This window comes from Conger conger, chromosome 3 (assembly GCF_963514075.1).
Source record: "Conger conger chromosome 3, fConCon1.1, whole genome shotgun sequence".
NCBI lineage: Eukaryota > Metazoa > Chordata > Actinopteri > Anguilliformes > Congridae > Conger > Conger conger.
In genome coordinates this window covers 51,976,449-52,240,913 of record NC_083762.1, presented here as the reverse complement: position 1 = coordinate 52,240,913, position 264,465 = coordinate 51,976,449, and the positions used below count along the sequence as shown (strand labels likewise).

At 41.5% G+C, this 264,465-nt stretch overlaps 4 protein-coding genes across 8 annotated transcripts in view; 1 reads left to right on the top strand and 3 right to left on the bottom strand.

Annotated features, from left to right (window-relative positions):
• scml2 (Scm polycomb group protein like 2) overlaps positions 1-6,340 on the top strand; it is a 66,735-nt gene extending 60,395 nt beyond the window's left edge. For 3 of the 5 annotated variants that reach the window (XM_061235043.1, XM_061235039.1, XM_061235040.1), the window contains 2 exons: positions 200-363; positions 3,126-6,340. In XM_061235043.1, coding sequence (XP_061091027.1) covers positions 200-363; positions 3,126-3,251 — 290 coding nt within the window. In that variant the 3' untranslated portion in view covers positions 3,252-6,340. The remainder of the gene's footprint in view (positions 1-199; positions 364-3,125) is intronic. The other 2 variants (XM_061235044.1, XM_061235042.1) reach the window with 1 other exon arrangement.
• A 4,354-nt stretch (positions 6,341-10,694) lies between these two features.
• On the bottom strand, positions 10,695-32,496 carry si:ch211-161f7.2 (retinoic acid-induced protein 2). Its single transcript, XM_061236065.1, has 2 exons — positions 32,379-32,496; positions 10,695-15,488 (listed from the first exon to the last, which is right to left on the bottom strand). The coding sequence occupies exon 2, from the start codon at positions 15,355-15,357 to the stop codon at positions 13,630-13,632; it is 1,728 nt and encodes a 575-aa protein (XP_061092049.1). The 5' UTR covers positions 15,358-15,488; positions 32,379-32,496; the 3' UTR covers positions 10,695-13,629.
• A 23,078-nt stretch (positions 32,497-55,574) lies between these two features.
• Positions 55,575-181,295, bottom strand: LOC133123480 (actin remodeling regulator NHS-like). Its single transcript, XM_061233948.1, has 11 exons — positions 181,016-181,295; positions 76,487-76,639; positions 72,447-72,583; positions 70,807-70,851; positions 69,550-69,612; positions 66,601-66,796; positions 65,638-65,685; positions 64,108-64,239; positions 58,186-61,242; positions 57,552-57,675; positions 55,575-56,190 (listed from the first exon to the last, which is right to left on the bottom strand). Exons 1-11 carry the CDS (start codon positions 181,293-181,295, stop codon positions 55,575-55,577), a joined length of 4,851 nt encoding a protein of 1,616 aa, XP_061089932.1.
• Positions 181,296-237,572: 56,277 nt separating this feature from the next.
• il1fma (interleukin-1 family member A) lies at positions 237,573-251,545 on the bottom strand. The gene is made up of 7 exons (XM_061236108.1): positions 251,508-251,545; positions 251,186-251,301; positions 250,711-250,807; positions 242,954-243,338; positions 241,542-241,676; positions 241,101-241,237; positions 237,573-238,695 (listed from the first exon to the last, which is right to left on the bottom strand). The coding sequence occupies exons 1-7, from the start codon at positions 251,517-251,519 to the stop codon at positions 238,474-238,476; spliced, it is 1,104 nt and encodes a 367-aa protein (XP_061092092.1). The 5' UTR covers positions 251,520-251,545; the 3' UTR covers positions 237,573-238,473.
• Between the last annotated feature and the right edge of the window lie 12,920 nt (positions 251,546-264,465).

Below are 264,465 nucleotides of genomic sequence, written 5' to 3'. Positions count from 1 at the left end.
TTTATGGGGAGGCTGCACAGTGCTCAGTGGTTTAAAGGGAGGCTGCACAGTGCTCAGTGGTTTAAAGGGAGGCTGCACAGTGCTCAGTGGTTTAAAGGGAGGCTGCAGGGTACTCAGTGCTTTAAAGGGAGGCTGCAGGTACTCAGTGCTTTAAAGGGAGGCTGCAGGGTACTCAGTGGCTGTTTTTGGTTCCTTGCAGCAGCCAGCTCCACTACGGGCCCTGACCTGCAGGCTGCAGACAGAGAGGCCCCCAGGGGCCCCAGTAAGAGCCCTTCCACCTGGTCCATCGAGGAGGTGATGCAGTTCGTCCGGGAGGCTGACCCCCTGGCTCTGGGACCCCACGCTGAACTTTTCCGAAAACACGTGAGTCTGCCCAGCCCTTGCATGTCTCACATTGACTCTGTCCCGCCATGAAGAGCCAGTCTGTTAAAGTGGCCACCTTAAAGGCCACACGTATATTTGTAGTGTTTCTGAGCTTTTCATATCGCCATGGAGCTTTTTTTCGTCTAACACAATTGCAATTTTGGTTGAAGTATGCATATTTTGTAAAATGATTTCTGTCATTGCATGGCGTAAGTGTTTGCATAATTATCGGATGACATGCTAAATATTAACACAGAGAGCTGACCGGTGGAGGGGGGAGGGGACTTTTCAAAAAACCTCTGTCACTGCTCTTTGCAAATGTGGGCATTTTAGATACAAAAACCAGGAAGAGAACTCTGACGCGTTTAACACAGGGCTGAAAACAGTGCTCCCGGGAGGTTACATTTTCAACTAGGTTGCTTTGCTGGCCACACATCAGTGATGTCAAAGCAGGTATTTTTCCATTGACCGCTTGAGGTAAAATACCTGTAATGACATTGCTGATTGCATATGGCCTGTAGTGCAACAACACTGCTTTACCCATAGAGAGTGCTGCAGAATGCTAAAGGCCATATTACACTTATGCGTATTTGTGTAGTTTGCGTGTTGCAGTGCTCATGAACAAGCAGAGCATTTATACTTGTGCAGCTTGCACTGGCTGTATAAATCCGAAGTATAAAGTTTTTTTCATATTTATTCATTGATAGGGTATGTGGCTATTGCCAAACCTCCTTGGCTTGCCTCTTGCTTTTCGCTCTGGATAAGAGCACCTGCTAAATGCCACGTAATGTAATGTAATGTAATCAACTCGCTCCATATCTTCTGATTAAAATTCACAACAAGTGAACTAACTTTATACGAATGACTGTTATACCCTGTTGCATTGCTGGTCAACCAGTCATCTTTGTGGCATTGGTCGCTAACTACACCCTTTTAAATTGCTGAGGAGCTATGCGACATCTTCGCAGAATGTGGTCTGCAACCTTTGCGCATGCCAGCACATTCCACACAACCCCTCCATAGACCCACTTTTATGTGTATTCCGCAGAAGTATAAAATAGCCCTTACTCTTTAAAATCTCTTCTGTATGCCCACAACCCTATACAGTCTGTCCAATTAACGCATTACTATAAACCTACTTCCCTGGACTTCTCCTTAAACTCAAATGCGTAATTGTTTTGGACTCAAATATTTTTCTATGCTTTTTTTTTGGGCTTGTCTGGTGTATTGAAACCTATGAAATACTCTATGAAGTGCAATCCCCACCTTCTGCTCCTCTAGGTTGGCTCAGTTGCACCAGGCAAGGTCACAGAAATGTATTTTTTATCCAAAACAATTATGTATTTGTCCCAACTTTTACTCACCTGCTCCCTCTCTCTTTCACCCAAAAATGTGCCTCCCTCTCTGCTACAGGGTGAACCTCACCTCTCTTCCTCTCAGTCTCCGAGTCTCTCTCCCAGTTCATCCCCATAATCTGTTTTGACAGATGAATTCCTTTGGCTGACAGTCCTTCGTATCTGAACAGACTCCGTCAGGCCTGTGTCGACAGTCTTATGTAGTGCCGTGCAAAAAAACCCTCCTATTTCTAAAATATTTTCCCATTTACCATATGGGCTATAGGCACTCTGTGCTCTGTCAGTGTCTTTGAGCTGGGAAAACTATATTGTCACTGCAGACAATGAAGGCATTGTTGTTTGGTCACGTGGAATGTTGAACCAAGTTGTTATAGTCTTTGAACATTTACAGTGCACTGAGCTGCATGGCAAAATTTAATGTGCCATTCACCCTTTGGAATGTTTTTCTCCAAATTCGAAGTCCGTGCTCAAGAAGTCTTGCTTTCACTTACCTGCAGTGATCATTATATTGTCATTAGAATGTTCAGTTGTACTTCACATTGCCACAGTAGCCTTATGCAAAGTGCAACAGTAACAAAGGCTCAGTATCATAGAGTTCAGTGGGCTAAAGCAAAGCTGTTGCCCAGGTTACCAAGACACCAGTGCACATGCATACGAGTACCATGATCCACCGAGTTATCAACCATCCAAGTAATTTTCGTCAAAAAGCAACGGAAAGTTTCGTGGAAATTACTGAGTTGGGGTTTAAGAAAAAAAAAAGATATATATTTAAGACAATTTTTCTTGACATGAGTGCACAGGTAGCTGGTTTGTGTACATCCCGCTGCAGGCTGCCCGGGTCCTCTGTATTTAGATTTCAGCTGACAGGCTGCCTTCTGTCTTCCTGAGACAGGCCTGCTGTTTCTGGGGAGCATCACGGCTCGTGCCACGAATAAAAACAGCCGTCTGATCTGCATCAGGCTGCCTCCAGCCTGTCTCCCCCACACCTCCCCCTTTCAGAATCAACCCAGCCTCAAAGCAAAGCAATGTTCTTTCTTTGGGGGACATTTTATTTGGGGATTCATTTTCTTACAGTTTCTACAGTTTTCCCAAGATATTACAACTAAATTTCAAGCAAAAGTAGTCGATTACAAGGGGATAATGCTGAGAATTACACTGTTTATTCCAGATATGCAAAAGTATCTGCCTGCAGTGATAATTGCTTACTGCCAGTTTTTTTGAAGAGGGTGATATGGCCTGAGTACCTGAAATCCCTGAAATTGTTCCCTTTGTTATTTTAGATTTCTGCCTATTTTGTCAGATTTAAACTGCATGCTTTACCAATAATAGCCTTCCATGTTTTAACAGTTTATAGTCTATGTATTAATGATTGGGGCTTTGAGTGACAGGCTGTCGTTGTGTGTGCAGGAGATTGACGGGAAGGCCCTGATGCTGCTTCGCAGTGACATGATCATGAAATACATGGGTCTGAAGCTGGGCCCCGCCCTCAAGCTCTGCTACCACATCGAGAGGCTCAAACAGGGCAAACACTAGCAAACTGACCCCCCTGCCAACGCTGCCCTGCCCTGCCTACAGCACATGCCCACCCCGGGCCACGAAACAGGGCGCGGAGACCAGGACTACGGCGACCTCCGGAGCCCCTCAGAGAAACCCCTCTCTGTCTTCAGAACTCCACACGGACGAGAGCTCACCGGGCGGTGGTGGGATGGAAGGCGAATGTGCTCTCCGCTCCCTTTGCAAATAACGTTCACAGAGACTCTTATTTATATAGTGCAGAGACCACAGTACCTCATCTTTCATCAGCGAGCAAAAGGAAGAGAATCCAGAGTAACATAGTCAACTCAGCTGAATCCCAAAGGAGAATCTGTCTACTGTTTACACTGCATATCCGTGCTGTGCGTGCACATGGACATCTGTGATTTTTTTTTTCATACAAAAAAAATAAAAATAAAACAATGTTTGCTTCATGTGCAGATTGAAGCCCCAAAGATGAAGATTGTTTTGTCCTCTTAGAGTATTATTCCAGCAAACCCCAGGGGCTAAATTTTAATCAACATTTCTGTTTTTATTGTCCTTGTTTTTTCCTTTATTTTTTAACAATTGAAATAATGCTTATTTACAGCAGAATAAGATTTTAATATAAAGGCTACAAACAAGAGAGTCCATAGTTCAATTTCAATTGTTTTTTCCAGACTACTGGATAGTCTTCAACTACAAATCAGCGTGTGAGACCTTATTTACACTGCAGGTTTAAACTCTGTGAACAGCGAAAGCTGTTGAACTTGGGATGTTTGGTCAACCACACCACCACACATTGGGAGAGAATGATTTTCCAACCCATCTTACAGCCTCCTTGTTTTACGAATGGGATGCCTTACCCAGAGTAATGATTGTGGTACATTTCTACAGTAATGAACTTTTTAGGATAACAGACTTTTTTTTGTTCTGTTTAATGTGTTTTGGACTATGACTGGAACAACCTGCTTTTGTCAAAAAAGTGACAGGTCACATATTGTAGAATGATACATACTTTATAGACATGTACAAAAACATAGAAAATGTTTTTTTAACCAGAGTTTTGTATGTAGCCTGTAAAAATGGGAGAACAATAACTTTTTGCATTCACATATGGTCTGTGGTAAGCTATTTGTGGTACAGGGCTTCATGATTAAATTACATATTTGTCAGAAGTGTGTTTTCACCACATTCTTTATTATTTAAAAATAGGCCTACTGATGGTCGAACCCCAAACGATAGACCATCAGAGCGTTGCCTCGTGAAACGCACCTCACCTCGATACGTTTTCTAAATGCCACCAATACTTTTCATTTGAATGTTGGGATTGTGGTTAGTCAACCCCTGACAGTTTTGAACGTTATCTCCGTTTTTTTGGGTTTTTTTGTTAGCGTGTCTGTCATTGGCGGTTTGTGGCCTTTATGAAGCAGGACTGTGTGACGCGAGCGTGTCTTGGTCTTTTCTGAGACGACGAGAGAAGGAATGCTTTATTTCCATTTGTCGTTTCTCTGTGTAGTCGCATGGAAATTCCGCAAAGGTCGTTCACTGAACGCAGTGAGACCTGTCCTTATTTATTACCATTGTTTTAAATTACATGTGTTTTAGAAGAAAGCTCAGGTTGTTAAATCTAATTTCGCCGTTTGCATGCATTTAAGCTTTTTGTCAGTCAACCATACCTTTCACAGTGTTTGTGGTTTAGTTCTATAGTTTTACATTTTTTGTAAGCTTTAAGACGGCCAATGTCTGCTGCTTTTAAGCAGGTGGTGCCTCCCACCTAACCTGTATAGATATGATACATTTACATCGATTTTGAGTTAACAGATTTTTTCTGAAACTCGCTGCTGATTAGAACCATAGGGAGCACAAGTGTCACTACCCCTCAGGCTGCGCGCCATCCTTTCGATCAAGAGTTGGGGGGAAGCTCATGCTACCCGTACACATTGTGTCGGAAATGTGTGGGGACCTGCGTGCCCCTACTGACTCAAGATAACGTGCAGGCCTTGCCGACGATGGTTTCCTGTACAATTTAGAACTATTTGGAGTAATTCGAAATATATATATATTTTTTTTTCTGCTTTACAATCATCCTCCTTTTTTGGCAAACCGCAAAAATTACATTAAAAAAACAAGACAGAGAAAACGGAGGTATGGGAAATTCAAGGAATTTTAAGGTTGACATGTTGGATTAAAAAAAGCTTGTAAAATAGTTATGTCAGTGTATTGTGTCTGCTGAGGAATGGAAGACCAGTTTTCCCCAGGATATAATATTAAAAGTATTGAGCACAACTATCACCCCTTTCCCTTTCGCACATCTCTACATGTTTGACCTGTTTGATGTGAGGTTACCATTTCTTAGCACAATGGGGCCAGATATTACCCCATACCTCCAGATCCTGTCATGGTATAGTGTCCATTATTATACTAATTGTTTTATTATTATTATTATTATTATTATTATTATGTTTTCTGATTGTTGTGATTTGGTATTTTATTTTAATCATACATATCAGGGACAGGGGTGTACATCTTTGTTGGAAAATGTGTAAAACCAATCATATATGAAAAAAATAGATAATTGGGTAATTTCATGTGGGGGGTTGGGGGTTTGGGGCTGTAAATTGTTTTTCTTACTGGCTTTTGATATTTCAGTGCTTTTAGTTTGAAACAAAATATTCCTCAAAAGTACTTGATGGAAATTGCTATGCGTTAACTGATATTCCTCAGGTTTACCTAGACTTTGTTTTTGTTTTGTAGGACAGACGTTTTTGTAAAGTAGCATTTTTTGTTTAATGTGATGACACCTAAGTTTGACTGTACTCTATTGTGAGGATGTTACCTTTTATTTTCACTCTCTCTATCTCTCTCTCTCTCTCTCTCTCTCTCTCTCTCTCTCTCTCTCTCTCTCTCTCTCTCGTGCCATACGTTAGACAAACACAATGTATACACAGTGCTTTTAAACGATTTCTCGATTATCTCCCAAGAACTTGAAGAAACACTTGTATAATAGGTATATGCATACATACACCTCTGAAATGTTTGTCAAAGCAATGGAACTATTTTACCTCCATTTACATCCTGTATTTCTATAAAAACAAAGCAAAAATAGACATTGTCTGTTCTTTTTTTGTATTTATAAAGGCAGCAATAATGAGAATGCAATGATTTTTTTTTCTATTTATAATTCATGCATTGTGCATACTTCCATACTCTGCACCACCATATTTGTCATGTATTGGTAATCTGTTTTGCTACATGTTGTAAATTCCAAATATTAGGATGACTTACTATTGTCAGCAAATAGGCATCAGTTGCGCTCAAAATTACACCTGCACACTATTGCTATGCATTCAAACTCTTGTTATGCCTTGCATACTATATTATACCATGTAATGTATTGCCTTTTGTCAAAAAAATACTTTAATGCAAAAATGCACGAAATGCTAACATTTACCAGCCCAGGGCAGTAAACCCATGAATCGTGCAGGTTGGCCACAAGGTGCCGCTATGCACGCCAGTTCCAAACATGCAGGGCCTTTGTGCTTCTTTTTTTTTTTTGTTGCATTGTATAAGGTATAGTGACTAGATTTATTACCTATATTTCTCAAGGTCTGAGTTCGAACATTGTATATTTTCTGATAGATTAAAATAAATATAAGTAATATCCAACAACTCACTGTAATGGAACTGTCCAATTCCGTTTCATATGAAAATATCTTTTACACTGAGTTTTCGATAAATTTGCAAAAGATTTGGCTAGATTCAGCCAGACTGTGTACAGATTATGGCTGTTGGAAGCCATTTTATGCATGGCCCCAGTTTTTACTATTTGCAGCAATCGATTTTTGTATTATTATTAGGGGGGCAAACACTAAAAGTAATTATTGGCATAACAGTATTTCAATCTAGGTTGCTGTGCTACAAGTTTCACTTACCATTGCACACATGTCTCATTCATATGAACATAATGACGATAACCATCGATTCAGCCCAACGATCCTCCCCATTTTTAGAAATGATGCGTTCTGGGTTGGGTAGAATAGTCCATCTCTTCGGCATAAGATATTCTCTAACCAATCATGTGCTCGCTGTATTCTGTTTTGTATTGATCCATAACAGCCGGTTTGTCTGCTTAAATTAAACGGACAAGTTTGTTTAACATTAATATATAACATCATGCTGTCGGTTCGGGGCAGGGCCCGATTTAACAGTAAATGCAGCAGGACACACTTTTCAACCAATTTAAGCCAAAATGATATTTCATAAATGATAATGCATGGATTAAAATTTTTCACTTTTTAAAGAATACGTACAAACACGTTTACCGCAGCAGCAACAACAACAACAACAACAAAAGTTTGATCTGGAGTGTAATTACCCTATAACGCCAGGAGAACGCCTTCTCAGACGTCATAGGAGGAAACCCTACTAGGTCAGTCAGTCCACTCATTTTGCAACCGGAAGTTCAATGTGCCACCATTTATGTTTAAATAAACGTTTTTCTAAGTGGCCCAGGTATCTTAAGTGGGACATGTGCAGTGATTATGAAATGTAGAACATTCGGGAAATTTGTCCGATAAAGCTAAAATGTCTATCAGCTCGCACTGTCCATATGTCTATGTCTATCTTAATTAGATGATTAATTAGCTCTAGCTTTATATGTTAGCTAGGACATATACAGCTGATAAAACTTGGGCTGTAGCTAAAATTACTAATAACATCTGACTTCACTACTGAGAAGTATAAAAGTGGACAAATTACGTTTTCTGTGAGAAATGTATTGGCGGACTCACGTGCACACACAGCAGTCTACATTCTAAAGCTCTACTTTGCCCTCCCTACTACTAGCTATCCAAATTAGGCGTGCAAACGGAAATAATATCTGGTTAACTAGCTAGCCATCTAATGCAGCCAAGCATATTAGATCAGAAGACAGTTAAGGTAAGCTAACAATACAGTTTATTCAGGTCATACCTGCAGTGCAGTCTGTAAATATTTGGACAAGGGTTCAGTATTTTTGTCTCTGTAGTCAAGCGCATTGGATTTGAAATTAAACCATGAATGAGGTTTAAGTACAGACTGTCACCTGTAATCTGAGGGTATTTACAGCCATATTTCCTGAGGAATTGCATCCATTTTTATTCATAGTCCCTCCATTTTAGGGGACTAAACGTGATTAGAACGTTGGGTTCTCACTTCTCAGCTGTTTCAGATGAGTTAGGTGTATTCAGCCACTTCCAGAGTGTAGGTATGAGAAAGCCTATCTAGTCTTGATTCTACGCTGTTGATTGCTTTTGTTTTGTGTTATTGGCATTTGTCAACATGAGGACCAATTTTTGTGCTAATAAGTAAGCCATTATGAGGATGAGAAATAAGAAAAAGAGTCAAGACATACGCCAAACAATATGCTTACCAAAGTAAGTGTTGATCTACATGGTAGGCTAAGGAACACCTCTACAATTGACAATGAATCTCACCATAATGAAGCCAAACCCCCAAACTCCTCCTGATAGGAGTCATTTGTTGATGGGTCACTGATTATTGTCCGCAAAAGACTTCACAAATAGAACTACAGAGGCTGCACTGGAAGATAGAAAAATAGTTAGCCACAGTAACAAGATGGCCCAGGGTACAGCTTGCTAAGAAGTACCTAAAAGAGCCTGCAGAGATCTGGAAAAAGGTATTGTGGACAGAGACCAAGATTGCCTTCATTGACAAGTGTACAGAAGCATCTTATCAGCTCAAGTCAAAGCAAATGCCATTGGATGATGCTTCATCACACAGCAAGGCATTGATCCCAAACATACACCTGTGCCATCTTTTGTTAAGCCTATTGTTTGGCCTATGTCTCTGACTGTTTTTTTTTTCTTCTTACTGCTCTGCCTCATAATGGCCTCCTTGACTTTCATTAGTACAATCCTGGCTCTCATATTGGCAAACGGCAGAAACAAACTCCAAAGGCAACCAAAAGCATAGAATCAAGACTAGATACTGAAATGTGTCTTATACCTTTACTAAGGACGCAATTGAATACACTTGAATAATCAGAAACAGCTGACAATGTCAGTACTTTTGGTCCCCTAAACTGTGGGGACTATATATAAAAAGGGATGGAATTTGTACGCAGTTCTCCCAATATGGATGTACCCTCAAATTAAATTAAATGCGACAGTCTACACTTTAATTCATATTATATTTGACTCCATTCAGTGTAATCTCTTAAAACCAGTTGACCTTTTTTCATATTGATACTGTATGATCTTTCTCATTTTCTAATTTGGTGGGATTAAATGGTAAACATGAAATAAACATAGTGTTATGTTTTCAAATGTCCTGTCTTCGGATACAAAGGTGTTGTGTGGGGTTAGCTTCACCCTCTGTAGCTGTATAAAATGTACAACCATTTTTATTTTTTATCTCGGATTTCGTTGTGGATGACTCTGGTGGGACTTTCCCATTCTGGTGTCAAACATTCACCTCAGGCTGTAAAATGAGAGGTTTCTCACAGATGTTTCATATTGATGGATAAATGGCTAGTTTGGGAGACAATAAGAAGGAGACATGGAAAGTGTCAAAATATTTCTATTCCAATAATTTTGTGTCAATTTTGGGGTCAATTTGATCGCAAACATAAAAGCATTGTGGCTATATAGGCTAAAACATAATATGAACAGCCTATATGAATATACAGTATAACGTAATATTCATTGTTTATTAAAAAAAAAAAAAGTTTGGAACATCTTTAGGAAAGAGAGAATTAGTGTATGTTCGGGATCATTGCCTTGCTTTTGGCTAAGAAGAGCCAATCACAGATGTGGATTATTTTGATTATTCTTTTAAATGACAGATCATTGCAGATAAGGTTTTGGCCATTACTGTTCCAATTACCAGAAAAGTGACAGTAATATTGAAGGCTTGGTTCAGTACCCGCGTAGATCTTTCACATCACCAGTTCAATACTATCTACTTTGTGCCTGTTGTGGCCCCTGTTCCATCACTGCTCGCAGCTGCGTAAGGTATTTATTTACTTGTCTGCTGGCAGACTTGTTTATTTTGTGCAATATAAATTGCTTACATTTTACACATTTGTCATCTGTGCAGACAAATATGTCCTGAAGGAATTCAGCTTATGTGCCTGGCTCAAGAGTGCAACCTTCCGGTTAAGAACACCTTGTATACATAATATGAATCACTCTGCTCTTTCATATAAATTTCCAAATCTACTTTATTCTGCAGTACATCACTAGATCAAAACCTGAATTAATTAATAACATGAATTTATAATGTTAAAATACTTTGTGACTGACAGTTGCCTTCATATGACTAAGTTTCTTTTGAAATGAACAGCTTATAATTATTCCCAGTTTGGTTGGTCTTGTAATAAATTGTGACACACAGCCTTCATCACCATGCACTGCTTATGTACTTTGAGTTGGTAGAGTAAATAATCAGGCTTAAGCAAAATTGCAGAACCTTTTTTATTTTCACTCATGTAATCCACCCAGCTGCATTGCTTAAAAAAATGTGGACCATTATATGGCTCACAGTATAAAATCTTCATCCAGGAATTTAAATACCAATGTATACAAAATATTTTTTCACATGACAATAAGTAGCAATGATGATTCTAGCTTGATCTTTAATGGTTTAAACATAAATTGCTCTCCATTGAAAATTGCAACTATGACTATGACTGTAATCATTGCAGTCTTTAACAGTCTGGCATGTACTTACACAAATGTGCAGTCAAAACAAAAATGAGAAAGAACTGTCAATGTATTAAATACTTTCAAGATATTCCACTAATGTTAACCTTTTTAGATAATTCACTTTTAGAAGACATCTAAGACAGTATTGTATTGCAAGATAAGGATTTTATAGGATAGTTATTGAAATATCACAAACACATAAATACATTGATAGCAGGATCCTCTTCAAGGCCAATTTCAATCCAAAACTAGGTCTAGTACCAGGTAAATGCAATAGTATGGGGCCTTCTTTTTCATTTTATCATGCTGAAAACATACTACCACTTATAAAAATATATCAATATGATTGTCCATAGGGGCGAGGGTATACTGCTTTTTCTTTTCTATAAGCTAATAGCCTGTACTTGTGAACTCTGCTGCTTTGTTTTGTTACTGCAACCTAGTTGTGAACTAATGAAATGGCCCCTGAGGCCCTGCACTGTTTTTCTACCTAAACAAATGATATATTTTCAAATTTGGTCATACTTTCCAACATATTTCACTGGTCAGATTGGATCAGTGTCATGTGACACTTAAATACTCTTTGTTTTCAAAGAAAGCCAGCAGTTTTAATAGCAATCGCAACTGACAGTGCAGAGGAAAATGTGTCCCCACCAAGATCCCTCCACCCAGCCTCTCAACCCCCCACCCCCACACACACTTTACAAGCCTACATGGCTTAAAGCCAACACACTACTTTTATCTAACACAACAGCATTGAGGGAAAAGTTCACACATACAAGGGAAGGGATCCTTCATTCTGAAGGGTGTGTGTGTGTATGTATGCATGCATATTCATGTCTGCACGTGTGTTCATGTTACGTCTGCACACACTTCTGTTTCTGTGTGCCTGTGTGAACTTCTTTTTTTTCAACAGCTGGTCAACATTTCCATATCTAATCTACAATCTGGATGTTCCTTGTCATCTGTCTGACCAATGTCATTACATTATAAAAATATTTGGAGAAGTAGCAGCTGGTATTGCACTCAACAGTAAATTGATTTTATTTTCATTCCAAAAAACTTGTGCAACTGCACTGTACAATAAAATAAATTACAACAATAAAAAGTGACCAATCGTTTTGTGAAATTAAATTACTATTCTAAAGTAGAACACATCTGAAATCATACTCTTCTCATCAATCCCAACACTAGTTTCATAGAGTTCACATTTTGCCCCTGCTACTTGCAAAACTCCTACCAAAAGTATTTATATATATGCAGAAGCATGTCTTCACATCTTTACAGAGCAATATGATTTCACCATTAAAAAAACTCGTAAAAGATCACCTCAAAAGGTGCAGAAAAAAAATCAATTAAGATATCAGACTAAAATGCTAAGAATAAGCACTTACATGTACATTACAGTTCTGACCACAAACATGAACAGATAAAAATACTTAAAACAATAACACAGAAGTTAACAAAACTTGCCATTTTGAAGAGCTCACATACACACAAACAGAAGTTACAGAGATAACATAGGGCTCCCGATGAAAATACCGTGCTGCAGACTGAGGCTGAACTCATGGTTCGATTCAGTTCTGTAATCACACATATCAACATTTCCATTCACTTTCTCCAAACATTTTGGATCATTTCTGGGCTTTGTGATAGACAACATGCAGCGTCAAAGCTGGACACTGAAAGCTTCTTTTGTTCAAATAAAAGATGGCTGAGGAGCACTTCTCCAAAGTTGAAATGATTTAAATTCAAAATGTCCATTTAAAATGCTGACTTATGTATATGTGTGAGCATCTTGTATATGTTCGGAGTTTAATGAAAGGAAGTTCTTAAGCTTTACATTTACTGTGAATAATGCAAAAGAGGTTGACTCAAACTGCTCACTGGGCTATTTTCCTTAAGATAGCCCTTGGGCATCATTTCATTGCAAATTTTAGGAGGGAGAGAGGTGGGGTGTTCATCTGTTTTCTCCCTTTATGAGCTAATTAGTATTATTCTTTGATGACATCATGAATGGTGTGCTTGGCATTCATTATAAGTAAAGAGAACAGGGCTTTGTCTTTGCCAAGATTTCATCAATCTGACATCAATCTGCATCATGAAATATCCTCTGGTTCAGTACATTTCTGAGATGTGGCTTCTCAGTGAACTGATAGCAGATTTAGGAAGTCAAATTCAAGACCTAATTGTGATTATCTACCCCCAAAGCCATCAATATATAGTTATATGGTGCTTAATGAAGCTGGAATGAAGTTGGCAAGTTAAATATATAAGATTATTTTCATTTTAAGGTTAGAAATATATACCATCAAGGGTCACTTGAGCAACTGGGTAAATTTACACAATATTATGCTCATGATGGTAAATGAGGGAATATGCTATGAGGACATATTTACTGTCAAAACAAATACGTATTCATGATGTGGCTAAAGAAGCATTCCAATACTTCTAAGTAGATCACCCCACAGGCATTTTGGCTATGGAACTATATATGTACTTTTCTGCTAGTAAGTTGTTGTTACTCTGTGAAACAAAGCTGCTTTCTGAGGACTTGACTGATGAAGTTTGAAGTGTTTGCAAAGGCAACCAAGGCTATATTGCTTGCCCTTAACTGTGGAGAAAACAGCATAATGCGGTCTTGTGTTGTACGTTTTCACAGGAGACCACGGTTTAGACAAGCCCAACTTTTACTTTCTGGGGAAAAACGCAGCCAGTCGTTGTTTCTTGATGGGGAGGATGTGTATCTCCTGGGAGTTTACCTTTTTTAACTTTATGGCTCTGTTTTTGGGTGTCTTTTTGAGGGGGTCGATGGGGTCCCGGGGATCGGCCTGGGCCTTCCGTTCAAAGCACTGCTGCAACACAGCCTGCTGATTGGCATCTTGTTTGATGGAGAAGTTTTTGGTGGAGACCCCGGAAAGCCCCTTGATCTTTCCACAGAAGATGGCTGGGACGGCATCCTTCACCGACACGATGACCTTGGCTGTCTGGGAAGTGCTGACGATCTCAAAGTTGCTGCCCCCGCCACACTTTGGCTCACAGCCAGGCCTTCCTCCTCCACCCCCTCCTCCACCCCCATCCATCACCCACTTGTGCTGCCGGCTGAACTCCAGGGATGCCAGGCCATTCAGGATTTTGGAGTCCAGCTTCTGGGCATGCTCGATGGGACGTAGGACCTCCAGAGACAAGGCCGCATGTGTCGTCTCTTCACCCGAGCGGCAGGCATGGTCCAGCTCAACTCCTACATCCTTGCTAATGTATGACTGGATGCATGGTTTCCTCACGCTGGCCACTGATAGATCAAGGACACTATCTTGCTGAACCAGGACTTCCTGCTTGGTCTGAAATGGTGGAGACTTCATAGAAAGGTCTAGAACTTCACCGCTGGTGATGGGAACACAGGATGGGGAGTCCAACTGTGGGACCAGCTGAGCCATTTCCCTGCCGTAAATCTGCGAGAGACTCGGGATATCCTTGCCATTAGTCTGGGTGCTTTTGCTCAAAGTGCAAACCACCCTAGGAGGGTCAGCAAAACCCTTGGACTCTGCATTGGGTGGGATGGGGATGGGGACTGGGATGGGGATGGGTAGAGGAACTGGCAGGGGTACAATGACGGGGTATGGGACCAGCAGGGTGGCGGGAGGAACCAGGGGAGACAGCAGGGAGCCATATGGATGGGGGAGGGGGGGCTGTGGGAAGAACGTGGAGGAAGAGAAGGGGTCAACCGGGGGAGGGGCAGCGGGGTGACAAGGCGAGGAGCCCAAATTGTTCTGGGATGGGAACATGTCCTGCAAAATGGCAGCCAGTCCCGGGTTTTGGAAGAGGGGCAGGACGCCGGGTTCCTGCACCTGCCCCATGGGCTTTTGGTCCAAGGGGGAGGGCTGGCTGAAAGAGAGAGAGGAGTTGTGGCACAGGACATTGTTCTGGAGGGATATAGTGGGACACGGGGCACCAGGCGGGAGAACGGGAGAATTCAGGTGCTGGAACACCTGCTGCTCCAAGACCAAGGGCAGGGAGACGGGACCCTGGCTGGTCATGAGGTAGGGAGAACTGGCCGTCTGGTTGACCTGGGGGGCGGTGCTCCCGGCCATTTGGAGGTGGATGGGGAGCACCACCGGGCTGTCCCCGAGACAGATGGGCTGCAGGACGGTGGCAGCCACCTTCAAGGCTACCCCTCCGGAAGAATCGGCACTGGGACTGACCACAGAGGGGGCTGAGACGGCCACCATGGGGGAGAGGGCCTTCTTCATCAATCCGCTGGGGTTGATGTTCCAGGCCTCGGCCGTGATCAGCTGGGTCATGCTGTTCTCCAGCTTGCCGTTCCCGCCGTTGCCCTCCCCACCACCGCTGCCCGTGCTTTGGCCGCCCGCCATGTCCAATGGCATGCTGGACTGGCTGTCCTTCTGCAGGCTGTCCATGGTGATTTCTTTTCCCTTTTTTAAAAGAAAATCCTTTCTCAAAAGAAATCTGCTTCAGCTGCTTCCCAAGGCTGAAGATCTCATGACTCCCAGCTCTTGGCTCTCTTGAGTAATGGCTGCAGCTACAGGTCCTATGAAATTGAAGAAAAAAAGAAATGGGGCAATAATTAGGAAGCAAATTATGCTCAAATTATTATCAGCAGTAAATAGTAAGTAAAGAATGCAGTGGTGTAGTAAGGACAGCAGTATACTATAATGGTTAGGGTTCCATAGGGATCATACGTTGTAGCTTCCAGTCCCATATGGAAAACTGCTGTTGTACAATCGAGCAAGGCGCAAAGTGATCTGAATACTTTCTGAAGCCACTGTACATAAATCAGATAATCTGATAATTGGAGAAAAATAATAAAAACAGAAAAAGAGATTACATAAAAGCTATTATTCAAGTGAGTTGTCAGCTAACTCTGGAGCCATCACTCCTGAGACTCTTAACCAAGCAAAGATTATTGTAATTATATAAAATTATATAAAATCGTATCTTGTGATCATTTCAGTGAAGATACAAAGTTGCATTTTTATTGTATGATCACTCCCACTATGGTTAAATGAAAGACACTTCATCAAGGACAAATTCACAGGCCTGGACTATGCTCATTTATGAAGCTCAATAAATCTTCCTGCAGATCCCCCATGGGGCCCATGAAATATTCACTCACATCTCTTTTATAGCACAGTAATGCATCGTGATTGTGCTTGTAAGCATGATCACAGAAACAAACACAGTGCATTGCATGACTGTACCTGCGCCTGAACTGAAAGTTGTGTTTAAAATAGCTATTGAGCTTGCAGGCTTTATCCCATTATGTTTCTGGCAGCAAATAAACAAATTCTTTCTTTGGCAGGGACTGACTAATGATACTCTCAAATGAAAACAGTGGAAGACCAAACACACTGACGCCACACTAAACATAATAGCCTCCATTTTATTCTGAAGGTCAGAAAACAAGGCTGAAAGATTTGAACCAAGAAATATTTTTCCTCCTCCAAATGAAATGTTTTGACCAAAACAAAAAAATTTCTGCAGAGTTTTCCTATTCAAAACGAGGCTTTCAATGCAAAACTAGGCTCTTTTCAACAGAAATGGATAAGTTAAAGTTCCAGTAGTTCCAGCACAAGCAATAGTAATATGACTTCCACCCAAGCCTCTCATCCTTGCTAACTGTACTAATCCTTACAAACTGTTTCCTGATTATGTCATTAGACATGTGTTACCTAATTGGCTGCTGCCTATTGGTGGTTATGATGTTTACCTCTTCAACTTAGAAATGAAAACCTCTAAAGCGCAAATCAATTATTATTATTAGTGTTATTATCATTATGAAAACTGTAATAATATTAGTCATTGTTATTATTATTATTATTATTTTATTATTATAATGTGTAGATCTTTGGAAAACATAAATAAAGCAATAGGCTTTAAGAAAATGCACTTGTTTTTTATTGAAAAAGATGGTACTTCAAACTGGAGCACTGTCAGGCAAGTAAACAAATTATAGTGGAGCCATACATCAAGCTATTAGCCATATGCAACTCCAGAGGCTAATCATATTCACTCATCTAAACCCAGGCTAGGCATTTTCAACCATTTCTATCCAGGTGGGATTCCAATTTTCCTTTAGAAGAATAGAAATCTCTGACCTCACGTGTGACAGCTGCTTAGAGTGCCTGCATTATCTGTAAGCGCATATTTCACCTTGACACAGAAACACAAGGAGAGGAACACTGATAAGGGTCCTATGAAGTCTACCACTGCCCACTCCACCGAGACCTTGAACTGTGTGCCAGTCCCCATGGCAACACTTCCCATTTGTGCGCCTTGCTTACGCGGGATAATGAGAAAATTATAAAAGTGGGATCATTGGACCAGATTGCAGCGATTACTGCCAATGAGATTTGTGAGGGCTGTATGTTTTCAGTTAGCAATTTATATGGAGGCCCCCCGACTCTTCTGCATTAATGTCTGAGACAGAGAGGTGATGTGAGGGTAATGTGACACGTGACTGCTCAGAGAAGGCCTTTTCTAGTCAGCATCTCCAAGGAGATTGAGGGTGAGTCACGCTTTCTGTTCGATTGGCTTGCTGCGAAAGATCCATTCTTTCAGGCTTTCATAAAAAGGAATGCATCTTCCAACCGTGGCCCCAGCCATGGGGTTTTGAAAAAGAATAGTCAAACTATAAATGACCTGTCCTATTCAAGATGTACTATAATTATTATTTGGTTATCTATCTCATATGAACTGAAATTTCCTCCACAATCTGACAGACATGGTTTGGAGGCTGAAACGGACAGATTTCAGATATGTGCATTTTAAACTGAGAGACCCATTTCAAGAAAGAATTGTTTTACAAACATGCACTTAATTTATCATTATCATCTCACTCGTGTTTTGTGTTTTCTTGCCAAGAGCTGCAAATGATGTCATCAATAATGAAGCATAAATTCAAGTATCAGTTTAAAAACCAAGCACATGCTTGTAATGTTGCTAGTACCCACATGTCTAACTTTTATTAGTCCAAGATCTATGAAATGGCCTGCCAAGAACCCATCAAAGAAGCCTAAATTCTAAGCCTGAAATTGGAAAGCAGTTCAGCACAAAAATATTCTAACAGGAACAAACTATACTCCAGTAGAAACTTGACAGTCAGAAAAAATCAATCCCTCAAAATCCATCACAACAACAAAATACAACCACAGTGCATCTGATAATTATTACTTACTATACAGCAACTGATGTTGCCAACAAGCCTAAAGCCTTAATGCTACTGTGTCTAAATATTAACTGCTGTTATCAACAGTTCAATGGTGGAACCCACAAAAAGCAAGTACAATGATAATGGGCAATTCCACAGCAACTGACATTACAACTGCTGCTTATTTTGGCGGTAAAGCCCAATACAGCTACATAATAGAGACTGATAATACTTATTTCCTCCTGAGGATTATAAAAGCATATGTCAGTCTCTTATATAGCTGTATTGGGCTTCATATAGATATAGTAACTTATATCAAATGGCCACTCACTCTGATCAGCCCTAGTCTGAAATGGGTGAGGGTGCAGAATATATGGGTGGTTTCATGACTGGGATATAAATGCCTTTAAACCCACCATCCTGTCTCAGAATAATGGTGAGTACAGACTGATGAACAGATAATATGAGGACTACAGACGGTGGTTCTAATCCCGGTGTAGCCACAATAAGATCTGCACAGCTGTCGGGCCCTTGAGCAAGGCCCTTAACCCTGTATTGCTCCAGGGGAGGATTGTCTCCTGCTTAGTCTAATCAACTGTATGTCGCTCTGGATAAGAGCGTCTGCCAAATGCCAAAAATGTAAAAAATGTAATGTACAGACAGCTGCAAATCATTGCGCTCTCAGGATCACAAGAACTGTTGGCCAAAGCTGATCAACTTCATATGAGCTCAAGCTAAATTTTGAAACAGTTGGTAGCTGGTTGACCAGTTCAGACTTGACCTGGTTTGAACAGCTCAAGCTATGTTTTGAAACAGCTGGGAGCTGGGCCATCTTATGGTGTGTCTGCAGTGGAAAGTGAGGGTGCTGGAGAACAGAAGACTGCTTCATCAACACTCATCCCACTGCTTTTGAAGTATCTTTTTACTTGCCATAACAATTATTAATGAAAGCCTACACTTAGCATTCAAAGACAAAGTCCAGGTTCACCTGAACGTAAACAGTAGGTTATTAAGTTACCGGACCATGAACTATTGCTACTGAAGTAGAAGACAAAATACAGGGCCCTCTTTTCTTTTTCTTTTTTTATACAGTCTGGCTACTGTTGTCATGACAACACAGGACTAATATAACTCCATGGTATCCACTACTGATGGCGGCAGCCATTTTATATCTGGGAGGAGCCTCCCTCATTTAGGAGTAGCTGTGCGGTTGTATGGCCTCTTCCCCATCAGCTGCTCTTTCTCTCTTTCTCTCTCTCACTCTCTGATACCATATCCTGCAACAGCAGCTGCCCTCTCCTCTGCTGCTAAAGTGTATTGATGTGAGCTGCAAAGCTTAAGTCTCACACATTAGGCGTGAGAGTCACCTGTTGTGGACGAGTCTCACACTCACACATCACAGGTCCAGCAGCCACACACATTTCAACCACTAAACAGTTATCAAACAGAAATTAATCCCCCTACCCCCTGAACAATTAATCTTAAGTCCTACTCCCCATTCAACAATTTGTCACATTTCGATTTTGGAAACTTGACACCAATAGTGTGGGTGACAGGTAACGGAATCATTTGTGAACGGGCTGCAGTGCATGATGGGCAATATGTCAGGAACTAATGTGTGCATTAATTTATACCTTGCTAAAAAAACAGCACAAGCTAAGTTTGAAACAGCTGGTAGCTAGTTGACCAGTTCAGATCAGCTCCCACCTTGACATGGTTTAGCTAATTGACCAGCTTGACAAGCTACCAGCACTTGCCAGCTAGACCAGCTTATGACCAGTTTGGCCATGATCGCTGACCAGCACATACCCAGCTAGCTAGATTTTTCAGCAGGGTACACACATAAAAAATTGCGAGGAGGAGCCGCCTGCATAATCAGAGGCCTCGGGAGTCATGTATGGCATTTCAACAACCGAATGGAATGCCTCCTGCCCAAACCTTTGAGGACTTTATTACACCGTTTCTTTTTTTGAACATAATGGCATCCATGTGGCAAAGCTGTTGCACAAATAAGCAGGCACACTGCCTGCTCGTACTGTGCCCGTCTAGTCCTGCAGAGCTACACTGCTCTGCAGCATGACCGAGCCCACGCAACAAGCCTGTGAACAATTACATGTCCATTTTTTTCGGGAGGAAAGAACTCATGGCTGATCTTCTCCGCTGGACCTGAGCTGCAGGGCTATGGGAGGGCCAGATTACCCATGTCGTATGAGAATCCAATAAAAGTATGTGTATTTATAGAGTGCAGTCTTTGTACTTTTCCCTGGCTTCCTACCAGCAGTCAATCCAGCGGTCTGTATTTATAGCAGTCTGTGAGTGGAAGGTGCCTGCTCCCCAGGAATAAATGTGCGATGAGGTCATGATTGTAGACACACGTGTGCAGGCACAGTCCCACATGCACATGCACGCACACACACACACACACACACACACATACGCATATGCACTTAAAGACAAAAACACATGCAGATACAAAGGTGCACACAGACACACAGCCATAAAAACACTGATTCATGCACACACACATTACAGATTCACACATACACATAGGTACACACATACAAACCAGATATAGCACAGGCACTGCGTTTAGTGTGCTTTGAGAATGACACAAGAAACAAAACCTCCCCTTGTGTGGTGACAATGAGACTACAGACTCTGTATCAGAGTCTACACTCTGACAATGACACTGCAGACTAAGTACTCTATCAGACCAGCATATGTATTTGCTATAAAAGACTGTCACACCAGAGCAACAAATTCAGCTGAATCCCGATTCTTTATTTTTTGGATTTGTCCCTCCCACTATTCTCTTCAAACTAGAATGTCCAATCACACCCTCTTCCATCACCCCAACTTCCATCAATAAGGGTGAAAAATAGGAACCTAAATACACGATGCCAACAACAGGCCAGTCAGGCAACCTGGGCATGATATTCACCAATAGCTTGGAGTATGGTATGGCATCAAGCCTAGATTTGTTCTCTGCCTCTATGGCAAGTTTATTTTTGAATAGGCAACTCCTTGTAAAACAAAAAGATGCCCTGATATTCAAACACTCGCCTCTGGAACATACTTTGCATCAAGGAACAATGTTGTAGCTGGAGCAAGAAGAACCCAGGAGTCCGATCGGCTGGAGCAGAGATGAGGCAGGGGGTTGCCATGCCAACGGAAACCCTCTCTCTCTGGGTGATTGTAGGCCATTTTACACGACGTCACCCTGTGGGATTCCTGACTACAGCTGTTGCTGGCATGCCCTGATCGAGAGCAGACTAAGGTCAATTCATTTGTGAAACTCACTATGTACAAATAAAAGCCAATATGACACTAGCCCTGCAAATCCTACCTCCAACCCCTGAAACATATCTTCTCAAAGCACCAGGGTGAGGTCAGTGGGAGGTGAAATTTTGTTCCCTGCTGTAAAATCCTGCTATACCAGCTTGAAAATTGAGCCTGTCAAGTTGGTCATAATACTGGTCTAGCTGGGTAGGAGCTGGTCAACCAACTTGTGCTGGTAGATTGTCTGAGCTGGTAGCTGGTCAACTTCTGAACTGCTCATTTGGTTGACTGCTGGGTGAAAAGATGCTCTGGCTGGCAGCACAGGCAAGCATTAGTCTGCCCTCTGCCAAAATTATGGGAGGGCACACCAACACAACTGCCTGCAAAAAAGGGGCGTTTGCAGACAGGGAGGAAAAAAAGCTTTTAAAAAAAGGGATTCAAAACATAAAACACTGAAAACTGAGGCCTGAACTCTGCCCCCTTAGCTGGGCTTCACCTTTGTGAGTCTACGGTTGTCCTCTCTGGTTCAGTGATTTCTGCTTCATGTTATTTTATTTTTTGGAGGGGGTGGATCACATGTCTCTTGAAGCAGGGCAAAGGTGTTAAAAAGTTCCCAGCCCAAGCACAGTCACGCTTCACCTCCCTGGTCTCTGCTCAGACACTCCGAGACTGCTGCTCTCTCTCTGGATCTTGCCAGTATACAAAAGGTTTGTAAGAATTATATATGTTGATTATAAATTAAACATATAGAAAACATGCATTTTTACATGATTATGGCCCCTTTTATACAGTATATAGTGACATATTAGAAAGGAATGGGAATGTCATTATATCTGTCAGACATATACACTCAGTGAGCACTTTATTAGGTATTTATTAGACATATTCTTTGGACTTATTAAGTCTTCTGCTGCTGCAGCCTATCCACTTAGAGGTTTGATGCATTGTATGTTCAGAGATGCTCTTCTGCATACGACTGTTTTAATGCGTGGTTATTTGCTTTATTGTCACCTTCCTGTCAGCTTTGACCAGTCTGGCCCTTCTCCTCTCACATTTCTACCCCATTCTGACATCTGATCTGAAAAACAGCTGAATCTCTTGACCACCTCTGCATGCTTTTATGCATTTAGTTACTGCCACATGATATTTGTAATTGTATTAACAAGCTGGTGTACAGGTCTACCTAATAAAGTGGTCACTGAGTGTACAATTCTTATGATCGCAATATAAAATTCAGTTGTAAAGTGCCTTATGTGTAAAAGAATAGTGAATTCACATAATAATTATATATACCAGTTCTATAACATATACTATACATAATATTTACTCCAACATATTAAATTTTAAATGAAACAATATGAGGTAAAAATGTAGACTGTCACCTTTAATTTGAGGGTATATATATATATATATATATATATATATATATATATATATATATATACTATATCAATATTGGGTGATCTGTGTAGGAATTACATCCCATTTTTTACATAGTCTTCCAGTCTTAGGCAACCAAAAGTAATTGGACAGTTGGCCTGTTTCTGATTAGTCAAGTGTATTAATTCTAGGCTTTGATGGCCTTTGGACTCTGTTATTGGTGTTTGTCAACATGAGGACCAGAGTTATGCCAGTGACAGTCAAGGAAGCTATTATGAGCCTGAGAAATAAGGAAACATTAGTCAGAGACATAGGCCAAACAATAGGCTTCCTGAAACAAACAGTTTAAGAAGAAAGAGAGCACTGGTGTATGTTTGGGATCACTGCCTTACTGTGGGATGAAGCACCGTCCAATGAGTTTTAGGCATTTGATTTTACTTCAAAATTCATTCTGTTGCTGTTATCAGCAGTTACATTATCAATGAAGAAGTGAGCAAGCACCTGTGGCCACCATAAATGCCAAACCTATAACACCCTCCAACCCCATGTTTCACAGATGAAGGGGGGTGCTTTGGTTCTTCGGTAATTCCTTTTAGTCTCCATAGTTTGGTCTTGCCATCACTCTAATACAAGTCAATCTTGTTTTTTTCCCAGAACTCTCCAAGGCTCTTTTAGGTACTTCTTAGCAAGCTGTAACCTGGTTTACCGGTCCTTCCATCTGGTCTTGAGCCAGGCCTCCTTGGGAACATCTATTGGTACCATGCGTAGCTGATGGGCTTGCAGAGCAAATGGGCACCAGGAATTGAGGTGTGTGCATTGTGGGGTCCTTGTGACAACCTTGTGGAGGAGGTTGTCTTCACTCAACTGTGCCTTTTGGGAGAGGGCCAACGTGGCAGTTTTTTGTGCCTGCTACACGATGCACCAGTGTGACACAGGCAGTTGGCTTTTGCAACTAAATAGTGGTTTGTGTCTTGCAGTGTAGCCTCTGTAGTTCTGTTTGTGAAGTCTTCTGCAGACAGTAGTCCCTGACACATCTACACCTGCCCCCTGAAGAGTGTTTATGATCAGTTGGAGAGGTGTTTGGGGTTTGTGCTTCATTGTGGTGAGAATTCTTTGTTCATCAACTGTATTGGTCTTCTTTGGCCGACCATGTCCTTTGCGATTATTGAGATCACCATTGCTCTTTTCCTGCTTAATGATGTTCCCACAATATTTTGGTAAACATATTGTCTCTTAAAATAATGTCCTCTCTTTTGAGGCTTTCAGCAAATGCAAACACTTCACAAACAAGAACGGAAATTGTACCATTGTCGAAATACCAAATACAGACTGCACTGTTTATAATTTTTACAAATCTTTTGCATATGGGTGACCCTGCCAGCTGCATCTGTGAGAACACCTCAAGACTGGTTAGCCACCCAAACACCTCCCTACCAACAACCAATGATTTCCTTCAGGTTTCCTGCTTGTGTCTTTGCCCCTCCATACCATGATCCTCTATTCAGACCATTTCTTGCATGACCACTACCACTACCTTACCCCCGGATCAACCAATTAGATCTTCCCCCTGCCTGAGCCCTGCCCCACCTGCTTGTGTCTAAGCCCTTTCAGAAGCAGGCTTCTCTTATCAGAAAGATATGTTTGTTTGCAGAGAGCTGGCAAACCCCGGTTCTCAGTGCGAATTTGGAACCCCACATCCATCCAGGATATTCGATGTGAGCAGGTTGGGTGTTATTTTTCTCACTACTCTTGGTCCAGAATGTTTGGGTGGCTCTCTCTACTCCTTATACCCAGTAAACTACAATCTACAGCCAAAGCAAGCAACAGAAGGGTGGGTTTGGGAATGGGTGGGGGGGTGGGGGGGGGGGGGCAGAATTGTGTAATCCAAAGCCTTAACACTCTAAATAACAATGTCAAAAAAAGACATCTGTTTTAATTGTGCCACAATTTATGAAATGACCCTGACCCCATTAACTTTTTGCGGATTCTGTCTGATCCCCTGTCGCCCCCCTCCCCTTGCCCCATGGCCTTCAGCACACCAAGCCTGCCCCCCCACCGTGTGGAGCACGAGGGAGGAGGCTACAGATATAAATAACTGCCAGATCAACAGCGCTTTAATTAAATATGAGGTAATATGAGCCCACATGCAGCAGAAACCCGAGAAGGCTCTATCAGGCAGCCTGCTTGTATCCGTTATCATTACAACCTGGTTCATTGCCGTTCTGCAGGATTATTTACTGGCACCTTTATAGCAGGAGAAACATGGCTGTTAACAAAAAAACCAACATTTTAAGTGAAATATTTGCATTTGCCAAAAGCCTCAAAAGACAGGCAATTAAATTGATTAGCCTTAAGTATTGCCCCTTTTCTTGACACAAACTTGAAAATGAGAAAATAAAACTAGTACTATTCTTGAACCGTTTGGAGAACAGGCATAATCTTGGTCTCTTGTGAAAGGTAACCCTTTGAGGTTTGTTTTCCAATAGTTGGAATTACTCCAAATATTATTACAACAATGTTATAGAAACTCAAACACTGCTTTACACAGTTACACAGCTTTTTTCTCACTGAAAAGATTTTGTTTTTGACTGGAGACAGATTATTGTGGCTGTGGCTGGTGCACTTTGAACCACAGACAACTCTGGACAAATCTCCTTTAAAATTTTATGAAAATAGCAGCAAACATTTGCAATCTGCATTGGTTTTTCTAAGCTATGTCTAGGTAGTTAAAAAAATAAAAAAATAAATTTGGAGACTGCAAAAGGACACAGGTAAACAAAATAGTTGTCAGTTCTTTGCTGAGCAATAATTATTTGATCCCTTGCTGATGTTGTAGGTTGTCCCACTTACAAAGAATGGAACTGTGTAGAATTTTAATCATAGGTACATTTTAACATTGAGAGACAGAATATCACAAAATAATCCACAATAACAACATCATGTACATTTTATAAATTTAATATCATATTTTCACATGAAATAAGTAATTGATCCATAGAACAATAGGACTTAATACTTGGTGGAGAAACCTTTGTTGGCAAACACAGAGGTCAGACGTTTGTTGTAGTTTTTCACCAGGTTTGCACAGATCTTGGGAGGGATTTTGGTCCACTCCTCTTTGCAGATCCTCTCCAAATCCTTAAGGTTCCGAGGCTGTCGCTTGGCAACTCGAAGCTTCAGCTCCCTCCACAGATTTTCGAAGGGATTTAGGTCTGGAGACTGGCTAGGCCACTCCCGGACCTTAATATGCTTCTTTTTGAGCCACTCCTTTGTTGCCTTGGCCGTATGTTTTGGGTCATTGTCATGTTGGAAGACCCATCCACGACCCATTTGCAGTGCTCTCACTGAGGGAAGGAGGTTGTCGCCCAAAATTTCCTGGTACATAGCCCCATTCATCCTCCCCTCGATACGGTGAAGTCGTCCTGTCCCCTTAGTTGAGAAACACCCCCAAAGCATAAGGTTTCCACCTCCATGCTTCACAGTGGGGATGGTGTTCTTGTGGTTGTACCTAGCATTTCTCTTCCTCCAAACATGGTGAGTCGAGTTGATGCCAAATAGCTCTATTTTGGTCTCATCTGACCACATCACCTTCTCCCAAGCCTCCTCTGGATCATCCAGATGTTCTTCGGCAAACTTCAGACGGGCCTATACATGTGCCTTCTTCAGCAGAGGAACCTTGCGCGCACAGCAGGATTTTAATCCTTCACGGTGTAGTGTGTTACTGATGGTTCTCTTCGTGACTGTGGTCCCAACTGCCTTCAGGTCATTAACAAGCTCCTCCTGTGTAGTACTGGGCTGATCCCTGACCTTTCTCATGATCATTGATATCCCACGAGGCGAGATCTTGCGTGGAGCCCCAGACCGAGGGAGATTGGCGGTGAATTTGTGTTTCTTCCATTTTCTAATAATTGCTCCAAGAGTTGTTAACTTCACACCAAGCTGCTTGCTTATTTTCTTGTAGCACATCCCAGCCTTGTGCAGGTCTACAATTTTGTCCCTGATGTCCTTAGACAGCTCTTTTTCTTGCCCATGGTGGAAACGTTGGAATCTGATGGATTGAGTGAACAGGTGTCTTTTATACAGCTACATAACGATGTAACAAGTTGACACAGGTGTTTTGGGTAATGAGTTGAGATTAGGAGTGCTTCTTAATGGAAAACTAACTGGTCTGTGGGAGCCAGAATTATTGCTGATTGGTAGGGGATCAAATACTTATTTCATGCAAAAATATGATGAAATTTATAAACTTTATATGATGTTGTTATTCTGGATTATTTTGTGATATTCTGTCTCTCAATGTTAAAATGTACCTATGATTACAATTCTACACAGTTCTATTCTTTGTAAGTGGGCAAACCTACAAAATCAGCAAGGGATCAATTCATTATTGCTCCCACTATATATAAAATGTAGATTATAGCCCTGGGCCACCAACAATCATTCCATGGTCAAAGTCCCTTCGTCAAATTTCTTCCTCACTCCGATGTTTGGTCTGAACAAAAATGGAATCTCTTGACCATGTCTGCATGCTTTTGTGCATTGAGGTACTGCCACATGATTGGCTGATTAGATATTTGCATTAACAAGCTGGTGTACAGGTCTACCCAATAAAGTGGTCAGTAAGTCTACAGTATATACACATGCACATAATGATGTCTATTCCTATACATCTTACATCATGCATTAACTATATTATCTAGAATTATGAACTGGTAATTAGATTACTGTAATATCCTTAAGAGATGATAGCAATATACTGTATACACTGTAATATAATAGCAAAGCTAAATAGGGGCAATGTAGGAGGTAGTCATGACGTAGTCGTGATGAGGCCGTTCGTTTATTACTCAAGATGTAGTGGTTACGACGCTTACCATGGAATCAGATTGATGTCAAATTATCAAAGAAACCATCATACTTTTGACACAGATTGGTGTCAAAATTATCAAGTAAACATTTTCAGATTGAAAGCAAAGAAATAAATATTACAAAGAAAAATATTGATTTCAGTTTGGAACAAAACGGTAAAATATTTTTTTCTATGCCTGTGAATCTGATTTGTTTGATACTTGACACAATGTTCTGTTTGATCATTTTGACACAAATCTGATTCTATAGCAGAGCAGCAGGTAAGCGATGTAATCTTCACATTTTAGTAATGGGCGAACTACCTCAGTGATACATCGCGACTACCTCCCACAGATGGAAAGCGATGCAGCTCCTACTGCTATGTCACTGTTCTCAGTGTGCAGTCTGGGACAGACAGTGGCATGCAGGCTCCCCTGGGCCAGTTGGCAACCTGACTAAAACCAATGCATGAATGGAGAGACGTATGTGCATATAAATAGCTGGGTATGATATGGTAGATGTGGTTGACTATAATAATATATGAAATGCAAGAGATATTGCATGTTATACATAAACATACTGGGCAGTTATGAGATGGTATAAGGGGCGTTATGATGGAAGGGAATGCAATGTATATTTAAACATACAGTTGTATGCAAAAATGTAGGTCAAAAAGCCTTTTACAATCAATTTATTAAGTGTCTGAAGTATGCAAAAGAAAACATTGAGAAGCCTGAAGCCTTTTGGAACAATGTGCTTTGGACTGACAAAACCAAACATTTTTGGACTCCGCCAAAGTAGGTATGTTTGGAGAAAAAAGGGTGAAGCCTTTGTAGAGAAGAACACCTTGCAAACTGTGAAGCAAGAAGGTGGATCCATTATGCTTTTGGGTTGTGTGGCAGCTGGGAACAAGTGGAAGGAAGAATGGATTCCACCAAATTTCAAGAGATTTTAGAGGCTAATATTCAAAGGTCAGTGCAGACATTGAAGTTGAAGAGAGGTTGGGTATTCCAGCAAGACAATGATCCAAAGCATACCTTGAAATCATCTATGAAGTACCAGATGAAGGTTTTTGAATAGCCACCACAGTCCCCAGACTTTAATATTATTGAGATCTCAAACATGCCATACATGCAAGAAGGCCGAAGAATATTAATCAAGCAATAGAAGTGTTCTGCCAGGAAGAATGGGTAAAAATTCCAAAACCTTGAATTGAAAGACTTTTTGCTGTTTACAAGCTGTTATAGTTGCCCAAAGGAGGAGTTACAAAGTATGAACTGACAGGGTTCCCAAAGTTTTGCACATGGCTTTTTTTCCTTTTTTTATTATTTTGAAACTGTAAGAAATTAAAATAAAAAGTAATCTTCCTTTAAAATTTTAAGAAATGTGTCATGTTTAACTTTGTACCATTTAGAGGTCAGGTTCGCTTCTGTTCACCAAGATATTAATTGTAAAAGGCTTTTTGACATGGGTGCGCAGATTTTGAGAATAAGATACTCTTCTATGGGAGTCCAAGGTGGTGGCTCTGTATTCCGGACACTTATGTTAGCAAAATTTGCGCACCCATTGTCAGACAGATCAGACACTGTCATAGAAAGCACATTATTACTAACATTACATTTTGAGGGGTTAACTTGCAGTTTCTCTCTTCCTGGACATGTAGCGGGGCAGGTGTTACATGCCTATTCTGTTACATGACTATTCCCGTTCAGACCTTATTTGGGCAGACAAAGGGAATTGTGGGGTGTGGAAAGCTTGCTAAGGATTGTATTTAAGGGAAGTCCAAAGCGACATCTTACAGTATCTTTAAAATTGAGTCAGATCAACATGTTTTTCCTTCAATAAAATTCCTTCCTCATAGTTTGACGTGATGGTGACCCCGATGTGATAAGTTGTCCCCTGGGGGGTGGCCTGTAGCGTAGTGGTTAAGGTACATGACTGGGACACGCAAGGTCGGTTGTTTGAATCCCAGTGTAGCCCCAATAAGACCTGCACAGCCGTTGGGCCCTTGAGCAAGGCCCTTAATCCTGCATTGCTCCAGGGGAGGATTGTCTCCTGCTTAGTCTAATCAACTGTGTGTCGCTCTGGATAAGAGCGTCTGCCAAATGCCAATAATGTAATGTAATGTGTCTGAGGCGATCCTTACAGTCTGGCAACCCTGACATGACAATACTCCTTACACTACTATGAACAATTCAATTTGCTTGATCCATGCCATTACAAAACATGCATGTCCCAAAACAACCATAAGGAAGTCCTCAGTTGTATGCTAATTTTGAGGGGGTGTCCACAACATAACAATGGGGTAGTGTAGCTATACCAAAATATTTGGTGACCTTCATAGCATAGAATCTGGGAGGTGTTCACCTGAAGAGCACCAAAAATACTTCTAAATATTTTTTTCATTCAAATATAGAATTATTTTCTGCTGGCAAAAGCTTAATTGAAGACACTATAACTGTGACTGACATATAGTACACAAACAAACTCCCATAGTTCCTGTGAATACACTGCACCGCAATGGCTTCAGCAGTTTGTCACTTTGATGATGGCAAAAGCACTTGTGTTAAAAGCTAATGCGTGCGATAACCTTGTGAGATTGGGATTTGATAGTCAAAGCAATGCTTGACTTACTTTAACTCGCTTAGAGAAGCCACTTAAAAAGCTTTTACTGTTAACAAAACCACCAAAGCCAATGAAACCATCTCAAATCAATATGTGTGTGCATGTGTGTGTTTGAGAGAGAAAAAGAAAGAGTAAGAGGGAGGGAGAGTGATTGAGAGGGGAGCGAGAAGGAGGGTGAGAGAAAGAGAGAATGAGAATAATTACACTATATGTGTGTCTGTGGGTGTATCATAGTTATATTGTTGGTTGATGTGTGACACGTCATGTCAACGAAATTCCCATTATTGACCTGCTTGGGCTTTTTAAGCCATTCCGTGCACTCAACAGAGCCAAAATCATATGCAGCAATGAGCTTTAATACACACATACACACTTGACATGCTTCTGACAAATACATGAATACAATATCAAGAACATAAATCAAGAATACCATTATATTGCATGAACAGCATTGTGCATCAACTGTAATGTTGATTATCATTTATTGATATGGTGAGCTTCTTCCTTGGTGTAAATGTTACATATTTGCCTAAGGGGTTAGGCCAAACACAGATAATGCTCTCTTATATCTGTTCAAACAGGGAGAGAATACCATGTGATTTGCTTTTATGGCATGACTGCAGCCTCTGAAGGACTTGTGATGATTTGCTATGATAAACCAGTTTGTTTACTGCTTATTCTGCCCCATGTAGAGGGAAGGCCCTGATGACTTCTGCATGGCGAAGAGAACGTCCCCCCCCCCCCCCGTCCCCCCCCCCCCCCCCCCGTCCCCCCGTCCCCCCCTTCAGGTTCGCTAGTTAGCAAGCTCACTGCTGTAAACCAAAAGAGAGAGAGAGAGAGAGAGAGAGAGAGAGAGAGAGAGAGAGAGAGAGAGAGAGAGAGAGAGAGAGAGAGAGAGAGGCAATGGAAACAATACAAAGATACCCTGAGGTAACGAACATGTGGTCAGCGGCCAAATAGCTGTAAATAGAGTACAGGGCTAAGGATGTATTATATTGAATTTCCAAGACAGGCAAAAAAAGAAGGTTCATTTAATTAAAACTGCATAGAGCAACCAATGGGGTCCTCATACCCCTGTATCTCTTTTCGAGTGATTATGAACCGTCAAATAACTGCTTAATTAAATACATTTTCAATTGTCTGGGAAGCAGACTGCCTCTTGTAAACACGTAGAACGACAGACCACGACTGCGTAGACAATACATTATAAACACAAATACCCAATATTAGGTTTCCCTTCTTGATATTGCAAGAACGATTACATGTAGCCTACTGTATATTCCAGTTTTATTTCAGTTGTACCATCGTCTAACCCGGCAGTTAGGTGCGCCAGTAGTAATAGCATTATTAACGTAGTACGCCACCGGAGACAGAAACACCGTGTAGCCTATCCTTTTACATGGCACATCCATCTGATTGTATCCCAAACCAGCTCGAGGGACCTCTTCTATTACCTCACAATAATGCAGCTGTTTGGCAACACTGATGACCCAGAATATAACAGAAACGGCATGGAAGTTCACCGCCCCCTTACGCAGACGGTGAAAATGTACAAAAGCAATTCTGCGTCTGTTTCCATCCCTGCGATAACTATGACATTTTAACATAAATAAATGAAATATAAAATTTAAATGAACATGGCATTGTTCATTGTATTTGAACAAATCTGTATTTAGGCTACGCATCCACACATACCGTGTTCACACCCGCGGAAAGCATATCTTTACATCAACCGTGAGTCGGCTACAATGCACAGTACAGTAATATTGATGTGGAAATTGACCCCCTGTCTCTTTAAGGGCGCTTTCCTTTAATGCACACGAGGCTTGTCAACGCACCTGTATCACCACCTTACCATTTAAAATGCGTTATTTCAGCAAATGCATCGTTACTTTATTTATTTTTTAAGTATTAAATTGCTACAATGACAATACATATAAATGGTTCTGCACAAGGCGTTGGCATTTGGTCCCCATCGGATAAATACAATATTTAGAATTCTGCTTCCTTTTGAAAGAGTCAAGAGCTATCTACTGCACAACCAAATTGCATTGCCAATGCTAATATCTTATATCAATAATATCAACATTTTGCGTGTGTGTTAGCTACCCAATATGTTCGGAGGAAAACATCTCTTACCGTAATATTATACTCCGGATCCAGAACAATACAATATCACGCAAGACAGGGTGCCTTTAATACGCATCATTTGTGTCTTTTCCTGCGCTAGCGATCCTCCCAGCACCATAATTCTCTTTTTTCAGTCGAGTCGTACTCCTGCAGTATTTGCAGCTCCGATATTCACCCGTAACGTAGACTTTTCTCAAGAAGACTAGTCCCCGTGAAAGGTAAAACAACGGACAGCCGACTGCCATAAAACAACAGCCGTGGTTTATATTCGCTACTGTTAAATCACCATCGTCCGGATGATGAAAGCTTGAAACTCGGCTATCGCCACAGAAGGAGGCTGGAGTCCTGTGACAGCAGGCTGCGCGCGCAGCGTCCCAGCCCGAGCCTGTGGTCACCCACCCGCCCCCCCGCCGGACCATGGTGCGTGCGTGCGTGCGTGCGTGCGTGCGCGCCACAGAGGTAAACCGCTGGTCAAAGCTGCCTGTCACACATCCTAGACCAAGATCTATATATAGTGTCTTTCTCATTTTAAAACTGTAAAAATAAGTTGGGTATTTAACAAATCTACGTATTTGTATATTCGATCATCATATAAACATCATTCACTTAGTATCTCCAGCGTAATAATGTGCGTTGTTCATAAAATATATAAATGTGCATTGATGCCATAGCGTGCCATGCAATTGCACGCTAACAGCATTGGACCCCTCGGGTCAGACACTGTTTCGCTTTTTACCGTAAGTACCCTATTCCTATGAAAGAAAAAGTAACACAAGAACAAAATCAGTAAAACCCGTCTGTATGAGCGGGCAGAATAATATAACATTGAAATTGCCCCATACGAAACCTGTAATGCTACTACTACTACTATTACTACTACTACTATTACTACTACTACTACTACTACTACTACTACTACTAATACTACTACTACTACTACTACTACTACTAATAATAATAATAATAATAATAATAATAATAATAATAATAATAATAATACATTATTGATAATAATGGCAAATAATAATACCTATTCGAATACTACTACTAGTAATAATTATAACTAATTATAACATAACTATAATGATTATTATTGTTGTTGTTGTCGTTGTTACTGCATAGTAGATGCCCGGCAGTTTATTAAGTAAACAACAATTTGTATTACTGCTTAATATGATTGTAAAAAAAACCCATTAACATATTCATATTAGATTGTATTCATATTAATATCATATTTGAAAACAACACACATACCATTGACAATATCCATATAATTAAATGTAAAGTGCTTTTCACAATTCTTTTTTTCTTCTTTTTTTTACAGAAACACACAAATGTAATTCGCATTCTTCTGGGGAATAGCCTATTCGCTGCTGAGCAGAAGGGCTGGCTTTTTGGCAAGAGAAATGAATAGCTACATAAATGCCACAGCAAAGTGTGATGCTTCTGGGACCAAATATGCATCTGGTACATGAGGCTAGATTATTAATACAGAAAAAATCAACTCTATTTAACAGATTTCGCTCATTATATGCTCCATTAAAATACGAGTGACAAGGGTTGGTCTTTGTCTAACAACAAAACGTAGGCTGATGCAGCCTTGTTGGCCACCTTGTTCTTAGTGGTAAGAACAAAGATATCACTAGAATGAAATCCACTCATAGAAAATTACATGTTTATTTGTAATTGTTTTAACATGCTGGCGTACAAAGCAATGTGTATCATGCTTATTCTGTATTAGCCTAATCACTGGAATCAAGTCGGCCAGTCGAATCATTTGTCTGCACTAAGATCGATACTTGTTCAACACGGAAACATACAAATAAAATGTAAAAATAGAAAAGCCTAGACCTTAACATAATTTTTACAAACCTGATAGGATATGCGAGACGATATTCCCCTATCCTAAAATGCTTTACAAAAAATATATTGCTTTCATATAATATTATGATTTAAAAAATATATCATATGTGATATTGTGATATTTCCAGCGACCACCCGAATCCATCATGCTGTGAAACAAAAAAAAATATTTTTTTGTCTTTGTTGCCTTCTTATTTTAAGGACAAAAGCAAACTGCTGTTATAGGCACTTAGTAGACAGTTTTTACATTATCACATTTTCTATGTATTCTTTATCTCAATTAGATTTTTTCAATGCATTTTCAATGCATGTTTCTGACATAAACATTTGATAAAAATCAGAAACGGGGTGGATATTTTTTTCGCGAAAAAAAAAGCTTTAAAAACTGGCCAAGCGAATAATATTTTTTAATTATTTGATGAAAACGACCATGAGTGAGGTCCAATTGATGGCATCAGTCAAGGGCTTCTTTTCCGGCTCACGAATAAAGGCACTTTCATGGGTGGCAGTGCTGCCATGGTGATGGCTGTGATGATTTGGGAGTGTCAGGACAGACGACGAGGCCGCGGCTGCGGCATTTCGCATTGTGTGCAGCCGAGTGCCGAGAGCCGGTGCCTGGCGGTGACATGCCTGGATGAGGAGGGGCCCAGAGGGAGTCCCTATCACTGCCAGGCAGCCCCAGGCCCAGCCCCAGGCCCCGCTCCCCCCATTGTTCTGCTGAGACGACACTTAATAAACTTTAATGAGCCTTGCACCCCTCGTGGCACCGCCACTACTCCGTTCGCCTCCGCTTTTTTTTTGTATCTCTTCTCGGCAGTCAGCCCCTCTGTAATTGTTTTTTATATGATGGGATGGAAAGATTGATATCTAAAAACATGGCTGGTTTCATCGTTAATGAGGACGGAAATGCGATGGGTGTGTTTTTGCCTTGAGTTTAAAGAGAAGTGGATTTAAGAAATGAAATGCCTACTGCATTGAGAGAAAAAAACAAAGCACACCCGTTTAGCTGATAAAGATCTTCCCGTGGGGTCATTTATTGATTTTATGTTCACTTTCGGTTACATAACTGCCGAAGGAGAGCCGGAATTGCTTTATTACCGCTGAACTCTGCTGTTATTGTATTCGGGGTGAAATCACACGACATTTACAGCAATGAAGCCAAAATCACTGTTTGTTGCATCAGAACAACCCCTCCCTTTAACGTCTTTTATTTCACTTTTAAACCGTGACCTTCGCCGTCAATTCACGGTTTCACTAGCAGAATCAGATTTACTGTCGCAATGAAAAACGATGTCTTTACCCGTATACACAGCTTTAAATGCTGGCACAACAACCATGCGTCTCATCCATCCTCCCCCCTGTTTCCCCGTTCAGCTACTGATGAGTTTGATCATTACCGTCTGACAGCCTGTAAATAACCTTGCATGCGCTCACCATAGAAACCGTGATGCAGAGGGCAAGGTGACCTGAGCGATCTCGGACTAAATTCCTGGTGACTCGGATGACCCATTTTATGAAATTATCCCTGCCCTGTTTGCTTAAATGGAAACTAATACGCGTTGGTAATTGAGGCATCATAAGCTATTCCTTAGCGAGAAGAAACAGAGGAACATAACCCAACCTCCAATTTCTTTCAGCTAAAACGAAGGGGGGTTAATTTTTTTTTTACAGTAAGATAATTATTCTTAATCCCTGGCAGTGAAGCTTTGTGAAGACAAATTCATGCTTTCCAATCAGATACAAAGAGGAAGCAATCAAAAGAGATAGCATGTTTGTGAGGAGAGAGAACATGTGTGTTTGTGTGTCACACTGCCACAGTTTGAAGGGGTGTCACTGGATAAGGTGCTTTGTGTAGGGGTCATATCCAGTCAGAGCAAGAGTCCGGACTTGAGGTCAGGTGAAGAAGTGCTTTATTTGCAATGCTTTGGAAAAACATATCCACAAATCGGGTATGTGCCACATTTCCCAACATAATATTACAAAAAGTCAAATAATAACATAATGATAAATACAAATAAAAAATGAAACTTTAAACTAAAGGAAAAAAAAAGGTTAAGCATATGGAATGGTTGCATGTCAGGAAGAGGACAAAAGTGCACATTGTCAATTGCAGAGACTGGCTGCATCTTGGGATCACCAAGTGTCAAAAAGATCCATAAAATGGCACCTCCATACCAACAAATTCTTAATAAGGGTGCTGAGCACAATAGACAGAACCAAGCATCTGGAGTTTGCCAAACATCATTGGAATTCTGACTGGAAGATAATGCTATTTTGAGATGAGACCAAACTGTAACGTTTTGGCCATACACACCATTGACATGTTTGGTGGCGAAAGAGGAATGCATATAAGCAGAAGCACCTCATACCTACTCTCAAATATGGCGGTGGTGCAGTGGTGCAGGGGCACTATTTAAGATCAATGGCACAATTCTGCAACGTGCCTGAAAATCTTGGCAGACAATCTGAGATTTGGTCCAAACATGCATCAAAGTCCACGCAGAAATAGTTCAGAGAAAATAACAGCCGTGTTCTGCAATGGCCATCCAGACTTATATTCCATCAAAATCTGTGATCTGAACTGCAATCTGCTATCTGATCTTTGCCAGGGGTGTTTGCACAAATTATTAATTAATGGCAAAAAACTATGATTTAAGTTAAATGCATTTGCTAAAAACATCAAAAGACTAAGAGATTAAACTGACCAGCCTTAACACAAACAACAGCTTGCTCTCCATCAAGGTATCAGCACAACATGCTACAGCTATGTACAATGTCTACTGGGTGCCCAACAACATGTGCTCACCACTAGGCAGATTGTTAAAGATTCAAACCTCTCAAAGAATTAATAATCTTAGAGTAGTGCACTGTAAAGTGTATTGGCAAAATTTCATATTAAAGTCAAAGGCAATCTACTTATTTTTTACTTTTCTAAAGCATGCTTTTTTCCAATATGCCCATGTTGTTTGCGTTTCTGTGTTTTTGTTACCTCTGAGCACACTTTGTTTCACCTGTTTCACTTCCTGATTGTTTCCCCACCTGATTCCCATTCCCTCTCGTTATTTAAACCCCTTTGTTTGTTCAGTTCCCTGCCAGATTGTTATGTGTTTATACCATTCTTTCCAGTGTTTTCTGACTGATACCTGTTACGACCTGTTTCGTCCCCGACCTCCGAGTTTAGCTTATTCCGTCTATCTGATTTTGACCCATAGTTTCTCAACCCATTTCTGTTTTTCAACATTTGTTTCTGGACTGTGTTTTTGTCTGATTAGCCCGTTTGTTTTCGACCCCTCGCCTGTGACTGCTACTACTCTTTGGATTACCATTAATATATCTGTTTGCTGGACTATTGCCTGGACTATCTATTACAAACTGCCTTATCCCTGCTGCATCTGTTTGCTGGCTATTGAACCTCGCCTGTCTGACCTGCAACTTTATAATAAAGCCTTTTATTATAAATACTACGGCTTGGTCTCACATCTGGGTCACCCGTTCTCAGTGCCTTGTACATGTGTCCTGTTTGGGATCGCATATCTTGTATCACTCTTTCAACATAGCTTGTCCACAAAGTGTGTCGGTACATAGCATACAGTTTTTAAAATAGTGTGATTAATTGATAGATCCTGCATTAAAGTGTAGTAGATTGTAGAATGTATATTATGAGCTTATTCATACAGGCCGACAGTATGCCATTCTGGATAAAAGTGTAGAAGCAGATATACGGTATAGGCTACATTATATGCACGTATATGTGTCTATACATAATTATTTTTCCAAAAGTAATTGACCAATTAAAGTCATGGCAAACTACTGTGCATTCACAGTCACTCAATGGTAGTGTCACCCAGAAATTCTCACTGTGGGAATAAATGTTGCGGCCTACATAGTATTTACAATTTATTTTTTATCAGTTGAATTGATCATAATAATAATAATATGCTGTCATGTAAATGCCATGCAAATTATAAAATGTCTTGTTCTGCACTAACTAAATATAAACTACAGGGCTGTAGCATGTCAAAGATCTGTGCCGATACCTTGCTGGAGAGCAGGCTGACATTAGTGTTAGGGCTGATCAGTTTAATTTCCTGTCGAGTTTTTTGTGATAAATATCCTTCTTTTTTACACCATGAGGTTCAATTAATACTTGATAGGTCAGTATAAATATGCATTAAATATGAAACCCTTGGATGGGAACTTGGGCTTAAAGAATCTGTTCAGCCCACTAGCTAACTGTTTCACTGTAGCTATCCTCATTTCTTATATGCGAATGCCATCTACTGGCAAAAAGGTTTTGTTTTTATAGCTAACGAGCATGCATAATGATGCATGATTTAAAAGTATAGTTAGCGTCATTCTTTTCCATTTCAACGATAATTCTGCTGTCTGAAAGGCATTTCTTCAGTCAAATCTTAAGGGGTCGCCAACTACCTGCCATCAACACGATATTTGCATATTACGTTTCCTAGTGAGATTGTATGTTCTCTCATGTATAGTGAGAAATATCCCGTATCAGCGAGGTTTGCAAGGTATAACTAATTTGTCATTTACTAAAAGCCCAACTATAGGCTAGATAGCTAACTACCTGGCATTAACACTGTCACTGCTATTTTATTGTGTAGCTAGAGTTAGCTGGCTAGCCTAGTTACCTCAGTGTGTTGGTGTTTATGACTAGCCTAATAAAGTAACTTAGCTGGCGATTTAGCTGTAAGTTTTCTGCTTATGTACGCCGACCTAGCTGGTCTATTTTTGGCTGCCCCTTGCTTTACTGTATCCAACACCTTTTCACAAATTGAGTGCTTGCCACTTTGGACAGTGTGTGAGACTGGGCTGCTGCTACTGTCATTGTGGTATGGAATGTGATCTGGCTGCAAACGTTACCTGCATGCGATAACATTGCTGAACATAATGGTCTATGGAGAACTTCAGATTAATTCATGAGCATTCATATTACCATTGTGTCTAGCCATGTTATGTCTTTTTGAGATCAAATTGAATAAAATGTGCAGTCATGAATATAATCAATGGTCTAGTATCAGGATCTGTTGGATTTAAATAGTTATTTTTTTTCTTTAAGGGTAACCATAATACAGAAATGTAGTAGACCTGTGAAATGGCATTGAGATTGGTTTTGAAACGGGTGAAATATTCAGGTTCAAAATGAGCAAAAGCAACCAAAGCAAACATATAGTGAGCACTATTATCCAGGGGTTCCAATACTTTTGAAACCTGTTTTTTGGGGAAATACATTTTTTATGTCTTTTCCATTCATTAATAGAGCACACTGCACAAGCTTATGTCAATAACAGAATTTTTCAGTGCATATTTATCAAGGGTGCCAATAATCCTGGAGCCCACTGTTGGCTATATAGCACCAGCCCCAAAAGAGCTTATCCAATCATGGCAGGATACTTAACAATAAACCAGTTCTCAGATATGTGATATGCCTTTGTCTCTGAAAAAAATGTTTATGGCAAATGTTTTATAAATAATAACCCAGACAATCAGGATACACAAAGCACACAAGGCACCAAATGGATCTAGATCACACCTAGACAATTGAGACAGATTGCTGTCTGTGTGTGTGAGAGAGAAAGTGAATGAGTGAGAGAGAGAGAGAGCATCTGTTTTGCTCCTATGGTCTGTGGTTTGTGTAACCAGAGGATGTCCTTTTTGAAATTGAATTTAGGTCAGCTTCCTCTCATCAAAAATGAATTCAGACATCAGGGCTGTCTCTACTAGCAGTCCGCCGCCTCGACAAATGTTGCTGCCCTCCAGCTTTTGCTCGCAGACAGGCAGCCTGGTGATGTGTTGCACAAAGGGAGTAGCATGGCCTTGTTTAGACGCGCACGCTCAGTCAGGCCGGGTGTGCTGTGCCATTGGCATTGCGCTGTTGGTCCAGTTTTTAAGGCTTACCTCGTCCACTCTCAGCCAGGGGGATGTTGTCTATAGAATGGGTGTCCAAAACCATAGAACCATAGTCACTCATGCCGCTGCTGCGTCAACTGCCCGTGATTAGATAAAGAGGATCTGGGAAGATAATCTGATCCAGCAACCCCCCCATACAGCCTGCCCATTCTAAGCAACCATTAATGGACCAGCTTCTTATGGAGACATAAATGAAATGTTTCCTTTGTTTAACTTATTTACTTGAATGCTCATAGTCGCAGTCACACTCAGTAGATCCCATTATTATCCCAATTAAAGTATTAGTGATAATTTTTTTGTTCATTTATTTGCACAAAAAAGATTGAAAAAGGCAAAAAGAAGACAGAACAATTGTATGTGTACTTGTGTAGGGTGGGGGGAAGAAACCAGAAATGAACTGATTTTCTCGGCCCCACCCTTCAAAATACAACTTCACAAATAAATACAAGAAAGTTTAACAAGGTTCAGTACATAACTGTAACTATTTAATGCAATTTGCACACAACCATAAAACAAAGCTTCTGGTAAGTTTCATTCAAGATCATCCTTTCATTCTGATGTTAAAGGCAGTTCACCCAAAAATTTAATTATGTTTCAACTTACCCAGGGTAATATCTATCCATCCAGATACTTTTGCTGTTTGCTGTGCTAGCTTGCATATCGAAACACCAAAGTGTTCGTGTTAGCCAGCTGTGAACTTTAGTTAGCAAAATTGTGCAAAAGGCAATATAAGAACTCCTTAACTCATGAAGAAGATATGTTGAAGAAGACATGGCCGCTTTGCCCCAGAATCCTGGCTTAGAGAGTTAGAGAGTTCCAGCAGTAGAAGAAATAGTTCTTGATCAAATTGTGCATACTCGATTAAAGTGCTGCATTATGATTATGATTATGCATGCAGTTTCTTTTTTTAATCACGTAACAATACACATAACCTCTCACAATTTCAACAAAATATTTCAGCATGAAACATGCCATTACTCACATACACAAAACATTCACACTATGTACATCTTGTGAATAAACAAGCCATATCCTGAAACAGGCGTTAACTTCAGATTGTGGTTCTCCATCTGGGGCAGCATGTACAGGTAACCTAGTGGCTATGGTGCATACCTTAGGACCAGGAAAGTTGGTGGTTCAAGCACCGGTGGAGCCACAATAAGCCCCACATTGCTCCAGGGAAGATTGCCAAATAACAAAAGTTCAGGTCTCACTTTGGGTGAACAAATGTGATAATATAGCTGTTCTGCCAGAAAAAGTATTCCTTCAAATGAATGTTTGTCAGGTTTGATGAGAAGCTGGTTGTGATTAGGAATGTATTGAGCCATTTGGTAGCCCACAGTCTCTGCACCAGCTTGTGGCCTTTGAAAGCTACATTGTTCTGGGGCACAGCTGGGCTGACCCCCCGGACCTGGCCTCTAACCCTCAGAGCAAGAGGAGGACAGGCCACTGCCCAAATCTCAGCCACCCTTTTCCAAATCCCAGTCAGAGTGAATCAATTATCAATGCCTTCTTTTTAATCCCCCACTGAGCCATCAAACACCCCCATTCTTTCAATACGTCCCATTCACCAAGACGAAGACCCCCCCCACTACTCACCATCACTAATGTCTTACTTTTACGAAACTTGGAAGAGGAATGTTTTATTATTGTCTACATTAAAGATTGGCAGAATAAGTAATAATAATACATTTTATTTATCGAGAGCTTTTCAAGGTACCCAAAGACACTTAAGGCACTCAAAGACGCTTAATATCTAAGCAAGACCTGTAAAAAAAGTCTATTGTGTCTCTCTTCTAAGTTTTCTGAAAGCAGTTCATATGGAAAGTGTATAAAACAAAACAAGAACCAAGAGGAATAAAACATTAGCTTGTTTCCTTATTGAGACCACACCACTTCCACTCTTGGTGATGTGATTTCCGTCAGGTAAGGAGTCTTCACAGCAAGAAAACAGAACTATCTTTGTTCTCTTAATCAGGCTAAAGCCACATCTTACAATATTATATCCTTCTTGATTATTTGTCTTTCTTCTACCCGCTCTTGATTTCTCCAATAAGATGGATTCTAAGGGAAATTTATTACATTTACATTTGAGTCATTCTGCAGAAAAATAAACAATATTGGCAATATTCAGCTCCAATCCGTCAATGAAGCTTCTGTTGATTCATTAAATTACTTCACCTTTCCAAATCAAAATCAAATACAAAATATTTTTTGTATTGTTTCACCCTGGGCTTCCTGTGTTTAAAATTTTTTTACGATGCCAGTAGCCCCCATAGAGTTCTCCTGAAAACAGGACGGAAGACAGAATCAATGTCCCTACATCTGGCACCCAGCATTGATTCTGCTTTCTATTTGCATTTAGCATCTTATGACATACACATGTCAATGGCACATATCACTATTGTCACACAAGTAATTTGGAGAGGTGCATGCAATGACGTATGCACAAACTGAAATACACAATATATGATTTTTAGAATTAACTCTCCGCTGAAGTTTGGTATTTGGCAGGAGAGGTGTTGCACTGAGATCATGTCTGTGCACAACATATTTCACATACAGTATGCTTTCACACAGATTCAGTAATCGGAGAGACACTCTCTCTCTCTCTCTCTCTCTCTCTCTCTCTCTCTCTCTCTCTCTGTGAAACCCACACAGACACACACACCTATTCGTGCTGTAACATATTCACCTTGTTAATCATTGATCACTGAGTTTACTAATATGCTATACATGATTGGTGCCTCGTTTTATAGTACTAATTCCCAGGTTACCTCTGTGTCCTATCTTGAACTCCTCCAGGCCTTGAACAGGACGGAGTGGGAAGTACAATTTTCAATTTTATTTTAAATACAAAAATGCAAACAAAGGACTAGGCATATCTGCCTAGCAACCTGGCATGTATCCAATTGTTGCAATATTGCCCGATGCCATCCTGACCAAACCAAAAATGGAATTCAAATATTGTCAGTTACAGCCACAGACTGTGAGAATTCCCTTTAAGTTGTCACTTTGATAAGATTGCAGTACTGGCCCTGGAATTCAAATGATGGATCTTCACAAAGCTAATCTAAACAAATCTTTGGTGGCTTGTGAGGAGACATAGTACAAATATATTTTGTACTGTTGATAAAAAAAACTGAACAGTAGTGGAAACCCAAAGGTTTCTACTTAAATGGCATAGCTTGTTAGTGAGAGCTGTTAATGATGAACTAGTTCAATGCATGCTACAATCTCTCTCACACCTCTGTTCAAATGGAAAAATCTAAAAACATTGCACAATTTGTGCAAACATTCAGTGATAGGGTAGTCCGCAATACTACTGAGTAATGTGAATTACTTGACGGAGAGCAAATCTGTGTACTAAAGCATTCAACTACCATTTTAAGGTCAACCGAGCATTTTAAATTTGTGTGTCACATGCACATCCAGATTAGCATTCATGTGGCAAATAAATCAAGCATTAGGATAACAAAAGTACCTATTATCTTGTGACCAAAGGGGTTGGACCTGAACATACGTACATCTGACAGGTACTGATGTCTCTTGACTAATCTGATTTTGAGGTACACAGAAAAAGGAAAGAACTTCCTTCCCAGAAAGTTAGCACCTATCAATCTGCCATTGACGGCAGTTGTCAGTCTATCGTACCGCATGTATTGGCATAACAGTGGCAGGACCGTCCGCCAACTCCTTTGCACGTAACAGCTGATCCTCATGCTGACTGCTCCACAGTGACTAGCGGACCGTTCTGATGTGCTGGCGGGCACAACGGTCTAATTGGTCCTTACTTTCAATTGGCTGCTTGCTTGGTACTTCCATTCAAAACAGCCAATTTTGAATGTCAATATCTCAATGCCATTTCACACGTCTGCTACAATTGCAACGTGCTCGGCAACTCCCGATTTTGGTATTGATACGTTGCACCATTTCTGTGTTATGGGTAGGCCTACCCTTAAAAAAATAGCATACAACATGAATACTTTTGTTGCACAAAAATAACTAAATTGAAATCCAATGGATATCGACAAACCTTTCATTACATTTGAATTAGACCTTTAAGTTCTAAATTTCGACCCATAGATTTAACATGGAGAAGCATATTGCTAACTTGACTGTGGCTAATTGAATGTTCTCAATGAAAAGATGTGATCTCCTGAGATATTCACGTACAGCCGTCTCTAGAGTTTGCAGAGAATGGTGTGATGTTGGTGGTGTTGGTAATGAGAGAGGTCAGAGGAGAAGGGCCACACTGGTCGAAGTTGACAGGAAGGTGACAGTAATGCAAATAACCATGCATTACAGCAGTGGTATGCAGAAGAGCATCTCTGAACACACAACGCATCAAACCTCTAAGTGGATAGGCTACAGCAGCAGAAGACTTAATACATCTAAAAGATAGATCTAATAAATACATAATAATGTCCTCACTGAGTGTATATATTTGTTTTTTAAAATAAATGTCTTATTTAGCTGATACTTTTATCCAAAGGAACTTACAGTTCAATAGACTAATCAGGGACAATCCCCCCATGCAGGTTTGCTCAAGGGCCCGACAGCTATGTAGATTTAATCGTGGTGACAATGGGGCTTAAATTACCAACCTTCTGAGTCCCAGTCATGTACCTTAGCCACTAGGCTACAGGCTGTATATACCACAATACAGCCATCCATCCCTGCTGTGTCAATCATCGATCTCTGCCTGTGTCCTTGCAGAATGCCTGAGTGAAGGAGGTTGAAGGAGAGCAGGAATAGAGGGATGGGGGAGGGGAAGTATCTAATCCAGCTGAGGCCACACTCCACTCCAAACCCTAGAAGTGAGATCATGGGATATGTGACCATGTGTTCCTGCACAGACTGTCACTTAAATGTAACCTTTATTTATTTAATAAGACAGCCCAATTGAGATATGGAATCTCTTTCATATATACACTCAGTGAACGCTTTATTAGGTATTTATTAGACTTATTTTTTAGCTTTCTACTGCTGTAGCCACTTAAGAGTTATGATGTGTTGTGTGTTGTTTTTTCCCAATTCTGATGGTTGATGTGAACATTAACTGAAGCTCCTGACCCGTATCTGCATGATTGTATGCATTTCTGCACTGCTACCACACACTTGGCTGATTAGATAATTGCATGCAAAAGTAGGTATAATAAAGTAAAAATGTTCTTAATAAAGTGCTCGGTGAGTGTATATGATACCTGGAATGGAAGACAGCTCCACACATACACAAAAGCAATTAGACAGATAGACAGAGCAGAGCAGATAGACAAGCATGACCATCATTTGTCACTGCTATTCCCTCTGTTGTCTCCCCACAGCTGCTCTACCTGTTAATGATCATTGTAAGGACTCATTCATAATCGTATTCATACATTTTTCTGCTGTCCCCAAATATGGTGATTTTAGTGTACACCTTGCATGTGTCATTTTGAGTCAGCCAGGAAATAGAGTTGGGCAGATCGTCTGCTTTTTCCCTGCCTGTGGCAGTGGGTATTCCTGGCTAGGAATGTTATAGTATCGACTATATCTGCTCACTGGAAACACTGGAGTGCCAATGCTGTTGTTCATGTTCCAAATTGCATATTGATCAGACGTATGCTTCCTGAGAATAATCATTTTTAGAATACATTTTCCAACTGGAACAATGGCACACAAATACTATTTTATATGGGCGACAGACCAAGAAATAGAGCTGTTACTTAGTATTAAATATGATTGCCTATCGTTTAGGCATCTTTCAACATAGACATTGGCTAAATGTCCAATCATTTTATAGCAGCCATGTTTTTCAACATGCTTTGACCCCTTATAATAATAATAATAATAATATAATCATCACCATCGCCATCGTCATCGTCATCATCATCATCATCATCATCATCATCATCGTCATCGTCATCATCATCATCATAATAATAACAATAATAATAAAATATATAGTTTAGACCTTTTGTTTTAAATGGTCTAAAACCAGATTGGTAACTTTCTCAAGTGCAGCTACAGCTACACTGCCGGAGGAGGGCTGTCAGCCCGTCTCTGGGATGAGCCCCAATGGATGAGCCCCAATGGATGAGCCAGACACAGATTGACCATAATCTGATCTGTCTCAGCCAACATCCTTCCCTTTAGGAGGCTGGAGATTCCTCTGGCCTGCCTGTATCAGATACACAGCGGAGACGACAGATGGAGCAATAGACACTAATCTGTGTGTCAGGAGCCAGCCAATTACTGAGACACAGAGAAACAGCAGCCAGACCAGTAGGGAATACTGAATGCATTTGCAATAGATATTATACTAACTGCGCATCGAAAAGTTTTTGTGTAGCTATATAATGAAACATGTAAATATGAAACTGATTAAGGTATAAATAATTTCATTCACATTTCATGCTCGCATATTTTAGCAATACCAATTCAATGTGTGTTCTGAAATTTCTCCTCTATATGCTATTTTCCAGTGGTGCTATTTTCCATCATCACATTTTCAAATCTACAAGTATTCAAATCTGATGATGCACACTCCGGAACTTGCACGCTAAAAGTCAGAGCAAGCGCCTAAAAACAAACACTGGATGTGTTCTAGTTGGCCTTTGTTTCAAATGGAACTCTGGTATTTGGAATATGAAAACAAACTTTTGTGACCACCAGTTAACACAGCCATGACATGATTGTACTGCATATTTGGCCTGGAATCTAAGACTAAAGACATTTTAATATTGCAGGAGAAAGTATATTGTAATTTGATCATTATTATATATATATATTTCTTTAAATTGGTACAAAAAAGCTTGGTTGGCACGGGAGTTTCTCTCTACTACAGGGATGCAATGGCTCTCTGGCTCCATCTATTGGTGGATAAGGACCAGTGTTCTATGTTTGCACCTGGGGTTCTGACACCAGCCAATCATGGTTGAGATTGCTCAAATAATTTTTCTGCTTTTTCTTTCTTCAGAGCAAAGCTACCTCTGACTGTATGCTTATTGATAACAATTTAGGTTGTTAATTTAGGTAGGGGGCGACATGGCTCAGGCAGTAAGAGCAGTTGTCTGGCAGTCGGAGCGTTGCCGGTTCGATCCCCTGCCCAGGCTGTGTCGAAGTGTCCCTGAGCAAGACACCTAACCCCCAAATACTCCTGATGAGCTGGTCACCGCCTTGCATGGCAGCCAATTGCCGTTGGTGTGTGAGTGTGTGCATGAATGGGTGAATGAGAAGCATCAATTGTACAGCGCTTTGGATAAAGGCGCTATATAAATGCCAACCATTTATCTCTTTACTAATTCCCTCTCAAAGGTGTGAATCTTTGCTTGGCTGACATCATTATTATAGCCCTGGTCCATATTACAGAAACATTGTATCTTAAGTCCAAAGTTAAGACAAGTGTAAGATAGGATTTTTCCCAAATTCATATTACAGAAGCAAAACTAACTGATCTTACCCCATCCTATCTTATCTCAGATTAGGAAATCTTAACAAAAAATCTGAAATCGATTATCAACTTTCATGTCTGTTTTCAACCTTTCGATTATCAACTTTTCAACTGACGCATAAATATGTAGCTGACAAATCTGCAGCAACTGCATGATGCTATCATGTGAACATCTCTAAGCAGTTTCCAACAACTTGTCAAATCCATGTCACAAAGAATTTTGGCTGTCCTATGAGCAAAGTACTAGAGACTGGAAAGGTGCACATAATAAAGTGGTCATTGATGGTATATTCTATGTTTCTGAATTTCAATTCAATTCAAAACAGTGATAAAAGTCTGTAAACCTTCTTGAAAGGTATTAACAGAACTACATTTGTTTAGGGCTGGTGTGGATTTTTTTTGCATTCATTTCTTTTTTGATTTTCAATCACTATGGTAACCTATCTATCTGTAACCCAATCTGTTTAACCTATTTTACGATGCCATTGCTTTAGCAACAACAGTACCTTATTTTTTTACAGCTGTCAAAACAAGCATGGGGCGACCTTACCTTCTCTTGGAAATCCGCAAACTACAAGAAATATGGTAATGTCCTTTTCAAACAAGGGCCCTGTGAACCAAATGCAACAGTTTAGAATTCTAAAAACATGCTAACTCAGAGAAATGTCGGTAGAATGTCCATTGTTTACTTAGAAGTTCTCTGGAGAAATTCTCATTGTCTGTTTCACTGTTGCATACTTGTTGCATACAAAAGTGCTAGAACATAAGTTTTGTATAGGCATTCTGGAAAACCGTGAGCTCACGTACAATCTTCTCTCACCAGTAATTGTAATGCTGTAATGCAGTTGCTAAGTATAGGCATTCTCCCCATCCATGCACAACCAACTACGGTATAACTTCTGTCCAGCAAAGAACCGACTATGTGCATGTTATCGAAGTGACGACTGAAAAACATTTTAGCTAACGACATTACGTGTCCATTTGTGAATAGCTTGTTAGGCTTGCATGAAACCATAGCATTTTTAAAGATATATTTTTTTAGGCCTTTTTCAGCTTTATTGGATAGTACATAGTATAGAGAGACAGGAAGAATGGGAGCGAGAGAGAGGGGAAGACATGCGACAAATGTCGGACAGTCGGATTCAAACCACTGACGTCGCAGCTCGCAATGAGCATGCGGTCAGTGCTCTACAGGCTGCGCCACCGAGACACCCGAAACCATAGCATTTTTAATACGGATGCAGTTCCTGTTGCGTTTGGGCAAAAATTGTTCTTGAGATTTTATGGCAAAAAAGTTTGATGTTCTATAACAAAAAAATATTCTGCGATGACCACGTCTAAATAGACGACTTCCTTCGGAGTACTTCCAAGGAATCTCTTGAGTGAATATTTTTGAGGTAAGACAGGAAAACATTTGAAACTCCACAAAAGAGGACATTTGCAGTGACATGACCCCATTTTATAGAGGATACATTATCTAAATACATTATCTAATTCTTTTATTATTATTCAGTAAACTTATAAATAGGGAGCCAGCCTGCTTTTGAATATTAAATAGTGTGAAATTGTGGAATGAATTTGAATTAATGGATGGGTATTTGTATTTGAAAAAAACTTCAATCAATTAATATATTAGTATACAAGATGTTATTAGTGTTATTTTTATACTTAGTTATTATGATCTTCTCAACCTGTTGCTGTCTGAGGAGAGCGAGGTTTAGACAGAGAGGTTGCGGGAGGGTGACATGTGGGGGGATAAAAACTATTGTATAGTTCAGTAGGCAAAATGCACCTCATAAGATCATAAAAGACCATAAAATCATTTATTTTCCATGTATCTTTTTGGAAAACTGCCTAGACATAGCTTAGGAAAAACAATGCGGCATTAGCCACAATAATCTCTACCTATTAAAAAACTGAAAATCTTTTCAGTGAGAATAAAATTAAAAAAATACTCACTGAGAATAAAAAAAAATTCCTCTTTCACTATGTATGGGCTTGTGTAACATTGCGTTAATAAAATGTAGAGTAATTCTGACTCTTGGAAAATAAACACCAAAGGGTCATCTTTCAGAAGAGACCAGGATTACGCCTGTACTCAAAAGGATGAAAGAATAGTAACCATTTTTGAAGTCATTTTCAAGCTTGTGTCAAGAAAAGAGGCGATACTTAAGGGGTTAAGAGACCCAACACTTAATCATTAATATTTTTCAATGCAGTCACATTTATTGGCTGTTTCTATGCACAATTACTAAGCAGCCAGATGTACTGGCAGATGGTTCAGAGATTTACAATGGAATTTTCACAATGTTTACTAAAAAATAAATACAAGACTTAAAGTGTTGCACAGCTCAAAAATATACAAAGGCTTGGAATTAATGTAAACTTTGAAAACATCATTTTACAAAAGGAACAATTCTTTGCAACAATTTAAAAAGATCATATTTACAAATTTGTACAAAAATACAAAACCGATGCAAATCCATGTATTGTGTTCATCCATTGTAGCTTTCAGCCTGAATGAAATGCATCTAGTATCGAAAACAGTTACACTGTAACCTTCTTTTTTGTCTTTATGTTATAGTTTTACTTTATTCATTAACCCAAAACCTTTTGATGTGTGCACCTGTACATGTCAGAAACCCTTTGGCAAAAAGTATGAACTGTCCTGCCCACCCCCAGTCTGTTTTACTCATGTACGTATGTGGAATCAGAAAAATGGAAACAGAAAAAGTCATGAAAGAAAACCTCCATACATAACTGCAGGTACAGCAAGATATAAGAGAGAACTTCGCAAACTCCACTTCATCATTGCAAAGGTATAACTTGCTATAATTGCTGGAATGATAGTTCGCAGAATCTTTGTGTACCCTGTTAAAAGATGGCAGTTAACAACAGTCCTTAAAATTGAGATATTTATTTCTCAGTGCTAACTCAAGTTTTATTTAATAAAATATTACTTTGCTTTGCTGTCTTTGTGGCAAAGACATCTGACTTAAATATATTGTGAAGGGAAGCATCCACTTGTATTTTCCCTATTTCCAAATGTTTGTTTGCAAGGCCTGAATAAAGTTAACAGATTAAGAGTTACAAATGGACGTAGCTACGGCAGCGGCTTATTAAATAACATTAGATAACAACAGATATGGCTACATAGATACTGTAATTTCATAATGTTTGCGAGCAGATGAGTTTAAATGTGCACCTCTTAAATGTGGTATTTTTTTTAGAATTCCAAAGAACTCTGCTGTGCTCTGAAAAGACCCATGAACATGTGCGAGCAGCCATTACTGAACCTCAATGGCAACAGGATGAAATGCGACTGTGCTGAAATTCAGAGCACCTCTAGGGTTAATAAAGTTCAGTTTTGCACACTGTAGCTTATATGTCAAAGACAGTAGGTTCAAATCTTTCCCATCAGTGCTTCCAATCTGTCCATTCCTTTCACTTATTCCACTGGTATGCTCTGATATGAAATCTGTCAAACCAGTGTTAGTGTAAATAAAGCTTTATTATCTTTCTTTCTAGATCATCTTCATAAACAAAATAAGTCTCTGGATAAAATATCTTGTCATTAAAAATATCTTCAATTTCTTTTTCTTCATCTCATATAAAGAATTTCTATATTTAGTCGACCTATAGGTACAGTGAGGTGCAAAGATTTGGGCACCCCTGGTTTAAATGTCTGTTACAATGAATCTTTATCACGTTTGCTTTGTATCTAAAGCAAACTTGAACTCTAAATGTGATTTAAACATGAGACCTTTCTGCAAATTTTAAATCAAGATTGCTTTTTATTTTCATTTTTTTACATTTATAAGGAAAATGGCCCTGAGCAAAAGTTTGGATTATTGGATTATTCTTTGTTACTTTTAAAAATATATATTACTAAGGACCAGACCCAGGCTTCTTTGAATCCGGTGAGTATAATTCCAGGGCTGAAATATTTATTCTGATGTAACTTCATGCCTGAACCATTGGTTCCTCTAAACAGTTGTCCAAGGATATCTGAATAAAGATGGTTCATTTCCATCAAGAAGGAGAAGGCTGCAAGAACTGTTTCAAATTTCTACTGTCAGAAACATGATTAGAAAATGGAAGATAAATGGAACAGTTGAAGCCAAGACAAGATCTGGAAGACCAAGAAAAATTCGAGATGGCCCGAGACCTGGTGATAAATGCTCAGAAGAACCCACACACCACTGCAAAAGATCTGCAAAAAAGGTAGAAAGCACAAGTCCAGCTGTTCACAGGACAACAGCACAACATGCTTTAAACAAAAAAGACCTACATGGCAGAGCTGCCAGAAAGAACAACCTCAACAAAATGAAGCGTCTGAAGTATGCAAAAGAAAACATTGAGAAGACTGAAGCCTTTTGGAACAATATGCTTTGGACTGACAAAACCAAAATGGAAGAAGGTATGTTTTGAGAAAAAAGGATGAAGCCATTGAAGAACACCTTGCCAACTGTGAAGCATGGAGGTGGATCCATTGTGCTTTGGGGTTGTGTGGCAGCTGGGGGCACAGGAAATATTGTGCGAGTGGAAGTAAGAATATCAAGAAATTCAACAGGGTAATATTTGAAGGTCAGTCCAGACATTGAAGTTTAAGAGAAGTTGGGTATTCCAGCAAGACAATGATCCAAAGCATACTTCGGCATCAACCATGAAGTACCTCCAGGAAAGACGGATAAAGGTTTGGGAATGGCCATCACAGTACTTGAATTTTATTGAAAATTTGTGGAGAGATCTCAAACTTGCCATACATGCAAGGACACCAAAGAATATTTCTGAGCTAGAGGTGTTCTGCCTGGAAGAATGGGGAAAAAGGAGGATTTACAAAGTACTAACTGACAGGGTTCCCAAAGTTTTGCACAGGGCCTTTTCCCCTTTATTATTATTTTTAAACTATAAAAAATATTATGTAATCTTGCTTTCAAATTTTAAGAAATTTGTCATGTTTAAAGTTGTACCATTTAGGTCAGGTTTGATTCTGTTCACTTTGATATTAAATGTAAAAGCTTTTTGACAAGGGGTGCCAAAAGTTTTGCACATTACTGTATGAGCCAAATGTTGAAGACCATGTGAATGAATTCTCAAAACTGCACATACTGAAGTCTTACAATAACTGTAGGCCTTTGTAAAATAAATTTTAAAATCCATAAAAAGGAATTAGCAGAAAAAAGGTACAGGTCAAATCCCAAATGCATCAGTTTAGCGAAAACAGAAAAAAGTCCAGAGGCATAAGTAAATAACAGTAGTTGATGTCTTGACATGTAATTTCACTTGAAAATCATATTTTCTTCCTGATTCGTTTTCTCCAAAGCGTCATTGGTGCTGTATTAGAACCTACCAATTTTGCTTCACCACAGTTAAGACCCTAGAAATCACAGCTATATGTTACAAAAAACAAAAAACAACAACAAAACGTTAAAATGACTTCAAACTTCAGTCTGAACATACATGGCTTTTTAAACTTAGCCATAAATATTCCTAAAGAACATCATGCATTTTCCCAAAAAAGACAACGAGAAATACTACGGTAGATGATTCTCTCCTCATATTCAAACTGAGAATAGATTCTAAATAATTATGTTACCAAGGATATTTGAGAGCAGTACCTGTGGATGCCAGTACAGGAGTTGCTCCAAGATGCAATTTATCTTTTGCTTCACCACAGCACTTTCTATTTTCCCCTTATATACTCCCTTTCAAAACAATCTACAAAATATATATTTTTTCCACTGTTCTCCTGTTCCTAGTCATTCTCTTTTTGACTCACTCACAACCACACTTTTTCTTGACTTCCCTTGCTACTACTTTAAACCTGTCACACTCTGTCCTTCCCCCCTACACACTTCCTGCTTCCCCTTGTTCCAATAATATTCCATAAAACGATTGTCCAGTTAATTCACTAAATATATAAACCCACTCTCTATTTTACAGGATTTAAAAAATGTCAAACATTTTATACAGCTATTGAACATACTAACAATATAAATTCAAGTGATTTAAAAACATGATATCCTTTCCAATAGTATTATCTCTTTTTATCTGATATTTCCTTTTCAAAATTCCATATTTTTTTATTGCATGCTGTTGATGAAAAGGCTTTTTGTAAAAACAAAATGTAAAATGAATACTCTGCCACTTCCTGGTCAGAGTGTGCTACTCTCTGGCAATGGAGACAATGAATGTTAAGATCTAGTGGTTTCACAGTTTTTTATCTCCTCTCCTAGCATGCACAGTGTCAGTTCAGTTTGCAAATCAGTTTGAGTTCTCTGAGTGTTTTCTATTTTCACTCCTAAATAACACCCATTCAGAATGCTATTAAACCTGAAAGCGAAAACCACTAGCTCTAAATTAATAGATATGATTGCAAAGGTATTCACAGAATACATTGGGTCAACTCTTTGCTCTGTAGGCCCCCCCTTAAGAATTGAAGTTATGTCTAGGCATGTGACATTAAAATCAGCAATGTTGGCCTCTGCATAAGAAAAAAGAGACTTCACCTGACTCGAAAAACACACGGTGGAAATATCAGCAATAAAGTTATGAGCTGCATATTATTCTATTGATATATATTTTACTATATATCAATTCTATTGATATATATTTTATTCAATTTTATTAAAACAAAAGACTTGCTTTATTTGTGAAAGTAGAATGACAGCATTTGTTGGGGTTCTGTCTCCTACAGTAATATCACTAAACTACTGAGTGACTGCAGCCCTTAAGGCTTTACAAGGCTTCATAGTCATGTGCCAAGGACAGTTGTTTTGCTATCTCGTGAGCATATGCCATTTAAAAGTGTGCATACAATATATGTACACATGTATCATACATGTATATCTCAATATTCACTCTATCTGTATATACTATAGACATTTATAGTTTTGAAATTGTTATACAGGGGTAGTCTCGAAGAATTAAGATAGAGTGCAAAGAACTTGTAGGTTTTTTTTGTTGTAAAAAGCTACCCAATTCAACTTATAGCCAAATGTACAAAATACTCTCTTGTCAATGAGGAGCGCTGGTCATCAGTGACAAGATCGAAAAATACCTGTATCTGTTTAAGATAATCAAATCCCCTGTTTGCTAAGACCTCTACAGAAAGGCCACGATTAAGATTGTCCCAAGTGTGCCTGCCATAGACAGGTGCTGTACATTTTCACAAAATGTCTCCCTTCTTGTGTCCTGCACTCCAGTGCTTTGCAGAGGCATGCACTACAGTGTACTGTGTATATTTGATTTCTATAAACTGATGTACAGTATAGCAATGCTAAGGTGTACTCTTTCTCTGCAAAGGTTACAGAACAAGGTCCTGCTGCTGATATAATGTGTGATATCTGTCATGATACACAAAATATATATAAGCTTAGTTTTAAGTAAATTTTAAAAATGTGCAAAGATTTCTTGAATATAGATCCCACTCTTCTGGATGTTCTGATCCTTTCAAAACATATTAATTTCACGGTGAAAATATGAAATGATGATGAATTTATGTTTCCCTAACAGAATAGGACTGTAGGTTTAAATTCACGAAGAAAAAAATATGTAATGGCAGTTTCTATAACTAGTGGATTAAGACAGGTTATCTTGTCTTTTTCTCTTATTTTGTGGTATATGTGTTAAAAATTTCACTCTCCTTAGAAAAAGTCCACAAATTCACCACATTTTTTCCTTTTTTTTTGTTTCCCTCCTGTGGAAAATTGTATATACTCAAAATGTTCCAGTGTTACATCCCTTTCAAATCCATGAGCTCATTGTGTTATGTTGTGTTTTTTTCTGTTATTTTTAAAAAATATGTCTGGATGAAGCGGGGAAGGCATTTTGGGCATGGGGCCGTGGGTTGTTTGGGGGGGGTTGGCTGGGGAGGGGTCAGTAGGGTGTTTAGGGGGCGGTACTGGGTTATTTCAGGGTGGAGTTGCGCTTTTAGGAGGTAGGGCCGGGGTAGGGTTAAGGGCACAGCTGGGTGTTTAGGTGGAGCTCTGTGAGGAACGGTCGTCGTGCGGACTGCCATCAGAGTTCTCAGTCTCCCCCTCAGAGATGGCCTGCATGGGCGCGGTGTAGAGCCGGCTGCGTGTGCTGTAGCGGCTGCTGTTAGCCGCTGGTGGAATCCGGGACCGGCCCTGTCGCGAGGAAGCAGACATGGGGAACGATTTCGGGGAGAAGCCCTCGGTATTGGCCTTGGGAAAGGGACTGGGGAGCTCCTCGGCCCCCGAGGGTGATTGTGGAAGGGGAGAAAACAGCTCCTCTGGCTGCCGGACATCATCAGCCCCCAGGTCCCCCAAAGACTTGGGCGTGATGGGGCTCTTCAGGATCTCTGTGGCTGACATCCGGTAGCTGGAGTCAGTCCGGCTTCCCTTCTTCAGCAGTAGCAGTTTGAATTCCTCATTGGAGGTGCTGGATTTCTTTGCACTCCTGTAGATGGGCCCTGGGACTCGTTGTGAGCCAGTTGGGGTCACTGGGGTTGTGGGGGTGGTAGGAGTGGTTGCCGGGTTGCTGGCTGGGGAACCCACCGAAGTAGTGCTCAGTCGGTTTCTTGCGTTCAGCTCTCCTGAATCTTTTCTGCCGAGCACTTTCCTTTTTGATCTGCAGTGGCATAGTTTGTGTTAGTGTGCTGCTTTACTTTTTAACATTTATTACAGGGATCTCAACCTCCAGTCCTGGATTATTTCATTGTCTTCATGATTAACTCCGGTCCTTGAAAGCTGCAGTATTTGCTGGAAAGGCCAGTGTATCTACATCTACATGTTTATGTAGTTTCTGTTTCGTTAGCTGCCAATTTCCTGCTTCAGAAACAACTCTTTAGCCCATCAGTGACATAAAACATGGCTAAAACACACCAAAACCCAGTACTCCATGACTGCAGTTAAACAAGAAGGCCCTCCAGGACTGGAATATGAGATCCCTGATTGATTGCAATTCAAAATGTTGGGGATGATATTGAAGTGAGGCATAATCATAATTTTTCATGATGACTAAGCTTGGTAATCTGCATATGGATCAAGATAGATAAACTCAATGTTTTACTTGATTTAACAGCATTACCTCTATGCTCCTTATAGCTCTTAAAAACAACTTGCTTTAACTTAAAATCAAACTGATTACTTTGTTTAAATGAAACATTATTAATGAACCATTATTATTTTTTATAATCAAAATTAATTAAAGGCCCACTCAGTTTTGGTTGGTAATATAATGCTAATGGCCCATAACAAGCAAAACAAAGCTATGTAACAATTGTACAGAAGTTTTCTCCTAATAAAAATAACCCTAAAGATCCTAAAAAAAAGCACACAAAAGGAAAATGAAATAGTGTCAGTCCGACACTACTTCCTTGTTCATATTCTGTCTTCCGCATTTCATTCTTCTTCATTGTTTTATATGAGAGATGTTTTGGAGTCCCTGCTCATGTCATCACCCTGGAAACTAACTCATCACTCATTCCTCAGACAGGATAATAATAAAATAATAGTCCACTAATTTTTTCCCAAATAAACCATGCCTCACTAACTCAGATGCACTTGACATTACCACAGCAGCCTTATGCGAACTGCGAAGGCTCAGTATCATAGAGTTCAGTGGGATAAGCAAAGTTGTTGCTCAGGATACCAAGATGCCAGTGCAATATGTTAATCCATTTAAATGTATGCTCTTTTCCTCTGCTATATTTTAGCAAAGGATGTAACCCAGCAAGCAAGTATACAGTGTCCTACTAGTAGCCTGCCACCAGCGCAGCTGTCTATTGACCACTGTTTTATGAATAGGCGCGAGAGCAGACTGCTATCGGGAAGTCCAGTTGAGATGAGAATCAGCTGTACGGCAAGGGAAAAAAGTAGCGAATGATCATGTCACTATCAGATTTCTGTAGCGCCAATTTGCAAAATGAGTGGACAGCTGTTCCCAGTGGTGGTCCAATAGGTCAAGGCACAGCAGAGAAGCAAACTCACCTGTGAATCATAGCAAACAGATCTTCGGTCGTTCGTAGTTTATTGGGTGACATAAAAACGCTGTCATCTTCTGGTTTTGCTTCGTCATTCAAAGGAGAAAGTGAGTTGTCGCTGGGAGTTGACTCTGTGGGGGGAAATGAATAATGATGACACCTCTTATTTCCTTAACAGGCATTTTGCACCTAGGGAATTAACCACTTAGCTTAAATACAACTTTCTTATCTCTGCTAAGGGCATAACAGTAATGTATATGCCATGTGTTACTTTTTATTTGACCTGCATATTACTTGACATGCTTGGCTCTTGACAGTAGTCACCCAGAGACCAAAAGGAGGGATAGAGGGTAAAGGATGATTGGTATTCCTGGTGTGGAGTGGGAGGTTATGTATGTGAGGATAATGTGGAGACTGCCTATGATTTCTTAATTTTCCTCTATTTTCTTTGTAACTGTTTCCCTAACACTGAGAAGAAGGAAACACATTTCCCTCTTATGCCCCTTAAAAACTAAAAAAGAGTAGTATTTAAGATGGCCTCAAGTAGAAACCTGAGAAGGCCCTAGTTTGGGTGGGAATGATAGTGGGAATACAAATAAAAGAAAGAAACATTTGGGCTTTGAAATTAATCAGGGTTTCACCTTTACTGAAGTAATCCTCTGTGTCTGGTGTTGATCCCTCTTCCCTGCAGTCCTGTGAGGCACTTCTGGTAGGAACACCTGATGGTTCATATTCCTCCTCATTGCTACCCGCATCACTGATTGTGTAAGCTTGCAATATTTCAGATTGACACATAGTTACAGGCACTTTGTCAAGGCTGCCGCTTGCACCGAAGATGGGCCTTCTTGCTGCAGCATCACTCAGATCAGGGGGATAACCCGTCTCTGTCATACACAAGGAACCCTCAGCACCTGGCTCGATCCTTGTCGGTTGGTTCTGGTCTTTTTCCAGGCTGTCACCACGTAGAAACGGGGCCTTCACCATGCTCTTCTGCTCATGTCCCATGTTGTCTTTGGGGCGGGCTGGGGTATCGGATATTCCTCTGGGGTCCTGGCTGCTTTGGATCTCATTTCTTGTCCCATAGGCTGGTGGCCTCCTAGGGGGAGCATCCTCCATGGACATTGGGTCTAGGGGTGTTCTGAATGCGGTCATAGACCAGAGAGGCCCTGAGGCATGTCTGTCCTGCCTGTACTTTGTGTGCTCGTTATAGGCTACATCCCTTGCTGTGGGTCCATCACCTGGTGTATACAGTGATTCGCGATACTCCTGAGAAGGGTGATCGGCAGCGGGTTTGTGGGTTGTGGGCCTCTTGGACTCGGCTAACCTGTGGATAGGGGCAGCTGCAATAACTGTCACGGTGGGACACTTGGGCCTGGCAGCAACCTCTTGGTTGGGCCGGTCCTGGCAGCCTTCACCAAGCCTGCTGATGGATCGCAGCTGGACTGAGCGGAGCACAGTGGGCGTGATAGCTAAAGGCGCCTCTAGATTAGCGGCAGAGGCTGCAGCCACTGCCCTGGCCTCTGCCGCAGCAGCAGCCGCTGCAGCTGCCTTCTGCTTATTCTGGTGGAGAATATGCAGCTGGGTCCTGTGGGCTGAAGGCTTGCTGATGACATTGTGAAGAGCACTTAGGTCGAGATGGGTCGGAGGTATAATTGGTAGCTCAAGGTCTCTCTTGGATGAGGTGCCTCCATCCCTGGAGGAGAACTGCTGCTGTAGGGAAGAGAGAGAGGACTTTCTCTCTGGAACTTTGGGCTTTCTCTTGCCACTGGTGGGGGATATAGGCCCGGGGAAGAATGCGGAAGGGAAGGAAGATGTTGGTGTCTCTGATTGGCTGGAGTAGCCACTGGAGGGCGACGCCAAGCCCGCTAGCTTCTCCGGAGAGGCCAGCTTGAACTCATTCTCCACAGACGGAAGGGAAGGAGTGGCGGCTCTGGAGCCAGACTGGGAGTTCTGTGATCCTAAGCTCTCTGGTGACTTTATGCATTCAATGACAGTTGTACCCGTAGCAGTGCTGGAGTTGGACAATGACCTGTATGGGTCATTGGACTTCAAGTCATTGAGAAGCCAGAGGTCTGCATAGTCGGACTGTACGGCACCTTCGTCCTTAAAGGAGTGTGTGTCTGTGGAGCCAAAGAGGTTGGAGTCAGTTATCTCACCAGCATTCTCTACACCCCAGGCTTCCACAGGCTCCTCACCTAAAGTAAGGTTTTCCAACTGGCCTGGGGGGCTGGCTAAGTCTAGTTCAAGCTTCATTTCCCTGGAAGACAATGGCAGGTGCTGCCCACTGTTTATCTTTGGTTCATTCTTGTCAGGAACATTTGCACCACTGCTAATTTTCTTCAGTGAAGAACTGCGTTTTGGTGGGTCTGGCTTCACCTTTGGTTTCTTTAAGGAACGACAGTGTCTTCCCAGTGTCATGTGATCTCTATAGTCTGACTGATGGTATCCACTCATACTAGATGCGACATTAATGCCCTGGCCACCGTCAGAGCCCATGGCTGCATAGTTATAGATGTAGCTATTGCTACCTTTGAGACCACAATCAAAGTGCATGGAGGTATAATAGCCTTCCGTGTCTATGGAGTAGTGTGAACTGGAGTCCGCCTTCTCAGATGGGGGTTTGTCTGCAAAGCTCTCGTATGTAGCCACACTTGTGAAGCTGGGACACTCCAGACCACCTTCATCTCCTCTGGACCGTGGGGGACTGAAGTCCAGGTGGCAAGACTTGCCATGCTCATGGTGCAGGTAATTCCACTCACCATCACTCGCTGTGCTGTTGCTAGGGTCATCCAGCAGGTCAGTCACCGTGGAGGTGAAGGAACTGGCCCTGTGGCCTCGAACCTGTGGGCGGTCATTTTGGTAAGGGTCGCTTATGAAGCCGGAGGTGTCATCACCAGCACTAGGAGCTGCATTGAGGGACAGCTCTGAATCACAGTGGGAGGATCCAGTCAGGGGTGGTGAGGCGGCAGGGGGTATGGTTTCTGATGTCTGGGAGGGACATGTGGAGCTGCTGCCGCTCCAGTTCCCACTGGAGGATTGGTGGTCTTCCTTGTGGTCAATCTGGGTACCTAGCACTCCTGTGGTGGAGATAGAGTGGATGGGGCTGCTGAAGGTGTCTGAGCTGGAGGAGATCTCGCAACTCCCCATGTCAATTTTCCGTGGGAGTCGTGACCTTCCCCGCTCAATCCATGTGTGGTCAGAGGTCTGCTTACACTTGAGGCCAATCAGCTGGCACTCTGGTATAGCCTGGTCATCCGTGCTTTCTTCCTCGTCTTTCAGGATCAGCTCCCCAGGACCTGGCAGGAACTCCTCCGCCTCGTAGGGCGAGAGCTCTTCATCATCATCTTCGTCTTCATCACTGTCGTCATGGTCTTCATCGACAAGCCGCCCGCCCTCACGTGGCAAGCTTCGGGAGCGCAGGCGACTTCCCACTGCGGCTGTAAACATGGTGTCCGAGCTGTCTGGCAGGGAGGTGATGTTGCCAGTGGAGTGGGATAAGGAGGTGGGGATGCCCTGGCCCCTCTGAGCCCTGATCCGCCTTCGTGAGGGTGCGGTGAACAGGAAGTCCTCTGTCTGACAACCCGAGTCCTTAGTGTTCAGGCGGCCACTGAGAGAGAGCTCTTCGTGGCAGATGGAGAAGTTGGGGTTGGCATGCACAATCAGGGTTCGTTCTCTCGCCACCGGGGATTCATCAGAGTCTGGGGAGATAGAACAAGTGCAGTTTAACCACTTCACCTTTAGCAACTGAGAAACTTCCAACCCTAATGGAACTAAGACACACTACAATATACTGTAAATATGAGGACTATATACTAAATATACTAAAATATAATGATTAACCCCTTAAGTCTCTCCAAGGCTGTGGCCAGTGAGGGTTTTTTGCATTTATTCCTTTTTTCAGGGTGCAATTTTCAATCACTATGGTAATAGGATATACCATTTGAAAGTTTTGAAACTCACGGTTCTATCTGTATGGCCTATTTTAAGTTGCAATTGCTTTAGTGAAAACTGTTCCTTATTTTGTAATATGTGGGTGGTAAAACAAGTGTGGGGCGACCTCACCTTCTCTGCATTTTGGAAATCCATCCATACTATAAGAAATATGGCAATGTCAGTGTCCAGTGGACCAAATGCATAATAGTTTATTATGCTAACAATGTACTAAGTCAGAGAAACATTGATAGAATGTCCATTGTTACTTAGAATTTCTCTGGAGGAATTATCATTGTTGTCAGTTATGCCATTGTATACTTCTTCAAAAGTAATAGTATATAGACATTCTATTATCTATGTTTTATATATGCTCTCTTGAACATGATGTTCCAAGCACAACCATATTTGTAGCGTAGTTGCAGAGAAAATGTATTACCTCCATCCATGTGAAATAAAATTCAATATAACTTCAGCACATCAAAGAACCGACTGCGGGCATGTTATTGAACTGATGAATAAAAAGCATTTTAGCTAATGACATTTCCAATGATGTATAATTTGTTAGACTTGCATAAAACAACAAATATTTTTTTTGCCTGCGTTATGAATCTGGAGCATTTTCAATACGCACGCAGGAGTATGTTCTACTTCAGCAAGTTTTAGTGATGTTTTACAACAGAAAAAATATTTTGCGATGCCTACAAAACACTGTTGACAACACAATAGAGGGCATTTTCAGTGACGTGACCCCATTTTATATTGGTGAGCATCTAAATACATTCTCAACATATTATATCATACAGTATGCTTATAAATAAGGAGCCAGCCTGCTTTTGAATAATACATTGCATGTGAAATAATGAAATGTGTTTGACAAATTTGAAAGAGGATTTCTCCAGTGTTGTGACTTGGCTCCATTGTGTTTATAAGCGCATCAGTCACAGCCATAATGAACTGTATCCATTCAAAAACAGAAAATATTTTCAGTGAGAATAAAAGCTTCATCTTTCACTGTGTTTGGGCTTCAGTAATATTTACTAATTCTAGAGCCAATTCAGGAGATTATAGACCAGCACACACTCCCCTGCAAAGAACATGCTATGCCTTTACACACTGCAGCCCACATGCCAAGCCTGCACAGACATGAGTTGGAGGAAGAAACACATGTGCAGCTTTAGCAAGCAGACCACCCCATCAACCAGCAGAGATCGCTATAGGGCATTGAAACATGGATAACAGCAAACAGATTCTTCCCTAACCCTCTATGGTACTTCTGCCACACTTCCTACCACCATATGGTGCTATTGACCACACTGGCACTGTTATAGTCAAGATTCAATACTGGCTCATCCACAACAGTGCGTTTACATAGTGAGCCATCCATCATCGTCCCTGCATATATATTTCTGACCATCTGTACTATACTTTTCACCACTATACAAACTACATACAGTGCAGTCCATAAGTATTTGGACAATTTCTGTTGATTCAGGTCTGTACTCACATTGGACTTAAAAAGTCAAAAGCATAATGAATATGATAGCAAAATAGCAAGACTGTCAGCTTTAATTTGAGAGTATTTACATCCATATTGGGTAGATCTGTGTAGGACTTGCACCCCTTTTTATACATAGTGTGCCCATGTCAGGGTGCCATAACATTTGGGACAAATGGGCTCACAGGTGTTTCTATTTAATCAGGTGTGTTCATTTGCCTCCTTAGTGCAGGTACCGGAAACCTTTCAGTATCTAGTCTTAAGGTTTTTAATTGCCTTTGGAGTCTGTATTGCTGTTTGTTAACATGAGGACCAGAGTTGTGCCAATGAGAGTCAAGAAAGCCATTATGAGGCTGAGAAATAAGAAGAAAAACTATCAGAGACGAAGGCCAGAAAATAGGCTTACTAAAATCAATTATTTGGAACATGATTAAGAAGAGGGCACTTATTTCTGCATTTACTTCTCCACTAAAATTCTCAACTAACAATCCAATGAACTGACAGAGAGGGAAGAACATATTAGTGTTAACTTGATCGAAGTGATCAACATTTTTATATAACCCAGATAACATAAGAATGATAAACAGGTTGAATTAGCTGAAGCTGGCTATCATCATAGTTTGCTGTAATTACTGGATGTAGGTAGCAGCTTGAGCAGGTGGCTGTGCGGATTCAAATTCCAGTAGTGTTTGGATATAGTGATGCAAAATGTAGCAGTCTGCTTGTAATGTCTTTCAGTGAGAGACTGATCATGCACAGGTATTTGTTATTAACTAATTTTGAACAATCTTTTTTTTTTTTTTTTCATATTCAGGTTTAAAATTTTGGTTTAGCATCTAACTTTAAAATATACATAAAAAGAAAGAAAAGCATTTTAACCACATTATTTTTAACTAATATTTTTATACATTATAATATAGTGCCTGAATTTCCAAGAATTGCGGTTTATGTTTATATAGAAAATACTGTAAATCAATTGAGTTTTCAATATTTTAAATTAAATATGTGTGCAGCACTTATTCTATGAAAACAAGGGATAGATTAGGATGAAGATTATTGACAGTGGACTGCTGGCATGCATAAAAAAGTCAAATGAGATGCAAAGAAATTAAAAAAAGAAGCAAAGAGTACCCACCTAAATCTTGCTGCACTCGTCTAGGTATGCCCGAGATGGTCTTCCGTCTTCTCAGTTTCCTCCGTCTCTGAAGCACCGACTGAGAATGCACAAGTGAGCAGCGGACACTAGCTTCTCTGTCAAATCCAACCCCTGTAAAGCAGATAGCGCGTGTGAGGAACCCTTGTACGCCTGCAAACCCAGCCTCTGTTGATTACATTCATGCCTTTTCCTGCCGATTTGCTCTAACTCTCAATTAGACAGGCTATTTCCCCTGACCAAAACCTGGTGCCTTTAATGGCTGAGAGATGTTATCTACGAGGTATTCTTGAATACTGACATTTTTACTTCTTCACACAAACACTTTAGGGCATTCCTTTACCAAAAAAGGAGATAGCATTCCAACAGTTCAATGTGTGATTGTGCAAATGAACAAATTATGGCCATCATTCACATCCCTAATTGAGCAATAGTACAGACTTCCTTATCGTGAGAAAACAAGACACATACTGCAGGAAGGAGTATAATCTGAAATATACTAAAAAGAAATAAAAAAACCACAGAAACAGGAAACATTCATATGCGGTCAATGTCATGCAAATTGATAGTACTAACAGAACCAAAGACATAATTGAAACATTTCTGCATAATCCTACCTCATATCAGCCTAAGTTGCTGACCTTCATCTCTGTAGGTTCCCGGTCTGACAGCTTACACTATAGTTCCCGCTTTGTGCTTTTCTATCATGATGTTTTTCCCTCTCACTGTGGTTCATGACTATCATGTGATTAGAGACTGCGCTTTTCAGCACCACAGCAATTACCGTACTCTGCTTACAATGTGCAATTTTGTCTAAACTGTCTCTGACTCAGCCTCAGCCTCCACTGAATGAGAAATAGCATATTTTCCTCTGACTCAAGGCAGCCGAAGGTAAATAAAATCCCTAAATATTTTTACGAAAACAAATAATTAAAGATAACACGACTCATTGATATTTGTGAAGCATTTTCGTTCTGCTCTGTGATCCCAAGCATGGATAAATCAATTTGGACAATGGGGGGATGTCATTGATTCACAAGCCATGACTTGTGCATTTTCGTACAATTTGACCTGAATGTGACAGCTAGGCTAGACAGCAACATGTCACACTTGCATACAGTAAAGCACCAATGTATTAGCCCCCAGAATTTATTATGGGCATGAGCATTGTATTAAATACGCTTTAAAGCTGGTTTGGCGATAAGCACAGAAAGCATTCTCATTTACTGACCAGTCCCTGTGTGTGCTATCATAATTTGAAATTAATTAAGTTTACGTGAGCACCACGCCTACTACTGTTTGAGATTAGCATTGCTATTCACTGTTCTCTGCCAGAGAAATGTCATGCTTAAATGGACTGACATTGTATGATAGAGGTGGGGGCAGGGAGAGGAGGGGTTTAGTCTCTCTCCATTCCTCCCTCACGGACACAATTGTGTGAAAATAAAAACGTGAAACGTGGCGACACGAGGGACGTGGGCACAGCAAATGGACATGTAAAAGATGGCTCACTGAGGAATGCTGAAATCGCAGGAGGAGAGGCAACGACGGAGACCTCCTCTGAAAACAACACATAGCAAGTTCAACACACTTACAGAGAAAGCTTTGTTTTGCTTGTGTTTTTTTTTTTGTTTAAAGGAGAACTCCAGTCAGTTCCTGTGGCATAAGACACTCATGATGAACAAGTGAAAGGCCTTTGCCCTGCACTGTCAGCTAAACTGCATCACACCTGAAAGTTAAACCCTATGGAAATGTACAGTAATATATAGCTAGTGAAAATGATATACATATCATTATTTATATATACACTATATGTGTGTGTAAGTATCAAGATCAGCCACACTTCATTTCAGCTTTGAGATATTGCAGAAAAATGTATTTAATCATATTGTCCACATACGTATAAGTTCACATACGTACAACATACTGCAATATACCCCACTTCCATAAGGGAAGGACCGATATATATGCACAGTACAGAAGACACAGCCTAATCTTGGGCAAATAAATTATGAATCAATATGAAATAATAATGTATTCAATACCAGGCCATTGGGTCAGTCGACTCACTCAAACCACTGATCTTCACAATATAAAAATAAATTATATTCAAAAAACATTGAAATAATTAATATTATTATTATTATTATTAGTAGTAGTAGAGATACGCTAGTAGTAACAGTAGTATTATTATTGTGATATGAGGTATGCTTTTTCTCATGAAAATCCCTTTCATCCCAGGGGCCATGACTTCCTGTTTACCCACATTTCTGAACAGTGTGCCAGCGGTCCTCCTCGCCCGTGAGCAGGTATACAATTTGAAACTCACAGTGCATGAGAAAGACCTTCCAAACATGTCAAAATGAGTTGTTTCATTTACGTTTACATTTGAAGACGGGAGTTTTTCTTTAATATTAATAATAGCAAGACAAACAAATGCAGAGACGAGTAGAAATCGGAAAGTGGGCGATTTACCGGTGACGTTAATGGGAATAACGCACGAGGAGATCACTTGGGACTGGGTTTTCAGTCTCTCCTCTGGGGTGGGGAGAGGCAGTGCTTTTGACCAGTTAGTCTGCTTGTCCAGAGTGGAGGGGATATTGGGAACAGGGCACTTAGGCCTGTGACCGAGTACCAACACATCCATTTCAGGGTCTGTGGGATGGGCGTCCTGGAACAGATGGACATTAGCGCTGTTAAATTAATGTGGTTAACGGTGTTAATAGTGCAGATGTGCATTAATAACTAAGCAGCGATGGAAACAAATAGCACAAAATAACTACAGAATGTTGCACTGTTAAGATTCCACACACCTGTATTATATTAAAATTGTAATCCACTTCTATATCTATATTATTAGGTCAATTAAGTGGTTAGTAAAGCATATTAGACATTTATTGTTCTGCTTTGTGTAGCCTTAAAGTACCAAAAGTAAATTGACATTAGGAGTTTCATTACCCTGAAACTGGCTTTTGAGCACATTCACAAAACATTAACATGTAACATACAGTATCATACAGTAATTCCAGAGAAACTGAAAAAAGGCTTTGAGAGTCAAAAAGTCAGTTTAGAAAAGCCAACCATTGACAAGAGAGAAACACAGAGAGTGGCATTTTTTTTAGAAAGTCAGAATTATTATGCAGAATTTAATCACATCATGTTCCCTGAGCTCACAACCTAAATTCTCACACTTAACTTTTTTAAATGAGAGAATTGAAGGTAAATATAATTCAACATGAAGGTACGAGATCAAGCATATTTTCAATGTGGAATCCTGTACTGGTGCTGAGAAATGTGATAATTGTGAGGAATTGCAAAATTCTCAGGTTACAATTGAGAGCAATTATAGATACAATGGAGTGTGTTACTGACCCATTATTCAACTGAACTTTACATTTACTTCTGCAACAGCAGGAACAGGATTTCATACACAGATTTTAGACAACAAACAGTTGTGACTTATTATTCATTATATGAAAGTCTACTTAAACAAATGAGAACCCTCATAAGGACACACATACACATACATATACACACAGAGAGCTGCAGAGAGCTGTTCAACTGACATTACTGATGTCTTTGCTGAGAATATACACTGTATCATTTGTACTACAGCATCATGCATCATATGCATTAGCCAGAAACAAATTCATTAAAATACTTCTTTGGAAAATGTCAATAAGTTATCATATGACAAATAGCAGAACTTTAACAAGTAAACATGATTACAAATATCAGATGCATTTAGTGCAAAAGGGCTCTGCAGTTTTAGCATTAGTACATCGGAAACAAAGTTGTGTTTTAGCCATCAAATTGAGTTCAAACCCGCTCAGCTACACAGCACTTCTTTTTATGATAATCTTATGCAATAAACCCTTCCTTCTTTGTGTTTCAAACTCACTTACATCCTAAGTTTGTTAAAGCTTAAATCCAAAAATATAGCCATCTGAAATGCCTCTCTCTGTCCACACACAGGAAAGTCAAACTTCCAATCCAACTATAAGTTAATTTAATAAAAATATGCACCTACCTTTTTCTATCAATAAAGAAATGCATGAGCATGGACCAGTGCAAGTAGCCTCCTAGCTTGAACTGGGCTCTGATTTACAGATGCCCCTAAAGCTTTTGTGCTCGGTTTCCCAGTAGAAACAAATGAAACACTGACGAATCACTGGCCACGCAGGAATCCCGTTTCCTAGGGAACTTTACAGATGGCCAAAAACTTAAACTAATGTAAAAAATAAAGACAAAAAAGAAAAGAAAAGAAAAAACAAACAAAATAATGGCACATTGGCTTAAGCAGATGTCAAAGGGAAGACAGCGCAAGAAGAGAGAGCGGTGCGACAGAGATGAGGAGAAAAAGAACGAGAGGCAGAAACAGAGGGAGGGAAGGAAGGAGGGGCGAGGTGGGGTTGGTGGGAGGTGGTGAGAAAGCCAAAGCTGGCATTTTGGTTTTTGGCACTGGCGTACTGCCAGGAGCCGCTTTCATGAGAAAAACGAGAGGCATCTCAGGGCAGGGTGTAAAAGAATGCCATTCATAAAGCCTGCATGGCCGCAGAGTAGCCTAGGGAGCGTGAACGAGCCTTGATTAGAAAAATGGCAGAATTTGGCTGCTTGGTGTAAGAGACATGAGAGTTCATGGTCAACCACAATACTCTGCACTAACTCACAGAGCCAATTAGTATGACAGCACTCGCCTCCATAAATATGCCATTCAGAATACATACATATACAGTATACAGCAAATATACAAACATATCCACATTTTATCGCACACTTCAAACACTTTATGTACAGCTAACAGGAGTCTTCCTGATAATCCTGAGCTACGGTATTATAATTTTTCTTTGCTCCGTGAAGGAGCATGTCTCTGGCAATAAGGAGGGAGAAAACATTTCCTTGCAGGAGAATCGTGATCTTCCATCTGTTTAAAATTACTCAGTATTTGTGAGAGAACAATTTCAGAAAATTGAACAGAAACAAAAGAAACAACTTGTGATGAAGAACAGAAGAGGACTGGCAGATGGGATTACGGTGTGAAAGCTAATTTGACAGGCAACCGAGAGTACCCTTTACTCACCATTGCTACCTACAAACTTTCCGAAAGCATACACTGATTACAATGATGCAACATAGGGGGCTGCAGAGCCTCTCTAAGGCACTGTTCTAGTGCATCTATGGGCCACATAGTTTGAGGGTCAGCCTATAGGTGCTGTGGCTAAGACTGGGACCTGGAAGGTTGGTGGTTCAAGCCCCAGTGTAGCTACAATAACAAAGCTGTATCTGCCTATCAAAGCGACTGAGACAGAGAAAAAGTCTGAAGACAGCAGAGAGGAAAAAGGAGGACTTAGAAGTGAAAGTCAGCCAGGAGAAGGAAGAGGTTGACATGCAGAACCAACCAACTCAGGGGATGGGGGCAAATACCTTTCTGCTCCAGGGGGTATAGTAGCAACATTCAGTGGGGGAAGAGGAGCGCTTTCTCTCAAACTATAAACACAAAAGGCAAAGTAAACAAATAAACAAAAGATGAATTAAATTGTGAAAATAAAATCATGAATCATGGCTCAAATTAAAACACCTCCACACAGACAAATGTTTCCAGCTAAACACCTGTATCTTGGGTAAAAAGACAAGAGGGCAGCAGCTTGTAGCCTAGTGGCTAAGGTACATGTTGGGACCCGGAAAGGTTGGTGGTTCAACCCCCGGTGTAGCCACGATAAGATCCGCACAGCTCTTGGGCCATTGAGAAAGAGCCTTAACCCCAAATTGCTCCAAGGGGGATTGTCCTCTGCGTACTCTCCTCAACAGGCAGTCACTTTGCATAAAAGTGTCAGCTAAATAACAAAATATTATTATTATGAGGTTTGAGAGAAAGAGTAGAATGGAACCAATGCAGACAAAACAGGTCTTTTGACCAGTGCTTGTGAAGTAGCCCTTATCCAGAAATAGCCCTTAAATTACACACTGCGATTAATCTCCCTTTGAATGCAGTGAGTGAGTCATCGGTGATGTACAGATGAAAATGCTGGCGGCTCCAGAAGGCAGAGCTGGAAGGGTAATCATGGAGTTAGAAGGATAGAAGAGACTGAACTGGTTGACCCCCTGTCTTCGGTTCCAAGTGGTTTGGCCCGTTTCACCTCCTGTATTTCTTAAACTGAGACGTTTTTATGCTTACTTTGCACATACCTTAATGCTTTAGAGACAAACAAACAAACAAAAGACAACCAAATCACAGCAAGGTTGACAAACACACTCAAAAACACATACACATAAACACGTGTACTATAGGTTGTTTCAGGTACAACCCAGAGTTGGTGAAGGAAATAAAGGAAAACACTAAAGCACTTTCACCTGGACACTTTTCTCAGACCCTGTTCTAAACCCCGTGGAGCTTGCCACGAGGAGCATTGCTTTCACTCCTGCTCAAATCTAAGCATGTCCCATGCAGCTATGCTCAAGCAGCAGATAGCGACACAGCAGATAATTTACCTCTCAGCTGCAGCAAAGAAGCCATTTCATTGTAATGCTGAGTAACAGCAGCAGCAGATTTTTAGCAAAATCAACAAAAAGTTTTTGCAAAAATTAAAAACAGATCACGCAAGAAATGCAGAGGCGATGGCTTTAAAAAGCAGTGCTGTGTTGAGCCACACGCTGTATGAGATACTGGTCAACTCCAGTTACCTTTCTCTGTATTGGCTGAAACTCAGTGTCCCTTACAGATCTCTCCTGTAGCACAGAGAGGAGGAGTACACCATCAGAAGGAAAAAAGAGAAAGGACTGAATCCTGTCCACAGTGAAGTGCTACAGTAACAATGGGAAGTGAAGCCGCTACACTGCATGAGGCCAGAGATGAGCCACTCTCATCCTCTATGTCCTCTGCATGCAAACAGTCAAACAGGTGGGCACATTCCATGATTGGAGACACTACAACTTGGACAATTACAATTGTAAATGACATCTATGTAGTATGACAGAATTTGTTATAAACTGTAAAATAAAGTAGCAGTGAAAAACAGATCGCTATCCAAATATAAAAAGTCAACAGAAACCAACGGCAAACATAAATATGTTTCTGCAGGCAGTGGGGAATAATGCAGGTAAAAAATGATATGAAAAGATAAAGATATAGTTATCATGCACCAGTGGAATAATATACAAGCATTGCTTCACTTGTCAACATGCATAATTTCCTCTTAATCATGCAAATAATGTTTTAAATGAAATGATGGTCATACAAGGATCAAAATATTGCATGGGGTGATTTTAATTATTCCAACAGTTACCTTTCTCTGTGTTTGTTGGATGTCTGACTCTCTCACTGGCCTCTCCTTGTGGAGGCAATTTAGTAAAAAACAATGAAAATAAAATAAAATAAAATAAAAATAAAACAAGATAAACAATTAGAAAAACCTTATTTGCCCCAAAGCTATATACATTTTGTTGTATGTTAAGAAACTGATCCTATACATGCAGGGATGGGAAATAATCCACCAATCACCGTTACTGTTGTTTTATTGGTTGTTATCCATGTCATAATAGGTGGAGCTCCTCTTTCTCCACAGAGAAGAACATTCCTCAGAATTAATGAACTATCTCTAGAATGGATAAGCGAGACAATAACAGCTGAAAAAGACAAAACGGAACACATGTACTGTATTCAAATAAATTACCTTTCTTTGCATTTGCTGATAGTCTATATCTTGCCCTGGCTGTCTCTCCTGCTGTATGTTAACAAACAAGTAAACCATCCAATAAGCATACAATAAATGTAGGAATGCAACAGCTAAAAACACAAACCCCTTTTCTGCTCATGGAATCAGAACCAGACGGAACTGGACTTCTGTAAAAGGGAGTGTAACATTGACAGAACTGAAGATGTTACAGTTCTTTGGATGTGGATACAATATTGTTCCTGTTTTACTGATCTTCATTATTGGGCTGGCTGAAGTCTTGATTGGCTACCTTTGTTATGGGCTTGAGATTATATTTGCTTAGTTGTAGCACAACCCAACAGGAAAAAGGAGTGCACAAGTACAAAGAAAATTAACCTTGGGGGGTTGTTCTAATTCCAATTGTGGAATTCCATCTGGTTCTTGTTCCCACAATAGCAAAGGACGTAGCCATGTGTTCATATATTACTTTATTCCACTTATCAATGTGAGAATGACCATTGACTATTGTGGAAATATTTGTGAAATGCCTGTTGTGGTAGCACAGTGGGATTGATTGCAGTCGTGGCCTTGGCAGTGGTATGAATCAGGAGTATGAGCTGATCTCAGATTGTGTATTGGAAAGGGGTGGGATGTTGTCTGTGTGCTTACCGTTCGGGGATGTCTGCCCCTCTGCTCACGTCGCCTCAGGGTGCGGGGCGATGGGTATGTGGGCATCGGGGGTGCCACTGAAATGGAGATGGTCACCCTGCGCTCTCGACTGCTTGTCCTCTGACGCTGCTGTTGATCTGTCAAGAAGTAGCACAGAGGAGATATCCCAGGGTCAGCCCTTATGGAAATATACTGGAATGTGTTTTGTGCAATGTGGACTTTTTGGAAAATATATTGAAATTATTTTAAATGGATAAAATTGTCATTTTTGCCCATCAATCTACACTCAATAACCCATAATGACAAAGTGAAAACATGTTATTCGAAATTTGTGCACATTTATTAAAAATCAAAAACTGAAATCTCATGTTGACATAAGTCTTCAGACCCTTTGCTGTGACACTCCAAATTGTGGTCAGGTGCATTCTGTTTGCGAGAATTTCATTGGAGTCCACCTATGGCAAATTGAATTGATTGGACATAGTTTTGAAATGCACACATCTGTGTACACAATTCACAATTCACACTACATGTCAGGACAAAGACCAGGCCAAGAAGTCCAAGCAACCCTCTGTAGACCTCTGTGATAAAATTGCGGTGAGGCACAGATCAGGGCAAGGAAATGCTTTGAGTGCTCCTTGGAGCACAGTAGCCTCAATAATTGTTAAATGGAAGAAGAAGAAGAAGAAGAAGAAGAAGAAGAAGAAGAAGGGTGGAACCACCAAGAACCTTCCTAGAGTTGGCCGTCTGGCCAAACTGAATAACCAGGCAAGAAGGACCTTGGTTACGGAAGTGACCAAGAACCCAACAGTCACTCTAACAGAGCTTTGAAAGTCCTCTGCAGAGAGGGGAGAACCTTCTGGAAGAACTACCATCTCAGCAGCACTCTGTCAATCAGGCCTTTATGGTAGAGTGGCTAGACTTGAGTAAAAGGCATAAGACAGCCCGCTTGGAGTTTGCCAAACGGCATTTAAAGGACTCTGAGAGCATGAGGAAAAAGATTCTCTGGTCTAATGAGACAAAAATGTAACTCTTTGGGCAGGACTCTAAACACTATGTCTGGCGAATACCAGGCACTGCTCATCACTGGGCTAATACCATTCCTATGGTGAAGCATGGTGGTGGCAGCATCATGCTATGGGGGTGTTTCTCAGAATTGAGGGATGGATGAATGCAACCAAACACAGAGGTCCTTGAAGAAAACCTGGTCAAGAGTGCACAACCTCAGACTGGGGTGATAGCATAGCAGGTTTCAGCATAACAATGACCTGAAGCATACAGCTATGACAATGCAGGAGTGACTTCAGGACAAGTCTCTGATTGTCCTTAAGCGGCCCAGCCAAAGCCCTGATTGAAACCCCATAGAATATATGTGGGGAGACCTGAAGATTGAAGTTCACAGACACTTCCCATTCAGCCTTTTCAATACCTCATGCACCTTACCGAATTACATTACATTACAATGTGTACTGTCTTGTATCGTTTTGTCGTTTCCACCATTTTTGCCTGTTTTGTTCTACTTTTTATTTTGTATATTGTTAGGTGTTTTCCGTATACCATTCCCTCTCAGAGAGGCTTTGACACATCTTTTTGTAAATCATAATTGTAAATAAAAATATATTTGACCTCTGAAGAGGGGGGTTGGTGGTGGGAATGAAAAAAAACATATGGAATGGTTGCAAACTTGCCAGGAAGTGCATATTATACGGACAGTAAGGAAGATGGTGAGGGAGGGCATAAGTAACCCAAGGATCGCAGTTTAAGAATTCAGAGATTGGCTGTATCTTTGGGTCACCTCCATACCAACAAACTCTTTGGAAGGGTGGCACAAAGACAGCCCTTACTGAGCACAATAAACAAAACCAAGCAATGTTTTGTTGCCAGTGGTCCAGGGGCACTATTTAAGATCAATGGCACAATTAATTCCACAAAGGAAATCTTGGCAGAAAATCTGGTTGCCTTTTCCCAGGAAGCTGAGACTTGGTCATAGGTAGATTGTCCAGCAGGATAATGACTCCAAAGATCCACACAGGAATGGTCAAGTAAAAGCAACTGCCATGTTTTGCAATGGCCATCTCAGTCTCCAGACTTAAATCCCATGAAAAACCTGTGGTCTGAACTGAAGAGGGGGGTATCCCAAAGATATCCACGATTCTGAAAAGTGTTCTCAAACCTTATTACAAATTATAGGAAAAGACTTGTGGCTGTCATTATTTTTGGGAGAAATAATTTGTTTGATTCCATTGAATCATTGCAGCACACTGCTTTACACATGTTTTAAAATAAAACTTATGTCAATACCTGTATTATACATACCTTCTGGAAGCATTATGCTTCATACAATTCTAATAGAATTATGCTTGTATTATTATACAAGCAGCTTTGGAGTGTTACTTGAAGTGTATTTTCTTGCTTTAACCGCCCTCATGCCAATATAAGGTCACCAGAAAATGAAGTACACACACACACTTACAGTACAAAAATACAGTTATTGTTTTTAAGGTGTATATAAAAAGTTTTTCCTAGCTAGGAGGCAGGAGCTAGTCTGGTAATTGATGTGGCTTCAAATTGACTTTTAAAAGAACAATTCCTGGGTCCTCAGGGGCTTTCCTTGATTTAGGAGCTAGGAAAGATGCAAGGAAAAGGAGCACAGAGGTAAAAATAAGCGATTGGAAAAAGCCCCAGGTGAAAGATTTTAGGTGCCCTTGTCAAATGCCTCAATTTCAGTTGAAGCAATCCATGCTGAAGCAATTTGACTATTTGTACACTAGAGGTCAGTGTTTGCTTTAAATTCATTAAAAACTTTACATAGCATTTTGAGAACCATTGAAAAAGAAGGCACACTTTCAACAATTACTTACAGCCATTGGCTTTAGTAATATATCCAGATATACCATATATACACTAGGGGTAAGTATTGAATATCAACAGAAAACGCTCATTATACAATGAAATACTTGAAAGAGGAGGTGTAATTTCCCTTGTGTGTTGATATCAAGAAACATACTGTACCATAATATTGTACAGAGTTTGTGGATAACATTTCTGATTCATTAAATGAATGCATAAATGAATATCAAGATTAGATGAAGCATTTATTTGGTTCAGATATGATATCAAAAATTCTGAAGGTCAATGTTTTAAACAGAAAAACGGTGGGACGCAATTAAACTTATATCTGACGTTTAACAGTCCTGCTGCATGCAGACAAGTTAGAAAAATTATAGGTGAAAAAACAGCCATAGTTGTACAATCAGAGGTAGATTTTTCGTAATGTATTCATTTTTGCCGTTTCTACAGGCTGTAGATGCTGCAGCATTTGAGTTGGTGAGTCAAAGGTTGCATTGAGAAAGACCTGATAGTACGTGAGCAGTGCGGCTTTATAGTGGGGAAGGGTTGCTGTGCTTTCAGGTTAGTGGTTGTTCATACTGGGTGATGTTCTGTGGTTACAGTGCAGTTTGTGGTGTTGCCATGCTACGAGTGTGATAGTGGTGTGAATTGAAGGGTGTTGAAAGCTGTCCCGGTGCTTAAGTGACCAAATATTGATTTGGATTTGGATGAATTGGTTGATTGCTTGATTACTTAAAGGTCCCATATTGTCAGTTGAACGTGCTATAAAAACACTGTTAAAGCATCGAAATGCACAGTTCCCAAATAAATCCACACTATCCGTATGAAGAAAATTTTCATTTAAACAAGCCATTTTGACTTGTGTCGTGAAGTTGTGTCATTACATCGCTACGCTCAAAACAAATCCAAGTGCTAGGCACAGATGACATTCAACTCATTGGAGCTGGCCAGCCAATCTGAATCAGAAGTTCAATGAGCCTTAAAGCCTTAAAGTCATTAAACATACTTTTCTTGGTAAAGCTCATGAGAGGCGCTGGAAAATGGACATGTAAAGCTGGATAGAGATTGTTTTTGGTACTTAAAACCACACATACGACTTCTTATGGATACCAGGACCCAAAATAAAGCACTGGAACGATATACGACATGGGACCTTTTACTGACTGATTATCAGTGGTGCTAGTCCTCACCTCTGTGCAGTGCCCTCAGGTTCTGCTTGGCGTGCTGGTGTAGCTCCTCCACACACGGTGGCCGGGTGGAGGGGTGGAACACGTTGCGTTGTAGGTGCCATGGCGACTGGTAGTGCCCTGCCAGCTTGCTCTCCACATCCAGGTTAGACACAGCTGCAGAATAAAGGCAAGGAGGACCATGTTATCACAAATCCAGCAGCTACAGGAGAACTACAGCTCCCAGCAAGCAAGCACCTATCGGGCCACCATCAGCAGACCTGAAGTGGTCCTCATTCCTGGTCCTGGAGAGCTGCAGGGTGTGCTGAGGATGGGCAAGCCCCTATAGCCAGGTTCCTCCCAAGATTACTTCCAATTGGAGAGTTTTTCTTGTCACTGTTTGAGGGTTTTCCCCCCCAAGGGAGTTGTTTACCTCATATGCTACTGGGGGCTAAGGGCTGATATGTTTAATTCTCTTCTGAGTTATTCTGTAAAGCGTCTTTGTGATAGTCTTCTGTGAAAAGCTCTATACAAAAATAAATTTGAATTGAATTGATATTTATTATCGCCATAATAACAGCAACCAATTAAGAACCAAGAAATGTGAGGTGAGGTAACTGTGTAATTAACTGCTTTAGTTAATGATCAATGAAGTGCTGAGTAACAATAAAAGCCAGCCCACTCTGCGGCTCTCCAGGATCAGGAATAAAGCTCACTGAGGTAAGACAATATTTTATAGCAGTCCACTAGTAGGAGCACCATTTACCAGCTATTTTGCCATTGCTTAATAGCTGATCAGTAGTGCTGACTGATGGATTTGTGGTGGACCAACAGGTCTGCTGACAATGGGGCACTGTATGTTTGCTAGTTTCGGATTGAAGGAAATAATGCATGTGCGCAAACTGTATGCTAAGCAAATTACAAAATAACGCACTGGCTTGCATTTATATAGCACCTTTATCCAAAGCACTGTACAATTGATGCTTCTCATTCACCCATTAATACACACACTCACACACCAACAGCAATTGGCTGCCATGCAATGCCAACCCACTCGTCAGGAGCATTTTTATTTTATTTTTTTTGGGGTTAGGTGTCTTGCTCAGGGACACTTAAACACAACCCGGGCAGGGGATCGAACCGGCAACCCTCCGATTGCCAGACGACTGCTCTTACTGCCTGAGCCATGTCGCCCCCTTGTGTGTTTAACTTACTCGTTATAACCCATGTGTTTTGTTTTAAACCATTTCCTTTTTTGATCCACTGTATTTCATGTTCAAGCCTACAGTAGATCATGCCCTGGTCGTCAATAAACATAGTCATGAAAATTACAAAGGAACCAACATGGTTTGTGTTATGTGTGGCCTCACATCACAAAATAGAAACTCTTGCAAAGCTATGCAACAAGGAACAATAAATTCACACTGCACATTAGCATTGTGCTGGGACTTCTGTCAACACGTACACATACGGTTACAATTTTACAAATGTTGACTAAAGATGGTGGCACACCATGATCTTTAAATTGGTAATGTTGATAACTGTGAGTCAGAAAAAGATTGCATGTGTCCTTAAAGATAAATCTGTAGTTAGGGACACTTAAGTACAAGCTTAACTTATGTATAAGTGTAAAAACAAAACAATGCTCCAATCACATAGCAGCTGCTGTTGGTGAGACTACTGACTAATTTCTTGAAACAAACTCATCTTAATGACCCACTATATGACCCACTCATGGATAGGATATTAATTACATTAAGTGAAGGCTTTGTCAGCCACAAAACAGAAACAAAGCACACTTCAGATTAGTCCATATGAGTCCAACCAAATGTACTCTATTTGAGGTAGAAGTACTCTATCAGGGCTGTTTTTTTTTTTTTTTTTGGTGAACATTTCACTTTAGATTACAAGCATCTCCCTAAAGGGGGTGGGGGGTTACAGTGAAGACAGTTTAAACACATGTATTCTGTTACAGGGTCTAATGACCGAAAGAGTGGGGGCCTGGCTTTCCGTGTGTCTCTGCTGTAGAACGAATCATCAGCTCCAGCTGTGTCTCTGATGGGGCGAGTTGTGCCCCGCCCCCTCTGACCGAGACGAGCAGGATAAACAAACAGGCTTCTGCTCTATTTCCCCTGCAATGGGATGCCCGCTAACCCAGGCAAAGACATACAGCTCTGAGACAGGGAAGAACTGTACAGGCAACAAGACTACAGCCAAGAGTGCACCCTTCTCCATATTGACATATTGTATATCCAAGAATATAATGTCATACATCATGCATTGAAATCCATACTGAATAATACATTTGAATGTACAGTATTGACACAATCCAAATATATTTTGATACATGGCATAGATTGTCATTTATGCTAGAATTTAATTTCATATTATACAGTATAGCCTACAGTATAAACTGTATATACTAAATAGAGAGATAGAGGGGGAGAGAGGGAAAGAGAAAGGGAAAGAAAGAAATAAGGTGAGAGAGAGAGAGACATTGGCTCGTTCAGGTTGACAGAGCTTGTTTACTGTGTTATTGCTCACAGTTATACACAGAAGGCTGTTTGTTCCTGCAAATACTACACAGGATCCCCCTGATACGGCTTTGGAGGATACAGGGAAACACAAAATACAATCATAGAGCCAATATTGCAAAGGCCCTCCCCAAGCAGTAATAACCAGTCCTTTATATTACCACTCTTGACAGTTGACTGTAGAATTGGGGTTATAGGTATGACATTGCTATATATTTTGGACAAAAATAGGACAGTAAAATACAGAATACAGAATGATAGTGGAGAAGAAAAATGGTGGGGACGAGGGGGAGGTGGTAAACTGGCAATAATGCCACAGCGATGAATCTTAAAATATGGCATCCTATCTTCAGTTCTTCATTCACAGAAGCCACTAAAAAGCATTGCATACTGTATTGAGTTTACTGAGGGGGATTCCAGCATAAACGTTGAGACGTTATCCATGCCTAATCTCTACCTCACCAACCCACTGTTTTGAGTGTGTTGCATGCAGATGTTTGTGGAAGGAAGGGCCTGGCATTGATCACAGTTCTGGGGTAACAAAAATAAAAGAGACAGAGTAAAGATGCCTTCATTACCTGACTGTTGAGAGTGGAAGATGATAGGGAAGCAAGTCACTTGCTCTTTTTTGGTGAAATTCATATGTATATTCAAATTCAAATGTGCCTTATTTGCATAAGAAAACAACACCCACCCGCCCCAAGATTTGGGGCCCTCCTTCACCCACACACACAACCTCACACATCTCTCTCCTCCCTTCCTCTCTCCCTTTCTATTTCCGCAAAACCAGCGTCTGCCCATTAGCATTCAATGTGCAGTCCTTCCCTCCAATAACCCAAAGTAATCTGTATCCAGGCTACCGTTCAAATTGAATTTACAGTGAATTTCCAGATCTTTATGAAACCATAATTACCAGCCTAGTCAGAAGGATACATTTTTTAACTACTTGCATCTAGTATGCTTAATTGGGCGAGCTTCTAACAGGTTCTGCGTCCCTGCTCAGGAGGTGGATGGAGCCTATAAAATATCTTTGTAATATATGAGGATCATGTGACAGAGACTAAGACAATTAGAATAGACTTGAGAAGTGAGGCTTGTCTCTGGATTAGTACAGTGTGTACATGCTACGAACAAGCACTTCCTTTTCCTACTGATGACAACAGTACCCTTACAGTGGCCTGCAAAATGCTCATGTATGCAGAATGCTGATGAAAATTGAAGGTCCAAATAAAGAGATCATAGACTAAAGGCTCATAACATTCCCCTATAAGATCTCCTGGATGAAATTAGAGCAGCTACACCTGTAAAATAAACTATTTTAAAAAATGTAGCTTTATGCCTATTCATGCCTTTCTTCCTAGTTATTCTAATTGTCCCAACAATTTTATGTTGATGGTACATGCATTGAAACGGGACACCAGATGGTTAAAAAGACTCTCCACTAGCAAGAATAGCAGTTTAGATTCTTATCAGCCTCTTATTTGCAATGCAGGGCAATAAAACAGCTGGCTCCCCCATGCAACCCTGGCTTTACACAGCCTCAGACAATAAAATACATATTCTAACAATCCTTGATATCATTTCTCTACGCCAAAAATCATGTTTCAATATAAGAACAAATATATACAATCCAGAAGTTGCATTGTATAAAAAAACATTGCTTTTTTTTTTTCTTAGCTCACTTTTATTCCACATACGGCCAACATATTTCCAGTTTGGTAGAAATATAAGTTTATTTTGCAAATTATTTGATGCAGATATATTTATGGAGCCAAATATCCTACCGGGTTATCAAGCTACGACTGTTTTCTGACAAAGTTTATTTCGTAATCTTTTCAGCCATTTTCAAGAAAACTATGTTTTTGCCAGGACTATACTTAAGCAAATGCTGTCATGAACTACTTGTTATTGTTGCGTAAATGCACTGCTAGGTAATTTCAGCACCAAATTATTGTAAAACATGACACGCGTGTACAGGGTTTCCATACCCTTTCCAACAAGGTATAATGTATCATATTCAGGCGAGAGACAGTTTAGGCCTATTGCTGCATTCGCATAGCAGAATGAATGCACAGACGTGCCTTATAACTGGATTTAGACTTGCTATAGATAAACCTGTAATTTTACGGGCTAATGGGGCTAACAGGGCTCTGGTTAACCTAAATAAAGTTACATTTTAAATGTGTTTGTTGGAAAGCGTTAGTTTGAGTAATCCTTTTGGAGAGCTTTTTAGACTTTGGACATGCATATAAAAACATACTCTCAGTTATGTAAATAAAACACACAAGAAGGTTTCTTTAAGTTTAATATATAAAAAAGATCTGTTTTAAAAGAAAAATAAGCTTTTCTGACCATGCATGTGTCTGGATAAAAATATATGCAGATGTTTTGTATTTGGAGAGATTTTGGGACACTTGAAGACATCTGGGTGCAGTTTTGGTAAAACTCATGTGGAATTTGAATGCCTGTTGATATCTTTGCCATATTCTGTACACATGAAGTTAACATGAAGTTTGCACATAAATATAAAGTAGTTCTGGGTTGGGCCATGACTTGAAAAATGAGAAATTGCTATATTCAGTGCTAAAATATGAAAACATAAGACGTTTGGTGTTTGTTTTGTATTTTAGTGTAACTTTTGTGTACACTGTATGTACATACTCTATCATAAATGTGTCTCAAATTTCTGAATGGTACAAGCCTCTTCTTTAATTTAAGTCTGCAAACACGTGTGTAGTGAATAGTTTTAAAAGGGTCAAAAACTCTGTACTGAAATGTATGAATACACACAAAATTTAATTTTGTGTCATACAAGTATTATTATTATTATTATTATTATTATTATTATTATTATTATTATTATTCTTAGCATTATTATTATTATCATCATTGTGTTGGTCTTGGGTGTATAAGCCTGTGTCCGGTCCATTGATCATGGTCTCTCATAATTACCGACACATATGCCACTCTTCTGAGGCCTTTTTGGGGCTAGTTCTAGTTTTGCTGCCTTTCACCTTGAATGATATTTGAGAGCAAAACAATACTGCTTAGCCTAGCTTGTGGAAACCAAATACACATGATCACACACAGCACATTAGCAAGACAATGCAGAGGCCATCACATCACACAACGGCAAAACAATAGGCTTGGTGCCACCAGAAACCTCTGCCATTCATCAACTGGGTCTTGACCACAGCGAGGAGTGACCTCCACATCACAGGTAAGAGGAGAACCAAAATGTCACCTTAGATCATATCACAGGATTTTAAAGCCACCCCCCGTCCTTAAACAACTATACACAGCCTCTTCCATCACCCCCCCCCCCCAACCTGAGTTTGTTAGGCCAATGCCTCTGCAATTGCTGCAAGCTTGGTCCCTCCACCCAAATAAGATAGAGGCTCACATTACAAAAGATCCTCAAGGGTTGTTTTTTTTTTTTATCCTGACACGGTCGAATGTCTGCAGAATGTTTCCCACATTAAAAAGATATGAATAAAAATATTTGAAAACATTTGAACATGAATAATGGACACAGGCTAGTGCTAAAGGGTTAGCTGTAGCAGCCAGGAGAGAGCTTTGGCACAGGCGGCAGGGCCATGCCTCTACTGCAGAAAGCACTTATTGGTATTCATCTAGCGATGTCTGCTCATACCCCTCCCCTCCAGTCTCTAATCCAGTAGCATCTCTGTGAATTCCCACAGACGCACACACACACACACACAGATGCACAAATATATACATATATGTATACATATGCACCGAACACACACAAACATAGATACACAAAAATACCCGCATATACATACACATACACACACACACACACACACACACACACATATATACAGTATATACACCAAACACACATGCATATATGTGCACACATACACACAGATGCACAAATGTACACACATATATATGCACTGAACATACACATGCACACACATGTGTGTTCAGAGTTGCTCTTCTGCATACCATTGTTTGGTTATTTGCATTACTGTCACCTTCCTGTCAGCTTTGACCAGTCTGGCCATTCTCCTCGGACCTCTCTCATTAACAAGGCGTTTCACTGGATGTTTTTTGTTTTTCGCACCATTCCCTGCAAATTCTAGAGACTTTTGTGTGTGAAAATCCCAGGAGATCAGCAGTTTCTGAGATACTCAAACCACCCTGTCTGGCACCAACAATGATTCCATGGTCAAAGTCACTTACATTAATGACTTTATGCATTACACTGCTGCCACACGATTGGCTGATTCGATAATAGCATGAATAAGTAGGTGCATACACTCAATGCTCATTGAGTGTATGCACCATATACACACATGCACGCACACTCAGACACACACACACACACACACACACACACACACGCACGCACGCACGCACGCACACACATATAGGTCCTCATGATGCTCAACCCAGCACTGACTGGTCCTCTCTCTTACAGACACACAAGTCATTAGTAGTCAAAAGTATTAGGGCTGAGAAATCTGGGTCAGGATTTCAAAAGAGCACAGCGGTTCTGATGTCTTTGTGCAGCATGTGGTGTAGCAGAAATGTGGGCCATCTCAGCCTCACAGACACTGCTTACTCTACATTATAAATTTGCTTAGCATAGCTCACATGCACATACTGTACATTTATATGTTGGGGTATGAATGAAAACGGCTCACGTTAAGTGCTTTTCTCAAGGAAACATTAGTATCCAACCTCACAACAGAGCCTGCAATCTGTATCTGACAATATAATCTGCAATCTCAATGCAAGTTCCTTTCTCACGATCATAATGTTGCCCCAAATTATCTCACAACTCACACTCTGAAGCCCAGAAAGGTGTTGACAGGTGCTTCTCCCAGAGCTCAAAATGTCTGACAAATGAAGACACTACTAACCCTGTCTCCGCCACCCACCCCCCACACACACAGGCATGAATTACTTACTACTTGTCATGTTACTATTACAGGGAGCCTACAAGGAAGTAGAATGAATAGACACTGAATATTATCTCCATAATTGGTATCCAGAAACAGGCCTTACTGTTCGTATATAATTCTGGGTATGGTTTCTTTGCAAGTTTTTCTTTGCTGTCAGGATCTGACTTACGGCGGGCTCCAGAATGATGTGCACCCCTGACTGGCAATGCACAAAGATCTTGTAAAAAATATAAGATTAACTTAAAATGATGAACATGTGAACAATTACTGTACTTAATTAATATTTAAATGGAACCAACCAAACATTAATTCAATAAAAATGACCAAAATCAAGGTTCAAGAATTATTGGCACACCTGGTTTTTTCCTTGGTGCATCCACCTCTGGCAAGGATAACAGCATGGAGTTTTTTCCAGTACTGCTTGATTAAGGTTAAGGAACATATTTGGAGAAATTTTGGGCCATTCAGATCCTTGCAAGATCCTTCACAGTCTTGGGTTTGCACTTATGAACAGGGTTGGGAATTTAGAGGATCGCCCCCCACTGCAGGGAGTTCCCTAAATTAGCCAGCCGGGTTAGAAAAGTAGCCAACGAGGGGTGTTGGCAGACAAATTGTCCTGTTGACATAATTTTAGCTAAAAAATATTAGCAATCCCAATCATGTCATAAAAGTATCCAGCCAAACATAGGAGTGTAGTTGGCCATTTAGCTGACAGCTGGCCCAAGCAAAACTCTTCGTGATAAGTGATAAGTGCACACATTTTCCCCCTGAACTGGAATGCCTGTGTGGGCTGCAAGCAAGTGTAGTCTTAATCCCTCTCCTGGAAGTGCTGACAGTAGGACTGGCCAGCGTAATTCTCAGTGTTAATTCAAATTTATATGAGTTACCTTATATAGTCCAATTGGGACCAAATATACTCTACTGGAGTTAAAAGTACTTTCTCAGAGTTAGATTTTTTGCATAACATTTTGTTGTCTTCTTAGCTCTACAGCCATTACACTTTCATTTGTTGTGGATCTGCCTCCACATGTCCTGCTGAGTGTGGGGAAGTGGGGAGCTCACAGACCGTGACCAGCTCACAGACCGTGACCAGCTCACATAACGTGACCAGCTCACATAACGTGACCAGCTCACAGACCGTGACCAGCTCACATAACGTGACCAGCTCACATAACGTGACCAGCTCACAGACCGTAACCAGCTCACAGACCGTGACCAGCTCACAGACCGTAACCAGCTCACAGACCGTGACCAGCTCACATACCGTGACCAGCTCACAGACCATGACCAGCTCACAGACAGTGACCAGCTCACATACCGTGACCAGCTCACATACCGTGACCAGCTCACAGACCGTGACCAGCTCACAGACCGCGACCAGCTCACAGACCTTTCATCTATTCGCATCTCCACCCTCCTGCTGCTGCATAGCAAAGGTTCTCAGTGTTTAATAAAGTCTAACAGCCCTGCTCCTCAAGTCATGGTCCTCGTGGTCTAGCTGCTGGTTTTCCACCCTTCCATTACCTGGGAATCAGTTGTGAGCATCAGCACTAATTCTTCATTTAATTACCTCGAAGGAAAGAAAACCAGGGCCAGATTTGGATTTGAGGCCCAGATTTGAGTCAAAAGAGACCAAAGTACTCTATTGGGGATGTCTTGCACAGTCTTCCACACTCCTACTGACCCACACACACATACACACACACAAGTGGACACCCCCACACACACTCACAACTAAGTGGGACTGCAGTCACAAAGGCCTCACAACACGTCAAAACCCTTCAGCCCCTGAACCAATCCATTTGTAGGTGACCCCCCTCCCCTTCCCCCCCAGTAATGAAGACAGCAGCTGTGAGTACAGGTGTTGAACACGAGTTGGAGAAAGATCAAAAGCCAGACCAGACAGGATAACATCATGATCGATCAAATAGCATTATCCATCTCCAAAAATGGCAGTCCAAGTTACACCATGCTAGAGCCTCTCTCTCCTTCTGTAAGCCTGATGGTAAATTCATCTGGAGTTAGGGCACAGAGACTGATATAAAGATCACGTTTAAATCCCCCCGTGAACGGGCAGCACCAGTCTGAAAGTCTGTACCCAGCCTGCTCCTCTACCTGCCTCCTGAAACATAAGCCCTTCTCTGGAAAGCTGAGATCCGATATGTGCATGCAGATTTCACCATCAAAATTTCACAACTCTTAATTAAGCATCAGCACGTTCACAGAGAAGGGGGAGGGATAAACAGTGTTGTGATTTGAGGGTGTTTGTTGCTGCAATTCCTCTCTTGACCCTTAGTAGTCCCAAATTACCTATTGTACCTTTAAGGAGCAGTATTATATAATGATTTATTGAGCTATAAATCATTATACTATATAGCTGCGGATAAATAAAAAAGAAATGTGAGATTAATAAAGCATAGCAGGTATGAATCCTGGAGGAAGAACACTTGAATTATTTAGTTTTTCAGTTTATATTTTCTTTGACACTGAGGGAATGTACACAAAGACAAAGCAGAGTAACTGATCATCAGCAACGAGGCCGTCTTTAATGTGACATACTTACTGGATGAGACAGCACTCAATTCTGACAGTAAGGTGGGAGCTCAATAAAAGCTTGTCCTATACAATAACTTTTAACTTTTCAAATGATTTTTGATGCTATTTCATTTTGCACTTATACACAGATTTGAAAATGAATATTGGCAAATGCTGAAAAAAAATTCTAAATCAGTTTTCCTTGTTTACCTAGCCAGCTAGAACTGCCAGTTTTGTGTCCATAACGACTGTGGGGAGACCAATGGTTTCCCCAGGTTTATACAGACTACCAAGAGCTATTCAGTGGCTGGCTGATGACATAGATGCAGACAGACAAGACACAGGACAATCAAAACAGCCGGAGGGAGCCATGGAAGGAATTCACTCTCGTGCACATTCCACTTTCAACACCATGGATTTTACACAATTAAAAATAACAATACAAATAATTGATAGATATGTGTATATACACTCAGTGAGCACTTAATTGGATATTTATTAGACTTTTTTTACTGCTGTGGCCTGTCCACTCAGAATTATGATGCATTGTGTGTTCAGAGATGCTCTTCTGCATACCACTGTTGTAATGTGTGGTCATTTGCATTACTGTCACCTTCCTGTCAGCTTTGACTAGTCTGGCCATTCTCCTCAGATGTCTCTCATTAACAAAGCGTTTCTGTCTGCAGAACTGGATTTTTTTTTTTTTTGCACCATTCTTTGCAAACTCGAGAGACTAGTGTGTGTGAAAATCCCAGGAGATCAGCAGTTTCTGTCTGCCACCAATAATCATTCCACGGTCGAAGTCATTTAGATCAAATTTTTTCCCAATTCTGATGGTTGAACATTAACCGAAGCTCCTGACCTATATCTACATGAGTGTATGCATTGCACTGCCGCCACACAATTGGCTGATTAGATAATCGCATTAATACATAGGTGTAATAATGTAAAAATGTTCCTAATAAAGTACTTGGTGAGTGTATATACATTTACTTATTCATGCTATTATATAATTATTATTATTATTATGACAACTACTGCATCCTACTGCTGCTGCATTTACTGTGACCTCTTGGAGTTGCAGGTTGGCATACTGAGAGCTTTTCACAAAGGGGAGATAATTCAGAATTATAATCTAGAATCCTTTAACAAAAAAAATCTATTTCTAAAAAATTGATTATTTAAACCTGACAATTTCAAAACAGTTTGGAGCACCTGTCAGACAGTAGACAGTGGCACTGGGGGGTACAGACTGAGAATGAGTCAAAGCCCCTGCCATGTTGGCAGAGTGTTCCTGGACATGTGTCAGCTCCACTTAGAGCAGAGAGAGGACAGAAGTCTGTCTGCACAAGGAATTAGCAGCTTAGGGCAAACAGAGACTTAGAACATGTTTTTACTTTACACAATGACAAAAATGCAATGACAATGTTTCCCTAGAAAACAGAAAGAAGCTCCCTTTATTTTTTCATTATTTACAGTCATCTACATATCCAGAAATGTGTGTGTTAGTCTGTATTGTGGTATGCTCAGCTACTGTGAAAAGGCCACATTTCACATCCAACTGTCAGGACACCATACCTGTTAACTGAACTCTCTCAAAGGTAATGCAGGATTAACCTGCATACACCAAAGACCAGTGTTGTGCTGCAGATCCTGCCAACTAAAGGGATTACTGGAAGGTGCTTAGAAATCAATTGGAAGACAGCAGCTACAGAATCCCGCTAACTGAGAGGGTAATATGCTACACACCTCTCCATATCTGCTAGCTTCCTGGAATGAGGTCACTGTAGCATAGGGTCCACTTCAAGACTCAATTAGGTCACTATTTGCTGTTTGTTTTTACTTACGTTTAATTTATTATCTATTTTATTTATGCATTTATATAATTTTATAATATATACAAGTGTATGTAATTATGTGACGCACTTTGGGTTGCCAACCTCAAAATGCTATTTAAAGTCGTTTCTGTATAAGCTGTTCACCAGAGTCACTGGGAAGATAAAATTTGGTTAGGACAACAGATCAATACCATGCGGAGAGTCGACGGTGGGGGTTAGAGTGGGGGATCGTGGAGGGTCGTGGAGCCAGAGTGTTGTCTGAGTGACCAGGCCTCCCCCTCGTCAGGGTCCCCTGTGGAGAGATGAACTGCTGCTACCCCGACTAAGCGTTGCAGCCAGGTGACGCCCCAGTGATGCAGACGGCCCCCTCAGCCAGCACACTCAAGGACACGGAGACTATACCAGGGAGAATCTCCTGCAGAGTATACAGGCACACACACCTATCTCCAATCCTGCAGTCCTTCAAATGGCCAACCGTCATCATATACAGTACAAACAATGCACACCCTCTATCAATTCTACGGCTTTACACAATAGGACAAGTAACCCTAATCTAGCACCTCGCCAAATCCTGAAAGTAGATACATCTGGCCTCATGAAAAATAATGCCAAATACCAAATTCAACCAAAGATAAGCCAACATGTCATCTGGGAAATAGTGAATGCTCTCCATCAATCAGTTGCGTGTAGAACCCCCTTTAGCAGCAAAAACCAGAAACACTCATTTTCTGCATGAGTATATCACTCTCTTACATCACATTGGAGGACTTAATGAGGAATAGACAAGGGCTAGTTATGACCTTATACGTATTCGTAGAACCATAGAATTGATTAAATTGTTGTACTTTATTTTTCACATCATTGTGTACATTGTATTAACTCTCAACCCAAAAGAAAATCTATGAATTATCTTTCATTTAATATAGAGTTCTGTGAGTGTGATATGAATTTCCCCTCATTTTTATTTATTAACAAGCATTTCAGTACTGATACAAGTAATCTTCCAGTGATCCAGTTCAAATATTCAAACAATTGGGGGTTTGCTTGCCAACACACACATGAAGTGTCTTCCTCTTCCTCTCATTTGTGCGAGCTTGGCCTATGGGCTGAGGTGTGGAGAGAATCGGGCTCGAGACACCGTTTTGGAGGAGAACCGTGGACGTGTACACTCTCCTAAATAAACTAGGATCAGCTTACAAATTAGGGAGGGAATTGGGCAAGCCATATTTACCTTCTCAGAAAAAATAAAAATAAAAATCTTAACCTGGACGAGTAAAACACACCAAACATTTATCTGACTTGCCTGGGAAGAAACCTTAAACTAATCTACAGATTCTGAAATGAAAGCAAATACACTCTCACTCTACAGCGCGTGTCTTAGTTTCTCTCTCCTAATAAGGTTTTACCTAGTTTCACATCTGAAGATATGCAAAACTATATCTGCCTCACACCTACATGATTGCTCTTAATAAAATGCGTTGTTTGTTCTAAGCTATTATGATTCTGCAAACTATATATGACAATTGAGGTTGGCCACTACCAGACCCTAGATTTCTTTTATATTTTATCCCAATTTGAATTGCCTGAGTGTATTCATAGGGGCAGTACCATCACTACAACATTGCCCTTCTAAAAAAACAGCTCAAGCTAGGTTTTGAAACAGCTGGTACTGTAGCTGGTTGACCAGTTCAGACCAGCTACCAGCTTTACATGATTTGACCATCTTAAGCTATGTTTTGAAACAGTGGGTAACTGGCTGACCTGCTGCCAGCTGAGACAATCTACCAGCATTGCTGATTGACCAGCTCATACTTCATTTCAGACTCGGATGACCCTGCCATTCCATAAACAAAACATCTTGGCCATGCTTTCCCTGCGGGGGATGCTGACCACAGCCACCAAAGGCACATCCAGGATCCTATACCAGACCTGATCTGGGTAAAATACGTAAGTGTTTTGGATTCAAATGCTTCTCTGTGCTTGACTGATGTTGCCTGCCAACCAACCAAGAGGACCAGAAGACTGGATTTGTACTTTTTGAGAGTATTTCATAGGTTCCAATACACCAGACAAGCTCAGTAAAGTATAGAAACGTATTTGAATCCATCAAACTATGCACTTGACCCTGGTCTGTACCAGACCATGTAGAGTGCATCAATACACTGGAAACCAGTGTCAGAGTCCCTTGGCAACCCCAAGAGTCCCTTGAGAACCAGGAGGCCAGGGGTGTTCATGACACTACTCCATATGCGTTCTTACGCTGCCATGGAAATAAGGGAGATAATGCTGTTAACTAGTTACTGGTTCCAGTCCATAAAACATTCAATCTTAAAGCAACTGTGATATCATATATTTTACTCTGATATAGTGAATTTGTCCCTTTTTGGCCTGACATAACCTCTTTTTAATTAGTTGAATTAACACTGCAAACACTGTTTTCTCATTATGTGTTCATAACAATGCTGACAGCAGAAAAAGAGAGTTGCAACTCACTGCCGATAAAACACATCAGGGACTGAATGATTTCCCCACACACACCCTTTCAAAAACACAGCAAAGGCAAAAAAAAAAAAAAAACCCAGAAATAACAACTCAACACTGAGTTCTACTGATTTATTCGTGAAATTAGGGAGGTAAAAGATAAAAGGGGGTTTCTTCTCTCGTGAAGTGTTAAAACTCAGTGGCATACCTCACCTCTTGCCTGACCTCCAAAATGTTTGGTGCCTCAGACAGATTACTTTTTATCTCCCACACACTGATAAAAAAAGAGACAGTTCATCTAGAGGACACTTGCTGAAGACGATCAACTTCCCCCAAGTTGGCATCTCCCTCAAACACTTTCCCCAGAAATCAGGATAATAATCATCTCTGGGCTGTTTCGGCCCAGTCAAATTACTCAGTGTCTCTCTGAGCACAGAGAGATCTGAATAGGGATAATGAGCAATTCTGGACATTATTTCAAATATATACAATATGGTTAACATAACATTTCCTAACTTTTTTTTCATTGGTTATCACTCATTCACCCAAAAAAAACCCCACCATTTGCCTACTGCAGAGGAATTCAAATTCATACAATGATTCTGAAGTGACAAATGGCCTGAAAATATCTACACGGATTCATTTTCTAATTTTATGCGAAAAATGTTGAAAGGCAGAAACAAAACGGGCAATAAAACTAAAATGATCAAAACAAAATGTCTCAGGAGAGAATGAGTCATGCACAGCATAACCCAGCTCTGCCGGTATGATTTTCTTTGCTATTTTTGGCAGGTAATTCATGCCCCAAAATCACAGACAAAAGAGGGAACTGCCGATTCCGTGTGCTATCCGTTTCCAAACAGCCACAGCCCTCACCTTTAGCCAGCTTAATCAACACCGAACACAACGACCAGATGACGACCAATAATTTTCTTTTACAAGAAGGTGTTCACAAAAAACAAGGTGAAGCAAAATTTTACAAAAGCAGGTTTCACGTTTGCACGCCAAGGCCAAAAAATATAGAAAGTAGAAAAAAAGCTTGTCACAAAAATCATCCCACTGAATGTTCCAAAATACAAATACTATACGTGCTACCAAAACTGTTATCAGGAGCACACTGAAGAGAATTTCACACGTGTATAGTATGCACACTCTATCCTGTTAAATCTGCATGACCCGTTTTAAAGAAAAATGTCTGAACAAGGATAAAACAGTCAGACACAAAAAAGGAGCACCCGACCACAGTCAGGTATTAGTATAAAAGGTAGAAAGTTACACAGTTTTGAGCCTGCGAGAGAAGTCAGGTGTGGGATCGTACTGTACCTCGTGATCTCCATGGGACACAGCACCCCAGAGCCATGGTTCTGGAAGGTTCTCCCTACTTGGGGAGTGGGAGGACAGGTCGACTCAGAGCGCGGAGCCCCGTCTCTCCACCTCCACCTGTCTCATCTTGGCCTTAACAGCAGTCCGGTGTCCTTGATTCCCTGATCCCACACCCCTCTGCAGCTCTGAAGCCTGCAGCCTGTTTCACTGACTGCTTTTTTCACATCTGCAGGCCTGCTCTGCTCTCCCGCCCCCCTCACCCTCACCTCATACTACCTCCTCTCCTCCCCCTCCCCCCTCCCTCCCCCAACCCCCACCCCCTGCTGAGTAGGTGCAGATGGTTCAGTCCTGCACTGACTTGGGCCTCCTCTAATCTCTTTAGGGCCCAGTGGGGGACCTACGGGGTGTAGTAGGGCTTAGCTGTGCTGCTGAACCCAAATGTGTGCTTTAACCTTCTCATTGTTTGCCTTGGACTTCTGTTTGTGTGAGTGTGTGCACCTATGTGTGTTTGAGTGTGTGTGCATGCACCTGTGTGTGAATGTGTGTGCATGTGAACATTCACATTAGTCTGTGTAAATTCATATATAGTTTACAAATAAGACCACATTACAAGACAATCCAGAAGCTCACTGAATCCTAATTTTTATACAGTACTTATACATGTGCAGTAATGAATCTGTAACATTATCCATGGTTTATTTTCATATTTCATTGAATAATGAATTCATTATTTTCATACAGATTGATGGATTCCCTCGCTGAATATAAAAATATGTGCTATATAAGTGCTGACAGGACTTGTCTAATATGTATCTATTATTTTTACATTATAGTAATTGTCATCGTTAGCTGATTAACAGTCAAATGCAAAAATATGAAGCAATATATCTCCATCTGTTGTCCCCTTAAGGAAGTGGGATATACTAAGATACCCTATTATTCCTATTTGCATTTTATTATTATTATTTGTATTCTTATTATTATCAGTATATTGTAATACTTACAAACATCAAAATTATTTAATTACATTTATCATTGTATTTATTTACCAATTTGTGATACACTTTTGGCTAGAGCTCAATTTTTACCTCAAGATGTTCTGGCTCTGTAAGGGTCTGCTGACAGAGAGGGAGGATATGCTAAGAACAGTTTGGATAAGGACCCAGGCCCTATAGCAGCAGGATGACGTGTTTGCCTATCAGGATAGGGGTACGCTGAGGGGTCCGTTTCTGTAAAGGCCAGTTTATAGTCCAGTGAGAGTCGCTTGACTGAAATCGCAGAACATTTATCAAAGTTATATTGTCACCCGACGTAGACTGTGGTCGTTGTCCGAAGTGAAAATATATAAACGCATGCCAGTTGCTCTGAGTATAAACCAAATGCGGCTGTGATCAGTAACATCCATTATACATCGTGGGTCGCAGCAATGTTCTGTTGCTGGACTATAAACTGGCCTTAACCCAGCTCCCCAGATCCCTTCTACATAAGCGAACATTCAACCAGGTGGAATCAGCCAAACTGGGGTACACCTGCCCCATTCTGGGCCTGCACTCTGCAGCTCGCCCGTGTCTGTCTGCATGGGCTCCGTCTTTCCTAACTGGCCCACAGCAGATACACCCCGTGTGACCCAGCCCTGGGGCCGCCAACAGATCGGATTATACACACCACGACCGTCCCAGACAGAGACAGATGGGTGGATACATGCACAGTGGCATTGTTCCAGACTTACCAGGAAGCACCAACGTTCCCTTCATATACATCAAATAGCTATACGTTTATGCAGAATGGTGCCTGCAGTAACATCAGTGTTACTCAAATAATTTGTAACATTTTTTAAATAAATTGAATTAACTACAAACCGTGCACGTGACAGACATCAACATCAAATCTGAAGTTTTCCATAGATAAACTATCTGTTATACTGGTGTAGGGCACACCATCGCAATGTTTTATTTAGGTGTCATAGAAGTCTGAAGTCTTGAATTGACAAACCAGAAAGTCACAGCACCCTGTTGGATATGGATGAGTAAATTAAAAGCATGTCAAGCTTCGAAAGGCACTTCTAAAATGGACACAAATAAAAGTCTTGGCTCAATAGGATTGATGAACATTGTGATTTAAATTCCAAAGTTCGGTTTACAAAGAATTATAGTCTTCTCCTAAATAATCTGCCAGACTGTGCTTGTCTGCATGCAAAGAAAGGGATTCTTTCACTGCCTGCCAAAAAGAGGCAGTGGGCTCATTCCTATCACCTATTTCTCTCCTTTTTTCTTCTTCTGGCTCATGACCCGGAAATCAATCAAGGTCCACAATGAATATTCCTTCTATGAGCTAGAAGTAGAAGTCAGGAACGCCCAATCTTGCAAGGAAACATGAGCGCATCCTTTGCGGAAGTAGGTTTGTAACTGACATGGCTTCAAACTGATGTTTGAAGGAGCAAGGACAATCCATTTGCCTAATTCAGATTTGTCGATGTCCCCATTTCCAGCCTCTCCAGATGGTTGGAGTTGAAAAACGAGCAAGGACAAGAAAAAAGAGGAGAAAAACAAGCGATTGGAATGAGTCCAGTGATTTCACTGCACATAGTCGCAGATTAATAATAAAAAGTCCCCATGTAAAGGCCTGATTAGCAAAATGAACTACACAGAAACCCTGGAGCCTGTGAGAACAGAGCAACACTGGTGTTTTTCTCTTAATTCTTATTAATCCGGTGCCCTCTCAGATGGTGACCTTGGCATTGTGGCTGCTCTCCAGTAGGTGAACTCTTAACTAGGCCAGAAAAAGCATGTATCCCGGGCAGAGACAGAGTGGCACGGCACTTGTGTTGGCAGTATGAGACGCTGCAAGGTGCCATTAACAACTCTGGGCTGCTTTTGGGGCACGGCCAGGACGGGTCAGATGATAACGATTCCCCTGTTACCGTATGCATCGGCCAAGAGGAGACTTGAGTGTGTGTGTGAGGCTGAGTGCACGTATGTGTGTATGAGTGTGTATCAGGTTTTGGGTGTATTTGTGAGTGTGTATATCACCTTACAATATACACTCAGTGAGCACTTTCTTATGTATTTATTGGACTTATTGCTTAGACTGCTGTAGCCTATCCATTTCGAGGTTTGATGAGTTGTGTGTTCAGAGATGCTCTTCTGCTAGCCACTGCTATAGTGTGTGTTTATTTGCGTTACTGTCACCTTCCTGTCAGCTTTGAACCAGTCTGGCCCTTCTTCTCTGACATCTCTCATTAACAATGCGTTTCTGCCCACAGAACTACTGCTCACAGGGTGTTTTTTTTTTCTTTTTTTGCACCATTCTCTCACTAAGATAACATTTTCCCTCCATTCTGAAATTTGATCTGAAAATCATCTGAACCTCTTCACCACATCTGCATGCTTTTATGCATTTAGTTGCTGCCGCATGATTGGCTGATTAAATATTAGCATTAACAAACTGGTGTACAAGTGATCACTCAGTGTATATGAGCATATACGTATATATCTTCTGTATACTGGAAGTTCATTATTGACCAGTAGGTTTCATAGCAATTGCATAGCTTGTAGTAAAATGTACTGCAGTAATTTACACAGAATTAATCTGACAAGAGGCAGACTGCTTTCTGTCAGCTTTATCGGATCTGAGCTGCCGTGTCCTTACCGGACCCTTGACCGCTCCTAAATTCAGATAGATTATTTCTCTCAGACCCAAAAAAGGAATTCCTGCAACGTAGGGATAGATCATGAAACAAGAAGGTTAGCCTTTTAGTGAGCTGCTTCCTGTTCTACAGAGATGTATTTCCTGTTGCCCAGGGATATGGGGGAGGGTTGGAGTGAACAGCTAATTCTAAGTACCCCAGACAGGACTCCAACACGGTCTTTTTAGAATCCACAGCATTGCGTTTATTCATGCATTTCTCATCCTCCTCTATCTCTCTATCTCTCTCTGCGTATCCTTCTCTCTCTCCCTCTCCCCCTCTTGCTGTTTTTTTTAAAGTTGGCAAACCATGGGTAATGATGTCCCTGTACATCAGAGTCTGTAGCTCAGAGATTATTCATTTTCTGCCAGCGCTGTGAGGTTCCAACATCGCGTTGCTAAAAATGTTCTTGTTGAGCAGCGCGTTCGGAAGTGTCTCAGCGCAGACAGAGGGCCGAACGGAGGGCAAGATCATCCGCCTCACAGAGGGCGAGGCACTGTCCTGCCTCCTGATAGTAGAAGCTGTTGTCTAAACACATCAAGATAAAATGCTTTTGGTGTAGGGCAGACACTGTCGCACTACCTTGTCAGCATTATTTGCCTGGTCAAATCGTCTTTTTTAGTATTTTATTCTATTTTGTTTAATCTTTTTCCCCTCCTTGCCACGACTGCAATTATTGGACATAATATGAAAACGAAATGTTATAAAAATACAGCCAATATCAACTGTTTTGTGTTAGCTCTTTAAAGGAGGCAGAGTGCCTAGTTGCCTGTCATTGCATTAGGCGCCATTCTGTATTAATCTCTGTTACATGCCCACTGCAGGACTTTCACACCCATTAACATTCCACCCACTCCACACCTATCACGGACCCTGCCTTGGGAACACTGAACCCACTGACCAACTGGATCAATTTTCTCAGCTCACATTAAAGCAGACCTGGAAGTTCCCATCAGGGCCTTTTAATGTCAGCAGGGGAGGAAAGAGGGGTGGGGTAGGGCAGGGTAGGGTGGTCCAGGGTGGGGTGGGGCAAGCCCAGGGGTCTATCTGGAAGATGTTTGCTTGATGTGAACTTGAGAAACTAGCTTTTTTTTACGCAGCTGCTGTTTCCAGTGCCTTCCAGGTATGGAACTAAAGGCCCGCCAAGCCATAATGAAACATTCAGGATACTTCTACACAGTATTTAAATGCCTGTCATTATTTATGTATGACAACACATGTCATTCAGTGTTTTACACTCTAACTGACATGTGCTAACAGTAGACTCCATTCTGAGGAGATAAAAGAAAAGTATTTTCTGGGTTTACTCTATCTTGGTTTTTTTTGTTTGCACCTGATTGTAGTGACTGTTCATAATTACATTACATTACATTACATTACGTGGCATTTAGCAGATGCTCTTATCCAGAGCGACGTACAACAAAGTGCAAATCAATCACAAGAACAAGTGCAAAAGTAGACCTGAGAGGACAGTACAGTTCCGAGTCCTAGTGTAAACATACAGAAATTCAGAACCCTTGAAGAGTACAATCAACTTTCAAACTAGCATACATAAGTGCCATTAAGGTCTAAGGCTAATCACAGTCATTGTGAGTTGGGGAGGGAAAGGTGTAGCCTGAAGAGATGGGTCTTCAGTCTGCGCTTGAAGGAGGTCAGAGACTCTGCCGCTCTGACATTCACCGGGAGGTCATTCCACCACCGTGGGACCAGGACAGACAGCAGTCGTGAGCGTGAAGTGCAGGTGTGGCGAGGGGGAGGCGCCAGACGGCACAAAGTGGCAGAACGGAGGGTTCTTGTTGGTGTATAGGTCTTGATAAGGGATTGAATATACACAGGGGCTGATCCTTTAACTGCCTGGTATGCGAGCACCAAAGTTTTAAATTTGATGCGAGCCATAACAGGCAGCCAGTGGAGGTTGCTGAGCAGGGGGGTGACATGTGAATGTCTGGGAACATTGAATACCAGACGGGCTGCAGCATTCTGGATGAGTTGTAGGGGTCTGATGGCAGATGCTGGAAGGCCAGCCAGCAGAGAATTGCAATAGTCCAGGCGGGACAGGACCATTGCTTGAACAAGGAGCTGAGTGGAGTAGGTGGTGAGAAAGGGTCCGATTCTCCGGATGTTGTACAGGAAGAACCTGCACGCCCTAATATCCTAAAATGGACAGTGCTACCCTAGAGATTTATTTCAAATATGCCTCTCACATGATTCTCATCTAACACTGAGGGGCCTAGGAACTGACCAGAAAAGTAATTGTTGGAAAAACTGGATGAGGAGGTGGAGACCCATCGGCCAAAGGGTGACCCACACATCTGGAGGGGTGGACTTTAGGAAAGGAGCTACAGAGGTCTCTATAAGAAGGACATGGACTACATGAACTGACATACCATGCAGTACTATGCTGCAATGTAAAAAATGGTGAGAAGCCAACCTGAGTTACCAGCTGGCCTGGGTACTGCAGAAAGAGGTTTTGGGGATTTATATGCAGTAAAATGTCCAATATTCATTCTAACAGCATACAAGTAGGATGAAAAGTACTCTATGAGAGTAAAATGTACTTTATCAGTATTGAATTAACACTGTACACTGTAGTTGCAGGTGTATCTGTCTGATGGCACACACACGCACACACACACACGCACGCACACACACACACACTCAAACACACACACACTGAGTCCCGAGCCAGGAGACGCGGAGAGCCCACCCACACACTGCTTGTTTGCGTTACGGAATTAAATAATTGCCCAATGACACATTGATTGCTTCCCATCGCACATTCTGGAGCGCAGCCTAGACCTCCAAACCGTCTGCCTGTGTGCGAGCAGGGTGCAGCAGGAGCGCAGATATATGTTGTTTCAGTTACAGACGGAGCCAGAACGCACAGAGGGGGACCCTGCTGTCGTAGTGTGGGGACTCAGTTAAGAGGGGTGCTGGGCTGGTAACTCCCCAGTAAGCAAGAATACACTGGCCCAATAGCGGCCTGCTGTCTGTTCAGCTGTCAGTCTGCCAACATTCTGCAAATTTGCGCAGCGGCCACATTAGCAGACAGTCGAGGCAAGCCAGTCACCATGAGGATCAGCCATTGAAACAATGCAGAGCCATGAATGGTGAATGGTCCGACCAGACAGTCAAACTGGTATTTGCAAGCAGGGTCTCCAACCCTGGTCCTGGGGAGCTACTGGGTCTGCTGGTTTTTTGTTTTCACCTTAAAATCGACACTGATTGAGACCAAAGTAATCAGTTGAATCAGGTATTCTCTTCTCTTCTACTTTTGCAGTCAAACAAATGTGACCAGGAAAATATACACACTTGAACACACGGGGACACACATATACCAACACACACACTTGTTTCCTCCATTTCCCTAAAACACTGCCACCTGGGGTTTGGTATCTTGGGCCAAAAAAACTGTTTAATTACACTACCCCAGCAAGGGATTAATACATTATTAGAATGGATACATTGCAATATATTTCTTCTGTAATTAATATTGAATATATATAACTGGCAATATATAACTCTATAAATATAAATATATAACTATATATAATAAAATATATAACTAGACATAACTGGCAAAAGTAGGTAAAAATAAGCAAGACTCACAATGCATACTACAATAGGCCTTAAAAATGCATTGACCTTCACAATAGCTTTTCACAGGGATCCAAGCACAATGAGGTACAGTCCATAATACACATCCATCCATCATCTTAACCCGCTTATCCTGAACAGGGTCGCAGGGGGGCTGGAGCCTATCCCAGCATACATTGGGCAAAAGGCAGGAATACACCCTGGACAGGTCGCCAGTCCATCGCAGGGCACACACCATTCACTCACACACTCATACCCATGGGCAATTTAGACTTTCCAATCAGCCTAACCTGCATGTCTTTGGACTGTGGGAGGAAACTGGAGTACCCAGAGGGAACATGCAAACTCCACACAGAGAGGCCCCAGCCGACTGGGATTCGAACCCAAGACCTCCTTGCTGTGAGGTGGCAGTGCTACCCACTGCACCATCCGTGCTGCCCTCCATAATACACACTCAAGATGAAATGCTAAAAACCTTGAACAGAGGAAGTTAGGCACAGTAGAAATTCCCCCCCCCACACACACACCATTGTCTTCCTTCAAATCATCTCATTATTATTATGGAATTATGGGATTTAAATTACCAACGCTTTTCATCACCAATTTGTGCTGTGACCAAAACAATCAACTAATACAATCTAAAGCATTATTTGGATTGCCTGACTTGCTCTGAACACTTGAGAACACACATAGTTTTATTTTGATTTCAGACTAGGGATCCATAATGAACACAGGAACTAAGTGCCTAAAGGTGTGAGTCAGCACCTGCATATTTCTATCAACCTAGCAATGTACAGTGGGCTCCAGAATTATTGGCACCATTAATAAATATGTACAGTATGCTGTCAACTAAAAAAATAAGACAGTTATTGACATAAGCAATTGACATTATTTTCCAACATGTGTAAAGCAGTGTGCTTTATTAATGATTCAGTGGAATTGACAAGTCTTACATTTTTGTGCAAACAATCCTGATAAAGATATCAGCCATGTGTCTTTTTCTATCATTTGCGATAAGGAGAGAACACTTTGGAGGGATTTTGTAACATTCCACAGGTTTTTCATGGGATTTAAGTAAACTTAAGAAGCTTGGTTTTGTTTATTGTGTTCAGGAAGGGCTGTCTTTGTCCATGCCAAAGAGTTTGTTGATATGGATTTGCGATTTTATTGTAGGTATGTTTAACCATTTATGTATTTTTATTTTACCCATTAAAAACAATTGACAGATCTTTGGCTTTTCCCATGCTGATGGTTGACAAAGGGATTTTGCATGTTTGTTACCTCATCGTTATACTCTAGTGAAACAGGTTAAGTTATGGAATGACACAATATAATTCCTTTAGACTGAGATTAACTAAATTAAGTCAAATTGTATTTTACTGTTTGATTGAATTTACAAGAATTTTTCGGGATGGCAATAATTTTGGCACCTGTGGTTTTCAGAAAAAAAAAAAAAAAAAGATTAATGTAGCGTTGGAAGCTAAGCGGAGAGCCAGGGGCGACCAAGGGTAGAACCCTTTTAAACCAACACGCGAACGTGTTCGTCACTAAATCAACAGAAATAGGGATACCCAGCTAGGGACAGTACTTCTCCCGGAACAATGGGAGGAATAGAAATTAAACAAACCAATCTTCTAAATCGCAAACCGAAAAGTAGCTCAAAAACGGCTAGAGAACGTAAAACAACCCTAAATACACAGGGGGAACCAATAACTTTGGTACCGCGCCAAATAGCTGGGCACTAAGTGAAAACAAAAATAAAATACAACCTAGCGAGAAAAGCTAGGCACGAAAATAAAAACCTTGAGACGCAGCTCGGGACAAAAATGCAAACCAAAAGACAACACCGGGGATAACGTCCCTCTACCGTCGACTCACACGAGTCCAAAAGAAAAAACAAAACCCTTGAGGAAGGCGCCAGCACACACAACACTTCCAGCTGTACACCCTCCTTACCTTTTAGATATCTCTTTCTTAGCAATGAGAGAATTACCCACCAGCACCGTACCTGACTCGTATAAGTTTAGAGTCTACCGGGTGCTTTACCGGCTTTGTGCCAAGGGCGAACGGTTGAACACAAAAGCACTGAAAACTAGTCCATGCTGGTTTTAAATACTCTCCAGGGAGGTAATTCCCCTGGAGTAAACGAGGAACAGGTGGAAACAATGATCCTCGGCCCTCTCGTGGCACCAGTGAGAATTACCTCCCACCATGACAGATTAATAAATAAAAAACATTGAAACATGAGAGTAAGCAAATTGAAATAAAAGTATATAGTTTCCCTGTATGTTTGAACATAGAATATAGATCATTATCCACATTGTTTAATATATGTTTTTCTCCATTTTTATTAAGTCCACTGAATCTCCTAAGATTAATAGGACACAGCCTGCTACCTAGCATCATACACTAGCATCGCTGGTTTTATCGAGGATCGGTTTCAAATTCAGTCAGAATTCTGCAAATCAATAGGCATTTATTTTTAGTTTTTTTAAAATCTGTGTGTAAATGTTATTTGTCAGCTAAATGAATGTAGTCTAATGTAATGTAATATAACTTCATGAAGCTTATTGGTGAAATGTTGGTCTTTTCACCATGCCACCCCCACCCTGTTCGGCCCACGCTGGGTCCCTATAGTGGGCCAGAAGTGACGCAGGTCGATAGAGCCTACTGGGGAAAATGAGAGGCCTCGCTCAGAGGCTCACAACAGGACCTGAAGTCGAGAGTGAGCCACTACCAAACTGAACTCACACCCAGAACTCTCAGCACACCAGCCATTTTTTTAATTCAAGGGGGTCATTTTAAAGAAAATTGGCCAGGCACTGGTACTGTGCACCTGGCTGTACTGTTGTTTGTAGGACCTGAAAGAGTCTGCACATTTCCAATGGACGGATGGTGACTGGTAGAAGGGGAAAAGGTATTTCATCAGCTCAACTTGTGAATTGAATTCTATTTAAAGGCATGTTGTCCTAAGGCCACCAGAGGTTCCCAGTTATCAAGCATACAATGGCACACTAGCAGCCTGCTGTCAGCACAGCTGTCAGTTTGATACTTTTTTTGCACAACCATACTAAATTTGTCAGCAGCACACAGTCAAGTTGAGGTAGTCAAGATGAATTTCATCTGTTAAGAGAATGCAAACAGTTGCTGCTGACAACCATCAATCCAATAGGTGCTTGCTTGCTGGATCAGATACAGTATACCATAATCAGTGTATTGTTTTAAACTTCTGAGAGTCATTCTCATAGAGCTGGGAACATTTTGACAGTGTGTGTGTGTGTGTGTGTGTGTGTGTGTGTGTGTGTGATACACCTGGGATGATGCTTAAGGAGAAACTGGTTAAATAATAATCTGGGAGAACCTGAGATTTGTTTTCTCGTCAACTTTACAACAGTGGAATGGCTCTGTAGGCATACAAGAAAAAGAAAAATATAGTACTGTTATGATTAATGTTTGATGGATGTTCAAAAAGAAGCAAAATAGATACCGGCAGGTCTGAAAAACTGTCAACCCGGGTCTTTATGCTGAAGCTGTGTTTACTGTAGTTTGTAATGCCCTTCAAATCAGTAATGTTCAGTTAATTACCCGCTTCAAATCTATGGGGTAAAATAAATAGGTTATTTACCATCTACTGTATTTCTAATCTTCTCTGTGACCAGTGCTGGTAAATAAACTTATTATGTATTTTTTTATTTAAAAAAATTAAAGTGTAAATATGAAGTAGCCAGACAACGTATCATTCTAAGATTCTGCCAATTTATGAAGGAGAGTGGAATTATATCAGTTCTATGACTAATAAAATTGCAGCACTCCTAGAAGAACATACACAATACTATTCTTCCACTTTATTGCCAGAGTAAATAATAAACAATAAAGATATCTCTTGAATTCTAGACAATGATAACCTTCACTAAAACTTAAATTGGGGACTTGGAACATGGATTGTATGTCTGATGCAGTCAAAACACTAGAAACCTAGAAACCTAGTGAAATGTTCAATGTATGAGAAATACCTGTCCATATTATTTAATTTTTGTCCTATTTCACTGTCCATGACTGACTAAAGAACATGTCAACCCTTTCTGTTGAAACACAGACAAAGCATCAATCACAGCAAAAGCATCAGCACATTTCATGCAGAACTCTCTCTGCACAATAAAAGCCAAACAAAAAGAAAAGGGGAAAAGAAAAAGGGGCTTGTATTCCTGCTCTTGCTGGCATTCTTAAAAATACCCCATCCACACACACAGCTTTTAAATCCATTGCAGGGATTAATATGTAGCCTACACTTCCTAAGACCCCTTTCAGAAACCCATTCTGCCACACCTTCCTCCTTTTCCCCATCAATTACAGGCTCTGGGGACGCAGCCGGCCGTGCTCAGATCTAATGGGACTCACGCAGAGTCTGGCGCAGGTCCCTGCTCACGCGAGGCCTTTGAAGTCTGCATGCATGGCTGAGAAGGAGGAAGTGTGGAGACTAGCCACTCCTGAAGCAGCAGAGCTGGACGAATCGCACAGCCCTCTCCTGCACTCCTCAGGCACACCCCAGTTATTAGCTTCACAAATGAGTCTTTGCGACCTTTGACCCCATGTCTTTGTACTTCCTACACCACTGTTCTTCAAACAATTGCCAAGTGAGGTACTTACAAGGCAGGGTCCCAGGGCAAGGCTATTCGAAATGAGTGACATAAAGGAATTCAAGCATGGAACTTAACAGACAGAAGGGGGGCTGTCTATGAACTAACCAGGAGACAAATTAGTCCCCCTGCCCTGCCAAAGCATGCACACAAAAATACATGCAGATTGCAAAAGAGCATTAGATTAAAAAAACATCTTAAACATTCACGTGGCTTGTATTTTGTATGCCTGGGCTATTTTCGGCAGACTGAAAATGCAAGCCAACAAAAGCAATAAACACCCCGAAGACTGTTAATTATGTTAGTCTTTTGTTCTGTGAAAATGCAACAAAAACATATTCAGTCACATGCCTAAAAGTACGAGTGTAATTTATTTTAATATGTTCTGTGCAAAAAACATGCAAAAGCAACATGCTTCCGCTCTTCTGAACACACAGCCAAGGACAACACAGAAATAACAGCAAAGGAGATAAATTTTACATTGCCTCTCTTGCTTTGCCAAGACTCTGTTCCTCACAATGATTTTTTTGTTCCCAGATGCCACAAAGAGATAATAAATACTGCAAGACTTTTATAAGGGGCCTGCCATAATGAAATAATGTAGCAGCATTCATGGAAGTATGCTTGACCTCACTCAACCCCATGTTCATTCTAATAAAGTAAACTGATCTTAACTTTAAAGGTGTACATGTGTTATGAACAATGTCACTTATCTCGTTTGGTACTCAAATTAAGGTAGTGATGAACTAAAAGATACTATGATTTATTTTCTTTTGCTGTTTACTGTTTAAACTAGGTATTGGTGTGCTAGGACTCTTCCTTTAAAAATCTATTAAAAAGTCCTGCCGTTGGATAGGGATGATCCATAAACTAAAAGCACACACATTGACACATACACACACAAACAAACATGCACACCCACAAAATTGGTAGAGGATAAACTTTCCTTGATCAATGTAAATGTGAACTCTGCTATTATAACAATAACTGTCAAGCATCCTGACAAATATTACGCAACCTTTCCTTGAGCTATACTGGGTGTTGACCAAGTGTAAAAAATGGTAAAGTATTACCCATTCACATTATGCATCTTAAGAAGATGTAACCAGACAGTCAAACAGATATCCCATAATACACTTTTGTAACCCCACATGCAATTTACTTAATTTTGCAACTGTTAAAGTGGCAACTGTTACACCCTCCAGGGATGGAATATGGCATTATGGGGAATATGAGGGTATGACAAACAATACTGTACAACTGTATAATATTGAAAATGTGTTTCTCATTGAAGATGGCGTAAGAAATGGATCATAGTTGCTTGTCTTAAAGATCTGTTAACGTGACTTCAAAGAGATATTTACAAGATCAGAAATGATAATTAATTAAGCATACAATGTGCATCTGTCACTATGAGCAGTGAGATCAGTCCATAGCATGGGTGACTCTTGAGCCACTTTGAGCAGGTCTCTCCATGCAGGTAGGGTTTTCATTGTATTATCCAGCAGTGCAGGCATCATAGGTACTGGATCTCTTCTGTTTTTGTTCTGATATTTATTATTGATTGGAACGCTATTGTTTTATTAGGAATATTTTTTTATGCCCTTTCACCTCAAATAACCATGAGCTGGAATGGCCCAGAATCACTGAACTTGGTAGGTGTGTTTAGATGGCTGAACTCTTGGATCCATTTGTGAGGTTAAGGAGGTGCGAAGAGCCAGGTGCGACTAAGGGGTAATCCCTTGTAAGCGGACACACAAACGTGCCCGCCACTAAGACCCCGGGGGGGTAGAGGAGACAGCTCTGAAACTCGGAGACAACTCCGCACAAATAAAAGGAAGAGCCCCAAATAACGGCTCTGAAAATAAAACTACCCTACAAAACCAGGGCGAAAATCACAAACCAAAAATGAGTGCGTAAAGGCTAGCACTCCTCTCCCGGACCGGGGAAAACCCAAAATAAAAGTACAACCCAGTATAAAAGACTGGGCGAACAAAAATAAAGATTCAGGAGTCGCAGCTCCGAAATAACACACAAATCAAAATACAAAATACCGGGGACAACGTCCCTCACCCACGGACTCACACGAGCCGAAAATAAAAAGAAACAAAGAACAAAAGAACCAAAAGGAAGGCCGTCGCAGTGTACACACACTAACACGCAGACCCCTTCCTTACCTTTTTTGAACACAATGCGAACCAGCACAATACCTGACTCCTTAGCCGCTGAGTCTACCATGTGCTAAATACCGGCTTTAGGTGGCAGAGCGAACACTGACACCGAAGCGAAGACTGAGGGGAAATGAGGGCTTTAAATACCTTCAGGAGGTAGACATCAAGTACGCACTAATGACCACCAGGTGAAAGTAATAAGCCCAACCCTGACACCATTAAATTCTGGCATAGATTGACTGGGGGACTATATCAACACAGTAGAATAAATAGGGTAGCCAGCTAACTTTGTGCTTAGTCCGGAGTTTCTGGTAGTACAAAAGTTGCTCCCTTTTGATCAGACTAAGTCACCATGAGCCAGAAAAAAGCTGCTAAAGCAGTATTTGTTCAGGCTACAGTGGGCTCCAAATATTATTATAATAAAAATAGATAACATGGATAATAATCGAAATGTTCAAACATAACTATATACTATATACTTTAATTTCCATACATTTAGTCTCATGTTTCAATGTTTTTTTATTTATTAATCTAATTGTGCCAAAATTATTGGCACCCCTAACAATTATTGTAGATAAGCTCAAACAAGTTGGCAATACAATTTTACTTGAATTTACATTACATTAATGGCATTTGGCAGATGCTCTTATCCAGAGCGACGTACAGTTGATTAGACTAAGCAGGAGACAATCCTCCCCTGAAGCAATGCAGGGTTAAGGGCCTAGCTCAAGGGCCCAACAGCTGTGTGGATCTTATTGTGGCTACGCCGGGGATCAAAGCACTGACCTTGCTGGTCCCAGTCATGTACGTTAACCACCACGCTACAGGCCGCCCTTTCCTTAATGGAGAATTTAATTAATCTCAGTCTTAAGGAAACTATTCCATCCATCACTTCTTATTTCACCAGAGTATATAACATTAGGTAACAAGCATGCAAAATCCATCAGCATGGAGAAATCCAAAGAACTGTCAATTCAGAAGACACAGATGGTAACTGACCATCAGAAGTCAGGTATTGGGTACATACCACTTAGCTCAGTACAGGCAATAAAAAAGCCATCAAACATTTGGAATGGTTGCAAAATGAGGATGCAAGTGCATATTATCCCCACGGACTGGAAGGAAGATGGTGAGGGAGGGCATAAGTAACCCAAGGATCGCAGTTTAACCCTATCCACTTTGCCCCCTTGTGGCTGAGTCATCAGCGTCTCAAATTATTGTTGCGTTCATATTTATAGAATAAAAGAAAACTTAATAAAACCAAAGAACATCTATGCGAGAAAACTCTTACTTGCAAAGCAGGTAAAAAAAATCTACTAAAATAAACTGACCGAGCACTTTATTAGGAATTTTTACTTAATTATGCTTACATATTAATGTGATTATCTAATCAGCCAATTGTGGGGCAGCAGTGCAATGCACACAATCATGTAGATATTGGGATTTTCAGCAGTTCTGCAGACAGAAACACTGTTTAATGAGAGAGGTCAGACTGGTCAAAGCTGACAGGAAGGTGACAGTATATAACGCAAATAACAATTACAATAGTGGTATGCACACAGCAGTAGAAGTCTAAAAAGTAAGTCTAATAAATACCTAATAAAGTGCTCACTGAGTGTATATGTAGATATTTTATATTTGGAGAGATTTGGGGACGTTTCAGGACATTTGAGTACAGTTTTGGAAAAACAGTTTTGGGTTTGCGTTTATGGAAGCTTTCATTTAAATACAAATGCAAAACGAAAGTTGCATTTTTGAGAGAAATATCACCACAATTAAAATGTAAAAGCTGTTTGTATTTTCATTTTCAAGTTCATGCAGATCTTGCACTTTATCTGACAATTTGAAAATGGAAATGGAAAGTCCTCCCCTAAACTAGGGGCAACAGGGGAACAACCAAACACTTTTAGGCTTCACTTAATTCAAAAATATATACATACACATATTAGAGCAAATATTTTTAATCCAGAAAGAAGACACATCTTTTTGCTATGATTATATTCCATTGGTACAGTTCCGTCAAAGGTAACAGGAGTGAAACTGTTCCAACATGCCCCGACTCTGAGGCAAGTATAAACAGTGTCTGAAATGTTGGAAAACAGCCTGGAAAAATGCTTTGTTTTAATACAAGTCAAAGGTTGGTGAATTTCTTATGGTTTACATTATTCATCTAATAATTATCTTGTAGAAATTGTCTAAATTCTGTCTATACAAACTGCATATAGCAAAATTAATACTGTATGTAATGAAAGTGCTAAATAGAGCTAAATGAGTGCATGTTATACACAGAATATACAACGTTAAATGAAATGTTATTGTGGCTAATGCATTTATAATGGGCAGGGGCATAGCGTTCCAACGTGCCCCGGCTGTGCTAGTTCTGAATTGCTCACAGTCTCTGCTTGCTAGTAACATGTGTCAAAACTATCCGTTATAACCTGCCTTACGACCATGATTGAAATGGCATATATTTGGAATCATCTGTTAATCAAAAATTACTTCATGGTGCTAAAACACAGATTTGTTAATAAGTCTTGATGAAGTTTACAAATCGTCCTGCCACTTACTCACAAGAAGCGGGTGTTATAAAACATGATTGAAAACAAACATCATTCTTGCGCAAATGCAACTATGCAAAATCCCCATGTTGTAACATTCCCCGTGTTAAGCGGTGGCCTGGTATCCCCTACATGCTACAACCCAGTCATAATTAAAACGTAAGTGGAAACCATCAAATGTAGCCTACTTCCACAGTGCAAGGCCAACATAAACAAAAATTAATTGTAGTTATCACTTTGCAATTGTCAAATGAAAAGGAAATGCAATTGCATACTATTTTTAACCCCTTAAGTCTCACTGGCCAATCACTATGATAACAGGATATACCATTTGAAAGGATTAAAACTCACGGTTCTATCTGTATAACCAATTTTAAGATGCCATTGCTTTTGCGACAACAGTTCCTTATTTTGTAACATGTGGGTGGCAAACAAATGTTCTCCTTCTCTGAATTTTGAAAACTGTTCTCTCTAGCCTCTCAAGTATTTCTGAGGAAGACCATGAAAACACCTTTGGCTCCAATATAGAGGGCATTTTCATTGATGTGACCCCATTTTATATCAGTGAGTATCTAAATATATTCTCAAAGTATTTTATTATTATTCAGTATGTTTATAAATAATTAATAAGACAGCTTTTGAATAATAAATAGCATGTGAAATTGTGAAACGTGGTTGACTTCTTGATGGGGTCTGCATTCAGGATAAAAAAGTGTTGTATACTTTAGTGAGCAAAATACAGTATTTTACATGTCATAAGACCCATAATATAATTTAGTTTCCATGTGTCCTTTTGGAGTCTCCAAATGTCCTTTTTGGAATACGGCCCTAGGTGGTGCTGCAGTGCATGTTGACATTCACAAACCCAGCCCCCATGCCCCATTTGCCCTAGAGTTTGGTATACAGATCCCTCTCTTCATAGGGAACAAATGTATCTTAAGGAACCAAATTGTATTTTCCACCATTTTCAATTTTCCAAAAACAGGAAATGCTTCTCCTCTGGCCAATGCACACAGGCTCTGTGGACAAAGGTGCATAAAATGTGATATTTTTTTAAAGCAAGGTCAGAGCATCAGTAAATTATCCCTGAGCAAGACACCTAATCCCCAAATGCTCCTGACGAGCTGGTTGGTGCCTTTCTGGTTGGTGCCAATCGCCGTTGGTGTGACTATGTATATGAATGGGTGAATGAGAAGCATCAATTGTACAGTGCTTTGGATAAATGCCCACCACCCCAACCTCCACTGCTTCTCTCTGCTTCTCAAGATCTCCATGAGGGAGGGTTTGTAGCCTCTCACTGTTTCGGCAGGCTAAATAGGGATGTAGTTTGTACATGGATCACACGATATGGTTGTAATGACTGAGAAGCATTTTAGCTAATGACATTACATTTCCAACGATGTATAGTATGATAAATACCTTCAAATTAAGGGTTTGAACTTGATTCCTTATTTTGTTTCAAATCTAATGTGCTGGAGTACAGAGCCACTGCTTCTGCTTCAAAGTAGTATAAAGAAAGCCATTAAATTAGCAATGTCGGTCACTGGGTCAGAGTGGAGATATTTATTATGTCATATTTACATCACACGCCATTGAGCCTGATGACCTGCACAGTTCTAACTCAAGGAAAAAAGGCCAAACAGGAAAAGAAAAGAAATAGTGAGATTCCTCTCTAGACTTAAGGTTTAAGACAGACTGTCAGAAACACTGCCAATAGAGCAAAATGGTGAAACCTCCCTCTTCCACATCTAAACCCACTGCCAAAGTCAACGAATAACAAGGTGGCAGGTATGTAACTGTATTGGTGGGGTATTTGTGAGCTTTTTCTTGGTTTCCAGGTTGTGAAAGGCTGCAGACATGGGATACCTCCATCCAACTGGCTGGACCCCATCCTTCATTCCTGCACCAATGGCACATCATCCCGTGGAAGAAAAGTGGAAGAGAATGAAGGGGAAAACATCCAGGATTTGTGAAACAATGCTGTACCTGCACGCATCCAAGGGATCTGCTAGACTTCTTCAAAAGATACAGTCAGCCAGTTTTTTTCTAGTACAAATAAATCAACAGGTCGAATGAATGAATGAATGCTTTGTTGTTTCCCACCCCTTTCCTCTCTCCTAGATGCAGGGTATTGTCTTTACTGGAGCCACAAAAGGACAGCATATGAGTGTATCAGGGCCCAAGAAAACTGTGTGCTGATATGACATTGAGTTTGTGGATATTAAGATATGAAGCACTTACACTCAGTGATCATGTTATTCGGTAGACCTGTACACCAGCTTGTTAATGCAGATATTTAATCAGCCAATCATGTGGCAGCAACTAAATGCATAAAAGCATGCAGACGTGGTAAAGAGGTTCAGCTCATTTTCAGACCAAATTTCAGAATGGAGAAGAAATGTGATCTAAGTGACTTTGACTTTGAAATGATTGTTTGTGCCAGACAGGGTGGTTTGAGTATATCAGAAACTGCTAATCTCCTGGGATTTTCACACACAACAGTCTCTAGAGTTTGCAGAGAATGGTACGAAAAACAAAAAACATCCAGTGAACAGCTGTTCTGCGGACAGAAACATGTTGTTAATGAGAGAGGTCAAAGAAGAAGGGCCAGACTCGTCGAAGCTGAGAGGAAGGTGATAATAATGCAAATAACCACTCATTACAACAGTGGTATGCAGAAGAGCAGAAGAACACACAATGCGTCAAACCTCTAAGTGGATAAACCTCTAAGCAGCAGACCTAATAAGTCTAAAAATCTAATAAATACCTAAGTACCTAATAAAGTGGTCACTGAGTGTATATAACAGTTAGAAAGTTCCTCATAACAGACTGTTCCAAGTCCACAGTCCATATTCATACTCTCTGAGTGCTGATCTAGGATCAGTTTAGTCTTTTAATCCATGATAAATAAGATTAGGATATGGACATGGAAACCTGATCCAAGATCAGCATTCTCAGATCCTATGGACCTTGAGTGCCCTCCCCTGGTCAGTGCTAAGCTATGACATATAGTGAATGGGCAAGTTACGTGATGTGGGGGATGGAGAAGAGGGGGTGTTGCCTCCTAGTGTCCCATGAAAGTGAAGGTGATGCAATGCACACACGTAAAACACAATAGCATCCAATCTATTATGCATCCAGCTGGCTCAACACAAATTGGCACTGGCAGGAAGAGCAACCAGGATGGCATCACACTGCTCATTCAGAGCACACAAAAGAGGGATCAGCAACACAGTGGACACAGTGCAGTTTCCAGCACTTTTACAACACAGCACCATACATCCAGACCATTCAGGGCCTTGGCAAAACATGAAAGACGGGTCCAGAGAATAGCTTTTCAAACACGCCACATCTAGTGGCACAGTGGACAACACTAAAGCTTCCAGCAATCAATGCCGTTTTTCCACTTTCCAGTGATATCAGGGACTAATGCAGAAATAAGCAAATAGGGTTGTAGTTGATTCTGAAGATACATATGGTCAGCAATTCCAAGTTAAATATTATTTGAGACATCAATATAGAAAGTTATAAAGACTAGGGTACACCAACTAAAAATGAACATTACAGAAAATCAGTTATGTAAGTTTCCAGTGCCATTATTACACTGTGTGATTACAGTTGGTATCAGAAAATGATCAATCTAAAATAGGTAATGAGATTAAGATAAAATACAAAGAATAGGATTTCGAGACGCACAAGCCTACTCTCTCTCTCTCTCTCTCTCTCTCTCTCTCTCTCTCTCTCTCTCGCTCGCTCTCTCCCTCACATACACACGCACACACACAACATTGCTAGCAGCCAAAGAGACAGACAAAACACTCCAGAATTCCAGGCAGGCACCTGTAGCCCCGCCCCTTCCTGTCTCTTTGATGTGTTCTTATCAGTAGAACATTCTCTCTGCAGCAGACTGATGTGATGCAATCTGTGCCTCTAACGCTTCACTCTTCATCTGCGTAAATTATCCACATCCGTTTTTTTCCAAAGAGGATACCAGATAAATTAATCTTGTTATTACTGTTTTTTAAAGAAATGTGATAATGTTGAAGTTTAATTATCTCTAGCACGCAGCGTAACCCCTTCAAATCTATGTAATCCATCTATCCACTTAGTTTGAGAACTGCCAATGTATGCCAATGTATGATTGACTCTCTCTCTTTCTCACTGGCAAAATGTGAGGAAAATATGTGGAAGATGTCTCTTGCCTCCTCTCCTTTCTGGTGAACTTCTCGGAAAGCAAGTTTCAAGACAGCATTAACATGAATCTTTTTTGGTCGATAATTAGGATCTGAATGAGTTTGAAACTCACCAGAAAGAAAGCGAGACAGTCGCTGCTCTATTACTAAACACTCCGGTCCAATCAGGTCCAAATCCAGCAATGCACAAGAGCCAGACAGACAAATCTCTTCCCACGATCCTGCCTAGATTTGAGTGGGCACTAGCCAGAGGGCCAAAGCTAAGCTCGCTAAGTGCGATTTTATGGTCCATATTAAGGACATGAGAGAGGAAAAAAATCTCACTACACATAACCCCCCCCCCCCCCTCAAAAAAAAGTAGGTTGTGCGTATAGGCTGCACTAAAATGTCCCTTTCTCTGTTCCATAATTCTTAGCTGTTCTGTTGAAGAAATAAACCCAACAGAGAAATCCTTATAGCTGTCATAATTCAGGTGGCCAGAACAAGGGGCAAACAAATCCTTTAAATGGGACCAGATGGCAGACAGAAACATCACACTGTTTTATTAGTTTAAGTGCTGTATTCAGTCAGGCTAGCTTCTGTTCGCTCCTGCATGTATGTCTCTGGGATCTGTGGTACTGCAGCTAGCACCAATCAGGAGACAGAGACTGCAGAACCCAAAAGGGTGAGGAGGGGAGATCTTCCTGGTGTTTTCCTTTCTGACTATTATACCTTGAGACGTCATCTGGCATTACATCACGAGGGGAGGGGGTGCAGTATGCGCAGGGGTGGGGTGCGGGGGGTTGGGTTGTGGGACGTAGGCTCGGAGCATCCTGACATTTCATGTCAGGCGTGTTAGGGAATAGCATAAGAAAGCCATTGCCGGTGTTATTTTTAACTTGGTTGTCTCCATGGAAACTGGGGCCGTGCGGCTCATAGCTGTTGCCCTAGCGAGCGCCGAGAGTGGATTCAGGGAGTCATCCTCCCCATCCTGGAGGAGCGAGAGGAGGGGGGAAAAGGAGGGAAATCTCGTGCAGCACTCCCGCTCCGTTGTCAAGACGCGTGTCGCAGTCTCCCCAGCGTTTCCGCTGTGAAGGGAACGTGGGGAGTGGCGCCAGGGAGCCAGATATGGAAATCGCATGCAGATCTGAACAAAATACCAGCTGCTGACAGTTATCACGTATGTCCCAAACACTCGAAGCTCTGTCTCTGCAATAATAAAGGGAGCGGTCCTCCGACTAAAGGAACAGACTCGAATGTATGGACGGGATTGCGTGTTCACAGCCTTCCCCTCACTGCGCGAAGACATGATAATATGTTCGCTGCAGTAATTCACCAGACGATACTGCAGAATCCACAATGGATTTTACACAAACTACGTTAAGCAGCCTACAAAGAGCGAGTGCTTTGCAGCAGAATATACAAGGTAATACTTGCTGCACAGTCAACCCATGATTCTGATTCTGCCACCCATTTAAATGTGGAGGTTATCCGACTTAAAATGTTAATTGCAATACGACTGAGCAAGTAAACACAGAAATATTCTGAAAACAACACACATGGAATCCTGCTGGATAGTAATAAAGAACAGTACTGTGAGAGCTCCTCAGGTGAAGGACAAACACTACACATATGACTCACTGTCTGGCTTCTGGAAGATAAAACCATATTGTTGGGTCTAGCAGATGTGTCCACAGCTGTAACATTTCCTCCTACACAGAAATACTCTTCCACAATAATACTGCAAGCAGAGAATTGCATTCAGCTTCACCCTTGAACAGTGAGCTGAATGCATAGAAATCAATGACAACTCTGGAAAAAGGCAGGCAACAACTGTATTCTCAAAACACAGAGCAAATTATTTAAACATCCTACTGGGTAGTGAAACCAACTCTCAGACCCATGAATGTAGAAATAAAGTTTACTTACCTGCAGTATGGTTCATATGTTTGGGGTCCAAATGATGGCACAAGTCAAGAGGAAGCCATGTAAAAGAAGAGAGGGAAAATGAGTTGATGTTCCTGTGGACATCATAATACCAAAAACACAATATTAAAACAAACATATACATGCGCTCCTTGGGTGATAAAACAATAATGCATTCACTCGGTTTATCAGCTGGAAAATTACAGTATATTATTTTAGTGCTTTTGGAGTATTAGGTATTCGTATTAAATATATTCATCAGGGGTGGCTTGGTGGCTCATCCTGTTCCAATGTGTGGATGGGCCCTATGATCTGATATTGAATCTTAACTGTTCCAGTGTGTGGATGGGCCCTATGATCTGATATTGAATCTTAACTGTGACAGTGTGTGGATGGGCCCTATGATCTGATATTGAATCTGAACTGTGACAGTGTGTGGATGGGCCCTATGATCTGATATTGAATCTTAACTGTGACAGTGTGTGGATGGGCCCTATGATCTGATATTGAATCTTAACTGTGACAGTGTGTGGATGGGCCCTATGATCTGATATTGAATCTTAACTGTGACAGTGTGTGGATGGGCCCTATGATCTGATATTGAATCTGAACTGTGACAGTGTGTGGATGGGCCCTATGATCTGATATTGAATCTTCACTGTGACAGTGTGTGGATGGGCCCTATGATCTGATATTGAATCTTAACTGTGACAGTGTGTGGATGGACTAGTAATGCACAAATGCTCGAAAACATCTCCCAGAGATGGAGGTATTCTGTTGGCAGGGTTGACCGTGTCTCAACACTCCCACTTACTCCTGCTTGTCTATTGGAATCACTTCATCTGACTGGTTGTCTGTTCAAGCTAAAAGGTATAATATTTTGTTTTTTTATAATTAACAACAATTATCTGCAATATTGCTCCTGACTGCATTGCACTGGATGATCTAACGTTAGCTCATAAAGTTGCAAGCACTACAAACACTTTTTTGTGTTTTATTTTGGGTATGTCATTTTCAAGCTTTAAGGGGTGATACTTAAGGGATTAAACATACCTGAGTAATTACAAATGCCTGTGAAGCCATATGTCCCAAACATTATGGTGCCCTGAAATTGGGGGACTATGCAAAAACACCGCTGTAATTTCTACATGGTGAAACCAGAATGTATTCTCAGACACTATGTGGCCACTGTGGTAGATACCCTTTAATAAAATCTGATAAGGTGCACTTTTACCACATGTTAATTGTGTGATTCCAAATCTAAAATTAGGGAAAACAGAGGCAAATCAAGACGTAATAGACATAATAAGACATAATAATTATCCCACGGCACTGTAAAGCACAAAGCAGGACTTCCTATACTCAGTGACACTTTATTTATTTATAGGACAAACTTTATTAGGTAGAGCAGTACACCAGTTGGATAATGCAAATATTTAATCAACCAATCATGTGGCGGCAGTTAAATGCATAAAAGAATGCAGATGTGGTCAAGAGGTTCAGTTGTTTTCAGACCAAATGTCAGAATGGGGGCAGAAACGTGTTGTTAATGAGAAGAAGGGCCAGACTGGTCAAAGCTGACAGGAAGGTGACAGTAACATAAATAACCATGCATTACAACAGTGGTATGGAGAAGACCTTCTCTGAACACACAACAACACAAACCTCTAAGTGGATAGGCTACAGCAGCAGAAGACTTAATAAGTCTAAAAAATTAAGTCTATATAAGCTATATAAGTTCACCAACTGAAACCCGGAACAACTATTTGACAGTATTTCCAGTTTTGGGTTCCCAGGTTTTACTCAGTGAATTTATCCAGGAAACGTATTTTTTGGGGCTATTGAGTTCTGTCACAACATGGGCACACTTGATATTTGAAAGGCTACATGGGATTTCCATCCATCCATCCATTATCTGAACCCACTTATCCTGAACAGGGTCACAAGGGGGCTGGAGCCTATCCCAGCAAACTGCACACAGAGAGGCCCCGGCCGACCGGGATTCGAACCCAGGACCTCCTTGCTGTGAGGCGGCAGTGTTACCCACTGCACCATCCGTGCCACCTACATGGGATTTGCAGTGTGCAATTCTGCTGCAGTAACCACCTATGAACGCAGGTGTCACTAAAACAGAGTGCCAAGCAGAGGCACTAAAAAAAAGCATAGAATTAATGCACTCTTTATGGCTTTGCACAATGATGCAACAAAGAGCTATTTCACCACAGACAGATATGCTGCACTGTCATTACCATTGGAATGTGTACTCAACCCTGCTGAAAAAAAGCTCAAGCTAGGCTTTGAAACAGCTGGTAGCTTGTTGACCAGTTCATACCAACTCAACATGGTTTAGCTGGTTAACCAGTTCAGGCCAGCTGCCACCTTGACAAGGTTTGAAACAGCTTGTAGCTGGTCTATCAGCTAAAACAAGCTACCAGCACTAGCTGGTTGACCAGCAGAGGTGCTGCTTTGAGGCAAACCAAACTCAAACCAAACCTTACTCACAGGCATGTCACTGGCACAGAGCGTACACAAATAAGGCTTGAAGAGACAGAAGCAACTTCACAAAGATCACATTTCAGAAGACGTTATGCAAACATACAGTAGCATTTCTGAGCTAATCAGCTATCCTCAAAATGGAGAAGAGGGATATACCAAGTGGCAAGTCTCTCCTCTTTTCTCATTCTTCTGAGCAAACAGAATAAAGAGAGAGTGAAACACTTTTGTATCTGCAACCTGGGGCCAGCTTTCATGCTTTTCATTACCCTATCACCAAAGGGCAACTGATCCATTTTCCTTCAACATGGCTGGAAATACACAGCACAATGTTCAGTCTTAATTTCCATGCAGCAAAGCCTTTCAGAGTAAAATCTATTCTATGAGACAGAGTGCTGCTGTGTCTCTAAAAGAACAATACAATTCAATGCATGATATCTACCATTTCTGTCATTATTTCCATATGTAACACTTAAGCAACAGTTTGAAAGCCCGAACTTAGAATGAGTATGTTTACATACACTGCATTCTTTAACCTCCAGACGTTTCTATGGAAACAACTTAAAGATTAAAACATCAAACAGTAATACTAATGGCACTGACTTCCGGAAATAGATTTTATTTATAAGTGAGACTGTTATTTGCAGTGACTCAAATCCTCTTCTCCCAGAACCACCACCCCCCAGCACATGACTGCAAATGCCAATCGCAACACCATCAACCTCTTCCATCACTGTTTATAACTGGGCTGCAGAAAAATGGCTTCCCGCTGAAAGAGAAACGAAAAGATGGGTCCACCTCTTCCCCTCTTTCTCCCTCTATATCTCCCGGCCACTATCTCCCCCTCTTTCTGTTTCTCTCTCTCCCCTGCAGCCATTGAAGTACAGCAGCAGTGACTGTGTAATGACGGCTCCTGTTGTTACTCTATGGCAGAGCAGCCAATGACGCAGTGCTGGGTGAGGCACACTAGAGTGTAGCCTTAGCGTGAGGCAGTTTCACACTGCTCAGAGCCCCAGAGAATGTAAGTCACCACTCTTCCTGCTAAAGGAAATCTCCCCCATGGCAGAAACAGACTGGGGTAATGGAAGAAAAAAAACTCATAAAGCAATACAATGAATTATAGCTGCAGAAATTCACAGACAACTAACTAGCTTTGCCACTCCCTCAATTTTTTGCTGTATCCATTTCAAGGGGTATATCTATCTAAAGACACTTCCTGCCATATAGTATCAACTTTGTATATTACTTAAAATGAACATTCAAGCAAATTGATGAACAATCTTATGCAGCCACAACAAAATATACTTCAAAACATAACCTGTGTGTCCAGTATACTGCTGCTGCATTGTTACGTAGTATTATCATACAGCTCTGCAACACTGTGTATCCAGGGCATGTTAAAGGAAAACTGAGAGTGAGTACAACACCAGGGTGTGTCCAACTGCTTTGGGCTTCAGCACTCATACTGTCAGAATGGGAAGAGGATTACATTAAATGTCTGTGAACACTGATATACTCTCTCTCTCTCTCTCTCTCTCTCTCTCTCTCTCTCTCTCTCTCTCTCTCACACACACACACACACACACACACACACACACATGCAGGCACGTACAGACACACCCACACACACAACTCATTGAGCAGTCACCACCTCATTCGGCCCTGGACGTCTTGGTGAGTTCCAGTTCCCACAGCATTCCTTCAGGGGTTTAGAAGCCATTGCTGTGATGTTCCCTCTCTCAAAATTGTATTTTTTCCCATTTGCCATTTTTAAACATTTTTTGGACATTTTCATTTGGGCACCAAAGATTGAACACTCTCTTTTGTATAAGGCCTCAGTCGTGGCCTGAGAAGGTGTGAGAGGGAAAGTCATCTTTAATTCATAAAACATGTTTCTTAAAATTCACAAATAAGATCTACAGAGTACATCACTGACTTCCAGTGCCTTTCAAAATATTTAAACTACAATATTAAGATCAGCTCCGCCTTAGTGCCTTATATATGAAGCACTTCATCGACCGTTCCCAGCCAGATCTCTGCAATCTGCCACAGCAAATGAAACCTGCCATCGGTTCAGCTGAAGCTTTAAGGAGCTTCAGTCACAGCCACAATCTTGTGATAGCTTCAGAAATGTGTCACGGAACACCTGACTGACTGTAGTCAGCAAATATTTGGACGGTTATAAGGCCTTGTTTGTATAGAGATTGCTTAGATCAGGCAACTTTGCACAGGGATACAGAGGAACATGTATGCTCTCTGTCAGTCGTGGAACATGGGTGATCTCACAGCTCCTACGGTTGTTTTACTCAGTTCAGAACAGAGGGCAAATCTCAAATGTGCAACGAGAACAGACACAGAAAAAAACTATTGTTTTTAATGCATCCCATGAGACCGCTGAACTGGAGAACTGACAATACAGAATTATTTTCCGAACAGGGAAGTTGGATAGCGGAAAACATCAAACACGCACATGCACACACACACACACACACACACACACACACACACACACAAACTCAAAAGCCTCTGATTATGTGCACATTGCCTCTGCCATAACGACGCAAGAAACAGAGAGCATAAAAATATGGTCTCCCACAGCTCTGGCTTGTGCCTATGGAGTGACTTACAGGCTTCACTGGGGGTGAAATTGTCAGTTCAAGGTCAGTTCTCCAGGGGTTGTTTCAGGATTCTTCCTCTATCTTGGCCTTTACTGGAGAGCATTCATCCAACCCTAATCCCAACTGAAGCATGTCCTGCAGGTAGTTTCCGAATTAGCACAGAATGGAGGCCCTTGTGAGAAAGGAGGGCAGACAGCCTGCAGGTGGCCTGTACAGTCATTAACCTTTAGATGTCATTTTGACCCCAAGCATAGTTTTTTTGTCAATATCTCCGGAACAAATGCATTTGATCATTTAAAATTCCATGTATTCCGAAAAAAATTTGTTTGCAACTGTATTTTTTTTTTTTTTACTTTTTGTGATCATTTTTGTGTTACTTGTTTCTGGACCTCAATTCATTCCAATGAGAATTATTTTCAAATCACTGATCACTATCTGGTGGCATGGATGATGCAGTGGGTTGCACTGCCGCCTCACAACAAGGACGTCCTGGGTTGGAATCCAAGTCGGCCGGGGCCTCTCTGTGTGGCGTTTGCATGTTCTCCCCGTGTCTGCGTGGGTTTCCTCCGGGTACTCTGGTTTCCTCCCACAGTCCAAAGACATGCAGGTTAGGCTGATTGGAGAGTCTAAATTGCTCATAGGTATGAGTGTGTGAGTGAATGGTGTGTGTGCCTTGCGATGGACTGGCGACCTGTCCAGGGTGTATTCCTGCCTTTCGCTCAATGTATGCTGGGATAGGCTCCAGCCCCCCTGCGACCCTGTTCAGGATAAGCGGGTTAGGATAATGAATGAATGAATGAATGAATTAATGAATGATTACTATCTTGTTTATATTCGCAATGCATTTGACCATTTGTCAATTAATATATTCCACAGCAATAATGTTCTGAACACACAGAAATCACTTGTGATTTTTTGACATAATGTTGTTTTATCATCACTATATGAAATCTATCCACCTGGAACCTTTGATTGCTATCTTGTTATTGTCAGCAATGTATACACTGTGAACAATGTATCAGTCACAGACCTGCCATTTATTTGACAAAGATATCCAGTGGGCAGGAGTTCAGCGGGAAAAATGCCTTGTTCATGAGACAGGTCAGAGGAGAAAGGCCAGACTGGGCAAGGTTGACAAGATGGTGACAGCAACACAAATAACCACACATTACTATTATACTACTGCTGTATTTTAGCTTGTATTTACACAAAAACCTCTTGACCATGGTTCCTTTAAAGTGGGAATCACCTTGATAGATAAATAGATAAATAAATAGATCTGCCTGTCACAAGCATTTGTGGTTAATTGACAATGAAAACAAACAGCTAAACCAACCCTCATGAAGTTTTTTATATGTAGTATACGCATGTTCTGCCTCTCCTCTGCCTCTCGAGCAGAGGGACTGAAAAATGGTTCCAAGAAACAGCACGGCACGAGTAAATCTGCTTTTTATTAGAGTGTAGATCTTGTTTCCTTTTCATAATTTTTACATGGTTTTGCTCGATCAGGACAAGCAACACTTGTGTAGTGCACCCCAGAAATATGTAGTGTTCAAATGCCATTCATTAAAGCCTTGTTCAAATTTGTCATTAAACTCAATGGATTAAGAACTCTCACAACGTGACATTGCACCATGTAATCCCCTTTGCCAAATGAGATGAGTTTGCAGTGCAGGAAAATTATGTCATTTGCTGGGGTTTGGGGAGTGGGCGGTTCAACCTGGTTGGTGTGACCCACCTATTCCCAGTATGGCCCCTGTCATATCTCCCTGGGGCTCAAATTAGAAATGTGACAGAAGGTGGCGGAGACGACCAATACTTTTTCTTTAGCCGGACCTGCATTGTGCTTTATAGGTTAAGTGTATGAAATGTCCTCAAGTTTTGATTCCCATTGGGATAATGCTGCTGTGTGGGTCTGATGTTTCCTTTCTTTTGTTTGCAGAGTTAAAGCCGTCTGCAGCACTGTCATCATGCTGTGAAAGCCACATTTCTTCGTATCCCCAAGACTGACACATCTTTAACTGTGTAGTATAGTAGAAACCATTTTTTGTCATACAGTGGGCTGCAAGCCAAACCAAACACTCCTCCTGTAAGACAGGCAGAGTCATTTCTACATCCCAATGCTGCCAGTACTATCACACAGTGACCTATTTATAGGAAGTGCAGTTTTGTTGTGCTAATGCAATCCGGTAGGGGATTACTGTAAATATTGCTCCAGAACCAGATATCTTTTTTGTTCAACCTTCCACAAAGCATCCATAAAAGCAATATAAAAACAACCTGACAGGAGAGGTTTAATCACAAAAATAAAATGTCAAAGGAGCACCATCATTCCTAGGAAAACTGTGAAAATATAACTGCATAAGTGAATGTTTTTTGGGAAAAACACCCCAGGACATAAAAAATCATATAGGAGTAGTGAAATGTTAACCATTTGAAGCCAAATGACACGATCATATAGAATCACCTTAGGTTTCAAAGGGTTAATATGCTGTGTGCTCTGCAGGCCAACAGAAGTCAACAGAAGGCCGAAAAAGTGTGCATCTCAAGGTGTGCCTGAAGCGAAAAAACTCAGGGTTTGTTTCTGTTTTCTGTTATCTTCCAATTGGCTTATGGCTTCAATGGAAAACATTTTCCCTTATATAGATAAACATGCCTCTCCCACTCAAGAGTTGTTATTTAGTTTGGTGGAAACTTGGAAGAGATCCCTCAGTGCACTCTCTGTCCCACCATTCAGGACCCAACATAAACCAGCTGTGTGGGTCCTTCCGGAAGTGAGAGAGAGAGAGAGAGACCGCTATTTTATGTTCTCTCCTCCACTGTTTTCTGATAGCTCTGTTCTACACACTTCAACCTGATGTCTGAAGCTCCCAACAAACATGGAGTACAGTAAATGAACAAGAGTCCACAATGGATAAAGGGTACAGGGTAAAGGGTTTTCAGAATTTCAGTCTTCCACTGAACCTCATGCTGTACAGAGTAGACCGAGGCAAGCTGTGGGGGAGGGGTTACTGACATGTGATCTAAAACTGATCTAATCTGTATTAGACAGTATTCAGTGCCACTGTTCACACACCCAGAGGATTAACTCATAATGGCGTTTCTCATCTTAAACATCCATTCATTATTTCCAATTTTCCAATTTTTTTACCATTATTCCCACCCATTCTTTGCAACCTGCACTGTAGATATCAAGTTGGAAAAAATCCCTCTAATGTGACTTTACAGCAGGCACTGTCATCTCCCTCGACTCCTCCCCTTACTCCCTTTAAATGTTCCAGCCTGGAGTCACTGTTGTAGAGTGACTTATGATAGCCACAAATGAATAGGAAACAACGGCCAATATAAAACACAGAATAAGAGCTACTCCAGTCATCTATGGAACTATTCAGAGAGGTCCCCTCAGGCCAAGAAGAATACATTCTATAAGCTAGCAATGTCCACCTGCTTCCCACAAGCTCTTCTCTCACATACATATACATATTATATACTATTTATAAGCACATAGAACCTTAAAAACAAAGGGCTCAAGGACAATGTTAAGGGAAATACAAGGCCACTACTGTGGTAAAACAGCTTTAAATAAAGATAACGGTGACAGAGGGTGACAAACCACACAATTTTGACTGTGTTATATTCAGACCCTTTAGACTATATGTGTGCGTGAGTTTATGGGTGTGCATGTGTGCAGGCATGTAACAAGACAACTCTGTCAGGGAGGGCTGACCCTTCGATAAGCCCCACCCCCCTTGGTTACTGTTGCTATAAAACTACTATGAAAGCGTGGGAACTACTGAAGGAAATATTAAGTAATTTGGAAAAATGGATGTTCCATTTCAGAGAGAAGCAGTAGGCTATGCCTTTGAAGGCTATATACATAATGTCATTGTCAAATGTTTTGTTACTGATAAAGAACCCCTTTCACAACAATTTAAGACCAGAATCATCCATCCATCCATCCATTATCTGAACCCGCTTATCCTGATCAGGGGGCTGGAGCCTATCCCAGCATACATTGGGCGAATACACCCTGGACAGGTCGCCAGTCCATCGCAGGGCACACACACCATTCACTCACACACTCATACCTACGGGCAATTTAGACTCTCCAATCAGCCTAACCTGCATGTCTTTGGACTGTGGGAGGAAACCGGAGTACCCGGAGGAAACCCACGCAGACACGGGGAGAACATGCAAACTCCGCACAGAGAGGCCCCGGCCTGATTCGAACCCAGGACCTCCTTGCTGTGAGGCGGCAGTGCTACCCACTGCACCATCCGTGCCGCCCAGACCAGAATCAGATATTGGTTATTTATTTAAACAGAACTATACCTAGAATCTCATTTATCCCACTCTACCTGATGTCCCACTTATGCTGAACTCACTCTATATCAGTGAAAACCTATGTACATTAAGACTACAAAACTGTTGCCATGTCAAGATAGGCTAAGCTATTTTTCATTGATGTTAAATTGAGGTACATGTAGGCTATTGACGAAGATTTGAACAGATCCAATTAATTGGTTCTTTTTTTTTTCTTTTTTTTTTTCCAACATAGTCCTATCAAAGACTTGCATAGTTCCTTATTTCTTATTTCTGTGAATGAACCAAGATGACTGTTGATTGTTTGAGCTATCTATTCTGCATTGCATAGTTATGTGTATGTTTTATATTTTGTCATTTTATGCAATTATGGCCTATGTTGATGTTTAATTAGCAAAGATATTTGGGAAACCAATGAATGCTAATTTATCAGGCTTAAACTGCACAAGGCGAAAAAATAAAACTTCATAAAACAGTTTAAAAATTATCATTGCTCCTATGGCTATTTATTTACCTTGTACGTTTTAAGCCAAATAAATCTTCAGCATTCAATGGTTTTTCCTATTCTTTATTATATTAATCTCCTGTTCAGGAAATCTCAGCTTTACCCCACTTTCATTTGTGTAGCCTTTCATTCTCGCTCACAGCTGTTTACGATTACATACATTTGAATTCCTTGGCATACACACACAATGCAGGAGCTGAAAAACTTGCAGGTAGCCAAAACAGACTTTTGGCATGTATTGAAATCTCCCGTCTTTCATTGGACACAAAGAGATGGGAATTTTGCATGTTTAAGCTGAAATATGTTTCTCAAACTCAAATGCAACCACCCGAAAAGTCTGTGTTACCTTTTCCCCCTTATTAGATTTGGCCCCACTCTTATAGATTATTTGTGAAATAGGCTGTGTGTTTTCTGGGACAAATGTGTTCGGGGAGGGGTTAGAACCCGATGCTAGTTGTGCCACTGCATGTGTGTGAGGTCCCCAATGCATTCGGCTTTTGGCTAGGTCATCTCCTTCATTGCTTCTCTCTTCACTTTCCCCCATTTCCAACAATTCCTTGTGTTCAGCAGTTCCAACAATGATCCCAGCCTGCCTGGGACACACAGGGTTAAAACCTCTGTCAAACCTTACTTCTGATTGGACACAGTAAACACTCTCTCTTAGACAGGACCAACAACAATCCATCTTACTAGTGATTAATCTCCTGTCACAGGATAAAACAAAGAACACACGTACAGTTAAAAGTGACAACTCTCCCTTAATCCAAACGCTAGGGTTTAATCTCAGTTTAGGAAAACATATTTATTATTAATTCATTTTGGAAGGAGTGGGGGTAGGTAACAATTTGGGTTAAATCCAACAAGCTTTATACATTTGTACAGCTGTAAGCTCTTCACCGTAAAAGATAACGACACTAGCAACAGGCAGATTCAAGCAATGACAACATCAGCAAGCAGGTAATGTGCTCCAGGCCGGTGCTCCTCAGAAGGCACCTTCAGTTTAGCCGTTTCCTAAATATGGGGCAAAACTTCTCAAAAGAAATGTCACTGGACGTGTTTGGCTTGAATCTCCAGCCTGATTTCCAGAAGGTAAACTCCACCCTTGAACGCAGTGAATGGTTTATGGACAACCACCCATCCAGGCGATCACATGACACTCCTACAAAATACAGTAACATTAGCATACAAATATCACGGAACCTACCTTGGCTAGCCTGAGTGATATGATGGACAGCTCTGACTTCGGCAAGTTAGTGGATGAGCTATTCGATTTTGATGAAGAAATACAACCTTACAGGTTTTTTTTTTGAACCGGGATTTACAGAGGAAGAATTGCGTGAGAGAGAGAGACATACAGCAGAGGACAATTGAACACAGAGTTTGCATTGCTGCCAATAATAACTTTGAGCAAACCCTTGCTACATCATGCATTACTTGCCAACTTCTTCTGCAGCAAGAGGAAGATTCATTGGAAGAAGTATCCACAGCCAAGATTTTGATACAGCTTATTAGTTAGATGCTTACTTTCTTGTTGCTTAGTTGCCCTCCTGGACAATAGCAGCCTCAAAGTTAGAGAATCGCCGAAGTTAATTTCTTGATGGAGGACACGCGTTCATTCCCATATAGTGAATTGGTTTCAATGAGAAATGTAGTTGTTCTGTTTGGTTTTCTTATTTAACTCCATACAAAGAAGGCAGCTATTAACGTTGGCTATGTCATCACAGTCTGTAATTTAGCTAGCTACAGTACTGTGCAAAAGTTTTAGGCAGATGTGATTAAATGCTGTAAAATAAGAATGCTTTCAAAAATAGAAATGTTAATAGTTTATCAATTAACACAATTAAATTCTTATCAATTAACAAAATGCATGAACAGAAGAAAAGAATGAACAGAAGAAAAATCGAAATCAAATCAATATTTGGTATGACCACCCTTTCCCTTCCAAAACAGCATCAATTCTTCTAGGTATACTTGCACACAGTTTTTGAATGAACTCGGCAGGTAGGTTGTTCCAAACATCTTGGAGAACTAGCCACAGTTCTTCTGTGGATTTAGGCAATCTTCTGTCTCTTCATTTAATCCCAGGCAGACTCGATGATGTTAAGATCAGGGCTCTGTCGGAGCCATACCATCACTTCCAGGACTCCTTGCTCTTCTTTACGCTGAAGATAGTTCTTAATGGCTGTATGTTTGGGGTCGTTGTCCTGCTGCAGAATAAATTTGGGGCCAATCAGATGCCTCCCTGATGGTAATGCATGATGGAAAAGTTCTGTTTCAGTTATTGATTGTGTTTCAACCTACATATTAACTTGATGATTATTAGCTCCTGTTTGGTACTTGGTTAATCACACACCTGACTATACCTGCCTAAACAAATCCCTGACTTTGTGCAAGTGTACTTACAAGAATTGATGCTGGTTTGAATGCAAAGGGTGATCACACCAAATATTGATTTGATTGCGATTTTTCTTCTGTTCACTCACTCATTTTGTTAATTGATAAAAATAAACTATTAACATTTCTATTTTTGAAAGCATTCTTACTTTACAGCATTTTTTCACACCTGCCTAAAACCTTTGCATAGTACTGTAGCTAGCTAGCTAAATTTAGCTAGCTAAATTAGCTGGTTACAACTGAACCAGAGCATCGTTGCTTAATCTAATGATAGCTGTTGATAATCCAATGTAAATTGACGTAGCAAAACAGTAGGCTGTCAGATTTATTGATAAAATAGTTGGTAAAATGTCAAAATGATGGCTGATAGCGATTGCTGACTTTGATGGTTGCAGTAGAGCCGTGCTGCAACTCTGCGATGTCAGAGCTGTCCGTCATATCGCTCAGGCTAGCCAAGGTAGGTTCCATGATATCTGTATGCTAACATTACTGTATTTTTGTTGGAGTGCAATGTGATTGCCTGGATGGGTAGCTGCCCATAAACCAGTCTCTGCATTCAAGGGTGGAGTAACACAGGCTGGAGATTCAAATAAATGTTTTGAGAAGTTTTGCCCCATATTTAGGAAACGGCTACACTGACGGTGATTTAAAAAATGCCTACACACAGAATTTAAGCATTTAATCCAAATAAGCTCAACTGAAAAATGTGTTTTGCATGTGACAGCATCTAAATGCAAACAAGCAGGCAGACATGGTCAGGAGGCTCAGCTGTTTTTCAGGTCAAATGTCAGAATGGAGAAGAAAGTGATCAAAGCGACTTTGACCATGCAATGATTGTCGGTGCCAAACAGAAATCAGAAACTGCCGATTTTCATGCACAAGTCTCTAGAGTTTCCAGAAAATGGTGCAAAAAACTAAAAACATCCAGTGAGCAGCAGTTCTACGGGCAAAAATGTCAGAGGAGAAGGGCCAGACTGATCAAAGCTGACAGGAAGGTGACAGTAATAAAACTAACCACACATTACGATAGTGGAGTGCAGAACAGCATCTCTTAACACACAACTCGTCAAACCTCTAAGTGGATAGGCTACAGCAGCAGAAGACCAATAAAAAATAAGTCTAATAAATACCTAATAAAGTGCTCACTGAGTGTATATACATTCATATATAGCACAGCCATAAATTATCTCTATGCTAAAAAACAAACAGAAAATGTTTTCAATGGTTTGGAATATCTTTAAATAGAGACAGAGCAGGGGTTGCTCATATTTTCTGCTCTTGTTTGGGGGGTGTTTGCTGTTAATGCCATCCACAAATCTTTAAAAAACTTGCCATAATTTAACTTGTCATGCAAATAAAGTATTCTAATTTGAATTCAGGAATAGAGAGAAAGAGGGACAGAGAGAGTGATGTAATGTTAAATATTACTCAGTGGGCAGCCACAGTGCAGCACCCAGTTCTGAATTTAGTGCCTTGCCGCTAACTTGGCATGAGCACACCAAACCTGACATGCATGTTTTTGAGTGTGGGAGCAAAGCAGAGTACCAGGAGTAAACACACACAAACACAGGGAGAACATGCAAGCTCCTCACAGAGAGGATTCGTACCCAGAAACACTAGCGAGGCAACAGTGCCAACCACCACACCACCATGTGGGTGTGATGGTGATCTCTAGTCAATGTGATTGTGGGACTGAGTGTCCTCCATGCACCATTTCTCTGCCTCCCGCCTGCTGCTCCTGTTAATAACCACTGGGGAGTGGGGTGGTGTCTGGCAGCACCACTACTCCCCCACCACCACTGCCCTAACACTCCCTTATGCACTCCCTTCAGCACAAGGGTACATTAGTTCCAATATATTTCCATTGTAGATTTTTTTTTTTTTTAAACAAAAGCCTGGCAAATGTAACTACACAGACTAATTCTATGGTATAAAAATATAATGATGCTGGACTGAAACTGTTACTTGAAATTTGAAGCATGATGTGAACACACTGAAAATTGGGTTTGCTGGGAAACTGGGCTGTTATTTCAAAAGGGGTGGGGGAGGAGGCAGAATGAAATAAATCAGTAAACTGGCGCTTTTCTAAGTTTACCTGGCACTAGCTAGTACCCATTAGAGGGGGCCCTTTGAAGTCCCAACCTCCCCATCTGGTTTTGACATGATGTGGCCAACACAAGGCCTCAAGGGAGAAAAATGTTCCTTCCTCAAAGGCAAAATGGGGTGTTCTGCTTCAATTTCTTATTTGTATTGTGACAGGTTGTGCCTTAATTGTGCAGTTATCACCTGATTTATACTTAATCAGATTCAGAGAATACGCTGATTTAAAAAAAAGATTAACTCCTTGATGTGTATATATTTGATATAGCTGATGAGTGTGGATGTCTATAGTACAAAAATAAAAACTATTGCAAGATTGACAGAATTTGGGGAAAAATTTTAACTCTGAACCCAGTGCAGATCTCCATCGATAATAAATGAAAAGCAGAACGGAGCCTTCAGCTGTTTTTCCTGTAATAATGAGCCCTTTCTTCGAACTAGTTTCATGCTACCCGTAAATCCAGAGTTTCTCAGAAAACACCTGCGCAGCAGACCTGTCAAGCCCAGAGGACTACCTGATGTCATTACTCTTAACGCAAATGAGAAATTGGAACCGTGATAACATTACTTCACACGAGTAAGACAATTAGGGGCAAAGCACACTAGTATTCTGGGGCAATGTTCATGTCTTCTTTGTAGTCCGACATTGTCAGTTTAAGAAGTTCCGATATTGCCCCTAAATCCCCTAAAGAAAGTTCACTGATGGCTAATGTAAACTTTGATATTTCGATATGCAAGCCAAGTGCAGCAAACAGCTGGATAAAACAATTGACACTTTGCCCCAAAATACTGGAGTGCTTCAGCGGAAACTTCTGTTTGCATGGACACAGGGTTAGATAGAAAAAATAGTTCTGGATTAAAATGTGCATTTTGGAGCTTTTATTGATATTCATGAAAAGCAAGTACCATGATATTTGGGCCAAAAACCATATAGAATGGAGAAATTGTCAAACAGTACAAAAGTCCACTTGGTAGGTTCATCATTGGCTAATGAAATGTCCACCATGGAAATAGTTCCTTCCTACATTACTGTTCAGATTGTTCAACTTCAGATTATTGTCTCACCATTATAGCCTTGACCATAGTCCCTTTCCTGACCTAGTTTGATCCAATTTATTCCTACCAATAACAGTACCCATCACTATAGTTATACAGGGAGGGAATATAAAACTACTATCATTGGCTCAACAAGACATTGTCTTGATTGAATAAATAAATAAAATAAATCTTTATAAAAATATTTAGGTGTTCGCTGACACATGTTTATGTTCAAATGTCACCAAGAAAACACAGCAGAAATAATACTGAATAAAATGGTTATTGCAGGTGTTAAAAGCACTAGGCCCAACAAATGAACTTCTGTTGCAGTACAGTCGCACTCATGTATCTACCCAGTATCCAAAACTGATGCTAATTTCCTGCTCTTGTTGAGAGACACTGCTCACTAGCGCCACTGTGGTTGGCTCCAGTATAGGTGTTTCAGCCACCATTTCAATGAAAGTCAACGGTAACAATATGGTAAAAATACAAAGTCAATCATTCTTTCCACAGGAAAATAGTTGCAATAGGTGTTTTTCTTGAGCTAATGTCTCCCCGCGTGCTGATTTTCTTTGAATTGTGTTATTAGAACAACACAGTACAGCATGGATACTCAAATTTGGCCCTCAAATCCAGATCCGGCCCTGGTTTGACTTCCACGGTTTCAAAAATGCTTTTTACTAGCCCATAGATAGTCAGTGGGTGACGTAACAGGCACTTGGTCCATATGTTTTCTACAGTATATCGTGTCAACCCATGAAACCCACTATAAAAACATATTACTTATTCGGATAATAATTACACTGAGGAATTGAGCAATGCAGTGAAATGAAAAAGCATTGCACGATACATTCACCTGCAGGAAGCCGACACTAAGACAAAAATGAACATCAGTGGGTGTGTATGTGTGTGTTTGGCGACATGGAACATGTTGTTCTGGCACGTGTATTTAGCCCACACTTCTCTGCATACTGGACAAAGTCCAAATCACTAAGCTCTACAAATCACAAGAAAAGATAAATTGATTGCTCTACCAGAATAAAACACATCCTCCAGCATATCCAGGAGGGAATTGGTCAGAACCCAGATCACCAAGCCTCCCTGCTCTGTCTGTGTGGGAAGGGAGAGGGGTCTACTCTCCATGGCCATGTGGAATTTGTAATTGCAGTTGGGAGAGCAGGGAGCACCCTTAAGCTTCAGTGGAAGTCTATTGGTTCTTAAAACCTCTCCAGCTCTCCAGTGTGCTCGACCATGCCACAGTCCATCCTGACATTTGAGTGACATTTGTCAAGGTGGCGTAGCCCATCCGATTCAGATCAAATCCTAGAAATGCTAGAGCATGGGTGAGGAAGGACAAAGTCCCAAAATATGCACCTAAAACATTTGTCTCCCGTTTGTAATTTTGATATGTTACGTTACATCAATCAGTATGATTACTTTAGGCACAGGGATAGACACGCACAAACATACGCACACACACACACACACACACACACACACATTTTGGTTTTAGAGAAGCAGAGCTTTAGGCCCACAACAGCAAGTGCATTTGGCTGGCAGACACATCCAATCCCTTGTCTTCACAGAACCATTTCTGGCTCTGTTGTCGCTCATATGCATGGTGTTTCCACAATGTCCTGATTCTTGCCATGCCTACTGTTACCATGGCAGCCTGCATCACCCTTTCCTCCCAGGCCCATGATGTCCTGCTTCTCCCTCGTACCACAGCTGTTGCGTGCTCCATTGTCATCTAGGGTGCCAGTGTTCTGCTATGATGGCATTGTATTAAAGGGATATTTCACTTTGGTACAACAATATAATATGAATATTAGTAATACCAGCTGTCCCTGTTGACCGTATGGTAGCGTCATATCTTCAATTTGTCTGGATCCCATTCACTCCCATTCATTTTTGTGACCTCGGCAAAATTAATAGCCTTAAAGCATACACTAACAATGCAGGATACTAGCCTAATAAAAGAGAATACTAACAGTTCCTGCCACTGTCACAGCACACACTTACTTCAGGACAACTCACTTTACTGTTGATGCATCCAGAATGTTGTATTGTGTTGAAGGGAACAGAAATCTGAAGGACATTTTTTTTTCCTTGCCACTTTAACTATCCATTATAAAACAAAAGACATTGTCATGTAAATTTAATTTGGATTAATTTAATCTTGCGCAATGATGCATTTAAGCTACAAGATCAGAATGGGAAAACCGACAAATTTAAGCACAATAAGAAAACACGCCCTGGACATAACATAGGCCTAGTATGATAGGATAAAAGTGCATTGTCCTCCAGCCAATAGGCTGGCTTTGCATTGTTTGCCTGTTACAGTAGTGTTCTCCACAGACCGCTCCAGACTGCACAGATTGGGTGAGCTTACTGTTTACTACTCCCCCTCCTGCTCCATCAGCGCTCTGCTCTCTTCTGCTGTCTCAGTCTGGGCAGGAGGCTGGGAATCGCAGGCCTAGCAGGGGCAGTCAAGCGTTCAAACACTATGGTGAAGCCAAGCAAAACGATGTCATTGTTCTCACTCTCCAGTCTGCTCATTAGACCTCACAGCTCTCCTACTTATTTAACCAATCAATCCCCATAGAAGCATTCCGAATGAACCAAGAAAACAATACACTTATCACCACTAACCCCACCTCAGCCACCCCCAGAATTTTCTCAACCCCTGGTGTGCAAGCAAAGGAATAATATTATCACTAAATCACATTGTTTTTCTGGTAGCAAATTACGAAGAAAATACTTCCTGTAACACATTTTGCTTTGATTTAATCGAAATGAAAACAGGGAGGTCCTCTACAGCCACTAGCATGCAACATTCTACATGAGGTAGACCATTTAACGATGCTAAATCTTTAATGCAGCTCTCCCATCACCCTGTGTAAATTAAATCTGAGCTGGCAGGAAAGGCCAGCTTGCCTGGCAACAACCTGGCTTAAGCAGCAGTTGCTGCTGGCTGATCAATCCAGACCACAGTTTTCAGCCAGCCTTCCCTCATCACCAGCCCTGCAGATTGGCTAACGGGAGTACCATGCACAAACAATATTGCAGTACTGACTTGATAGAGACAGAATCAAAGCAGTTATACTTAATATAGCGACATGGCTCAGGCAGTAAGAGCAGTCGTCTGGCAGTTGGAGGGTTGCCGGTTCAATCCCCAGCCAGAAAATCTAGCTACACTCCTTACTTACATAAGTTTCTGATGGCCTGCTATCATTAAAGGTTTTTAGGATTTTTGGGATTTAAAATATAATTTAAGCATCTTTTAAAATATCAGCAAAGTTATGATTCCCAAGGCTATTTGTGCATTCATTTTATGCCTTTACTTTGTCATTTTAAACAAAAAATGAAGTTTAATATTGTGCCAGTACTTCTATGCTTCTCAGTTCGCAAGCGATTCAAGCACTTCACTCCAAAGGAGCTGAATAGTAATAATGTGAGTAGTATGATGTAGGAAGCCATGCCAGAGTCTGTCCGGTTGTGTAGTGAATAGTTCGAATCCAAAAAAACTTTCAATGTCATTAATGAATTATTTTACCTTTATTTAGCCAGGTCAACTGATAACACAGTTCTGTTGCAGTGACAACATGGGCAATCGATGTGGGTAGGTCCTACAAGCGCTAGCCAGTCAGATGTAATGGATGAGTAGGTCACCAGATACAGAAAGCAAGCTTTGATGAAAATTGACCAGCATACCTGTGTTACCCTGTACTCTTTCAAAACATGCAACATGATCTTTAATGACCAAACCAATGATTGGATTTTTTTTTTTGGCAAAGGGAAGAGTGTTCCCTACTGCCCTAGCAACACCACTTTCAGCAGAATGTTAGCTTTCCCAGGTTTCCCATTCAAGTGTTAGCCAAGTACTAGCTCAGACCTACTTAACAGAAGTGTGGTACGGCTACAGCTCATGGGAAAAGCAAAGGTAAAGATGAACCACATTTTCACCAAAAAAAACATTCACTTCAAAGCTCTATGTAATATTCAAACAGGCCTCTCAGTATTTTATTGAGCAATATTTCTTGAATTCAGCCATACAGTAATTACATATAATATTCTTGACAATGACCACATTCTAGATATAGGGCCAGTTTTACAGAGACAGATTAAACCAAGTCTTAGACTAAATTCAATTTTGAATGGAGAATCCTCCATATTAAACATAATTTAGTCCAGGACTAAGCGTAATCTGTGTCTGTGAAACTGGCCCATAGTGTGCTAAATCATTTATGCCATACAGTAGATGATATATTGTATGATATTTATTATCCCTGCTGAAAAAAACAGCTCAAACTAGGTTTTGAAACAGCTGGTAGCTGTGTGACTAGTTCAGACCAGCTCCCAGCTTGACATGGGAGCAGCTCAAACTATGTTTTGAAACATTTGGTAGCTGGTTGACCAGCTCATAACCAGGCAAACCAGCTTATGACCAGCTTGACCAGTTCAATCATCAAGTTGGTCAAGCTGGCATAGCTGGATTTTACAGCAGGGATGACAAGGAGTTATGGTCTGTGAATATCTTTAAAGAAATAGTCAAATATTGTGATTTTAGACATAGTAGAAGATAAAATAAGTTGTGGATTCTGGGATGCTTAGTTATAGGTTTGGTGCTCACCTTCATCTATAACATGCTTCTAAGATACATGGTTTGCTTTTAGCTGTAAGATGTACTCGTGCCTAAGGTGTGATATCGAGAGCACCTGAGAGCCACATTGAAGACAGGCTTCAGACCCCTTCTAGAGTTGGCCGAGAGGTGAGCATCAGAGCCAAGCCAAAATCAATAATGCTAAACTCGCATCTGCTTCTCAGGTCACCACATCAGTCAAAAAGAACACTCACAAGAAGATTAGAAACTGGCAGATTTTTCATTTGACAAAACCTAATATTTTTCCCAATAAATGAAAATGTTCTACGATGATGATCTATTGACCAGCCCTGTGCTCTTTCTGTGCTGTTTCTTATCATTCAGTGTTCTGCAAGAACATGGCAAATGTGCTAGACTGGAGAGCAAAAAATATATCATCGCCCTTCTGCAGTGCTGTTTTGTTGATTTATCATCTGAATGGTACACGTGGGCCTAGTGCTACATACTCAGTGACCACTTTATTAGGTTGACCTGTACACCAGCATAATACAAATACATAATCAGCCAATCATGTGGGTGAAACTCTGCATAAAAGCATGCAGACATGGTCAGGAAGTTCAGTTGTTTTCAGACCAAACACAGGAATAAATAAATATGATCAAAGTGACTGTGGAATGATTGTTGGTGCTGGAATGGGTGGTTTGACTATCTGAGAAACTGCAGATCTCCTGGGATTTTCATGCACAACAGTCTGTAGAGTATACATCACACATTGTGCGAATAACAAAAACATCCACTGAGTGGCAATTCAGTGGGCGAAAATGCTTTGTTAATGAGAGAGGCCCAAGGAAGCCGTAGCAAGTGAAATAACCATGTATTACAACAGTGGTACGCAGAAGAGCATCTCTGATCACACAACACATCAAACCTTGAAGTGGATGGGCTAGAGCAACAGAAGATGTCTAAAAAAATATGTCAAATAAATACCTAATGAAGTGGTCCCTGATTGTATGTGCCTATTGAAGCCAATATTTTTGGTGTACTGGCTGTAAAGTAAAACACATTTCTTTATTGAGGACCTAAGTCTCCTGTCTCCATACTCAAACTTATCAACCCCAGGAGTAACATTCCATTACACATCTCTTTAAACCTGTCCAAGTAACAACTCAGGTAAGACCAAACAGAGATGCAAAAATAAAGGCAGTGTGCAGGACTCTCTGGGCAATATGCTGCACCTCTGGCTTTGGGTGAGTTAGCTTGAGTGCTCATGGTGCTGTTTGGTCTCTTTCTGTGCATAGTGCAATGTTTTGTTTTCTTTATGCAAGGCCAAACCACAATCAAAAATGTTGTGGGAACAGTTGGTGGAAATGAAGTGTGGTTAGCCTGGCTCCATGGTGCATGGCACCACAGCAGGGCTAGTGAGAGACAGAGCAAGAAGGGATGAGAGGGAGAGAGAAAAACAGACAGAAAAAGAGAAAAGACATGGCCAATGGTGTCTGAGAGAAATTATATGATGGAATGAGAGAATGAGAGACAAGGAAAAGAAGAGAGGGGGAAGGAGAGAGATAGAGAGAAGACATTGGCCAGGGGTATGTGTGTGTGTATGTGTTTGTATGTGAGAGAGAAAGAGTAAGATTGTGTTTGAGAGAGTGAGAAAGAGAGGGAGATAAGAAAGGGAATGAGGAAGAGAAAGACAAAGAAAGATTGACATGGGAGAAAAAGAGAGAGAATGGCAAGCCTGGTAGTTTCCTTCCCAAGCTCTGACAGAGAATTCTGTAATAGTAACCACAGCATGTTCATTTCTGGTGACATCACTCCGAACACTTCATTTATCACACACCACAAGCCCATAATAGAAATCAAATTGTGTTGAGTAAGACATTGGGCACAGAGTTATGGTTGCACAGCCTTTCTAATTATGTAGTCTAGGATTTAAGTCAGGACATTAAAATATGGACCGCTTATGGCTCATTATAAAGAGCCCAACATGAGCTCTGCCAGAGATGCAGAAGGAAATCATTTTTCTTGATATGTGTTTTATTTTATTTTTTGAAAAAAGGTAATTACTGAATTCCTAACACACATGCATTTAACATGGGGCGACATGGCTCAGGCAGTAAGAGCAGTCGTCTGGCAGTCGGAGGGTTGCTGGTTCAATTGATCGACAGACAGACAGCAGTGGATAGATATATTTAATAGATAGATAGATAAATAGATTGCCTCAGCAACATCCATCCATCCATCAATTATCTCAACCCGCTTATCCTGAACAGGGTCGCAGGGGAGCTGGAGCCTATCCCAGCATACATTAGGTGAAAGGCAGGAATACACCCTTGGCAGGTCGCCAGTCCATTGCAATGCCTCAGCAACAGTGTCAAGTAATGTTAGCTAGCTAGCTCTGTGTCTTGTAGCTATATAATTTGTAAAGATAGATAGATATATGGATAGATCGCTTCAGCACAAGTGTCAAGTAATGTTAGCTAGCTAGCTTTGTGTCTTGCATAGTGGAATCAGGTAATTTGGGACACTTTTTGGTAGAATTACCAGGAGACCACCAAAAAAGCTGGTTACACACTCCAATGATGTTTTTATAAGTTATCACGGATCTCTGCAATATTTCTGTTTTGAAATTGCAATCTTATTGCAACTGTAACAAAGTGTCCCAATTTAGCTGAAAATATAGTCCCATTTCACCGAACACTTTTTGGTAAAATGGGACAGTGCTTCAAACAATGTGTATTTGGCAAATTTGTCTAGTAAAATTGGAAGACTTCATAAAACACACACATTATAATACAGTTCTGCAGATTGTAAAATAGTCTGTTTTTGGTTTAACACCCTTATTATGCAAAAGTGAAATTCGATATGTCACAGCACTTACCGAGTGATTGGCTGACCTGACGTCCTTCAATGTTTTGGCACACACTTTCTGGTTTCCACAAACCAATCAAAATGATTGCATTATGTTAAGTCGTGTTTTATCAACAATTAAAAGACGTTTTCAGTGATTGGCTGCTAATATTTAAAGAGCACAGTGCCTCAAAGCTCATATATCCCATTTTACCGGGTGTCCCAATTTACCTGACATCACTCAATTGGTGTGTGTATATATATATATGGCACAATCTATCGATATATCTATCTCTCTACACAAATTATATACAAGGCACAGAACTAGCTAGGTAGCTAACATTACTTGACACTGGTGCTGAGGCAATCTATTTATCGGCCTATCTATCTAATATATCTATTTATCCACTGGTGTCTGTCTATCGATCAATCCGGTGAGAAAATGGTGAAGTGATTCAAGATAACATCAGGGTATCACCGAACTTGGCAATAGAGCAGGTGCAGATGGGGACTGACACAGGTGTCAAACAAAGCTCTCTTTCTCAAAAACTACCGATCGTAAAAATGTCAGCTTGGTATGGAGATGCTCAAAATACTTTCAGTTTGTCAGACATATCATTTAAAATATTGGATATTGTTGTCAAAAGATATAACTAATGTAGGAAAAATATCCACCCCTGAGGAGGGGCGCGGCTTAGAGCAGCCTCACATCCTAAGGAAACCCTATCATTCAAATGTCTTCAGAAAGGTTGGAAAATTCCAGGAAAGGTTTGTTTAGTGAACAAAGCCTCACATGAAGGTTTTTGGCAAAGGGCGGATGTAACAGTACAACATATTTTGCTCAGACACTCACTGGGTCCTAATTTCTTTCCTGAACCCTTTAAAGCTGTCTTAGATAATTGCATCCTTAACAATCTGATTGCAAACAATGTCATTTTAGAGATTCAAACAAGTTTACCCAAAATATTAGAAATAACTCAAGATATAAAGGTAAAGGTAATCCAAGATTTGAAATTGGGAAATCCTGGATCATGTGTGACTATGAGCTTTTCCCATATATGTAGTATACTGCACACCAATGAGCCAGAACATTATGACCACTTGCCTAATATGATATTGGTCCTCTGTGTGCCACCAAAACAGCTCTGACCTGCTGAGGCATGGACTCGATAAGACCTCTGAAGTGACCCTGTGGTATCTGGCACCAAGACGTTAGCAGCAGATGCTTTAAGTCCTGTAAGTTGCGAGGTGGAACATGTGCAGGGCCATCCGCATGATGTAAAAGAAAACTGTACTCATCGGACCAGGCAACCTTCTTAAATTGCTCCAAGGTCCATGCAGCAGGGTGTGATTCACTGTGTGCTGTAACACATTCCACCTGTAACCAGCATTACAGTTTTCTGCGACTTTCTGCCACAGTAGCCCTTGTGTCGGTTCGGACCAGACAGCCTTTGTTTCCCTCGCACATCGATGAGCCCTGGGCGCCCAACACCCTGTCGCTGGTTCATGGTTCATCCCTCCTCAGACCACTGTCAGTAGGTACTCACCACTGCTGACTGGGAGCACCCTACAAGCCTTGCCGTTTCGGACATGCCCCCAACGGTCTGGCCATAATTACTTGGCCATTGTCAAAGAGGCTGAAGTCTTTATGCCTTCCCCTTTCTCCCGCATCCAACAGGTCAACTACAAGAGCCAACTGTTCACTTCCCGTCTAATATATCCCAGACCTTGAGATGCACCATTGTTATGAGATTGAGAATTGTGTGGCAGCAGCTAAATGCATACAATCATGTAGATGCGGGTCAGGAACTTCAGTTAATGTTCACATTAACCATCAGAATGGGAAAAAAAAAGTCATCTTAGTGACTTTGAACGTGGAATGATTGTTGGTGCCAGACAGGGTGGTTTGAGTATCTCAGAAATCTCCAGGGATTTTCACAGGGATATTCAAACTTTTGTGTGTTTACCACACGTTAACTAATGTCAGAAAAAAGAAAAGTTGAAGTATTAAGTTATAATACACTATAGTCAACGGAATATTCATTGTTACCTTTAACAATAAATCACAGGTAAGCAATAAAGTGGCTGAAGGACATGCTATGTGCCAGGGAGAATGTGCCCACTCCTTAACAATGTCTCCAAGGGCCCTGACCAATCTGGTGTCAGCACTTCAGTTTCAATCTCCGGCTGAGAATGAGTGAAATTGCCGCACTCAACCTAGAAAGTGCATGAGGAAGCTGAGCTGGAACCGTGAGTGATACCTTTTGGATTCAAAAAGAATGTTTTATTTCTTTCCAAAGTTACTAAACTGCGCTCCTTAAACAATATCAGTCGATGGACTGACTTCAGCTTGAAAATGTACAGAATGATGCATGGGTGTGTTATCTCCTGAATAACTCTGACATACATACCTCCGATTGTGGAGGACCCTGGTTGTCATGGCACCTGACTGGTTTATCTTCAAGACTAATTATTTTCAAAATGTGTGACCATTTACAGCTAATCATTTATGGCACTAAAAATCAGAGCTTGAGCTCCAGTGTTTCACACACCATATAGCCTGGCTGGAACCAAGCCAACCATTGACTGATTAATTTGTTTGAGTCACCACCACCTTGGGGGGGGGATGATGCAGTTTGCTTTCAAAAAGAGGAAAGGTCTAAAAAGAATTAGGGGTTTGACAGGCTCCTCTCCAAAGAGGAAAACTGGGAACATAAAATACGACATCAAAGCCTTTGTGGGGAAAGAATCACACAGACAGCACAGATTTATCTCCCTTTTGTAACTTTGAATTTTACATCAGTCTTTAGGAACTCAGGATATAGCCATCTGATGGCCCTTGCTGGATTAATGTCAGACTTGTTTCTGCAGTGACCCCATGAAAATTGAGCCCCTTTATGTTGTTAGGGGTATTATGTAGGGCCTGGATGTTCTCATGAAGAGGCCTGGTGCTAGACACCCAGCAGCTCTATCCCCAAAACATCCAACCCCCGCCCATTACTCAAACATTCAGCCCTCCCAGCACTCCCAGGACCTCTAGCCTTCCACCTCTGGCCTGTCCCTGAGGCCAGAGACTGAGGCCCATGACCAAAACAAGCCATGTGCTCTGAGAGAGAGATAGAGTCTGAGGCCCATGACCAACACAAGCCATGTGCTCTGAGAGAGAGATGGACACTGCGGCCCATGACCAACACAAGCCATGTGCTCTGAGATAGAGATAGAGAGAGAGATAGAGACTGAGGCCCATGACCAACACAAGCCATGCCCTCTGAGAGAGAGATAGAGACTGAGGCCCATGACCAACACAAGCCATGTGCTCTGAGAGAGAGATAGAGACTGAGGCCCATGACCAACACAAGCCATGTGCTCTGAGAGAGAGATAGAGACTGAGGCCCATGACCAACACAAGCCATGTGCTCTGAGAGAGAGATAGAGACTGAGGCCCATGACCAACACAAGCCATGTGCCCTGAGAGACAGATAGAGACTGCGGCCCATGACCAACACAAGCCATGTGCTCTGAGAGAGAGATAGAGACTGAGGCCCATGACCAACACAAGCCATGTGCTCTGAGAGAGAGATAGAGACTGAGGCCCATGACCAACACAAGCCATGTGCTCTGAGAGAGATAGAGAGAGAGAGACTGAGGCCCATGACCAACACAAGCCATGTGCTCTGAGAGAGAGATAGAGACTGAGGCCCATGACCAACACAAGCCATGTGCTCTGAGAGAGAGATAGAGACTGAGGCCCATGACCAACACAAGCCATGCCCTCTGAGAGAGAGATAGAGACTGCGGCCCATGACCAACACAAGCCATGTGCTCTGAGAGAGAGCTAGAGAAAGAGATAGAGATACATACCGTAAATCCTCAAATTGTGGCCGGGGTCTTTTATTTACTTAGGCTGCACAAAGCACAGGCCTTTATTTGGGGCAGGCTTGTATTCGAGGCAGGCCTTTATTTCTTATTAGGCTTCTTTTGTAGAATTTTATTCTTAGAAATAAAGTAAATGGCTACACTTAAAGTGGGCCAACACTGTTCAACACTTCCTGTAACCGTTCAGAAATCAATTAGTATAGACTAATCAGGAACACCGTTTGGTAAGTCATAGTGTCAGTCTTAACAGACTTCCATCCATCCATCCATTATCTTAACCCGCTTATCCTGACTTACAGACTTAGTTTATTGCATATATTCTCAAACACAATAAATCACATGCAAGTCCAGAATCCGTAAAATAACAACTTGCCAGACACGCTTACATGAACAATAACAAATTAGCGTAGATAAGTAGATAAGCGTAGATTCGTTTGGAGCAGCATACCAGTCGGCTTTTCGCTTTGGTTTGGGATTTAATTTACTTTTAGACTGTTTGATTCTATTGCTAAATGTTGGGACTGATGGGCACTGAAATCTGGGGGGTATTTAATGGTTCACTCTTGAGTTTTATGTAGTTGAAAGAGTGTCGGGATTTCCACCCGTCTGTTTATTGCGAACCAAGGCAGTCGCTTTCATTCATTCATTGAATGTGCGTTGTGCTGTAAATACATGGAAACCTTATTGCGTACCCAAGTAGCCTAAATTTAGTTAATTTTTTAATTTTGCCTGATTTACTTTTTATAAAATTTGTAGGCTGGAATGCCTCGCGGGAACAATTGTGTTTAAATGTATACTGCTTCAGCCTTTGCAAACTACTCAGAAGGGGGCGGCAAGCGACTGGTAACTTGAGAGCAACGTGTAGGACAACGACTTTTCATTGGCAACAGTATTAAACCAACCAACAATATAAAATATTAAGAAGAGCTCTTTTATTTCATTGACTTAAATCGAAACAATGTCTTCTAGTGCTCATGGACTGATAGCCCTACTGGTAGGCAATATTACCTCGGCTTGTATTTGGGGGCCGGCCTTTATTTGTCCGAATCGACATTATTCTATTCAAATAGAATCCCGGACACAATTTGAGGATTTACTGTAGATGAGAGGGACAGAGAGACTAAATGTGCCAGAGGGACAGATTATCTACCTCTCAACTACGACCCCAACAGCAATAAAACTCTCAGCCCAAACACAAGGAAAAGTAATAATCACACAAACAAGATAATGTCAGAGCTAAAATAGCCAGAGAGATTATGCCCTGTCTGACTGACTGCAAAACCACTAAAAAAAGCCTGTCCAAAAGCTGTCATATTTTGGTACTGAGATAGCTTTGGCCTCAAGCTATTTATGGAGCAAAATGTATGTTTTTTAATTGAAATATGTCATGCAAAACATGGGCATCAGCAAGTAAAAAAAACGATGTGCGATGTAAATTCAGAAGCTGTTATATCCAAATAACGTAATACTCAAATAGTAGGATTCCAAATCACAACTCAATTTAGCAAGTTCCAAGATTCACCATGTTACAGGCCAGAGAAAAAGCTATCCCCTATCTCCTGTCTGCAAAGAACATAAACAAGCACTGCAGCAGTAAAACCAGCAATAAACCCATTAGTGTCTCCCACTTAGCAGAATAATGATTTTCCTTCAACGCCTCCATAAATCTGTGCAGCAGTACAATGTGGGATGAAGGAAAGGGTTGACACATGCTAAAGCTAACTGCCCTGAGACATGGACGGGAACAGGGATTTGTTCTTACTGCAGCACAGATCATAAACAAGCTGTAACTCTCAGTTAAGACCCTCTCCTCAGAAGAGCCCACAGAGTTGTCCCTTAAATGGGCTCTGCATCGCCGTGAACCGATGAACACAAGTTAATCCTTTCTATTTCAGTCCGCCTTTGTGATTCCCAGCAACAAATCAGATTTAACTTTTTTTGGGGGTAATTTGTGACTATTCTTTGAATAGTTCCCAAATCAAAGACGCAACAATGTGCTTATGGAGGACTGTAAATCACCAATTGGTGTGGCCAGCTGAAAACATAGTAGATTGCAGTCAAGTCATAAACTGTATATGGTACATTCAGTTAAATTATATGTTTTTTAACTGAAAATATGCCAGAGTGAGCAGGCTGATATCAGACCAGTTGTTGCAGTGATGACTTGTATTTCTGCTTTCAGTTCCACTTTCAAACAGCGAACTGTTTGTTTCTTAATCATTTATTGATGGATCCCGGAGGTGGGCTCCACAGAGAGCCTTGTTACCATCTCAAGACCAAATGGTCACCATTACTTATTAATGTACAGCGCCAAGTTACCAAGCACAGATTCATTTACTGTTACAACAATGGCTAGCATGAATAAAAAGGATTCCTATGCATGGCCATATTTTTGACAATACCATGAAAGGTTTATTACTAGAAACACATTTTGGTAAAATAAAATGATGTCATCATAACTACATGCATTGTATTTAAAATACGTATAATCATTGCATTAATTATTGTTCTCCAACATAATCATACGCTAGGACCGGGGAACAAGCAAACACTATTCGGTTTTCGCTTAATTAAAGAATATATACGCATATTAGAGCAAATATTTTAAATCCAGAAATAAGATTTAAAAATAACATGTCTTTGCTATAACTACAGGGTGAAACTGTTCCAACATGCCCCAACTATGGGGAAAGTTTAAACAACTCTGGGGCAAATTTAAACAGTATCCAAAATGTCAGAAAACGGACTGGAAAATGATTTGTTTTAATACAAGTCAAAGGTTGGTGAATCCAGCATGTCTTGCTGTTTACATTTTTCATCGGATAATTGTCCTGTAGAAATTGTCTATATTCCTTGTCTACTAACCGCATATGGCAACATTAATAATGAACGCCTGGGAAGAAATTAATAAGAGCGAGTGTGAAATAGGACCAAAAAAGTGCATGGTACACATGGAATATACGATGTTACATTAAAAGTTATTCTGCCATTTCTAATAGGCGGGGGCATGTTGGAACGCTGTGTTCCAACATGCTCCGGCTGTGCTAGTTGTACTCCTGTATGGCTCTACTTGCTAGTGAAATGTGCCAAAACTATACTGCTTTATAACCCACAAAGCAGTGATTTAAATAACGTACACTCACCGAGCACTTTATTAGGAACCCTTTTACTTTATTACACCCACTTATTAATGTGATTGTCTAATCAGCCAATTATGTGGCAGCAGTGCAATGCATACAATCATGTAGATACGGATCAGGAGCTTCAGTTAATGTTCACATCAACCATCAACCATCATCACTGGATTTCTTTTTGTTTTTTTCACCATTCTTTGCAAACTCTAGAGACTAGTGTGCGTGAAAACTCCAGGAGATCAGCAGTTTCTGCGATACTCAAACCACCCAAGTCACTTGGATCACATTTTTTCCCCATTCTGATGGTTGATGTGAACATTATCTGAAGCTCCTGACCCATATCTACACACTAGTATGCATCGCACTGCTGCCACACAATTGGCTACTTAGATAATCACATTAATAAGTCAGTGCAATAAAGTAAAAATGTTCCTAATAAAGTGCTTGGTGAGTGTCTATATAGAAATGAATGTATTACAGAAACATAATACAAAATGCACAGAAGCTGTATATTTGGTATATCTACACCATAGCTGATGGGTAAGTCTTCAACTGGCACAAAATATCTCATTCCATTCTTCACTTAATTTTCGGTACGTGGGCCGGTTGTAGCTTCAGGCTTTATAAGAAAGAGATTTTGGCTTGAAAATAAGATTGTGCACAAATGGTGATGATAGGTGGAATGATTGCAGGTTCCTTGGTGGGGGTAGTGGGTGTTTTGGTTGGGGTTACTTCCTTTTGTTGCTTCTCGCCAGACTTGAGAGGGTGGGAGTTGTCAGCAGAGTAACTAAATAGGTCATACAACATATTTACACCCCGCGGCGAGTGGCTCCAAGGACCACAGCACTGAGGAGAGCACGCCGAACAGAAGGTTAACTTGTCAGATTTCCAAAGTGTGCGATGAGAAGAGCTTCTTCCCTTCCACATCCTTTACATTTGTCCCACATGGGGTTTGCCTCCTCTGCTCCAGAATTGATTACCAATATCATCATGTATGGGCAATATATCCTTATTATGAGGTCTTCCATACATTATTTTATGAGGGAGCACACTGCTCCCTGTGTGTTATTGTACCATATTATACTGCATGGGAATGCTTCATAGCCACAACAAATGCTGTCTGATACACAGCACAAGTATTAAAACACACATTTGGCAAATGATGAAGCCAGCCAGGAAACAAATAGCAATTATCATTCAATGCAAAACGTTAAGGCAAATCTAGGGTAAGACAAACTTTCTAAAATCAAAGTCTGCTGCTTATGGTACAGATAATTAGTCTGGTAAGTGTTAACATGCTGTATTAACTGAGCTTGTTATAAACACTGAACAGTACCACAGGAAGTACCAGAAAGACTTTTCTGGCTTTGTTTAATCCAAACATATTTGCTGATGACCCAAAGTATGTCAATTATTCAGTTCAAGCACGCACACAGAATGTGTTATCTGTACAGTATGCATGCCCAGTCATGGGAAAAAAGCATGTCAGAATGCCAAGTCTACAGCAGCTTCCTCCATCACTGTCATGTGGAGAGATCCAGACTGTTGACTGTGGGAGACTAATATCTACAGTTTGGGCCCACAGACAGGAGGCAATGACAGAGAGGAGAGGCCTAGGCCTATAAATAAACCTAACACTCTATTATCTATATCTAGGCCAGGATTTTAACAAAACTGTCTCTGTCTTAAAAACAAAAGTGCATCATTGGCACAGATGTCCCAGTAATCCACTTTATGAATGGTATGTTTCATTCATGACGCATGTTCCATGTGGAAGTGACTCACAGTAACTTTAAAAGCATGCTGTATCTCTATTAATGTCTTAATCCTGGAAAGATTTCCTTAAAACCTGTAAAACGGTACTGCCCATCTTAGGCACTTTGGAGACCCATCACATGAAAAGTTTTTAAAAGCTTAATAAAAGTACTAGCAATGAAAATTATTATATTCTGAATATCAAGGGCTCTGTAGGGGCCTCTGCAAATCTGATATCTAATCTACCGCAAGGTTTAAGAATTTGAAACAGGAAAGGAAAGAGGAATTCATGAGCAGCTATTCAACCACAGTAGGTGCGAACCTTTGTTTTGGGTCTCTGTCAGGTAACTATACACTGTTTGGGGGGGAAAGGTTGGGTTGATGAGGTCATAGGGGTTTGTAAGAGCCACTTACCCCACCCACCCTTTTCCCCCACTGTTTCACACTTGCCTTGATTAATTATGAAGCATTAGCTAATGTCCGTAGTTCAAAAATGAAATTGATGTGAGAAATCTCGACATGGCTCAGGCAGTAAGAGCAGTCGTCTAGCAGTCGGAGGGTTGCTGGTTCGATCCCCCGCCCGGGCTGTGTCGAAGTGTCCCTGAGCAAGACACCTAACCCCCAAATGCTCCTGACGAGCTTGTGGGCACCTTGCATGGCAGCCAATCACCGTCGGTGTGTGAGTGTGTGTATGAATGGGTGAATGAGAAGCATCAATTGTACAGCGCTTTGGATAAAGGCGCTATATAAATGCCAACCAAATCTAGGGTCTTTTCCTGGTTCTAGGTTCAGTTCTACCAATGCATATAAAAATACTGATGATTATCACATCACATTTTAGGATATATTTATTTTAGATAACTATGTCTGTGTGACTCATCATAGTCTAATTGGCTTATTTTACTGGTCATAGGATCCATCTAGCAGAGGACATACAATGCTGCTTGTGGAATTAACATCTAATGGCAATGTTTTTTGTTTTTTTGTTCAATTATAGCATAAAATTCATAATATAAAACCATGTTTTTATACTGTACATGTACTGAATTACAATTAATATGATTTCCCATAGATTAGACTTCATTGGGAGGTTTTCCTCCCCTTTCTTTACTTGTTTTCAACATATTTCACTGAGGTTTCCAGGCATAAAATGTTAAGCAAACCAAACATAAGGACAAGCGGCACTTCGAAGGCACCAAGAGATTGCTTCACCCAGAAGTGTGATGGAATCTTACCCTAAATGCCCCCACACCCCCACCCCCAATCCTGTGAGGACATAGCTGGCCTGACTTTCAGTAGATGTGTCATGTGGGATGGTTGCAGCCGGACCACGTACTACATCATCCCCTCCTTCCATTGCAATGTCCAGTGGAGCAGCTGCACTCACACAAGCCCTGGGAGCACATCTCCGAGCTGTCAGCACTAGGCTCGTCAGTGTGCTCATCAACCCAGGGAAAACGCACCATAACCCCCTCCCTCTCCTGCCTTAACGGTAGGTCCTCGGAGAAGGAGAATCCCCGTGGTGAGCAGTGAAAGGATCGATATCGACAGAGACGGCTAATTAAGCAGCATCATCCTTCCTGTCCTGGCTTTGCAGACCCAAAATGAAATTGGTCTAATTTACATCAAATTTACATTGTCATAATGAAATAAAACACTAAATATCTGCTTTAATGAGCATGATTATTCACTCACTTGGTTGTTTATCCCAAATGGATATCAGCACCAGATTTTTTATTTCACATTTTTCATTTGCTTACAAATAAATAAATACCTTTAAGACACATAGACACACACACACACACACACACACACACTTCCATGTGGCTAATATAGCGTACAGCCCGTACCCAGTCTGTACTTGGTAGAATAGGCTACCACACTCAAGGCTAAGCGTTTCACCACAAGATGATATCCATTAAAATAGCTTTTTTTCCAGATCTTTCAAAGAATCCTCCTTTCGTGTTTGATCAAAGTATGTGTTGTTGCAACAAGCAAGGCAAATGTACGTAAGTGATTTCAGATGATATACAGTACTGTAGACTTGCCAAGGGGGAAGACTGTATATATATATATATATATATATATATATACACACATAGAGTAGCCTATAGCCTGACACTTCATAACCTGGTGATAAAAAATTAACAGTAGACTACACAACATAAACCAGAGATTTACTAACGCAACTGGCCTGCCAAATGTTTTCATGGATACGCATAAATGCTGCAAGTGCCAAAATTAAGGATGAACAATTGCAACCTGTGTGTGCAACCTAAAAGTGTAAGGAATCAGAACACTGAACCCAAGAGCGAGACCACAGAAGTTAATGTTAAAGTCTTTATTAACTTCAGAACAGATCAGACAGGCAGGGGTCCATATCCACCAAACAGTTGGGACAGAGATCAGGCAGTTCGATAACAAGAGTCCAGGCAAAGGGTCGGTACACAAGCAAACAAGTTCAGCAGGGATAATCCAATACTTTGTTGAGGGTTGAAAACACATGGGCCAAACAACAGGAGAATCCAAAATCAAAAACCGAAGAGTCCAAACACAACGGGTCAAATCAGAACAAAAGGGTAAATTCAGAGAGAGAGGTCTAAAACAAAAAAAGTCGAAACAGCAGTCAATCAGAAAATAACGCTGGAGAGTATGGTTGGGACATATAACAATCTGGCAGAGACTTAACAAAACAGACAGATTGATATAGAGGGATAACGAGGGGAAATAACAATCAGGTGTGCACGATAACAAGGAAGTGAAAACAGGTGAAACAACTGAATGGGAATGAATGGGGAGACAGACAGACTATGGAAAGCAAGGAGGGTAAAAAACACTGGGGACAAGAAACAGATGATAGAAAACACAGAACCTGACAAAAGGCCCCTGGGGCTATTTCACATTTGGCTGAAATCCCCGGCAAAGATTTCTGGGAAGCGAATGAACAGCAAGCTAATTTCTCTGATATTCTGAGTCACACTTACGTACAGAGTTTTCAGCACAGTTACACAGTGTTGCATATAAAATCTGTTGCAATTTACAGTAAATGAGAATAACTCAAATCAGCGATCTCTGGGCAAACCACTCTTTTAATGTGCGAAATGGTGCAATGCGCACCAGGATCCTGCATTTGCTCCATTATACAGGGTTGCCAGAGGTTTGCACTGGTCTGATTTTAACATAATTTGTACTGGTCTGGTTTGTGGTCCTGACTGAACAATAGTAATGTCTGATCTGATTAACTGTCAGATCAATCCACAATCGGTTCCCAGTGCCCCCCATATATGTATGTGCTGTGTGCGAACATGCTTGGTATCCGGTTTTGAAAAAATGAATAAAAATCTGGCAACCCTAATGTAGCTTCATAGTTGTTGGCATTCTTCACTCATGGCTCTGGCCTAGCAGCTGTTTTGATTCCCACAAGGTTATGAGCTCCAAGCCCACACCAGAATCACATGCAAAGTGGGTTATCTCCTTTGAGGATAGTTGGTCCAATTAGTGGACCTTCTTTGCTGCAAATGTAAGGTGCCTATTAAGGTAATCTGGTTTTATACGGATAAGAGTTCCTTAATCATTCCCAATCATTCAAAATGCCACAGATAATAGTTGCTCTCCATGTTCTTCCATAAGTTTATGCCTTTTTTAAAACCGTATGCACTTTTTACACAAGGTTACACTCAAGCTAATAGTTACACAAAAATACCATTTGTTGTGAATAACTTATTGGACAGAAGCATATTTTTTCCAAAAACATAACTGCGTCACTCCAAGCAGGATGCACAAACACAAAGCATTCCCATGAAATGCCTTTACAGATAACTGATTAGGTTTCTTTCACAGACTGTATAGCATGTATTTCTGACTATGCTATTTCACTCCCTATGCCCTTTTCTAAAAACCTTTGTAATAGCTTATTTTTATTTACTTTGCACACAATAAAATGTTCTCCATAAATTCAGCTCTGCCTGACACTGTTTACTGTAAGTACAAGAGATGAAAAAAAGTCACATTGTTATATTCCAGTGTTTTCTACATCATCAGCTCTTTTGTTATTGTCTCATGCATCAGTTGACAGTCTGTCCATCTAGGGTACACCAGTTTCACAGAACCCCACCCATCTGCTCTCAAATCCCCTTCATACACATTATTAGATGTGAACAAAATGTAGCATGTGTTCCTTTTAATAAGTATTGTAGAATGCACATTTTCACTTTGTGAGCTATATTACTTTGGGAGTTATTTCATGACCAAGTCACAATATGGACATTTGGTCACATAGTTTACATGGTTACACATATCTGTGGGGCAATGTCTATCATACACATATCTGAAGAGGCAATGTCTACCATAGACAGGTCAGATTCACAAAGAAGCAGCAACCCTGCTTCCTGTAGGGTCGCGGGCTTACAGTAAACCTCCAAGAGATCAGACACATATAATCCCCCTCGTGCTGTCCTCAAAGATGATGCATTTAATATTGGCTTGCTTGCCCTGCTGAGCCATCTGCAGGTCTACAGATGGCCCAGTATGTTTGGGTCCCCAGCTAGAGAGCTCACATAGGCTACACTTTCAATTACGGGTTAACCTGATATGCTCTTGCGATAACCTTCAGCAGAATTCCACGTCATAAGTTCATTCTTACAGTAGATCCCATGTATAGTTTCAAAAACTCTACATCTTTGACAAAGGATTTTTAAATTCACAAACAAATAAATCATACAGAATTCTGGCACAGTCAGAGATAAACACAAAGCCACAGATTCTTCCGCATCATTGGGCTTTTGACAATCTGGGGCCGGTGGTTTGCGGTTGAATGGGGTGGGAGCTGCTGCCCTTGTTATGATCCCCAGTCTCTGTGTTCCTGTTTGCCTATGTCCACTTTCACCAGACACCTCTTCTGTGGGGGGGGCAGGGTAAGCCTTGAATAGCCCCTGCCCCCCAACAGCAGATGACCCCAATTCTGCAGGTGCTGAACTCCAGTAGATTACGGATGCTCCGGGAGTCTGCTGTCATATACTGAAAAGTATACCGTAATGCATTGATCAATGCATTTGAATTGAAGCACTATATATTTTCGATACATGTCAATATATTAATTTTTTTATCTATTTGTAATTTATTTATGCAGATATTTCCAAATGAGACCTTATTTCAAAATATGCCAATGTTAAGCTTTGCTATGAGTGGTATCAACATAATACCATAAAAAGTATGTTTTTTCATGTTAGAAAACAATATGTATCACAAGTGTTTAATTGCTGGATTAAAAAAACTAAATAGTAAAAGGTCGTGGATCCATCTTGCCATTGAATGAAATGGATAATCTTTTTCTGAGATCTATTTTTACATTGGTTCTCACATAATCATTTAAAAGTGCTGCAATTGAGCAATTTCTCTGTAAGCCACCCTGCTCCCAGGCCCCCTGAATTCAGAAGATTGATGAAGGTTTTTACTGGAGATGTTGATGGAAACCCAAGCTGATCTGCTTGTTCAGGCCTGCCACTTTCAGTGATATAATTCTACTGTAGCTGGGAAACGATGACCGTTGACTGTGGAACGGAGCCATGATTTGGAAAAACCGTGCATGTTTTCGGTTTCTTTTTGTGAAGGTGTGCTGGAGGCGCCAGGTAATGACCGGAAAACAAATTCTTCAGTGAGGGAGAATTATTGCATAACATAACAAGCCCCAGCATTTAGCATTTTTTTTCCCAGACATTGTTCACATGGCCCAGAATGGCCCACTTTCTCGCTTTCCCTCTTCTTTTTCCATTTGTTGTCCCTGCCATCCCCAATAACATACCCCCTCCCACCAGCTACTTAAAAAAAACTATTTAGCAGTTAATAAACGAACAGCTCTGTTTCCCTGGCAGCAACGGTGGAGTGGGGGGTTCCCCAATGCTGTGAAGTCAAGCGGAAAATGACGCATCATATGTGTGAAGCTGTTGTGCCATAGTCACAGGTCCTTGTGCTGCCAATTTTTTTTCCTGAGATGTTACAAATCTAAACAGCCACCTTGGCAGGACCACAGTTTTCAGTTTGGGTGGAAACATTTGCTTGGTCGCAGGTCATGTTACAAACATTATAAACTGTGATAGCTATGCTTAGAAAAAAATATATATATATCAATTTTCGTGGATGTAAAAGAAAATTCTGGAATGGTCTCCTAAGAAAACGCAACAAAAGAAAAGAAGCTTAGCTGAGCTCCACTGACAAAGGGCCTCATATCCAGTGATATTAGGCCCTTTTTCAGCAAGGACAAACACTGTCAAATGTAGTGTAGTTTGTCTGAATTTAGGAACTTCAAAAGTATCACTCTTCTATCAACTTCATGCTAATGAAGAAGAATCTCATGGAAGCACATCACCTTGACATACAGAACAGGCTATTGACAATGAAATCCTGAGGACTGCTAGAAATAAACATAGTTTATACACTCACTGAGCACTATTAGGTATTTATTACTTATTTTTTCTACTGCTGTAGCCTATCCACCAAGTGATATGTTGCGTGTTCAGAGATTCTGTTGTAATGTGTGGTTATTTGCATTACTGTCACCTTCCTATCAGCTTTGACCAGTCTGGCCATTCTCTTCTGACGTCTCCTGATCTGTATCTACATGATTGTATGCATTGCACTGCTGCCACACAATTGGCTGATTAGATAAACGCATGAATAAGTTGGTGCGATAAAGTAAAACTGTTCCTAATAAAGTGCTTGGTGAGTGCATATTCCTGTGTACATTCCGGATGTATATAACTCATAGGCGGCACGGTGGAAAAGTGGATATCACTGTTGCCTCACCGCAAGAAGGCGCTTGGTTCAAATCCCGGCCTCAGCCTTTCTGTGTGGAGTTTGTATGTTCTCCCCTTGTCTGTGTGGGTTTTCTCCGGGTACTCTAGTTTCCTCCCACCATACAAAGACACGCATGTTAGGCAAGTTGGGGGGGCATTAACAGGTTGTTGCTGAAAAAGAGCACATGTCAACTTACCCAATATAAATAAAGTTTAATAATAATAAAAATTAAAGATGGTAGATAGCATCAGCATGGCACTTCACTGAAATATTTGCCTTGTTTTATACAAAATTGAGAGATTTGACTGATGTATGGCTGTAGAGTATCAATTACAGAATAAATCTGGGATGCTTGGCCAAGCCAGCAGTCCTGCTTCATAGACAAATACATGTGGTATTTGTGGTGAATACATGCACATACGTGCATGCACAAACAAACACAAACAAATACCCAAATGCACACACATACTGTGACTATCTGGGGCTGGGTGCCTGGGGTTAATTCCTGCTCTGTTGCACCAAGCTGGATCATCAGGGTGGTGTGAGGAGGAGAACTAGACCATCTTACATACTTTAGATGGACACAAACTATGGATGTCATGGTTCTTGACTCTAGTCTGATGTTTTTCCAGGCACTACCTTTTTGTGCCTCTAGAGGAGGCTTGTCATATTTATGCCAATTTGGTGATTAATTCACTTTCATATCAGGTAATCAATACCTTCGTGCTGACTACTGATTCCAATTGTCTGTGGCCTGATTACCGATGAAGGTCAGCTGCATCATTCTATTTTTCCATTACATTACATTACATTACATTATTGGCATTTGGCAGATGCTCTTATCCAGAGCAACGTAGAGTTGATTAGACTAAGCAGGAGACAATCCTCCCCTGGAGCAATGCAGGGTTAAGGGCCTTGCTCAAGGGCCCAACGGCTGTGTGGATCTTATGATCTTATTGTGGCTACACCGGGGATTAGAACCACCAACCTTGCGTGTCCCAGTCATTTACCTAACCACTATGCTACAGGCCACTCCAATCTCCTTAGCACGTTGTTTTTATTTCTCATTTGTGCATTATGTGAGGTGTGACTGACGAGTCCCGGTGACCTGTTGTGTCAAGGTTTATGGGAGCTGAACACGCAGCAACTCTTTGTCACTTTAGGGTAGTAAGGACAGGCTGTCACACATTCATCTTCAGCTTTTATATTGTGCATTGCGCACAAGTGTTAGACACATGACAGTTGGAGGATGGGATTCCTCATATGCCTCATACCTGAGGGGCTTATGCTTTTAATTTCCTTCTTAGTGCAGGTCTGCACTATGTATTACACTAAGGTTAACTACACGTGTCTTGGACTTGACGCCCCTCAGTGGTGCAAACCTCTGATAGCTCAGGGCTCTAAGCAGGAGACCCTTGGAGTACTGCTCATGTTTTTTTTACTTTCTCATAGGGGGATGCATGGTTAGTGGAGCCTACGTGAGTGTTTGGTGATTATTTGTGGTTACTAACTTTCCTAAAAGTCAAGTGGTGGATTGAGACCCTCATCGCTTTGTGTACGCTTCCTAACTCTGGGTTCCAGTTTCTTCTTAAAGTAAACCTGCTTTGAGAGTGAATTAGATTGTTGAGGTTGTTTAGTTTATTCTAGTGTTAGGGCGAGTATTCCTGCTGTGGAATCAGAGAAGGGATGTCTTGTACGTCTTTCCTTATCCCGTTGCCTTTCCGGTCCTAGGTAGGCTATTATGCAGTTGGGTCCCTGGGTAGGCGTCTCCTTTGCACTATAGGTGTACCTACATTCTACTCGCCTCGTCTTACAACAACCATAATCTTTAGGATGTAAGGTTTCCCTGGCATTTGTTGTTTCCTTGCTCGATTCAGATTAAACTTCTCGACCATTTTGATAGGTTGTTTAATTGGTTGGCTAATTGCTGGTGTGTTATTTATTCCCTTTCTTGTTTATTCCTTCCTCCTCTGGGGTGTATCCCCTCTAGGGATGCCCCCAGAACATATTAGGGGTTATCTCACATCTTGTGGGTAACTTTTAGAACCCAAATCGGTTGCATTTGGTCCTCTAACCCCATCCCCGTACAACGGATGTCTTGACAATAGCTACTTTATTGAGAGCTCAATAGCCAGGAGTTACACCATGCAGTGAAAATGCGAATGGTAAACACCATTTTTGGCTGCTTATGAGACACACATTCAGAGTTAGATGGTTGCCAGAAGAAGCACAGACAGACTTGAGAGTCTTTCAGGTAAAGAAGGCCTTGAGGCACCATAACAGCCGCAGGTAAGAAGTCAAAGTCTGCAGTAGAAGCACACTACCACAGATCTGCATGGGAAGACGTGCCTCATTGATAATCCAAGATAACCACACCCCTGGTTATCCTGGTTCCACCTTGTTTGATAGGTTCATGCAAAAAATAAGTCCGTCTTAACGAGTGTCTTAGACTTAAAATAGACTTAAAGTATTTATATAATTCTTTTGCTAAATGAGACAAAATACTGCCACTGAGGTGAGAGAGTTTAACTCATTTCAAGATTTGCCAACAGTAACTTACAACAAGCTAATTTTGTACTTCAGAGGGGAAAAAAAGATTTCAGTTTTATAACGAGACTAAAAACGCTTGTTAAAACAGTCATTTTTTGCACTGTGGTGAAATGAGTCATTCAAGACACATGATAATACGGATAGGCCTATATATCAAGCAGTAAGTTTCCTGCAAAGCTTGAATACAGATGAAAAAAGACTATCCTGAAGTTTTTGATGCACATAGTGTGGGTAAGCTCTGCTGTATATTTCATCCTCATTTAAGGAAGAGACTACAGGTTGTGAATGCTGGGATTAGAGATACGGTTACAAACTGCTCCAAATTAGCTGAGTCGTCCCGTATTTTAGACCAAAAAATTTCAGGATGGCATTCTTGTGTTTTTGGTCTTGTGCACTTTGTATACATCCCAAATTAGGATTGTTGTGTAGATCGCACACAGCGCAAATGTAATTACAGTAGTTCCCTCAATCATGCATTAAGTAGTATCAAATGAAAAACATTGGCCATAACAATGCTAACAAGCAGCAAATAAGCACTGAAGTGTTATCTATCCTAAAAGGTGTAGTTGTGCACAGGTGTGAAAACACTTTATGTAAGTGGGGAATTGTTAGAGTGAAAATACAGTCTACAGAGACAGGCTTTCATTTTCCCTTAATCTTCCTGGAATGCATTGTTGGCTGTGGTATAAAAAGAGATCTAAGCAGACAGGATTTCATCACCTAACTGTAAAAGTCACCTAAAGATTGCTTTGCTCTTTTCTGAACAGTACAATAGAGCGGGAATGCAGGTGTGGTTAAATTGAAGGGCTTATTTTCTGGAAGTACAAACTTAACATTGACTTTTAACCTTGACAGTCAAATGTGAAGCACTGTTTGGGCCTTTCCCAACCCTTGATGGACATGAAGCTCTCCTGGTTGAATAATCACCTTATTAGCAATAGCACTGAAAAGAACTTCAAAAAAGGAAAGGATACAAAATTCAAGGATTTTCAAAGATACGAAATTAGGAATAATCCATCACAGAGCTTAATTTTCTATAGGTCCACCATTTTGATTTCTTTGATTCCATGGGCTCTGGCCCATGCTATCACCATAGTTACAGGTGCTGAAGCTAATGGGGTACTGCAGTATTTGACATACCGAGCCAAAAGGTTTATCTTGGTCTCATCAGTCCATAAAACAGTGTTCTAGAACTCGTGAAGCTCATCTTTGTATTGTTTTTGGCAAATTTGAATCTGGCCTTTTAATTTCTGCTGCTGATGGTTTGCATCTTGTAGTGCAGCCTCTAAAATTCTACTCTCAAAGTCTTCTGCATACAATGGCTTGTGATATTTTTGCCACCGCCCTTCAGAGACTGTAGGCGATGTCAATGACAGTTGTTTTAGGGTTTGTCTTAGGATTCATCTGTCATGAACTGCAGTTGCCTTTCTTGGCCAACATGTATGGTGTTTATCTCTGAGTCCCTGTGGTTTCTTCAAGTTGCTTTGCCATAAGTAGTTCAGTGGTCTTCATGATGGTGTATGCCTCTGACTCCAAATCTCCACAGACAAAAATAAAGGCTAAAACCAAGACTAGACACTCACTGCTCTTTCATGTGGGCTGAAAATGGAGGGACTCAACACAAAAACATGTTTCTCTACAATGAATTGTCTGTACTTTTGTCTCATAATCTTTTGATCTCAAATCCAAATCCAAATCCAAATGCCTTAAATATATAGCAAAAATAACATATTTCACTCTACTGTTATCATACTTTTGGATGGCACTATATGTATCAATTCACATGGATGAACTCCTGATTAGGGGGCTGCTGGGTGAATCAGCATGCCTATGAATGCGTGCCAAGGTTTTGGTTCAAATCTGTACTGTACCAGTGCCTTGCATAGGGCGATACACAGTTGCTGATTGTGGCGGCCAGGATATGGGAGGGTTCAGTCAGTTAGGTGTCCACGTTTCATTGCCATCTAGACTGCATATGAAAGGTCTTGGTGTCAATTCTGTGTCAGTATAGTGAGTTGCATTGTGAAAAGAACAGATTATTTTGACTTTTCCAATGTGGCTCCTAAACGATTCAGGTTTGAAAAAAAAACTTTCTCACTTTTCCTCTCAGCTTTCCTGAGAGTACAGTTATTTCATAGCTCAGGGGGAGTAGCACAGAGAAAGTAGAATTTTAATGTGCTAATCACAAATTACAAGAAAATATTTTTTTAGATTTTTTTAAAGACTTTGTTTGATGCCAATTAATGAAAGCACACTGCTTTACACATGAATCAGTATACTTAGAGCATTTATGTGCATATTTATTATGCACAGGGTGCCAATAATTCTGTATATACTACAACATTTCAGATTGTACAGTAACAGTGCTCTACCTCAGAATACATGTTACAAGGCCAGAGCCATAATTATCATACTACATTTCTGCCAAGCCCAGAAGTAATTGGAGGGGGAGATTCTGGCAGTTGTGATAATGAAATACCCAGGCACCCAATCAGACAAAGAAGTATCACATACCCATGTAAAAGTTGTTGATGGAAGGCACCTGAGGTTATCTACCGCGCTATGGGACTGCTTACAGTATTTCAGCCAGTGGACCTACAGTGAAGGAAGCCTGTCTTATTATGTCAGTCTTATTATTTTTGCTGCATATCCACCCCCACCCCGTAGTACCCCGCAGGTACTACACTACACTGCAGAAGTTTTGGCCTGCGGCATATGACAGTATGAGGAATCATGACATTTTGTGAATAATTAAAAGTAAAATGATATGAAAACCAGCAAACCATGAACCACCTAATGACCACACAGAGAAGAGCAGTAAAGAAGCAATCAAGCATTTTTTACTGTGAGCTGTTTCTTTACCACATCGTCTACACTGGGACTGAGGCAGTAGGCGTAAGTGCAAAGTTCAATTAGAATAAGAGAAGGTACATAAGGGATTTTTAAAAAATGAGAGAGAGGAAGAAACTGCGGGACAGACAGACAGATGGAAAGACGTTGGCACACTGACCTCTGCATTTCAGCCCGGGGATATCAACTGCAGCAAAGGTGTCGGATGCTATTTGATATCACATCAGACCAAAAAAAACAAAACATTTTGGCTGCACACAGGAATTGTGCTTCAAAACATCGCATTCTAGGGAGGGAACTGCATCTGCCATAAACATTGTCTATGCATACTGCCCAAGATTAAGATTAAGATAGGCACCTAGGGCAATGCTCAATAAACCATGCAGAAGTCTTCATTTTTCAAAGACATGCTGAGACTGCCTAGAAATCTTTAAATTAATTTCAAGTTCCAGTTAACGTACACATTCAATGACAATTACACAGTAAGCAATGGACATGTTCTTTTCTCACAGAACAGCCTGATAAATCAAATGTGGATTGGATGATTTACGTATGGACTGTAATTGCCTGGATAGTAGGGTGCAATTCTTTGATCACACTGACATCACAGCAGGGGCCAAGACTTTCATCTTTTACTCTCAGAACAGAAATTGAAAATATACAAAGCTATCGTAATGAGGGAGACTAGGGCTGTGTTTAAGATGAAAACTGACATCTTGGTAACGCAATCTTTGACCAAAGACCTGAGAACTATTGTCTAAAAACCTGCTGAAAAACTAGTGTTGTAATTCTTACAACGTATACGTTTTTCTGTCACAACGTATGTTGTCAAAGAACATTGTGCTCAGGAGCCTGAATGCTCTGAGAGTCTGGTCTGGTGAGAGGTTCAAAGGGAACCACCCGATACACAGCCCTATCTTCTTAACATTGAAAGTGCTTGCTGCTGTTGAAGCCAAAACATTCCAATGAGATGCATGTTTTGAATATGTATAAAGGGGATGTGGTCGAGGAGAAAACGGGGGCAATGGACATTATGAACTGTAATATAGCGCCAGAGATTTAGGTTACAAACTAGAGTCTCCCAAAAAATGAAGAGGACAGAGTGCAGGGGCTAACTGGTGAATCTAAAGAATATGTGGCTGAGTTATTTTCTTCTGAAGGTGAGGCACCGCAGAGACTATCACCAGGTTTAGGCTGTTCCTCCCATATCCCATCTTCCCTCATTGTCTGAACAATCGGGGGGCCTTGGATGCAGGAGACACTTCATCAGGCATCGCTGAGACAAAAAAAGACCTCTGTTCTGCCTGCGCACATCCCCAGCCCTTGTAATGTACCATCCCAGCATTTCTGGCCCATGACATTACCTGGATCTAATCTAGAGTGGGGGTGATGTGTCTATGAGATAAATTAAGTTACCCTCTTCTTGTTTTTATTGAACCCAAGTACTAAAATACATAATAATGAATGTATTTCCCAGCAAAATGTTCTCAATGGTATTATTGTATGCATTAAATATATATGGGAAACAATACATGTGTACAGATACAGATATGTAAATAGTAATCTACACAACAATCTAAAAGACCCAACAATGATGTACATGGTTATGAACCATCTAGCTATCTACCAATATCTGAGAGCATGTTGAAATGCCTTCATTTTAGAGAATATTATGCAAAGTACAACAATATCCTTTCCTTCATAGGTCCAAAGGAAAGGATACAACTATAATTCAGTCACTCTATGAAATTAGAAGGACTTGTTATGTAATTATTCCTCAATACAGTTTTGGAAAATTGTCAATGTTGCTTTTCACTGATAGTTTATATGCAGTAAATGCAGCATTCTTTCATTCTTACACAGCTTTTGCTCTAGATAAGAGGGTCTGCTAAATGGCAATGTCTTTTAAGCAGAAGGCCCAGCGTATACGCCGATCAGCCACAACATTAGATACCAGCTTAAATCATGATGGTTTTTTCATGATTAGTTTCTGAGATACTCAAACCACCCTGTCTGGTAGCAACAATCATTCCAATGGATAAGTCACTTAGATCACATTTCTTCCCCATTCTAACATTTGGTCTGAACAACAGCTGAACCTCTTGACCACGTCTGCATGCTTTTACGCATTTAATTGCTGCATATTTGCACACAAGCTGGTGTACAGGTCTTCCTAAGAGATTGCTCATTGAGTATATATGCTTCTGGGTTTGGTCAGGTGAACTCCTATAGGATGCCTACTTGCTGTAGCTCAGCAGGTAGGCTCAGAAGTCAGAAGTGTGGTTTTGGCAGCCAGCAGGAGTCATTAAGCTGATGTGTCATTGCGGTTATCCCAGAGGATCCTTAAATGTCATCTTGCAGACCGGCGATGAGCACACACACATATCCTGTCTACAGAGCGAGCCTCACACAACTGCCCCCCCCCCAGTGTGTTACAATTCCTTGAGATGGAGCTTGTCCAAAGTGGGAGGAAATCCAGGATTTCTCTGGGATCCTATTCCCAAATTGGTCAGAGTTTATATGATCATCAGAGTAAAATTCATTATCAATGTTTATCTAACACTGAATATTTCGCTATGTGTGCCAATCGCATGACCACCAAATTGTGCGGATCTGTTAGTTGTAAATGACTGTACATAGGAGCCTGCTGTGTAAAAAATGCAAAATCTCAATTGAAAGAAACAAAATGCAAAATCCCAATTGAAAGAAACAAAATGCAAAATCGCAAATTAAAGAAACAAAATGCAAAATCAAGAATGAAAGAGTTTTGATTCAACTGCATGGCCAACACCACAGATCCTCCTGTCCAAAGGTAAATCGTAATTGCACCCTTCCACCTCCTCGCTGTGTAGAATTTTTTAAATGCAGCAGTAAGGAGGATGTGGTGTAGCCCCCCACCTCCCCCCATCTTGCACCGCATTACTTGGACGTGCCTTCTGGAGGGCCTTGCTATGAAAATCAAAGTGCATTAAACATTAAAAGTACTGTCAAAAACCCAGAAGAAGATTGACTGCAAAGGAGAAAGTAGGGCACACTGCTAAGAAGCAGGAATCTGTCAGCTACATGGGCTTAGGCAAATTATGTTTTTAACAGCATGGCTTCTTTTCAAGACTACATACTGTAATCTCAAATGTGTACATTTGACCTATGTTTGTTAAGCAGGACATAACGGCAAGCTGGCTTGTAAGGGGGAGTTGCCAAATTTGTGAATTACGCACAACCAGCATTGCCAGATTTTCCAGCCAGGTTCAGGTTTGCAGAAAGTTTAGTTTGAAAGTGAAAGCTTAGTACATGCAGATTTAAAAGCTAAGGTACACATAACTCATGTGCTTGCTTTAAAGGCCCACACACATCAGCGTTCTCTTCCTGGGTTTAGTATCAGGGGCGTCCACAGACTGAATACATTACCTGACTGGCGGATTTGCAAGGCTGGAGATGGGTGATAAAATGCTACATTGTGTTGTAACAGTTGTCCTCAAGACAAGTAAAAATTGTTAATCACATGCAGCTATTTGATATTTTAACTTGTCCATTCCTTAGTACTTAATTGTTTCCTTTTTATTTTTAACTCCTTTCTATCATTCATTCTGGAACTCCCCATATCACTCTTGTGTTTTTTCTGAGGGTAGTTTTTTTTTTTTAATGTCTTCCAGACAGACCCCTATCTTTTGGCTCCTGAGAAAGTTAAGTTGGAGTGATTACTAACTTAAAAAAACTGTTTTTTGCTAACTACATGGGAGGCTACTGCCATGAGAAACCCTGATCTTCCTCACAGTCAACAGTGTCACAGTCTGCCTGCCTGAATGTGAACACTAACAGTTCTTACAGCCATTCCAGTTGATAATAGCCCAGCACTTTTTCGAATCAGACAAATAGAAATGGAAATTCTTACCAAAAGACTATGTCAGTCTGTACAGATATTTGATGCAGAAAGATAAAACATTTAATAATAGTATAAAGAAAGACGAGAGCCGATAATTACATGTTTTTTCTACACTTCCCATTTTAGCACTGAAATCTGTAGGATTCAATAGACCCTTACTGATGGGCACCAAACAGAAAGAAAATCTTTGATGTGAAGCCATAACGGTGCCTTTTTAGAGGAAATTACAAGGTAGTCCTGCTCAACAAGCATTTATATTAAATCAAGCTTTGGGTTTAACATTCCCGAGCATGGGTGTAACCAGAGACAGAACCACCAGGTAACTTGGTATAATGATGGCCTGACAATCAAGATAAGATCAACACAAAAAACAAACAAACATTTTTTCAGATCTGTTATATAACATGACTAGCCACTGAGGTCTAAAACAGCACTGTGAGAGGAAAAAACAAAACAGGAAAACAGATGAGCAATCAGGCTTCACCAGATGTAAAACTAATCTAAGTAATATTCGATTCAAGATTGTGTCTCTTCTATTGGAAAACCTGCAATATGCAGCAGTCAGTAAATAAAACTAGCCTTGAACGCAAGACCAATGAAGCCCTGCTAGAGACAGATTGGCTAATGGATTGTTTCACTGCTTTCTCCAAGTGACCACCAGGAACCCCCATTATGTTGGGTCAGAAACCAGCATCCAGGGGTGTTGTACCCCCCAATGACTGTGTACCACAAGGTTAATTATTCCTTTCTCCTTCATTAACTAGCTTTATCCTAGGTTGAGGCCCCTGTTCCAATCTGTTCAATGTTACACGATTCCCTTCATCCCAACTCTCAGAACAAATATTGCAGATGAGACGACATGGATCTCAAGCGAGTGAACACTTCCTAAGTCTTCTCACTTCTGGAACTGCTGTGGAACACTGAAAGCTCGTACAGTGAGGAGAATGAGGGTTATTGCATTATAAAATCTAACCAATGAGACAGTGTTTAGACGTTAGAAAATGGCCACAAGGTTGTTTGCAAGATGATTTGCTACAATTTTGTATACAACCTGTCACATGAAATAGCCATTGAATCAAATATGAACTGAACACACTGAAGGCTTGTGCATTTTTACGCATTTAAAATTTCATTCATTGTCTCATTGTTAGGCGGCACGGATGGTGCAGTGGGTAGCACTGCCGCCTCACAGCAAGGAGGTCCTGGGTTCGAATCCCCGTCGGCCGGGGCCTCTCTGTGCGGAGTTTGCATGTTCTCCCCTTGTCTGCGTGGGTTTCCTCCGGGTACTCCAGTTTCCTCCCACAGTCCAAAGACATGCATGTTAGGCTGATTGGAGAGTCTAAATTGCCCATAGGTATGAGTGTGTGAGTGAATGGTGTGTGTGCCCTGCGATGGACTGGCGACCTGTCCAGGGTGTATTCCTGCCTTTCGCCCAATGTATGCTGGGATAGGCTCCAGCCCCCCTGCGACCCTGATCAGGATAAGCGGGTTCAGATAATGGATGGATGGATGGATGTCTCATTGTTGTCCATTGACTACTGTCTATTTTTACACATGCAGCTGTACGCTTCATTGAGAGGACATTCTAAGCCTTGCATAGATATATTGAATATACTGTGGCATTTAAGTTTATGTTATACTCCAACAGAGGAAGCAAAAAAAGGCTGAGTGGTTGATAAGGCTCCCTCCTCTTGCCTTAAATGGAGTGTCAACATGATTAAGTTGGGTAGCCATCTTGGCACTAGGTCTCAATGGTGATTTCCCACAGTGAATGAGTGCAGGTAAAAGAATCCTGTGAGTGTACAGACCTGTGCCCATATTAATTAATCATCAGAGTAGTCCCACTAACTTAGTGTCCCTATCCTAGCCTTATCCATCCAAGATCAGTATAGACTAAGAGAATAGGGCTTGAGTGGTCTTCATACGGGTCCTGCTTTTTTCTTTTTGGGGGAGGGAAAATTTTGAGGCCATCCCCAGCTGATCCAGGCTTTTGGTGTTTTCTCACGATAGGTTCTAGCTTCTTTTGGATTGATAGTATGTCATTTTTATTTATTATTTTATATGTTTTTTCACCCAAGTGGGGCTGAGCAGCCTCAGCCACAAATACATGTGTGAATGCTGATTCGTGAGAGTATACAGAACAGTTTCCTCCAAAGCATGTGGTGTTACCGGGCTGCTCTTTCTCACACTGAATACTACAGCTAATCTCTCAGAGTAGAAGTTGAAGGAAGACCTTTCGTATGCGACTTTGGCTTGTATCAACCAGCAGGGGTCGAGAGAACCCTATCCAACTGAACGCTCTCATATCCTGAGTGATACAACCGTCAATTGCACATCGCTTAATGAGTGACTGACCACAGTTGGTACTGGCACAGACCAGATTCAGTCCAAGAACAGAGGGCTCATTGACCATTCGTTGACTTCAAGGCTCTCAAATTAAATTTAGCCTTAGCATCAACAAAGCTGCGCAGGAAGACTCCTTTAAAGACTGCATCTAATCTCTGAACAAACAAGGAGTTAGAGGTTTACTACATGAGGTCCTAAGCTCCCAATATAGCAAGAATGCCTTAAATTGCAAGACTTCTGACACAGCAACTACAAATTCCAGACCAGTCAAATGATGAAGGACATCTATATGACACACATATTAATTATGCTTCCATGCTTATTGTCAGGTCCCTCTATCAAGGAAAATAAACACATTTCTAACTTGCTGAAAACCCTGCAATGGGATTCTAACATGGCTCTCATGGGGTGCAGATATTCATAAGTGGTTCACTTGTCCAGACATGCCGCTTCACAGCGCTGTGCGTAAATTCAAGTGCAAGTGAATGTGCTTGCTCTCCATTGCCTGGAAATTCTCGCACATCTTCCTAGCTCAGCCTTTCATCGATATGACAACCCAACCCCTCCCTTTTACACACAAGCGCACACATCCCCCCCATCCCACACACTACCTCTGCCACTCTCCCTAATTACTCCAGCCATTTGGCCAATTTGCAGAGCAAATGTGGAGAGCAGGGCTCACTGCTCCTATGTTTTCCAAATGCTACTTCTCTGGTTTTCTGGACTTTTTTTGACCTGGGTGAACAGCTCACTGGAAACCAGTGAGGGGAAGGGAGGGGAAGCAGCCAAATGTACATGTGTGGTAGAATGTACATTGGCATGGACAGTACGCACTGAATGCCCTCCAAACCTTATTTTCCAACCACCCAAAGTCTGGCAAACAGCACACTGTTGAACATACAGTATCTTGAAAATACTTTGAAAATCAATCATTCGAACAGCAAAAATCAGCAAGAAATGTCAGATATCTTCTGATGTGTGAAAGAAAACATGTACAGCATGTTTCAGAAAGAACATTGTTGAATGAATGTTTATTTAAGAGATATACTCAGCTTAATGAGTAGTTGACAGAGGACAGTAAACAGTAATTGACTCCCTACACATTTTTAGGACTGACCATATGTAGTAAGTGCCAACAAAGTATGACAAACATGAATTAATAAAATAAAATTGCAAACAATATGGTGGACATTCAGAGACAGTGGCGACAATCGGTTTGAGGATTTCATCCCGGTACTTAACAGCAGTCAGGGTACCGTTAGCTATGACATGGAGGTCTGTGCGACCCTCCAAGGATATGCCTCCCCAGACCATTACTGACCCACCGCCAAACTGGATGATGTTACAGACAGCATAACGTCCACCATGGCGTCTCCAGACTCTTTCACGCCTGTCAGATGTGCTCAGTGTAAACCTGCTCTCATCTGTGAAGGGAACAGGGTGCCATTGGCAGACCTGTCATTTCTGGTGGTCTATCGTGAATGCCAATCGAGCTGCACGGTGCTGGGCTGTGAGCACAGGTCCCACTTCTACAGCCCTGTCCAGCTCTCCTTGTGTAATGGTCGGTCTCCTGGTGTCTCCTCCATGCTCTTGAGACTGTGCTGGGAGACACAGCAAACCTTCTTGCGACCGCACGTATGGATGTGCCATCCTGGAGGAGCTGGACTACCTGTGCAACCTGATATGGCTGTAGGCATCGCCTCATACTACGAGTAGTGACAAGGACACTAAACACAAAACTAGAGAAGAAACAGTCAGGAAGGATAAGGAGAGAGAATTGTCTGTGGCCACCACATGAAAAACCATTACCTTTTAGGGAGTTGTCTTGCTTTTGCATCTCCATTGCACCTGTTGCCATTTTCATTTGCACCAAAGCAGGTGAAATTGATTCACAATCACTTGTGCTTCCTAAATGGACAGATTGATATTCCTGAAGTTTAACTGACTTGGTGTTACACTGTGATGATTAAGTGTTCCATTTTTTTTGAGCAGTGTAATTGTTCAAATGTCTTGCTCCTGATTTACAGTGGACAGCTGTCTTCCCAATTTACATAGATTATGTCAAATTACAGCTTTGCAGATGTGCTACACACAATTAGTTATCAGAATCAGAATAACTTTATTCACCAAGTAGTTTTCACATACAAGGAATTGGCTGTGGTTAGTGGGTGCATGCAGACAACATAAAGAATAATACTAAAATAGAAACATAGATATGAAATAAAGTGGAATGTAAATATAAATAAAAAATAAAAATAAATATTTACAATACAAGATGATACTGAAGCATTATTAAAGTGCAAAATCTAAAGTCTATGGGACATTATTTGATATGCTTTACTGTGAACTGAAGATGAACAATTCTGTGAATTTATGGGGAATATTATGCAGTTACATTGGAAAATACTATTCTCAAAGCTTGTATATTAATTCATCCTCAATTTACATTGATCTAGATTTTTACAAAGACGAATTGAATTAACATTTTATTTTTAACAAAGTTCATAATTATGTAATTAGAAAAGGAACACGTTATCGAGTGTGAATTTGCATGTGAAATAGAGGTCAATGTTTGTAAAATAACAGTAATTTCATGTATTTGAAGTAAAGTAAATGACTGTATTATTAGAGTGAATCACTGTCATTAGGCTTTACATGTATTATCTGTTAATTAATGGTATTTGTTTGGCAGCCGTGTTGCCAGTGCTTTCCCTGTTTTTTGACAATCTTTTTTTTTACAGTGTATGAAAAAACCTCATGCCATTCTTAACAACATAATACCACAATAGTCTTCCCAATTCTTTAATGCATAGTACAAAGCAGCCACACTGGTGGAAAGAAGATGTCACCCCCACACTCCAAAACAAAAACCTGATCATTGTCCCTGTCTGAATCATCTCTCTGTGCATTATAAGTATTATTTTGAAAGGCTGGCAGTGGGGTTGGGGCCTAAGGGTAGGGCCAGAGGTGCGGATGAGGAGGAGAGTGGGTTGTCCCTGATATGGCTCTATAATTTTATATAATTTGAACTGGGTTTGGGTGCATAGCCACTCAACCCGGTACAAATACACTTCCAGCTCTAAAAAATGGGCCTCAGAAGAGAAGGAAGAAGTTAAATTGGTAACTCTCACTAGTCTTTACTCTGTGTGTGTGTGTGTCGGTGAGAGAGAGAAAAAGACAGAGTATAACTAAATGTGTCCTGACATTTGGTCAAAATGCATGTTGCATCAGGCAAACTTTCAGGACTGGTGTGCACCATATGCACACATCCTGCCCCATGGAACAACCTCAAGCCACACCTCACAGAACCGCTCCTTTCTTCTTAGACCACTGAAAAGCACATCTTTTGGCAGGCATTTAAACATCTCGACACAAGCCTTAAACATCTTTCACAAATGCATGGAGGTACGCAGATAGGGAGGATATCGGGTATGGTCCAGAACATTTGGTATATACAAAATATACCAAATAGCCATAGCATCAACAGCTATGACCCTGAATACAGGCCTTTGAATGACGATAGAGATGCACATGAGAAAATCATCTCAGTAGAGATAAGATGTGTTAAATAAAAGCTTATACTGTGCATTTAGTGTATGCAGAATATAAAATCCCCTGACATAATGCAGACTGCAGCACAGACGTGTTTTATGTAGAAGATTTAGTTTTGTGATAATAGTTTTATGATCAATAAAAAGCTATTGTAGAATACCAACAACCTTTAAATAGCTGGATTAGCTCAGAACAATGTCACACATAGGCAACAGAGACTATTGGCTGTCCACAGCTACTGTAATATTTAACATAAACCTTCACACAAAAGTATCCTAATGCACTGTGATGTTTGCGATTTTGACTTGTCCATCCTAAATGATGGATTCTGATTAGCCACTCTTTAAAGGTACAATAGGTAAGATGTTAAAACACTGTTACAAGACCATTGTAAATCCCTTCCTATTATTTAAAAAGGCTCACTGATATGTTGACTCACCTTCTGCCTGTGTTTATAGTCCTTAAATTTGGGTTTCAAAATATGCAGTTGACAGGCCAGCATTCTGTACGAAAACATCGTATAGCTAGCTGTACAATAATGAAGCTCATTGGTTGAAAATTTGTTGCTGCAATTCCTCTCTTGACTGTCCAAAAGTCCGAAATTAGCTACCGATTGTACCTTTAACAATTAGTTAACATACAAATCATGCACACATGGTATTTGCAAAGTGTTTGCATATTTCCTTATTTTTATTGAACTTGTTTTTATATTTATATTTTCAACCTTGTTATATAATGTTTTATCAATTTCATCATTTTCTTTCTTTTTAATGTATTGTTTTATTATGTGTACTCAGTTATTGTATTTTATTGCGTTTTTATGAGCAATTTGAACCTGTGACTAGAAAATTGCTCAACAAAAAAGTTTATAATTTAAATGCTGAATTGCCCTCAGGTGCAGAAGACAGAAACACATATCCCAGCTTCAGCCCACAAACATCTCACACTGCTAATTATTCTACTGCACACTGTATGGTTGAAACACATACTATACGGCTGGTGGAATGGAGGACGGTGCAAATTCAACCTGCCAATAAACCGACATGCAGGATAAACAGTCTCTTCATTACCAGTGCTCATGCCAGCAAGCATATTCTCATTTAAGAGAGCATCACAACTCAGAAAATGTATGGGAACACACACATGCACACATGCATTCAACAACAGATGCATGCACACACACACACTCACGTACACACAACACACACATAACTCTGAAGGAGTACCCTCACTAAGGACTTTATTAGCAACACCTATACACCTACTTATTCATGCGATTATCTAATCAGCCAATGGCAGCAGTGTAATGCATAAAATCATCTCAGAAACTGCTGATCTCCTGGGATTTTCTCGCTCAGCAGTCTCTAGAGTTTGCAGAGAATGGTGTGAAAAACAAAACATCCAGTGAGCAGCAGTTCTGCGGGCAAAAACAGCTTGTTGATAAGAGAGGTCAGAGGAGATGGGCCAGACTGGTCAAAGCTGACAGGAAGGTGACAGTGATGCAAATAAGCACACATTACAACAGTGATATGCAGAAGAGCCTCTCTGAACACACAACATGTCAAAACCCTAAGAGGATCAGCTACAGCAGCAATAGAGCAATAAGTCTAATGAATACCGAATAAAATGCTCACCAAGTGTAAAGGCAGACATACAGATATAAATACACTCTAAACAGGCATACTCTCTCTCTCTCTCTCTCTCTCTCTTTCTCTCTCTCCACCCCCAACATACGATGTTGTGTGTGCTTCATCACTCTGGAACACAGTAGGGTGTGGCTCAGACTTTCTGAGGTTCCCATTTCCAATTCCACTATATAAGCACACTGCGGGGAGGAGAGACACTGCAGCTCTCAGAGACAGAGAAAGAGAGAGACATACAGAGAGAGGAGGGAAACAATCTCCCACAATGACTCCCACAATGATCACAATGAACAGTCCACAGCATTCACATTTCCATTCCATAGGTACCCACGTGTGTATCGTTACAACGGTCAGATTAGCAATGCTACCCTTCTGCCTCCTCCTTATTGCCTTGTCTATCGCACAGTCCCTAATAAAGAAGAGAGATGAACAGGACACCCAATTTTACTCCAGTGGGCTTAGCTGTTATAGAACAGGGGGGAGATTTAGCGCAGTGGAACCATGCAAAAGGCTAGGCTGTGCCTCCCCTGACCACTGTTACTATGCAGACTTCACAGAAGCACAACAGCATCCAACACAGGTTTATCCTCAGAGACGGGGGGGGGGGGGGGGGGGGACTGAGAGGAGAACTAGTGAGTGAGAGAGAAAAGGAGAAACAGACACAGAGAAATGAGAGACAGAGTAAAAGAAAGCGAGGGTGATGGAAAGGGGAGAGAAAGGGCCAAAATGAGAATAAAGAGAAAAGCAAAGATGGAGAAACACAGGGACAGAGCAAGAGATGGTGGAGATAAAGAGAGGATTAAAAGATAAAAACATTCCCCAATTTACGAATTTGACCACAAATACATGGAAAGGAAGCAATAATATTCCTTTAGTAGTAGTAGTATCTCTCAAGATTGAGAATTCATCTAAAATAATGCCTTTTTTTACAAGCAGTTAAAAATGGATATCATGATGAGAAAACAAGTGGCTAAATTCCATTTCCACATGATTTTAATACACACAATTCAGAAAAGCAATATTCAGAAAAAGGACTATATTAGAACACATTATTTCCGTTTTATGGGAAAGAGGTTATTCTCCTACTCCTATGGAATGATGCTTCTATCTTCCGTGTATAATCTGGATAGAGATATAAACAATATGAATTCATCAACATGAAAAAAGTGCAATCCACAAAATATGATGTAGTGACTGTCATATTTAAAAACAGATCAACTTTGGTTCCCAAGGATTCGGAAAAGCAATAACTAGACCTACATTAATAAACATCTAGCAAAGAGGGGTTGTTAATTATACTTTCTTGGTCATGAAAGAACAGCAGTATGAAAGGTTTGATTTATAAATTGACATCAATCTCTCAACACATACAATATGTGTGATTTCTCCACCTCATAATCAATGCAGTGGAACCAAAGTCACCTGCCCTAGAGTATATCCATACATCAAATCCTCCCCCCTAATTAGATACCTGCAAAGGCTATTATGTGTTATGGGACCTCTGGTTCTTAAGGAGGACAAGTGGCAACTGTGCTAATCTCCTCAGGCGGACCAGCTCATCCATGCACAGGGTCAAAGATTGCAGGCACACAACCCTCAGGTAAACCAAACCATGGTTGCATCCCAATACAGAAAAAAAGAATCCTCCTTTCCTCCACTACCACCATGCCACCTCCACGCCCCAGAAACTGTTCTTTGGGTCCTCCCTCCCTTTACTTAGCAGCTCTCAGCTCTCAGCTCCTCCCGGTGAAGGATACGTACATGGGTGTGTGCTACTGTTTAATCTTGTTGTTTGTTCTGAGATTGATTACCCCAAGATGTAACCACGGACAAGCTCCTAGCCGGAGCAGGGAGGGATCCAGTGGTCATGGTCCACGTAGGGACCAATGACATAGGGAAGGGCAGGTTTGAGATTCTGCAAGAGAATTTGTGGAATTAACAGAAAAAATTAGGAGCAGGACCTCCACGGTATTCACAGTAGTGTGAATACAGTGCCAGATATTTGGTTAGGAATTAACAGGAATTTGGTGATTGGACATGGAAAAAAAATGAGGAGGAACTTTTAGATGTTATAAATGACCTTTTTTTGACACAGTATGTCAGTCAGACTACAAGAGGGCAGTCAATTCTGGTGATATGCACTGATTCTGACATAATTTGCTGTACAGAGGTAATGGCACTAATTGGGACTAAAGTGATTATTCCACAATAAGTTTTCATGTATTTTGGCAATTTAAGAGGTGTTTGTCTAAGTCCAGGATTTTAGGCGTGCCAACTTTTTTTAAAATGTGATCAAATTTAAGTAATGTAGACTGGGAGCAGGACTGTGAGCAGGTTCGAAAGGGTTATACTTGACGCACAATGTAAATTCAATCCAAAGGTGCATTCTCCACAGTGGATGAATAAAGCTATACGTAAGAGTTTGTGAAAAAAGAATAAACTGTATAAGATGTATAAAAGAGAGAATGATTACTGAAGGCTGAATATTGTAATATGTGTGCTGAGGTTAAAAAATATTAGCCAAAAGGCTATTTGAAAGGCTAATTTCACAAGCTGCAAAATGCAATCTTAAATGTTTCTTTCAATACCGTAGCAGGAAAGGGAAACTTAAGGAGGAATTTGAGTGCATTAATAAAAGGGAGAACTGCTGTATAAGAATAAAGATATTGCTGATGACTGGCTATTTTTCTGAGAGAATTAATAATTAGGTTAATAATAGGCGGAAGGCATACTCAATACTCTTAGCAATACTCTTTGTCTTATCCAATATTGAGATAGGGCATGAAGAAATACTAGATAAATTACATAAACTAAAGACAAAAAAGGCAGCAGGCACATTCCCAAGGGTACTCATCTAGAAAACTACAGACTGTCAGTCTAACTTGCATCACATGTAAAATACTGGAGTCTGGAAGTTTGTACTTGGCCTCATCGTGTTCTAGAAAGCCTATACAAAACATAGATAATTACAATCCTATGTACAAGTACTTTTGTAGATGTATACAACAGCGAAACAGACAGCAATAATAATTCCTTCCCAGAAATTCAAAGTAAACAATGGACATTCTATTGACGTTTCCCCTTGTTAGCACATTTTTATAATGAGAAGCTATTATGCATTTGGTCTGCTGGACCCTTGTTGTGAAAAGGACACTGAAATTACCTTATTTCTTGTAGTATGTGGATTTTCAAAATGCAGAGAAGGTGAGATCCCCTCACGCTTGTTTTACCCCCCACAAAATAAGGAACTGTTGTTGCTAAAGCAATGGCATCTTGCAATGGCAAAATAGGTTCTGTATAGCCAGAACAGTAATGCTTTCAAACAGTATATCTTGTTACCATAATGATTGAAAATTACACCAGCACTGGGCCAGTGAGACGTAAGGGGTTAAAATTCAATATTTTCCCAACCTTTCTGGACCAAAACAATCATTGTTTCATAAACTACTACACATAATTATATTTATCACTGAAATTAATTGGCCGATCAGATTTTCTCTCTCAAAATCGAGGAGGCAGAAAATATCCCCTTAAACTAATCATTGGCCTTGACCTGTTTTCAATCTTTTTACTTGATTAACAATGTGATTAAGTCACAAAGTGTTGGTGCTATCAGGTGTAGCCACTTTAGGGAAAACAGAAATAAAACGCTGAGGGAACAGTGGCTCCACTGTAGCCATCGTGTCACGTTCAATGGCAGTGTCAAAGTTAGAGAATCGCCAGGGTTCATTCCCATATAGTGAATTGATTTTAATGAGAAATGTAGTTCTGCTTGTTGTATCTCATTTAAATCCATACAAATTATAAAATGGGCGGCTATTCACGTCGGCTACGTCATCACAGTCCGTAATTTAGCTAGCTAGCTAGATAAATTAGCTGGTTACAACTGAACCAGAGCATCATTGCTTAATTGCTGCGTTCAAGGATGGAGTTTCAGTGATACCTTCTTGGTAACACTGGAGATTCAAGCCAACCACTGAACGTGCTTGTTTTGAGAAGTTTTGCCACATATTTAGGATTTTAAAAATGTCTACGCACATAATTTAAGCATTTAATCCGAATTAGCTCAACTGAAAAAGTGTCACAGTGCTCCTTTAAGAAAGATGTGTTCACCTGCCAATTGTTTATTCCCATCATTGCCAAACTTGTTCCACTTCCACTATGCATACACAACAAATCTAGTGTAATTCAGGAATTACAATAGCCTCACAGTTCATTATAGATGCAGATTTAAAAATCAAGATGAAATGTCTCCAAAGTGTGTTTTTTTACAACCACACAAGGGGGTGATTTTTTTTTAGACCACATGGGGCAAAACATCAGGAAGCGATTTATTTCTATATATTTTTCATTTTTTATTCATATTCATATTCATATTCTTATTGATTTATTTTTGCTTTTATTTAGGGAATCCACTGTAAAAAAAATGTTTTTAAAGTTCAATAAATGCATGTTGTTCCCAAAGTCAATGAGTAATCGTGTTAAATAACTGTGATCACAATATAATCGTGATTATGAGTTTTGCCATAATCTAATTGCAACAGCTTAATATATGTTATTGCAATATATATTTTGTGTCAACCCGCAGCACTCCACAGCGTGGAAAAGAAGCTCCTAGCCAGATATTTCACATTCTTTCTCGCCTACTGTCCATAAAGTAACAGACACACTGCACCTGCCATGCTGGAACTCAACCCCAGTCAAAGTCTCAGACATAACCCTGAAACAGTCACCCACACCCCCAGATATCACACCTCATCCGTCTTTGGCCACACACATAGAGACTCTAGAAAGGAAAGGGTTCCCCCTGCAAGATTCAAGAGGTCATACAACCTTGGTAGTCACAATGAATAGCTCATTCATTCATTCATTCATTCATTCATTATCCTAACCCGCTTATCCTGAACAGGGTCGTTGGAGCCTATCCCAGCATACATTGGGCGAAAGACAGGAATACACCCTGGACAGTCCATCACAGGGTACACACACCATTCACTCACACACACTCCATGCACTCACACACTCATACCAACGGGCAATTTAGACTCTTCAATCAGCCTAACCTGCATGTCTTTGGACTGTGGGAGGAAACCGGAGTACCCAGAGGAAACCCACGCAGACACGGGGAGAACATGCACCCACACAGAGAGGCCCCGGCCGACGGGGATTCGAACCCAGGACCTCCTTGCTGTGAGGTGGCAGTGCTACCCACTGCACCATCTGTGCGGCCCACAATGAATATCTGAAAATAAATATTTCACTTTTCAGCACCTTTTTGCACACGTATAAGAAATACTTTTCTGTGACAAACATTGTGGCTGTTGTGGTGCTGTGTGAGGCATTATGCCATTTTTTTCTTCCTTTTTTTCTCAATAAATTTGGTGCCCAGTGTGGGCTGAGGATATCCAATTCCCACCATAATTTGTGTATATCCGATTATTACAGGCCAGCATACTGTAATGCTGTTAATCTCCAGTATGCCTGTCTGTGGGTGTGTGGTATACCTTGCATGGTTGAAAAGAGCTGTGGTAGAAAGTGCATGCACAGGGAGAATAATGTGATCCCCTGAGCCAAAAGTGGAGGCAGGGAGGGAGGGAGGAGCAGTCGGTGGGTGACTGGGAAAGTGGTTACCCTCGGTACTTATTTAAGGGACAGTGTTGTACAATGGTTAGGCAACCAGGATTGTAATTCAAAAGTTGCAGTGTAAATTGCTCTGGATGAATGCTAAATGCTAAATGCCTTGAATATCTCACTTTCCATACACCTTTACGTATATCCGCTTCTATGGCCTTGGTGACTGCCCAAACAGGGCAACTGAGCTTGACAAGTAGGCAGTCACATGGGATAACTTTTTACTCTGGAAACTACACTCTCTCTTATCCCAAAAAAGGATAATGGATTAATTTGCACCACCCAGCGATACCCCTCACAGAAATAGAATACACTGTTATACACTCAGTGTCCACTTTATTAGGTAGACCCCTAAAGCATCAACCATGAGGGTAACTCTAGCCTCACAGGGGTACTTGTCAAACCAAAATAAACAGGCACAAGGAGCTCCGGCCCCACTGCCGTTGGTTTGGACTTGGGTGGGACAGGTCAAGCAGTGGTCTGGGTTTTATGGTTAATGGTGTGTTAGAGGAAGAGACCTGTCTAAAGAGAGGCAAGTGGGACCCTTCACAGGCACACCCCCCCCCACCCCATCCCACCCCTGCCGCCACCCCCAGAAAGGGTGTGCTCTGAAGCATAGGGGGGACAGAGACATGCTCATTTCCATTCAAGGAGTAGCCATGGATGCCTTCATTTCAGGTGCAGGGATGGCTGTTAAATTTTAGGGTTTTGCAGAACACCTCAGGCCATCCACATATATAGTGACTGCAAGTTAAGATAACATACCCTCCATTTATCCAATGAGCTCACTTTAATTAGATCACCATTCAGCTTGAAGTATGTTCCTATCCAAATTCAAGAATTGTTTCTTTTTATTCAATTTCAGCAAATGTATCCAAAATTAAATATATTGATGGACAAACATTACGGATCTATACTGTTATTTGAATAACGTGTCTTTCATGTTCAGGATCAAATCAGAGAGCAGAAAAAACAACAACAATGTGGCAGTAGCCTTTTTACACTCAAAGAGAAGTGAATAAATGATGGTGTTTCGGGCTTAATGAATACAACTTTATCATTGGTAGTGCGCCAAGCATCCGCAAATGCTGGAAAGATAAGAAAGATTTATGCGCAAGCATTTAAAAGGCATAAAATCTACAGGGAATTAAGCCTTGACCTTTTTTTTACGAACCAACGACCCAGCATGGAGCCTGGCCCTGCCACCTCTTGATTCGGGATTGCTCACTGTACTTTCTCTGTGATGGTAATCCAAAGGCCCCACTGCATTTAATTGCCTTCCAGTCGTTTTAAAAGCCCCATATATTCCGTCCCACACAGTCTCCTCTGCTTCACCTGCTTTTGGCTACTCCAGATCCCACATTCTGGGATTCACTTCAAACAACCTTCACAGAACGGCATCAATCTAAGGGAGAGACAAGACCTTAAAAAATAACAATAAAATCTCTGGACTTGAACCAAGAAAGATTTCAGCGGAAATAGGAAACGCGCACAGCCATCATGAGGGCAGAAAGATTTCAAACTCCACACTCAGAATTGATGTGGATTATCCCTTGGTGTAGATGGGCTTCAGCTTCATAGTAAAAGTGCAGTGTAACCGAGAGTGTCAAAGATACTGAGCCTATCCCATCAGCCTGGCTGCCGGAAGACTTTGTAATTGAGTGTACAACGTTTGACCTAATTGTGTCAGAGTCCTGCTTGGCGTGAGTTAGATTTGGAGTATAAACATGTCTCTGTTGGGAATAAACCGGTTGTAATATACTCCAAACATCCGAGACACATCATTCCATGATTTATTTACTGGAACTGAGCAGAGAAACCCTATGCATGAAGATAAATCCATAAAATACAGATTTTGAGAGGGAATTAATGATATTGGTCATACCATGCATAAGCCATGAATGTACCCTTATATATAAATATATTATAAACCAACACATTTATTCCATTTCTAGTCAATGTTCCACAGCAGGACACCAATAGCTCAGCTCCCTCTATCAGTGATGGGCATCTTCAGGATAATTTGCTACCCCCTTATAAAAAAATACCGCCCATCCCCCTACCCCCACTCACCATGGGGGGTCATCAAAGTCACATTTACACCACTTCTTATTCTGATTTGTGTGCCATTGTCTAGCTACACTCTAACAACACTAATTCAAAAATACAATTGATGACAATTATCAGATTAGAAATCTGTGGAAAGTCTGATTGTCAGTGGTTCCGAACAGCTGCAGATTTTGAACCACAAGTGGACTGGTAATCATTTTTTCCAAGTGGTTTTATTTACAGAGTACACCAGATACTTCCAGGATACTATGTATATTTCACTACATGAATACAAAATGTTTCTTAAAGATGTATTTTGTGGCACTGTAATAATGATGTTGAATGTGGGGTTGAAATATGCAGAGTAAATATTACGCAATACAAGGTACATGACTGATGACAGGGACTGGGACCCGCAAGGTTTGTGTATCAATCCCCGGTGTAGCTACAATAAGATCTGCCCTTGAGCATTGCTCCAGGGGGGATAGTCCAGTCCTGTGCTTAGTCTAATCAACTGTAAGTCGCTTTGGATATGAGTCAGCTAAATAACATGTAATAATAATATAATGTATTTGCTTGTTTGACATGATGGCTGTGTTACATTCTATGGTGGTCTGAACACAGTAAATTGGACAAAGATAAGATTTGTCCATATCAGATCTGAATTACATCTGGAAGTAGTAGTGGACCAGATTCCACCAGTATTGCATTCAGCAACACACTCACTGAGTATTTTCAGCTTTCAGCTTCAACAGTTCAGCTGATCCCGGTTGTGAGGATTTACTTTTCTTTTTTTTTATTTTAATTTTATTTTTTTCTTCTTTCCCAAAAAGCATAGCAGAAAAACAGGAAGGCAGGTAGGGCCTCTAATACCATGAAGACAGACAGCATCTGCATGCTTTTATACAAGAGAGAAATTGGAGCATTTCTGAGAAGAATAGGTAACAGCACACCCCATCAGATAATGAGCACCCTCAGAACTGTCCTACCTGCCTGTGTGTTCACCCTAATGTTGATATTAGCAAATGCATTTCTGCCATGGCCTTCCACATGGCTAGGGACAGAAAACAAGATAATTTCAACTGTGTTCTTGGAGAGGAAGAATGTAAGAAATACACAGTCAACAAGAAACCTCACAGAGACAGGCAATAAAAAATCTGAAGTAGACAGAGCCAATGAGGAACATCACTTTGAGAGAGCCTTTAGGGGGAAAGGAGGATGACACTCAACCAATAGGAAAACCTAATATAGACCCACATTCAGTACGAAACTTCAGGCAGACAAACAGCCAATAAGGAACACCAGCTTGACATACATTCACTGAGGGGCTTCATAATTAGATTAATCCTAATTGAAGAAAATTATGTCATATAGATTTGCAAGGTCAGATCTCAACTTGCATTAGGCATTAAGCTGATCTACTTCGCTTAACATTTGGAAAGTCAAATCAGTTTATTGATTTGGCTTTTATAAGATTGAAAAGAGTTAAATGTATGCCTACTTGAATTTTAAATGTTAAATGTAATTACTTGCCACTTTAATTACATTTCACTAGAATTCTCTTAGTAATCAATTAATCTCACCTCGTTAAATAAAAAAAACTAACAACAACAAACAAACCGTCACTGGATCAGACAGACTGCAGTCTAATATTCCCATGCAGATGATAGTCAGTCTGCGTCCGAATATCCATTTTAGTCTAAGAAAACTAGGATTAATATGACATCAACATTATTGAATACAACAGAGAGAGAGAGAGAGAGAGAGAGAGAGAGAGAGAGAGATAAATTGTGTCTGAATTCACTTTTAAAGATGGTGTCAGTCTTCTTAGTAGCGTTTCCATTTCACTATGATATCTGAGTTAGTCTTATAGTTGTGACAGAGTATGGTAAAGAAGAACGGTTTTTCGTTTTCGCCTCTGCAGTGATATAACTAGTAAAAAATGTATTTGTAATTAAATTTCTGGCTACATGTCATACATTTCAATTTGATGTCGTTTCATTATAAATACACATACTTTATTTTTAGTGACATTGTTTCGATTTTAACCTGTCTCTGTGCCGGTTTTATAGGCTGCACTGACCATGTTGCCCTGATGTGTTCACCACCATTTCTAACATGTTTTCAAGCGGGGTTCGCTTCATTGGCATAGCAATGCCAGGCGTCGCCGGCAAAGGATAGACTACTTGTTTCCTCATCATGCTGATGCCCATATAGCAATTAAAGCAGTGTGTGGCCTGTGCAATGCATTTCTCACGACAATGTCATGATGTGCTCCTTGCCCTTTTTTCGGGTTAGCCTAGCCAATATGTCAGAAGGAAGGGAGATATATAGCCTACTAAGGCCATTCGTCCAACTATATCTCAGCCCTGGTCATTAGAAATGTGTCGGCCACTATTTCAGCATCATCTCTTTCTTTTACTACGAATGAGTGACATTTGCATCACCTTAGCCATTAAGGTCGTTTTGTGCGACCACATAGGCCTATCTTTTTCCCAAACGTGTTAATTCGTTGTAAGGAACGGAAATGTCCACAAAATGAAAACAACAACACTAATAATAATAATAATAATAATAATAATAATAATAATAATAATAATAATGGGCTATTTGGTTTCGGTGAGTTGCACAATATCAGATAAGAAACGGTCATCCAATGACGAATATTAGCTAGCATTAATTCGAATCACTACAAAAATAGCGTTCTTCACCTGCAGCGATAGCTGTTTTTACAATATTGATAAGCACATAGATGCTGATGAAGATGCCGGCGCCGCTGCACGCGCAGAACACACGCCCCTCTGTCCCAGTCTCAAAAGATTCCATATTAATCTAATGCACCACCAAATATCATGACTTGATTTTTATACCAAGAGTCAGTTGGATACCCTACTGTACAACTGGGATTGATTTGCTGACTTTGTGACTTGCTAATTTCATCAACCGTAACACGCGAGGGCAGGGTGGTGGAGGAGATAAAATCAGACGTGTGACCCCCATGTAGGCTATAGTCAGCAACAACCTTTCACCGCAAAAAACATTCTGGGTGATTGAATGTTCTTCAAATTACAGAACCATATTCCACAGAAAATTATGAGAATGCTTGTGCTTGTAGGTTTATTCAACATCACTGAAGAGAACAGACGTAGGTAATTTTGTAAATCAGGTACTCACGCACTGCCTCCTGTTTGGGATCTAGTCCGCTGGCGGTCTGCTGAATTCTGCCTATTTTGTTCTGCAGAACCCAAACCCGTTGGTTCGTGGAGACGATGTCGTTCTCCAGCTCCTGAAACAGGGAGCAGGCGTGCTTGGCCAAATCGGAGAGCTGCCGCAAGGTCCGAGAAAGAGCCACGTTGTTGATTGAACACAGATCCTCGAAAAGCAAGCCCTCATCATTCGGAATCGCGTGCCTGCACAGTAACTGAGGTTCAACGATCCTTTTGGCAAAAGGCATTTTGCAAGACAAAATAAATCCCCCTAAAATAGTCAGATCCAAGAACACACTCGCATAGGTTCTTCTCCCCCTCAATCCAAAATTCCCAAAAACAGCTTTAAATCCTCCATCCTTTGGCTCACTTACGGTTAAGATCACATACAGATAGAGAGTAGCGCAGCCTTCCTTCGGAGCTGGATCTTCGCTGGTCCTCTGATCATCAGTTGCCCATCGTCGCTATTTTTTTTCAATGCTTCTAAGAGAGGTGCATTTTAAAAGGAATTTCGCGAAAACCCGGAGTGCAAATCACCCTGGGATCTGGAATAGCGTCGATTCACCCAAGTCACCACACGGAGTCGGTAAAAACTCATTTTCTTCGTGTGGTTGTCAAATACAAGCTGCAGAGCAATAGGCATACATAAATACAATCTGCAAAAAAACACTGAACAATAAATTACGCGTAACATTGCTAAAAAGAGTAATGTTGTAACAGCTGTTTAAATTATTCTGTCCAAACACAATCAGCCCGCAAAACTGAACTGATTTTACAGGAATTTAAAACCCTGTCTTTATGATAATCTCATACTGTTAACATTTTTGTATTTGTCCGTAAAATTCAATTCAACAATAACACAGAAGTGTGTGAGAAAGTGAATTAATACGCTCCACATAGCCTAAACATAGGCTGTGCACACCTCAACTTTCATCTTACAGGTATTGGGCCTATGGCTTCAGAATGCTGAAAGATGGAGATAATTTGCCATTTTCCAGAACCCACCCCACCCAGCACACTCTTCAAAATAAAACCTAAATTTCCCTCCGAGCCTTTAAGATCCCCTGGTTTCATGACCACATGCTTTAAACCAAAGGAAATTCCGGGAGTTAATTACCTCTTAGAGAATTTCTGAGAATAAGAGGGATGAAAACAGACTCAGCTGATTTCACAGTGGACATTTTTCTGTGTGATCGTGCTTTCACCGGCGAACAGAGGGCTGGTCTGGGGCCGCTTTCACATCCGCTGAATGAGGGGTTCACTAAATCCCAGCTGATGGGGGAAGAATTGGCAGGGGTGACAGGGTAGCCTAAAGCGCTTCCTGTGGTTTTGCCAGTGTCTGCAGCAGAATTGCAACAGTTGCATAGTGAAGCTTTGGACCAAGAGGGGTTAGTGAAAGGTTAGGTGATCTTGTCATGCAGTGGTTTGTGTGTGGACTGGACTATGAGTAGGATGCTGCTCATTTGGGTAAAGGAATTTGTTTACCCTTTGAGACCTTAATATTATAAGGTTCTAACTGACATGTTTGGCAAAAATTAGTTAGTGCCATAAATATGTTGTTTATAGGGCACTAAATATACACACAGTAAGCACTTTATTAGGTATTTATTAGACTTATTTTTTAGACTTCTTCTGCTGTAGCCACTTAGAGTTATGATGCGTTGTGTGTTCAGAGATGCTCTTCTGCGTACCACTGGTGTAATGTGTGGTTATTTCTGTTACAGTCACCTTCCAGTCAGTTTTGACCACTCTGGCCATTCTCCTCTGAGGTCTCTCATTAACGAGCCATTTCTGTCTTCAGAACTGCTGCTCACTGGATAATTTTTTTTGTTTTTGCACCATTCGTTGCAAACTCTAGAGACTAGTGTGCGTGCAAATCCCAGGAGATCAGCAGTTTCTGAGATACTCAAACCACAGTTTTACAGAGATTGGTTGTGTCTTGGGGTCACCAAGAAAACTCCCCCCCATAAATTGGCACCTCCATACTAGTCAGGGTGGCACAAAATCAGCCCTCACTGAACACAAACAAAAGTTTGTCAAACCTCAGTGGAATTATCAGTAGAAAAGAGAGCTATGGTCAGATGAGACCAAAACCTTTTGGCCTTTTCGAGGAGAGCCTCATACCTACTGTCAAATATGGTGGTGGGTCATTGAGGTTTTGGAGATGTTTTGCTGCCATTGGTCTCGGGGCACTATTTAAGATCAATGGCACAATGAATTCAACAACGTACCCGGAAATCTTGGCTGAAAATCTTGTTGCCTCTGCCAAGAAGCAAAAGGAACAACCTTATCCTGTAATGGCCATGTCAGTCTCCAGACCCCAATTACAAAATCCCATTACAAAACCCGTGGCCAGAACTGAAGAGTTGGCTATCCCAAGGATATCAATGATTCTAAAAAGTTATACATGGTCTTCAATGGTAAAACATTTCTCCAAATGTGTTCTCTAACCTCATCACAAATTACAGGAAGAGACTCATGGCTGTCATGCTTGCCAGGGGTGTTTGCACAAAGTATTAAACCAGGGGTGCCAATAATTCTGATACGTGTTTTTTAGAAAATATAGAACATATTAAATACAATTTTGTTGTGGTGTGCTCCCCTAAGAAGAATACACGTACGAAGTTGCTTACAAATACAGAAACATGCAAATTGGCAAATTGACAAACTTGAAATTCTGAGTGCAAAAAGCAATAAGAACCTTTCTGTGTACAATCAACAAAAATGTCACCACTGTATTCAATGTTTGCTTGTTACACAGCCAGCAGAATTCAGGGATGAAAGGGATTAAATGTGAAGATTGGTGAGAAGTTTATATATCTCAATATATGTCTATAAACCTATACTAAAATCCATTAAATCCATTGTGGTGAACACATACAAAAATGTACATTAAATATATGCAGATATCAAAGGTAGCCAATGTATCAAAGGTAGCGATCACCTTGAAAAAAAGTTAGAAATTTATATTGAATTTGGTATTGTCTATTTCTTACATGAATTTATGATGCCAGTGCAACATATTGAATCCAAACAGGTTTGTTTGCTCGCACATATAGAACTTGGCGAAATGACATTTACAGTAGCTGCATTGTTTACATTTGTGAAATACATTTAATGTTTCAGTGAGAGTACTGATTTTATTCAGTTGTTAGAGTTTTGAGAGCTCCATCTAGTGGAGGATATACCAAGCTTCAATTGGAAATTCTGATATCGCTCCATCATGCAAAGATGCTTTTATTCTGAGTAATTACAAATTGTATGATAGGACCAAGGAATTGGTCAATACTGCTTCAAACTGGGTTTCTTTGTTTTATTGCATTTACTATGAGGCCAGTGCCATATTCCCTAATGTTGCAGGCTGACGCTAAATTCAACATTGCTCAAAAATAGTACTAAGGGTACTAAGTATTATGAGCACATTGTAATTTCCAGAATTCTGATTCCACTGATCAGATGCAAAAGATGGTTACATACCAATTACCACCATTCCATTATCATTACCTTTACAAATCCTCCATATTTAAATAACCATGTCTGAGACACACTGTCGCCCACCCTGTGCGGCTGTCATCAAGAAACCAAACCACACAGTGTTCAGGGGGTATTTATATATCAATCAGGGTTCCCCATTCTAAACCGTCTAATTTTATAAATACACAAGGCTACCTTGTTATCTATAGAGTCAGAGCTCGGAGATGAGTGTCTGTGTGAATGAATGGTAATTAGACTCAGACAGTTTGCAGGTGATTACTGCAGGAGCAGACATGGGGATAATACGGGTCTAGGCCTGTACTGTGCCAGGAAAGGAGCCTCGAATGAATGTGTCTTGCCTGTCACAGCCTACTCAAACCCCATCCTGCCTTCCTTCACCAACAGCAGCAGCCAGCAACCAGCAGCTCCAGATCTCAGACCGGACAGATGACATTATTATGCTGTCTGTAGTTAGGATGCTTTCCTGTAGTCTGAAAAATCTTATTTTTTCATTTTGTAGATTTAATTGTGGATAGATTTCTAGAGGGTTTCTGAAAAGCACACAGCTCATTCCCAAGGCTTGTCATGATTAACCTTATCAGTAGTGAGAATGCTTATCTATAGCAACTCTTTATGTAATTGGATTGGTTGGTATATGGCAAAAAAAAAAAAACACACACTTGTAACACGCAAGTAAATTGCCTCACTTTTGTAAGTTCAACTGGTGCTTCATGTGAAAGAGATGTAAATCCTTTTTTGCATGTGTGTAGTAATATTATTCTGAAGACCAGTTCTTGGAGGACTACAATTAAATTGATATGTTAAATGTACACAGAACAGTATAGTCCATTCAGAATTAATGCAAAGATCAACAAGGATGAAACCAAAGGTAGTAATAAATCCATAGTGCCATACTATGTATGTCATTGGCCACTTCAGTAACAATGAGATCTTTATCCAGCAGCCACATTTATTCAACATGACAGTGCATAAATGGGTACGTTAGTGCAAGGCACACAACGGGTGGAGGCTGGACACAACCCCTAGAGGGAACTCTACACACACACATACACACACACACAATAAACACACTCTCTCACTCTCTCCAGGATGGGATACTCTTTGCATAATGAAGACAGAATCACCCAATGGAAAATTCATCTTCAGACCATTCATGAACTAAAGCAGTGAATGTACAACAGCATTGTATTAACATTACAATATAATTAAACATTAATTATTATAAAAATCAAATACACATGAATAAGCATGCTAATACAAAGCTGCAGAGGAGACTTATTTCCAGGAGAAATGCTGCCTTGATATTTGTCTCCTTGAAGAGCATCTTTTGTGAAATAGTCTAGTCTGGCAGAAGCAGGCTGAAATGAGAATGAACCCAAGATATTACTGTTTGTTTACAGAAAGCTGGCAGAGAACTGTGCGTATGCACGATGAGCAAAATATATTCTTGAACAAATACTCCTGCTTATTAAATGGGGTTGGAGGATCAGTGAACAGTTATCATATGATGTGGTTATTAAATATAAAGCACCTATTTCATGTTAGGGGACAATTGATAGCACATTACTGTATATGATGTAATTATTTCATCTGGACTTATTCTGAGAAACAACTGCACATGAGTTTCAAAGGTACAGTGTGGCGCCTTCCAGAAAACAGGGCAGTGGATCACCACTGTTGTAGTATCTCTGCAGAACCACACAGAGGCAATTGTACTGCACTCATCGTTCTACAGGCTGCACAACCTCCCTTCCAATCTCTTCTCTCCCTTTCATAGTTGCGATAGATGCAGTGGCTTCAGAACATTTTCAGACCCCTTCACCTTTTGCACACTATTGTATTGCAGATTTAATTTTAAACGGATAAAATAGCTATTTTGCTTATCAACCTACACTCAATAACCCATAATGACAAAGTGAAAACTTGTTTTTAGAAATTTTAAAAAATGTATTACAAATCAATCTTCAGGTCTCTACACAGATGTTCTATGGGGTTTAAGTGTGTGCTTTGGCTGGTCCACTCAAGGATAGTAAGACTTGTCCCGAAGCCACTCTTGGCTCTATGCCTCAGGTCAGTGTTGTGCTGAAAGGTGAACAGTCTCCCCAGTCTGAGGTTGTGTACAGTCTGGAGCAGGTTTTCTTCAAGGACCTCTCTGTATTTGGCTGCATTCATCTTTTCTGACCAGACTCCCTGTCCCTGCTGCCGAGAAGCTTTAGAAAATGTTTTATACCCTTACCCTGATCTATGCCTCCCCACAATTCACAGAGATCTACAGAGAGTTCCTGGGACTTCATAGCTTGGTATTTGTCATTCAGTGGAAATTTGGGGACCTTATACAGTATACACAGGTGTGTGCCTTTCTAAACAATATCCAAATCAATTTAATTTGCCACAGATGAACTCCAATAAAGTTCTAGACATCTCAAGGATAATTAAAGCAAACAGGATGCACCTGAGCACAATTTGGAGTGCCACAGCAAAGGTTAAATGAGAGATCTCAGTTTTTGATTTTTAATACATTTGCAAAAATCAAAATACTTTTTCACTTTGTCATTATGGGCTATTGAGTATAGATTGATGGGCAAAAATATCAATTTCATCAATTTAAAATGACATCTACAACACAATAAAGTGTGTATGAATACTTTTTGAACCTACTGTAGATACATCTTAAACAGAACCCTGAAATATGTCTGTCTACTGTACCGATCACCAGACTATTCTCTTTAGATGCTGTTAGATGTTTGTATTTCATTGTGAATCATTTGAAAATATGATGGGTGTCTGCTTGATATCTACTTCCAACTTTCACCTGATATTTGCTTGTTTAATGTTCTCATGACATCGTCTTTTTCTATTTGATGTTAAATCTATTTCATATTAATGCCATTAAGGTGACAGCAGGAAAAATTTCTCACCAAAATATTGAGTCTTACCTCATAGTGTAAGGCAGAGACTTTGTCCCTGCTTCACAGATTATGTACAGTGAGAGACTATGATGAGACAATCTCTCCTGTAACTTGAAACTTATACAGGAAGCACAGCTTTCTTTCCTAGGAAAAGGATTAGCACAACACATCTGCAGTTAGAGTCCATTACATTTTCCCATTGAGGGTAAATTTATATAGCACGGGACACAGTAACCAACTGCATTAGGTCATGCTTCGGAATAACTGTGGCTGTAGGATAAACATACCTTTGGTTGGTCTTTGCATTTATTTATTTGTACATTTTCATCTTACATTTGCATTTCACTCTTACAAGGATCTTCAGAATCAAAGAACCTTAAATCAAAGATCCTGTGGACAGTGAGGAGCACATACCTCGTTATGGTTCAGGTTTACACACATGCCATCAGAAAGTATTCACCCCGCTTGAACTTTTTTTTGCTACATATTTTAATGAGTTGAAATATGTTCCTCTTTACCAACACAAGAAAACACATTTATGATGCAAAAATAGCACTTACTCAACTTTATTTTTCTGAAATAAAAGGCTAACGGTCAGGTGTGTGGACAGAAGAACCATGCGCAGACTTAGGCATAAAGTGAAAAATGGCAGGCTTTAATGAGGACAGACAGGTAAAGGCAGGCAGCGGTCTAAAACCATCAAAGCGGTATTTCCGGGGACATCAGGCACATAATAGATAATACAGGCAAAGTCCAAAAACCAGGCAGTCAGTCTAACACATAGGGCAACAGTACAGAAACAAAGAGACAGAAGAAGAAAAAAAACAAAGACAAAGACAGAAAATCCAAAAGGCTAGGCAGAGGTCGATAACAGGTTGTGAGGGAGCGGGGACGGAGGACCAGACATGACCAAATATGGAATCTTCAAGTTACCCACAGACGTGTGATAACCAGTAAAATAATCTAGGGTTCCCCATCGATATAATCTAGGGGGACCACTAGAGGAGAAAGGGGAAAACGGAAAACTGGACAGAAACTGGCGAAACAGCAACTAAAATAGTACCAAAAACCTGGCACACAAGTCTATTTTGACTTAAAAGATGAAAAAAAAAACAATAAAGAAAACCTGATATACCTGAATACGGGGTGACACACTTTTAAGTCTCTAACGAAATACCAGCCTTGAAGGCTACCTCTACCGGGCTCAGTGACTGAAACAAAATGTAACACTCAAGCACAGAGCAGAGGGACAATGAGTCTTCAATAGGGTAGAGCCCGCCTACCAATAAAAAATAATTGGTCAGTAATTAGACTGCACCTGGAAACCAATTAATCAAGGCAGCAATCTGCATGCCTGGAAAATGACACAGGTATTCCAAAATGAACAGAACAGAAAACAGACAGACTGACAGGGAAATGGTGGCTAGCACAAACCAGATCACGTGCATAAAGAGGGGAACAGAACAGACAAATTAACCAAGGAAAGAACAAACAGGTGAGACTGCTGGGGAACATATAACGAGAACCAGGTGCAAAGAAAAATGAATGAACGTACTGAAAGGACTACGGAAAGAGAGAGAGTTACAAGTTTTTCTTTTTTAATATAAATCTGAGGACATATAAATATGTTATTTAATTTTGACATTTGATAATAGGTATACTCATACAGGAGTAGAATTTTGTTTTATATATTTTTATTAGACTTTGCAAAATGAAAACTAATTTATTTGAGGCATTCATGCTCAAAGGAAGCTCCCAGCTAAACCTCTTTATTACACAGAGCACCACATCACCACTAACTGTGTTAGTGAGGACAGTTGTGGGTGCCAGAGGCTCTATTCAGGACTTTCAGAGGATGTAGAGCCTCCCCAGGAATGATACAGAATGCAGCAGTTCTCTCCAGACTGTGTCCCTCAGCACATTCCCATTGCTAATGTTAATACATTATTGTGCATAAAATACTGTAATATTCAGAAGAGAGCCTCTTTCTAAAGCAGTAAACCCTTAGACTGTTGATTTGTAAAGAGGAGGGGGAAAAAATGACATTGCATTTGGGCTACGTTCCTCAGCTCTCATATGGCAAATTAGACATACAGCAGGCACAAGACTGGAATCTTATCAATGCATCAGTATCTTTTTAATTTTGAAAGAGAAGTTTGCAGTATTTAAGCTCAAAGCATAACTAAATGCATCACATCAACTGTCAACTAGCAGACTGTTGTAGTGCCAATTTTCACTCTGGTTTCACAGCTAATACCAGTACGATCAATAGCCAGTCAACACTGTATGTTTGCTGGTTGGTATGGGATAACCTCTATTGGTATGGATGCCGGCACCCACAGGGCTTTGGACTCACATATCCACAATTGATAAAAACAAATTGGACAAAAACACCAGTGACATTTCAATGTAAAAAGTATAGTTTTAGTCCTTAGAAGCCCTTGTTGAATTTAACAGATTTTAGATACATGCACTTTTTTCCAGTGGTTGGAGATTATCTGGGATATGGATTCAGAGAAATAGACTGTAGAACAAGTACATATAAACACTTTACGTTTTTTGTTAAATTTTTAAGTACATTCTGTGTGTACCATGAATAATTCCTCTCATATTTCATTTACAGGTTTTGTTACTTTTGTCTTGATGATACACTTGCGCCCTTCAAATACTGCCATCACCCAATAAAGCTTTATTTAAGGGGGAAACTTTTACACTGGAGTTTTACATTGTGTAATGCTGTTCTTCCTATGAATTTACTGCATGTCATGGTAAAAGGACCTGGATGCGTATATTTCTTTGTGGTGAAAGAAGAATGCAGGCCATGTCTTTATTATAGCCTATGGGCTGAGGAGGCCTGTGAACAAAACACATGACAGTCACATAAACCACTAATGTGTGATGTGACTGTAGTTGCCTTGAGCTGCGTCCTCCAATTGTCACCTACTTTATGCTCTCAGATTCAACATGATATTCATCCCTGCTAATACCTCTCCCCATCTGGATCTCTCCATTTCCCTCGGGGATACCACATGCCATCACCCAGTGCAAGGAACCTCGGCGTAGTGTAGGGGTCCTCGCACGGGACTCCAAATTCTGTAGGGTCCTCGCACGGTTTGGTTTTTAAAATAACCAATTTTAATGATTAAACATACCGATAACCTGAAGGTTGGAAGTTCTTCGAAAGACTGCTTTCACTCGGCTCTCATGTCTATGCGATTCCAAAACGGACACCGGGGTTTAATAAAATATATTTATTAAACAAACGTAAAACACAGAACAGATAAACTAACGGGAAGTTAGTAAGGAAATTTAGTTGGGTATGTGTGTGTGCGTGTGTGTGGCGCGCGCAAGCGCGCGTGTCGCTAGAGTTCTGGGTGTGGTAATGAGTTATAGTTAGCTGTGAGAAGGGACTACTTGCGTAGTTTTACTCTATATATGCGCAAAAGACGGCGAATCAATTCACGTACATATATATGTAGCTAACCAAACACATTACAATGGTTGGATGGTAAATATTGAAACACAGATTCACAAAAACAGTTAAGACTAAACTAAACACTGGCTATGCCTGAATGTTTGTTTTCTTACTGAGTCCATACGCATTGCTGGATCCAAAAGACATGCTGTCCTTGTAGAAGCGGCGATGGTGCTGTGAATGGTGTCCGGGAGAGATGCGCAGGCTGGGGTGTTCCCGTCTTAGCGTCTTAGCAGCGTTGTCGTCTGATCCGCTGGTCCTTTTCCAGGTGTAAAAGTTCGTTGCTGTTTCGTTGTTGAGCTTTATTGGGGTAAACTGATGTAGCGTTCCGCGTACAACAATTTCCACTCACTATAGGCCACGTAGTTACCGCGAGGTAACTGGGTGTGTCCGTAGGCCTGGTAGTGCGCTGTGCAGCATTCAGCCTCTGTCCGAGTCTCGGAGCAGATGAGCTGAAGCGACTGGCCAAAAAGGGTGCGTCGAAGAGAAGAAGCAGAAGAAGAAGCAGAAGAGCCAGAAGAGAGATCCCAAGAACGTGTCTTGCTCTTATATGGGACCGTTTATTGCTCCCGCCATTACGGGATTGGCTGAACCAAGTTAGACGTCATTCGTGGTGGACGTCGCAGAATTTTCCTGTGGGAATGTGGAAGTTGTAGTCCCTACAGTAGTGATGGACAGCAGACTGTCTCTTTCCGAGAATCCGCCCCTTTCTCACCCCCTACTTGACCCAGCTCCTGGTCCAAGCGATGGTTCTGTCCCACCTGGATTACTGCAATTCCCTCTTGGCTGGCCTCCCAGCGTCCGCCATCATACCCCTCCAATTTATCCAGAATGCAGCAGCTCGTCTGGTCTTCAACCTTCCCAAATACTCACACGTCACCCCCCTGCTTACTTCCCTCCACTGGCTGCCTGTCATGGCTCGCATCAAATTCAAAACTTTGGTGCTAGCCTTCCAAGCAGTTAAGGGGTCTTCCCCAGCTTACCTACAAAAAATCATCCCTACACCCCTGCCAGACCTCTTCGTTCAGCCTCCACAGGCCGCTTGGCACCTCCCCCACTCCACCTCACGCTGACAGCTACTGTCTGTTCTGGCTCCACGGTGGTGGAACAAACTCCCCGTTGTCGAGGACCCGGCCCTAGGCCCCCCTGATGAGAGATTGACGGGGGATGGGTTAGAAAGGAATGCATTGTTAACCCCTCGCACACGCCATCGAGGTGGTAGTAAGAACACCCGTAAGAAGAAAAATATGTGGTTCAGAGAATGAGCAGCCATACTTGTCAGTAGAGGAGTCTGAAGTCGGGGGACTTAGATTTAGGGTTTTAAGGAGCAAGGTTAAAGTTCTGACTGAGAATACCCCAACCCTACAGGGGAGGGGCACAATGCCTGGCTAAAGAAAAACAAAAATAAGGAAAACGGAAGGGATGTCAATACCGAAAGAAAATTAATGATTAATGGCGGATGATTTACACTCAGCTATTGGCTGGATGTCCTTTGTAGATCCCTTAAGGCGCCACAAAAAGGGGCACCTGAAGAGGGTGTTGAGATGGTGGCAGGCTTTAACGTCTGGCTTGCATGAGATCAAAGTTTGGAGGAAGTCAAGGAGAGATTATGAAACTGACACAGACACCAGTGATGAATAGGTTCATTAAAAACAACATAAGGGCTAGTGTTTTTCCACTCGTATATTAAGATGGTGGAAATTCCCAAACCAGAGGGGCCCATGAAATAAAATATTGGGGACAGTTCTTTTGAGGTATGAGAAAATGACAATTGGAAAAACAGAAATAATTAATATGATCATTAAAAAACAGGTTATATAAAAGATAAATGTCTTCCCGCTTGACATAATGGGGGCATTTCTTATCAAAAAAGGTACACTTTTGTATGCAAAAAAGATATATAAGGAATAAGCTTTTAGAACTTAGAGCAGGATCTTAGAATTTTGCTTCAGAAGATATCTATGAGCTGTTGAAGAGAGAGCAACACAAGACAGCTGTATTCAAGCTGGAGTGGCGCGCTCCCTCTGCGCGCCACTCCAGGATATGGATATGGAGAGAGGAGTGACGTACGCGGTGCGGACTCATCTGAAGAAAGAGCCACGCAGAACAATTATAACCAAGCTGGAGTGGTAATTATAATCTATATTACTTGTAGAAGTAGGAAAAGTAACATATTATAAGTTTACTTTTATATATCTTTTATTTCTCATTAGAGTACTATATAAAGTAGAAAAATGTAGAGAAATTATCATATTTAGATAAATATAATATTATAGGAATAGTTTCTTTTTAAACGTCAAGAAGGGGGAGCTATAGGATAAGGCTAAGGCCAAAGAGGATGGATATAGGAAGGGTGTACCTTGATTTTTAAACATCGTGGTGGAAAGGTAATTTAGAAAGAGCTAAGAGGCGTATATGTAACTTGCATGTGATTAGCAAACTGCAAAAGATGATATGTACACTGTAATCTGTATAACTCTATTCTTTTGATTGATTATAATAAAGTATATCTTACTATAATCATATGTGATAAAGAGTCTTTAGAGGAATACATTGAATACAGGACATCGATTACCAGATTTGCATCACACCCTTCACTTCGAGACTGGGCTGGAAGTTCAGTAGAACTTACCAGGGCTCCAGGACGTTCGGAGTACTTGAGTTCGTCCCCGAGACACCTCATTGTGAGGTACTGCTCGTGGGAACGTGAGGTCTGAGCTCGGCAAGGGGTCCGTGGCTCACGACACCGTTGAGGTCAGAACTGTAGAATCTCTCCCCACCTTCAAGCGCTGAAGACACACCTCTTCAAGCAGCACCTCTCCCCGTCCCTCCCTACCTCCCTGTGAACCTTAATTGTTGTCTTTGTGATTTACTTTGTGTATCAGTATTTTTAGTTGGCTAGGTAAGCAGTGTTTGGTTAGCTAAGGTTTGGTCACTTTTGCTTTGTTGTTTGTTTGTTTGTTTGTTTGTTTATGTGTTCGTAAAAAAAAAAAAAATTCTAATTGGCCCTGGTCCTTATCTTTTTTGTACAGGTAGCAGTTGAAATTGTACTTCCCTCTAGGGTCTTTCAGCGCACTTATCCCTGGTTATGGGTATGCACTTTGTTGTACGTCGCTCTGGATAAGAGCGTCTGCCAAATGCCATTAATGTAATGTAATGCAACATGCTGTCACGTCACATGGCCCTCTAACACTAACATAGCTTTCAGTCAGGACCACTGTTGTCAAAGTTAGAATCTTTATAAACATTCTTAGGGATGTGGCAGACGGCAGGGAGAGGTGAGGGGAGTGGTGATTGGGGGAAGATATCTTGCAGCCCGTTGGCTCCACCCCTGAGCTTTATATGGACTTCCTGCCCCAACAAGACAAGTCAGTGAATCCTTAAATCATGAAGTGCTTGGGGATAAAAGAGGAAGCAGGCTACACAAAATTTGCAGTACACACAGGGAAATGCGTGTATGGAGAGTGAGTGAAGCGAGGAACATATCTGTGTGATTACCCGTTGTGACCTGGACTGTCAGATTACCAAACTGTTTTGGCTATGGACCCGGTTTTGGATTACCCCTGGATAACAGACAAAGGACAACAAGAATGGATGGCGGACTGTGAATTTGTTGCTGAATTTCCCCCATTCCCACGGTCTGTAAATATCGCTAATAAGTACTCCCTTTGCATTCTACCTGGTAGGCTTAGCAGATGGCCAGTTCTTGATCATAATGTCTGTACAGTGAAAAATATATGTACAATGAGAAATACAAACAAAACAAATGACAACACACAGACAGAAAGATAACTTCTCAACTATGGCACAGCAACAATCTGGCTCTTGATTTAGCATTTATACACCAAAAAAAACTCCTCTCTACCCAGAAGGAAGGTTATCAAGGCTTAGCCCCACCCACAGGAACATACCAACTGGAATGTACATATAACCACCCTACATAAGTGATTGCAGCTTCTTTTCATCTCTGCGCAGCCAACGTTATATTAACTAAAATGGCTACATTTACCATCACTGGAATTACATCTCCCATATTCCAGATATTCAGTTTGTAAAAATTTCATTTGTGAACAATGGTGCGTTCCGACTCTGGCTGTCAATGTGCATGTGCAAATCGGGACAGGCACCACAAAGCCAGATTAAGTTCTGAAGCGCGGTTTCTTCCTCTGGCCTGCCGTACCTGGTAGATTGCACTAACCTGGACAAATGAAAACACAAAAAACAGAGCACTCTACTACATTTAACAGCTGGGTAACAATAAGCAATGACAAAGTAACAAAGACATTTCTGAGAGTGTTCGGCTTATTTGAACTTTTAACGATTTAACTGTTCGGGTACAAATATGGAGTGGATGTGTTGCGTCTGTTTGCCCCGGGAAACGTGAGCTAGCAGGTAGGTGTGCACTCCCAAACTCAGCGCACTTTATGGAAACAGTGATATGAATTGCAAAATGGAAACGAAACAAACTAAACACAAACACGGTATAATTATGGCAGTTTGGTGTATGTAGTGCGCCGCTCACGGCCAGGGACAGAGCCCTCTGTCACAATGTCATTGAATCATCGATCATTATTATTTGTACTGGTTCAGTTTGTGGTCCCGACCAGACAATGTCTAGACTGCGTAATTGCCACGGTGGCAACAGGACAGAGCAGTGCATACACCCTTCTCCCCAGTGATTTCCTCTAACTCATAAGGTGACCGTAGGCCAGCTGGCAGAAATAACCAGAATGTCCTAGGTCTGTCTTTGGGTCTCCTCCCAATCCCTTTTTCTCAAACTTGTGAATAAGGCACTGGATACTTAAACTCCTCCACCTAGGGCAGTTGCTGCCCCTTTACTTGAAGGGGACAAGCCATCTTTTCTTGGGAGAGGACTATACCCACAGACTTGGGGGTGCTGATCCCAACCTCATCAAACAAACTGCAAACCATTCTATTGTGAAGCAGTCACAGTGTGATGAGGCCAAAAGGACACCATCATCTGCTAACAGCAGAGACGCCACCCCCAAGAACTGAAGTGCACTTACTCCAGAACATTGTCGTGCCGCAAGGTCCTGTCCATTACTATCAGAAAGAGGGGAGACATGGTGCACCCTTGACAAGAATGAAAACACAGCTCTCACTCAGAGTGGACAGAGACTGAAAGGATTTCCATACCCATACTCCCACAGCACCTCCCATAAGATTCAAGGAGGAACAAAGTCATATGCCTTCTCTAAATCCACAAAACACTTGTAGACTGGATTAACAAATTCCCATGCCCCCTCAAATATATTTGAGAGGGTGAACTGCTGGTCCACTGTTCTGTGGCCTGGATGAAATCAGCTTTGTTCCTCCTGAGTTTGACTATGAGTGGGAGCCTCTTTTCCAGCACCTTGGTATAGGCTTTCCCAGGGAGGCTAAGGAATGTGATTCGCCAGTAATTGATCACCATTCTTAAAGATAGGGACCACCACTCTTGACTGCCCTCCAAAGGCACTGTTCCTGACCTCCATGTGACAATGAAGCTTCATCTCAGCCACAATACTCCAATAACATCCATAGCCTTCAACATTTCTGGATGGATCTTATCCACCCCAATGACTTATTCCACAGAGAGTTCTGACCCCAGTCTCTTTCAGCTCTTTCTCCTGAACATGTATGTTGGAATTAGGAACTCCTCAAAGTGTTTCTCCTGACAATATCCCTTGTTGAGGTAAGAGGTTTGAGAGTCATTGTCAATGTGTGCATTGAAGGATTATGGAGTCGGTAATTGAGGCCTTTTCCAGCACCCCTCCCACCTTCTCCAAGAAAGCGGAATATTCTGAACTGCTGTTAGGCGTTGTCTCATGGCATGTGGGTGGGACTTCTGGGATGTTTGCCGTTGTTTGCCGCATGGAGAGAGAGAGCGCCAACACAACACAAAATAAATAATAAATAGTATTCACCATTATACACCGCCACAATACTTTTAACCTGTAAGGGTTAATAATACACTAACACTATAGACTAAAATAAAAAAGGCTAAAGAAAGTAAAACTGTAAAGTAAAACTTTCCAGCCGGCCAGCTCCACCACTTTTCAGTGGCATCTTCCTCCAAAATGTGCATGACGAACTGAAGTAAAGAGAATCTGCTTCTTAAATAAACCGAATGTCAATAAACCACTGCCAGCCAGGGCAGTATCCCTACTCCTGCCCAGTATCTCACCCTGGACAACTCCTTAGTAGGAGAAAGCTCACCCCCTATCAAGGTGTTAGTTTCAGTTTGGTCACACCAACACCAACAGCCAACACTGTGTGTAGAGCTGAGCTGAGCTTTATCCAGTTGGTACCTTGCACTAGCTCTGGCTCCTGCCCCATCAGTGAGGTAATGTCTGTTTCAGCCATCCAAACTGGGTCCACTCCTAGCTCTGGGGATCATACAGAGCTATCCTTACGTATTTGGACAGTGACACACTTTTTGTTGTTTTCGCTCTGCACTCCAGCAAACAAACAGTTGAAATACGGCAATCATGATGTGGTTCAAGTGCTGACATTTAGTTGTAATTTGACCGTTTTTACATCAACATTGGGTGAACAGTGTAAGAATTACAGCCCTTTTTATACGTAAAGAAATTGGCTAGGTGGCACGGATGGTGCAGTGGGTAGCACTGCCGCCTCACAATAAGGAGGTCCTGGGTTCGAATCTCCGTCGGCCAGGGCCTCTCTGTGTGGAGTTTGCATGTTCTCCCCGTGTTCGTGTGGGTTTCCTCTGGGTACTCCGGTTTCCTCCCACAGTCCAAAGACATGCAGGTTAGGCTGATTGGAGAGTCTAAATTGCCCGTAGGTATAAGTGTTTGAGTGAATGGTGTGTGTGCCCTGCGATGGACTGGTGACCTGTCCAGGGTGTATTCCTGCCTTTCGCCCAATGTATGCTGGGATAGGCTTCAGCCCCCCTGCGACCCTGTTCAGGATAAGCTGATTAGGATAATGAATGAATGAATGAAGAAATTGGCTGCATTAGTCATTGTTTTATTTCACATTCTGTCACGTCCATGCTCTTCAGAGGTGTCAAGTAATGAAGTACAAATACTTTGTTACCTTACTTAAGTAGAAATTTTGGGTATCTATACTTTACTGGAGTAATTATTTTTCAGCCAACTTTTTACTCCTTACATTTTCACACAATTATCTGTACTTTCTACTCCTTACATTTAAAAAATAGCATTGTTACTCCTATTTCATTTTTGGCTTGTTTTCATTCTGGCTTGTCATCGGTCAAAAAAAAAGAAAAGAAAAGAAAAAACCTATGCAGATAAATCGCGCCATCCGGATAGAGTGAATTTGATTGTGTTTGGATGAGAAGTATAAACATATACCATTCCGACACCCTATTGGTTTGTACGTGATCCATCGCCCCTGCACATGACACAAATTATGTCACACTCCAGCAAGGACATAGCAGACTTTATGTATGTAGCCTAGTACGAAGATGTCCGTGGCAGAGACTCAAGAGAACTCGAGCAAAATGTCCCAACCAAGCACCAGCGAGGAGGTTGGTAGCCAGGAAGACCAGCCATCCCTTGTACATCCCTGGCCGTACCTGGAAGAATTTTTCGAAATGGTTGGATGCAAAAACAACTCCTTTCGAATGCGCTGCAAGCTCTGCGCACCCAAGTACCACGAGCTAATGGCTTTCAAAAACTCTAATTTGAAAAAGCATATTGAGGTAAGCTGAAGGTTTGTTATTATCAGTCGATTATTGACAAAATATTGTAGTAACCTAGTAACGTACTAATGGTAAATTTGCAATGTTGGCTATGACTAGGTACATACCAAGACATGCCATGGTTTGCTTGCTAGCAGTAGGCTATGATTCAATGTTTTAAGTTCGTTTGGTGGGCTCTGTCTGAGATTTGAAATTCGACTTTAGCCAAATGTTATCTGAGCTTATATTTTTGCTATATGCAATATTTGTAAGTTAATTGTGCAAAGCTATAGTCTACAGCTGGTTGATAAAGCATGTACTAAGGATAGGCATTATCCTGTCTGTGTATGAGAGGCCCTATGGTTCCTTGTAAAGAGGTAATAGGCGCAACTACCAACTATCAGCCAAATGCAGTTTAAAATGAATTTAGTCAGACTATCTCGTCAATAATGCTACTTCTCAGTCATGCCAGCAGCTGCTTGTGGTCCTAAAACAGCTTTAAGTGGCAATATTCTGGTCTGCTCAACATAATTGCATAGACCAGTGAAACTGCTCCCTAACTTGTAGTCTGACCTTCATTCATGAGCTTCAAGCATGACATTTAATACAGTGGAAGTCCTAGATAGTCTGAGCTTGTGGTTTGAGAGAAATAATATGAATCTCAATCTGTGCCTGTGCATTCCTTTTTCTCCACAGAAGAAACACCCCACTCGTCTAGAGAGGTACATGCAACTTACTTCAGCAGCCCTCAAAAGGAAGTCCTCCACTGAAGGTTCTTTGGCCCCACCCTCCAAACAAACCAAGCTGTGGGAGACTCGAAGAGTGTCCCAGGCCAGTGTGGATAAAGTAGTCCTCAATTTCATTGTCCAAGGCTTGCACCCACCACACATTGTTCAGCAACAGGGCTTCATTGATCTTGTGCAACATCTTCAGCCAAATACAAATGTCATGACACGCAATACTGTTGAAATGAAAAGAAAACTGAAAGCTGCCCTTAGTGAAATTAAGTTCATAGCAACAACAACAGACTGCTGGACAGCACACCGTTGTGGTTTCATTGGTGTCACTGCGCACTGGTTTAACCCCCAGACCATGCAGAGATCCTGTGCTGCCCTGGCATGCAAGCAACTTAAAGGGTCACATACCTTTTCTGCCCTGGCTGGTGCCCTAAATGATATTCACACAGAATTCAATATCAGAGAGAAGATTGTTCGCACTACAACTGACAACGGATCAAACTTCCTGAAAGCCTTCAGAGTTTATGGGCAGACTGACGAGAACAACAATCCTGAACCTGTAGGAGAGGGTGATGGAGAAGAGGATGATGGTGGCCAAAATGATGATTACGATGAAGAAGAGGAAAGCATTGAGGGTGTTGAACTTGTTGATGCCGGAGCCCTGTTGGACGAAGATGACTACGAAGATGAATACCAGCTACCCAAGCACCATTGCTGCGCCTGCCACCTCCTCAATTTAGTGTCCACAGTTGATGCTTCAAAAGCAGAGGTCAACCCATTGTACAAGCGCGTGTCACGGTCCACATCTGCCAAATGCTCTAGCCTGTGGAACAAAAGTTCAAGATCAACCACCGCATCTGATGTAATTGAAGACCACTGCAAACTCCAGCTCGTAAGGCCTGTTGCTACAAGGTGGAATTCACTCTTCTCAGCTGTAGAAAGAATAGTGAGAATAACAAGAGAACAAGGCAAAGGAACCCTTGCAGCTGTCTGCAGTGAACTAGATACACCTAAGTAAGTGCTTGTTTTTCTGCCTTTCAGTTAATGAAGTGATTAACAATAGATTAAGTCACAGTTTTATACTTTGAATACTGTAGAACACATGTATGCACTATGCCAATAGGCAGTCCCCATATTTACTATGGATGTGATTTGTAGCAACACAACTACATTTCTAAAAGTCTCAGATGACAATATTTTTCCTTTTTAATTATCAGTTCCTCCAGTTGAAGGTGCTACATCAAGTAGGCTAAATGTTCCATGTTGTGTTTTTCTTTTCTTCTTTGTACAGGTTTACTCCCGTGGAACTTGCATTTCTTGCAGAATATGCAAAGACAATGAGCCCAGTTGCACTTGATGTTCTTCAGGGAGAAACCAGTGTGCAGATGGGATGGTTGGTCCCCACCATAACTCTACTAAGGACCAAGCTCCAGCACCTTCACGTCGCCTCCAAGTTCTGTGAGCCTTTGATCGTTGCACTTCTTTAAGGCCTGAAAAACGCTTCGGAGAGATGCTTGCAGATCCAGAGCTGATAGCCGCAGCCATTCTAGTTCCCAAATTTAACACCTGCTGGACAAGTGACGAAAATATCCTCAAACTTGGTAAGTGTCTCACTTCTCAACTTCCCCATAATACGTGTAATTTCTATGGCAACAGTGAAATAAGTTTGAAATGACATTTATTGACACAAACACACACACACACACACACACACACACTGTGGTGACCCGCTGGTTGACAGAAAGAGAGAGAGAGCAAAAGGTGTGAACAAAAATTTATTTCAGACACATTTCAATTGTCCAGAACAAAAAATTTGGTTCCTTTCAAAAAATAAAAATCAACGGCCAAAAAATTAGGAACACCAAAAAAAAAAAAAAAAAAAAAAAAGGTGTCTCCCCGGCCTCGGTAGTCCGCTTGTCCGCCCTCCTTCGGGGATTCTGTCTAGGATTTAGAGCGGGATAGGTTAGCTGGTTTTACAGCAGGACAGATACGCTCACGTGAGTCTCCAAGTTAAGTTTCGGTCGCAGGGTTTCTCCCGGAATTCCGCCCCGTTTTCCAAGTGGTGGCTCGTTCGGCTTTAGGCTGCACTCTTTAGTCAAGCACGGGCTGCAATTCTCTCCGCCTCCGTCGTCAGCCCCGCTCTGTTCTCCAGCCCGGCTTTTTGTAGAGTGCTGCTCTCCTCTCTCATTCAGCTCAGCTGTGCCTGTTCACTCAAAATTGGTTAGAGGTTTGCATTCCGCACGCACCTCGCCCCGGTGGTGCTGGCCGTGGTGCTGACTCTTCCTCCCAGCTCTCTCTAAGGTGCCCGTGCTCTATTTAAATCGGACATAGGGAAATATTCGCTGTTACATTACATTATTGGCATTTGGCAGACGCTCTTATCCAGAGCGACGTACAACAAAGTGCATACCCATAACCAGGGATAAGTTCGCTGAAAGACCCTAGAGGGAAGTACAAGTTCAACTGCTACCTGTACAACAAAGATAAGGACGAGGGCCTTTTTTTTTTTTTGAGAACAAAGAAACAAACAAACAGAGCAAAAGTGACCAAAGTTAACTATCCAAACACTGCTTACCTAGCCAACTAAAAATACCGATACACAAAGCAAGTCACGGAGACAACAATTCAGGTTCCTAGGGAGGTAGGGAGGGATGGGGAGAGGTGCTGCTTGAAGAGGTGTGTCTTCAGCTTGCGCTTGAAGGTGGGGAGAGATTCTACAGTTCTGACCTCAACGGGGAGTTCGTTCCACCACCGTGGAGCCAGAACAGACAGTAGTCGTGAGCGTGACGTGGAGGTTCGGAGAGGGGGAGGTGCCAAGCGGCCTGTGGAGGCTGAACGAAGAGGTCTGGCAGGGGTGTAGGGTCTGATGATTTTTTGTAGATAAGCTGGGGAAGACCCTTTAACTGCTTGGAAGGCTAGCACCAATGTTTTGAATTTGATGCGAGCCATGACAGGCAGCCAGTGGAGGGAAGTAAGCAGGGGGGTGACGTGTGAGTATTTGGGAAGGTTGAAGACCAGACGAGCTGCTGCATTCTGGATGAGTTGGAGGGGTCTGATGGCAGACGCTGGGAGGCCAGCCAAGAGGGAATTGCAGTAATCCAGGCGGGACAGAACCATCGCTTGGACCAGGAGCTGGGTCGAGTAGGGGGTGAGAAAGGGGCGGATTGTCCGTATGTTGTATAGGAAGAACCTGCATGACCGGGTCACCGCCACAATGTTCTCGGAGAGGGACAGTCTGCTGTCCATCACCACGCCGAGGTTCCTTGCACTGGGTGACGGCGTGAGTGTGGTATCCCCGAGGGAAATGGAGAGATCCAGATGGGGAGAGGTTTTAGCAGGGATAAATATCATTTCAGTCTTGCCTGGGTTGAGCTTTAGATGGTGGTTGTCCATCCAGCTCTGGATGTCCCTCAGGCAGGCAGAGATACGGGCTGAAACCTGCGTATCAGACGGCAGGAACGAGACGAAGAGTTGGGTATCGTCCGCGTGGCAGTGGTAGGATAGCCCATGTGCAGTGATCACAGGGCCAAGGGAGCGAGTGTAAAGAGAAAAAAGAAGCGGGCCTAGGACTGAGCCCTGGGGAACTCCTGTGGCGAGGGGCCGAGGTGTCGATACCGAACCAGCCCAGGCAACCTGGAAGGAGCGACCAAAGAGGTAGGACTCAATCCAGTCCAGGGCTGTGCCACAGATGCCCGTTGCTGACAGGGCAGACAGGAGGATGGAGTGATCCACAGTGTCGAAGGCAGCAGAGAGATCTAGAAGAATGAGGACAGAGGAGAGGGAGGCTGCTCGTGCGGCATGGAGTGACTCACTGACGGAGAGGAGCGCAGTCTCTGTCGAGTGGCCCGATCTGAAGCCAGACTGATGGGGGTCTAGCAGGTTGTTGTTAGAAAAGAAAGAAGAAAGTTGAGTAGAAGCGGCTCGTTCTATAGTTTTAGAAAGGAAAGGAAGAAGAGATACCGGGCGGTAGTTCTGGATGATGGAAGGATCCAGAGTAGGCTTTTTTTAGCAGCGGAGTGATGTGGGCCCTTTGGAGGATGCCGGAAAACAGCCGGAAGACAGGGAGGAGTTGACAAGGGAGGTGACAAATGGGAGAATGTCAGGTGTGATAGTTTGGAGAAGAGAAGAGGGGATAGGGTCAAGGGCACAGGTTGTAGGGCGGTGGCAGAGCAGGAGTTGAGAAACATCAGAGTCTGTAAGGGGGGAGAAAGTGGAAAAGGAAGGGATGGGCCTAGAGGGGGGGAAGGGCACAGTGAGGGGGGCGGTGGTTGTAAAGGATCTACGGATGACTGTGACCTTCTCATCGAAGAAATCAGCAAAGTCATCAGCAGCAAAGGAGGACTGAGGAGGAGGAGGTGGTGCATTGAGGAGAGAGGAGAAAATAGAGAGTTCTGAATTTGTGTTTGAAAGTATTTTGCTTTGGCGGCAGTGACAGCGGAAGAGAATGCCACCAGGAGAGACTGGTAAGTCGTGAGGTCTGAAGCGTCTCTGGATTTCCCCCACTTCCTCTCCGCTGCGCGGAGGCTGGCCCTGGAGGTACGGAGGGTGTCAGATATCCAAGGACTGGGAGGGGATGTGCGAGGTGGCTTCGAGACAGGCGGACAGAGAGAGTCAAAGGCGGAGGAGAGAGATGAAAGGAGGGTGGCAGATGCAGAGTTAGTGGGGAGTTTGAAGAAGGATTCAAGAGGGGGGAGTGAGGCGATGACGGTGCTGGCGAAGGAAGAGGGTGAGAGGGAGCAGAGGTTACGGCGGGCTGAGGAAGTGTGGGTGGGAGGAGGGGGAGGAGGATGGGGAGGAAGAGGGAGGGAGAATGAGATGAAGTGGTGATCAGATGTGTGCAGAGGGGTAACCGTGAAATCGGAGCATGAGCAGTTCCTCACAAAGACAAGGTCTAGGACATTGCCCGCCTTGTGGGTTGGAGGAGAGTGTTGCAGGGAGAGGCCGAAGGAGTGGATTAGCGGTAGGAAGGCAGCAGCCTGGGAGGCTTCTAGGTGGATGTTGAAGTCTCCAAGGAGAATCAGTGGGGTGCCATCCTCAGGGAAGGAGCTGAGAAGGGTGTCTAGCTCATCAAGGAAGTCTCCCAGGGGCCCTGGAGGACGGTAGATAACTGCAATGAAAAGGTTAGTAGGGTAGGATACTGCAACAGAATGGAATTCAAAAGTTGATATGGACAGGTCAGAGAGGGGGAGAACAGAGAATTTCCACGAGGGGGAAATTAAAAGACCAGTACCACCACCACGGCCGGAAGGCCGGGGAGTGTGCGAGAAGGAGAAGGAGGATGAGAGGGCAGCTGGAGTGGCGGTGTTGTCAGGTGTGATCCAGGTCTCCGTGAGGGCAAGGAATTGTAGGGACTGGAGGGAGGCATACGCAGGGATGAAGTCAGCCTTCCGAGTGGCAGACTGGCAGACAGGGGGGGTCTTCGAGGGAGCTAGCGTCGCTCTGACATGCCTATTTAAATGGCCTACAATTGCTCACAAGCAATATGAAATCAAAACTAATCTACTGATAAATTCCACAGCTATTTAAGCTATTTAAGACAAATGCTCAATCACTCTATAGGTATGCAACCAGTAGAAGTGATTAACAGGTAACAGACAAACAAACTGGCTCAAGCCCTAACAATTGCTGTTCAAATGAGAAATTTAAAAATCAACGTTACCGCGTCTAGAGGAAAGTCCGCAGCGATACTAAACACCTGGTCAGAATGATGCACTTACTGACTAATGACAACTTTCGCGAGTCTAATATATGCTAGCGTCGCTCTGACACGCCTATTTAAATGGCCTACAATTGCTCACAAGCAATATGAAATCAAAGCTAATCTACTGATAAATTCCACAGCTATTTAAGCTATTTAAGACAAATGTTCAATCACTCTATAGGTATGCAACCAGTAGAAGTGATTAACAGGTAACAGACAAACAAACTGGCTCAAGCCCTAACCCTTGCTGTTCAAATGAGCAATTTAAAAATCAACGTTACCGCGTCTAGAGGAATGTCCGCAGCGATACTAAACACCTGGTCAGAATGATGCACTTACACTTACACAGAATGATGCACGCTGTCAATTACTTTACCCAGCTCCTGACGTCGGCGTCCTCGCCGTTCCACTCCAGTGGGGTATCGATCCCTGATCGGGCCACCACATCTCCTCCCCCTCAGCTCCAAGCCCTCGGCGGGAGTGTCACCCCAGAGGCACTCGTTCATCTGGGACAGGGCGTCCGCGTTACCCTGGAGCCTTCCCGCTCTGTGCTCCACCCTAAATTTAAAATTCTGCATTTCCAGGAACCAACCCGGGCGTTAGTGTCTTTACACCGGCACATCCATTTTAGGGGCGCGTGGTCTGTTACGAGGATAAACTCTCGTCCTAGGAGGTAATATTTTAGTTTACCCACCGCCCATCTGATGGCCAGGTACTCCTTCTCCACTGTGCTGTAGTTCTTCTCGTGACTTAGTAGTTTTCGGCTGATGTAGGTGATAGGGTGCTCCGTGCCGTCTTGGATTTGCAACAGGACCGCTCCCAGTCCTGTCTCTGAGGCGTCCGTCTGCAACACAAATTGCTGTGAAAAATTAGGGGTGGTTAGTGCGGGTTCGTGCCCCAGGGCGGCTCTCAGGTCCCGGAAGGCTCGGTCTGCGTCCTCAGACCACTTCACGGTGTGGGTTCGGTCTTTCTTGGTTAGGTCGTGTAGGGGGGGGGCGCTCTGGTTGCAAAGTCCGGGATAAACTGGCGGTAGTACCCCACTAACCCCAGGAACATGCGGACTTGCCTTTTTGTAGTGGGTCGGGGCCAGAGTGTGATCCCGTCCACCTTCTGGCTCTGGGGTCGCACGCATCCTCGTCCCACTGTGTGGCCCAGGTAGTCTGCCTCCTCCAGGCCCAGGCAACACTTAGCAGGGTTCGCGGTTAGCCTAGCCTCCCGTAGCGCCCCCAGCACGGCCTCCAGCCTCCTCAGGTGGCTCTCCCAATTGGCACTGTGAATCACAATGTCATCTAGGTAGGCGGCGGCATACCCCCTGTGTGGCCTCAGTATCTTGTCCATCAGCTGTTGGAAGGTGGCGGGGGCTCCATGGACTCCGAAGGGCAGGACCCGGTACTGGAACAGGCCGCCCGGAGTGGCGAAGGCTGTCTTCTCCCTCGCCTGGGGGGTAAGGGGGACCTGCCAGTACCCCCCGGTGAGGTCCAGAGTGCTGATGTAGCGGGCTGGCCCCAGCCGCTCAATCAGCTCGTCTACTCGGGGCATGGGGTAGGCGTCATATTTCGAGATTTCGTTGAGACGGCGGAAGTCATTACAGAAGCGCCAACTTTCGTCTGGTTTTGGCACTAGTACGACCGGGCTAGACCAGGCGCTCTGGGACTCCTCGATCATCCCCAGTTCCAGCATCCTCGCCACCTCCTCCCGGATGGCCTGCCTCCTAGCCTCTGGGATCCGGTAGGGCCGCAGCCAAACTTTCTGCCCGGGCTCCGTGACGATGTCGTGCTGGACCGACGTGGTCCGGCCCGGGAGGTGGGAGAACACGTCACGGTGTCGGCTTACCAGTTCCCGGAGGTCTTGGCACTGTCGATCAGTCAACAGATCCCCGGTGGTCACTTCTGGGGTTCCGGTGGCGCCACCTGCTGTTAGACAGAGGGGAGCAGAGTCATGCACGGGTTCGTGCCATTTCTTTAAGAGGTTAATATGATACGTTTGGAGAGTATCATATTCCCCACCTGTCTTACGGTGTAGTTTACTGGGCCTGCTTTGGCCACCACCTCATAGGGGCCATGCCATTTGGCCAGGAATTTGCACTCACGTGGGGATCAGGACCATTACCTTGTGCCCGGGCTGGAACTCACAAACCTGGGCATTCCGGTTATACAGCCGGGCCTGCTCTACCTGGGCGTGACTCATGTGCTCCCGGACCATTGGCCAGATCTTTGCCATTCGTTGGTCCATGGCCTCCACATGCTCCACCAGGGAGCGCTGTCGGGATGGCTGCTGCTCCCAGGCTTCCTTTGCGAGGTCCGTAGAGCAGCTCGAAGGGGGCGTACCCCGTGGATGCCTGGGGGACCTCACGAATGGAGAACATTAGGTATGGTAGTGTAGGGGTCCTCGCACAGGACTCCAAATTATATAGGGTCCTCGCACGGGCCACCAAATAACGCAGGGATTTTACTCTCTACGAAACCGGGGCGCCAGTTAAATGTTGTGTAGCAGTATAACTGCAAAAAGTAATCAGTCTCATAAAATTACTATTATCAGAAATATCTAACCACAAATTTAGTATTTTAATTAATAATTAAAATAACCAATATTAATGATTAAATATACCGATAACCTGAAGGTTGGAAGTTCTTCGAAAGACTGCTTTATCTCGGCTCTCATGTCTATGCGATTCCAAAACGGACACCGGGGTTTAATAAAATATATTTATTAAACAAACATACAAACACATAACAGATAAACTAACGGGAAGTTAGTAAGGAAATTTAGTAGGTTAAGTAAGGGCGTGTATGTGTGTGTGTGGGCGCGCGCGAGCGCGCGTGTCGCTTGAACAAAGGAAAGGTGGGAGTAGCTACCTCGATTAAGCTAGAGTTCTGGGTATGGTAATGGGTTAGAGTTAGCTGTGAGATGGGACTACTTGAGTAGTTTTACTCTATATATGCGTAAAAGACGGCGAATCAATTCACGTACATATATATGTAGCTAACCAAATACATTCCAATGATAAGACGGCAAATATTGAAACACAGATTCACAAAAACAATTAAGACTAAACTAAACACTGGCTATGCCTGAATGTTTGTTCTCTTACTGAGTCCATACGCATTGGATCCAAAAGACGTGCTGTCCTTATAGGAGCCGCGATGGTGCTGTGAATGCGTGTCCTGGAGAGATGCGCAGGCTGGGGCGTCTTAGCCGCGCGCTGTCGTCTGGTCCACTCGGTTGCTGGAAGGATGTTTGCTTGTCCTTTTTCCGGGTGGAAAAGTTTGTTGCTGTTGTTCGATGGTGAGCTTTGCAGGAGTAAACTGATGTAGCGTTCTGCGTACACCAGTTTCCACTTGCTATAGGCCACAAAGTTACCGCGAGGTAACTGGGTGTGTCCGTAGGCCTGGTAGTGCGCTGTGCAGCATTCAGCCTCTGTCCGAGTCTCGGAGCAGATGAGCTGAAGCGAATGGCCAAAAAGGGTGCGTCGAAGAGAAGAAGCAGAAGAGGCAGAAGAAGCAGAAGAAAGATCCCAAGAACGTGTCTTGCTCTTATACGGGACCGTTTATTGCTCCCGCCATTACGGGATTGGCTGAACCAAGTTAGACCTCATTCGTGGTGGACGTCGCGGAATTTTCCTGTGGGAATGTGGAAGTTGTAGTCCCTACATCCCCCCTGTGGTCTTAGGATGCGGCTGAAGCCAGTGTTCCTTAAGAGCATAAAAGTCAGTTCACAGTCCACAGGTCAAGTACACTGGGTCGATAACACAGTTCACAATTGACTGACAAACATCCAGGCATTTATCAACAATTAACTAAACTGGTCTAAAACACATGATACAAACAATGTGAAACACTAAGGTCGAACAGTGAATACATTGTCACAAAACATAAGAAACCTTGGTGAAAGGGTTAGTTGTTTTGTTAGTTCAGGTGTTTTGTTAGTTATTGGATGGTGTCCAGAAGGTGGAGCACCAACAGGAATGACCCAGCCATGAAAATGTTCAGATGATGTAGGGGTCTAGGATGGAGAGGCTGTAGCCCTTTTGGAAGTCTTGTTCAGACTGACCAATTGTCCTACAGTCAGGTTGCTGACGAGGGTTGTCATCTGAAATATGTGGGGGCATTTTCAAATTAGGGCAGCTTTCTGTATCCAAGCTTAACCTTATGGCTGTGTCATCAGGAAGGAAATGGAGAGGTGGTCTCATTTCTAAATGATGTGGTAAGCTCACAAGTGGTCTTGTCTTGCTTGGGGAAGAGGTGGAGTAAGGCACACTGGGGTGTGGCAATATACTTGTAAAGATTACACTGTAGTTTCTACATGCAATACTTTACGATGGTTCAGTAGGTGTAGAAAGGAGCAATGAACGTTTACGAGTTATAGCAGGTGTCGGATTTAACTCTACAGTACCTACTTACGATCTGCGTTTGCTGCTGCTACATGCAAATCTAAGTGGCTGCTATAAACTACCTGTTTATTTTGCCACCCCCCTTTGGTAGGAAAGGTGTGCAAAAGAAAGTGGTCAAAGCTTCAGCTCGGAGTCTGCCTGTGAGGAGACCACGGCTATAGATCAGTCTTATTCAACGTCTTTTGATGGAGGTTGAACAAGACCAGATAGCTCTTTGGAGTGGTTACTCAAGGCATACACACTACTGAACAAAGGTTAGAGGCTTTAGTTTTCCTCAGAGGACTGAAGAAGCTCTCTTCAGACAAGGTATCTTCCCTATCAGAGTCATGCTGGTGACTCTGAGGCTTGGGCCTACTGGGTCGGTCTTCTCTCCAATTCCGGCTGGAATCAGAGTGTGAGAAGCGACCACGGTGGCTCTTAACCGGGAACTTACTCACATGCCGTTGTTTTGAGCCATTAGACTTTAATGGGGCAACTTGGGAAGTGCCGGCGGGCTTGGTTGGAACAACGTGCTTAGCTGTTTCCAATACCTCGTTCCTGGGCACAATCCTTAAAGTGTCCCAGACCATTTGGGCTTCATTTCTTAATTCAAGGGCTGAGTGTTGGCCCCTTGAGAACAGTGAGATCTCCTCTACCGTGTCCACGGGAGGGTTCCCTGACCTCCTCATGAGAGGGGTGGGCATGGAAGGTGCAGTCCTGTACTTGCCTGACTGTTTCTCCCTTGCAGAGATGGACCACCGTTGGGATGGAGTCCCCCCTTTCCCTCTCCAGGGAAGAGGTGGGCAAACCATTGCATGGGTGGTCAACAGCACTGCAATCTGAGGAGACTGACGAGTCTCCATCAGAGCAAGCTGTGGAACCGGGATCTGACAAACCCGAATCAATTTGTGACCCCCCTTCCCCCGCCTTGTGGTGTAAGGAGGAAGCAGGAGAAGCTGGAGTTGGGCAAGCCTGAGAAAGCAGGCTTACAGAAGAGAGTGGATGTGGTAGCTTGTGGCATCCACTCTTCAACTGAAATAATTCCTCTCTGTAGGAACAAAGATCTGATTCGGCTGAATGCAGATCACGCAAGTATTGCACTGCTTTCTTGCCAACAGTTTGAAGCTCAAGTAAAACACTGGTGTGTTGTCCTTTGAGGTATGCCATCTCTGATTCTAAGTTTTTGTTGCTCTGAAGAGCAAGACTAATCTGTCTGGCAAAATTCAAGACTAGACAACTTAGAATTGGGTCTTTTGACTGGGTGGGGGAGTGACCTTTCCCGTTGATTAAGGAGAACATTTCTTTCCTACAATCAGTGAGGTTCATCTGATTCAGGAAAGCTATGTAGCCAGGTGCTAAACCTTGGACTAAAAAGGAAAGGTACTCATCAATAGATATGGGTTCCATATCTCAAGCCAAATAAAGCTAAAAGCTACAATCAGTAACTTAAGAGGGTACTCTTGAAGTTAACAATTTGACAAGGGCCTTGAGCTCCTAACAGTTGGCAATGAATTGTTTCCCAATATCACAATCCAACATACAAGTTGTGATGAAGGATAAAGAATTTAAAACGCTCTTTGAATATTCTCTATAACTATAGTACAAGGTAGCTATAGCATCACACAGGGACTCGAGTTGCACTAGCGGTACTGCAATGCAACAACAGCAAAATGACCGAACATATGACGGATATTCAGACCGTAAAATAGGAACTGTGATGCTCATCACATTAATCCTAAATACCAGAAATTGAAATTACAATGAAATTAGAATTTTAAAGTAACATTCAATTAATTATTAAAATTACTTTGATAGAGTAATTATAATGAATAAAGTACGGCTAATAATACTATTATTGATAATACGTATTATACCGGAAGGTAAATGCAAATCAACAGACTACCGTGTAAGATTACGAATGTAATGCCACAATGTTACACGAGGGGGCAGTATATTGAGAAAGCGGCTCATGCAGGCTTTCAAAAATGGTACAAGGGTGACATCTAGTGGTCTTTTCAGAAAATTGCACTTGTGGCAATTTAGCTGAGAAAGAATGCCGAGAATTTGTTCTGGAGTCACGTGACATGAGCCAAAGCTCGTCTGTGGAAGTTGTAGTCCCTACAGTAGTAAGTGGTCCCAGTCCTTACCATCCGTGGTGATCATCTTCCTCATCATAGCCTTCAGGGTCTTATTAAGACGTTCGACCAGCCCGTCCGTCTGGGGGTGGTAGACAGACGTCCTCAGCTGCTTGACCTGGAGTAGGCGGCACATCTACTTCATCACCCCAGACATAAAGCAGGAACCCTGGTCAGTCAGGACCTCTTCGGCAATACCTACCCGGCTGAACAGTTGGAAAAGCTCCTTCGCTACGCTTTTCCTGGTTGCGGCCCGTAGTGGCACAGCCTCAGGGTAGCGGGTGGCGTAGTCCACTATCACCAGGATGTAGCGGTGGCCCCGGCTAGACTTGGGTGGGGATCCAACTATGTCCATGGCTATCCGGCAAAATGGCACGTCTATAATGGGGAGGGGTATAAGGGGGTTACGATACGTCACCCTTGGGCTGTGGAGTTGGCATACCGCGCACTGTCGGCAGTAGTCCTCCACGGCTCTCTTGATTCCTGGCCAGTAAAATCGGGTCAGGATCTGTTCCAGCGTCTTCTCGCGCCCCAGGTGCGCCCCCAACAGGTGGGTGTGGGCGAGATACAGCACCTTGGAGGTGCGAGTCCGGGGTACAAGGAGCTGGTCCACTAGTTTGTCATTAATTTTACAGACCCTATAGAGGAAGCCATTTTGCACTTTAAAATAAGGTAATGCCGGCCTACTCACCCCACCTTGTGGGACGCCCTCAATGCGGGCCATGGTTTTCCAGGCCTGGGTGAGGAGGAGGTCTTGCAGCTGGGCGGAGCCAAAATCGGTTGGGGCCCTTTCTGACCCTGGCTGGAACTCTGAAAAGTCCCCGGTGTTACCACTCTCGGCCACCAGGGGTTGCGGTGGGCTTGGCCCCCCTGGGGCTGTATCCGTGGTCCCCGTGGACGGTCGCGCCGTCCGTCTTCCCCCTGCTTGGGGTGGGGTCTCCTCTCCATCACTCCCCCCGGAAGGGGCTGCCCAAACCGGGTGCGTTTCCCGGTGGCCCTTACGGCGGGGTCGGGGGGTGGCAGTTGACCTCTCCGGGGTCGGCCCCTCACTCCAGTACTTGAGGAACAGGGGACAGTCCCGTCCCAACAGCACAGCCACAGGTAAATCTTCCACCACGCCCACCTTCCCGGTGAATTGCCACCTAGGGGTGGTGATGGTTACCTCGGTGGTGGGGTAGTATCGCACATCACCATGGATGCATGTGACGGCGATTGTTGCACCCGGTCTCTCTCCAGCTAGGGCAGACCTCACCAGGGTAATGGGAACACCGAAAAAAAGGAAAAGACCAAAAAAAGAACCGGCGTCCACGTAACAGCGTTCGTCCGTCTTTGTCCGTGGCTGGGCCGCTCCAGGCCTCTGTGTCTCCCCGGCCTTGGTAGTCCGCTTGTCCACCCTCCTTAGGGGATTCTGTCTAGGATTTAGAGCAGGATAGGTTAGCTGGTTTTACAGCAGGAGAGATACGCTCACGGGAGTCTCCGAGTTAAGTTTCGGTCGCAGGGTTTCTCCCGGAATTTCCGCCCCGTTTTCCAAGTGGTGGCTCGCTCGGCTTTAGGCTGCACTCTTCGGTCAAGCACGGGCTGCAATTCTCTCCGCCTCCGTCGTCAGCCCCGCTCTGTTCTCCAGCCTATCCTTTTCAGTTCGTCTTTTCCAGTTTCCGAGTCTGCCCATATTTATTTATTTATTCCTTCCCCCGGTTCTAGCCTCTCTGTATTTTTCTGACCAGTTTTTCCCCTATGTTTCTCTGTGCTTTAGTTTTTGGACATTATGGATACTTGGACTGTTTTGGATTTCGTATTTGTATCTTCGCTTGTTTGGACCTGTTTTTTGGTTTATGATCTGCTTACCCTGTATGTACCTGTCTGCCTGGATAATTGCCTGTTTTTTGATTATGTTTTGCGCTTGGATAATAAAACCTCACGTTATCCCTGAGTCTGCTCTTGGTTCCTTTGTCCCGGTTCCTGACAAAATTCAATGTGCTGGAGTACAGAACCAAAATCACTGTACAAATACTCATACTGCACTGTAAAATCATTTTCTGCTGTTCCTATATCTGTATGAGCCTTTTACTGGCATTTGATTTGACTGAAGACAGAAAATTAGGCAAATTATTAAATTATTCATCAAATAAGTTTGTAACACCAGTTAATGTAATAACTACCAGTTAAGTTACTACATTAACCGGCAGAAGTTTCAAACATTCACATTTTTTATAACATTAACTGCCAGTCATTACATTAACAGACAGTTATTACATTAAAGAGGACAAAGTTGCTACATTAACTGTTTTTATTACATTAACTGTTTTATTACTTTTATCGTTATAACAACGCTACAATTTTTACTCCCTTTTATCAGTGCATGGGAGTAGGTTTTCCCACTTCCAGTGCCCATGTGACCTTTTCAAGAACAGTCATTGGAAATTCACAGTCGAATCTTCACTCCAAAAAATTTGACAAACATTGAGTACCTGTAATAAATGCAAGTTGAGATGCATAAAGTTGGGATTCGTGCTTCCCATTTTCCCCCCAGTTTGGAATGCAATCAGGTGACTGATCAACCAACGGTAAAACTAGTGATGAGATGCGGGTCCATCCTAAACTGAAACAACAGTGCCTTGATAGGGCGAGGCACCCAGCAGCCCCCAATATATTCCACTAGGGCAGGGGTGTTAAACTCCAGTCCTGGAGGGCCGCAGTGTCTACAGGTGTTTGTGGTTTCCTTTCAATCAGCAGCCAATTAAGGCCTTGAGAACAAGGTGTGTGGACTCTTCAGCCAATGAAAGACTTTGAAATATATCTCTAGAAAATAACTCGGAGACAAACTCCGACCAAATCAGCGGATAAGCCCAAAACGGCTATAAGAAAATAAAAGCGGCCCTTAAATAACAGGGCGAACAACACAACCAAAATAAGTGCTTGGTGACGAGCACTGAAACCCTAGTCCGGGGACCAAAATAAAAGTACAACCTAGTACAAAAACACAAGGCACACAAAAACAAAAGACCTTGAGATACAGCTCAGGAAAAAACACAAACCAAAATACAAATACCAGGGACAACGTCCCTCACATAAAAGCTCACACGAGCTAGAAATAAAAAAGAACCTTTAGGAAGGTGTCAGAAGCGCACACAGCACGAACCACCTGATCGCCTTCCTTACCTTTTCTTTTAAGCGTGAAAAGAAACCCGAACCAGCACGATACCTGACTCACACTCACACACACACACTCACACACACACACACCAAGTCTACCACTGTTATGTTCCTGTGTTCGTTCTGTTAGTTTATCATTGTTTATTATCATTATTCTTGTAATTTATTATGTTTCATATTTTTGCACTCGTCTTCCCCTGTGATGTCTGAGTCTGAATGTTTACTAGCCCAGTCACTCCCCTGTCTGCGTGACCCACTATTTGGGTGTTTGCGGTAGTTCCGGGGTAGTTCCGTTCTACTCCCTAGTCCGGAGCCATTTGTATTACATGTGTGTCTTTGTGAATCCAGTCCAATCCAGTTTTCGTTTCCCCCTCGTTATTGTCCTATTACCCTTTCATGTGTCTCACCTGATGTTTATTTGTTAGACAACCCTCACTCTCATGCCCTGCCTAGTTTGTCTCATTCCCTGTGTATTTATACCTGTCCTTTTCAGTTGCACGCTGCTAGTTCATCTTGTCCTGATTTTTTGTTCCTGAGCCCTTTATTCCTTCCCCCAGTTCTAGCCCCCTTGTTCCTGAGTCCTTGTTCCTGAGTCCTTGCCCTTGTTTTTCTGGATTTCCTGTTTTGACCCCTGCCTGCTTCCCTGGACTCTTCTTTCGTTGTTGTATATCTGTACCTCTGCATTGTTGGACTGACCCCCTGGTTTTTGACCTTGGCCTGTTTGTGACTATGCTCTGTCTGTCCCTTCATCTGCTAGTAAACTTGCCATTTTCCACACCCCTGTGTCTGCTTCCAGTTCCTCCGTCCTCCCCGCCGTGACAACCGCGTGCTTACCAGCTTGGTGCAAGAGCGAACAGTTGACACCAAAGCGCCGACAGACTGCCAGCGAGGGCTTTAAATACCCTCAGGAGGTAGGCTCCCCTGGCACTAATGAGGGCCAGGTGAAGATAATGAACCCCTGCCCCCTGGTGGCTACAACCAGTCACTACCTCCCAACCCTGACACAGCATGTACAGGTTCCCACAAAATAATAGTTTTTAGTCCACCTTAAATTTGTTGCGCTATTTACTGTGTGCTATCATGGTCTTCCTTGAGCCTTTGTAAAGGTTGTTATGTGTTCTTAGAACTGAGCTGAGCATGATGGGAGAAAGGGAGGTGGCAGAGTAGTACTGCAACAGAATATTTTTTTTCAAATCAATTATGTTTATGTTATGTCATGTTTACTTAAAGAAAATTAATCATAAATACTTGCGAAGCCATTTTATGGTGCTTTGAAATGGTGGGGGGTGTATATGTATAAAAAGTGCTGTCATTTCTACATGGTTAGACCAAAATGTATGAAAATTCCCATTAATAAAAGCTGAGAATTGCACATTAACCAATGGAAACTTCTGGGGTGAGAGAGGCACTCAGTTTTCAGCCTCCTGCATTTCCACATGCATTTTCATCATGGGAAATGCAGTGCTTATTGTGGTTTGTTACACCCAAGCTAGCAACTATCACCACAATTTTCTCAAGAGGTACTTTTTAGAGACAGTCAAGGTGAGATGAGGATCAGTTGTTAAAAAAAGGAAAAATAGTTGGTGAATGGTCCTGCCACTAGCGGATCAGTCTAGTGCCAGTTTGCAAAATGTTATTGGTCTGACAAGCAAATAACATGCAGCAAATAACTATTGGACGGTCAGCGGCAACATCTGCTGGCATGCCAGTGCTTTGCAAATCGGCACTATAGAGGTCTACAAGCTGCAATACAATTAATCAATTATTTTGTCTTCTTGCCTCAGCTGTTCCCTAGTGGTGGTAAATTGCCAATTTGTAAAATTCTCACATGCTGACAGCATGCCACTATGGACCAATGTGTTCTTGCTAGCTTGGAATACCGAAATGTAAAATGTAGATGTAAACAAAGGACAGCAGTATTGTTATCCCATTTACAAACTCAGAACTGCACTGACACACAAATGCAGACGTTCCACAAGACTGTGATGCTCCCATAAGGTGTAATTTATGACAGCGATGAATGAGAAGTGTTGCAGAATAATTTGAGCTTCACTAATGTGGTTAAAAAAAACAGCTTCAGTGTTCATGTGATTTTATCAGGGATGCAAACAATGTGAAGAATACACAAATGCACTTTCAGCTTTTTGGTTAGAGGTGCCAAATTGCAAAAGTTAAATAGAATAGTGAAACTTTCATATACCGATTCCCTCTGGAACTTCTAGGAAATTTTGGAGGGCATTTCTAGTGACAAAGATCTCTTGTGTTCATAGAGGGTTTGAAGAGTGGAAAGGCATCACAACTCAAAGATTCACATAACTCTGCCATAAATATTACAGATGAACTGAACGGTTAATCTAAAACCAGGTCATCGTAATGTGCAGTGCTCTGTCGACCAGCTGGGGACGTTTTTAGTTGTGGGCTATAAATGTGACAGAATGAAATGCTCAGGTCCTTCCTTTGTGTAAGCTGGAGTGGATGTAAAAATTTAACTTCCTTCTACAGTACTTCCTCCACATATTTGGTACTCTTGATAAAGCTCTTCACTCTCCTTTTTTACTTTCATAAAACAGTAAATGTGTCCTGCAATGTAAAGATAAAGTATATAGTTTGCTTACTAACTTACTCACTATAGTTTGCTCACTGAAACACAGTGAACACTTAAAATGGTTCACTGTGTATACAACGCAATGTCCATGTACCAATTATACATTTTATGTATTGTGGCCAGGCGGCACGGATGGTGCAGTGGGTAGCACTGCCGCCTCACAGCAAGGAGGTCCTGGGTTTGAATCCCTGTCGGCTGGGGCCTCTCTGTGCGGAGTTTGCATGTTCTCCCCGTGTCTGCGTGGGTTTCCTCCGGGTACTCCGGTTTCCTCCCACAGTCCAAAGACATGCACGTTAGGCCGATTGGAGAGTCTAAATTGCCCGTAGGCATGAGTGTGTGAGTGAATGGTGCGTGTGCCCTGTGATGGACTGGCGACCTGTCCAGGGTGTATTCCTGCCTTTCGCCCAATGTATGCTGGGATAGGCTTCAGCCCCCTGCGACCCTGATCAGGATAAGCGGGTTCAGATAATGGATGGATGGATGGATGGATGTATTGTGGCGAGCTGCTGGTTGAGAGAGAGAGAGAGTAAAATTGGTGCAAAGCAATGATTTTATTGGTTTTACACGTGCATTCAGGGCACTGTCCAGCTATTCAGTTCAGCTAGGTGCTTTTCTTGTCCAAAAAATCAAACTCAAGAAGGAAAAATCCAAAAACTCAAAAAGAAAAAAAAAACGGAAAAAAATCATCGGCCAAAAAATTAGGGATGCAGGAATTTGGTTCGTCCTTCCTCCGTCTGTGGGATTAGGGCGATTCCTGCGGCGTTCCGGTCGCCTAGTCGTCCGCCTGGGAGGCTCGGTTTTGGGTGCAGAGAGGGAGAGATTAGCGGGGTTAGGGGGTGGTGATTTCCTCACGTGCGTTTCGTTCGCGGAGGTTCGTGCCCCTGGGCTTTCTTGTGGCACGTCCAGGCTCTTTGCACTTCTCTTGCGGCTGGTTTAGCTCGGTGTTCAATCTTAGAGTTCACTCACTCAGGCTCCGGGTAACCCTCCTCCGTCATGAGCCCCGCTTGGCGTTTGTTCTCTCCTTTAAAATGCTGCCGCTCCCTTCCGCGAACTCGGCGCAGCTGTGCCTGTTTAATTAGAGGAGGTTATTAGTTTCCCGTCCCATTCCGCACGCGTCTCGCCTCAGGGCCGCTGTCCTTGGTGCTGCTACTCCTCCCAGCCTCTCTCCAAGGTGCCGCTCTTAGACATGTCAGGGGAAAATATTCAAAGTTAATTATTTTCCCAAGTGCTTGGCGCCGGCGCACTGGCTGTTCGACCCCAGTGGTGTACCGATCGCAGGTCGGGCCACCACATTTCCTCCCCCTCAGCTCCAAGCCCTCGGCGGGAGCGTTACAAAACAGGCCCTCATTCATTCTGGACAGGGCGTCCACATTTCCCTGGAGTTTCCCGGCTCTGTGTTCCACCTTGAACTTGAAGCTCTGCAACTCCAGGAACCACCGGGTCACTCTGGCGTTCGTGTCCTTGCACCGATACATCCATGTTAGGGGTGTATGGTCAGTGACGAGGACGCCCCAGGAGGTAATATTTGAGCTTACCCACTGCCCATCTGATGGCCAGGCACTCCTTCTCCACGGTGCTGTAGTTGCTCTCGTGCTTTAGAAGTTTCCAGCTGATGTAGGTTATGGGGTGCTCCGTTGCATCTTGTATCTGTGATAGGACGGCTCCCAGTCCTGTCTCCGAGGCGTCCGTCTGTAAAACAAATTTCTGTGCAAAGTTAGGGGTGGTTAAAACGGGTTCCTGGCCCAGGGCCGCTCTCAGGTCCGGGAAGGCTTGGTCCGCTCCCTCAGACCACTTCACGGTATGGCCTCGGTCCTTTTTAGTCAGTTCGTGCAGTGGGGCTGCTCTTGTGGCGAAGTCCCGGATGAACTGCCTGTAATAGCCCACTAACCCCAGGAACGCCCGGACTTGCCTCTTGGTGGTGGGTCGTGGCCAGTGAGTGATTCCGTCCACCTTCCGGCTCTGGGGTCGAACACATCCTCGTCCCACCGTGTGGCCTAAGTAGTCGACCTCCTCCAGACCCAGGTGGCATTTAGCGGGGTTAGCAGTTAGCCTGGCCTCCTGGAGGGCCCTCAGCACGGCCTCCAGCCTCCTCAGGTGGCTCTCCCAGTCAGCGCTGTGGATCACAATGTCATCCAGGTAGGCGGCGGCATACTCCCTGTGTGGTCGTAGGATCTTGTCCATCAGGCGTTGGTAGGTGGCGGGGGCTCCATGGACTCCAAACGGCAGCACTCGGTATTGGAACAGACCATCTGGGGTGGCAAAGGCCGTCTTCTCCCTCGCCTGCAGGGTGAGGGGTACCTGCCAGTACCCTTGGGTAAGGTCTAGAGTGCTGATATATCGGGCTGATCCCAGCCGTTCTATCAGTTCATCTACCCGGGGCATGGGGTAGGCATCATACCGGGAGATTTCGTTCAGTTGCCTAAAGTCATTACAAAACCGCCAGCTGCCATCTGGTTTTGGCACTAGCACGACCGGGCTGGACCAGGCACTTTGGGACTCTTCTATCACCCCCAAGTCCAGCATCCTTGCCACCTCCCCCCGGATGGCCTGCCTTCTAGCCTCCGGGATCCGGTAGGGTCGCAGCCGTACCTTCTTCCCGGCCTCGGTGACGATGTAGTGGTGGACCAGGGAAAACACGTACGTGTGTCAACTCACCAAGTCCCGGAGGTCTTGTTAGTAGGTCTCCCATGGCCACCTCCGGAGTTCCGCTGGCGCCCCCTACTATCAGACAGGATGGAGCAGTATTGTGCACAGGCTCATGCCATCTTTTCAACAAATTTACATGGTATTTTTGGAGGGTGTGTCTCCTCCCTACCTGTCTTATGGTGTAGTTGACTGGCCCTACCTTGGCCACCACCTCATAGGGCCCATGCCATTTGGCCAGGAACTTACACTCATTGGTGGGGATCAGGACCATTACTTTGTCTCCGGGCCGGAACTCACGCACCTGGGCATTCCTGTTGTACAGCCTGGCCTGCTCCGTCTGGGCCTGGGTCATGTGCTTCCGGACCATCGGCCAGATTCTTGCCATCCGGTGGTCCATGTCGACCACATGCTCCACCAGGGAGCGCTGTCTGGATGGCTGCTGTTCCCAAGCCTCCTTCGCTAGGTCCAACAGGCCCCGGGGTCGCCTCCCGTAGAGTAGTTCGAAGGGGGCGTAGCCGGTAGATGCCTGGGGGACCTCACAGATAGCAAACAGCAAATATAGCAGTAAGTGATCCCAGTCCTTACCGTCTGTGTCGATCATCTTTCTCATCATTGCCTTCAAGGTTTTGTTGAACTGCTCCACCAAGCCGTCGGTCTGAGGGTGGTAGACCGAGGTCCGTAGCTGCTTAATCTGGAGCAGTCGACACATCTCCTTCATCACGCCAGACATAAAGCATGACCCCTGGTCAGAACCTCCTCCGCTATCCCCACCCGGCTGAACAACAGGAAAAGTTCCTTCGCGACACATTTCCCTGTCGCGGCCCGCAATGGCACAGCCTCAGGGTCGCGGGTGGCGTAGTCCGGGATCACCAGGATGTAGCGGTGGCCCTGGCTGGACTTGGGTAGGGGTCCCACGATGTCCATGGCTATCCTGCGAAACGGCACATCGATGATGGGGAGGGGTATTAGGGGGTTTCGATACATCACCTTCGGGCTGTGCAGTTGGCACGTCGCACACTGCCGGCAATAGTCCTCCACGGCCCTCTTGACCACCGGCCAGTAGAACCGGGACAGAATCCTCTCCTGGGTCTTCTCGCGCCCCAGGTACGCCCCCAGCAGGTGAGTGTGGGCAAGATACAGGACCTTGGCGGTGTGGGTCTGGGGCACCAGTAGTTGCTCCACCTTCTCTTTGTTCGCCCTACAAACCCGATATAGGAACCCATTATGGACTTGGAAATAGGGTAACGCCGGCCTACTCACCCCCTCTTGTGGGACACCCTCCACATAGGCGGCAGTTTTCCAGGCCTGTGCAAGGTTGGGGTCTTGCAGCTGGGCAGCACCGAAATCCGTTGGGGCCCTTTCTGCCTCTGGACGGAATTCGGAAAATTCCCCCGTGCTGCTGGGCTCGGCCACCAGGGGGGGCGGTGGGGTCGGGCCCTCCGGGGCGGTGTCTGTGGTTCCCGTGGGGGGTCGTGATGTCGGTCTTCTCGTCACTGGGGTTGGGGTCTCCTCCGTGTCACTCTCCCCGGACGGGGCGACCCAGACCGGGTGTGGCTCCCGGTTGCCCATACGGCGGGTTCGGGTGGTGGTGGTTGGTCTCTCCGATGTCGGCCTCTCATCCCAGTAGGTACGGAACAACGGGCAGTCTCTCCCCAACAACACCCCCACTGGCAAATTTTCTACCACCCCCACCTTCCCCGTGAATTGCCCCCTAGGGGTGGTTATGGTCACCTCGGTGGTGGGGTAGTGTCGCACGTCACCATGGACACAGGTGACGGCGATTGTTTCGCCTCGCCTCTCACCCGCTAGGGCGGGCCTCACCAACGTGATGGCGCTCCCCGAGTCCAACAGGGCCTCGGCGTCTTGGCCCCCGATCCGGATGGTACAGCCGTGCCCTGGTGGGCCCAGCACGTGGTGAGGTAATGGCAGGGTCGGCCACTCTCTGGGGCGGTGGCCATGGATTCTTCCCTGCCGGGGCAGTCCCGGCTCGGATGGCCCTCCTGGCCGCAGGCGAAGCACCGCCTCATCTCCCTCCTTCGGGCAGCCTCCCCTCGGTCGTCCTCTTTCCACTGGGGTCTGGTCCGAGGTTCAGGTCGGATCGCCGCTGGCCGTCTTCATGGGCTGTCCGTTTTCGTCATCCGGACCATCTCCTGCGCCACCTGGTGGTTCTCAAGGAGCCTGATCAGGCTGTCAATGGTCCGGGGCCCCTGCTGGGCCACATACTTTTTAACCTCTGGGTGCAGGACCCGGACACAGCGGTCCAGCACCACCCGGTCGAGGAGGGGTGGTCCGTCGCCCTCTACCAGCCAGCTCTTAGTCAGCCACCCCAGGTCCATCACCTGGGCCCGCACCGTGAGGGCGGAGTCATATCCCCACTGATGGAATCTCTGGGCCCGGGCTGGTAGGCTGTAGCCGTATTGGGCTAAAATGGTAGCCTTCAGGGTGGGGTAGTCATGAGCCTCGGGAGGGGGAAGGCCTCGGTAGGCTTCCTGGGCCTCCCCGCTGAGAAACGGAGCCAGGATAGAGCTCCAGGCATCGCGGGGCCATTTTTCCAGGTGTGCCGTCCGTTCAAAGGTCTCCAGGTACGCCTCGACCTCGTCATCCGGCATCTGTTCAGTAGCACATCCTTGGGAGCTCTGGTTGGGGTGACTGAACCAGCCTTCTGGCACAGTTCTGCCACGGCCTTCTGCAGGGCGCCTTGGGAGTGCAGTAGGGCGTTCATCGCTTCCTCCATGGTCACTGGGTCTGGGTCATTCGGTTCGTCCTTCCTCCGTCTGTGGGATTAGGGCGATTCCTGCGGCGTTCCGGTCGCCTAGTCGTCCGCCTGGGAGGCTCGGTTCTGGGTACAGAGAGGGAGAGATTAGCGGGGTTAGGGGGTGGTGATTTCCTCACGTGCGTCCTCGCTTGTTGGCGGTTTCGTTTCACGGAGGTTTGTTTCGTGCCCCTGGGCTTTCATGTGGTACGTCCAATCTCTTTGCGCTTCTCTTGCGGCTGGTTTAGCTCGGTGTTCAATCTTAGAGTTCACTCACTCAGGCTCCGGGTAACCCTCCTCCGTCATGAGCCCCGCTTGGCGTTTGTTCTCTCCTTTTAAATGCTGCCGCTCCCTTCCGTGAACTCGGCGCAGCTGTGCCTGTTTAGTTAGAGGAGGTTATTAGTTTCCCGTCCCATTCCGCACGCGTCTCGCCTCGGGGCCGCTGTCCTTGGTGCTGCTACTCCTCCTGGCCTCTCTCCAAGGTGCCGCTCTTAGACATGTCAGGGGAAAATATTCAAAGTTAATTATTTTCCCAAGCGCTTGCGCCGGCGCACTGGCTGTTCGACCCCAGTGGTGTACCGATCGCAGGTCGGGCCACCACAGTATGCATGTCCCATGGCAATATGTGTCGCTGCAAGGAAAACGGGGTAACATTACCGCAGATTTGGAATCTTCAAGTACTCGTATATCATTCGGCTATAAATCCATTACGCGTCACAATGAGAAAATATGAAAAACGAATTCCAGAGTCAGGTCGCATTTCCTGTTGGCCCTCCACATTCTTCTTTGCTGGTGCATCAGCTGTAGCTTTGCAAATGAAGTGGTGAGGAAAATAACATATATGTTAATTGACCGTTCCTAATGACTAATCGCCCACTCTAATGACCACAGTCAAAACATTCCTTCAAGATGGCACCACCCATAATGTGAATTAGAATACGGGGAGTGGTTGCTTCCAACGTCCCTGTGTTTGGAAGATCATGTTAGCTCACCATGGTCCGAACACCTATTCACTCTGTTATGCAGGCTGAGGTGTGTAAGCCTGCCCTGTCATCTCCCGTTAGCAACAGCTTCCCCACCACACAGTCACAGTTACATTTACTATGAATTTAGAATGCATAAACTATCTAGCTATATAGCCTTGCTTTTTGTAAGGAAAACAGATAGCCAATCACAAAATAACCTACATCATCAAAGGGCGCCCAAAAGACATTAAAATTATTTTTCTAACAATTTTGGCAGAATGACATTCTCAAAATGTTACTTTTATAGTGATCCTTCCGAATATGCTGCTCAAATAAATAAACTTCTTGCACAGCTGCCGGTTTGAAGCTCATCCCCATTCATTTCTGTGGGCCAAGGTCTTCTTTTTTTTTTCCAGAATTGTTGACGGAAGTACACCCTGAGTTTGCTGTCTCGCTCCTGTATTGTCTCTACTTGACCCACCAAAAATATATTGGGACATACAGTAGTGTGCAGTGATGATTATACACCACCATGTTTGTCTAAAAGGGGTCCTAATATATTACTTCTTTTTTTGGTGAAAATGTATTGAACAATACTATTGTAGGAAATGAGAACAAAAAAAATCATTCCCACAATTACATTGGGGTAAAAGTATGGTTATTAAACATAAATTAGAAAAATGTTCATTTTTATTTTTTTACTTTTGCATAGCATGAATGCATGTTTGAAGGCTCATTCCATGATTGTCAATGCTAAGCAATTTGTTTAAACTGGTTTGAAGCAACAGTATTCTGCAAAATTACTTTTGATGGTCAGTTAAAGTATTTAAGTTTACACAAACTTTGAGCAGTGTCACAGTGTTAAACACGATGGCATGACGGAAGGAGCTTTCTGAGATTGTTCATAGCGGCATTGTAGCCTTACATGTCATCAGAATGATCTGGTCACATAAAAATTATGACTTGGCCCGCTCAAAGTCCAGACCTTAATCTGATTGAGCAAATCTTGGATTTGCTGGATACCAAGATAAATAAATCTGTTGTAACTCACGCTCACGACTACTGTCTGTTCTGGCTCCAGGGCGGTGGAACGAACTCCCCGTTGAGGTCAGAACTGTAGAATCTCTCCCCATCTTCAAGTGCAAGCTGAAGACACACCTCTTCAAGCAGCACCTCTCCCCATCCCTCCCTACCTCCCAGTGAACCTTAATTGTTGTCTCTGTGACTTGCTTTGTGTATCGGTATTTTTAGTTGGCTAGGTAAGCAGTGTTTGGATAATTAACTTTGGTCACTTTTGCTCTGTTTCTTTGTTTCTTTGTTCCAAAAAAAAAAAAAAAAATATTGGCCCTCGTCCTTATCTTTGTTGTACAGGTAGCAGTTCAAATTGTACTTCCCTCTAGGGTCTTTCAGCGCACTGGGTATGCACTTTGTTGTACGTCGCTCTGGATAAGAGCGTCTGCCAAATGCCAATAATGTAATGTAATAATGTAACATCGAAATAATCTCTTTGGAATGAACTTCAAACCATAAGGAATGATTTAATGAGCGAAGAAATAAAAAAAATATGTGAACGATTAAATGCAAAGCAAAGGGTGGCCACACTAGATATTGACTTTCTTCTCCATAATAGACTTTTTTTCCCCCCACAATATATTGTTATTGGTTTACTTATTTTCATCTACATGAACCAATATTACATGAAATAAATACTTGAATAGTACTTGGTTTCTGATTTATCTTCATTGTTAAGTGTACAATAATCACTGCACACTACTGTAGGCTACACTTCTCATTTACCAGTCAGTAGCACATTTGCCAGCTTCTATTAGTGCATACCTGTGATTACTGTGATTAGTGTTACTGTTCAGAGAACCCAGGCGCAGACCACGAGTATGCAAAAATGTTGTCTTTATTCAGTCCAAATCAAGCCAGGTAATCAGAGAATCAACAATGCCAGAATTGAGATGCAAAAGAATAAATGAAAAACAAAAAGGTAAAAAATCTGAAAATCACAGGCTGAAGTACAAAAGGGCTTCAGCCAAAACTAAGTCGATGAAGGCAGAAGGAAAAAGACAAAATGACCAAATAATCAGAAAGGCGAACAAAACAGAAGGGTAAGGCAAACTCGGAATCAATGGCAAAGGGTGTCGTTCATGAATCTCAAATAAACAGGCTTACTATGAATCGGCAACTGAAAATTAATCAACGTACTGACAAGGAGCAAGGCAGAGATTGAGGTTTAAATACATGACGGAAGGTGACAAACTAGGTGGGGCATGGGAGTGAGGTGGGCTAAAACATAATAGGGTAATGATACAATAACAAGGGGAAACGGAAACCACATGAGAATAGGGTTGATTAATTGATGATTAATGATTAATTGGTGTTCAAATAAAAGTGTTGGTTATCACTGTATTGATCTCGCAGTAACTTGTTTGCTAAGTATGATTTGAAATAGTTTATGCTCACCACAATGCACTCATCCTAATCACAATTACCCTCAGTCTGCTCTGTAGCAGGCTGAGTGGATTTAACTCCACCTTGTGGTAGGGCCTGGAATAGTTAATTTACTTTCCAGTGCTTAAATTCTGAAGTCAATCTACAGATTTTCAGTATTAACATTACTCAAGTATGAATAAAAATCAGCAATACTAACCCTCACACGGGGCACCAAAAATGTAGGGGATATGCGCCAACACATTAGAGTTCTGAGGATTGATAATCCTCACATATGGTGGCAATTATGTGCGATATATGGTTTTACCATCCTTCTACAAATGGTGGCGCGAGGTAAAACATCATTCTCATTAAATATTTTGGCACTTTCAATGAATAATAAATTAATTATTATAAAAATGACACATTTATAGTTAATCTTAACAAAATACTACACATTCAGTTGATTCCAAACTAATATAAAGGATTCAGCTAAGGTGAAGGCATTTTGGGAGTTCTTTAAATTAGCAGAAGCTGACTTCATTCAATACAGGAGTAATATTAATACGAACAGCTGTGCAAAACCTCATGGGACATACAGGGGTTGCTGTTCAGGCTGTCGCTTGGTGCATGGCTCTTCTTCGACTTCTTGGACCACCGGCACTCATGTAGGCTCCAAGCTGGTTTGCAGTTCTCCATGGCTGGTTGCTGGGGATTGGCCTGTACGAGCATGCGTTGCTCGGTCTTGCGGCCTTCCCAGTGCTGCACATGAGATGTTAGTCCAGAGAAAGTTGATTCCAGATAGAGAGTGGAAGGTTTGAGGATGCGTGTCCAATGAAGAGAGTTTGAAGAAGAGAGAGATTAGCGAATGTTGCCAGCTATCCCCGTCCTTTGCACAGTATTGAATTACAGTACAGGAAGTCGTAGCCTGGTGACTGCCCAAGGTCACCTGTTTTTTAGTTGAGGCATTCTGTGGAATGCAGGGACTTGTAATCCCTACACAAGTACTTTTGTAGAAGTATACAATGGTGAAATGGAAAACAATGATAATTCCTCCAGAGAAATTCTAACTATCAACGTAGAATGTCCATGAACTGGGCCCATATTATGCACAGTGCATAATCTGTGATTATGAATGCGGTATCGGTGTGGCAATATCTGGCTTAAGATAGTGGGGATGGTGTGTGGGGGGTGGATGCTGCCTTTTTTCAATTTAGCCTCTGCCCCCAAAGATGTTTGTGCACGGCCCTGCTGGCCAATGCAGAGGTTTTGTAAAGTGAGTGTAAAAAGGGTTGACAATGACGAGTGATATGAGTCTTTAAAAAGTTAAATGATAAATGAAAGCCTGCTTTGAAAAACAATAATGTTCATGAAGATTTCTTTCTAAAAGAGTAGAATATCTAATCATGGTATAATTATTATTTTGCAGCTTAAAGCCTGTAAAGCAGAATGATTCCTATATCCATAGAATTTTACTAAATACATGCCACACACAACCGTATTTCTATGGTGAAGTGTTCGTAAACCTACACATTTACAAGATTTTACTGGTTTTGTTCTCTACAAAACACTGTCTAAATCACGTAGAATTATAATTATTTAGCAGCCATCCGATGAAATAACAAGATTTCATACAGTTTTTCCTCCGGCAATAAAATATATTTTCACCACTTTCTTTCAGATAAAGTTCACCTACTACGTCCCTGCCTAATTTATCTCACCAAACGCTGAGAGGTAGGTTGGGTTTGTTCAAATAGCAGTAGCCGGTAGCAGGTTAGTTTCAGAGAATACGTTGCCATAGTTACTGACACATGCTTTCTCTGATCCTTGTATTAAGAACCCAAGATTCAGGAATTTCCTTAATTTCTATTTAATAGATCTGGATATTTTGCTAATACTGGAATGGACCCCAGGTTCATATGCTTTTTTAGGTTTCAGTGTTCTGATTATATCTTTAAGCTCCAGCATAGAAATTGAGAAATCCTTTGGATTTGATTGTCTTTAATAGCCAATTCAAGTTGGCTCAGGCAGTAAGAGCAGTCGTCTGGCAGTCGGAGGGTTGCCGGTTCGATCCCCCGTCGAAGTGTCCCTGAGCAAGACACCCAACCCCCAAATGCTCCTGACGAGCTGGTCGGTGCCTTGCATGGCAGCCAATCGCCGTGAGTGCATGTATGAATAGGTGAATGAGAAGCATCAATTGTACAGCGCTTTGGATAAAGGCGCTATATAAATTCCAACCATTTACCATTTACCATTGCTACACAGAATTGCACTTTTTTTTTTTTTAACTCTCTCACCCAATAGCTCCATCTAGTGGTCATATATTACATACAAATACATACACACTACACACAATGATATTCATAAAACAGAAACACCATACACAATGTAGAGGTGGACAGGCATTTACAGCATTTAAAAGTACTTACAAATTCAAATTGAAGCTACAACTATGGCTACGTATGAAAAACTGAATTTCACATATGTTGCCAAACCTTAATCACGCCTGACTTTTACATCTTTTAAGTCTTCACAACTTAAATACAATGCAAGAGGAGAGGCTGGTGGGAGCGCAGTAGCTATGTTAAATTAACTGCACTCAATGTAAGAACTCCAAATGTTGTGAATGATGTTTAAAGGTAATGTTCAGCTACAACAATCAAGGTTGCGCCCTGACTAAATAAATCCCACATGTCCACCAGCTTGTTGTTATTTAAATTATCTTTTGAGAAAACACAATGAAATAAACAAAGGGAAAATATGCTCAGCATGCTTACATCCTACACAGGCATTCCCAAACCCTAGGAAACACATCCCATCAGGCCATTGCTTACATGCTGTCTTTCATGAATCAACAACATGTCCTCCCATGAAAAAATGGTGTACAGGAAGATCAATGCATATTGTGATACTGTACGTCTGTTATTCCATTTTCCCTCTGATTCTTGTCCCAGTAGTACAAACAAGTCCCTTTAACAGGGGCACATGAAAACCACTCATAATGTTCACAATACAGCACTGGGGAGAAAAGAAATAAAGAATAAAAACTTACTTATGCTCTAAATAAAAATAGATATGTGTATTTGTCCATGTGGCATGGTTTGATCTGTAAGACCCAAGGGGTAAAACATTGACTGCCACATGGTAAAATAACATTTTCACATTATCTTTGGAGAATAAAGTGTGTTTTATTTATTTCTTAATATGGATCTGCACCTTAAAACTCCTTTGGGGTTGCAATCTTCATTCCATTAAAAAACAGACTTCTGTTTTAACAAACACAACAAAAGCTAGATCATCCAGCAAGGCCACACTTTATTACAACACAACTAAAAAGCTCATTGAGAAAAAATGATTTCTACACACCTTCACATCATTTTTACATTGTCTTTCCTGATAAAATAAACCACTAAAATACAGAAAAGAGTCTTCCCAGTTCTCAAGTTCTCATGGTGAAGGATTGACCACATACGGAACATGCAATCAGCATTGCTTGAGTCCTGTACAGCCGTGACAGTGCTGAATGCATTGGGCAGGGGTATTGTGTTCAGGTACCCAATTTCATGGATACCAGTTTGAAACAAGGCTCATGAATGAGTCATCGAAAGGGATGAATGGAATTTAACATGGGATTAAACAGAGCAGCTCAAAAGTGGCCTTGGAATTTGTTGGAATGAGGTGTATTACTTACATACAAATCTGAGCCAGCCACAAAACACAAGTGATAGATTTGATAATTTTGCATAAAAAATACATTCTTTCTTCAAAAAGCATGGAAAAAGTGGCAGTCCAGTGTAAGTGTGAAATAACAAGAAAGGAAGAAGGGTGTATGCTAACATGGTTACCACTGAAATATTTTCTTCTTTAAAATGGCAGGCCCTGGGGGGAAAAAAAAGTGAAGTTGAGGCTAGCCGGCAGGTTTGATCCAGCATGTAACAATCTGGTGCAGTAAAGCAAGATGTTGACTGCCGGAGAAGAAAAGATGACAAATAAAATGACAGCCATCGGCGATGGAAGTCAGGATGTGGGTGTATGCTTTCCATACTCTTGCGAATGCCTATCGAGCTGCACGGTGCTGGGCTGAGAGCACAGGTCCCACTAGAGGACATCGGGCCCTCATGCCACCCTCATGGAGTCTGTTTCTGACAGTTTGGTCAGACCAACCATTGGAAATCTGCAAGTTATTCTAAATTATAAGATTAGTCTCTTCAAGATGTATGACTTAATTTCTGAAATTACTTACTAGAAGAAATATTATGAGATATGGGAAGACTGGGCTCCATGGGAGTCAGTAAGAATGTAAAAACAATGTGTGGTTCAGTGTACCTCCATTTTGGTACATCTTCATTATAGCAGAAAAAAGAATGCAAAACAATTTATATATATTATGAAAATGTAAACTGTGGCTAACTGGTCATAATTTCTTGCAGAACACAATTAGGCACATTAAAACCAAGTCATTTAGATGAACTTACTGTTTTAATGAAAATTCCACACACACAAAACATTTTTTATGCATGTGTGCATGTGTGCAAGACTGAAATTGTTTGGGTTACACACCAAAAGTCTGGTACTGAAGGAAAGAACTTTGACAAAGTATGCAGCTATGCTTTTCTGATTAGACACACGTTGCTGCTTCTGCTGTTTCACAGAAGCCACATTTTTCCCCTGATTGATTGCAGGTAAAGCATCAAAGACAGAGATGACAGGCAACTATTTTTGTTACACAGTGGTGCAGGTGAGGGTAAAAACTGGCACGCCACTACTGTTACATTCTTTGGAGAGAACCATGTATATTTTAATGTTGTCTTTTTGTTGAACTGTATTTGGAAAAAAACCCATATAAATGTGTTCACATTGTCAACCAATGTCATGTTTGTTGACCCATGGTTCTAAAATAGGTACTGTCACGAAAGCAAGGATATGTAAAATGCCTTTAAAACAGCAATTCCTGAATCCAGCAGTTTTAACAGTCACCACCCTTGTTTAAATGAATACTGAACACAAGTGTGTCAGCAGTTGGAAAATCTCACTTAACTAAGTGCCTAAGTGCCCTGTTGGATCAGCCCTTATTAAAATGTACAACTTGGAACCAGATGAAAATCAAGAGATTTATTTTGTTGAAAAAATATTTAAATTATTAATTATTATAAAGCCAGGTCTGTTGTTACATTTGGGATCTTACAGCAGGATGTCAGCATGGGGTCTGCTAGGCCACCCCCATTGAGACAGACAGACACACAGGAACATTTATCTCAATTTCTTATCTCTAGACCAGGCCTGGTCTTTTGAAGTTCCCTAATGGCCCAATGATGAATTAGGAATTAGTTCTCAGACAGTACAATACATAAAAACAAAGACATACTTTCAATTCATGAAAAGTATTGTTAATTCCCTCAGAATTCATGAAATGAATTTACAACCATACTGTACCTGTAACCACAGGCTTTTTATTCTGTGAGCATACTGTGTCTGATTGATGTTGAGGCCAGTTGTTACAAGACCATGGTTATTCCAGTGTTATCATTGCTTTTGTACAGTACACAAAGAGCTCAGTTGCATTTTCATGTTTTCACACAAATTAAATCATACTTTAAAAAGTCTCAGTTAATATTTGAGACTAAAATATAAAAAATAGAAGTACATGTACACTGCTTCCTCCTTAAACAGACCAGTTCTGTACTTGCAGCAGCCTGGCAGTAGATGCCGACAGATTCTCAGTAATTTATAGTGTTATATACAGGGTGCATTTTACACTAAAAGAGTGTGTGTGATCCTTACAAGAGTCTTAAAAATGATGTTGGATTCGAATTTACACAAATGTTATTATACATTTTCTTTAATTACAACAATTGCTTGTATGCCCAAGAATATTAAATGTTACACAACTCATTGGTGCCCTCTACCTGTACACATTTCTATTCTCAGAAAATCAGAGAGCATCATGGAGCTTAGGAGTCTGTGTGGAATCAGAGCACTACAACTCCCATCAACACCCACTGCCTCAACAACTGGCTGCCGGTGAGTCATACATAGGAGCGACAGAGAACCTAAAAACCATATTGTTTCATGTTCAAAAAATCCCATGCACACCTATTACTGCTCTAGACTTAACTCTGGCAATATTGGCTCTATGAACATTAAATTGTGGCAATTATACTGCTTCCATTTTAATTATACAGATCTGCCCACAGATAGCCCACATATACTTGGTTGTGAGGTTGTGAGTTGTCCAGTTATGTTTGGCCCCTAAAATGGGAGAACTATGTATACAAAAAGCCTTCAATTCCTGCATGTTTCACCCTATAGGGATGAAAGCTTACAGTCTGCACATTAACCTCATATTCATTGTTTCATTTTAAATCCAATGTGCTGGAGTACAGAGCCAGTCAAACAAATTTCTCTTATACCCCTTTCTCACATAAAACCCAGGATTTGACCCATGTCCCAGGTCCTTGCCATTCATACCAGACCCTGAATTTCCCAAGTTTACTTCGATATCATTTTAATGTTATATAAACAAGTATGTTTCTTTATTTAAATGCTTTTTGTTGAACTGTATTTGGAAAAAAAACCCATATAAATAAATGTATTCACATTGTCAACCAATGTCATGTTTGTTGACCCATGGTTTTAAAATAGATACTGTCACGAAAGCAAGGACTATATAAAATGTGTTTAAAATAGCAATTCCTGAATCCAGCAGTTTTAACAGTCGCCACCCTTGTTTAAATGTCCATCACTCTGAATATTGAATACTGAACACAGTGAACAAACAAGTGTTGAAAAAAAGTAATTTTACAATGAGTTACCCAGTGTGTCCCTTCAACTAATTTCTGCATGCAAGGTGTGGTAGACTAATCTGATTTCTGATTTAGACTATAGCTTGCAGATCACAGTTTCTGCCTCTCCCAGCTCCTTATTTCTTTTATTGGATTAAAGTTTAGCATCTCTACTGAGGTTTCCCGTAATATACACTCGGTGACCACTTTATTAAGCATTTATTAGACTTCCTTTTTAGACTTATTGGTCTTCTGCTGCTGTAGCCTTTTCAGGTTTGACATGTTGTGTGTTCAGAGATGCTCTTCTGCACTGTTGTCATGTGTTGTTATTTGTGTTATTGTCACCTTCCTGTCAGCCTTGGCCAGTCTGGTCCTTCTCCTCTGACCTCTCTCATTAACAACACATTTCACATCAGAAAGTGTTGTCCCAGAATTGCTGCTCACTGGATGCTTTTTGTTTTTTGCACCATTCTCTGGAGATTCAAGAGACCAACACCAACAATCATTCTATGGTCAAATTCAGTGAGATCACATTTCCCCATTCTGGTCTGAAAAACAGCTGAACCTCTTGACCATGTCTGCATGCTTGTATGCATTTAGTTGCTGCCACATGATTGGCTGATTAAATATTTGCATTAACAAGTTGGTGTACAGGTCTTCCTAATAAAGTGCTCACTGAATGTACACCGATCAGTCACAACATTAAAGCCACCTGCTTAGACCAGTTTTTTATGATTAAAAATGTTTTAATTGTTTTGTTATTTAAATATCTAGGTATGTACTGTTTATGTTTAGGTCGGTTCTTCCTGGTAGGGGTGAGAGTACATCAGCAAAGTCTGCTCCGGAGACAAATGGCTATCAGGTAGGACCGGGTGAGTTTTTTAAATTTATTCTTGTTTATTATTCAGATTGGGAATTTCCGGTCCCAGCTCATCTGACATGACATCCAGTGTGGCTAGCAAGGCAGGGTCTACCTCTCTCCACAATTTTTGTAAATTGAGATCGTAGAGCTGACGTGCCTCTCCCCTAGCAGAATGAATAACCTCATAGTTTACATCCCCTATACGCTGTGTAACCTGTGTACCTGCCACTTGGCAGGGGACTTTGTCTCCCGGTTTCAATGTTAACAATTGCACTCCCCTGTTGTATTGCGCCTGGAACAAATGTTTGTGTACAATTTGTGTGCAGCTTTGCTCATAGGTCGAGCATGTATTGAAATTTTTTTTTACTTTGGAGTAATGAAGTAATGCCCCCGCAATAGTCTTAGCAGGGGAATGCCTTTGGATATCGGGATAGCTATTAGGACTAACACAAAGGAAGGCCTTTTGTGCACTGTTCTAAAGGCCTGACGAGTTCCATGCCAATTCTTTCCATTAGTGAATGCAAAGGTGCTTTTGGAATGGCTGCAGGATTTTCTTTTTGACATTTGCGGTATCCGTACACCACTGATGGACATCTCCCCAAATCAAACCGTTATACGATTAAGTGAATTTTCCTGCCCCAAATGAGGACGTTGCTGCAAATGGGTGCGGTAGCAACCAGCTCCTGGATTGTCCCCCCTTTCACACTTATGAGATACATCTCTACATCTCTGCTGGAGTGGGGGAAGGATGTATGGCATGTGGAGGATGGCTCTGATGTTTACCTCCATCAGGGGACAACCCTTTCTGGTGTGTCCCTCCTGTGAGGAATGCCAGCAACCCTGCCCTTATGTTTCTAGCGCACTTGTCTGACCTGAGACAGAGGAAGGGGGAAAGTTAAGGGTGGGGGTAAAGGGGCAGATGGGACGGGGAACTGCATATGGGGCTGGATATGGATGTCCATCCATTATCTCAACCCGCTTATTCTGAACAGGGTCGCAGGGGGCTGGAGCCTATGCTGGAGCCTATCCCAGCATACATTGGGTAAAAGGCAGAAATACACCCTGGACAGTCCATCGCAGGGCACACACACCATTCACTCACACACTATACCCATTGGCAATTTAGACTCTCCAATGAGCCTAACCTGCATGTCTTTGGACTGTGGGAGGAAACCGGAGTACCCAGAGGAAACCCACACAAACACAGGGAGAACATGCAAACTCTACACAGAGAAGCCCTGGCCGACCGGGATTTGAACCCTGGACCTCCTTGCTGTGAGGCGGCAGTGCTACCCACTGCACCATCCGTGCTGCCCCTGGATATGGATCTCATATAATTAAAATTAAAAACAAGAATTCCTCATGTATATTCTAGTTTGTCAGGTAGCACAAATCAACCGAGATCTGCTCTGTCTTACGTATGTCTTTAGTTTCAAATACCATATACTGAAATTCTCTGCAACTTCACCTCATCACTTATCATGTTATCAGTTGTCCCTCGTCCAATGAAATCCTCAATCCACTTTTTTTTTCCCTAAGCTTAAATTCAGCCCATGCATTTGTTGTTTCTATATTGGGATGGCAGCCATTATGTCATCATAGTGATACACTGGCTTTATGCCAATTCCTAAAACCCAGAGTATTCAAGCCATGGGTATTGCTTGAACGAAATGTCTGTAAAGAAAGGGTACTCTCATAGGGTACCTTTTCAGTTTAGGGCGCTACATTCCATCAGCAGGCTGTTGAATAGAAGGACGTGTGGCATAAGTGCTAACGTTATTGTTAACAGGCCGCTATTAGCAGGATTTATGTTACGGCAAGCAACAGACCCCTCTGTTATGTTCCTGTTTTCTGTCTGTTAGGTTATGATGGTTTATTATCGTTATTCTTATAATTAATTATTTTTCATATTCATGTCTGGTTTTGTTTATATTCATTAGTCTTTGCACACGTCTTCCCCTGTGCTGTCTGAGTCTGAATATTTACGAGCCCAGTCACTCCCCTGTTTGCGTGCCCCACTATTCGGGTGTTTATGGTAGTTCCGGGGTTCAACCTTCCTTCCTATCTTGCATTCCTTACTTCCTGCTTTCTCTCCAGTTCATGTTTGTACATAACACTAATATACTAATCCCAACTTACATAGAGTTTTACAGTACTAATTATACTAACACACTAATATGTTCGTCAAACTATTCACTAGTTTTGGGTATTTGTAATTTAAATCACTTAACTAACTTACTAACGCATCTCCAGTTTCAATTCTGTTCTGTAACTCCGCCTCCCTATTCTATCACTGATTACTTGCTTAGTTTCAGCGAAGTATTCGCACCTGTCTCTCCGTATCTCTGCATCTCCTGATTCTGTTTAATTGTCTACTCTCTAGTCCAGTTTTCGTTTCCCCCTCGTTATTGTCCTATTACCCTTTCATATGTCTCACCTGATGTTTATTTGTTAGACCGTCCTCACTCCCATGCCCCGCCTAGTTTGTCTCATTCCCTTGTGTATTTATACCTGTCCTTTTCAGTTGTACCTCGCTAGTTCGTCTTGTCCTATTTTTGAGTCCCGAGCCCTTTATTCCTTCCCCCTGTTCTAGCCCCCTTATTCCTGAGCCTTGTTTGTTTGCCTTTGCCCTGTTTCTTGTTGGATTTCCTGTGTTTGACCCCTGCCTGTTTTTTGGACTCTTCTGTTGGATTAACCTCTGTACTTTTGCCTGTGGACTGACCCCCTGGTTTTTGATCTTTTGCCTGTTTGTGACTATGCTCTGTCTGCCCCTTCACCTGCTAGTAAACCTGACATTTTCCACACCCCTGTGTCTAAATGGTAAATGGTTGGCATTTATATAGCGCCTTTATCCAAAGCACTGTACAATTGATGCTTCTCATTCCCCCATTCATACACACACTCACACACTCACACACTCACACACTCACACATGGCGATTGGCTGCCATGCAAGGCGCCGACCAGCTCGTCAGGAGCATTTAGGAGTTAGGTGTCTTGCTCAGGGACACTTCGACACAGCCCGGGCAGGGGATCGAACCGGCAACCCTCCGACTGCCAGACGACTGCTCTTACTGCCTGAGCCATGTCGCCCCTGTGTCTGCTTCTGGTTCCTTTGTCCTCCCCGCCGTGACACCCTCTCTCTTGTCAGCTTCACCCTATCTAATTTTTAGACGAAAGATCATCAACCTCAGCACCAGAACCCTTGTCTACATTCTCTTCCTCTTTCTTCTCTGGTATTGGGGAGGTTTCATCAGGTAATTTTTTTACTATAACAAAAGTTACCATGGTGGCGCGTGGCTAAGGCAGTGGTCTTTCTTTCAATTCGTCGAGTTGCGCGGTGAGGACTGGGGTTTGCGTGGTCCTGCAAGATCTGGGCCACCACTTCAAGGGTGGGATGAAGGACTCTGCGGGGAGGTTCGCTGGTCCGCCCCTGATTCCCCTGGAATTATGGTCCGGGGCTCGAGACAATGCAGCTTGAATCAGGCATGTCGATCTCCATCTGGCTGCCAGGGTGCAGGGTTGTAGCAGTGTATCCTCAATATACATGGGCAATTGAAATAATTGAAATTCACCACATACATCAAGGTCAAAGATCATCACCTAATTGGGGGATAAAATCTTTTAGCTATGACCGAATTACATATTTTATTATGAATACAAATTAAAATAGCATTTTATACATTTAGAATTAAGAAATAAATATATACCAATTATAACAAAATAGCTGGTTGTGCGATGGGCTAAGCTGCAACTGCTACAGCATTTCTATGACTTGTGAAAGTGAACTCAGTATTCAAAAATGCTGGCTAGCAAATGTAAAAAATACTGAAAAAAGTTTTTGGATTGTAAAATCTGTGCTTTAATAAATGCATACAGCATTTGCAATGTCCTTCTTGCTGCCTTTTAATTTCACCATATATAAGTATACAGTCAGAAAATATTTCTAACGCTTTCTATTTCATTTTACAACAATAACGTTTGAGAACTGATATGCCAAAAATGCAGCACTGAAGCTACCTGAAGAGAAGGTTATAAAACAATAAATAAATGATACATTGTTTATAAACTCATTTTTTTTGTTATATATCAGACCTTGATTTGTGTAATATCTATATCTGGTAAGATGGAAGAAGAAATAAATTGTTAAAACAATATGAGAACACAATAAAATTAGCTTGCCCATAACCCCCCTAAAATGACATTCCATTGTTATTAAACACAGGTTTTCTTACAAACATGAAAACATATGAATGAATCATTTTTACAGTAATTCATTCAACATCTATCCTTATAGTTCTCTTACAAATAAATGCAATTGTTTGCTTTCTTCTTCACAATTTCACAGTTCAATGTGGTCACTAAACTAGATCACTAAACTGCTAAAGTATGCTTGACATTTGCATTTACTCATTTGTTAAGTTAAGTTGCTATACACAGTAATATTAATTGACAATTTCACTATGTGTAGCACATGCACATGCAGTATACAAAATTTGCAGATATTCACATCCAGAGAAGATTCATGATCAAGTAGATCATTCACAGCCAAACATGATGGACACACACAATTACTATAATTACAATGAATATGATAATGAACATCACACAAATTAATTGGGTATGATTGGGGTTGATGATTGTGGTAAATAATGCAGTCTTAAGAATACAAGGTAATTTTCTTTTTCTTTTTTTTTTTGTTTGTTTTAACATTTAGTATGGACTGCCATCTCCTTCACTTAGCACCTTGTTTTTTGGATTATGAAGAAGAATGTCTCCTCTTCTGTCTCTCGGCGTTTCACTGCAACGTCTTCATTCTTGGAGTGGATAAACCATCCAGGACAGTTAGCAGATTCAAATAAATGGAGTGAGTCGCCTTTGTTACGTTTCATGTAGAAAACAAAAGGCCAGGTTTCTTTGTCTCCACTGACAATATGTTTCAGCTTGATCTTATCACAACTCTGCAAGTAAATTTGGATGAAAAAGTTGGTACAGGGAAGAAAATGACTACACAAAGCATCACTGACTATGCAGCTTGTTCAAGTTCTTACAGTGCCATCTGTAAGTAAAGTATTTAGTCAGTGGTACAATTTATGTTCTTTTGGCTCTGTAGTCCAGCAAATTCGATTTGAAATGACACAGAGAATTTGAGGCTAAATTGCAGTGTCGATATTGGATGATACATTTAGGAATGACACATTTTTTACATAGTCCCCCCATTTTAGGCGTCCAAAAAACTGCAAGATGCAAACCACTAGCTACCTGCAAAAAACAGGAAGTGTACTTAAAAGGTATGGAAAAAGTGGATAAATTTGACCAAGATTGACTTGTAATAGAGTGACTAAAAGGAACTACCTAAGAACCAAAGCATCCCCTCATCTGTGAGACGGTGGTGGGGGTGTTAGAATTTGGGCATGTATGACTGCCACAGGTGCTAGCTCACTTGCGTTCATTGATAATGTAACTGTTGATAGCAGCAGCCAAATTAACTCTGAAGTGTAGCGAAGCATCTTCTCTGCTCAAGGACTATAAACATAGGCAGAGGGTGAGTCAACATGTCAGTGAGCCTTTTTCAATGATGAGGAAGGAATTTACAATGGTCTAGTAACAATTTTTTAACACAAAAATCTTACCTATTATACTTTTAATAATGTTCCACACAGTTTGGTATGCCTATTGCTTGGCCTATGTCTCTGACTGTTTTTTATGCCTTTTTCTTATCTCTCAACCTCATAATGGCTTCCTTGACTGTCATTGGAACAACTCTGGTCCTTATGTAGACAGACTTCAAAGGCAATCAACAGCCTCAAATTAAGACTAGATACCAAAGGCTTTCTTATACCTGCACCAAGGAAGCGATTGAATTCATTGATTAATCTGAAATGGCTGAGAAGCCAACAGTGAAATTAATTTGGCACCCTAAAATGGAGGGACTTTAAATAAAAAGGATGTAATTCTTCAATATGGATGTAAATCCCCTCAAATTAAAAGTGACAGTCTCTATCTTAACCCCATATGCAATGCTTTACTTTAAATCCATTGTGGTGGAGTAGATAGCCAGAAGAACAGAAATGATACCAAATACCAAAATTGTGTCCAAATACTTACGCTCTATATAGAGTGCTCTATATACAGTATGTGCTCATTCATGCTTGAATGAAGGTCTTTAGCTTGGCAATTTGCGGATAACAGTATACAGCAAAATGTATCGTGTTAAAATCATCCCTGATGGTGTTAAAGCTAACAGTGTTTATATACACTGCTCAAAAATTAAGGGAACACTTAATCATCACAGTGTAACACCAAGTCAGTTAAACTTCAGGGATATCAATCTGTCCATTTAGGAAGCACAAGTGATTGCGAATCAATTTCACCTGCTTCGGCCCAATGTCCTCTCGTGGGACCTGTGCTCACAGCTCAGCACCATGCGGCTTGATTGGCATTCTCCTCACAGATGAGAACAGGTTAACACTGAGCACATGTGACAGGTGTGAAAGAGTCTGGAGACGCCATGGTGAACATTATGCTGCCTGCAACATCATCCAGCATGACCAGTTTGGCAGTGGGTCAGTGATGGTCTGGGGAGGCGTATCCTTGGAGGGTTGCACAGACCTCCATGTTATAGCCAACGGTACCCTGACTGCTGTTAAGTACCGGGATGAAATCCTCAGACCGATTGTCAGACCTTACGCTGGTTCAGTGGACCCTGGGTTCCTCCTGGTGCAGGACAATGCCCGGCCTCATGTGGCCAGAGTGTGTAGACAGTTCCTGGATGAGGAAGGCATTGATGCCATTGACTGGCCCTCATGTTCCCCTGACCTAAATCCAATTGAGCACCTATGGGATGTTATGTATCGCTGCATCCACAGACTGTCCAGGAGCTCACTGATGCCCTGATCCAGGTCTGGGAGGAGATACCCCAGGACACCATCCGCCATCAGGAGCATGCCCAGATGTTGTCGGGAGTGTGTACAGGCACGCGGGGGCCATACACACTACTGAGTCACATTATGAGTTGCCGTGATAAAATTCGCACAAGTTGGATCAGCCTGTGACTTAAATTTTTTACTTGGATTTTCGGTGTGATTTTGAATCCAGCCCTCAATGGGTTGATGATTTTGGTTCCGTTGTTACGTCATTTTGTTCTCAACAAATTATACAATGTACATCAGTAAAGATTTTCAACTTGAATAAATCGTTCATCAAGGTCTGATGTGTCCCTTAAGTGTTCCCTTCATTTTTTTGAGCAGTGTACATCCAACAAGTGACTCAGAGATGATTCTAGAGTGGATATTTTGCTTTGTTGAAATTTGAAGCAGTACATCCTTTAGCTTGAGGAATATGACTGGTGACTGTATGAACTTACCTCTATACTAAGTATGGCTTTGCCATCCTGGTTTTTGCAGTTGAGGAAGCACTCTGTGCCAGAGAAATTCAGCACAACAGGAGCACCCCGATTGTCAGATTCCACACTGTCAGATTTGTAGTAATAGATTGATATGTCTGACAAAATGAGAATTCAGGAATATTTTACTGTTGAGCAACATCACGCTAGAAATTATTATTGTTTATTATCTGTTGTGTTCATTTTCCAAACCAAGATGATATACAGTGTCATAGACAGTAGGTACTGAATGGATGTTTTATTTTTCCTCTTAAGCCAAAGTTAATTATTGCTATGATAAGGATAATTACCTTTTTTACATTTCTATTTTACCTCATTTTCATTCACATATGCAATATATGCAAATGTAGACAAAAAGTGTGCAATCATCCAATTTTCAGGTTTTTTGAATAAGTCACAAACCTGCATTTGGCTGACATTGCCTTGACATGATAGCCGTCCTATCCAGGTTGTAGATATACATGTCAAGCAGGAAATCTCGAATTAGAATGCTCTCCTGTATTTTCTCTCGAAGTAAATTAGTAATTCCTCTGGACACTGAAAAAGAGAAAAATACACAAAGAAAATGTAGACAATTTTATACATTTTCCATTATCAGCCAGGAAAATTAAATTACAGTGGTAAAAAAGTGATGCGGCTGAACAGATTACTTAAAGACAGAAGAGTGACCATGTATAGTATCCTAAAACTACTGGAATATTTTATAAGATGGCAATTGAGAGACATAGAGAAGTCGCAAGCTAGTAGTGATCTGGGGGTCAGAGCTTTTTTTATGCTTCCGCCCAATCCATTAGGAACCTGCACCCACCCAACCTGTTATCATGTGAATAAAACAACCATCTGAACCCGACCCGTCCAACACACATGATAAAATGTAAAAAATCTATTATTACAGTCCATATTACAAATTCCTAATAGTCTATTCATTGAAGGGCAACTTTAAAATAGCCTTTAGACTATAGTTAGATTCCTGTTTAATGAACCTTCATTTTCGTTACATCATTAGGCTATGCACAATTACAATTAACATTATGCTACTGAATTTTTGCAATGATACATTTTTGGGATGCGATAAAAGTATATGCCAGTTACTTCCTATTCCAATATCAGTTGCAACACACTGCTTCTGATTCTCATTGAGATGCATCAAACTGAAGTAGTGCAAAACTGCAAATAAAGGTGCAAGGGTCATCACTGGAAACCTTATACAAAACTAATAAATATAAGGAGTTTCAATTTATCATCTAGCCTTATGGATAGTGCTGGTATTTCACTCACAGCAAGTTTTGCATTTTACATTTTCATTTACATTGTAAATTGTTTTGCGCATTGTAAAGTTTTCTTTTGGTTGGCTGATGGCTTTACTTTCACTTGGATTTAGTTTGAAAATAATTTTGTTGCATAATTCAACCTGAACCTGTCCAACCTGAAGCTCATTTTCTTTTCAGTTGACCTGAACCTGACTAGCTACCAGGAGAGAGGTAGATATATTGCTCGCTAGAAAGATAGCATTAGCACATAATAATCATATAATCATTAGTGTCATGACATAGCTATAGAAACTACAGGATAGGCTAATATGGCAAAAATACACTTGAGCGACCCATCAACCTCATCGCTAACAGTGTAGGCACGGCCATAGGAGAATAAAAATACAAATTCTAAAAAGTAAATGTAACATGAAGTCTCAACATGAGCTTCAAAGATAAAAGTCATTATGTTTTGATCTTTGTCATAATTTATGGGGCAAAATGTTAATTGCCACATGGTTAAATAAAAGTGTTTTATTACTTACTTACGGAATCAGGGCTTACCCAAAGTCAATTCGCTGGACTTGGCCACCATCACCACATCATTGAAGTTGCACTTTGTTCCACCACAGTCATGACAGGGGCTCTCAGCATCACAACCTCGCCCTTTCACAATGGAAATGCTGGTCTTTGTCATAGAAACCAGCAGAAGGTCATCCAGTTCTCTTGAATGCGATTGGAGATCGTCTCCATTGGGGTACTCCTTCTCGTTGTTGGGGTGCCCCCTGCCATCCTTCCCTCCATTCTCCTCGTACTCCTCTTCCAGCTCCTCCTCCCGCCTCATCTCCAGGCACAGTTGCATAATAGTCTTCTTCTTATTGAAAGGATACATTCCTTGCTGCTCCTCACATTTCTCCGGAGGGGTTTCCCTACCAGGTTGGTGCACTGTCTGTATGTCAATGAAACTATAATCACTTTCTCAAACAAGGTATATCATGAATGTAAATACAACATTAACTCCTTCAGTTAAGGGCTGGGCCAGTGTGGGTTTTTTTAAAAATTCATGCCTTTTTTCAAAGTGCAATTTTCAATCGCTACGGTAACAGGATATACCGTTTGAAAGTGTTAAAACTCACGGTTCCATCAGTGTAACCTATTTTAAGATGCTATTGCTTTAGCGCCTTCTCTGCACTTTGTAAATCTACATACTACAAGAACTATGATAATGTCAGTGTCATTTTCGAGGGTCCAGTGAAACAAATGCATAATTTATCATTCTAAAAACATGCTAACTCGGAGAAAAGTCGATAGAATGTCCATTCTTTTTATCATTGTCCGTTTTGCTGTTGCATACTTCTACAAAAGTCCTTGCACATAGAAATCCTATTATCTATGTTTCGTATAGGCACTCTGGAACACCGGGAGCTCACCTAGAGCTTCTCTGACCAGTAAACATAATTCAGTTGATAAGTATAAGTGTTCTATCCAGCAAAGAACCGACTACATGCATGTTATTGAAGTGACGGCTGAAAAGCACTTTAGCTGTTGACATGACGTTTCTAATGGTGTTTAATTTGTTAGGCTTGCATTTATTTTGCCTGCGTAACAGAACCATAGCATTTTCAATATGCATGCGTTTCGGCAAATGCCAGGAAAGATGATGAGAGGGTTAAATGCCAACCATGAGAGAATCTCTTGTCTTAGTGAATATTTCTGAGATAAACACCTTTGACTCCTCAATAGAGGGCATTTTCAGTGATGTGACCCCATTTCATATAGAATGAGCATCTAAATACATTCCCCGAATATTATTATTCAGTAATTTTATAGATAAGTCAGCCTACTTTTCAATAATAAATAGCATGTGAAATTGTGTAATGTGTTCGTGGGGGGTTGGGTACTTCAATCAGTGGGCCTCAATGAATATATTAGTATAAGATGTTTTCATTGTCATTATTGTACTTAGTTATTATGATCTTCTCGACCTGTTGCTGTCTGAGGAGAGCAAGGTTGAGACAGAGAGGTATGGGGAGGGTGACAGGCAGGGGGAAGTGCAAACACTTCAGGATAAAAAGTGCTGTATAGTAAGCAAAATGCAATTACACATTGTAAGACCCATAATATCATTTTGTTTCCATGTGTCCTTTTACAGTCTCAAAATCTCCCAAACAAGTCATGTTTGGACAACTGCTGATGATATTGTCATCAGATTTGAAAGGAGATTTGTGTCGTGGCTGTGGCTCCATTCTGTTTCTAACCGCATCAGCTACAATAATCGGTATCCATTGAAACAGAAAATATTTTCAGTAAGAATAAAATCTTCCTCTTTCTCAATGTTTGAGCTTCTGTATCTTTGCTTTAGAATTATTCAGAGTAATTCTGAACCCAAGGGGGGTTACCTTTCAGAAGAGACCAGGATTATGCCTCCTCAAAAGGGTTCAAGAATAGTAACAATTTTATTTTGGGTATGCAATTTTCAAGCTTGTGTCAAGAAAAGAGGTGATACTTGGGGAGCCGCGGTGGCGCAACAGGCTAAGATGCAGCAGACTCGCGGTTGCAGTTCGCTGCAGTTGCACACCGGGGACGGGGTTTGATTCTCGGTCCTGCCAAAAGCCAAGTTTGGCCGGCTCACATGGAGCAGCAATAATTGGCTCGCTGCTCCAGAGGGACTTGACAGGGTTAGTAGATCGCCGCACAAAACAAGCACCTCGGGCGCCTTGGAATCAAGGTTACAGCTTGGGAGGCGAGACGGCTTGAAGAAGGCATGTCGCTCTCCCGTTGGCCGCTGAGGGATGGGGTGTGGGCGGTGTATCTAATACTAGCTCTAATTGAATCAGACAGGGTCCAATTGGCTACCAAAAAGGGAAAAAAATCGGATAAAAATTTAATTTAAAAAAAAGAAAAGATGTGATACTTAAAGGATTAAGCTGTTCTGGTAATATTTGCAACTTTTCACAAACAACAAAAACAAACAAACCAGTGATATGAAGACATGGTCCTGGTTTATTGGTGAAATAACCTTTAGGGGTTATTTAGAATTTGAACACTTAGATATTCTCATGAAAGTCAGATCATGGCAGTGATCATTGAATGCTAAAATTGTGCATTCAAACAGCAAATTTCAAATAAAAGACAATATTTTATAATTTTGTGGACAAAGCATTATTGAAATACATTCATTAACATTTGATGAAAATCTGATGCAATAAAGAGCACTCATGACATGAGACCAAGAGAAGAAGAAAGATGAAAGAAATGAAGGATAAATAGTTCAGCAAGATACTGCAATTAGATTAAGTAACTCAAGGTTGTTTAGGATGTGGACCTAACTAAATGAGCCTTCCAAAATGATGTAAAATGGACCTCAAATGCCAAATGCAGCTATCACACCCTGCTGAAATGCACAGTTGAAGCTGCAGGAAGAGCTGCAGAATAAAATGACTGGAAAATAAAATAATAATAAGGCAGCTAAGTGTCCAGGGAACATTTGTTTTTTTCACTGTAAAATGGCACATGGATATCTTTATAATGGTGCAAGAAGAATGGAGATGAATTTACCCATTGGTAAGTCCTTAGTTATAGCAGCACTGGAGGTAGGAATTTAAATTCAAAGCAGACAGATAATGTGCTGCTTCATCACACCAATATGTATTAATCACAAAAACTATGTTTTAAATTAAATGTTTCCATTTGCTGAAAGCCTCAAAAGAGAGGAAATAAAATTGATCAGCCCTAATATTAGCATTAGGATGTTTTGTTTCTCTGTCCCACATTCTTTTCATGTTTTAGTTTAGTTTTACGTATTTTTTAGTTCCATGTTTTCCTGGTCATGTCCCATGCATGTCCCATTCTCCATTTCTATGTACTCCCTGTGTCAATGTTCCATTTCATGTTTTCCCTTTCTCCTGGTTACCTGTCTCCGTCCCCCGCACTTGATATGTGTATCATGTCTGTGCCTTTTTGGCCATCTGTGTTTCTCTGTTTCCTGTTTTCTGTTTAAGTCCCTAGCATTTTTGCCTTTTGTTTCCCTCTGTGACCACCGTAGTTCCGATTTCATTCCCTCTCATTAATTTGTTTCACCTGTGCTCCATTTGTTGTCTCCGCCTCTCTCTCCTCATATATATTTCCTCCCTGTCTACCTGTTCCTTATCTGTTCCCCAGGTCACACACCTGATTTTTGTTTTCCCCTTGTTATCTGTTGCATATATACTGGTCCGTTTCATTTGTTCAGGGCTAGTTCGTCTTGTCCTGTTTTCCGAGTTTCTGCCTTATCTGTCATTCTGTTCCCTACCCTAGTTCTATTTCCCTCTTGCCCCTGTATATTCTGTCTGGTTTGCTCTGTTTTTCTTTTCTTCTGGATTACACCCTGCCTGCCCCGCATGTACCTGTCTTCTTGGATTACGACCATTTCCTGTTTTGTATCTGTCAATAAAGCCTGCCGTAATCATATCCCTGAGTCTGCTCATGGCTCTTCTGTCTCCTCATGTGTTATAGTCTCGTCATTAGTGTTGTATATAAGCCTACCTGTTTCTTTGGTCTGGGCTATTTTGGCCCATCCCCATGGCCTTAGTAATCATCCTTTAAAAAAGTAGCTGAGAATAATCCAAAAGTGTTCCCAAACTTTTACACAGGGCCCTTTTTCTTTTTTATATCATTTATAAATAGAAATATAAAATAAAAAGCAAATCTTGCATTAAAATTTGTTTAAACATTTAGAGTTCAGGTTTGCTTTTCGATCACATTAAGATTCATTATAACAGACATTTAAACCAGGGGTGCTGATTTGTGCACCCACTGTACCGTAAATCCTCAAATTGTGTCCGGGGTCTGTTATTTACTTAGGCTGCACAAAGCACAGGCCTTAATTTGGGGCAGGCTTGTATTAGAGGCAGGCCTTTATTTCTTATTAGGCTTCTGGTGTAGAATTTAATTCTTAGAAATAAAGTAAAAGGCTACACTTCAAGTGGGCCAACACTGTTCAACACTTCCTGTAACCGTTCAGAAATCAATTAGTGTAGGCTAATCAGGAAACACCGTTTGGTAAGTCATAGTGTCAGTCTTAACAGACTTAGTTTATTGCAAATATTCTCAAACACAATAAATCACATGCAAGTCCAGAATCCATAAAATAACAACTTGCCAGACACGCCTTCATGAACAATAACAAATTAGCATAGATAACAGCAAGTTAAGGATCTTTTTTGCGATTTATTGTGAGACATGCGTTTCGTTTGGAGCAGCATACCGGTAGGCTATCAAAAGATTTTCGCTTTGGTTTGGGATTTAATTTACTTTTGGACTGTTTGATTCTATTGCTAAATGTTGGGACTGATGGGCACTGAAATCTGGGGGGTATTTGATGGTTCACTGTTAAGTTTTATGTAGTTGAAAGAGTGTCGGGATTTCCACCTGTCTGTTTATTGCGAGCCAAGGCAGCCGCTTTCATTCATTCATTGAATGTGCGCTGTGCTGTAAATACATGGAAACCTTATTGCGTACCCAAGTAGCCTAAATTGAGCTAATTTTAAATTTTGCCTGATTTACTTTTTATTAAATTCGTAGGCTGGAATGCCTTGCGGCAACAATTGTGTTTAAATGTATACTGCTTCAGCCTTTGGCAAGCTACTTAGAAGGGGGCGGCAAGCGACTGGTAGCTTGAGAGCAACGTGTTGGAGACCCATGGTGTAGGACAACGACTTTTCATTGGCAACAGTATTAAACCAACCAACAATATAAAATATTAAGAAGAGCTCTTTTATTTCACTGAGTTTAATCGAAACAATGTCTTCTAGTGCTCATGGACTGATAGCCCTACTTTTTAGGCAATATTACCCCGGCTTGTATTTGGGGGCCGGCCTTTATTTGTCCGAATCGGCCACGCCCCCGGCTATTATCCGAGGCTTCAAATAGAATCCCAGACACAATTTGAGGATTTACTGTATGTTAGAATGGTGTCTCCACATGTTAAGTCAGTGGACAATTCAACATCTAAATTTTGAATTTGCAGTTTGTTGCAGTTGCACACCGAGGACCGGGGTTCGATTCCCAGTCCTGCCAAAAGCTAATTTCGGCCGGCTCTTGTGGAGCGGCATAATTGGCTCACTGCTCCAGAGGGATGGACTTGACAGGGTTAGTGGATCAGCACAATAACAGCACCTCAGGCACCTCGGAATCATGGTCACGAGCATGAGACAAGACGGCTTGAAGAAGGCGTGTTGTTCTCGGATTGGCAGATCCCTTTGGGCCACCAAGGGACGGGGTGTGGGCGGTGTATCCCCCAGCTAACACTAATTGGATTAGATAGGGTACAATTGGTTACCAAATTGGGAGAAAAATGGAAAGATTTGAAATAGAATTAAAAAAAAATGTGAATTAAAAATTGTATTTAACCCCTTAAGTATTGCCTTTTCTTGACACAAGCTTGATAATGACATACCCAAAATAAAATGGTTACTATTCTTGAACCCTTTAGACTCCTAAGAGTCCAAATTACTCAATTTTACGAAAACAAAGTTACAGAAGCTGAAACACAGTGAAAGTGGAAGTTTTTTCTCATTAAAAATCTGATTATTGTAGCTGTGGCTGGTGCACTTAGAAACACAATGGAGCCAAGTCACAACACTGGACAAATCTCCTTTGTTTGAGGACAATATAATCAAAAATGAGCATTCTTTCTTGTTTTTTCTAATCTATGTCTAGGCAGTTTTCCAAAAAGGACATTTGGAGACTCTAAAAGGACACACAGAGACTAAGTGATATGATGGGTCTTATGAGATGTAGAGTACTGCATTTTGCTTACTAAACTATACAACCCTTTTTATCCTTCCCCCACCTGTCACCCTCCCCCGACCTCTTTGTCCTAGCTATCCTCAGACAGCTACAGGTCAAGAAGATCATAAAAAAATAAGTACAATAATCACAATAATACTCATTCATCATATTCATTCATTCATCCGAACCCCCATCAACAAGTCAAACACCTTCCATAATTTCACATTTATTATTCAAAAATTGGCTGGCTCCTTACTTAGTTGTTTTACACAAGCTACACACGGTTGTAAACGTAATGTTATTAGATAAACTATTACGCATTTGGTCCGCTCAACCCTTGAAAGGACACTGACAGTACCTTATTTCTTGTAGTATGGGGATTTCCAAAATGCAGAGAAAGTGAGGTCCTCCACGCTTGTTTTGCCACCCATGTTACAAAATAAGGAACTGTTGTCACTAAATGGCAATGGCGTCTTAAAATAGGTTATACAGATAGAAATGGCATTGAGATTGGTTTTTAAACTGATCCCAGTGACATCAAACTTTCATGAGAATAAACCTTTTTTCCTAAGATTGTTCTGTCACGCACACTGCTGCTTTGACATTTCTGTCCCATTATCACTAAATTCTGAGTTCTTGTAAATCTTATGTCTTATTCTTGAAGTTATGAAGCAACAGCTACAGTCAGGAGAAAAGTTGACCCTTCAAAAAGTAGTAGCAGCTCAGTGCTCAGTTTTTTACTCAGATTAAAATTTAGTTCTATAAATAAAAAATAGAGGCACAGCAAAACAAATCACATTTAATGGGTCTGTAATTCTCCGGATGTGGATGTGGAAAGTCACGCCAAAGCCTGGTTCCCCTTCTCCCTTGTGAAACACATGGTCAAAAGGGAGCTACACTCAGCTAATGTGACTTAGGTCACTGTCATGCTTGCGGATCTGTTTTCATTTGTTGAGAGGTGTCACTTATTTTTGTATATTCCGTACATCAAACACATTGAACTACTATAAAGAAGTTCCTGCAATAATGACTATGCAATATTAATGCCACACGAAACTATGTTTTTCGCATCATGTTTGCCCTGAATATAAGCACACTACAACAAAAAGACTACAAAAAACCTGTTATGTTGTGGACTATAGAGCATAGACTATAGAGCTTTCATGTAGTTAATGCAAGGTCATGACTTTTTATTTTTCATAATGCATTTACAGACTATGCTATGCTATAATAAACTACTGTATATAGTTTCATACAAAGCTTCATAACACATACATTTAGGGTTCATAAATTACTTGCATGTACTTGATCCATTGAGGTATTTTGAAGAGCTTAATGTACATTCACAAATATGCTCTGCAGTCATAACATCATAAAAGCTTCATGAGATAAAAAGTAAAACACATTATAAACCATTCATAATGCTCCGTGTAACTGTAATGCAATGCTTTTGTTATGCTCATGAATGGATGATGAATGCTTTATGAGTTAATATAAATCGTATATATACATATTGGCATCTAAATCATAATAGCCTAAAACACACTCACCAACATTGGTGAACCTTTTGTCAGCAACTCTGCAAACACTTCTGGAGTCAGATTCTCAATGTCTTGTCCATTGATCTTCAGCAGTTTATCTCCTTGTCTGGGAGAACAAGGGCACATCAATTCCCATTATCTATCATGTGAATATTTGAGCATTCCTTCTCAAATATAATAATACAGTGACTGTATATAAAGTAATTATTAAGAAAGTTATAAATATTGTGTTCCTGGGGTATTGCAAATGAACGTGAACCCCCACCAATCAGAAAAAATAATATAATGTACATATCATAATTCCTGTAACCAAACTGACAAAGTAAACACAATGTGTTCACCCCCTCTCTGAGCACCCAACCCAATCCACAAATGCACATACAGTAGTATATTTTGAAAATAAAGCTCACAATTATTATTAATCATCTCAATTAGGTATTTTTTATCTTATCAATGAAAAAGTTAGAACATTCTTTTGGATTACCTTACAAAAGGTTCAGCCACATGGTCTTTATACTTAACCACACGGTTCACTTCATAGTGATGCTTCCCCTGTACAACCTTATGGAGTACAGAAACACCCCCTTTGACTGAATTAACCTGAAAAAAATAGATGGAAAAACATTTATTTAATTGTACTGAAACCGGATTAAAGTAGAAAGGAAATATACATACATACTGTACATAGCAATTCAATGTAAATATATGACCAAATGATCATATTCCATTCAGCCTTATTTCCTATAACAATCCATGGTAATTAAAGCCAATAAATTAATAAAGCTAAAAGCTAAACTGCACAGCACCTTGCCATCCATTGTGAGTTCTCTGCAGTCTAGCCTGATCACATAATTTATATGAAAGCAGAACACAAACACTTCTGTTTTTGCGTTCCTCCCACATTCCCCCAGCTGTACTGGTGGTTGCAGCGGATGTTTAGATGAAGTTACCCTTAACTGGAATTTTGCTGAAAAGAGGAAATGATCATAGATTCTATTGTTATAGTGACCGGCAGTATTTTGCATTGTTTATATGATTCTGCAATGGAGAAGTTAAAAACTTTTTTGTATTAATTGGCCTTGTGTAAGGTCCACCTGCCTTTTTCATCAATCAGATTACCTCACTTTTTAAAACAGATGATATCAAATAGATGAGGTACATATGCAGATATCCTTTATCATTAGGGGTCCAGGAGGACTTATACTAGGTTATGCATCTTTGTGCCTTAGCCTTGCATACAGTAGTGGCCATGCCATAAGTGCCAGCCTTGAGCCAGTTTTCCCCTACTATATTGTTAAGTGACTACCTGCACCTATTGGTGCGCTTCAACTTGCCACCACTGTTCCTCTTTGCCAGAGTAGTTCATTGATGTTTGACAAATATCATCATAATGTTTGGCACTGTTCCTCTTGCCACATTTAAAACATTTTTTGGGGGCTCTTGGAAGTGAGTTATTTATTTTACGTTGCTTACTTATCAAAGTGTTGACTATCAGGCCTCTTTGATAGCTGACACATACCAGTTATTGAATTTAACTTAATGGGTCAGTTGATGGCGGAACACCGCCATATAAGCCTGCCAGTTTGTAGTCTCTCATTAGCAACAGCTTCCCCACCACAATGTCACAGTGGAGCACTATTACCACGTCACTGTATGCTGTAATAGATCGCGTATGTAACTAGAACCCAGTTTTTATGAAAACAGAAGGAATTATATTTTACACACACACAAAATCCAAAGCTGACTCTGGAAGTAATTATGCAGTTATTCGTCATGAAAGTTGCATTGTCCTGAACATGGTGAGTTTATGTTAGCTGCAACCCATATGCCACACTTTTAAAGACATAATGGAGCAGGTGGCACTGGAGCAATTTATAATGGGGCTCCTGGATGGGACCTGCAACTGGCTCGATTACCACCAACCAACTTCCCTGAGTGTGGCCATCTAGCTAGCGGAGAATCACCTGTCTGTCAGAGAGGACATGGAAAAATCCATGAAACGGACCTGTTAAACCCCCCTCCTATTTCTGGTCCTTTTCCCTTTTCCTCACCCTTTCCACCCATATTTTTATCCCACTCCATCCCCAGGACCCCATTCATTAAGCCCATCCCCGTTTCACAGGACCAATTGCCCCCTCCAGTAACCTTTTTCCTTCCCTGGTCTCAAGTTAGACACGTACACCAGAAATGTTGAGGTTGGGTTTCTGGCATTGCAGTTGGGAGGGGCACATCCAAAAGGATTGTTCCCTGATGGAGGTAAACATTGCGAGCCATCCCGTATGTGCAAGGCATCCTTCCCTATCTCCAGCTGAGACATACAGTACTGTGCAAAAGTTTTAGGCAGGTGTGAAAAAATGCTGTAATATAAGAATGCTTTCAAAAATAGAAATGTTAATAGTTTCTTTTTTATCAATTAATAAAATGCATGAACAGAAGAAAAATCTAAAATCAAATCAATATTGGGTGTGACCACCCTTTGCCTTCAAAACAGCTTCAATTCTTCTAGATATACTTGCACACAGATTTTGAAGGAACTCAGCAGGTAGGTTATTCCAAACATCTTGGAGAACTAGCCACAGTTCTTCTGTGGATTTAGGCAGCCTCAAATGCTTCTGTCTCTTCATGTAATCCCAGACAGGCTCGATGATGTTGAGATCAGGGCTCTGTGGGGGCCATGCCATCACTTCCAAGACTCCTTGTTCTTCTTTATGTTGAAGATAGTTCTTAATGACAGTGGCTGTATGTTTGGGGTCGTTGTCCTGCAGCAGAATGAATTTGGGGCCAATCAAATGTCTCCCTGATAGTATTGCATGATGGATAGGTATGGGGTGACATGGCTCAAGCAGTAAGAGCAGTCGTCTGGCAGTCGGAGGGTTGCCGGTTCGATCCCCCACCCGGGCTGTGTCGAAGTGTCCCTGAGCAAGATGCCTAACCCCCAAATGCTCCTAACGAGCTGGTCGGCGCCTTGCATGGCAGCCAGTTGCTGTTGGTGTGTGAGTGTGTGTGAGTGTGTGTATGAATGGGTGAATGAGAAGCATCAATTGTACAGCGCTTTGGATAAAGGCGCTATATAAATGCCAACCATTTACCATAGGTATCTGCCTGTACTTCTCAGCATTGAGGAGACCATTAATTCTGACCAAATCCCCAACTCCATTTGCAGAAATGCAGCCCCAGACTTGCAAGGAATCTCCACCATGCTTCACTGTTGCCTGCAGACACTCATTCTTGTACTGCTCTCCAGCCCTTTGGTGAACAAACCGCCTTCTGCTACAGCCAAATATAATTTTTTTTGACTCATCAGTCCAGAGAACCTGCTACCATTTTTATGCACCCCAGTTCCTGTGTTTTCGTGCATAGTTGACTTCTCTGCACAGTAGATGGGTGTACCTGGGTCCCAATTTCTGCCAATTCTGAGCTGATGGCACTGCTGGACATCTTTCGATTGCAAAGGGAAGTAAGCATGATGTGTCTTTCATCTGCTGCACTAAGTTTCCTTGGCCGACCACTGCGTCTACGGTCCTCAATGTTGCCTGTTTCTTTGTGCTTCTTCAACAGAGCTTGGACAGCACATCTGGAAACCCCTGTCTGCCTTGAAATTTCTGCCCGAGAGAGACCTTGCCAATGCAGTATAACAGTATATCTTGTTGCTGTGCTCAGTCTTGCCATGGTGTATGACTTCTGACATTAAACTGTGTTCGGCAACCTCACCTTGGAAGCAGAGTTTGACTATTCCTCGCCCGGTTTTAACCCTCCTACAAAGCTGTTTCTTTTTCAGTTAATGATTGTGTTTCAACTTACATATGAAATTGATGATTATTAACTCCTGTTTGTTATAATTGGTTAATCACACACCTGACTATATGCCTAAAAAATCCCTGACTTTGTGTAAGTGTACCTAGAAGAATTGATGCTGGTTTGAAGGCAAAGGGTGGTCACACCAAATATTGTTTTGATTTAGATTTTTATTCTGTTCACTCACTTTACGTTTGTTAATTGATAAGAATAAACTATTAACATTTTTGAAAGCATTCTTACTTTACAGCATTTTTTCACACGTGCCTAAAACGTTTGCACAGCATTGTATCTCATACTAGTAAACCCTAGCTTAGTTGAGCATTATCTCTTGGGGCTGCGGGAGGGCACATTCATGTCTCCCTCGTGTAGTCAGTTCTGATTGCACAAGGAGTTGGTAATCGCAAACAGGCGTTTCTGATCTATATATAACCTGGCCTTTGCTAGACTATGGGCTTTTGTGTTACACTTCATGTTCTGTCATTCACAAAGTCGGTAAAGAGGTAGTCTCACTGCCTGACATTTTGGCAGTTTCATATCACTACCTGAAATCTTCACGTCGTTTGATCAGCTGGTTCAGTGTTAGTAGGGCTGGATAATTTTCTGCCTGTACTTCTCAGCATTGAGGAGGCCATTAATTCTGACCAAATCCCCAACTCCATTTGCAGAAATGCAGCCCCAAACAAGGAATCTCCACCATGCTGTGCAAGGAACCTGTGCAAGGAACCTCGGCGTGGTGATGGACAGCAGATTGTCCCTCTCCAAGAACATTGCGGCGGTGACCCGGTCATGCAGGTTCTTCCTATACAACATCTGGAGAATCCACTCCTTTCTCACCCCCTACTCGACCCAGCTCCTGGTCCAAACAATGGTTTTGTCCCGCCTGAACTACTGCAACTCCCTCTTGGCTGGTCTCCCAGCATCCGACATCAGACCCCTGCAACTTATCCAGAATGCAGCTGCTCATCTGGTCTTCAACCTTCCCAAACACTCGCATGTCACCCCCCTGCTTACTTCCTGCCTCTCATGGCTTGCATCAAATTCAAAACATTGGTGCTAGCCTTCCAAGCAGTTAAGGGGTCAGCTCCAGCTTACCTCCAAAAAAAAATCATCAGACCCTACACACCTGCCCGACCTCTTTGTTCGGCCACCACAGGCCGCTTGGCGCCTCCTTCTCTCTGAACTCCCACTTCCCGTTCACGACTACTGTCTGTTCTGGCTCCACGGTGGTGGAACAAACTCCCTGTGGAGGTCTTGCCATCTTCAAGCGCAGACTGAAGACGCACCTCTTCAAGCTGCACCTTTCCCTGACCCTCCCTACCTCCCTGTAAACCTTAATAGTTGTCTTTCTGTGATTTACTTGTGTATCGGGATGTTTTAGTTTGACTAGGTAAGCAGTGTTTGGCTAGTTAAGGGGTTTGTTCATACATTTGCGTGTTGCGGTAGTACAATAAAAACAATTTTTATTTGCCCTCAAACAGCCTTGGGATAAAAAGATGAGTCAAGCCATCGGAAAATAGTTTTTCAGGTGGCTTACAACAATCTGATGGCAGGTCAGTTCAATAGCAGCCATTTCAGTGTGTCCCCAACCCAAGTTGAAAAAGCAAGAGAGGTAATTCATGGGGCTAACGAACGACTATCTCCAGGTTATTCCAAATTGTTCTAGTCTCGCTAGTCCTTTGACTTACCTTGAAAGGGAGTGTGAGATCTTGGCCAGAGGGCGAAGCAGTGCCAGGTGCCGTTTCTGAGGATTAAAGAATGCTTGTGTCTTCTCTTGATTATTCCTGACAAACTGGTGCCTTGTTTAGAGGCCTGGGGGTGATGTTGTCCCAGGAGGTGGATGGGGAGGAGCAACCAGTAAAAGATTTTTTAATTTTTTTTAAATTTGTCTTTAATTTTAGTTTGTTATTTTCTATCCCGATCCTGTGAGGGGGACAAAGTCTTTTTGTTTAATTATTTTTTTAATTATCCCTCCCTGTGTCTCTTTCTCTCCCTCTCCCTTTCTCTCTTGCCAGCATTTCCTTATCTCCATGTGACCAGCTTCAAACATAGCATGGTTAAGTAAAAACAACATCCATGTCCTGCAATGGCCATCTCAGTCTCCAGACTTAAATAAGAAATCTGTGGTCTGAAGAAGGCAAATTGCAAGATATCAACAATATTGAAAAGTTCCTATTGGAGGAATCGTCAAATGTGTTCTGAAACCTGAAATCACAAATCATAAGAAAAGACTCTGACCTGTCATCTTTAATTTGAGGGTAATTACATCCAAATTGGGTGGTGTGTGTAGAAATCAGATCCCTCCCCCCCTCCCCAGTTTAGGGGATCACATGTAATTGGGGGATTGGCTTAGGTAGACATGGGCTACACAATGGCCCTTGATTTGTATCCATTACCCCATATGGAGAATAGACAATATTGGATCTGCTGAAAGGTTATTGACCTGAACCCCTTATGTTTCAGATATGTCAGCAGGTACTGTATGACTCCGGACTATTTTTGTCAGAATAAAGTAATTCATTTTGGGATGCCCAGTGTACCGGCCACATTAAAATTCATATCTATACAAGGTTTAACTGATCATGTCATTCAAGTTCATTTATTTGGCACCACTCTTGTTCCTTTTTCCCTTTTCTGCGTGATTGTTGTGTATACACTTGTAAATACTTGCAAGGTCACTATCACTTCTGCTGCCCGGCACAAGTATTTTTTTCTTTTTCTGAAAATCAACCACATTCCTTTGGTTATGTCCTGTTTGTGGCTCCAAACAATTATGAATGTGGAAGTTTAATTTGAATGTATTCTTTTGTTGATTATATGAAAGAAGAAGAGAAAAAGCACTGTAATTTAGATGAACTAAGGTGTATGTGACTTAAGATGTGTGAATAGGTTTTACAATATAGAATGTAACTGCAGAGAACTGCAACCACAAGTCCGTTGCATCTTAGCCCGTTGCGCCACCGCAGCCCCTACCTGTGATATTTACTCGTGTATCAGGATGTTTTGTTTGGCTAGGTAAGCAGTGTTTGGCTAGGTAAGCGGTTTGTTTATACATTTACCTGTTGCGGTATTACGATTAAAAATAAATAAGTAAAAATAAAATCTGATGATCAAATAGGCCCTGGTCCTTATCTTTGTTGTACAGATAGCACTTTGCACTTTGTTGTACGTCGCTCTGGATAAGAGCGTCTGACAAATGCCATTAATGTAATGTAATGTAATGAGCAAACAATTCCGTTTTTTCTCAAAAAATACCTTCTTTGTTAGTGGACAAAAAGTTCAATTTTGGTTTTGTCAGTCCAAAGCACATTGTTCGAAAAGGCTTCAGGCTTCTCTTTTGCATACTTCAGACGCAAATTTTGAGTTGAGGTTTTCGTTGTTTATTACATTGTATTGTTGTCCTGTGAACAGCTAGACCTCTGTCTGCTATTCTTTTTTGCAGCTGTTGCAGTGATTCATTCTGAGCATTTCTCACCAGGTCTTGGGACATTCTATCTGAAATCTTTCTTGGTCTTCCAATCCTTGCCTTAACTTCAATTATGGTAAAAATGGTTCCATTTATCTTCCATTTTCTAATAATGTTTCTGACATAGGTAGTCTGGAACATTGAGAGAGTTTCTCTAGCCTTCTTCTTCTTGGTGGAAATGAACGATCTTCAATCTGACATCCTTGAACTGTTTAGAGGAAACCTTGGTTGTTAACACCAGACAGAACAGCCACTGCATTTGGAAACTTTAGAAAGCATGGTGTTATTTCAGAATAAAAAGTTAATTCCGGGAATTATACTCATCTGACTCATTGAAGCGCTAACTAGATACCAAATCACCTGGGTCTGGGCTTTGGTAATTGTCTTTTTTTTTAAATGATCAAAAAGGGTTCCCAAACTTTTGCACAGGGCCCTTTTCCTAAATATAAACAGTAAAAACTGAAAATAAAAGGTCTTGTTTTAAAATTTACAGAAAAGTCTCGTTTAACTGTACCATTTAGACTTCAGGTTTGTATTCGATCACCTACAGATTCAGAATTAATCACTGTATTTTAACATTGTAACATTTAAACCAGGGGTGCCCACATTTTTGCACCTCATTGTATATGGACATCAAAAAAGGAAGCACACACCACAGTATGTATCAAATCTTTCAAGTGAAAAGCAGGAAACAAAGAAAGGGGAAATGAGAAGGGAACTGAACATGTCAGTCTGTAACAGTAATGGGAACTTACAGGTTAATTACAGCAGGCTTCCTTTGTGAACCTGCAGACTTATACAATCAAATTAAAAAATATTATGTTGTCAAAGCACAGAGAAGAACATAAAAAACAACACAATTTAATACATAAACATAGATCTATACATACTGTATACAGGCATACGTATAGGCAATGGACAATATGCTCAATGGTTGTCTCTCTGTTTACGACAAGCTGTAATGTAATATGTCGAATGCATGCATTTTGGGTTCCCTTTAATAAATACTGGAGCTTTTGGTGGGCATTTAAAGTTTATAATTCTGGGCATATTTTTTATGAATCTTGGGCAAAAATTCTCCCTTATGTCATGGCAATTTCCACATGTTGTGAAGAAGTTTAATTCTGTTTCAGCTACTCCCTGACTGCAGCCAGGTCTGCCCATGTTGACCTTTTTGGATGACCAGGCTGTGCTCTCTGTTTGCTATCTGACCCCACGGTCAGGTAATCAGCCATGGTGTACAGTTTGTTTAGGGCCAACTAGCAATTAATTTTATTTTTGCATTTTGTCACTTTTCTTTCAAATATATAATTTTTTTTATTTCATTAGAATTGTGTTTGGTGAAATTCTCTGAGCTGGGGGGATTCCATTTTATTCAATTTTATTTGTATAGCACTTTTCACAGCAGACTGTCCCACACTCTGCTTCACAGAGAATATCAGCCCTAAGCCCCCAAATAGCATATGAAGTAAAGGACTCCCTAGTGGGATAAAAACCCTCAAAAAGTACCAAGAAAAACTCCCTGATGGGAAGAAATCTTAGGAGGAACCCAGCTATAGGGGGATGCCCGTCTTCTGCTGGTCTATAGGTTGAGATGGCAACAGTTCAAGTATTAAACTAGCAGGTAAACCAGAAGGTGCACATGGAAGGATGTAAAGCATACAGTTGAAAAGGATGTCACTATCCTGGTTGCTATGCAAATTCCTGTACCAACTTGGTGTTGTGCAGTGTTATTTTGACCCTCTGTAACTGTATAAAATGTTAAAAAATATAGATTTTTTTTTCTCTCTGATTTTATCTATCTGACTTTGTGAATGATTCTGGTTGCACTTTCTCATACAGGTGCCAAACTTTCAGTTACTGTTCCTTAGGCTGTAAAATGAGGTGTTTCTCACAGACCTTTCATATTAATGGATAAAAGGCTAGTAATATGAAAGACAATAAGAAGGTGATACACTATGTGTCAAAATGTTTCTATTAAAATATTTTTGTGTTTATTTCAACTGTTGAGCTGAATTTTACCCCAAATGTAAAACCTGTCATAAAATCTTAACATAATAGGAGGGTTAGGGCCATGGGCTATGCATGACATGATCAGTTAAACCAAACCACAGTGAGAGCCATGATATCCAAATAGAGAATACTTCGGAACAGCGGTGAATCATTCCAGGAGTGGCCAGCCTGCTATAATTTCTCCAACAGCGCAGCAACAACTCGTCCTGAAGTCACAAATGATCACGAATGTACTTTCACAAATTTACTTTCAATGTTCCTGTCAATGTCATTCCTGTCAATGTCATTTTCTTTTTTTATACATTAGTTTTTCAAATTTACCCGATTTAGTAGTCAATTGTACCCTATCTATTCCAATTACTTAGGATAGCCAGGGATACAAGAGGAAGGACAGTGGTCACAGGAAGGGCAGAGGAAGGGCCCCCTCTCCGAACTTCCACCTCATGCTCACGACTACTGTCTGTTCTGGCTCCACGGTGGCGGAACAAACTCCCCGTTGAGGTCAGAACAGTAGAATCACTTCCCATGTTCAAGCGCAAACTGCAGTTGAAATTGTACTTCCTCTTTCAGCGCACTTATCCCTGGTTATGGGTATGCACTTTGCACTTTGTTGTACGTCGCTCTGGATAAGAGCGTCTGCCAAATGCCATTAATGTAATGTAAATGTAATGTCCCAGCACCAATCCTTGTTTTTTTATTTAACAGTCAGGATCCGTGTTTTCCCTGTTTCAGTTTCACTGAAGTTGTGAATATTAGAAAAGAAGTTTGTGGACGAATCAGGGACAGATTACGTTGCTCTCTCTCACACGTGAATGAGTCGCATCGGCTTTATTCAGATTATTTTCTCTCATAAGATGCACTGGGACCACTGAATTTCAATGCCCATTTCTAAGCAAAGTCATTATTTTGCAAGCCAAAAAGCTTGCACATATTTTCTGCATCACAGCTTGCGGTTCCATGAGAAGGGCTCGCAGCTTAGTGACCGTCAACAAGCAAAGAAATTGAAAGCAACTTTTCGAATATATTTTTTAAGAGAACAGCTGTGACATCTTAAATTCTGGTGAATTGTAATGGGAATATACGACGGATTACTGATCATTAATGCTGGATGTTTGTCACAGAAAATATCTGCTGAAGTGGTGGAGCAGTCACGCAAAGAGTTTTTTTAACGCTAAATACTAACAATAGACTAACAAGTGCTTGAATTTTCTAATTATTCCTCTTTCAGGACCCCTTGCAAAATGGATTTTGATCGGGGTATTCCTGGATAAATAAAACCTGAATATTCGCACTTAAACATTTTCTCCCAGAATTTGCCAATTGGCTATTTTTTTAATGCGTAGACCTATATTCTGCAATCCACATAAACAAATGTAACTGTTCATTAGCAATTAGCAACAATGAAACCGTCAAAAATAAATAACATCGGTTATAAGTATTGCCATCTCTAACTCATCTTTTGATACAAAATGATCTTTTGGTACCAAATTGTAATACTAGCTAAATAGTCATTCTCTGAGGTAGAATACCTATACATTAATTTAATCCATAGGCTATTTCAAGTAATATGAACAATAACGCTAAACAGGTTTGCTCATGTACAGTATTTTACAGCAGGTAACAGACTTGACGAACTAGCAATGCAAAATGAAAAGGACAGGCTTAAATACAATACTGAAGAGTACACAACAAGAAACAGGTGAAACGAATGTAAAGAGACAGGAAGGAAATACAAATAAGGAAGGCAGAGACAGAATAAATGAATGAACAGGCAGAATAGAATAGAATAGACTATAAGAGAATCGGGACATAAGACAGAAAATGTAAAGGAAACAGAAAAACACTAGGAAAGGGAGCAAGGAGTGAATATACAGAAACTACAATGGAAAAAGACATGACAGATTGATAAATATCCAAGCAGTAGCAATAGTCTCAGGCAATGTTAAAAGCAACTCTGCCATTGAGTTGGACAATGGCAGAGTCTGTTTGCATAAAATACATTGCCAAGAGGCTGTAGGCGAAAAAAGAAACTGTTGATTTGACTGTTGCTAAACCAATTAGCTATAGGGAGGGCAATGTTATTTCCCGAAATCAACATGAACATTGTGATTAAAATATCAGCTTAAATTAAATGAACATGCTGTGGACAAAAATTGTCCTTATTTGGATTTTTTAATGTGATAAACTAACTGTTTTTGTGGCTTTTAAATGCTAAGATTCCATCAATGAAAAGAGAAGGACCCCGCCGGCATCGAATACAGACAGATTTCACTGAACATTCCATTGTTTACATTTATGGAGTTTTTACACACTCATATATGGTAGTTAGTGACAGTTCAAACTCTGACTGATAGCCAGGTCAGTATGTGTGCTGGATAGTAATTATATCCTGCCTACAAACTATTTTGATAAAAGACATACAGTCAGGTACATAAATATTGGGACATCGACACAATTCTCCTCTTTTTGGCTCTATACACCACCACAATGGATTTGAAATTAAACGAACAAGATAGGCTTTAACTGCAGACTTTCAGCTTTCATTTGAGGGTATTTACATCCAAATCAGGTGAAAGGTGTAGGAATTACAACAGTTTCTATATGTGCCTCCCACTTTTTAAGGGACCAAAAGTAATGGGACAATTGGCTGCTCAGATGGCCAGGTGTGTGCTATTCCCTCATTATCTCATTTACAAGGAGCAGATAAAAGGTCTAGAGTTCATTTCAAGTGTGCTATTTGCATTTGGAATCTGTTGCTGTCAACTCTCAATATGAGATCCAAAGAGCTGTCACCATCAGTGAAGCAAGCCATCATTAGGCTGAAAAATCAAAACAAACCCATCAGAGAGATAGCAAAAACATTAGGTGTGGCCAAATCAACTGTTTGGAACATTCTTAAAAAGAAAGAATGCACCGGTGAGCTCAGCAACACCAAAAGACCCGGAAGACCACGGAAAACAACTGTGGTGGATGACAGAAGAATTCTTTCCCTGGTGAAGAAAAACCCCTTCACAACAGTTGGCCAGATCAAGAACACTCTCCAGGAGGTAGGTGTATATGTGTCAAAGTCAACAGTCAAGAGAAGACTTCACCAGAGTGAATACAGAGGGTTCACCACAAGATGTAAACCATTGGTGAGCCTCAAAAACAGGAAGACCAGATTAGAGTTTGCCAAACAACATCTAAAAAAGCCTTTACAGTTCTGGAACAACATCCTATGTACAGATGAAACAAAGATCAACTTGTACCAGAATTATGGGAAGAGAAGAGTATGGAGAAGGAAAGGAACTGCTCATGATCCAAAACATACCACCTCATCAGTGAAGCATGGTGGTGGTAGTGTCATGGCGTGGGCATGTATGGCTGCCAATGGAACTGGTTCCCTTGTATTTATTGATGATGTGACTGCTGACAAAAGCAGCAGGATGAATTCTGAAGTGTTTCGGGCAATATTATCTGCTCATATTCAGCCAAATGCTTCAGAACTCATTGGACAGCGCTTCACAGTGCAGATGGAGAATGACCCGAAGCATACTGCGAAAGCAACCAAAGAGTTTTTTAAGGCAAAGAAGTGGAATGTTATGCAATGGCCAAGTCAATCACCTGACCTGAATCCGATTGAACATGCATTTCACTTGCTGAAGACAAAACTGAAGGGAAAATGCCCCAAGAACAAGCAGGAACTGAAGGCAGTTGCAGTAGAGGCCTGGCAGAGCATCACCAGGGATGAAACCCAGCGTCTGGTGATGTCTATGCGTTCCAGACTTCAGGCTGTAATTGACTGCAAAGGACTTGCAACCAAGTATTAAAAAGTGAAAGTTTGATTTATGATTGTTAGTTGTAATTGTAATTCCTTCCACCTGATTTGGATGTAAATACCCTCAAATTAAAGCTGAAAGTCTGCAGTTAAAGCACATCTTGTTAGTTTCATTTCAAATCCATTGTGGTGGTGTATAGAGCCAAAAAGATGAGAATTGTGTCGATGTCCCAATATTTATGGACCTGACTGTAGGTAGCAAATAACAATGCTGAATCCTTCTGATGTCATTTACATAGCAACTGTACACTGAGATCACACAGACTCATAGTGGGCAGTAGAAACGATTCAGAAAATATGTAACTTTTAGAGATTTAAATCAATCTTAGAGTGGGACTTTTGTCATTTATGGATGGTACGACAGAAATGTTTGGTGCCATTGACCGTAATCGAATGCTGGCATTTATATTGTTCCACTAAAAAGCAAATTGTATGAGTAATGCTATTGGCTTATACTAGCTACATGATACTAACCTCATACGGGACCACAAGGTTAGTAAGTTTTACCATCACAGCGGGAAAGTGCAAAAGTGGACAAACTATGTTTTCTGTGAGAAATGTACTGTCGCGTTCACATGCACACACTGCGGTCTACAGTCTAAAGCTAAATTTTGCCCTCCCTACTATAAAGTACATATTTTTATTTTACTGCTGTAATTTCTACATGGTGAAA

What these genes read in the sequence shown, in the direction of transcription:
- si:ch211-161f7.2 (XM_061236065.1), bottom strand. Translation starts at nt 15,357, where the DNA reads ATGGACAGCCTGCAGAAGGACAGCCAGTCCAGCATGCCATTGGACATG.
- LOC133123480 (XM_061233948.1), bottom strand. Translation starts at nt 181,295, where the DNA reads ATGCCTTTTGCCAAAAGGATCGTTGAACCTCAGTTACTGTGCAGGCAC. An exon ending in TCCCAAACAGGAGGCAGTGC is followed by an intron (nt 76,640 to 181,015) that starts GTGAGTACCTGA and finishes TTTATTCTGCAG; the next exon opens with CTGTGTCTAACCTGGATGTG. An exon ending in TGCGATTTCAGCATTCCTCA is followed by an intron (nt 64,240 to 65,637) that starts GTGAGCCATCTT and finishes TCTGCTTTACAG; the next exon opens with GGGTTGGATTTGACAGAGAA.
- il1fma (XM_061236108.1), bottom strand. An exon ending in CAAAAGGTTCACCAATGTTG is followed by an intron (nt 243,339 to 250,710) that starts GTGAGTGTGTTT and finishes ATTGACATACAG; the next exon opens with ACAGTGCACCAACCTGGTAG. An exon ending in GCAATGTCAGCCAAATGCAG is followed by an intron (nt 241,238 to 241,541) that starts GTTTGTGACTTA and finishes TCATTTTGTCAG; the next exon opens with ACATATCAATCTATTACTAC.